Source organism: Manduca sexta, chromosome 12, assembly GCF_014839805.1.
Source record: "Manduca sexta isolate Smith_Timp_Sample1 chromosome 12, JHU_Msex_v1.0, whole genome shotgun sequence".
Lineage (NCBI taxonomy): Eukaryota > Metazoa > Arthropoda > Insecta > Lepidoptera > Sphingidae > Manduca > Manduca sexta.
Window position 1 is genome coordinate 1647924 of NC_051126.1, and position 282185 is coordinate 1930108.

Sequence of the window (282185 nt, forward strand, 5' to 3'; positions counted from 1 at the left end):
AGTACTGAGCGATTTGTGGCTTCACCGCTAGGTGTCATAAAATTCGTGCAACTGTCCTCGCTGGCTTACACGAGTTAAAATGGCGGGTGTGCGGGCGGCAGTCTTAAATTCTATCCTTATTGCATGCAATAACCTCAGAAATAAGATAGGACTTATCCTATCTTCTATAATCCTGCAATTGTCCTAATCCAATGCGGGCATGCAATATTTTTAAACAGATTGCAGAGAGATTTTGGCTTAGTTTAGCGACCGGTCGATAGACCAACTTCAGCCCCTTAAGGCAGATACTACCCTAAGTAAAAACTAAAATAAATAAATAAGGAAACGTGTAAAAAAATCTATGTTTATTCATAACAATCGAACCCAAAATCTCCCAGATATGAGCCTACATGCAATTTACTAGGCTGTGATATTCTAAATTTTCATTAGAATCATAGTGAAAACTAAATACATATTTCAATTTATTATACTCGCAATAAAATTACAGCAGATATTTCATCTCTTGTATCTTCCATAATATGAAAAAATACGTTATGAAAAAGAAAGAATCCGAACAGCGCAGTTAATTAAATTATCTGGCGCGTGCGAGGGTCTCTCCTACTACCAGGGGAGCATCCCTTAGTTGCAACTTGCCACTCGAGATTCCATACCTTGCGCTAGTTTTTTGTTAGCGGATTTCCTTAATGAAATTGAATGATTATATGTATTTATATAGACTTTTTTCTGCCACGGTAAACTAGATGTAATTTAATTGGAATTATCAAAAGCATCAACAGTCGTCACTTTTCGCGATGGTCCAGAATGATGTCAGCCGTATACTGTAGTGGATGTAATGTGTAATCCTTCTAATCAATTGGGAACACTTGACAGAGGTATTCGCGATGTTGATTTTGTCAAATTCGTCAGTCTTTTCGATGATGTTTACAGTTCTGCTACTGCTTCTCCATTTTTGCTGGTTAATGGCGCTACGTATAGGTCATGGAAGACCTTTGTGGCGAAGGACGACATTTTCCTAAAGGTAAACGGATCCCATATATAGGTATTATTAATATGCATAATACGGTTTGTAAATCGGTCTATGATAATTAGATTTTACATAAATTACGAAAGGGAGGCCGGCAGAAATCGGGTTATATGGAACCTTCGCAAATGGTCAAGTCAGTCAAGCGAATAGGAATATGCCATTCGCTAGATCGATCTGATGATTTTTAGTAAGAAAGTAGAAATGACTAACTGGTATCTTTTCTAAAGCTTATTACAACATAAACAACCTTTGGTATAGTAATATTCAAACTTCACACCACGATGAAAAAGTTTTAAATTCATGGCGTAAAATGCAAAACAACGGATTAAAATGCATGTACCAGTTTACGCAGAACCCGAGGGAATACCTTACTAATTACTTTGCTTTAGAAGATAAAAAAAAATGCATAGCTTGAACTTGTATAAATAAAAATAGCCAACTCCTCGGTGACACGCGATTTAAATAAACAGTTCAGAGTACTCCTAATATATTTCGTTATAAATAATATATTTCGGTATAATAAGTTTCATCAAATACATCATATTTAAAATGTTATCTCTTGGAGAGGACCTAAAATTTGATACCTATTTAATTTTGGTTTTATTGAATTATTTCTTATCTAAACATAGTGTAGATCTATTATATATGCAGGAGTTATGGATATTTTATTTATAACATAATTAAAAACGATATGCGAAATTAAACTTTATTCCAAAAACTACAGCCACTTCGTAGTACACAAAAAGGTTATTCTCCATCGGCATCTGTTAAATAACTAATTAGCTCAAAAATACATCGGTTAATTGTGTTTCGTCCGTCACGTATGGAGATAATGTTGATTAAGATTTCGCTCGCCATATTCATTTGGCAGTTGTTCTGGTTAGGAAATAGCTTATGTTTTATAACTAAATTGTTGATACAAAAGAGCCAGGAAATGAATCAGTGAATTGTTATCGTCTTTTACTTTGAGAATTCATTTTTATGACGTATTGAACGTGAATGAAGGCAGTCAAGAAAAGATTTGGAAAGACAGGCGCCTTTAATATTAAAACTTATGTCTAGTGTCCCAAAATTCTTCGGGTCCTAGATTAAAACAATCACATCACGCCTTTATCTCCAGGGACAAGCAGAGGGTAACCATGGTAACCAGTTTTGGCCACATGTGTTCCTTCCCATGGTGAGATAGAGGATTAAAACGGATGGGGAATGGTGACTAATATCATATTTGGTATTGTCCGAAGATTTTCTAGTTGGACAATAGGTAAAGCTATTTAGTAAAATATGTTGTATTTAGTCTCTCCATCGACCCATAGTGAGCCAACGGGGTAGAATATTGGCTCGACCCAAAGGAAAGCCTGACATTTACACAGAAACATATGGGGACCGTAAAAACGTAATTGGAGTTTATTTTGTTAATCATTTCGTAGGTCTAGCTCTCAGTATGAGAAAAGTTTTGAACATTGTCTCCGTCCTACTATAGGGACTCGTATAAATATGAACATGTTGTATGGTTGAGTTTCGGAGTTATTAATGAAATTGTATGTAAAACATGCACTGCGGCAAGACGATTTAACAAATGATTTCTCTTGTTCACGCGAATGTTAGACATTGAAATAATAACATTTGAGTCCGTCTTCGAGTCCGCTCCGTGACCACGAAGGTTGCAAAGTCTTCGAAAAGTTAGGAGAAAATTATAATATAAAAATTGCGATAAAATCCGAAAAAATGTTTTATGTCCACGATTAAATAAGTCAAGTCGTCTTAAAAATAATTTCATAACATGAACAGACAATTATCTACTTACATTAATTGATAAATAAATAAATAAATAAATAAATAAATAAAATTGACAATCCATCGGTACGTGAAAATATTCACCTATACGTTCCAAACCAGTACATTCGGGTCGTTGGGCGGAGAAGACACCCTCTCCTCACTGGTCCAGCTGTTTGGCATCTTACGCAAACAAGCAATACTCCCACCGCCAAGGCTATAGCTTTATTAAATGCGTATCTTGAGAGTAGGCCGGATGCCGACATATTTGTCGATAATAGTCACACCATTTATAAAAATGTGTATTTATTTTTAAGTCATTTTGTTACTTAATTTAAGCATCTTACTTAAATTTAATAAGGTGTTCCCATAATGTAGAATGTAAGTAGTTGTATTTTCCTGATAATTTTTATTGTTTCGTTTTGTTTTATTTTGTCTATTTGTTGTTTTTTCTTTTTGTTTTTTTTCACTCAAGCGTCTTGGTGTATTTCCACTGTAAGCTTTTGTGATACTTAATTGATAAATAAATAAATAAATAAATAAATAAATAAATAACATCACACCGTATTTACTTTTCAGCGATAGGCAAGGCTGTATCATTTCGCAAGCTACGTTAGAACTTAGGTCCTATCTAATAGAGACCATTTGCCATTCTAATTCATAAATCTAAGGTACAAAAATAACAGATTCACTGGAACTGACCTAACTTCAGTACTCTGACACATTTTAGACAGACAAATGAACAGCACATTGTATCGACACGTGTCCACTTTAAGTTCAAGTAAGATTGCTCGTTTCAGAATCAAACCCGAACGCAGTCGTACCTTGCAGGATAATGGGAGTACGTGACCGGCAGTGAAATAAATAAAAATGACAATGGAAGCGAGCCGGTAGAACCTGCGACCTGTTGAGGAACTGTTCGTAATAACTAGTTAGGACGTGATGCTGTTTATTGGCATCTTGAACGATGAGACTGTTTCATAAGTAGGTGTGCGTTTCTTAAAGTTGGAAGGAACGAGCTACTGGGTCACCTATAATATAATAATTTTACTTCTTATCTCAGTTAAGCTCTTAGTAATCTTATAAATGCGACTTTGTAAAATTGTTTCCATATTTGTGAGAAGTAAACTCAAAAACAGCTATACGGATTTGGATGAAATATGGCACATGGCACTATGTTTTGCATTAACACATAGCCTACCTTTTATCTTACCTATTACCTTTTATCTGTTTTTTTTAAAGATGGCGTTCATGTCGGGATGTCGCTATGAATCTCTACATTGTTTTCGGGACTTGTAGCACGAAAGCCTTTTCAGTGAATCCGTGAGCAGTACCTAGTATAATTACATCATATCAGCCCGGTATTATATATAGTCCCACTGCTTATCCAGGGCCTCCTCTACTACTGTGGCTTTAGGTCTAAGTCAATAATGTGCATTGTTAATCAATAATTGGTGGACTAAGGCCAGGCAAATTCTATTCTTCGAAAATGCGGACATCCTATCGAGACTCCGTTCCATTCTCAACTAGGCTATCGGTGGGTTACCTGATGATATCTAAGTATTTACCACTGTCCATTATGATGATTCTTCCTAACCGATTTTCGGCCACGGCGGCCAATCTCAACGGAGGTCAGCCAAGTACTTATGAAATATTATAGTGTCCAAGTGTGTGCGCAATACACAGGTGCAATCTCTTTTCCTTCATTTTCATAATCCGGTGATGATACGGCAAACCGACATGACCGGAGAGAGATCGGGCGTAGGACCAACGGCTTAACGTGCTTTTCGAGGTACGGGGGTATCACACCGCCAACTTCCTGACTCCGAGCTAGAACTGAGTAATTTTTAAGAAGTCAAAACCCAGTCACTATTATTTATGGTCCGACTTTGGATTCGAACCCAGGACCATGGTACGGCGCGGCAGTCGTATTCATACCATACGTACTCATACTTACGTACTGTAATAAGTACGCGGTACAAGTACGTGCTGTAATCAGATACACCACTGAAAACTTTACAATATACATTCTACAACTAACTGAATACGTAATCAGTTGGTATTCGTTTTGAAATTATATTGTGTATTTTTATTATAAACCATTGATCTTAATTTGTGCGTTTATACGACTAAGAATAAAGGTAGAAGCACACATCATTTCAACTATAGGACGCGATAAAACATGGCTGCCGTGGCGGAAATTCGGCTAGGAACATTGACGTATATTCTATAGACACGTACGTCCCTATAAACTATTTGTACAAAGTCTGAACTAAAATGGCAACCGAAACGTCATTGTTATAATATGAATTATTCACTTGAAAAACAAATAATTTTACTTATTTCAATAATATTTTTTATTCAAATCTAAGTTTATATCATGAGCGCCACTCCGTACACAACCACAAGCTGTCAATATTGACACCATACTAAAGTCAGTTTGAATGGATTGCTGTTTAATTCAGTTGCACACAGTAAATGTTCGGAACGCCAAATCTAGTAGTATTAGTACATATTATATGTATATATCGATGGCTAGGAAGGATTCAATTTTATAGTTACAAATAAATTTCATGTGTTATGTTTTTCCAAAACTATTAACTTCAGTGTATTATTTGGTCGGTGATATCCGTCACACAACTCGTGGAACAAATGTTGGCTAATCACGCAAACATTGGCGGTGGAGTTTGGTGAGTTGAATGTAGAATATTATGGATAGCCTTTTTAGATACACAATTGGTAAAAATAATAGCCATATAAATGTAATTTAACATTGATTGGAAATGCTGGAAAGTAAGCCGCTTTGATACCAAATGACATGGTTTCTAATGGACAGTAGTAACACCACCTTGACTTTTAAGTATCAAACTTTGAGATCTGGATAGCATTGATTGATCTTTTGTCAGTCGACATTCTATAGAAACCCACTCTTCCTACCATCAGGTGAGGTGGGAACACTAGGCAGTGATAAAAAAATGACAATGTGTGTTGTACACTATATCACCCTTGTTATATTAAATTTTAACTCAAACCAATAACGACAGTCTGCAATTTCTTTGATGGTCAGAATTTAGGAATATACGTAGGTATCTTTATTTTTCCTAAATGATTTATTCTAATTCTTAGATGTTTTTCAGGACTCTGCTCCCTACATACCATGCCGTCATAGTATTATGCTACGATACCACTACGACGACAGCGCTATCTAGTTAATCATTATTCCCCACGGGAGCAAATGCTCGGGATAAAAAGACTTCTGATAAATGGCATAACTTTGAGGACTGTCGAGCGACAACGTCATATTTTTAATCAAATTGGAACTGTATTGTTGCATGCACTAACCATCAAGTACAATATGTATGTAGTTACATTCTTAATAAATATAAGTAGATCTATTATGTAGTTAAGAACATTCTATTCTAAAAACAAACCTAACACTAACATACTATATATCTAATTATCTATAGCACAATGGTTTCCAAAGAAATATCTATTTCCTTGTCCGATTCAGGGAAAACTAATATCCGGAGTTGAGTTCATTGTCTCTCAATCCATATCAGAATGGACTGGGCTTTGTTCGGCCCTCCTCCGCTTTCATGTTATCCTGGTAGGGTTTTGATAATTCCTTTATGTTTTTGTATTCTTTCATCAAAGAGATTTTGTCAGATTGTTTATTTGATGCAAGGCGGTTATTAATACGTACTACTACTATTTTGTATTCTGTGGCATTTAAAGTCATGTCTTTAAATTTATTTATAACTAGAGGTCGTCCAGTGGTAGTAAATAATATATTAATATAAATATATGTGTATAAGTATACATACATTTTGTGTTACTCCACTCCTCTATGTGAATTTTAATTAGGTATGCCAAATCTCACACTCCGCCGCGTGCACAATTTTCATAGATTTACAAAGTTTTATCTTCTCGTATTAATATACATATATACACTTTCCTGATTCCATAAATATAGAGAAGCAACAACCCTCTCAGAAAATTTGCTTCTCTATATAAATAAATAGACAAATATACGGCCTATATGTTTTGCATGATACTGCAGAACTCCATCGCTCCTGTAAGCTGCAAATCAAGGTAATTCGGTCTTTTTATAGGGGCACGGAAAAGTGACCCCACAGCATCTGATGGTAAGTGGAGTGGGTCCAATAGAATGTCGACTGACGAGAGATGATTACCCCACGGCAGTCGACACAATTATGTCGGCCTGTTGGAACCGGATAGACACAGGCTGATTCCGAAACGCGACACATTTAGGTGCGCCACTATGGCGGGTTTTAACAGCTTGTGTACGGTGGTCGCTATCCGGGCGGATGTAGAATATCTACTTATATCCTACCACCAACACGCTAAAATACCTAATGAAATGAGAGAATGTTTCAATACTCGCCTGCAATTGCCAAATTTCGGCAATGATTTTTAAGTATAATTTCAATTTTCGGAGGTAAATAATGCGGCTTGAGGAATTCCTTAGAAGTTCATTTTGGTTTCAAAAAGATAGTTCATTGGTGGCAGCGTGGAGTCACCATTGATTTCTCAGATGGCCTCACAAAATTTGTGTGAGTTATCTTTAACGTTAGATGGATTTTATTATACATTGCTTTCTTAACTCGGACTAATCTAATTGAAAACAAACATTTTTAACATTTAGTATCATAAGAAAAAAATGCAAAAGCCTTGTTATGTGTTACGAGATTGCAGATGCACATACTGCACATACTTCTTGAAAACGGGCAACCGGGGCCTCTCATGTATGAAGGAAGCATGGTGGCGCTGCCGACTTTAGTAGAAAGAAATATAAATTAGAAGAAGATCTTTGGACACCCTGAAAATCTCACTCTCTACGAAACCCAACAGTAATTTATAACTTGTTTACATTAATTTACATGTTAACATTGAATCTATTGCACCTGACAAAACAATTTCCCATATACGTATCTTATTTTACTCCCACACATTTTTATTAACGACGGACACATCCAGCGTCTAACTCCTTTTACTAATGAATATCCTTTGGTAAAACCAGTTTGTTAACTAATTAAAAAAGTTCAATTTCCAAAAAAAAGCAGATCAACATTTCCCGCCGAGGTCAAGGGGAACAAAGTATATTTATCTCTCTCGCACATACGTGATACACAACCCGCGACGAAACTTGATATGGCAATAAATAAAATATATGTCGCCTTCCCGCTCCCTCCCGTGGGACGCGTCATATCTCCGTCCCATGCGGCGCCGAGTCTATCCGACCTCTTGGAAGTTCGTTTATCGCTCTTCAAATACTTAGTTCAGAAGTTCCCTTCTAACCTTGAATGTTGGAATTCTACTCAGGTCGTGTTGAGGAGTGCCTACCTGCTTTCAGAATTTTAAATTTAAATAAGAACGTAGATAAAAAATAAGTAGATTTATTGTATAATTCCTACGATTGTCCCAATTGACCTACGTCAATTTGAATTTCGAACTTGTTTTTTTTAGTGTTGTTGCATTTGCCAATATCGATAACAACCGTGGTTTTTGTAATAGTGTTGTTATTTTGTAAACATTGGCATGTCGTAACGTACATTCTATATTATGACTTAACAATATTACGATTCCACGAAGTTTATTTATGTTTAATGTTTCGAGGTATAGGATTCCAATAAGTTTGTCGTGACATTGGATTCTAATGATATTTTATTTAGTTTTGAAAGATTTACTGACTCGTGTTTACATTTCAACTGTTTTAGAATCAGACATAGCTTCAATTATGAATTTATTATACCTAATTATGGCACCATATTAAAAATTTTCGCATTTCAAAGGCAAATTGGAGTTTATTGATAACTTTATGTCTTACCACAAAATTTATATTTCTTACTTTAAGTAACGATGGAGAATGGAGGTTGGGAAAAAGAGTAAGAACTAAGGATTGATGGATATGGACTTAAAGTTTGTACCCGGTGATATAATAAACAAGTGCTTAACTAAATTAGTCTATTCCATTGATATTGTCTACACAGCTGATATTCCATATTATAGGTAAAGTTTTTATAAAAGGTGAGCTGTCGTAGATTACGATGGTGATGGTGAGTGGTAGACAGTAGAGGTCCTAGAGCTGTCATTTGGTCTGTTGTTATAAGTAACAAAAATATTGAAGGCGTTACCTATATAAGTACAATGACTGCATGAAAAATATACAAACAACTTCTTCGAAGTGTATTCCAAGCAGAGCAATATATCACAAAAACTTAAGGTTTTTCTATATCACATTTACTAACTAAGATATTCATTTACGCAGGCGGGTTTCTTTTTAATTGATTTTAACTTTTGAATTATTATTCATTTTTTGGCGATTATGGGTAACATCGCATAGTTTAGCATTTTCGTCATTATGAACTTATTTAGGTAAATTTGTTCACGTTTTCCCCTAGGTTTTCAAATTTCAGCGAAACCTTACACTTCACAAAGTTAGAAAGACCGTTGACTTGTTCGAGAATGGCGGAATCCTTACAATGCAGGTTGTATACGAAACTTGTTTGACCAGAATCGAGAAAAAAAGTGGCGGGCAAGTTCGCCTACAATAGCATTCCGCACGGCGGGACCGCCCGCGACCCGCCCCCCGCCGCCGTCCCGCGCGCCCCCGCCCCGCGCCGGCCCCGCGCGCCGCGCCTCCGCCGCCGCCAGTCCGCGAGCGAGCGCGACCGCGTGCGACTGCATTATAGTACAATGTGCTTACCAAACTTATTACACGATAAACAAAACAATCACAGTGATCGTTCAACAACCAATTACAACACTAATATGTAAATCTCAAACTACCACTTTCATTTTCATTAAACTACAATATCATAATATTTTGTTTTTGCATTATCGAACATCACTCATGAGATGCATTGAATTGTGAAACCGGTATCTAATCTGTGTTGTGAAAAGTGTGGTGTGCAATTTATGGTTGTCCAGTCCCGGCTGTTATCGATTTTTTGACGTCACTACTTCCAAACAGCTGTTTTGGGGATGCGGAAGCGGAACGCACTCGACCGTTGTTTCACTGTTTCGGTTTAACAAAATCGTAAACAATTCAAAAATTCTATATTCACCAGTTATAAACCTCAAAATACACTAATTCAAATAAAACAAAAAAAAAATATAAACCATTTTCTATTAGGTAGTGTGGAAATTATAAAAATAGTGATTTTAAATGATATGGCTGCAAGCAGTGTTGACTAGTGTGTGGTAAAATATTTAAGAAGTTATTTAAAAACATTTGGATTGCAACGGTGTACACACCAAGTGTAAGTTTGTTGGTTGAAAATAGTGTATCAGTTTTGTGTTTTTGGATTTGGATTTTTATCGGATATTTGGATTACACCCTGAAACTAAGGTATGAATATATTTTCATTCAATATAGTGAAGTTTAGTGCGTTAAAACACGTCACAACTTGCATTCGCCGGTGCGCATAGTTGCCGGCTTGTGGCGTAGGCCTAATCGGTATACGACCGCTGACACTATGCGATACTTTTAATTCTAACCAAAATATTTCCTACTACTGCTTTTAAATACAATTCCAAAAACAATATTGCGCAAACTTTAGTTTTTGTGTGAACAAATTCCGACAAATTTCATTGAAAAATTACGGTGTGCTAATTATTATATCCAAACGTCTTCTTGTGAATTGTGCATTAAACACAATGCGTACCTACGCATTGATAACAGAACCCTAATTTAGATAATGTTATATAGGTAGATGTATTTTCTTTCAAAAACTTTTTGGACCTCAAATGCGAACTTTCAATTCACTTGTGTCGGTAGATCGAAACGTAAACTATGTAACAGCAAGATATTTTTTTTAAATATGGAAGAATTGTATTCTTGTATACCTAAGTATAATTAATATAAAATATATTTACCTTTACGTTTTAAATATTTCTTTATGTTGGTCTGATACCTATTTAAGTTACTTTATTTTTGTGATGTCATGCCAGTATCTTGTGTCGATTTTAAATATGGAACACAATAAAAATACATTCTGGCTAAATTATAAAATTATCCACTTAGCATAAATTAAAATTAAACTATGATTAGTAAAAGGATTGGTGGCCTAGGAAAGTTGATTTAAAGGTATAATAAAAATTCCAACTTAAAAAAAATCAACCACATCAGTTATTCTCTCATCATCGCAGGTATTTAAAAAATAATAATGTACTTATAACATAAAATATGAAATATCATTATTATTGTTATATAGAAAAATTAACAATAATAATAGGTATACATTTTGAATACCTACATATTTTAAATGTTATTACTTATGAATCCCTATACTCCGTTAATACAAATTTAGAACATAGGAAGGGACAAATGAGATTAAAAAAGGTTTTTCCTATTACATAGTAATATTAAAACACCTATAATTTAATTTGAAAAAATAAAAAACTTTTTTGAAGTGCAAGATTATAAAAGAAACACAACTATAAAAAGTGATGATATCTTTAAGAAATAATTATGGGGTTGCTTATTAGAGACTTATTAACTTAATTATACACTGGAAATTATATTCCTTATCTGTAGTCTGTTAGGATAGAAAGAGTTAAATGTACTTTTGAAAGGATTATAGGTTAATTTATACTCTAATATTTACGAATATGTAAACAAATAAGTGAGGAATATTCAATAATTTACAGCATTTGGTGTAATTAAAAAAAAAACGTCAAGCTTTTATTTTGAAAATTAATTAATATTAATTTATATTTAATTTATCCTTTTCCTAATTTATTTTGTATAATTAGGAATAATGAATAAAGGTAATTAAAAAAAAATCTAAAAATTCAAAAGCTGCGTTAAGAGAAAGTAGCTCGGTTCCAATATAATGAGTTAAGACTTGCAATTTATTGCAGCAAAGTATTTCGCAAGAACTTTCAGACGCGTTTACACTAGCGGCAGTTCCTATTTCAATACTCATATACACAAGCGACTTGCCACATTTCTTGCAAGCTTAAAAAATTGCAAAAGTCGGCTTGTTATTTTTTATTTGGCAAATATATTGGCGGAAGTCGACTTCTACAAATTGTCTCGCTAAAGACACGTACATAGCCAAAGCCAAATTTATATTTCTGAAAAGTACAATAAAATTCCGAAGCCAAATCTATATGAAGAGTAAGTTTAATTTGTGCACGCACACTTTCCAAGCTAAACGAGGCAAACAATTAATTAATAAATTATTATGTAAAATGAAGTAAGATTTTCTAGAAATTACCGCAATACCAAATTTAATGTAACATTGTACAAAAAGCACTATATGTACTTATAGTGAAATGTGTAAATTGCTTCAGTAACTTTATTAACAACTGATCGCAGACATATAGATGTAGCTTTTATGTCAACACATAAAACATACTAGTGCTTTAGCTAATACAGTCTTACTTATAAAAAAATTGCAAAGCTATGCTTAGTTTGTCCGGTTTGAAGGACATTGTAGCCAGTGTAACTACTGGACTTAATGAGACTTAACATTTCACGTCTCAGGATGGCGAGCGCAGTGGAATACCAAACAATATTTTGTATTTCAATGTGTTGGATGGTGTTTCTACTGTTTATGGGCGATCGTGTCGCTTACCATCAGATGAACGGCAAGCTCGTCTCGTCATTCACAGCAACAAAAAAAAATTAAAATACAAATTTACTCGATCAGCTGTAAGTCAAAACCCGCCATCTTGCTTCTTAATACGGTTTAAACTAGGAACCCGTGATGTTTTTGACAGCTATTTAAGCAATTCTTAACCACCTCTTAACGCTAAAACAAGTTTATAAGACTGATAATAATAATCATGTTTTTAACATTCCCAATAGTTAGTCTAATTACGAAAAAAACGGAACGTTAACCACCTCTCTATAATGTTCATTGGTAAACAAGACGGGCGTACAGACAGATCTTTTATTTGCTATAAACCAAATGATTACATCAAATCGTTAATTTTGCTGTATTACGTAAAAAATATCTTGATTAGTGTTTCAACAAAGTCAAAGCAGTGTTTCCGTGTTTATGTAACTTATTGTTACCTCATGACTTAAAGCTCACGCTTGTATCGCCAAAGTGGTGGGCAGAGGTAGTTATTAACGTTCAACAAACGTTTTCCATCTAATACTTAGTTTAGACTAGCAAGTTCTTGCAATGTTTTGCGCAAGAACATCTAGATGCGTACGCTAGTCGCAATATTTTAATAATTCCTATACACATGCAACTCGCATCAAGTCCTGCAACCGTCAAAACTTGCAGAAGATAACACGCCGTAATTGTTTACGCTGTAAAAATCGGCTAAAAGTGACCTGCAAGTTTTCTTGCTAATCCAAACCTCAAAAAACAACTCTGATAAGCAAATGTTCAAAGAGTGACACTATTATAAGTATTGTGATTCCTGTATGCCAGTGTTTTGCATTTCACAACACCAAGCGGCGAAGCTCGTCTGGCGCCTTAACAGTGGCGAAAAGTCCTTATAAACCGATTCCTGCCGGCTTCCCTTTGAAACCTATGTAAAATTTCATTATCATTGGAAAGATTTTCAAACCACATAAACAAACTGCGATAGAAACTCTTTTAAGGATTTTTTTAAGTTCTAAACAAGATACCGTTACTTGGGTAAGTTCATTGGATGGATATTTCTTTAAACTATCTGACAACGTGAAAATCAAGATTTTGTTTTTTTTTTGAGATATCGCTTTTGAGCTTAGCACGGCAGAGTCGTACCTACATGTCGCGTCGAGTTCCCTTTCGAGAAATATCACCCTTCGCCACTGCGCTTTCAACAATTTTTTTTTCTACGATCGTTAACGCTAATGTTATGTATAAGGATGACATACTAGCGCTGGATTTAGCTTTTTGACTTGACCCCTTCTGTTATACTTTACGTTAATGATTTTATAAACGAGCCTTGGCTACGGGCTCTAGTGCAGTCGTGTGTTTTTAATCGGTAATTACAAAAGATAACCGCTTTCAAAAACAACTAAAACACAAAAAAATGTTTATCTACCCATATTATATTGTTTACCAATTGTGGAGTCGATGCCTAATTTGTGTTTGAAAGAAATTGATTACTTAGCTTCGATGGCGTATTTGTGTTGCTCACGCGGTACATCTATCGCGTTATGATGTTACACCTCTACTTACCTCTGAGAAGGGGAAAAGGTATGATGCTGACTTAACTACTACTACAACTAAGCCTTCCTTCTCTTTACTGAAGCATATCACGGAGAGGTTGCAAAAGTGCATAGTTCTAAACCCAAATCATATTTTTTTAATAACGTACAAAATTATCTGATTTGCGTATCAAGCCCAAAGCCACACTGCGTCACTGCGTAAATTCGCTACAAAATAATATGGGGTGAGTACTAGTAGAACGCACCGTAACCGGTTTTTTAAATGTAAACAACTAATTGCGTCGAAAAATTGCGATCTTTGCTGCGTAGATATTCAAGTTATAAAAATAATTACTACATTCTTTTCAAATAAATCAGGTGACAGTCCATATCTGTCATTTCTACAGAATGTAATATAATTGAAAAGTAGGTAGTTTACTTTTTGTTTTTTCGTTCGCTATAGTTAAGTGAATTGATAAAGACAGCAATTATAATTAATTACGTATATATTTGAAGTAAAGTACGATAGGTACCTTATTAAGTACATATATCGATAGAGTATTTCGTGTAGAATCTAATATTATAGAGGTACTATTTTCCACGTACGGGCGTCCCCTATTTCCTCTTTACCCTCTTCCCCTTCGCTTTAGTCCTCTGCTTTCGTCCGGTCCCCAATTCTCTAATGGATTCTACTGCCCCTATAATTGTTGGTCGGAGATAATTTTTAGAGTCTATACGTGTTTTTGCTCGCGTCTCTGACCGTTTCAAATAATAATTCCAGTGTCTATATGTCTTAAGATATATTTTTTGATTGCTTTCAATGACTAGACGAGCTTGCCGTCCGCCTGATGATAACGATACGACGGCGTCTAAACAGTAGAAACACCATCCAACACCTTGAATAACAAAGTATTATTTTGTATTCCACTGCGCTCGCCATCCTGAGACATGAGATGTTAAGTCTTATTATGTCCAGTAGATACATTGGTTGCAATGTCCTTCAAACCGGAGCACAATAAAACACAAAATTGCACACTGCTGCTTGGCGGCAGAAATAGACATTGGGGTGGTACCTACCCAGGTGGATTCTCATATAATATGAGAGACCTCCTAGCAGTGAATTAATTGCAAAATTTTCTTAATCGCATTTACATTATTTTACAGTTATACTAAACACTTAATGATACGTTTGGCAAGTAACAGGCCAGATCTCAAAGGAAATTAGTCGATTAAATTGAAAGTGCTAATACCTATTATTCGTTATACATTGGTGCTTGGACTTAATGTCTTTAAACTATAGTAAATGAATGGTTATAGTGTAATAAAGCACGCCATTTTGGCTTCAATGTGTATCTTCTGCATAAATTCTATAACATTGACACACAACAAACAGCCTAATGCGAAAGCTTTAAATTCCAAAAGCGCAATATTTTGCCTACAATTCTTTTAAATAGTTTTTGATTATAATTTCTTATGTTTACGCGAATGTTAGACATTGAAACTATTTTACGAATTTTATCGCGGTTTTCATTGGATGATTTTCTTCCGGTTTCAAATCATCCGCAAAATAGTTTTATTTCAATAGGTTTACTGAGTCATAAATTCAATTATAAAAACAACCAAAAGGTATATCATTTTTAGATAGCTCACTTTAGTTCTAAATGTGCGTTATAATTTTGGGATAGCGTCGGAATCTTTTGCGTATCACAAAAAATAATTCCTGATTGTGTCAAACATAGTATAAAAGATATTATATTTCACGACTGAAGAGAGATCTGCGCTAACCCTAAGTACGTATAAATTACGATTTATACATACGTAACACTGACTACGCATTCTTGATAAGCATCCTACTAACGCCAATAATGCCAATGTTAGAATATTGATGTCGTGGTTGTAATGATACCTATATGTATACATATTATCACCTTTTCTGTCTGTCTATGTTATCGATTTTCTCAAAATCTACTAAACGGATTTTTATGAAATTTGGTATAGAGATAATTTAAGACCTAAGGAAGGTTACAGGCTACTTTCCATCCCGAGAAACTCTTTCACACGGGTGAAGCCGCGAGTAAATGCTAGTTATAATCAATATCTAACATAATAAATTAAGTTCTTTGTAAGTTGTTTTTAACGCGATATCTCTAAAATCGTTCGTCCGATTCTGAAAATTATTTCACCAACAGCCTTGCTTTGACTACTCCCGAACGAAATTTGATGCGGTAAAAGACGCGAGCATAAGAAGACTACAATATAGTATTTGAGGTGGTGTGACTATGGCTTACCAGCAAACAAATGACTTGACTAGTCGTAAAATACTAGAAATAACAATCATGTATTACTTACTAACGTGTAGTTTTCTAAAGTTGTAAGAAAGTCATTGTCCGCACAAAGTCAGGGTAGTAACGTAGTTGAAAATATAAATACCTCGCGTGCCTCAGACGGGTTTGAAGAAGTTTCTACGTGTTGTGTAAAATATTAAGTTTCCACTGTTTTCTTGAAATTTTAAAATACTGTGGGCTCGGGTTGCGGACTTAGATCCAAGATACGTTAGGTTATCTCGCATACTTGAGAAAATTATTAGAACAAAGCTTAGTTTAAAAGATTTTGTGGTCTGAACACAAGTAAAAAAAAATACTCAGTGTAGGAGCTAAGGTAAACTAACTTAGCCTAGATTTCGATTTGCAGCCGATATAAATCATAAACTACAAATACACAGGGTAGTTTCTTGTATAATGTGAAATAACCGATTGTTAGAAACAATGTATGTTACTAGTTTTTCCCCGCGGCTCCGCCCGCGTGGTAAGTTCTGCGGGATAAAACTCCCGCTTTATATTTTTGAAGGATACAAAAGGAGCGTATAGTAAACAGGAGTAATTTAGCTTCCTAATAGTGAAAAAATTTTCAAAATACGTTCAGTAGTTAGGGAGATTAGGCCTTACAAACAAACTTCTTTATAATATTTGTACCGATTTCAAATGACATTTTATTTGAACAACCATTCATAATTACTATTACGTATATGCGTACATACTAGCTCACTTTGTTATACAAATATAACAAAGTGAGCTAGCTATTTGCACTCGATGGTAAGCGAAATAGTATATTAAGACAGAATATTGATTGACGAGGGATGATTGAACGCCAGTATAAGTTTAAATACCATTTATACAGTGGTCGCTATCCGGGCGGATATAAAATATACCCTACCACCAGCAAATTTAGTAGGCTGCCTAGTTATGAACTCCGTGGACAATAAACACATTCTACGAAGTTACTAAAAACCTATTTTCCGGAACAACTGACCTTTAGCATTTGACGTTAGTTCTAGGAACCGGTTCGAACTACGGACCGTCGATGAAGCTACATTCCCTTTCGTTCGTTATCACTGACTCACAGCTATCAATGCTTAAGATATTCACTATCAATTGGGGTATACTGTTACTGATTAGGTTTCTATTATTCCTTTGTTTGGATACCGCTTTGTTAATGTCGCATTTTATTAATCACTTAGTTGCCGTTAAACTTTGAGTTTGAGCTGACATTTTAACGCAAGGCGCACCAAATCTAATGCAGTTGTAAAATGGGTAAATTTTATTATAACAAATAAAATGTATGTACGTTGAAGCGAGTTGAGCGTGTATATTAAAAAACTTTTTTTACTATGTGCTTTACATGTTATAATTATTTCCCATAAAAACAAAGATGTACTCAGTCTCAGTGTCCATTATACTTCTGATTACTTATTTGTTCAGGATATCATCGCTATCCATATCTCGATAGCGATGATATAGTATCGATGATACGGTTTGGGTTTGCTGCTGCCGGAACCTAGCTAACTTTTCCATTAATTTATGTGTCCTCTGCAAATTCAATGGGTATTGACATCGACTATGACACTTTTTGGAACACTGTATTTTCTAACTAGATGTCATATTATACTAAAGTTAAGACCCATAATTTGCTCATTTTCTAAGTGTAAGTTAACGTTCATGAAAAAAGGTCATCGACACGCCTCAAAATAAATTTAAAAAACTGATTCCAATTCCATGACATGCAGTACATTCGACACATTGTTCATTGTTTCGAGATTTGAATTTGGAATTAACATGCTGATTCATTTTAAACCCATGCAGAAAATGTACTGTTTGCTGAGTTGGTATGTTGGTACTATAATCTGGCGTTGAGGCGATAAGTGGCGGAATGTTTGTAGCCAATCAAGCTACACTGCAGTAAACTGCAGCTATAACCAGCTTTTGGCCTAGGCTGTGGCACCACTGCTTCTAATATATTATTCACATTATGTGATCGCATGCATCCTAATGGACGCTCTGTTTGTATTGCAAATTAGACAACGCTTAGATTTCTTGTCTGAGTTTGAAAGGCTTATTCTTTGAAGCGAATCGGTTTTTGTCGTTGATTGCATTTAAATATTGTATTGGTAAAAAAATAATAGTCTTGCAATAAACGAAGTTTTATCTAGTTTTCTAGATTTATTAATGTAGTAATATTTTCATAATGAAGTAAACTTTGCAAATTATTATATTTATATTTGGTACGCTAAAAGTTCATCGAGTCAAATTCCATGAAATATAATACAGTATGCACTGCAAGAAGCGATTGTGACGAGGGTATATTATTATATTCAATACGTAAAAATAACGACACTTAGAACTTTAAGTGATTGGTGACGGGATAGTTATATCCGCCCGCATAGTACACAAGATATAAAACCCAGTATGTATAGCATAGGGCCATGTAAATGTGTCGCGTTTCGGGATCAGCCTGTAGATATCCGGTTTCAAACAACCCGGCGTAACTGGGATAAACATATCTCGTCAGTCTATCTGGACCCTACTCCATTTACCATCAGGTGCAATGCGATTCATTTGCCAGGCCTCTATAAAAACAAAACTTAATTGTGTTGTTATAACTAAGGTAAAAAAGAAACCAAGTAAGTACCCGATAAGTTTTGATTCCTTCGTCATATCTTTTGATCACGTCGACCTAAAAGTCTGATTTTTTCACAGCTAAAAGAAACTGGAATCCCGTGTATGTAATATAAATTTTAACTTAATAGCTCTACGCGTTTCTGAGGAAAAAGACCTTGACGGACGGACAAAAAGTGAACCTATACGCGTTCCTTTTGAATCTTAACTAACGTTGTTAGAAGAACAACGCAAACGCGTGTATCATTAATGGTATGACGACTATCATAAGATTATCTTTGTTTACCTAATCGTGACCGTCCTGAGTTGAGCTCGTAACCTGTTACTGGCTTGCCCTCAGCTTGATCGCCTAAGTTTCATGAGTTGCGAGCGCCTAAAGCACTCACCCAAAAGTACGGTGTGTTCCTATAAGCCGACCCTTGTCTGGCTAGCAAACATAAGACAGGTTAAAAAAAAATCTTCTGTTGTCCGTACCACTGGTCATGCCCTTGCCTACACAGAGTAAACATAGCGCGTTTTGGGATCGGCCTGTATATATCTAGTTTCTAATTGGCTTTCTTGATTATTACAGTTATTGTTTCGAATGGCTACGAATAATTATCTCTTGTCAACCGCAACTTTCTCTGGACCACACTACTTAGAGCCCGTCACTTTTCTCTGCTCGTATAATACAGTATACTCTCTGTGAAGTCCAGTGTCCGTGAAGTACGTTTTGCGGACACCCTGTATTCTTTATCACAGCTGTACAATAACTTATACTTAGAGTACTTGACATCTTACGGATACCGAGCGAATGTTTCTTTCACTAGTTATATTTATAAGGCTCTCTGTCAAATACTGTCCCTGTAACTCCTGTAAATAAAAGGAACTGCTCCAACAATAATAACAAAACAATTGTATTTCTTATTTCTTTTTCTGTATCATGTACTGTAGTTTATACCTTAAACTGATTTTGAAAAGAGCAACACTAGAGTTTCTTGCCCGTTCGTCTCTGGTGAGAACTGCTTTCGGAACCGGTGGTTGAGTTAATATTGACGAAATCTAGATAATGGATAACATTTATAGGTTCAAATAAATTATTTCATTTCATTAAGATATGGTCGACCATGCAATTCGTATTTTGACACCGAAGAAAGCTCGGCCAATCCCTGAATGCTAATCTGTGTTAAATATTTAAGCACTCTCAGTATATTGAAAATAAATACAATATTTACTCCACAGTATACCACACCCTGTAGACCGAAATTGCCCACAACCCGGCTTTACAAGCGATAAAGAAAGCAGCGACAACCAGTTCGACAGGTTTTAATTCAAGTTGATTCAATGCCTCAGGATGTTTCGCGTACTTATTAATGCATAGATTCTTTATAGTGTGGTATAAATATGCGGTATTGGGTTCGATTTTTTTGGAGTTCAGGTGTTAGAGGCTAAGTTTATCGACCAGTTTTTTCTTTTTAATTCAAGACGAGAGTAAACCGCGCTTGATTTTATATGTCTCGACCACCCGAACTTCTGATTTCAAAGTGTTGCGTGGCAATGCATTGTACTCTTCCTTCTTTATATTAAATGTGCCTTACAATGCCTAGTAATTATACTGGCTATTTGTCCTTCAAACTTCACCACATTCTCTACATTCTTTATTATAAATCACATGTTATGTTCAATAGTTTAGGAATCATTTTTCCTTAATTGAGGAAGTAAATTGTCCTTTAAACTTGAATATATTTTCTCTGCATTCTTTATTATGGATCAAATGTTATGTTCTATAGTATAGATATATATATATATATATATACTATAGGTTTTACTCAACAATTGCTACGAAGTCAGACACAAATTTGGTACCAGCCTCAGAATCACGAATTCTTGTAAAGTATTGTTTGAAAGGACAGTTATTAACAGTTTACAATGATAAGAAATACTCACTCAAGCCTCTGCACTGAGCAGTCTTTCCTCAAAACACGACAATTAACATAGAGTAAATTGTGTTGCGCCGTTGTTGTAATTAAATAAGCGAAATTTCTCTTTAATTACTTTATTATTTCGATTCCCGGGTTAGGTAAGTATCAGTTCGGAGTTTGTAATTTGTACTTGAATAATGGATGCGTTAGTTGCGCCTTATTCTACTCCTTTAGGAATAAAAGGCGCGAGTGTTCTGCTGGTCTGAGAATTTAAATCAAAACCAAGCAATTAACTATGTCCCGCTCAATACGCTCTTAGTTATACTGTATTCTACTAGGTCTGTAAATGATTTCTTTGTCTATAAGCCACGTACACACGTAACATTACGTGCTGTCAAAAATTAACGCAAAGGTTATGATAATTACGTAATACTACATAAGTATTTTATAATTTAAAGTTACTTTGCCCATGTACAGCAACTATAATGTCGGAATAGCGTGGACGCACACCTTCAAGGTTAGGTCTTGGAAGGTAGACATGTTAATGCACCTAATAAAGTGTAGTTCAACAAATTAAGTACTTTTTAATTTGTGCTTAGCGATATGATACTATAATAATATTAATGGCTGCAAAAGGCCACAGCTATGATCAACATGAGGTTATGTGCAGAAATAAAGTTAACAATACCTCCATTGAACCCGATTAAATAGTGAACAGTAATAAGGGCAGAATTGCGTACATTCTTATCGCCAAGTTCATATCGCTCGTCATTTCCTATCCGGGAACATTGACGCGTGATCATATCTAAAAAACTCGCATAAAACATTCCGCGACCTACGAGAATAATAAGGCATATCACAAAAATATAAAAATTAAATATTTTTTTTAAAGATTTTAATATAATTTTGAGTAAAAGTTTCCTTTTAAACTAATAGGGGACCGGCCTATGCTTGATTTTGTACATTATTCTATATGTAATGGTTAATAATACGAAAAAGAAGCACTCCTGCGAAAACTGCATAATAATTGGTTAAAAAAATGAGCGAGTAATTCATATTTAAAATATTGTAACGTGCAGAAGTGGGCGCGATGTGGGGATATCGCTTCATCTCTTTTTTTCGCACGCGTCGTAATTCCCGATGACGTCACATGTGGATATTTCGTCTCTTTTCTGTTTCTTGTTAATTACCCCTTCCACCGAAATTCAAAGACTTATAACTTGTTGATTTTTTACCGGATTTTAATAATTCCTTCTGTGTTATAATTTATATTATGTAAATATTTGATAATAGTAAAGAACAAAAATGAGTCCGGTACCCTATTATAGAGGCCACCCGGACCATATCTTGCGCAAAGGTGCCCATAAAACTGGCAACACTACGATGCTGTATAGCAAGAGATATGTGTTGCACGGTGCACCAATATCATTCAACACGGAAATCCTCAAAATTTGATTGTTTTTCCTGACCATTAATTTAAAACTACCATACCTCTGACGATGTGTATTGTTTATGAATTATCATTCGTTTAAACAGTGAAGGAAAATACTGTGAGGAAACTTACATACCTAAGAATTTCGAAGGTATGTAAAGTCTGCCAACGCTCATTAAGTCAGCGTGGTGGACCAAGGCCTAAACTCTTAGTAGAGGCCCGCGCTCACAGTAGAACAGTATATAATACAGAGCTGCAGTGGAGAAGGGTCCATAATTCGACTCCTGCCGGTTTCCCTTTCATAATTAATGTAAAATCTAATTCGTTAAATTAAAATTATTTGCAGACGGCATTTATGAATATTAACTGTGTTGTGTCGGGTTCCTTTTCGGAAAATTTCACCCTTCGCCACGGCAGAGCTGGTATTTTTAAAACTAAACTAGTCTGCAAAAAGAATCCTACAACAGTAACTTCCATAACCTTCCATACAAAGACAAAAACGGAATAGAACCCGGGAGTCACGGTCGACGAGCCACGCGGCACCGAGGTCGGTTAATCGATCTGTTTACGTTTAACTATTCGCAAAAAACGCATTAACTGTCTACCGTTAATTCGAGCCGATGCGGTTAACTCCGCTGTCGTCTGTTAAACTTTTAGTTTGTTTTAACATTGTGTGAAAGTTATTTGTGAAATGCTTTAAATGTGTGACGTGTTAAGCTAACTTTAGACAAGCAGTTGCTCACAAAGAACTTTCAAATGTTTACAGCGGCAATATTTATTGCTGCAAGTCAAGCATCAAAATTTGTAGAAGTTAACTTGCCGCAATACGGCGAAATAATTTGTAGATGACAGCTTCTAGAAGTTTCTTGCTATTCTAAACTCTGCTAGTATAAGTAGTATCTCGTATTTTTCCCTCTAGGATTGGGTAGAAATTTAACGTACTTACACTTTCCAGCCATTATAAGCCTCATGAGAATGAGTATCCAGCCATTTTTAGTCAATCCCAGACTCCTGGTTGATATCAGTGATAAAATACACAGTTTTTCAGGATTAAACCGAAACTTACTAGTTTAAAGCAGACTCAAGACCAAGAACTACGTGAAGTTAGTCTAGCTCTTTGAGCTAAGAACATAGCACATAGCTCCGTTTGTATACTGTAAAGTCAGGACACAAGTATGAAAAATATCTCAGCTATGCGAGTTAAGTCCAACTACCTTAGTTCTTGATGTGCAATCAGTTTTAGACCTACCTACATGTTGAAAAAAAAATATCGATTGATGTTACCCTTAGTTTTGCGATGCGATTCATTGTTTAACTTCTCTTTGTGTAGGTACCTAGCTGCCTTCGTGTAGGGTTTTTCTCGGAACTAGTTGACCTTCAGTCAGTTCTTACGGCTTCTAACAATTACAGTCCAATATTAAATCCTCTTACTGATTAGTCCGAGCTTATTTCACAATTAAAAACTTCTAAATCTACTCGGCTTAATGTTTGTAGACATTAAATTCCTCTGCAGAATTCTTGGGTATGTATGCACTTAGCAGGTTTTCTATCGATATTTTAATCGTTTTCTATATATACATATAGCAATATTGTAGAATAGCCTTAGTACTCAAATAGACTGTATATAAAACATTAAAGTATAGTTGACAATTCTTTCACCAATGGAAAGCGACATTACTCTTCAGTCCTTCTTATTCCGAAAATGAGTATTTTTATAATCATAGTCGTGCTCAAAAACTTCTATACAAATATTATTATAACACTACGATAATAGCTATTGCACGTATAGCCGAGAGACATATGCCAGTAATGAGCTTAGTATGAGGGTAGTCTTTCCAAGGAATGAATAAATCGTCTTCGCAGTGCATTTGCGAAACATATAAATTTTGTTATTGGTATAAACTAGTATAGCCTCAAATGCCAGAATAGTTTGTAGTTCCCTACGTACCTACTATTCTGTAGAAACATTAATAGAATAGTTGGTCTTATGTTTAGATTCTGCAGCTATGTTACTGGAACATGTCAAACATCACGACTGGTGAGTCCTCGCCATACAAAGTGGGTTAAACAATTAACAGACCAAGTAACGTTGCTCTAAATGCATAAGCATCGGATACATTTATCTAATTTATGCAACGCAACGAACTGTAATCTACTACTACTTGATTCGATCACATTGCTGATGGTAGGCCTCTTATATGTGAGAGTCCGCCTGGGTACCACCGCAATGTCTATTTCAGCCGCCAAGCAGTAGTGTAGTCACAGTTGTGTTCCGGTTTAAATGACATTGTAGTCAGTGTAACTACTGAACATAATAAGACTTAACATCTCATGTCTTTGGATGGCGAGCGCATTGGAATACTAAACAATACTTTGTATTTCAAAGTGTTGGATGGTGTTTCTGCTGTTTATGGGCGGTCGTATCGCTTACCATCAAGCAAATGACCAGCTCGTCTCGTCATTCAAAGTAATAATCATATTCTTTTTGTGAAACCACGCACGTAAACGAAGCTATGAGTATAAGAGTATATAATAGTACTTTAACGTAGAGAATTTCTTCAAAGTTTATACGTGACTCCCTCCTTTGGCCCTTTGATTGGTCCTCTTAATTGTAAAGAATTATAGATATGTAGGCTTTGTGAGAGATCGCCATTCATTCACAAATCTGCGTCATATTACTTTGATGATTCTTCGATCAATACATGCAGCCCTTCGTAATGATAATGTTAGTTACAGAAATTCTTTAGTTACAAGACTGGTTATTAATGCTAGAAATATAAGTGCATTTCTTCCTATTTTGACCTTTGCCAATCCATCGAAATTTTTATAAACCATGAAACCATTATTAAAGAAAGTGCTTGCTATGCTCAACGCCTCACGAATTGATCAATGATTTATTATTATGGCACATTTTACACATTAATTTAATACATCGTTCATTACAATTCTGCCGGCGAGCAATACAAACCTCGGACAAGTGTTGGGTGACGTCACATCCTGTACCGCTGGGGACATTCTCACGGAACATTCTCGTAACTGGATTCTATTTCCTTTGAGATGTGTTTGAAATTACTTAGTTTTTTGCAAATTAGCAAGTGACTTACCTTATGATGAGAAAGTATCAGTCCGGAGTCTGGAATCCGTGCCCTATATGGCGTTAAGCTCGCCCCCTATCATGTTATTGGACGGAATACACTTGGCTAAAATTTAACGCGTAGTTTGCACCGCTGCCTATCCCTTTTGGATAAAGGCGTGGTGCGTGTAGTTACCTGAGTTCCTGGAGTTATATCGTCTCTTTCGCTCATAACACCCACAGTATTAGAAGAACCGCAGATGAGTTAGCCTTATTAATGGAAAGGGTAATAGGGACTAGGCAGAAGATAGTTGAGCCTCTGGAAGTCACTCAATATATGAAACGCAGCAAGATATCTCTTTGAATTACATTCTTCTGGTGGCGTAGAAGTCCAGGTCACGCCAGCCCGTGCACGCTGTAGAAAAATGTCTATAATTTGTTTCTATAAAAATGTTACTTAAATTGGATTGAATTAACGATATGAAGGAAACTGTGCTCTGACGCCTTGTGATATGATTTAGATAGCGTAAATGCCCGTACCCATTATCCTCTCGGCCTTATTGACGATCCAGTAGTCCAGAAAAGATGTTATTGAATGCTCTTAAGTTTAGATTGGTAAGGATCAATATTTCGGCTTACCTTTTTTCGTCACTTACGCGGTATAACACTATTCCTGACAAAAAGCAGAAACCATTCAATACATTTGTATAAAAGGAACATGTATAGACCGAATCATAAATAATTTTAAAAACGTAATAACTAATTTATGTAACATTATTAAACTTTCTTTATATCATGAAATAAACGTGAATTTATTAATTCTTAAAGTAGAAATCGCTAGGTAGAATGGAAATAGACAGTTACAGCGAAAAGTCAACTTTATTTTGCTTTGTATTGGGTGTTCTAAGAAACGTTTTTTACCTTAGCGCTTTAGCGGAGTTTTTACAGAATTCAGATAAACAGCACTTTTATTATAACTATAAATACTTTGTATTTTTTAATATTTAGCTATACTAAGAACTATATAATTGTATAAAACTTAAGCAGTAGGTAAACAGCGTCGTAACTGGGTCAATTAGTAAGTAATTACTCCTAAAGGACACTTACTGAGAATCGTGGACGCGTTGTCGACCTTTATGGAAAGGAAAGGCGAGAGATTTTAGGGTCAATAACCAAACATATCAAAAATATGATAGTGTGTTTTAAGAAAGATTTTTCATGGTTTCATTTCTTTCAATCAAGTGTACAAGCCGGCCTTTTATTGTGGTTTATGTTTTCCCACATATTTGGATCCTATCCTGGTCAAATAAAAAAAACATAATAAATTCTTGATCTGGAATTGAATGCAGGACTTTTCACACCACAGTCCATTATGGAATTAAACCAAACAAACGATTTTATAATAATATCAGCCCTGTATTATATACTGCCCACTGCTGAGTACTGGCCTCCTCTACGAATAACAAGGTTTTGGCTTTAAGCTTTAGTGGTAGAATTCATATACTTTCGAAATTCTTGGGGAGTTTTCTCAGGTAAGTAGTTTTCATCACAATGTTTTTCTACACTATTACATCGAACGGTAATTGATAAATACTAAACTTATCTTCGAAAAGTCAAAGGTGTAAATGCTTTGGGTTTTGAACATCGGACCTCCATCTCGGCAGTCCGTTCCATTCCCAACTAGGATAGCGGTATACTAATAGTTAAAAAACAAACTTATTTATCCCACAATGACGCAGTGTGTGAAACGTCAAATATGTTATAAAGTTATGGATCGTAAATCCATTATGATTTCCTGTTCGGCTCGCTAACAATTAAATGTGATAGACTTTTGGTACATACATTACTGTGCTGTTCTTAACGCAATGCGCTTTGAGGCGGTCTTCCTTTTTTGTGAATATATTTGGTAAAGTTTTCGCTTAGTTGTTAAATCGATACTAAGTTCTTATTATAGGTTTTTGGGTAAGTTTTTAGATAAACTTTTGATATCTGGTATCGAAATTTGTACATGGAAGGCTTGTTTTCTATAAAGTTAGTTGTAAAGATTGGTGAATGATAATGCAACGGTTGCAACATGCACTTTCGACGTGCACTAATACATTCGTGAGTTACGTAAGATTTAGAGTAAAATAGAACGTCTTTTACAGCCTTTTGACACGAGAAAAAGTTTTCAAATAATTCTCGGTATTTTGCATTAAAACTTGCCGTTTCGTGTTGGAGTTTCAAGCTTAAGCCTTTGAATATATTTCATCCAAAAATAGCGTTTAGTTGTGTCAAAAGTATTGTATTTTAACGCGGGCATTGCCGCTGGCTATAAACTAGTTGTGTATAACTGGCGAGTGAACGCAGCGAGTCGGCCGCGAGCGCCGAGCACGCACCGGCCTCCGACCGAGTGAAATGCACAAAATCCATTCGGTTTTATCTCGTTAAATATACACTTACACGCAAACTCCATCCTTAACTCTTCGCATTACAGTTGAAAATGGCCGAACTTGCACACTTTCCTCTGTAGATGACGTGTACAGGGAAACGGGCGCGCAAGAGGTTTTCGGTGGTAATACTCATGTTTTAGAGTCGAGTGTCGTTTGCCGCCACTTTTATCAAGGGTCGGGGTGGTGGCTGAGTGCGATTGGGAGCTTAAAGTTTTAGTTTTAAGGTCTATTTTAGTTTAGAGGGTATTTTATAAGATTTTTTATGGTGGTCTGCCGGCAATCAGCTGTTTGGGCACGCGCTCGGCCCCCTAGGAGCGGATGATGTCAGCCCGGCCGGGTCGCATGCGAGCTTCTATTAAATTTTTGTAAAATTGCAAACAAAATTTCATTTACTCGAATATGTGAGCGCATTTTAGGGTAAATGTTTTTAAAGTTAATTTATCATGACTTTTATAAGTTAATTGATGTTTTAAACTTTGAAACAATAAATTTATATTATGACGGTGACATCAAAGTTGTGTGGTTATATTTATAACTCGATTTGCGAACAATAGCCGATTGAATTCTCATAACCGAATGTCGGCGTGGCGTCTACAAGTAGTGTGGGCAACGCGAAATACTAATGGCTTCTTAACATATTTTTTCCAAATACGGCTATAGAAAAAGAAAAACAATTCGCGTTAATTTTGAATATAAAATGTGAAGTAGTGTGTTCCATATAAAACGTGATAGGCGGAAAGATGGAAGCCAAAGGAATTTTTACAAACTAGCGATACAAATCACACAGAAAGAACATAGAAATAAACCAGGAATATGTTTTCAACTTATCTTTTTATGTCATAACACCTTGTTTAGATCTATACATTTCACAGAATTAACGACTACAATAGTATCATTTAAATTAAGGGCGATGTTTGCTTACAATTATTACAAAATAATCCGAATATGGCTATCATAATATACCTATGAGAATTGATAATAATCTATTCGAATTATACCAACAAGAAAACGACTTCAACTATTGCTAGAACTATGTTGGTCCGCCCTGTCGATCTGTACTGAAACCCCGAAACGCCACACGGCGATACGATGAATTCTGGCGGTTTTTCCCATGTACACGGTCTTTATAGTCTTAGTCCCCTGCATTTTAATATCATACATACATACCTCTATCCCACCTCTATCCTCTATCCCATTGGGGGAAGACAGAAACTAAGGATTGCTACTTCGTCCGATTTTGGCACATAGCTTTTCACCTCTCTGCCTACTGCGTAATCGCGAGTACTTATAGCATTTACCTTTGATATTAAGAAGTTTTTATTGACTTTGTTACACCGGTAACGACTGTGCTTTGTAACATATTTAGGTAAACATTTATGAACTCAAGCTAATCATGAATCTCGAAGGGCTGACCAGAAATAGAAAGTATCACTGTATAGTGTTTGCGAGTACTGAGCGAATTCTGTAGAATATGGTAGGAACATTAATCAGTTTGGCAAAGTGTGAGGGATAACTTCAAAAGTTTTCTTAACATGTGAAGACTTCACAACTAGTAACCGTTGTCGCTTCTAAACCATGAGTAAAACAATTCATAATTCAACGCCTACATACTAAAGTCATGTAACATAAAATTAATATTTTTTGCTAACAATATTTCATCATCATCCTATATCTTTGTCCACTGCTGGACATAGGCATTCAATATGCGCCATTTTACCCTGTCTTCGACCTGTCGCATCCAGTTCTTACCAGCTACCTTTCGCAGTTCATCACACCACCTACCTGGAGGACGTCCTACACTACGTTTGCTGAGCCGTGTTCTCCTCTTAAGAATGTTAAATAATCAAAAACACACCTTTATGCAGTAGACTAAAATACACCGTAAACCGCGTTTTGCTTTCTATAGGATACATTTATCAAGCAATTACTCTTTTGATAAAACTCGTATGTACGTACACACTGCAATTATACGTATACATTAACATAACAACGGACCGCGGCTCGTTTCCGATGCCTTTCAATGAGAACGTACTCCGTGTTGCTGCTACTTATGCTGATTCCGCGTGGTTTCGTAGCCGCTAATTTATAATATTAATATTATGTATTCTGAGGTAATACTTAGGTGAGATGTAAATAAAATTGTGGTTTTATAAGGTTTTGAAGGAAACAGTGATAACTGGTAATTAGCTATGGATTACAGTTCTTATATTTGAAGGTTAAAGATGAAAGTATACAAGAGAAGCCTATCTGCTAAATGTAGTATTTAAAGTTTCTGAGGTTGCTAGATGCAAGCCATCTATTGAGGGTTAGAAATACTTAAGTGTTGCCCAAGCTGAAATCGAACCTATGGCCGTAAACATTAACTTAATTCTATAAATCTAATAGCTAGCTATCTCAAAGTAATGTAGGACGATTGTTCTGGTATTTCGAATGTTTTAGGACGTCACGTATAATCAGGTAACCTATCAAATTTAAATGTTTTCTCCCTCCGATAAAAAAGTGCGTGAGAAGTAATTATACTGTTTGTACTTAAGGTTTACGCGTGGTATCTGAATCGACACTGAATTGAAGCTTGAGAATGTTTAATGAACGCTTAATTATTTAAATTTGTAGTTTATGCTAACAGTGAGTTGTGATTCTCCGATAAGCCTCAGTTTCAAATGTGGACGTTTGAATGAGGCAACGGGACTTAAGAGACTCGAGTAAGAGTAGATATTCAAATTTGGAAAATGTGGAATCGGAGGGTTTTTAATGCTATTCTCAAAGGGCTAGAGGTAAGGGACTAATGTATTTGCGTTTTGCTGACCTTTTGTTTATGTAGTAAGCTTTGAGCTGATTCCAAAATTGGATATTGTAATCTTGTGTTACTCAGATATGTTTTGCATTAAAGTCGTATGAAATTATCAATATGAGACAAATTCCAGACTCCGGGCTGATACTGAGCAGAAAAACCCAAATATAACTTTGCCCGACCCGGGATCCGAATCCAGGACCTCAGAGCGTTGTCGTACCGCGCATGCAGTAAAACTACGCCACCGAAGCAGATATGAGACTTAATTAGTCCAAATGATTAACTAGCTCAGTGCAACGTAGTGCTTTATGGTTCAGTTTTTTTTTTTAACATCAGACCTCGCAGTGTACACCGAGGGAATCCTGCGAACGGTATACTCGTTTCCCCGGGCTTAGCGGCTGCAGGGCCCTGGAGACAAGTTGGAAGAGGATAGTTGGGAAGGAAATGTTGGGAAGGAGCAGGGACCATCTTAGGATGGGCGGAGGGGAGAAGGTTAGGGAATGTTCTCGAGCCCTTATAGACCTTAATGTAAATTGGGCAACCATGAGCTATACACATTTCACTACGTGCCTAGGGCCGCGACATAATGTTCCTCGTGCTGTGGTTCAGTTTGGCTGGTAATATGGTGTTGTTGTTATTGGATGGTCGTGGCGCTTACCAGGCGAGAAATTCACTCGTCTTGTCTCTTATTTGTAAACGCTTACATTTTCGTATCGCATGTACATAATAAAAACAGTGACGTACAAACAGTAATAGTCGATCGCTTTATCTCTCATTTCTCGGAAGGACTGGAGGAAAACCGCTTGTTTGTCGAGCCGCGTTTTTATTATCGTCATGTTTGTGCACCGCTTTATCTTGGGTTCGGATGTGATGCATTCTGTCTGCTGTCAGTGGCTGGAAGTAAGAACAGAACAGTCTAGTAACTACTGGGGCCAAAATTGGAGTACTTCAATCACGTAATGAATATGGTCTTTTCTGGTTCTTATAATTAATTTCACTAGAGAATCAAAACCTATAGGGTGCTTTCCGTTGACGTAGATTCATGATATATGAAGAAAAAATCAGAAATCGTTCATATGTACTTTATAACAAAAAAAGGAATTTACTATTACAAAGGAGAATGCCCATTTTTGTATGAAAGTTGGGCTACGCTTGCGTCTGTACAAAACCTTCACTAAACTATAGGGAACATATTCTAGTTTTTATAAAAATGTAAATTGGATATTCGATGGGAGTTCGGAGTAATCAGAATTTTTATAACGCGGTTATTTTGAGGTTAAGTATGGATTGCAATAATGTACGGTAGAAAGTAGTTACGTGCCTAAGTAAGTTCAATATTGCAGTACCTAATTGTTATTGCAATAAACAATTATTGGACGTTCTTTTCACCTAGCTTTAATTGCCCTCAAAAGAAACTGATAGGTAGTAACATATCTGATAAAACGAAACTTCAATAAAACTTCTAAGATAGAATGACGGAATATTAGTTTTTCCACGGAGGATATGTTACCGGACCTTTTGTGTATATATTTTTCTGAATTACGACTTATTCTATTACATGGATTACCTTATCTTTTTTGCCACCTACCATTATCTCACTCCAATATGGCGTCAATACATATTGTAGAATAGATTCAGCTTAGCTTTTATGACCGGCCGTATGCCTGACGCCAACCGTCTTTGGAGGATTCTGATCCCAGGCAACTCACTTCACAGCCTGATTAGGCTAATAGTTAATTATCATAGGGAAAGAAAAATAAAACGAGAAATATGAAATCCTATGTATATTTTTATATAGATGTATATTTTTAATAGAGGTATATATTCTTGGCATCCCAATATGAAAACAAGAATTTGATATAGCTGCAGCAGGTTTATATATACTCTTGAACTGAGTGAATCACTTCTTGCAGCGCTGGTTGGGTCATGTCATATTGTCTGTGAACCTCTCTATTAGCTGATCTCCAGTAGGCAGCACAAACTCATTCCAACATTGAAACCTAAAATATAATGTAGAAGTTGAGTAAACATGTTTCCATTATTATTATTGTTAAACTGTTTTCTTTAACTTTGGCAAGATTTTTCCCACATTGTGGGTATGTTAATAATAATCTACATAACTTACAAACTGGACAGCTCGTCCAAGAAATATACTTGTTGCTGTGGCACCGCAAAGGTGCAGTTAATACACCGCCAGGATAAGCCGTCTCGATTAACTGTCCTGGGTCTAGGCTCTGGACGACATTGTGTTGCTCACTAAAAGCCTTCCGTCTCAAAGTTCGAAACACACACTATATACGTTGTTTTTTAACAGACGATTTCTCGACTAAACATTAATATACATAAAAAAAACACTCCGATCTTGAGTAAGATAAAATATTAAAATATAATATAATGATTTAACATTCAAACAAATCTGAAGTGTCAAAATGTCACTAATTTCAGTTGCCAGTGTAATTATAATCTGTACCCATATTTTTATAATTAAAAAATAAAGTCCAGACATGTTTTAGCTGACTTTAGTATTTCTGTCAATACAAGTACAAGTCGCCATTTGTTTGTTTTTGGAACAATTAATATTTTCTCTTTTTTACCAGCTATTTGGAGTTTGGTCATAATTATTAAGTAAAATGTATTGTTATTTTATAACAATATATTTGAGATGAATAAATAAATTGTTACAGAATAATATACATATATATTATAGATTCAAGTACAAGCACATTTTTTGTACATATTTACTTTTTTATTCCATTTAAAATGGGAATTTGTTATAAATTGGTATCATTTCGCCATATTGGCAGTAAATTATCCGGTGTTTCATTTGCAACAATTAAACAACTTTTTTTTCATATCTTTTAAACCCCCATTCGCTTACGACTGAAATAAATACAAATGAAGTAATAATTAAAATGATGATTTTCTCTGGATATTTGGTTAAGACGCATGACTGACGCAAAGATAGCCTGGTTTTGGGCATTGTCCTTTATTATTTGCATTTGGTGCATAACCGTGTCCTGAGATCGGGCGACAAATTTAAGTTTGTCGAGTTTGAACTTATATGTATTTAGTATTTACTGAGATATCTTATCTATAAGTTTGTACGGAACCGTCGGAGCGCAATGCCGCCTCGCAACTTGTCAAGTTTTTTTAATTACGACGGTCACAGAAGTAGCCCAACCTGTTCTAATATTTCAATAATGTTTTTGTGCCTATGGAATAATTAATGTTCAAACTGATTTACAATAAGCATATTTAATTACAATTGCTTCACGCCTCTAAAGTTTGACGTCAATGCAACTTGATACTTTGCTTGCTCAGAATAAAGTATAGCATAAAAACAAAAACTAATATTTTGAGGTTTATGTATTTCGTAGATAAACTGTATACGCACTACGTGGTCACGTAATAGGGGATTCTAAACCAGAATCGGGAAGTCGATTTAAAGCGTATACAGTTCAACAGGAATAATTAATTCCGCCAAGTATTCGTATTAAGTAAGTTAACGTTTAAATATTTTTCTAGAGAGACTAGACAAAATTATGCGTCAAAAAAGATTCGTGTCGGTTCCCATACATTTTCACATCTATATCTAAACGATTCAGTATTTGGAGTTTACACGCAGGATATATTCACAGTGAGGTATTTTAATTCTATATTCTCATCCAATGCACTATTGAAATTCCCATATAAAATTGTCCTAAAATCTGTATAACCTAGGTATACTATAATTATAATTCTCCTAGGGATTCTATTGTAACCAAACGGCATGACCCACAGGGAACTTTTAATAAAACAAACTCAAAGCGATTATTTTAATATCTATGCGTATGAGTATTAATTTATTTATTTACTATAATAGGCTATATAAGTGCTTTGCACAGGCTTAATAACAAATACATGTACCAATTAAAGATGTCTAATATTCTTTTTGATCTTTAATATCTATATCTCCATAAAAAGATAAGTGCCATTACTTTGCATTACTTTGATACTTTATTTCAATGTTTATATGGTACAATATTTAAACAAGGATGTAATTTAATAATCAGTATAAAATAAACTAGATTTATATTGTTAGGCAAACGATCATAAATACTAGGCCAAAACGTTACCGCAACTTGTAAGAAATTTGTATTTTTACGCGGATTTCATATAGATGCGGGGTAAGAGCAGGTAGGTATACGGAGGTAATGTTTAAATTTTTGAACACTGCAAGTGATGTCCCATGTTTACTATCCTTTAGTGGTATGATGAAATTTCTGCGATGTAATACAAAGAAATTCAATTAAAAATCAAACACACATCACGCATGTAACCTCGAAGGGATAGGCAGAGACGTAACCAGGATATTTCTTATTGCCATGTGTGTTAGTGGGTGTCTGTAGTCATATCGGGCACGTATACCAGACTACGGGCTGGTGAAGTACAATTCATTTCAAGGATGCTTTCACGACGTATGTTTACGATCATTAATTCTTCTTCTGTCAATAATGACTCAATACACAACAATGTGAAGCGAGTTTCTATTTGTTCAACACAATTTTGAGTTCAAAGTTCCTTGCATAGTTTTCCAAGCGTGAAAACTCTACATTACTTACTCTACGTGCTCTAAGTTAATTCAAAATATGTTTGCTAACGGACAAATCCGCTCTCACATCTAGTTAGACATAAAATTGTGGGGAATGACGATAAAAACGGTCGCGCGACGATGCGGCGTTCCGATAGCGACCCGCGACGGTCATCATAAATAATGGATTACTTAGCGGATTCCGACGAGTCGCTACTTCCAACTCTTGTAAAGTTTAACCCTAATAATAATATGATACGTGCGAATGGCAACATTTTAGAAATAAACAAAGTAATTGCTTAATGGATTTCGATGACAATTGGAAAACGGATAGATCCAGTTCTATATTATCCATATGTGGTCTTCATATCAATCTAGCGTTCATGTTTATTTAGGGAAAGGCCTTTTACGAAAAGGGAGCCGCGAGAAAAAAAATGTATAAAACTATTATTTCAATTCGTGCATTTTTGATACCAAGTAACCTGTTTCTCAAACCGAAAAGCTTACCTCACTATCCTAAAATGCGAACCTAGGACCTCAAGTATCTTAATACTAGCTCACTGCAACGATAATATAATGAATTAATTGTTTATTAATATCATCACCATCCTTGTCATTTGATAGACAGGATAAAATTAAAAAAACCTAGTCTGTCCTATAAGGCTAGAAGTATACTCTTGACTGACCTTTGTTGGTTGATGACAGCTGCCTGTAACGGGGATTATGATTTATGCTCTTCCTTTAACCTTTTTTGTCATGGTCGGGGAAGTCTAGAAATCGGTTTTAAACCATCTCGATGTCTACATATTATTATTACTGATAAATCTGCTGATTTTTGTAACAAATGCTTATCCGTAACATACAATACAAGTAAAGTAATGATCAGACACTACAGTCCATGAACATCCGTAAAACTAGAGGAATTATCGAAGCGTTGCCTAGCGTTAAAGTACAAATAAAATTCTTTCTTTAAAGCCCTTAATCGATGATGTCTCTGTCCTTTCTCAGCGAGTGACCTGAGCCAACGTTAGAGTTATACTAGGGGGTGACTACAGTGTGCTGGCTGAAGTAATGATTGGAGCGCCTAAAGCGTTTACCCGAAAGACCGGCACAGTTGAATAAGCCGGTCCTCGTCAGGCCATCAACTATATGATCAAACAAAAAAAGCCCTTAGATGTTTCTGAACATTTTGGACACGTATATAGCTAATATCGTTGTCTGCTCCTAACTTAACTACAAAATATTAGTAAAGAGCGTGTCCAACACGAATTAGCAGGGTTCCGTGGTAATATTTAACGCGTAATGAAGTAGGCATGTTTCACGTGTTGTTATAATTTTATTACCATCGGACTTGCAAAGTTATGAAGTCGGGTCACGAGGTAGTTTAAAGCACTAGCGTATGATATTAAATATTTTTTTACTTCAAAAGCCTATTTGTAGACGGTTTAAGTAAATGGTTGTAAAGATAACGTATAGACAGTTTTTGCTAAGTGCACTTTTTTGATATTTATTTGGGAGCTTGATTTTAGTATTTGATCGTCTTATGTTATATTCGGCGATTAATCAGTGAAATAGGCGTTAAATCAGACATGGTCTGTGTTGATTCGTGGTTCCCTTTGCATATTTACATCAAGTATACTAGGTTGAAAATCCTTTGTCCACCGTCGATTATTTTATTAAACTTAGTTTGTACTGTTTTCAAAATATTGTAGTAAAATGTGCGTTTTTCTTAAGATTTTTTGTCATCTGAACTAGAAAGCGACGTCTCTCTCGGTAAAGCGGTACAGGTCGTAAATATAATCTCAATAGGTACTTAGGTCTTTAAATTACTAACCCGGCATAACTACTACACTCACATTCCATGGTTTTTTATTTGTTTTTTGAACCAAAAAAGGATTAAAACCATGTTAAATATAGAGTGAATTCGTCAACATTTTTTGTAACTTCATAAATAAAATAATATTTAAATGTTTGATTATAATTTGGGGTATGAAAATCCCATCAAAATAAGTGTAGCCATATCGACGCGCGCTGTAGGGCTGACTCACTAATCCATGGGAAGTCATCCATCAGGGTTATCGCGCAGGAAACGCACGCCGTGTCCACAATGTTTTTTATTAAACTACCACATCACTAATTTTGGGGGTTTCTATTTTATTGTATCTATTTTAGCTTTTTTTGGTATGTTGACTATCTGTGATCTATTGGTTTGTATGTGCTTTTTTATTATAATTCTTCTGAAATTCTGATAGGTTAGGATATTACCAGAAATATAGTATTTACATCGCTCGCAGAAATAAGTACCAACTGCATGCCTACAAGAGACGTGCTTATATAATAATAAAAATATCAGCCCTGTATTAAATACTTGCCCACTACTGAGCACGGGCCTCCTCTACTACTGAGAGGAATTAGGCCGTAGTCCACCACGCTGGCCTAGTGCGGATTGGTAGACTTCACACACCTTCGAAATTCCTATAGAGAACTTCTCAGATGTGCAGGTTTCCTGACGATGTTTTCCTTCACCGTTAAAGCGAACGATACATTCACAAAGAATCCACACATGATTTTAGAAAAGTCAGAGGTGTGTGCCCTTGGGATTTGAACCTGCGGACATTCGTCTTTGCAGTCTGTTCCACACCCAACTAGGCTATCGAGACGTGCTTATTAAACAGTAATTCGCATAAAACGCAATGTATGTAACACTTTTAACGACACTGACGCCTCAATGTATCTTAAAATCAAAGGAAAAAAATTCTATTCATTGTGTACAAATAATTTTCTTATTCTTGACTATTCATATAAAATTGTCTCTATGACTGCGTGGTTTGGCTCAATTTTTTTCCTTTAACTTACCATAATATGCTTTGTAGTAACTGGCATGCCAGTAGATAACGAAACTAGAACTATAAATCATGGTGTTAGGTATTCTGAGTATGTTTAACAGGTAAACAGCAAACTCAGATAGGCAGATGTTTTGCGCGTTCTTATTGTAATAAATCAAAACACGATATGTCCATCTTGTTGCGTAATAATGCAGATGTTTGGGGAATTACGTGTTGTGACGGGTTTGATGTTTTTTGTTAGACGGGCATGGGAAAGTGGCTCGTCTGCAACTGATTTCAAGTATGTTCTAAGATACAGTTTTGATGGAACAAGTGTCAATTAAATTATTTTTAAAATCCCATTGGGTTTTCGCTTCGTGGTAAGTGGAACACGCTAGTTGTGGCCTAATTTCTATTCGGTGATATGTTGCTCCCTATCTGCTATCACATTATACTATGTGATCTCGGCGGAATTAGTACTAATTTTTGCATACCAGTTAACCGTACTGCCTCCAACACGAAAATTTTACGCTAATGTTAGTAAACGTAAACTTCCGTACAAAATTTAAGCAGACAACGTTCGATTTCAAATTTTCTATATAAAGTAATATTTAACGTAGTTGTTCTATAGCTCAAAATATTCGGGCAGATCGCGAACCGTGCTTGGTCACAACGAACAACCGTACCTTACCTTTCATCATTTGTGTTCTACCATTCTAAGTGGCGAAGGATACAATTTTCGGAAACGGAACCCGACACTACTTATAGATACTAATTATATGATAATTAGATTTTACATTTATTACGAAAGGGAAGCCAGTAGGTATCGGGTTATGAAGACCCTTGGCCACTGCTATATAAGTATATACTTTTTATAAAACTTGATGTACAATAAACAGTTTAAAAAATATATTTCTATTTTGTAATTTGTGGAGTCGTTCCCGTGCCCTGCCCGGTCTAGTAACGGTTTGGATACGGGTTGGCTCCATGCGGCCAGGATGCGGGGGAAATTGAAAATATTTTTTACTTTCGGAGGCACAGTGTGAGCAGTAGTTTTATTTAGCTCCCATTTTTATTCCCGTATTCGTTTGTCACGTCTGTGTACACTGTTACGTAGTTTCTATCAAAGAAATTTCGTGCTTTTTGAACATTTTGAAATATAAAAAAGTTATTCCATCTATCAAAATTGTAACGGAAACCTTTTTGTCGGTGCGTAGTTATGTCCGCCGCATTTATGCATATCGAAATTATTATTAATAATAAGTATATCGTTACTTACGGTTTTGACCCGGTAATGCCGCCATGCTGCTGCCACTCACCGTTTGACGCATCCTATACTAAATATATCCAAAGCGTAGTAAAAGCTGCTGTAAAACGCCCAGGCTCGCCGCTGACTAGCTCCACACATACCTCAGCAGCATTGCGGCTTATAAGTTAATAGCAAACTTGAAACATAGGAACACGATGGATGCAGACCGCCTCTGACATGAAATCTTTAGAGGAGGCCTATATTCAGCAGTGGACTTCGTGTGGCTTGATGACAATGCCAATGACAGCAAATTGGGAACAGCGGTGATCAATAACTACCACAACACGCGCTTTTTTATTACCCCGTTATATATAAAAAGTAGAATTTTTAGACATTATAAGTCACTTCAGCGCATAAACAATCGTAACACTATGAACTTTTTGTTCCATTATTCCGCATCGAAGACTAAGGACATTAACTAAAGAGTCTAGTTATAATTTACCTTTAAATACCGATCTGAAAACACTGATTAGAATTTATTTTTGTTTGTATCAATCAAGTAACAATATATTCTACTAAGCTAAGGAAATTCTGACTCATGTAATGTTTTGATGTTGACTTGTCTTTTTTTCTAAAGCTCCATCTATTATACTTACTGCTGAGTACTGAATAGGTATTCCAAATTTCAGAACGTTTTAGTTCAAGAATCTTCCAAACATTCGATCCCTTCCATAGTTGTTTCACTTAACAAAAGGGTAAAACAAAATCAGTCACGGCCCGCGTTGTCTTGTTATCTGAAGTGCCAATTAGCGCATCCTGCGACCGTCGCTAACCGTACTCGGAGTGCCGATCAAACTTACTTGCATAATTAACGAGGACTATGTAGGTGTTTCTGTGGGATTTCTGGAATAAAATTAGCAGTTTGTAGGTGTTTGTGTAGAGATGAGAGTTTGGAGTCTCATTTCTTGTATATTTACATAACATCACGCATTTTATTCCCCGAAGGGGTATGCAGAGGCGCAACTAGGGCACCTACTTTTCGCCAAGTATGTTCCGTCCCATGATGTGATAGGGGGCGAGCCTATCGCCATATCGGGCACAAATTCCAGACTCCGGGTTGATACTGAGCAGAAAAACCCAAATATCACTTTGCCCGACCCGGGATTCGAACCCAGGACCTCAGAGCGCTATTGTACCGGACGTGCAATACAACTACGCCATCGAGGCAGTCATTGTCTTGTATATTTACAGAGGTTAATATCATCTTTACGCTTGCACTCAGCTGGTTAATGTAGTAGAATACCGAATATCATGAATAAACCTATGTGGCAGTCGACAAGTAATTTACAACGTTACTCAATGGCTACGTTAGGTCATGGTACCGAACTTCTATAGATTTTGTGTATATTACTTATTAAATTGGTTTCTAAGTTCTCCCCTAACTCTTCTTGTCTACTTTAGATAACGCATTGTAAAGACTAGTGTTTGGAAATTTACCAAGGATTTCGGAGACCCCTGTATGAGCCTTTTATCAATCAAGCCTTTTATCAATCTGAGATCAAGATACTTTTCAGTACAGAGGCTGGCAAATGAGACATTACTCGGTACTGGGTAATTTTATTTTAAAGGTATTTTCAAAACATTAAATATTAAATTCTAAAATAACCAACATTGAAAGATATAAACGCATTAAATTCTACAAAGACAAGCTTAATAGAAAAAGAATATTTTGTACCTTTTGTATAGGGATGAATAGCGATCCAATACCAAATAACAAATCCCAGACCCCTCAGTACTCCGAAATGTGGATAATTCACCACGCGGCGGTTCAAACTGCCTTACACTAGTCGACGGCTTAAGACAAGTCGCTTATAAAAGCCGTCACGTGACACACAAAAATAAGACTTAACTCACGGGAATAAGAGCCTCGTTTATCATTCGCCCCCGCGTTGCCACCTCGACTCTGTCATCGCAGTAACGTTTTATTTGAGAAATTGACAGATATTTGCCGCTCGAGCGCCTGTGCCGCGACACTGCCTCGACTTCCGACGTGTGCCTTGGGCTACTGACATTTTCGCGCGATATTTTAGACATATTTGTATATTCAAGAGTAGGTTTTGCCCGTGGTCTCGCCCACGTTAGGTCGTCCTCGGGGTTGTTATGTCGATAGCATTTAGGGACAATTTGGCGTCTAATTAGCGAAAGGAAATTAATAGGATCAGTTACTCGGAGATTATTTCCTAGTCGCAAACTCACATACCTTTTAATACAAGTATCAGGTTTTATAAAGTCACGCATAAATTGACAGAACGCGAAGTACGTATGTATGTATGTTATTTGTATGGGCATGGCTAAGTCGCCCCACTGCACCTGATGATAAGTGGAGCAGGGTTCAGACAGTATCGACAAACGAGAGGTGATTTTCCTTGGAATTGACAATCATTCCGGCCTGTTTGCAACCAGATATAATCAAAAGTAGACCGTTTAATCAAATGGAAAAGATCCACGCAACTAGACGTTTGTTCCACAATGATCAAGTACAATTCCTTATTTTACGTGCCTATAAATGAACTGCTTTAAACAACAATAAAAAACCAATTGTATTTTTTTTTTCTTCTCTATTGATCATGTATTGTAGTCTTTACCCTACACTGATTGAAAAGAGCCACGCCAGAGTTTCATGCCCGTTCTTTTCTGGTGAGAACTGCTTTCCGAACTGGTGGTAGAGTTAATATTAACGTAATCTAAATAATGTATAACATTTAACAGATTCAAATAAATAATTTCATTTCATTACAAAGCTACGACTTATTGCAATAATTACAACGGAATTTTAGCATAACTCATTTTACGTATTTTTACGCCTTAATTATTGTAGTAGCCGTAAGACATCAACTTAAGTCTGAGTTTAGTATTGCTGTTGTTTAAACGTTATTCTGTAAGGAGCATCATGTGTTCCCAGCGCCCTCGCACACACATCTGGCTCGCTCGTTATGTTACGGTGGTGTTGCTATCCTACGCACAATTCCGCAAAATCGTAATATTAGTGGGTTGTAATTATAAGATAAAAAAAAAACATGCTTCACAGTGGTATTCAACCATTAAATACGTTAAGAGAACTGGATAAAAATAAAATAATATATTAAATCAAAGTTAAATATAAAAGGAAAAGTCGAGATATGCGAAAACAAATTGTGAATACAAATCAACGATATTGTGAATTCAAGATGATGAATTACATTAACTGGATGACTGTTGTTTTTGGAATCAATCTCGCCTCAAAGACCTTTAGCTTTTTAAAATTGCATGTACATTCTTGTTAATTATCGCCCGCCTTATTGAACGACGGAAAACAACCTATAAAAGTAAAGTAAATCTGAGTACTCATAAGTACTTTTTAAAACATTTTGACAAATGTGGCCACTGTTCATTACGCCAGGATATCTCTAAGCCGTTAGATGTTCAATTATGAATTATATAAAAAGATAACTGAAGGTTAATGTTCATAAGGACAATACTAACACAATACTTATTATACTGAAATCAAAATATTTTACGGATTTTATTGCGATTATTTATATTATTATTTTCTCCCGACGTTTCGAAGACGTTGCAGCCTCCATGTTCACCCCGTGGCTGCTTATACGTATAGTTTTATTTTAAAATCTAACATTCGTGTAACAATAACAAACCATTATACAACACTTATTAGTCAAAATCGTTGTCAGAATACTAAAAGGCAAGTTTGTTAATATTAAATACACATTCTAAAACTCCCGGAAATAAAAGCATTAACCATGGCAACCCCAAGCGTCTCCCCCTGAATTATATCGTATATTGCAAGCGTTTGTCACTTGTGTATCAGACACGTTTCTTCAATGAATTGGATGGGGAAGTGAGATTAAAGTGCTTAGACTGTCGGGAGTAGGGCTTTATGTGTAGTATACGAATTCTAAGATTTAATTGTGTTTTAGATGTCATATTTGAAAAGTATTAATGTACAAAATTTTATTATTTAAACAAAGTAGGGACGTGGAAATGTTTATAACAACTTACTGATGGTAGCGAGACGGTCGCCTGATCTTAATAATAGATAGTTGCAACACCATCCAATAATTTTACAAAGCTTTTGCATAGTAGAAACCGGTTACAATAAGCAAAAACATGGTACACTTTTTGTATATAGTCGCTCACTGTCAAACTTTTTTCTTTTCTTTGTGAAATGGCTCAGTCGCACAAGCGATCCTCACAAACTTGGGGGGCTGTATCTTGAGAGCCTAAGGTAGGTAATCAAAAATTGTTTTTTGCATAAATAGCTACAATAATGAAAATAAACAGGCAATACTTAAATTATCTTAATTATTACTAAAATTACTACAGAGCATACAAGGCGCGACTGCATAGTAGTAATTTCGGAGGCGGTTAAGTTGGGTTCGCGCCAAACTTACTCCAGTCACCACTTAGCTGAAAATATTGCTTCAACACTACAACATGAATATGTAACAACAGTTATGTAGGACACGGAATAAGCGTATTTTTGGTAAATATTTGATATAATGTTTTGGAATTGCCAACCATAAAAACTGGTAAAATCGGAGTTCATTAGTATATTCAGTATGATTTTGCAATGTATGGTTTACTTAAATAGTGCTACAAGAGTTCGCGTTCTTTAGCCTAATCTAAAAATGCTGTTTTAATTACATGCTGTGACAGCCTGTAATTAAAACAGCACTGCAGCAATTACTTACTGAAATGTAACAAATAACTATGTAAGGTGTATGTTTTGTTGGCTGTCCAAATAAATAAATAATCGTTACTGTACCACAGGGATATAACGTACAGTATTAGCTCCATAGTAGGAATATGAAAACTATTCATATTCATAAAAACGAGCTGAAAACCAGCGCTGCTCGGAACTACTGTCCCGGTCAGCACAAGCTGAGCCGCATCCTTTTGTCTTTATTATAGTATAAGTGTAAGAATATGTATGTTATCACTTGTGTAATAAGACAATAAACTGATTTATTATTATTATTATTAATATGAAGATGGTAAAAATCTCTAATAAAAAAGTCCACCAAGAAGTTAGTGTGGCTACAAAAAGAAATTGAAATTAAAAACACTTACTCAAAATTAGGCGTGCATGCGAATCATAACATAACTGCATAAGTAGCTACTCGCACAAAAAATAAAATAAAAACAAATGTGTACTTAAGCAAGACCCAAGAGAATTAGAATTGCACTGCGTGGTGTAACGTGTGATGTAAGAGACCTCTCGCGGGCTGTAAACACAGCGATTGTTTCTACATAGAGATCTGATTGTTGCTAGTAATTGGCGTTATATCATAGCTTTGAAAATTCCAAATGCGCAACTATACATAAGGTATCCTATACTAGATTGGTATCTTGAGAGACAGACTTAAGACACATTATTATTCCAATTAATGGTTACTTTGTTTTTTTGTCAATACGGTTGAATTTGCAATGCATTTCATATCAACTACCATCTATGAATATCCTTAGCACAGGAATGAAACCCACTATCAATTTCACATGTTTCACTTCGTCACTACTAGGAACCCATAAGATGCACAATACTGCGATCGTGTGAACGCACCGTAAACAGCATAAACGTTTGTTGTAAAAGGCGGTAGCCTAGACATGTTATGGCCAGGTATGTCCTAGACCGATACTCACCTGGTTGAGAAACTAAAGAGATACGAGCAAATTGTGAACTGCAAATATTAACAGAAAAAGTGATGAATAAGGAGTGCAAAAATTTAAAAATATTGTGACATACATAAAGCGACTGAACTATTTAAATTGTGGTGTATTCCAATATGAAAGAAACATGAGATAGCGATAAGTTCAATCAATATAATAAAAGCTTTGATTCCGTCAACCCCTTTTAATTCACCTTATTTTATGGCTCATCACCCCGATAATTAGAATACCTCCCTGTTATAGAACAAATTTTATAATATCCTTTACATGAGATTAAGACTTTTTCTTTGCAGATAACATAGATAACCCCTGATGGTAAATGTTTAACGCCACCCTAAGACATCCAGATAGATTTGTCAAACCTTAGAATTAGAACACGCCTTACGCTTTCTATAATATGTACAAGTATAACCAGGTGTAATACCTTCCTATCTGTAATCTTAAACGGTTTAATATATATCAACAGTGTTACCAGTACAGTATAGATACAGTATAGTCTATGTATACAGCCAGTTCGAATCAATAAACTGCACATTACGTCCATCGGGCCCGCGAGTTCCATATCCGCAGTGGGATGGTGAGACCGCGCTGCGTTCGGTTCGGACGCACATAAACCACGCTCACACCACATGCTATCAATGCTTTTACCACACTAGCTCGCTTTTTATGTTATGACTGATTTGCTAGGAACCAGATTTAAACTAGGATTTGCTCGCGACTCCGCTTACGTAAGTGTGCGTTAATTTAGACCAGATGTTACCACTTTTTTTTCTCATAGACCACTTTAAAAATTTTGCTGGTTCCGGTAGACCTTTTTTTACTTAGTACTTTATATCACACCGGGTAAATTTTCCTGGATCTTCATATTTTTGTCACGCCAACGTAGATCCCTATAGAATCCCCCCTGGGGGTCCATCTGGACCACTTTGGCCATCAATGATCTAGACCATGCTCTCTGTGTGCCAAATGTCTTCAAAATCGGTTTACCAGTTCCTTCGTTTACTTCTAACAAACAACCAAACTTTAAACACTTGCATCTTTATTAATAGGAAGTAAGATAAGATCAATGTATGTAGCACAGAAATCTTAACCGGGCTCGAAACTCGTTTTGTGTGTGGTTAATTCGTGCTGTTACAAACATGAAGGTTAAACTTATGATTTTGATGGATAATTTTGTTTTTCAGTGTTTGAAGATCGTGTTATATTTAACTTGAATGATTTCGCGTGTTTTAGCATTAATGAGTGGTTTCCCCACGCACACGAACTAGTATTTAAGTTACTGCCCGTAATTAATAAACCAATACCAATCGACAGAGATTCAAAAAAATATTAGGTATTATTAGATTAATCATCTAGCCCAGTTTCAAAATACAATAAAATCCTTTATTCATCACGTAAGCAAACATAGTTGCGCCTATGATACGTCACGGTACAAGAGAATACTTAATTATTACTTAAATAAAGTCGCTTGTATAACTAAAGACATGTTATATTGGACGTCGAATAAATGAAAGACTATAAAGTAAACAAAGAAGCTAGCTTGGGTTGGCAGGAACGAGTTAATGGACTTATAACAAAAAAAAAATGTAATGCTTTTGTTCAAAGATAATGTCGCTTACCATGATGCGTGTGATTTGCTCATCTAGTTTACATAGATATACTGCTAAAACAATTCATCACAGCTTGCGATAATTACCAAGTGAAACCTAAAATCGAAAACCAACAATGTTTGCAAACCTCTGCTTGGTAATACCTAACCAAACGGTGAAACCTAACATTCAATTCTTAGAAGAACTAATTAATTGAATTTGCGAATTTGCCCGAAGTTTCCTTGTATTTAAATAATTAAGGAAGTTTCGAAATAAATTTGGCTCCTGCACAGTTGCGGTAGTATTTCGCGAATGCATTTGGCACTGGACTAGTTGCTAGATTAGTGCGTAAATTTGTCGGAAGCAGGATAACATTAAGTATGCTTATATTTCAACGTATTTTTTATAGCGTTAACTAATGTCTTGCGCAACTGTTTCAAGTCTCTTAAAATATAGTTTAAAAAAGACACATGTTAAATTATCGTCTTCCTTATCTCTGAAATTAATTAATCACTATTTTTTTAAATAATTTCCATACATTAATATTAGGCGAATGTCAGAAACTCTTTTAGTTACTAGATTAGTAATGTTTATTGTTACTTCTAATTCTTGCTTAGGCTTTGTAGTACGAAGTAAGGCATCCCAGTTCCTCCAGGGTATTGCGTAACCAAGCTACCGGTGGTTCCATCGTGCACGGCCACAAATGCGCGATGCTGCCGCGACAGACCCATTGTATGGAGATCGGACCATCATAGATTAGTTTCAACGGATAGGACAGTCGACTTGAATTCGTATGTAGTGCCATATGGAAAACTGTTAATAGTTAGTGTAAGTAACCAGTTAAACCCGGTAATGCACATGAATTGCGTTGGATCCGGCAATCTGGTAGCAGTTGGTATTAAGAAGTCACTCACTGTCCCTGAGGCATGCTGACTATTTTTGCTCGGGTTTTACGACTCTACATTGGATTGGACGTATATTTTTGGGATATCCGTATGATAGGTAAGCAGTAGTCCCGGTTATAGCTAAAGTACATTAATAGAGTATTGTACTATGTTTGATTTTGTATATTATTTTATATGTAACAACAAATACTACGTAAAAGAAGCCCTTCTGTGACAACTTCACGAAGATTTGTGTAGAAAAGAGGCAGTAATTTATATATCAAATATTGCAATGTGCGGCAGTGGGCGTGTAGTAGAAATGTCGTTTCATTTCTTTTTATCGTACGTACTGTTATTCCCGTAGACGTCACGTGCGCGTATTGCGTCTCGTTTCATGTTTCTTGACTCTAATACCCTTCTGTCGAAATTCAAAGATTTTGTACTTGTTAATATTTAACCAAATTTAATTATTCTCTCTGTGTTAGAATTAATATGGCGTAAACATTTGCAAAAGTAATGAACAAAAAGGGGTTAAATACCTTATTGTAAATCTCTTTACAAAATTGCAAACTGCTTGCAGTTGTACCTCGGTATGGCGGTTATACAGCGGTTTGATCTACATATTTAATATAGGTTATTTTATACTTTTTGCTATGTAGGTATTCATCGTATATTTCAATTAATATAGGTTATTTTTTTTCTTTTTTAAATTTTCATGTTACCATAAAGCACCTACCGTATTTATCCCTGCAGCACCCGAAGGTTGACTGTACATTAAACTTACATTTGTATATGCAGTGCAATAAATAAAATAAAACATCTATTTAGGCACAAATCCTGTCCCCTCTACCCACTCTAGTCTATGCGCTGATGCATGTCTACTAGATATGCGCCGGCGATAGCGGTGAGGTCACAAATGTTTCGCGCCAACGCCCCGCCGCGCCCGCCCCCGCCTCCGCCCCGGTGACGTCACACAAGATTTGTAGCTTAGCCATCATTCTGTTAACACGCTATGTCTATTGATTCGGGAAGTTGGCTGGAGGAATAACACAAAAATATCAACGGATTTATTTCTTTCAATGTAGTACAACAAATTGTATAGTTGTAATTTTTGTTGTGCCAATTCTGCACTAAAGTAGGAATGTTGCTAAAAAGAAGAGCATAGTGGTAACAAAAAGGCTACGCGAGAATTTGAATTACTCTACCCGTTTGTAAGAACTAGGATACTACTAAACAAGATTATAATCTCGTTTAAGTTTCTCATATATATCTGACAGCCCTTCTTAAGCAGCATTGTGCAAGTAATGTCGACTTCTTATGTTTGTTATTGAATATCCAAATCTGCTTGACTTCAAGACACTAAGCTTATTCTGTGTAGATCGGACCGTCAATAGCTAAAATAATTAGAAATTTTGTATCATTGTAAAATGTAGGAAGATATTGTAACTTTTGAGTATTCGGACGACCAACACCCTAGTCCGCCCCGTGACCATGAAGGCTGCAAAGTCTTCTATACGTCGGGAGAAAAACATATTATAAGAAAACTGCGATAAAATCCAAAACATAGTTAAATTTCGATGTAAAATTCGGGTAAACATAATAAATCATTTGTTCCTGGATATACTAAAACAACTACCTTAGTGACGAATACCATACACAATGCAATTCATGTCCAGGGTGGTGTCTGCTGTTCATAAGCGGGGTGCCCGCATGGGGCTTACCGCCAGGGCCCTCATTCGATCTTAATACCTCATATTATTTTGTCCGTTTATAACAAGAACGTAACGCGTCTCATCGCGTTTATGAAAATTGATATTGGTTATAGAATACCATTGCATGAAGATCACACGGCTGTTTTACGAACTTACATTATCAAAGACAAAGGCTTATAAGCCAATCCCGATTAATCATTTAGTTGCGATTGCACCTTACATTACATAAAGCACTTCAAACCTATAGTAATATTTCTAAACATTACATTTTGTGTATCTATACTCAAAATTCTATAACAATACAAAGAATGTTTTTGTTAGCAAGATGTTTAGAGTCACCGCGCCCATTCACGGCTCGCATTACCATATTTCCGTAGAAATGGTCTAAACAGCGACGGTGAAAGTTACTCCATTCATGTCACAGCTTGTAGGTAAACATTACCACATACAGATGGTCACGTTTAGTTTGTTTATAGAATTTTCGGCCTTCTATATCTGTTTTCGATTAGTAGCCTTTTTCTGAAATTTCATACTTATCCGAGAATCTCTAGATTACAATTCACCTCATAAATTAGGTAAATCCTAAAAAGTCACTCAACTCAAAACAATGACGCTTCATTAAAGTTCTAAGTTGAAAAAAGTGGCGGGTAGCAGATGGATGCGGACTTCTCCAGACAGTGATGGTTGGCTCTCTTGGGGAGGCCTATGTTCAGCAGTAAACGCCGACATGCTAATTGTAATTGGAAGTTCTTAATTTCCGGCATATGATATTACATATGGCAGATGACCTCATAAAAGTCGCAGGAGGTCGCTGGATACGGGCCGCTTCCAATAGGTCGACCTGAAAATCTTTCGGAGAAGCCCATATTCAGCAGTGGACATCCTGTGGCTGATGATGATGATAATGATGAACTTGTCCACAATTAGGACAGATAAACAAAGACATAAACAATGCAAAACATTAATTCGAAATCTGGGATGGACATTTCAATAGATTGTCGTAATACCTAAATGATCAGAGATTAGTAAACTCGGAACCGCTAACCGGGAAGTGAAGTCACAGCCGTCCACTAGTCAAGGTCGGCCTTCCTGTTTGTCGAGTCGAATTAACAGCTGCACTCTGATGAATTGCTCCGTGACCGAGGTGTGAAGCTGATGCTTTTGGCAGCTATAATTTGTTTAAGTAATATGTGATAATATGTATCACCTCGGTTAAGTGTATGGGCTGTGGATCGGGAGGTATTGGTTTCTATTCCCAGTTTGGACAACACTTGACTTTCGCCCGAAACAGGTTTTTTTTGAGACCGTTCGTAAGATTAAATCAAATTGTTTTCCGAATGTGCTATACAAGTTTTTACGTCGTCACGACTTCAGTATTGGTGGATGTAGGTATACTTTTTTATTAAATAAACAAAAAACGCGAAGAAATCTAGTAGAATTGTTTTATTTCAATATGTAGCATTCGCGAAAATATAAGAAATATTATACTATTTTATTTTCATAATATTTATAATTCTTTAATTTAGAACATTACGTTATACTTAAATTAGTCTATAATCTTTTAATTTCGGTAACGTTTTTTCGCGGTTAAAGCCGCAACTAGTAGGTAGCTAGTAAGCGTTCGAAGTGTGTACTAGGAAACCTAATAGTATGCCAAGAAAGTAAATCAATAGTGAACAGTAAGACATTGCATAACACGGTGGTAAATTCTTGATGACCGACTGGGGTTTTCTTGAGGTTTTGAAACAAGGAAATACTAATAAAACGTATATTATACATTCTAGACATACAGTATACTGGCAATGCAATAGGCTATTGTAGGTACCTATAAATAAGTAAGAAAAAATATGCTTCTAGATGTCAAAGTTACTTATGTTTTTCATAATTTACGACAAACTCCTTGTGTCAACGATTTCGTGTGGAACCTTATTTGCATTACTAATCTCCTATCTGTCATTTATTTGAAATTGTTAAAAGTTATAGGTTTGTTCACTGTAGTTTGTAGTTTTTGCTTGTGATATATTTTATATCCGTTCGGTTAGCGACCACCTGCCATAGTGGCCCACGTAACTGTGTCGCGTTACGGGATCAACCTGTGTATATCCAGTTCCAACAGGCCGGCATAATTGTGTCGACTGCCGAGGGGTATTCATCTCTATTCAGTCGACATTCTATTGGAGCCCACTCCACTTACCATCAGGTACGATGGGGTCACTTTAACGGACCCATGTAAAAAAGTTTCGCTTCATAGGAAACCTAATGTCAAAAAAATTCACTCATTTTTACGTGATGCGCAAACAAAAATACAGACTACTTATACTATTATCTGCCACTAGACAAGCCACAAATCCTTGCCAAATAACACCGATTCTTGCCTAGGATGATCCGCGAGGCTATTGAAATTAAAAAACATCCTAATTTCAATAGGGAAGATGGTTGGAAGCTTGCATAAGCCTGCGACCCAGTTCTACTTAACTAAATCGGAACCCAAAAAACCGGCTGCCAGACTTCAAGACACTGTGAGCTCATTCTGCGTAGATCGGACCACCAACAGCTAAAAAAATTTAAATAGATATATATTTATAAAATGTAGGTAGATATTGTAACTTTGACTTTGCGGATGAACAACACCTCAGTCCCCCCCGTGACCATGAAGGCTGCAAAGTCTTCGAAACGTCGGGAGAAAAGTAAAATATTAAAAACGCGATAAAATTCGTAAACTAGTTTAATTTAAATACAGACTACTGTTTTATTACGTAGGTATAGATAAAAGGCGTTTTGTTTGTGCGTGCTGTTCCGCGTGGAATCTAAATTGTCGGAACACGGGTCCAGATTTACCCAATATTTGCCACCAGGGGAGGCGGACAGGAAGTTTGCCTGGCGCACGCATTTTTCCGTTCAAAATAGTTATTTGCTCGCGAATGGACGGTTATTATGACAAACAGTTGACATTCGCTCGTTAAGGGCTGGGGTGCCACAACCACTCATTTGATAATAGTAAAACATTACTTTATGACTTAAAACTTTTTTTACACGAGCTCAGTAAAGGGAACACGTTTAAGACCATAGAAATTGGGACACAGAATACCATTCCACGCACATTTCACTAAGATAACAATGATACGACGCGTTACGTGTTTACAGGGTCATACAGAATAAAGCCCCTAGAATGACATTTACTTGGACATTATGCAATAAGCCCTACGTACATTAAGCATTTTCTAATTACCTAGCTTTTTCTAATTCATAGGTGAGTGTTACAAAGTTGCATCGTACATTGCATTAGCTTATAAACTGTAGGTTTGAGCACTGGGCCGAGACTGCAGCTGGGTTTTTACATTTAATTGTACAGGTAACTATATGACTTGCTAAGTTCACACTATGTTTAATGACAAGAGATTGTGGTTTCCTTCCTTATTCATATACTTTTACTTTAAGGCTGTGCATCTATGATTCTGTGAATTATTAGTTTAAGATGAAGGTATCTGAACATTTAGGGTACTTTGTTTTTTAATTTTAAAGTTAACATAATCAGAAGAAATTAGATTCATATTTTACCACAACGTAGCAAGGTGTTTTATTTCCCTGGTCAAGCCATACTTGCTTGTTTGCAGTAGTATGTTATAAAAACAACAGTGTAGTCCAAATATAATGACCAGCGGGAGATAATGCGTCCCTCAATGTCCCTTAGAATTGTGCTGAGTCGTTGTTACCTACCTCGTGGCGTAATATTTCGTACGTACGACTACAATACTAAGGTCCCGGATTTGATCCTTGAATTGCGTAAAGTTACATAACTTTCTGTTCAGTTTCTGTTTTGGTTTTCTGTTCCATATGAACTGGAGTCTGCAATTGTGATCGATAAATAACAATAAACTCGTCTTCTAATATATGGAACATCATGTGTCTGAATCATGTGAAAACTATACTCCTGCATAGATACTTGTACTTGTACAAATAGAGCATAAAGTATATGGTAATATTAATGAAATTTCATTTCGCGTTATTTGATGTATATTTGTCGAGACTTGACCTCACTCACTATGGCTTATATTTGACTATACGCTTGGGTAGTGGGTACAAAGTGAATCGTGTGTCCAAGCCATAAACCCTGATATTTAAGGTTTAAACTCCCGCTGTGCCCCGTATTACCTTGGCCGTCGCGTTCGCATTTTTAATGAACTGATACGGCAGTTACTAGGTGCGGTAAAAATCTGGTTATGCAAGTGATATTGGTATTTCTGCTTTGTCTGTTCTTCGAAATGTCGGGACGAAATCTATTTATCTATACATATTATAAAAGAAAGTTCCTAAAAACTGTCGGTCTGTATGCGATCGATTTTCTTAAAATTTACTGAATGGACTTTTGTGCGGTTTTTATTAAAAAATAATGCTATTTTTGAAGAAGGTTTAGGTTAATAATACATTACGGTTTTAAGTAATTGACTGAAATATAACGATTACTGTTGAAGAGATTGTGGGGTTGTAAAAAATTTAGTGGGTCGAGATTTACGTGAGAAAAACGTATGTGACTGATTTCCACGCGGGCAAAGTCAGCGGGGACAGCTAGTTATGTATAATATAAAAATGGCGATAAAATTCGAAGAATAGTCTTATTTTAATTTCTAACTTTTGCGTAAATGTAAATAATTTGTCTGCATTTACTGATATGGTATATGCAAGCTGTTGTGTTCTAATTTGACATAGGTATTACTGGGCTTGATATTTTGCATTTAATTGTCGTGTGACGAGGCATGGCTATGAAGTTCTTCGTGGTGTTACTCATGTTAGGGGCAACTGCGTTGAAAACTTTACTCTTTAGTCTATTGTTTTTGACAATTCTTAGACCCTGCGTCACAATGTTCAAATCGTTGTACCACCAGCTATCGCATGATAGCTCATTTAGGTAGCACTAATTTATCATATATGTAGGTGTGGTAGACAGTGCCTTTTGTATTTGGTCGTATATTTGACGAGTATCAGCGCCTTATAGTCGCCTATTCTTACGAGTTGCCGCGTGAAGCTATATTGATAATTCAGTAGGATTGCAGTTGTACAAGTCGTCAGATCAGCTCGCACATCTGCACGGCGCTTATCACCCCGTTCCTATCTCATCACACCCACCCTGTTTTGCATAACATCCACAAAGGGTTGTAAAATTCAACAATATTACTAAAACATGCCGAAACCCACCCTGCTTCTAAACGTACTGGAATAAGTTTGAAAATCGAACAACACGTTTCCATCTAGCTGCAAATGTATTATAGCGGACCTGGAGTCTACCGCGCATGCGTTATGAACCCAGAAGCACCTCGCCAGTCGCCGGACCGGTTCAGTAGACGCTAAGCTGCGGGGGAGGATGCACGTCTCTTTTTCTTGTTCACCCATCGGAAAGTAGGTTGCCGAAGCTGCGTAACACGATAGGGTCGTATTGGAAAAAGTTAAGGATTTTATTTCTTAGGGGTTTTTATTGCGGCAGAAATGAAGGTTCAAATGACTTGTATAAACCTGATATTCTAAGTTTATCGTTACTCGCAATTTACGAGTTTTGCGGTATATTTTTTTCTATTTCCTTTTAGGCCGTGACCTTTAGTATAATATTATACATTATACCTACTACGGAGTGGTGTTGACTCATCGAAATGTTTTTTATTCAAAGCGTTATGAACGTGCTGGTCGTTCGTGGTGAATAGATTACCATGCACGGTATTATGCTATGGTGGGTGCGTTATCAATTAAAAAGGAATGTGGAATGTTTTTCTTATCGATGAATTAAGAATAACAAAAACCATCTCCATGGAAGAGATTTGGGTCTCCGATATTCTAATCTTATAATATGAACATTTTTTTACAATATGAGCTGGCCGCGTTACCCTGAATTGGACTTATGTAAGAAACATCGCTCTTTTGGATGAAATGTGCAGAATATCCAACACTGATACTAAAGCCAGCAGTACTGCAGGACATCCAACATCCTTCGACACTTTAAGGACGGCAGTACATCCTTGTCGTATGTTTACGACCGATAGAGAGGAGACACTTGTGTTCCAGTCGCTATGAACATGCCTGTTATTAGGTCATGTTATTTATCGGTTTATTAATCAAGTAGTGGTTGTTTGCTCCCATTATATCTGGTTTACAGGGTGAATGAGTTACGGAAACCGATAAAGCTGACGTAAATGTTTCCCCACATGTCGCTAATACAGGGCAAGTAAACATATATACGTCATTCGTGAACTGCTCTACTGCGTTATCAATGCGTTTTATTGTCATTACGAAAGTGATAGATAGGGTTGTCATCTAAACCAGAGGCTCTGAAACTGTTTTTTCTCATAGACCCTTTTCATAATTTTGCTAGTTCGGGTGAATCTTTTTTTTCGGTTTCGTAAAGAAAGTCCATTACCACTGTCGCCTGGACAGTTATGTAATATCTGCCTACATTGGTAGGTGAAGTCAATCCAACATTTTAGTAAGTACTTTACTATCAAATCAGATGAATTTTCGTGAAGTCCCGCTTACAAATTGTGGATCCACATTTTTTTGGTCACGCCAATGTAGACTACTGTCAAGTCTCCTGTGGACTCCTGGGGATCCTTAGACGGTCTAGAAAAGACAAAGAATCTGTCACTCTAAATGTAATAATCATTTATTCCGTTGCGTGCACTGCGTAAACAGTTAAATTCACGCAACAATTATGTATGGCGGAATTGTTCCTTTAAAAAAGAATTAAATATATAAGTATATATTATAAAACAATATCCCCCGCCGCATGTTTGCCTGTCTGAACACGATAAACTCAACTAACCAACGGATTTCGATGAAGTTTGGTATAGAGATAGTTTGAGACACTGAGTAGACTTAAATACATAGGCTACTTTATCCCGTGACTTTTATCCCGAAGTAGTCCAAATTGAGTTAATGTCGCGAACAATACAAAGGTATTAATATAAAACATTTTACATAAAGTACCTAAGAAACATTAAAATTATAGTTATATTCAATAAATGACGGAAAAATAAACAGAATGGTAACAGTACAACACCCACCCCAGACTTAACGCCTCAACTTACAGGGCTAAACCTCTTAAGCCTTGACTCAAAATAGATTGTCTAAAGAGCTCAGACAGGATACGTTACGTCACTCGGAGAGGCTTGTTCTGCGAAAATAAATAATGGGTTAACAACTTATTCACGTTTTTATTATTTTTCATTGCCTTGAATGACGAGACGAGCTTGCCGTTCGCCTGATGGTAAGCGATACGACCGCCCATAAACAGTAGATACACCTAGAATTACAAAGTATCGTTTGGTATTCCACTGCGCTCGCCATCCTGAGACATGAGATGTTAAGTTTTATTATGTACACTGGCTACACTGTCCTTCAAACCGGCAAAACACAACAGTGACCACACACTGCTACTTGGCGGCAAAATTAGACATTGCGGTGGTACCTACCCAGACGGACTCTCACACATAAGAGCTACCACCAGTATTCCCCTGATGGTAAATAAGTATATGGTGGTGCTAATCAACAGACGAGTAGCCTGCTCGTCTTGTCATTCTGCATTCAGTAGCACAAAAAAAGCAATACATAGTAAGTATCTATACAGCTTTTGGCATTGTTCGACGAAGAATACTGACATTTTCAGAATTTGTGTATATACCTATGGAAATAAACTTTTTATCTCTATAAAATAGTTTGCGGGATAACTTTATTATTTCTGTCCGTCAACCCGAAATTATAGCGATATTATAAATTGTTATTCTCTTGGCATAATTTAATTACACACTTGTAAGTAATCGTTGTAATATGAATATCAGATTTGTTCGGATAATTTTCAGTTAATTAAATTTACTCGTATCGTTAAATTAGTTGCTCATTTCTCTAAACATGTTCGCACAAAAGATCGTTCTTGGGAAAAAGTAGCCTGTAGCATTCAGAGATAATTATTTTTAGTAGTAGTATTTTTATTATTACTAGTGAAAGAATTTTCAGAATCAATTAAGTAGGTCCCGAGATAAAAAAATATCTTCAGTTTTATATTTATCTAAAAAGAATATCTATGCATCAGTGGCGAAGGTTGAAATTTTTCAAAAAAGTAACCCGAGGCAATAAATGTTGCCGTAATTAACATGTCGTGGCCAATTCAATAGAAAACAAAAACTAAGACAAACGTAAATAAATCTAAAAGGGAAGTCGGTAGGAATCGGGCTGTATGGATGTCTCGCCACTGTATGCATGGTCGCAGGAACCCGCTGGACGCAGGCCGCTTCTAACAGTTTGGTCTGGAAATCTTTAGAGGCCTATGTTCAGCAGTGGACTTCCAAAGACTGAAGAGAAATATCTATGAAGAAATAGTGTATAAGTACAATTTCAATTTCACTGCACGTCCTACGTCTTAAATACACTGCCAACGAGACACTTAATTAAATAATTTAATAAAACTTAATGCATAAAATAAATAACGTAAACGTTTATTTAAAGCTGCATTAAATTAAATAAATTCATTAAATATGTCACATTTTATCGCGTGAATATCAATATCGACCTTTCTAATCCTTTTCAACGACCGTGAAGTCGCAAATGAATCGATAATCGACGGATTAAAATAAATAAAATGCAAAATACACGCGATAAATGCATGTTTTATTGTAATTTGACGAGTTTCGTGTCTCGACTCGCAATGTGTTCAATATATTCGTTTATATAGTTGTTACTGTAAATGACTATTTTCATTGCGATCGGGCTGAGTCAGACGGCGATGGCGTTTACATGATACGATTCGTCGTACGATATGTCGTTCAATTAAAGATATGATTCTATTTATCACCATCATTCATATAAATTCAGAATTTATTTGTGGTAGAACTACGAAAGATGGTAATGAAATCTAATTACCGAAGAAGGAGGTATTTATTGATCTTATATATGACCATACATCACTTCTACGAAAGAATACTTCTAATGACAGCATTTTCGAAGGACAAAAAATATCTTGATTCGTCTATAGACTGTTGTGATTACTCACTCAATTTTTTATAAGAAAACGAAGCGTAAACTTAAAAATATCATGTATAGCGGCTGGCTGTAATCAATCGAATTTAAATCTTCCAAAGCGGTCATATTTACGCGGACGATAATCGTACAACGATAAATCGTGCAACATCGTATCGTGTAAACATCGCATGCGCCTGTGTCGTACGATAATTGAACTAAGCAACCGCCTGACTCATTCCGTAGTTTATCTTCACGGTGGTTTTTATTGTGGGAATAAGTGCGTTTGGACGCACACGATGCTGTTTTATATTGAACAACCTTGGCCTGCGACTTCGTATGGTTTAAATTCATTCTCAGAAAAAAACAAAGTTGATGTAGCTAGGTTTGTAAGATTTTCAGTATCGAAGCAATATAATTCATACTCCAATCATTGTATTTGATTGTTAGGGTATAAAGAGATACGTGTTCCTAGGGACTCTGAGCTTTCGCTTGGTGTTGTAAAATGGGTGCCACTCCCGATGTTGGCGTACAACAGTTGCAGTGAGTGTGAGGGTGGGAAAACTATCAAGGCAATAGTTCCAAAGATCAACGTGACCAATAATTGAGATGAAACGTTGTTTCATTAGTTTTAGTCATCAGACTACTGTTTTTCAGACACGTAAACCAATAGTAAATATAGTTTTCAGAGGGTATAACTGAAACGTGCTGCCGCGGAAGCAGACCTCAAAAAGCAATTTAGTGCGGCATCGGTTTATAGATGTATCGCGGTCGTGTCGAACTTTTTCACAATTCGCAGGCGAGTATAACTTTTAAATACACCACACAGGAAAATGCTGTGGAGTTTTTGTAGACCGGAGGACTGGACAGATCGCAAACGGTTGTATTCTATTTCTACAGTATGATGGATGGATAAATTGTATTGACGTCGCGTTACAGATTGAAACCATATCATTGTCTTCTCGAAATAACACTACAATTAATTACTCTCTCCGTAGATATAAAAGAGTTTGTTTCTAATAAAATAATTTTAATTTTACACACCCTAATACTAATACTCTAAAAGAATTCGACGCAACGGCAACAACATACTATCGGATCAGAAATATATGCACACGCTATATTCACACCAAACTACAAATCATTAAAAATCAGAAAATTAAAACTGGAATTCTTAGTGAAAATATTTTGTTATTGATGGATGATTTTTGGCACATTGTTAGCAGAGGTAAAGACGAATATGTGGTTTCATTTATTAACGCAATATCAGACCGACCCTGTATATTCGTTCGCTTTGGCCACGTGACTTGTCGCTAGGATATATTATTGCCGTAATTATTTTCGCTTTCCATTTGCGTTAATGATTGCATAGGCACATCTTGTCTAAAGCTCTAAGTTATTCACGTCCGCAATATCGAGAAAATCAAAATCATAAGCCACGGGATGTTCGCTGTAAATAGGCCTGCGGACCGACCTTTTTAAAACTTCCAAGATCGAAAGAATGCATTTCATCAGCTTTATTAATTAATTCGTAATTTATTACATAAACTGTATATCCATTGGATCAGAGGTCATATTACTAATAAAACTAACGTAACATTAAAATTGTTGCCGGCCAGTAAATCTCATCGAGGGCCACAATACCGGTCGATCCGGTGCCGGCTATTCCGCATAATTGTAACCCTAGTAGCGAGTCAATTAAAAATGACGGGTGTCATATATCAGATGTGATTGTATCTAAATGTCACCAGCGTGGGCTAAATCACTGGAATGCTTGACATCACCTATCTATTGAGTAATCAGGAATCATCTTGTGTTTTTCCACCAATAGGGTGCCGGACTAATTTTTGTTCTTTACTTTTATCAAATATTTACATTATATAAATTACTAGCTTTTGCCCGCGGCTCCGCCCGCGTTACAAAGTTTTTCCGGCTAAAGTGTTCCGTTATAAAAGTCACGCTATATATTTTCCCGGGAGCCTATGTTCTTCCCAGGGTCTCAAACTGTCTCCATAACAAATTTCATCTTAATATGTTGGGTAGTTTTTGAGTTTAACACGTTCTGGCAGTCGGATGCAGCGGGGGACTTTGTTTTATAATATATTTTTGTAGAACTTTTTAAAAGGAACAATCCCGTCATACATCATTGTTGCATAACTTTAACTGTTTACGCAGCGCACGCAACGGAAGCTATCAAAACTAATAAATTTTCCCTGTTTTTGCAACATGTTTCATTACTGCTTCACTCCTATTGGTCATAGCTTGATGATATATACCCTATAGCATTTCAAAAACAAAGTGCTATCCAACACAAAAATATTTTTTTCAGTTCGATCTGATAGTTCCTGAGATTAGCCATTACTGCTCCCCTCCTATTGGTCATAGCGTGATGATATATAGCCCATAGTACTCCACGAACAAAGAACTATCCAACACAAAAATATTTTTTCAGTTTGAACCGGTAGTTCCTGAGATTAGCCATTACTGCTCCGCTCCCGTTGGTCATAGCGTGATGATATATAGCCTATGGCACTACACGAATAAAGAGCTATCCAACACAAAAAGATTTTTTCAGTTCGAACCAGTAGTTCCTGAGATTAGTCATTACTGCTCCGCTCCTATTGGTCATAGCGTGATGATATATAGCCTATAGCACTCCACGAACAAAGGGCTATCCAACGCAAAAAGAATTTTTCAGTTTGGACCGGTAGTTCCTAAGATTAGCGCGTTCAAACAAACAAACAAACAAACAAACTCTTCAGCTTTATATAATAGTATAGATAACACAAAAGGAATTATTAAAATCCGGTAAAAAATCAACAATATATAAGTCTTTGAATGTCGGTGGAACGGGAATTAACAAGAAACAGAAAAGAGTCGAAATACCCACATTTGACGTCATCGGGAATTACGATGCGTGCGAAAGAAAGAGATGAAGCGATGTCCCCATAACGCGCCCACTTCTGCACGTTACAATATTTGAAACATGAATTACTAGCCCATTTTGTAATACATTTTTATGCAGTTTTCGCAGGAGTGCACATTTTTCGTATTATTAACCATTACATATAGAATAATGAACAAAATCCAACATAGGCCGGTTCCCTATTGCGATAATGTATTTGTTACATTAGCCAATAACAGCCATCTAGTGATCAGTTAAAATATTCGATAACGTTAACGTGTTTATGTCAATCAAGATTGCGGTAAAATTAGCTGTGAATATATGAAATGCATGGATATAGTGATGTCGGATCAAAATGATGAGTGTAATGAATGAAACTTATAAATAAATAATAAATTGTTGTGAACCATAATATTACTATAATTTGCTATGTAATTGAGTATAGACATTTAAAAACTGTCCATTTAATAACATTTAGTTATTAGTTCATTAAAATATGTTGCTAGTTTAATGTAATGTAAAAATAACAAAGAACTGTAAAAGGAAAAAAAATATAAATGTTATCACTGCCTATCAACAACGAACTGTCACAACCTTATTGATGATTCACGAAACAAACAATGGCGCTCGGTTTACAAGCGTACTAAGAAATGTACAAAAACTAAACAATGCACCAGAGTTTGCGGTAAGGCCGGCACTGCGTAGCGACAGTTCGGAGTGGGCGGTGAGTACGTCACTAGACGATATGACTCATTAAAAAAACTATTTATAAGCTGTGCAAGCATTTAAGGGCCTCGCAGATACAGTTATATCAATGATTCGCGTAGTGTTTTGTCTAGTTGATTCGCATAATACTACATCGTAAAGATGATAATAAGTATATTTATAGCATTGGCTTAAGGTAAAAATAAAATTCAATTTTAAGTACATCACTAATTAATACATATCTATATCCAAGTTTAAATTTTTTACAATATTTTAGCTTCTTAACAAAATTCTAATACCCATCATGGATCAAGAACTATTAGAAGTTACCATTTTGATACCATTATAAGTTTTGTATCGTTTCAATGATAATTTTTATTAGCTCAATAAACTGTTCCCAAATACATTAAAATTATTTATTGATCCGGATATCGTTGTCACAATTCGATAATAATGTCATAGCAGTAAATATTTTACTGTGTTTTAATTTTATTTCTATATCAAATACTTATAGATGTAAGGTAAGGCTTTATTGTGACAGGTCTGAACCTGCCAGTCACATATATAACACGATGTGAGGATGGAACGAAGGTAGAAGAGGGTCTACTTAAAAACGAACGTCGGAACGTCGGTCCGAAACGAAGAAACGACGAACTTCAGATAAAACTTTACTACCAAATTACTTCGGATCCGTCACCGTTTTGTAGCTTACCTTCATGGTAGGTTCAATTTCCCGTGTATTTTTTTATGGAGAAACCACTAGAACTTTATCCTCGCAAATGGGGGATGGTATAAGTCCTTACAAATTCCGTGTCTGAAATATTGCGATGAACCGATCGGATCCGTCGTTGAATCCGTCATCGGATCCGTAACACTTCGTAGTAACAACGTGCGATCCGAAACTACGGATTTCGTTTTTCGAAGTAGACCCCAAGGCCAAGAAATGTTCAAGAGCCGTGACAGGTCTCAATGTGAATTGGCAACCATGACGTATACATACTTAACTGTGTGTCTAGGACCGCGACAAATGTCCTCCATGGGCGTGCATTCCTCATTGCAATTGCCTCGGGAAGCTTACCACGCGGTTGTCTGCTCAAGTTATTTGTCGGCCACTACACACTGACTACATTGCCCTCGAATCCTTAACACTCACCATTGACCTAGGTTTCTTTAAAGCCTTTTGAAATTGCAACATTGGTCTCGAGTACTGTATACCGAGGTATTGTAAGTAATTTTGTTGATTGCAGTTTCTGTCTTGATTTTATTGATAAGATATGGTATATAGCATTCATAATTAAAATCCCGTTCATTCTAATTCTAAAAAAAATAAGGTATCAAAAGCGCGAGGCTATATGCAAATGTAAAGCGCAGTAAAAAATACTTGTAAACATTAGCGTGATCGTACATCGTAACTTTACACACACAATTACAAATTACTTGTTTTATGACTAATTCGTAGCTCCTCCAGTGTAAAGATTTGTTTAGGATGCAATGCTGTTTTAAAATAAAAAGGTGTAGGTGCGTTATAAACTCTCTTCTACTGCTGTTATGAGCTATTAAACACATCATTTGCTGAAGTTTGTTGTCTAAGAATGTTCGATAAAATGCCTTATCTATATCTATATAAAATATAAAAGAAAGTGGTGTTAGTTACACTATTTATAACTCAAGAACGACTGAACCGATTTGGCCGAAAATTGGTAGGGAGGTAGCTTAGAACTAGGAGACGGACATAGGATAGGACTTTTTATCCTGTTCCCACGGGAATGGGACGTGACATACAATGTGGTATAACAAAACGAAATTTGGTATGGAGATAGTTTAAGACCCTGGGAAGGTTCTAGGCTACTATCTCGGGAAAAATATAGCTGGACTTTTACCCCGGAAAATACATTCACACGGGGGAAACCGCGAGCAAAAGCTAGGATGATTATAAAGCGAATTATGATATAATCTTTGCCGTCACATTGTAGCTAGTTTGTTATGGATAATAAGTTGTTTGTGTGTGCGATAATGCGCCGTAAGCCGAGTATTTTATTAAAATATCCTTTGGTAGATGTATAAACTGTAGACTCTCTGTTGCGGCTCCACGAATATAAAAATAGGTAAGCAATAAAGCGTATATTTCAATAAAGTGCGACTAATTAGAGCGAAATAATTCAAAATTAAAAACATTATAATTTAAAAACAGTATACAACAATTATATTAAAAATACTAGCTGACCCGACAGACGTTATCCCGTCTTATTTATGAATTTGCAGCGCGCATTCTGTCAATCGCTGACAGTTATTTAAAACAATTGACAGTTATATAAAATTTATATTTTCGTTAAGTTTTCTAATTTTCCGCGCAATTTTTTGATTTTTTTCTTTCATAAGAATCTTCTCCTGACCATAATAAACACAACAAAAAAAAATAGTGAAATCGGTCCAGCCCTTCACGCGTGATGGCGTGACCAAGGGAAATAGGGATTCATTTTTATATATATAGATATATAGCCATACCCTATGAAATGAAACGTGTAAAATGTTCCGTACATATATACACATTTTGACGTGTCATGTGAAAGAAATCGCGTATCCAAATCAGTATGAATAGCCACCTTATATTTGTCATTCACTTGTAGTAAACGCAAACGTCCAATTGCGACAATTTCGAGTCTTCGTAAATATTAATGGAATATCTATAATTTGAATATCATCGTTAGTGTGTTAAACCTTGTCACTACTAACCTCTTCAAATTACGGCGGGCACTGTTGCAAACGAAACGCAAAGCCATCGGCTAATACGAGCCATCGGTGCGTATCATATTTGGAACGTTGGATGCAGAGGGGGAGGGCGTGGGGCAGGGGCTCCCGACGGCTCCCGGAGCGCGCACTTGACCAATGAGTAATGTCACGGTACCCACCGCCTAGGGAATATAGGGAATATGTGAGGTACAAGTTATGGGTGTTAGGCGAATTATAACACTACTATGTATGTAAGAAAGTATATTTTAAAATGTACCAGGGCATTATGAGATTCGTTTTAATTTAGGATGGATGCCCAGTGCTTTGTAATTTATTTCGTAGTTTTGCTTCACGGGCATTCTAGCTTTTAACTTTTAAGTTAAATATCTCCAAAACATTTGTTTGCTAAAAATGTGAAAATTGACATAGTTACGGAATAGTCTTATTTTATTAAGTCGCAAATAATATTTTTAATTGACCACCTTTTTTCCGTTACATTGTTGATAAATGTTTAATTAAAACGGAAAATATAATAAATAACCATTCAATAGGTACAAAGTTAACACCTACTTCTGTTATTGATAAGGACATTAATAGGTTAGATTAATTATTGTATTTAATTCCACCTTGTTGCTTGATAAGTAGCTATAATTGGCCGAAGTACTCTATAAGATAAGTTATAAACACTGCAGCAAAAAATGATAATATTAAAATTATTAAAAAGTTTAAATTGCTTAAATTATGTACACTGGATCTTTCATCAGCTAAGGTCAGCAGTTCCAAGCAACTGTGTCCAACATATACAAAACATTATATCAGTATATTACTAACCCGAAATTAGTTTGTCGAGAATCAGTAGCACAATCCATCGCACTAATTTTTAACATATGTGTTATATTTTATTCCAAAAACATTTAAATTTCATCAAGCTTTTGTATTAATAAAAATTCGGCGCATGTCGGTCGCTCCCTGATACCTACTACTACAGCCGACAGCTACAAGCACACTCTTCCCCACCCCGCGGCCCCGCACATGTCCCGCTCGTCCTCTCTGGCGGCGCGGGCAGCGTGCTTGTTCTATCAATTCCGCGTCAGTTTACATTTTTATCATTACTTTTGTATATTTATATCTATATGTGATATTCAGTGGCCATTTATAAGGTATAAATTAATTCCTTAATACTTTTTTTAGGATTCAGAACCAACGGTATATGGTCTGGGAGCATAGACAAAAAATCGCTCAGAGTTTTTCTCTTGTTCCCCATGAAGAAGAGCGTTGAAACGTGAATGTTTTAACTCAGAATTTCTTTTTCGCAATCCTTACCACACATTTATATTGTCATCGTTTTGAAATAGACGAAAAAACTAAAGATGATTGAATGGGCACTCGGCGGAGTACAGCTCGTATGAAGCTCGTTGTTCCCCGAGCATCTCACGACACAAGATAAGCCTCAATATCAAGCAATTGCATTGGAAGGGTACATCTAACTCGATCCCTACCTTCCCTGTCGTATTTTATGTAACATCTTATTATCATTAGAACGATTTGCAGACCGAATTATGCATACCTATTAGTACCTATATTATGTTGCCACATGTTGCATTGGCTTTCAAACGCTTACATGACATTGCACACTATTGCTTAACGATAGAAATAGATATTAAGGAAGAACCTCCCTAGACAGACTCTTGCATAGAGACCTATTAGTTCTGATATAAAAGGCAGATAAACACATACACAACATTAGAATATCGCGGCTACTAAACACTTGAATATACTTGTAACAATGAATAACAGCTGGCGTCAGTAGTGTCGAGTCATAACTGATTAGTCAGTCAGTCATAAACGGTTATACAATGTAGAGACGGGTTGGTTGGCGCCGCGCAGTATCCAATAAATACCTATCACTTAGACTAGCGTAGTTAGAACAAATTACGCGTACATTCGCATTTTTTTCTACTGGTATTAAAATTTCGAATTATAGCATGTTGTTTTTAAGCTGTTTTTCGCGTACCCATATATACCGGTCTAAAAAACTTTTTAACACTTTTCCCTTTTAATAAATTTTATTTACAGACAAAACACTTATTACGCTCACACACTGAAACTTGTTACGCTTTAAAGCTATTTTCGACCTTATGTTAATTGCATAACATTGATTTTAATTTGATAGTGCGCGAGTATTTACGCGCATCGCCGCCTGATCTACACTGACCCTTACAGGACTATCGTTTTGGTTAATGGCGTATTATATTTGGTCATGCGAACTACTATATATAACAGATAGGCGAAAGTAACATTTAAAGTGTTGACAATTAACAATATTTACTCAATAATTAATCAAATCTGTGTATATCCGACTATGATATTAAGGAAAATGCCGAATTTTATACAAACCTAGATGAAGAGCAGCATTGGTAAAGAAAAAAGGTCATTAAAAACTGATCTAGCACTGAGCCTGTGATTAAAGTATGATTAGTCACAAAAGTAACTGCACAAATTCAAAATTACAAAATCTTTACACACACAAATGAACTTTAATCGAAATATTATTTTATTCTTTATATAAAATAAAGTATACCCCCTGAAGTTTATTTTAGTGAAGAAAAACGTTTTTATATACGATGACGTTTTAAGGCGATTTAAAATATTGAATGTAGAATACATTACTTATATAATGTTGTGGCTGACTATAGGTATATAATAATAAATATAATATCAGCCCTGTATTATAATACTGTCCCACTGGGCACGGGCCTCCTCTACTACTGAGAGGGATCAGGCCTTAGTCCACCACGCTGGCCTAGTGCGGATTGGTAGACTTCACACACCCTCGAAATTCCTATAGAGAACTCCTCAGGCATGCAGGTTTCCTCACAATGTTTTCCTTTACCGTTAAAGCAAGCGATAATTCACAAAGAAAACACACATAATTTTAGAAAATTCAGGTGTGTGCCCTTGGAATTTGAACCTGCGGACATTCGTCTCGGCAGTCCGTCCACAACCAACTAGGCTATCGATACTTATAAAGATCTGACTGTATAAAGATCTTTAATTAATACAAAGTTTGTCTTTTAGACCAAACCCACCACATTACGAGTCAGTGTCCGGTGATAGCTTACCGAAAACCATCTTCAACACTTTCATAATGGTATTGGGAGCAGATGTTCCGCGTCCCTGATCATAAACAAACAGATCAAACGGGCGCGAATGAGTATTAGTCTTTGTCTAATCGGGTATAACTGTACCTCTATAGGTTCTGCACAGAGTTGCAATGCAAAAACGTACGCAAAATAATATACAGGGTCATTTTGGTATAGCGTTACTAAATGAAACCACATACTTAACTCTGAAAATAACACTTTACAATCAGTTACTCGAGCCGTAGACGTAAAAAGAGTAAGTTTCGAATAAAAGAAATATGAATAAAAAGTAATTTTAATTTAACATATTCTATGCTGCTAATACCTACTGTTCTAAGAGAATTCGTTACAGCGGCAACATTACACTTTTAGTGAGAAATAAACTCACGAACACGTCATATTCGTAGGATATTATAAAATGATCAAATATTTAGAAAAACTGATATTTTTTGGTGAAAATGTTCGTTATTCATGGATGAATTTTGGCACAATGTTAACAGAGGTAAAGACGAATAGATGGTTCAATTAATTATCCTATATGTATAAATATTAATATATTAAATCTAATGATTGATAAAAAAAAGGATGTACCATATCCTAATAACTCAAATCGAAAAGCATTTCGTGCGCACACATTTTTTTATATTGACGTATGATCTAAAAGTATTATAACCTCTGAGTTAAAACCAATACGAACAAAAATTAGCTAGTATTTGTCATTTACGCACAGAATATATAATCGTCACAATTAGGATAATTTTGAGTTATCAGACAGCGCTTTCTAATAAAATACCTATTTATTATAATATAATCTCTTTAAACAATAAGTAATGAAGTCTAAATTACATATTAATCGAATTATTGTCAGGAATTGTAATTTCTAAGTTTAATAATCTGGACGATCGTATTAGGTCTAATTGTATGCATTCTTTGGTTCATTTCGTGATATTAACACAATGTTTTTGTTTATTTTCAGGTACAACTACGCATTGTGTTTATTATATGTAAGTTTTATATATATTATATTAATAATAAAAAAAAAGTTTTGTTAAGCTTGAAGGTGAGTTGGTGTCACGAAGTTCTATTTAAAGTTTCAATATTAATATTATGCACTTTTAATTAATTTGCAAATAGGGATACAATTTAACTTTAAGTCAGTCTGCACACAATTCAGTACCTAAAAATATTTTTTCGGATCAAAAAAATAACGGACTCTGAGTATACTACGTATCTAGTTTATACCTACACCATTGGAAACAACACGAGCGTAAATCATCTTTAAAACAATACGTCATCGAGGAAAGGTCGCAGGATGCGTTTCATTCCATACTGCTCTCTCTTTCCGTCATACACGTGGCGCATCTCGCCATCCTTGTCTAACGTCATTAAAATGCTTGTAAAATATTCCAGTGCATGCAGAGTGTGGAAAACATGCCTTTTCCATTCACAACTCACACTATCACATTTGTCTTGTCTTTGTATGTGAATTTTTATTTTCTTCTCTTCATTGGGTTTTAAACCATAAGTCGTTTGAGTAAGGTAGGTTTAGTTTGCACGCCGTTCATTAGTCATTCATATGCGACCGCTTGTTAAAACCCCATGGGAAATGAAATATTTCGGGGTTAAAGTATTCGTAAGTGAACGAGCTATCGGCGATGTCGGAATCAGTTGTCTTTATTATGGGTTTAAAGTTTATGTCTTGTGAAAAACTTTGTGACAAATTGTAGCTAGTTTTAGAATTAAATATAGGAAATTTAATCATTGCCACTCTAAATGATTATATTTCTAGAAAAGAAGGTGTTATATAAGTGAAACTACATGTGTCAAAGGGTTGAGAAATATATTGTTTATATTCATGTTATGACTAAGAGCCAAATTTAATTTGGGTAACCCTAGCTTTCCTTGTTCCATCACTAAAGTAGGTACACAAGGAAAATGGCAGGTTATTCTCCAGCGAGCGAAAAAATGACGTCGCAGTTCCAAGTTTTCATGTAACAGTGGAAGTTTCCTCGGAACTTGGAGTGAATTTTGTTCCGCTTCGACGGGAAATGTCAGTGAGAGTTAGGGTTGGCACGAAAAATCGAGAAATACAGGGTGGCGACGACTTTAAATATTAATTGATATCTTAAATGACAATGATATCTTCTTTTTTTAAAATGTATTGGTTTCGTAGATTTAATTTGTCTGATACCTTCAGATATATATTTTAGTATAGATAATATTGTAAGGAAATCAATTCTAACATTCGCTTAAACGTAAAAAATCAGTTTAACAAGAAAAAATTTGCGAGTTTGTTTGTTTGCAGGAGCTAATCTTTGCGACTACTCAATCGATTTTGATAATTCTTTCACTAATAGTAAGCGATATTACTCCTGAATGGTATTGAGCTACTTTTTATTCCTTGGAAATAAAAAGCGGGCCTTTCATCCCGAAAAACTTTTTCGCGCGGGCGGGTCGCTAGTCGGGTTATATAGGGTACAGTGTAACGAACGTAATTTTAATTTTGATTCCATTGGTACGCAATTAAAAAAAAAATGCACAGATTTATTGGGTAGATGAGCCGGCATGTTGGTGCAGTGATTATTTATCAATAAAACGTGAATTCGAATTATCTTACAAAAATACAATTTTATTTCTTTATCTAACTTAACCATAGCAGAAGACGAAATGTTTATATATTCTTTGGAGCATGCGAAATTGGCAGGCGGCTAACGTACTCGGGCTTAGGTATGGCATTAGAATACCAATCAAGTACAAAGGCATCCGGAACCTATCTGTAGGATGTCTGTAGGTACTCAGTGCAGAAGCCCGGCTTGTTCTTATTCTACTGTTCATTAAATTGTATTATTCTTCCTGTTACTCATCGCTATGACAAATACATTTGTACGTTGAAAAATGATATTGCGGATTCAGTCCATAAATATATGAAAAAATATGCTCTAATTTTTTTGTTACTGCTTTTAATGATGAGACAAGCTTGCCGTTAGACTGATGGTAAGCGATAGAACGGCCATAAACAATAGAAACACCACCCAGCACCTTGAATTACAAAGTATTGTTTGGTAACTATTGCGCTCGCCATCCTGAGACATGAGATGTTAAGTCTCATTATGTCCAGTAGTTACACTGGCTACAATGTCCTTCAAACCGATACACAACAGTGACTACACACTGCTGCTCGGCGACAGAAATAGACATTACGGTAGTACCTACCAAGGCGGGTTACAGATTAAATACTTTTAGAACTAGATGACAAGCATGTAGATTACGACACAAGCTGCAGAGTGCTGTAACAATATCTACCAAACAGAGCTATGAATGACAAAATTACGAATGATCATCGCGTACGTCTTATAATACAGTCTTTACTATTCTTTAAATCGGAAAGTAATGATGTATATACACTGCTTGGTAGAAATAGGCACTTTTTTATACCTTTAAATTAACCAAAAATTATTTATAATAGGTTTTACAGACTCCGCCCGCATGATAAAGGTTTCCCGTGGATAAATATTTTGTTGGGGTCAAAAATAGCGTCTTGTATTTAGGAGTAATGTATCTTCTTACTAGTGAATTAATTTTGAAAATAGGTTCAGTAGTTCCAGATATTATACTCTACGAACCTGCAAACAAACTCAGAATTATCTCCTCTTAACATATTTTGTTATAGATTTGCCGATATGGCGTTTGCCGCAATCATTTATCTGCATAAATATGTATATACTAGTTTCGTTTCTGCCTAACCCTTCGAGCGCAAACGCGTGAGCTTGTATACAGAAGCCAATCTGAATAATCTAGTACAAGGTATATACAACTATTCATAGGCGCATACAAACGATGCACATTGTACGCCGCGGGGCATAACTCTATAAATTAACCACCTGCACAGCTTGTGGGTAGTGTGTCGAGCAACTGTTGTGATACATGCTTAGGTATGAAGAATTAGTTTTATTGATGACTTAGATTTATCGAAAAATGGATAATAGACAATTTGTAATGTGTGTCGCGTTCCGGGATCAGCCTCTGTATATGGTTTTTACAGGGCGGCATAATTGTGTCGACTCTCGAGGGGTAATCATCTCTCGCCAGTCGACTTTCCATTGGACCTAACTTCTTACCTTCAGGTGTAGTGGAGTCACTACGCCGAGAACCTATAAAACATTGGTAAGCAAAATATTCTTCATCATTCAACTATCAAAGGTTTTTACATTACAAATTCCAACATACAGACAATCACGCCTTTTATCCCTATCCGCCCATTTTTCTTCGTGTGTATTCCTGAGTCCGAGCTGTTGTAGTAGCCAATATCACTTTTCCTGACCCGGGGATCGAACCCGAGACTTCAACACTGCAGTCGCATAACAATACAACTACGCCAGCGTGGCATTTTTAAATAATTTAAATAAAGTACAATCAATATTATGATACAGTTTTTACAGATCAATCGTTATAATAATAACAATGTATGTACACAAAGTACCTACAAAAAACATTTATTCTGGAGTTATCACAAGTGTACTGGTTTCGGAAAATTTTGCCCCAAAATTTTTACAACAAACCACCTGTTTTGGACTTTCAGATATCATAAGTATACAGTTCTCGGTACCAGGTGTTCTCCGATACTGTAATATCACTTAGTTGTTGCTTCGGTAATTGTGGCGACTGGCGACTGACGATGTTCCCCGCATAACGTATTCAACGGCCGACTCGCCTACATGTAGGTTGCGGAGGCATCTCGTCTTATTAGCTCAATAGGCGGTGAATACAGCATTAAGTTCATATGTATTTTAATTCTATTTTTTTGATTCAGAATCTTTGTAGACTAATCTGTACTGTGTTATAAAGGTATAGAGATTGATTTTTGATTGCTGTGCTAGTTTGAATAAGCTTATTTCTGGAATTTTTGATATGCTATGTGTGTGTCGTAGATTAGTACTGACTATATATTGTCATTAATTAATAATTATTATGCAGTTTATGACGTATAAAAATGCTAGGCTGCTCACCTGGGAACCAAACTGCGAACACTTTATGGCTTAAATGAGCTCAAATCAACGAGAGCGAGCCCAACAAAACCTAATCAGATTCACAAATTGTCTATGCACAAAAACGTTTAGATTTCCTATGAAATGAAAAAATGTCAAACCACAATAACCTAACCAAATAATTTATTGATATATTTTTTGTGGTGGTCGCGTTACTGTAGTCTCCTGCTGTTCTGTAACCTTCGCGAGTGAGAGGCTGGCCGTGAGGTGACACTCGCGCACTCCCGGCCTCCCGCCACGCAGGCTTATCTACACAACACAATAAGTACCCAATTAAAAACTGTATTTAGTAATTGTAAATTGATGCATTAAATTTAATTACCGCTATTTTTCACCCGCATTCAATTAAATTCATTTTCAATTGTAAATTTAATAGAATTCGAATTGTAAAATACATGAATTAATTGAATTGATTTAGATGCAGGTTGTGTTTATTTATTATCGTTGTTAGTATGCAGTTATTTGTGAACAAGTTTAATCAAAACTAATTAATTTCGTAGCGATTATATTTAAATACATATACCGTGTTTACATCCGTGGGAGGGAAAAAAACCGTACGCGGCCTCGAAAGCTTGATAAATATCTAATGTGAAAAGTTTAACCCTTAATTTGATAATGTATGCCCCAACATACATCAACTTTAAAAAAATATTTTGTATTAGAAAATACATAAATAACGTAAAATTATATTTTTATCACCTTGCAACCTAAACAACTTTTAGTAGAAAATATAAAACAGGTATCTGGTATCACTAGTTTTGACATTAGTTGACGAAAATGGCGTACCGGCGGCCGTCAGCTGTTCTCTCCAAGTTATTTATATAATTTTATTGATTATTACCCAGTTTGGGAAAAGTTTCACGACTGAATCCTATGCTTGATATCATGATTATATAATTTGTCTAATAAGTTTGCAGTTCTAACTTCTTACATTGGTGTTATTTTGGATATTAACATGATGTATGCTGTGACATACATTGCCAAGTTTGTAAAAAAATACCCCTATTTAATTTGTATGTCAGGGCATACATTGCCAATTTTAGGGTTTTGCTTTGCTTAGTTTGTATATTAGCATTTTTTTCTTTGTCTGCAGCAAAAGCTTGAAACTCGTGGTGGTAGAATTTTAGCGCTTGTCCCTGCTCAAAATGCACCCTCTGATGATAGTGAACATTCTGATATTGAAGACGAAATACGTGTGCACACACCGCTTTTCATGTCCAGCTCCTCTGCACCCTCAATTGATAGCTCTTTAGAAAGACTTAATCTTCTAGATGATGAAGACCCCACCAGCGAAAATGTTCGCCTTACACCAAATTTTCCAAAATGTTTATTCAAGCCCATCTCTAGAACCGAATTTTAGTCAAGTACCAGTACTGAGTGATATTCCCTCATTTCCCGCAACGCCTGCAACCCCTGCTACTCCTGCAACTGCTACACTAATTGCACCTAATGCACCCCCTGGTTTGGTAACACCTAGCATGTCGACGAATGCCTCCTCCACATCACATATTTCCAGAAAAACAAGATCACAACGTCCCACTGTTCATGTTGCTAAACGGCCTAGACGAATGCAAAAGTTTACTCTTAGTTATAATTGGAAAAAAGCTGTGTTTCGACACGTGGCTTCTATAGAAGAGGAATCGGAACCTATCGGGAGCGTCACAGTCCTAACTCCCCTGGAGTATTTCTACAAGTTTTTTTCCCCAGACATTTTGACAGATATTGTCGAACAAACAAATACGTATGCAATATCTCAAACTGGACCTACTCTGGGTTTGACTGAAGACGAATTACAGGATTTTTTAGCGATTCATATCATTATGGGTGTTGTAAGCATGCCGTCTTATACTGATTATTAGAGTTTGCGATATAGATACAAACTTGTGGCTGATTTGATGCCACTAAAACGTTATCAACAAATACGTCGTTTTTTACATTTTGTTGACAACAATGTACAAGATTCTGATAGATACTATAAAGTTAGACCGTTAGCGCAAAAAATAAGAGACAATTGTTTAGCTCAAGAAAATGAAAAGAGATTCAGCATCGATGAGATGATGATCCCATACAAAGGGACAAAAGCAAGTTTCGTAACTGGCAAAAATTCCCGTAATTGTCAACTAGATTACCATGTGCCTACGTAATTTCTATGTATTTTTTTATAAAAATAAATAATAAATATAATAGTTGTTTTTTTTTTACATACGTAGTCAGTACCTACAGTAATTGGCAATGTATGCCCCTGCATACAACACATTTACGGTTTATATTCTTGAGTAGTTGGCGGTGTATGTTGTGGCATACATGAGTTTTCAGGAAAACCAAGCTTTTCAGATTTTTTTTCAAATTTTTCTATAGTCGTTTTATGTGTATAAATAACATTTCTGATGACAAAATTCAGGTTTTATAGTATTTTATACTTTGCCAAATTAAGGGTTAAAGTATTTCGGGCATTTGTTTTTAAGTCTTAACATTATGGTAAGTAGGCGATGTAGGGAATTTGAGTTTTGAAGTGAGCGCTCTCTTTGAAGGCAGGGATAGAACGAGGCATTTAGCTTTAAGAATATTATGATTTAAGGTTAGTGTTATTCATAAATATATTATACCACACAAAGACTAGGGTCATATAAATTAAAAGAGATTCATTTCTTGCTAACTTTATATTAGCACTATGAAAATTATTTACCTGCTTATTTCAATAGCTCAAAGGAAGCTGTAGAATATATTGATGGTATTATTCTGGCCATATCGCAAGCTTCAGAAGGTTAACAGAATTATTACTTCACTGAAACTGTTATTATGATAGTGGTTATACTCCTCTTAAGTTTTAATTCGTAGTATGCGTCTCACATCAAATGTGGACTTTGCGAGAGTACAGCTTTGTTTATTTAAATATTATATAATCAAGATAATAATACAATTACCAGGTCATTTCGACATGCGTTAATCGTCAATCTCTACTAACATTGTGTCAAAAATCGTCCTCAAATAACGAATACTTTTGTCAAAAACTCCAGTTTTACTTTCTGGGCCCTTATTCTGTATGATAGTGTAAAATGACCCCGTATAGTATTTAAAGCCCACATCTCAACACTTCTCATTACAAGAACTCTAACGTTCTCAACTGACATTCACGACTTGGCGTCCATCAACTCAGCCTACAGGCCGACCCTGAATCATTAACTAAATGTACTATTGAATTATTATGCAATCAGCCTTCGCTCACGATTTAAATGCACTAGTTTACAGCAACCTTCGGGTCTAGTGCTTAGGTAACAATGACCTAACTCGGCCGAAGATTAATTGTGAAATGGATTTATTAGACAGTTCGTTAGAGTTAAAAGGTTTCTCGGTATGGATTTTAAACGTAATTCGATTAGCTTGGTATTGCTTTTGTGAAATGTATTCTTCATAACTGAGGGTATTGAAATATTTTGCGGATATTATCGCGGCTTTTATATTATAATTTTCTTCCGACGTTTCGAAGGCAGCCTTCGTGGTCTGAGCGCGAAGGCGAAACCGCGATTTAATCCGCTAAATAGTTTTATTTCAATATCTAACATTCGCATAAACATAAGAAAACTAAGGGTATTTTGAAAATGATGAAATGAGTGTACTTAATATTTTTAAAGCGAAGAGTAAACCTAGTACCTAGATCGGCTATTTAATAACCACCATTATCAATGGTTGACACTTGACAGGGGTAGCCATTAGGCATTTCAAAAAATGAAATTATAGATACAGCATTGGACTTACAGTTTGATTCCTTAGACAATATTACAACCGCCTTTAGACTGTCTTCAAAAAAGATCGCAGAACATCACGCTACTCAGTCCAATTGTGACTAGTCCGATGTTTCCTAAATACAATCCTAATGCAAGTTACAGCAGTAGGATCGGATGGAGACGCTCTCGGGGCATTATCGCGTTTCTCAGAATCGGTTACCTACGCGCACCGCTCGCCGGCCAGGTAGCGCCCTGCGACACAAAAAAAATAGGGACGGGGCGTTATCGATAATGGGTTTATCGGGTTTGGAATTATTGTTGAGTTGAGTTGGTTCCATAATTTTCAAAAAAACAAAAACGATACAGCAAGTCGTCTTGTTCCGCTATGTTTGAATCGCGAAATAATTTAATGCAAGCACGGTATCATTTTAAGTCATTGGATATCGGATCTTATAATACCTTATTGATACGGGCTATAATGGTCAGTGCTTATATCGCTGCTTGTCTGTTCATTCTTTTATGATTTTTATGTGGTTGGCAAAGTATACCCTCTACACCTGATGGTAGGTGGAGTAGAGTTAAGATAGAGTGTCGACTGACGAGAGATGATGGACCCTCGCCAGGCGAATAAATTTGCCTGTTTGAAGAATGTGATGTTGCTATTGCAAAAGCACTTTAAAGTTGCAATAGTTACGTAATTCTACTGCAGCGAATAAGACGAGAAGAAAAGGAATATATTTGCCTATTTAGTAAATTTACCCTGAGTGTTGAGCAGTGGACATCCTGCCATTGTGTTCGTCCTGAGGTGTCTATGCTATGAGAAATTATCTACAATTTAACAAAGGTCGAATCTCTATGTTTCACTATAACCGCTAGATTCTTGTTATTAAATAACATTAATTAAATTGACAGATTGTTTTACTAGAATTCAAAGCGACTCGTAATCCGATACTCGACCATTCATTATTTTTTCTAACACGAGCGAAACTGGACTCGAAACGGAACTGGTTCCACAGGCGTTACATCATCTTAGCGCTGGGATTTTTTATTATTTTCTTATTCTCACGTTTTAATGATTTACTCGAAACGTTAATAAATTTGTGGATCAAGGGAAATATACGAAATTGTACATTTAATATGTGTTATCTGATTAATGGTTATTATGCGAAGAAAATCGCCTTCACATTTTTTCTAATATGTTTTAATAAAAATAAAATGTAATTAACATAATTTATTGTTATTTCCTTTTTTATTTATTTATTGTTTAATGTTCTTTAATCTTTAAGAAAAAGATATAAGGCGTCTTTATTTATTAAAATTTTATATTTAGATAGGTAATTTATTGTATTTAAACTAATAATTAATTGCATCTAACTTTGGCTAATATATTGCTAGAAAATATTTAAAAATTTCATAAGTAGTAAAATAAAATTCTTATTATTATCGATATAAGTTTATACTCAAGTTCATCGACAGTCCCCCATCCCTATCGACACTTCCCGCTGCGCTGATAAGTTTTTTCTCGCAGCCCACGTATAATGGCATTGTGTTTTTAGCAGCAGCCGAAGGTCGTGTTATCGTAGGGCCGTCCTTACAACACGCTGTTAGGGTTTGTGGGCTGTGGGTTTGATTCTCGGCTGGAAATAAATATATTAAGTTGCAATAAAGCAATTTGACATGGTTAATTGACTATATTTATACGGGTATAGGATGCCACTACAACCAATGGCAAGTGCAGTGACGTCCACATAAAGCTCGATTGATGAAAGATTATAATCTGTTAATGAACCAAATCCAACCAAAACTGATTTCGGAACGCGATGTGTTGTCCGAATGTGTTGTACTTGTGTACGGTGGTCAATCTCATGTCGGATGCCGAAAACCAACGAAAGAGATATGATTATTCGATAAAAATGCAATATAATAAAATAACGTCAATACGTTATTTTATTATAGTGCATAAGTTGGAATATTTTTTTTTTTTCGCGGGCAAAATCTTTTTTTAATTTTTTTTTCGCGGGCGTTATTGCTACCGTCACTTGGAGGGTGAGTAGAAAGGTTATGATGGTTTCACCAGTCTTACGGTCCAATGTCAACACTCGGGAGTATAGCATCATCCGAGCAAGTAATGGTCCGAGTCCCTAACCCCTGTATACCCTACACCGGCATACCAACCAAAACCCGCGGTGGCCTTCTTCAACGCATATGGCCCCGGGGTATGTTGTTCTAAGATGGCACGGAACCGAACCTGAACTAAAAAAAAAATACGTTATTTATCACGTAGGCGAACAAAGTTGCACTTATGATACGTCAAAACAATTTGTAAGATCTGAAGGTAATATGCACCGCCAAAAGCTAGATATTTGTTATGCTCTTTCACTTTTAGTAATGTAAGGTATAGAAAATATACATATCGAACACGGACAGCCGTTTTCAATACACGATCCCTATCTCAATCTTCAATCCGATTCACAGAATGAACCAATCAAAATAACTCATTTGTAAGCATGTCAAAAACACTTTGTTCGGATTGGTCCATTTTTGAGATAGATCGAAAAAAGCGATTGGGATCGTTGTTGAAATATAATAGGATTTGTCAAACTTTTAAAGTTTGCCAATTAATATTTTTAATCAATTCAGCACTAAACACCATTTAATACAAAAACGAAGAAGCGAAGACAGTAACAAAACCTTGTGCGGTTAACACTCAACACTAATAAGTAATTTATCCGGTTACGCACTGACAGTAGCTCTACTTACAGTACTGTCTGCGAGCTGCTCCACTGGGTTATCGGCGGTGCCCATCGCCATGTCAAATGTCAATTCGTTCCCAGCACATGTATTATCTAAATTCCTTTTAATTCCTCGTCGTGTAAAACGCAGTAGGAAGATGATTAAGTTCGTTACTGACGTACAGACTGCGACACAAGTGTTAATATATTACCACTATTTATACCTATCGTAGTGGGTAGTGACGGAATTTGCTAAATTGAGATTGATACGATACTAAATTTGGGATTGATAATGATTTTTGTGACTTACGCGGTATTGCACTATCGTTAACACCATATTAATAGGTCTTATTATTATAATAGGATTTGCACAATATAGTGACTGATATCTACAAGTTTGTACCTAGTAAGCTCATAAATTAAATAAAACAGTGACTTAAATTAGGCCTTACGTGGCTCTATTTTTAGGAATTTTGTGTTGAGCGCAGCGTAGTGCTTATAGTGATTGTTATATGGTAAACAAAATAGGGTACGGTTACTGTTTAGTGTTAGATTATCATTAGATAAACAACATTTTCTATATTTTGTTGTGTTATCATGATAAATCGTTCTGAATTTGTTTTTACATATTAAAGGGAAACGATTCGTTTCTTACAATCGTGCATCACAACAATGAATAATTGAGTATTTTTTTGGTTTTTCTAACTAATCTTTATAAGTTGGTGCAAATAGACAAATATATTTAAGCTGACGATTTTTTCCCCTAATGCTATTATTTTTTAAAACCATTTTTAATTTCTAGCACCGAACCAAACGAAACAGCATTTTACAAGTATTTTGTACGCGAGTGTCCAGCAGCAACGCTCACGGCTTAATGAGTAATGACGCGGGCACCGGGTAGGCAGATCGCTTCATTAGGCGCGGGCAATCTCGCGCCCGACGCGACGGGTAACCAACCCTGTATTAGCAGCCAGATAACAACATATAAATAAATACAACTAGTAACAGCCCTGTATTAGCTTAGTTTTTATGCCAGATAGCAAGATAGGTATAAATAAAAACAACTAGTAATTTAAAGAATAGTGTAAAATGTAACAAACTGTTCTTAGGGATGGTTCAAGTATTACGTAACGCAATTTTTGAAGATTTTTGAGTCCCCCTCCCCCCCCGTGTAAAGCCGTAACGTTTTCCTGTACGCCCGCGTCCCACTCAAAAAGTTATGTAACTCTAAAATTTTTTTTTCGTAAGTACCGGAAAATCGCTATAATACCTTTGTTATTGTTTTAAAATAAAAAAAATGCAATAATACATCACGCGTTGTTCGAACTCCCCCTCCCGCTCCTGTAACGCAACGTAACAGTTTACATGAACCCAACGTTCCCTCCAAATTGCCGCCCTTTATTTGGAAAAGAGTCCAGACTTTAGGTTCGATTGTGTCATAGGTTTTAATTATGATTGACTTTTAGTACTACAATATCTAGACTATAGCCGTAGCCGCTAGCCAATAAGCATTTCTATAATCCTTAGAACGTTATGTATGGGAATGACATATCCTAGAGACAGACTTATTGTTAGGATAGATATGGCGGCCTCTGACATAAGTCACTCGTTTATCCACCAGCCACTAATAAACGTTAGTTGTTCATATTGAAATAGTGATTTACAGTCTTATAAACTTGTTTTAGCGTTAAGAGGTGGTTAAGAATTGCTTAAATAGGTGTCAAAACATCACGGGTTCCTAGTTTAAACCTTATTAATAGGCAAGATGGCGGGTTTTACTCACAGCTGATCGAGTAAATTTGTTTTCAACTAAGCATGGTTTTGCGAATCACTACATAGTATAAAACAAAGTCGCTTTCTCTGTCCCTATGTGTGCTTAAATCTTTAAAACTACGCAACGGATTTTGATGCGATTTTCTTTAATAGATAGAGTGATTCAAGAGGAAGGTTTATATGTATAATAACATCCATTAAATAGTCAGCATTGCACCCGTGCGAAGTCGGGGCGGGTCGCTAGTTTTTTATAAGTAAGACTGAATTTGTCTTGCTATGTAGTATGTTGAATGATATTTACCATCTATATGCCATCTGAGTATGGCGAAAGTTTGTATTACTACTTATTCATTTATTATACGAAGTTTGCCTAATGTGAAGACTATAGGTTACTGTAAATTTGGTATTTCGAAATAAGTACATTTTCACTTTCATTGTTTTATTATAGGACAGCCAGTAACAATATTTATATATTATTGCGCCTCTGCCTACCCTTTTCAGGGATTAAAGGAGTGAATGTCAGTGTATGTGTGCGTGTGTTCAATAAAAACCTTTGCAATACTTGTCTCCTAATGTTTTCAACACTGACAAATCGCATAATATGTTACTAACATATCGTCTCATATTTTTTTTATAAATGTAAAAAGGAAATAAATAATATGTACTCAGTTTTCATCAAATGAAATATACGAGCAGACGCTCGGTGTTTTATCACGAAGCGTAATGTTTTCAAGAAGTTATAAAGTAAAGTAGACGCATCGCATTAGCAAATGAAAGCATTCTTAAATATAAAGTACGCACGTACTTTGATAATATTTAATATATTTTATAGCCAAGCTACGTTCCTGGGTGGTAGGTTTCGTTTGCAAAATTCCCTAAGAATGCGTACCAATATCATAATAATAAATTATTCATCGAAACGCTTCAGTTTTAACGTCACATAAGGTACAATTTAGCGCAATAACTTTTAAAAAAGTACCTAAACCTCGCCGTCCCTCATTAAATAATAAATAGTTGAAAGCTGCCGATGTACTCGAAACTTGTCAGGTGGTGCGGGGACAGCGGCCCTCGACGCCCGCGTCCCCCGCGGCCCCCGCGTGTCCCCCATCAGATATAATTACGCGGCACGTACCAAGGCGGCAGGGCGCGCAGGAGGCGCGCGCCGTCTGCCAGGAAACCCTAAATAAACACACAATTATGTATAATCCCACTCCACTCTCGCTGCGCCGCGCTGAAAAACTAAGCTGAGACGTGGTACCGTACGCAAAAAAAAAAATATTTTACTATTGCAAATATAATAATTTATAAGACCTTAAATTTGTACTACATGTAACTATCCGGTACTATAAAGTCAAGTGTATAACAAAGCATCTGTTACAACTCTTCAATTAACTAAATTAACTGATGCAATGTCCACAGCGATAGCTAAGGGACGAGTTTTAATTTCATAGCTCGTTCTAAATAAAGATTGACAATTAATTACACAGACAGCTTTAATATCGAGGCCCGAGCGCAACAGTTAGTCGTTTGTAATGATAATTGACACTTCCTTTGGACTCGTTTCGGCGTTGATTTATAAACTTTTTGTGTTAAAATATAAGGTTATATTTGAAGTGTATTTGATTGGCTGTTTCCTTCCATCATCATACAAACATGTATTAAAGATAAGATATTTTTTATTACAGTCCTTGTTCTCAATGCCTTTGCGTAGCAAAACAGTATTTTTCTGAGTCAGATATTTTTAATCGGTCGTATATGTTAATTTATTTAGCATTTAATGTTTTGCTCGTCAACGTGGCGACAAAAACCTGTTAAACCTAAACAGACCTTAAATCTACTATTGTTTGATTCGTCCGATAACTCGCTGACTAATCCGTAAACTCGATTTCGCATCTAGAATCCAGCTTACGGTACACTAATATACTAGCAACAGCTTATACCTATGTCCGAGCCGTCCAAAATTCGATTACCGGTTAATCCGAACCAAACCAGAATTAACCACGACAAAAACAAGACTCTATTTGCAAGTTTAAATTGGTCTTGGCCTATCATTTTTAATGAAAAATAATAATACTTTTTTTTTGCAGTCAGTACGCGAGTAGTAAAGTGGGTAGACAGTGAAATTATAACGTTGCGTTAGCGTTAGCGAGGACTTTCGCTTGAGGTCTCTTTCGCGGAACGATTCTATGCGCGTACATAGCACTTAGTTATTTAACGGTTATAGCTTGGTCGCTTGTAAGCTATTTCTATGAACCTAAACCTGATAGGGTTGGTCGGTGTATTGAAGATTGTTTCAGAAGAATATTAAATAGTACAATATTCCATAAATAGGAAAACTTGTAAGTACAGTTTATAAACAATATGAGAAGAGCAATGGCTGTAATGTCGGCTTTTAAAGAAAAGGAATTGAGATTCGGGAAACGTTTCGAATATTTAGGTCTTTGGAAATCTCGAAAGAAGTCATGTTTGCGGAACTACATCATTTTTAAATGATACCATCCGATAGTGAAATATGTAGCAGTGGTGAAGAATATCCTTTACATAACGTTTAATGTAAAGTAATTTTTAATTTTGTGTCGAAGTACAACTGTAAAAGCAACGCGGCAATATCGCAGCGAAGAGTGATACGCAGCGTGTTCGCGCGTGATGCGTGGGAACCCGGTGATAAGCGGTATCGGCTTCCGAGAAAGGCGGAATTATAATTACCGACTCCATACGTTACTGTTTTATACTCTAAGTATATGATGCTTTATGACCAGGAGTCTTATTCTCTATGTCTGTTATTTTGATAGTAACAAGTACGTAACGCATTGCGTCGCGTTTAAGACAATAGAAATTGATATACAGAATATCATTTCAAACTAATTTCACGAAACTTGACACGGCTTTACGAGTTAACACTGTCTTAGAATAAGGCCCCAAGATAGCTAAGTGAACCGATGGCAAGTTACTCCAGTTAACGTTTGGAATACTTTTTTGTAATCTTTATTTAAGAAGCTTTGTCGTAATTTCACGATGATGTCGCTCCGTACGTTTTACGGGTGCTCACTCTCTTTTCACAATTTGAGTACGTTAAATGGCATCGGACATGCGGTTATTACTTTAAATATATTACAACTAAAATTATTCAAATTTTTTATTCAATTTTCTTATAATAAGTAAGTGAGTTTTAAATTTGTCATTGAAACTGAAAAATAATCTAATTGGATTCTATTGTATGTGAAAGTAGGTGTGTGCGATTTAAGTTTCTAATATACTCGTATTTTTTACGATCATAAGATTTTTGTGGTTAATAAAGAGATAGTTGTTGCAGTATTTTAGTTTTACGTTTTGGTATTAAATGTCCTTCCAATAAAATAGGCCGACATAATTCCGTCGATCGCTGTAGAGTGGAAAAAGATATTGACATATTTGCTTTAATGTTATTATTAAGGTCCAGTGCTTAATTCTGAAAGAAATAAAACTGTTTTTCTTTCTAATACCTATTCCAAAACCTATCTAATTCTATATCGATCTCCAAACACAATCTTCCGCGCTATCAAGCCCAGAATACCCAAATTCCAATATTCGGGGATTTCGTCGCGATATTGAACGCTGTCCAAATGTTTGGCCTTTATTTGCCTTCGAAGGGGAAGACTCAAAGACGGGAAGCATCAATGAATTGCGCAAGCTTGCAGATAATTAAAAACTATAATATGGTTCTCTACCATATTCAGGCGAAATAGGTACGTAAATACATAGTAGTTAGTTTCATTTCCATTCGGATCTATCGATTATCTTGAATACAATAAATAATTTAAATTGGGAAGATATGTTCTTAATATTTATTTACTTTCGTTTTATTTGTAAAGTATCAAAATGTGAAGTTGAACTTAACGAAGCTATACACTATCAATCAATCCAGATTCCACATATAAAACAGTTGGTCCATAAATATGTATGCGTGAAGTATGGAAATGGTAGGTATAATATATAAATAAATAACTATAATATTTACTGTATAATGTTTTCCTTCCTCATACGATGTAGGCAGTTATAGTCAGAATAGTACTAGGTCTACATGAATGGCATGGTGGTTCTTCCATACAAGACAAGAACTCCATATTCTATTGTTTTTTTAAATTAAAATGCTAGCGCAGGATAGTCTTAAAAATTACGCATTTTGGCCACGTTCATGGCTGTATGATGCTTGTATTCCAATTACTTTAAAAAGAAACAACTGAATATATTGAACTTTAGAATTTAAACATAATTAAGTAAAGTTCGACCAATAGCGATATTTCAAAACACTACTTTTATTTTATTCATTAGGGATTGCTAGCAAAATTAACAATATTACATACAATTGTTACAAGGAAAGATAACTAACTACGGCATAAGAACAACACAATCAAAGCAATAACAATCACCAGCGATACGAACCGAATTTGCTCTAACGAGCAGTCGTCAAAGAGGATCCGTCAACAGATTATTGTTCTAATATCAACGCGGATAGTTCGTAGGGGAACGTTTTAGGCTGGTCACACGCGAAACAACCACTAGCTCGAAAGTAAAAAATGTTGCTAAGCGATTTTTTTTAGAATCCTGTTATAAATAATCGTTTTTCATTTACCGTAATTAGTGAAGTTGTTTATATATTTATCAGCTTTTGCTTGCGGTTTCGTTTTTTTTATTGCTTTGAATGACGAGACGAGCTTTCCATTTCCCTGATGGTAAGCGATACGATCCATAAACAGTATAAACATCATCCAACACCTTCAATTACAAAGTATTGTTTAGTATTCCACTGCGCTCGCCATCCTGAGACATGAGATGTTAAGTCTCATTATGTCCAGTAGTTACACTGGCTACAATGTCCTTCAATCCGGAACACAACAGTGACTACACATTGCTGCTTGGCGGCAGAAATAGACATTGCGGTGGTACCTACCCGGGCGGACACTCGCATATGAGACCTACCACCAGAAAAACCACTTACGGGTAAAACCGTTGTTCCCGGGACAAAATTATCCTATGTCCTAGTTTGACTCAAACTACTTTCATACCGAAATCCGTTCGGTAGTTTTGAGTTTATCGTATACAGACAGACGCGGGGGACTTCGTTTTATAAAATGTAAGGAGCTTGATACACTGATAGGTATACATAAACTTTTATATTATTTAAGTTTTCAACACAATAAAATCGCGATCGATTTTTATCTATAGAATTACCTTGTTTTGGCGTGTGTCTCGCTCGAGGAGTTGTATGTGGATAGTAAGTAATAAGTATGATCCACATAACAATTGCAATATTAGCGAAATTCCAGTGACTAAGTGTCTATATAACCAGATTTTTGTTGGCTTACCTTTCGTATAAAATATAATTATTTTTAAACGATTTGTAAACCGCATTTATACTGCCGTGCTAAGCTCAAAAGCGGTAAAAAAAAACAAAATCTTGATTTTTATGTCGTCAGACAGCTTAAACAAATACTCATTCAACGAACTTCTCTAAATAACGGTATCTTCTTTAGAACTTGCTAAAAAAATCCATAAAAAAGTTCCTCTATCTCAATTTTACATACAAAACTATATTTACAAAACTTCTATTATCTCGATATAAGGTTTCCCTGACATACCGCTTTTGCGCTTAAAATGGCAGTAAACATATTAGTAGTACCTATACGTCGTGTCGGGTTCTCTTTCGGAAAATATTACTCTTCACCACTGCTAAACTGATTAATTTTTAAGACGATTGTGCAGTAGTAGAGGTACAAAAAATTAAATAGGTAATAAATTATATATCACATATAATAAAAGCTGTGTAAATATGAAAATATGGAGTAAAATGTTCATTTATCGTTGTCTGATATTCGTATCAATGCTCTCACATGCGTGCTTATCGATTTTTGACAACACAATACAAGCATAAACGTATGGCTTGATTCGGGAACGGCCTATCCATTGCCGAATATTGGATGTTTAAGTAGATTTTGAGTTAATAATAGGTTTAATTTGGACATTGTTATATGGAAGAGCTTAACGAAGGCAATTAGTGAATCTAAACTATCATTTACATTTGTATGTGTATTTTAACCGACTTCAAAAAAGGAGCAGGTTCTCAATTTGACTGTATGTTTGTTTGTTACCTCAGATCTCTTGATTGGTGAACCAATTTCGATAATTTATTTTTTATTTTTACACTAGTGTTTAGTGATTAGTGTAAGCTATGTTGACTAAACTCCCTTACAAACGTTTCCTTCCCTTATGCGAATAACTCACATATGGCCTTCTGCTATAAATAATGATGTTATTTTTATCCACGCTTGTTGGTATTTGTCATTTTCCTGTTGCGTATTTTTCCTTCGTAATCTATAAGTACGAGTTACATAGTTCTCTTGTTTTATTTATTATTCTGTTGTGGGAATTGCGCATGAGTTTTGCTGGTGGTAGGATATATTTTATATCCGCCCGGAGAGCGATCACCGTACACAAGGTGTTAAAACACGCCATAGTAGCTCACGTAAGTGTTGCGCATTCCGGAATCAGTCTGTGTACATCCGGTTTCAACAGGCCGGCATAATTGCGTCGACTGTCAAGAAGTAATCATTTCTTATCAGTCGACATTTTATTGGAAAATAATATAACAATAAAAAAAAATTGTATAGGTGTAAAGATCAAAATATCAGTTAACTACAATTACATCGTAATTTAGACTTGGTCAAATTACTAGATTGCCAAACTTGTGAAAAATTGCTGATTTGCGTTGTTCAATGCAGTTCAAATTGCAACAAATCGTTGTGTCATTCGGTTACGTTGAAACAAGGTGTGAAATAAATTACCTAATTTGCATATTATGTTTGTCGAATTAGCTACACACTTTAATTGTACCGTTCGTTACCAATCACCTCGATATTTCAGCTAAGTCTGAACCTTCTTAAAGCTAAATTACGGTTGGTAGAGCAACATGACAGTTTAATAATACTTTATTAATATAATTGGCATTCTACAAAGATTAATAAAATAGTACAGACATGCCATATTATATAAATCAAATGACCAAAATCTTCCGTGCGCACACATACGCATTCTTAACATAGAAATGAAGTATGATTGATTAGCCACAAGCAGTCTTATTTTTAAAAATTTCGTAAAGTTACGCTTAGTTAAAAAACACAAATTTACTCTATCAGCTGTAAGTCAAAACCCACCATCTTGCCTCGTAATAAGGTTTAAACTAGGAAACCGGTGATGTTTTGACAGCTATTTAAGCAATTCTTAATCACCTCTTAACGCTAAAACAAGTTTATAAGTAAGGTTGATTATGTCTAATACTGAATAACAAAGATTTCCAGACCGATCTAATAATAATGTCATATACAGGGTCATTTTGACATCGCGTTACTAAATGAAACCACATACCTATCTACTTCGAAATTACTGTTTAAAATAAGTTAGGTACTTGAGCCGTAGATGTAACATAAAAAAGTGTAAGTTTCGAATAAAATTAATATTAATATAAAGTAATTTTAATTTTACGCGCTCTATACCACTACTATTACTTTAAGAGAATTCGTTACTGTGGCATCTTCATACTTTCAATCAGAAATACACTCACTCACACGCCATAATCGCAATTAACTACAAAAAGATAAAAAAATCACAAAAAAAAAAACAAGATTTTTGGTGAAAATATTAGTTATTACTGGATGATTTTTTGGCATAATGTCAGAAAAGGTGAAGACGAGTATGTGGTTTCATTCAGTAAAGCAATGTCAAAATGACCCTATATATATTTTATTCCAAAATATATTACTACTCTGTTTTCTTTTCAAGTTGCATAGTATGCGAAAGGCTTTAACCATAACTTATGACAGGTTGGGGTCGCGAGCTAGGGCGCTGCCTGGCAACGGCGGGAGACAGTATTATTGCACTAATTCCGTATTTGGTATTAATCTTGGGAGATCGTGGAGTGTTTGTTCCTTTGATGTCTATTTGTCTTGTATTTGGTTTTGATTGAGTGGCCGGGTGTAGAGGTTATTGACGAATTCCGAAGCTTGTAAGTATAAAAAATAATCTTTAGATTACAATATAATTATAATATCAGCCCTGTATTATATACTGTCCCACTGCACGGCACGGGCCTTTACTGCTGAGAGGGTTTAGGTCTTAGTCTATCACGCTGGCTTAGTACGGTTTGGCCGATTTCACATCATCTAGTTTCTTTTTTGAGTATTCTTAGGTGCGTAGGTCCTCACGTCATTTTCCTTCACCGCTAAAGCGAGCTATAATTGATAAATAATACCCAAGTAACTTCGAAAAGTCAGAGGTGGGTTGGGTCTTGAACCTGTGGACATTCGTTTCCAGTCCGTTCCATTCCCAACTAGGCTATAGTGCACGTACTAAATTAAAAGATAAATGCCAGAGATTTGAATTTGCATTCGATAAACTGATGATGTAGCTATAAACTCGTTTCATATTATTACATCATGAAATATCTAAATACACATACGCAGATGTTTTAAAAATAATAAAAAATTATAATATGAGGAACTATTGCTCTCAGCTTCGCCTGCATATCTCCTCTCTAGATAAAAATTAACCTAATAGATAGATCTATTAGTAAAATTTTAAAACCGGCCAGTAATCTCAGAGATTATACCATTCAAACAAATAATGTCTTCAGTTTTTATACGTCGCTATAAGATAAATTGTCTGACTACTAAAGGAATGTATAATTATGTATATTATGGCACGTATCCGAGTGAGGTATAGAGGAAACGGGCGCGGAAATGGTAATCGCTTACCGTTTATAACTATACTTAGTCTGGCCATAAATACTGTTACACTTAATTATAAAAAAATATTACATTTGAATTTCGAATCTGTCATTTTTATACGATTGTTCATTGTGTTTTCTCATTTTGGCGCCAATACATTGTAAAATATTTTGCGATATTAAAATGGTGTGGGGTGATAAAGAGAACCGAATCGCTGTGATAGCATTACACAAAGTAGGTATGGAGCCAAATGCAATTTTTAAAACTCTCCATACACTTGGTATTAGTAAAATGTTTGTGTACCGGGCTATTAATAGGTACAATGAGACCTCCTCTGTTTGTGACAGAAAAAGATCTGGCCGTCCACGTAGTGTTCGTACGAAAAAGGTGGTCAAAGCAGTAAGGGAAAGAATTCGAAGAAATCCTGTCCGAAAGCAAAAGATTTTATCTCGGGAAATGAAGATAGCACCTAGAACCATGTCGCGTATTTTAAAAGATGACTTAGGACTTGCAGCCTATAAGAGACGCACTGGCCATTTCTTAACTGATAATTTAAAGAAGAATAGGGTGGTAAAATCGAAACAACTACTGAAGCGGTACGCAAAGGGAGGTCACAGAAAAATTTTGTTTACGGATGAGAAAATTTTTACAATTGAGCAACATTTTAACAAACAAAATGACCGTATTTATGCTCAAAGCTCTAAGGAAGCTTCCCAATTAGTCGACAGAGTGCAACGTGGACATTATCCGACTTCAGTGATGGTTTGGTGGGGTGTTAGCTATGAAGGAGTGACTGAGCCATATTTTTGTGAAAAAGGTATCAAAACATCGGCACAAGTGTATCAAGATACCATTCTTGAGAAGGTAGTTAAGCCCCTTAACATCACCATGTTCAATAACCAAGTATGGTCCTTCCAGCAAGACTCGGCGCCGGGTCATAAAGCTCGGTCCACGCAGTCTTGGTTGGAATCGAACGTTTCGGACTTCATCAGAGCTGAAGACTGGCCGTCGTCTAGTCCCGATCTTAATCCGCTGGATTATGATTTGTGGTCAGTTTTAGAGAGTACAGCTTGCTCTAAACGCCATGATAATTTGAGTCCCTAAAACAATCTATACGATTGGCAGTGAAGAATTTTCCCATGGAAAGAGTGCGTGCTTCTATTGATAACTGGCCTCATCGTTTAAAGGACTGTATTGCAGCCAATGGAGACCACTTCGAATAAGCTTTTTATATTTTTAATTGTTTTATATTTATGTATTAAACTGACACACTGTAAAAGTAATAAATGTTATTTGCAGTTAACAATTTTCTTTTTTCTTTATTACAATATTTATGGCAAGACTAGGTATAAAGACGAAAGAGCTAACGAATATTGGTTCGAGAACATTCCGGTGACAGATTTAGGAAGTTATTTATTTACTTAATGGTGAAGGAAAACATCATGAAGTCTACATACCTACCAAGATTTCTATAATAGAATTTTGACATAAGGGCCTAAACCATCTTAGTAGTACCTATAGGTGACCCGTGCCCAGCATTGGGACAGTATATTTTTAATTTTGTTTATTTAATTCAGCTAACAAAGGACCCATAACAAAATTTACATCCACATGATAGAGATACAATTATGAATACTATTTTTTTAAAACATAAGGTTGGTATAATTTTTACCATTATACATATATCTTAACTAAACGGGAAAACGACGATGCCACGTGTTACTAAGATACCTAAATGAATCATAAGGCACTGTAACTTGACCCAGAAATAGAGTTGACATCATTTGTTCCATATCAATTGATATTTGTACATATATAAACTCATAAATATTTATATGTTAAAAATATAAAGAAATTATAAAATTGATTACGGTGGAATGCTTGATAACTGTATGATAGATAAAAAACATAAACAAAAGGCAATACAACAATAGCCATAATATATTTCAGAGTAGTTTTTTTTTTTACAATTAAAAGACGAGACGAGCATGCCTTTCCCCTGACGGTAAACGACGCGATCGCTCAAAAACAGTAACAACACAATACAGAAGTTTAAATTACAAAGTACTACGTGCCACCCCACTACGCTCGCCATCATGAGTGAAGATGTTAAGTATCCTAATGCTCAGTAATTAATTGGCTACAATGCTCCAAACATTAGATATTAGGCCAGCAATAGTCATGTCCAATTTTTTCTTCAAACTGAAAGAGTGCTTGCACCATGCTACCTAGGGATGTGCAACATAATATAGGTACTAATATGCATAAATACAGTCTGCAAATCGTTCTAATGGTAATTAGATTTCACATAAATAATGTAAGGGAAGCCGGCAGGAATCAAGTTATATGTACCCTTCACCACTGGTATACACATAAAATACCAGCTCTGCTATTACTAAATATACAAATAAACATATTGTGATGAACAATTCCGTATTCCTTAATCCCACTGAGGCGTTTGACGCTGTATTGCATACGATCGTAAAAAGTAAGCCAAATTATTCTTGCAAGGTAAAAAGTGTTTACCCAGGCCGGCGGGAGAAGTAATAGGGTTCTGTACCGGGGCCCGAATCCAGAACCTCTCTTTTTATAAGTAACTCATCGGTAGTCACTTCTACTTTCAGCGGTAGACTCTTGTTTTGAAATTGATAAATTACTTAATACCTGGCGCCTGTTACCCGCGTTCTTTTGAGTATTGTTATCAACTATAATGGGTATTGAGTACTATAATCATGTTCAATTGGGAAAACCGTAATACTTGCACTATGTGATAACGATTAGATTAGGTAGCCTTATTTAAGATATATGGAACTTGGTTTACAGTTAATTCCGACCTACTGATGTAAATCTATATTATTATATAAAGTTGGAGAATTTGTTTGTTTGAAAGCACTAATTTGAAGAATTGCTGGTTCGAATTGAAATTTTTTTTAATGTTTAATAGGCCATTTATCGAGGACGGCTATAACATCACGTTATGACCAATAGGAGCGGAGAAACAATGAGAAATGTTGCAATCAAGTATAAATGTAATGGTTTGTAAAAATGTGTGAATGTTTATTTATTTATTTATCAATTAAGTATCACAAAAGCTTATAGTGGAAATGCACCAAGACGCTTGAGTGAAAAAAAAAACAAAACGAAACAATGAAGAATATCAAAAAAACAACTACTTACATTCTACATTATGGAAACTGCTTATTAAATTTAAGAAAAATGCTTAAGTTAACTAACAAAATGCCTTAAAAATCAATACACATAAAAATGTATGTGGAGCTAGGGACATCACGCACAAACCGCTGAATTAGTTTCGATAGAATTTTGCAGCAAACTAACTTGCTGACATTTGTTTAGCATTTTCTGGGAAATTCGAGTTATTCTGGTAAAATATATTAAATCGGGAGTGAGAAATTTGCCGATAAATTGATTTCTGCGCATGATCTCAACTGTACGATTTGTCGAAGATGCAAAATATATAATTACTAGCGATAAATTCTTCCTGCGAAATTATTTTATATGTTACAAATGAAGTTATATTTGAAGTCAAATCACGTAGTAGATTTGTGTGGTCTAGCGTCTGCAGAATGACAATCGGAAGGGAGTGCGCGGGAGCACAGAGGTCCATTGGGGCCCTCGTAAAATACACGACCTATTCTTTCGCACCTTATTGCCTGTAGAGGTATTTCCACTTCGGGTAAGAAAGTCAACAGTTTATTGTGGAGTAAAATTGACTGAGGATGCGTGATGTGATTGAAAGAAGTATTTTCTTATTAAATTCCTGTGAAATGTGTTAAATTTTCTTGGATTTTAAAATTCTTATTACTGGCGAGTTAACGGTCTTATTACTATTAAGAATAGGAGAGTATTACATTTGAAAAATGTGTGACAAATAAAATAATCACTAGGTATATAATTAATAAGGAGCTAGTCCAGCTGCGAAGGTTTAAAAAAATACAATTTCTATTCGCTTTCTCTCGCAAACTTGTCAAAATGTACGTATAAATTACTACGAATTAATAGTTAATGCAATAACTATATCTTTAAAAAATTTGCCTCCATCTACAAAATAGAAGAGCAAGGCATTGCACGTAGAAAATCAAATCACAATATACACTAACATGGACATAGTGTCTAATAAAACTGTGACCCATCCCAAATTTTACAACAAAAAATTTTAATTAAAATAAAAATGAAAACGACACACGACAGTAAAACGCAACGTAAACCCGGGAATGGCTCCGAGATTGACCGCCGGGATTCCGGGAAGGCTCGTCTTTATAGCTCGCGGGACGTGAGGTTTACCTGCGCCATTTTGACCACTTTCGGGACCACACAACTCCTAAAATGCAGGTAGTTTTAAACTGTATAGGTAGAAAGCCGAGATTAGATGTTAATTAGATAAATATTCTACGTCCCACGACATGTTACGAAGATTCTTGGCATGATGTATTTATTTTGTTTATTAAACTCTGAAAACGACATCAATTATCTTGGCAAGTAGTTGAACGGCTCCCTGCCAGTACCGGTCAATGTCTTCTACATTTTTCGATACGAAAGTTCGTTCTGATCGGATGTCGTACCTTAATGTTACTATGTATTGGTAAGGAATTTTCTTCCTTGTAGAAACAGTTTCCGCTTGTATTTCTAGGTCATTATTTGGTGGCTCTTGGAGAATATCAAACAAATTGCTTTCACTCAATAGACAAGAAGTATATGAACGGAAACTGAATAATTCATATCATATTCTATTTCAACGTAATTTTCATTCGTTTCAAATGCATGTTAGTTTTTCTATCGTGTTTTAGATCTTATCTAGCTTCCTCACGGGCGAGGTTTGTGACTGGCTAATTATTTCCTATGCTGAATGGTTTAAATGCACCACGTATAGTCAGTATGTCCATTCCCTGAAGCGAAATGTTCGCTAACATTTTAATATTAGTTATGTTATCGATAATGGAGGTATTTCGCAAAACTATGAATTTTTTATATCTTTCGTGGGTATTTTTATTTATTAACGGTCGCGCATGCGCTCACACGGCTTTTCTCCCATAACATTCCAGTTATCCATATTTAAGGGTTAAAATTTAGTCGATATTATGTTCATTTAGGACTTGGTCTGTATCTGTATCCACATTATCGGAAAGCGATTCGTCGTATTTACAAATCCTTATATTTCGGTTAGTTTAGAGCCTAAATTCTCAAGATAAGATGACATCAGTTCTATTATTAACAGAGTAGTGGAATTTAACTGAATGGCGGAACGAGGATACTATGGCAGATCAGAGGATAACAACGATGACAGCCCTCAAACAGACAAAAATATCTAGAAGGATCATCGAAATAAAACATGTTAAATAATTTTTCGCTGTTTATTGTTTAATTATTCCCGACCTTTCGACTTTGCAGCCTTCATGGTCACGGGGTGGACTGGGGTGACGATCGTCCGAAAAGTTTAAGTCCAATCAGTTTTATTTCAATTTCAAATATTCGCGTCGACATAAGAAATAATTATGCAATTCAGAAGCAACGTGCTTACACCATTGCTCACACTAACTACAATGTTCTTAAACAATAAAGCTTGTGTGCTGCTATACCTACTAAATAAAAATAATCGTGAAAAATTTTAAACGACTTAAAAAAAATCAGGTTCTCAATTCGACGATATATATCTCAGAACTCAGTAAGTTATTTATCGATTTGGTTTTTTTTTTATTTGAATTAATATACTTTTTGATTGTGACCATAATATATTTTCTAATGGTTTCAGTAGTTTGGTTTTTGAACTAAAATTACTATATCGTCCAAGTAAATGAAATTGCGATTTTTGTTGCCATGTGACTTTTTCATTTGTGTTTTGCGTTGGGTTTGGTTGAATCTACATCTTTGGTAACTAGTAATGGATAATGTTAAATTATTTCTTAAAATTTTAGTCTACTACTTACATATTTTCGTAGAAATAAAATTAAACTATTTTTTAAATTCTTATTGTTGTTTACGACGGTTTAATTTTTTTTCTATTGCTTTAAGTAAAAAACGTCCTTCAGTAAACTTAAATGGCATAGCCACCGCAAGTAACTTGGAGTCGGTTTAGCATAATTTATAACTATCACTGTTTAATATGAATATAGTTTTTCACGTCTGTCCGTGAGCCGACCACCGGTTACCTTTTTGTAATTACACTGTAAAGGTTGGCGCACACCGCACATTCACAGTATATAAAATCTTTTGTAGAAAACCAAGTCATTTATTGTAAGTAAGGTGTTTTTAATAAATTCATAGATTTTTAAGTGTTTCATTTAATTCTAAGTAATAGTAACGTAACTACCGCATTCACACTTAGGATGCATGTCATTAGACGTGTCCACCGTATATGTTATAAGCTGGGACAAATAATGTGTTCTCTTTCACAGTGCGCTCGAACGCATAGTGACGGTAATGTAACAGTTCTTTGCTTTAGCTGTATTTAACTGATAGCCGACGCAAGTAAAGTTGTATATCAGTAGTAGCCAATCACATTGCCCCTATACAATGCCCTATACTCACTACAAAAGTTGTCATTCAAAAAGCAGTGAGCAACAGACTTATTCCATTGCTCAGGACGTAGCTAAGTAACGTTTGTAAATACGGGCCTTAATGTCGACTCAAAAGCAGTGACATAATGCAAGGCGATAAGTGTGTGCAAAGCTTTATTTGACCCGGTTTGGATGTTTTTATTTTGACGGGCCGCAACAATAGAGTTTATGTTAATGAACTGTGTTGGTTCGCTAGTGACTCGCCGCGGCTTCGGTTTCGGAGAATTCGTGGTTTCAGAACCTGGGTAATAAGACACATATGCAGGTACTAATAATCTATGCTTATTCCTCTTTGTGGCTAGGAATACAACCAGACACAAAAAGAAGCATTTGACTCAGTTTGCCTTTGTCGATAATGTCGAAAATCTGTCAATAATTGCTATTAAGGTCAACTTTGCACATAAATACAGTGCTAGAGGAATCGAGAGTGCGCCGTGGACTTAATGACAGAAGAAAGGAAAAAAGGGAGCTTATTGAAGTATATGTTTCCCAATAAAGTTGCTAATCTTTGCTGTTCATTGAAAGAGGTATTTTAAACATCACCTATAATATGCTAGCTGAGTTATTTCGGGTTTATATTTTATTATAGTTTAATGACGAGATGAGCATGGCACTCGCCTGATGGTAAGCGATACGACCGTCCCTAAACAGCAACACCATACAGATCTATGAATACAAATACGTCGCAATCCACTGCGCTGTTCAGAAGACATAAGGTGTTAAGTCTCATAATACCTAGAAATTACGCTGGCAATTGTTTAAAAAATCTTTTTCACTTATATATACTAGTTGTGTTGTGTTGGACGCCGGTGTGCGAAAAGTAACACGACGCCGGGAATGCGTAGAGTAAACACGGCCCGCCGCGACACCGAGCAGAGTGCCTCGTCATCAGTTTTTTACGTACAAATAAGTAGTGGAGCCATGTCTAAACGACTGGGGTGGCACCATTGTCTCCGAACTGCATGAAGTGGCATCTTTCGTGCTTTAAAATTACTCAGGCAAACGGAGTTTTTAGTTGGATTTCATATTAGTTTAATATAGTCTAAGGTTGACGAGCTGGCAGAGGTATAATGGAACGGTGTCTCAATCAAGGATGTCGTTTTCCATAAGCAAGTAATTAGATACAGTAAAATCATATTGATCATAATCTCTAAACGTCACTTTAAGAAAGACGTGATATTATTATAGGTATTCATTTATGAGAATAATAATATATTTTTTTCTATATGTATAATAAATAAGATTTATTTCTCTGAAACATTTCTAAATTTTAATATTTCGGACGAAACAACAGTTGTTTTTGCGTTAAATTGTAAACAAGTTTTTTTAAACGTGATTTTATTATTTTTTTTAGTTTTTGTAATAGGAATTCATTTAACAAATACAAAACAAGATAGTAGCGTATCAAGTTACCACAAAATATGTACAAAAATAAAAAAAATGCACTCTCACTCACAAAGTTTTTAATTTGGTTGGTATTATAGATTTGAAAGTGAGTAACGTTGCCGTGTACCAGGGTAACATGACCGGCAAGAGGGTGATACAACGCTTGGTGTGGTCGCGTCCAATCGCCTATATCTCGTTATAAAGACACTGCTCCACTACTCACGCGACAGCTAGCATAACGTATGAAAATATTTGAAATCCAACATCAAATTCGAAATATAATCTATAACAATATAATCGTACAGAATTAAAGTTTGTTTGTAGGGGGTACATGGAAATACTGAACTATGTTATTATAAGCATTATTTTATCAATAGAAATACACTATTGTATACTATTGTATAGTAGTCTACAAGTTGTAAACAGAACATATTAATACCATTTTGTAAAATATATTTGTATAAAAGTGCCTATAAATGATTGTTGCACGCCTCCAATTGTATAATGGATTTCGATTTCCGATCGTTAAAACAAATCGGGCTGGTCTTAGAATCGATGATACTTTATTGGGACATGACATTTGACAATATTAAACATTCTTTAAAATTGCCTATAATGTCTTAGGTATAGGTATATAATATCTAAACAGCAGAGGCAGCAGAAATATACAAACCGGTCGACGGTCGATCTCTTTTGATGTCAAAAATTTATTTAGCAAACCACTGCTCTGCGGAAATCTTTGCTGCACTCGGCTTTCAAACCTAGTTGTATCGTTCCACTGTTCAATCAAGTGACGAGTCCTTCGATCAACTTGGATACGGAAGAACTACAACTTCTACTTCAGTATAAAACTGTCTTCCAAGATGCATCTAACGTCGGCTTCGAAAACTTGAAATTCTCTCACATCTCTTGCACTTTGTCCTTAATCTGGCTATATATCTACAGCTGTGGTTAGAGAATTGCAAAGAATAATACTTAATTAATGTATTGATTCAAAATCAAACACACTACGTATATTTCCTAAGGGGCAGACGGAGGTGCAACCAGTTCACTCATATTTCGCCATGTATTGCATCCCATGATATAGGGGACGATCGCCATATCGTGCACAAATTCCAAACTATTTAAGCACAGTAAAATATGCAAATGATGGCAACCAACATATTGTTTGAAGTCTGCCTTCGCCAATCATATATTCATACAAAAAAGATAAAAACTCGTGTTATTTTCATACGCTAAGTTTCCGCGAACTAATTGCGTGGTGTTTGAAAGCGTGTGATTAATGGAGTATTATATTTTTGCTCGTTGCGTCATTCATCATCGGCATCGCTAGTTGTTATTGTTCGTTGGCAATTGTTTATTTTTGTACATTTTATTGAACCTGTATTTGTGTTAATAGAGTTAACCGTTGGATGTTGTTTAAAAGTTATTGGTTATATACGTTACAAATGGGTTTACATTTTTGACCGTCATGTTGGTCTGTTAGTAACGAACTTGTGGACAGCAATTTTGGTATCCGTATCCAGGTCGGGTAATTATTTGTATAAGTTTTTTTGAATCTAACGACTATATACTGTAAGAAGTTGAATTCATTTCCAAATCCTCGCACATAGACCAAATATTCTAGAAGCTAAAAGTTTAGTAATTAAAAATACGCTATAGAGATCTCCATAATCCAAAGATGTTGCCCAATATATTTCAAAATTACCTAACTGAGTCCAAAGAGGCAATCAATACGAAGGAACACTATCGAATTACAGGCGAAATTTTGTGATCCCACCCCTCAGTTCCTATTAAGTTACACTTACGCCATTGCTGTTAACTCTTAATAGAATTACCGAAAGTGTTGTAGAGAATTTTTCTTGGTTATTGCGAAATTATATTATTAACCTAGGTAGGCTAATGCTCGGGCAATATCTCGCACACTAGCCTATAGTGTCTGGTGGTACATTGTCTATCAACCGCCAAGCAATAATGAACAAGTATGTTGTCTGTTCTGAAGTAGAACGAGTTTTATTGGGGCCCGCCATAATAAACCATTTTAAAACGTCATATAATCACGCTATTCAGAACCGTGTATAATGCAGTTTTGGGTAGGTGCTACTGTTTAACGCACTAGCCTCAGTCGAGCAAATTGCTCGACTCTTTAGTTGTATTTAAACACTAGACCGAATTAACTTTCGCATTCGTACACGGCGATTAATGTAAACTAGTGGCCGCTGTGCATCCATTCGAACCTCGCGTGCCACCAACTGTATAACGAGGGAATTGCTCCTGATTACTGCTCGCAACGCTCATGTAAATAATTGCACCATTCTCAACGCACAATTGTAAAATACTAATAAATGATTCCAATTTACATTTTACATAATTCGCAAATGTACGGCGCGAGCGTGACCGATGCTATCACTACGTTTAATGGATACAGGCTTAATTAATTCCATACAACTTTTGTATGTGTGTACTGTTTAGTAATGTGCGTGTGTTGTTCACAGCTGGTGAGGTGGTCCAACACGAGAGGCGATGCTGGGCGGGGCGGCGGGGGGCGCCCGCTCCCGCCCGCCCTCTGACCTCCAGCAAGGTATGCGTTCCTGGTATATTCTGTCTTTATGCCTTTTATGAAAAAGCATGGAGGGTTTTTTTTATTATTATTTGACTTTTTTTTGTGCCGTAATAAATCACATTAAATTGTTGTTTTTTTCGACCATTTTCATTTCAAGATAACTACATGCCATGGAAAAACTACCTATTTTTATTTCAATAGTGGAAAGTAGAGTAGTAGTTGCAATTCATAGCTATATAATATATACGTATAACGGTAAATAAATAAAACAAATTTTAATTGATATACGCTGTAGTTACTAGGACGTCATGAGTGCATTGTTCTGTGCAGGTCTAAGCAGATTCCCCCTGTACTCGCTGTTTCCCACGCAGGGCGCCAACAGGCCGACCATACACAAAGGTGAGCTATTGTTATATTTAATTGTTATCTACAATACTGTGATAGGAACGGATGGATTCATATCTGATTTAGTTAATTAATTCTGTAATTATGCTCTCTGGTATTTGTTTGGTTTATATGGTTAAAACGGATTGCCGTGTTGGTTTGATCGCCTAATCTATTACCTAATTATTTTACTAACAGTGTAGAAAACATCGTTATCTAAGAATTTATTATAAGATTTTCAAAATAATGTACCAACTTGCGTTTAAAGGTGCTTGCGTACAGTGTGTTAAAAGCTAACTAGCTTTGCAATTTAATTCTAATGCAAATGCATTAGATCTTCGTAAAATTCAATTAAAATAGTAGTGTTTTATGATTTATCATTTAAAAAAAAACGATTGATTTCGACGCAGACTTCTTTATTAAGCGAAACTCTAGTAAACATTCTAAGAAATATAACAGGGAGCGTGTATTTATATAAATAAAATTGAAATTCCACTGTATACACAAAATATATACGAGAATATGACGTGCACACACGTCAGTGTGATGTCAGCCGGGTCGCCCCCACACGCCCCGAGCGACAGCCGTGAAGATACGAGCTGACGGCACGACGTGGGTCCACGGACCCTGCAAGCCAGCCCGCGCGCACCCCGCACCAGACCCCCGCTGATTGGATATGATGGAGTATGGATTATATCGAATGTTAAAATTGAAATGAGATAAATAGTTTTAAGCCTCTTTTAGATAGAGCACCTATGAACAATCGTCTTTTGTAATATCTGTCGGAATTACTTGTATATGTTGATGCGGGCGAATTGCCACGCCATTGCGCATGCTCAGACGAGGTAACTTTTTAGTCAACAATTGCGTATAATTTCTGGTAATAATTGATCCGTTTAACTTTAGGAAATAAATATCCAGTATTTTAAATAAATACTTTTTGGTACAACGGTTGCAAGTGAGCTGCTATTGAGACTAGATTTTGTTTTACTTTAATGCTTTTCGTCGAAGCTAAACTTACTAATGATGCGACAGTGAATCAGTGTTTTAGAATTTTAAGTTACATAAAGAATTAATGTACCATCTGTGAAATACAGATGCACTAGAGAGTTGTTAGTCTCCTCAATAGATCTGTTTAATTAGTTTCTAAAATATTGTCGGACAAAATTAAGAAGTATTGTGTGAGTATTGTAAAATAACTCGTAATAGAGTAGCGAGTGAGTCTAAAGTAGTAAAGGATGACGGAGCGCAGCAGTGGGAGAACACATTATCACATAGTTGATATTATGATTATAGATTGTCTCGTTGGCGTAGTTATATTGCGTGCGCGATACGAAATCTCTTTGTGGTATCGGGTTCAAATTCCAGTTCAATAAAGCCATACGGGGTTTTTCTACTAAGTATCAGCTTGGATATGGCGACAGGCTCGCCGCGTATTACATCACAGGATGAAACACACAGGCGAAAAGTAGGTTCCGTAGCTCAACAACTCTACCACTTCGGGGATAAATGATTTGTTTTGATATTATTATTACATGCTTGTGTTTCTATCCTCAAGCGCAGCCGTACAACCCCTATAATATAAAATGATATTAATACGTTAATACCCATCCGTGAGTGGCAAGCGTGTAATGCCGTCGGACAGTCGCTACTCGTGTAAAAACTGATGTGTTTTTTGTACGCGTCTGTCATATTTCGCGATCTTTGGTCACGGTGATTCGATTTCACGCATCGCTGTTGGAGACCAGTGCAACTGAGCAACTGATGCTCAGTTGGATCCTTTACGTCAGTTTCCCATGGCAGATATGCGGCGAATCTGGCTTACATTGTGAATGCCTCAAATTGGCGGCCATTGTTGAACTTTCCTTAGAAGTTCAGCTTCGTCTATTCGTCAAAAAGCGCGTCTGAATGCCGTTTCCATATAATTAAACACTTTTTGCGGTCCGTCTGACGTTAATTACCTCTCGACCTCTACGCCTTTTCTCGTTTAGTCTTTGAAAACAATGGAAACGCCGTTTGAGATCTTCAGGGAATCCGAAAAGATTAAATATAACTTAAAAACAGTCATCTAATATCTTAACAGCCCAGTTGAGAAAATTCTTTTTTTATCGCTTTGAATAACGAGACGAGAAAAGTATTGTTTGGTATTCCACTGCGCTCGCCATCGTGAGACATGAGATGTTAAGTTTTATTAAATCCAATCGTTACACTGTCTACAATGTTCTTCAATCCGGAATTCTTAGCTTGAATGACTGACAAGCCTTTAAAACCCAGGTAAGGAGTCGCCACGGTCTCCAGCTAAGATGTCCTTGCCAATTGTAGCCAATCGAAAGGCCAATTTAGAAATCTTACGGCCTGTCTGCAGTAATTAACGACGGAGCCAGAAACAGCGGTTGACTTATTTCCGCAAACTGGTAACTCTGTGATTAATAAATAATCTATGGCAACTGACATTACGGCAAGCTTCTGGTTATTATTATCCATTTTCTATAGTATTCCATTTCTAGACAAAAGTGTTGGTGATAGGATATATTTTATATCCGTCCGGATAGCGACCACCGTACACAAGGTGTTATAACCTGCCATGGTGACCCACATGAGTACGTCGCGGGCCGGAACGAGCCTGTATATATCTGCTTCAAATAGGCCGGCATAAATGTGTCGACTGACGATCTTTTTCAGGCGACATTGTATCTGGACGGCACTCCGCTTACCATATAGTACAGTAAGGTCACTTTGCTGTGGCCGTATGAAAATAGGGGTTGGCTCATTTCCTAAACATGTTTAAATGTTTGTTAGAAGTAAACGCAAAAACTGTTCTGCAGAGTGAAACGAATTTTGACCCAAATCTGTATTATAGTTCCTCTGCAGCGTCTGTCTGTCTAAACGAACGCGATAAACTCAAAACTACCGAACGGATTTCGATGGAATTTGATGTGGAGACAGTATGAAACCCTGAGAAGGACATAGGCTAGTTTTTATCCTGGGTAGTACTTCGGAATAACTTTCAAGCGGACGAAGCCGCAAACAAGAGCTAGTACAGATTTTCCTGTAAAAGTACAACCTTGGAGTTTTATTCCGCGAAAGGTTTTTTACGCAGCAAGACACGATAAGATATTTTACGATACTCGTATATGACATCTCACTCATTACCATTGACGTATATTCTATAGACACGAACGTCCATATAAACTATTTCTTAAACATCTGAACTGAAATGGCAACCAAAACGTCACTATTATAACTTATTTATTCACTTGAACAAAAAATAATTTTACTTATTTGACTAATATTTTTTATTCACATCCATGTTTGCACTTAGACTCGTGTTTTTATATTATGAACGCCACTCCGTACACAACCACAAGCATCAATATTGATACCATACTAGAATCAGTTTGAATGGGTGACAGTTAAATTCAGTTGAACACAGTGAATGTTCGGAACGCCAAATCTAGCACGTAGTACATATTATATATCGATGCTCATTACTGAATTGGTGTGTAGCGTGTTTTTGTTTTCAAACAGACTATACAGTGTATCAAATAATGTCACGCCAAGTTTGCCAGTATTATACAATTAAGGTGAAGGAATTGTATGAACTACATCTCAGTGAGTGGTGGCGTGTTTACCCACAATTTAAAGTATAAAGACATTAAAAAACGCTTAAAATTTTAAAACCTTTTTATATTTTTTAAAAGAACATTTCTGGCCAGTGGTATTTAGGTTTTCCCGTTTAAAGATTTATCAGTAGTTCGTGATTAAAATGCATGACCGATGAATTTGTATTAACTTGCATCGAATCAAATTAATCTACTTCTTCTGTGATTGCGTGGTCTTATATCTTACACTGAATCCTAATATCCATAACAATAACGGCATTTAGAGGAGTTCGATTTTTAAATTTCAAAGTCCGTTCTACGATCAAATGCTGATATTTGTCAACGTTTGGCGATCTGTAGTAATTTTATCATCCTTGGCGTAGTACAATTGAAACAAGTGGTTTGGGTCGGTTTCGGTCCATTAGTTCGTGACGTCACGCTGACGTCATAACTAATGGCGGCCGTTTTGTCGTTTCCCAGGACGCATGTGTGCCGCGCTGCCGAGTGACGTGCCGTAATTAAACTCTTCGGGATTGTTAGGAACAAACTGTCAACTACACGGGGCTGTGGGAATTTTATTATTATTGGGACACTAGATGTTGCTTGCGGCTTTGCTTGTGTAAAGACGCTTTCCTGCGACAAAAATACTTTAATCACTGTAGTGATCCTATACGACAAATTCATATATTTCCTACGGGAGCAAATTACCGGGATAAGTAAGTAAAGCAACATAAAACCTGTATGTTAATTCAAGATATGGTCTATTCGTGTGTCAAAATTCATCGATATCCGTTCAGCGGTTGCTATGTTTTCACTAACATTCGTAGTTACAATATTGGAAAGAGTAAGAAGTAAATGCCGCCTGCGTAATATTTTTCCCAGGGAAAAATAACTCTAATTTTGGGATATGTTTAAGATGGTAAAAGAATTTTTAGACATACAACTGAACAATATTTTATTAATCAGTGATTAAAAAAGTTTATTAGTAAGAGAGAAATATATTAAAAGATGTTTTTTATTTCTATTGTTTTGGTAACACAGGCCCTCCAAAGGCCCAATCAGAGCATATAATACACGTTTAAGAATCTAGAATCCAGATATAGAGCGCATCGTTGTGATTGTCGTATAAATACAAAGTTGGATTTACTCAATTCAAAGTTATATGAAAATTGTAATGTCGATCGGACCTGAACAGTAGATATAGCTGCCTATGTATATTAATCCTGTATAACGCGACGTAAATAACGTAAATTTTATTGTTATTCCTAAAAGAGCTGATCACCAGGAGAACAAAACTCAATAACATGTTTGTGTGCAGTGACCGAGAGCCTCTTCTCGACGTCGCTGTCGACGTTCGGTGTGCCGACGCCGCCGCCCAACTCTCCATACTCGCCGCTGCAGCTTGAGCTGCTCAACTGCTCGCAACGGGTGCTGCTAGCTGACAAGTCAGTATACGAGTATTATGTTTACTTCTTAAAGGACAGAAACGAGTGTAAATATTGGCGGTGCTTTGTAAGATTGGTTATGTGATGTTACTTTGAAGTTTAAGAGAAATTATGATACTGTTTGTATTCACAATAATAGGAAACAACTATTTGTCTCCAATTAAGACATCAAAGTGTTAAAAATTTATAAGATTTTGGCGTCAATTTTGTTTTTGATGTAGTCCGTGTCGAGTGCTCTAAGCTCGATTCTCAAGCTCATCGCCGTTGTCAGCTTTTCGCAAATTATCGCTGCATTTTCTAAAGTCGTTTCAAAATTAAGGATCCATTGAAGGCGTGTTTCCTGCATAAAAAGTTCAGCGCTGAAAGGCCTAAACACTTTAGAGCTGCCGTCGTAAAAACTTGAGAAAATAAACGACACTCGCTTCCAGGAAGCAACGGCGACAGTATTAACTTTATTACACGGCACGAAAATATAAGAAAAATGGCTCAATAAAATCACTTTATTTTAGAGCTTCGGGCTGCGTTATTGAATTGTGTGTTCTGTTCTTTCGTTTCTATAAAGCAGGTTTTAGTTTGTAACTAGATTGTTTTGACTGAGAGAGTTGATGTAAGTTTCTATTAGCCTAAAGTTTGATCGACTGACTTTGTTAAATGCTTTCTTGTTTTTAACTATCGTGTGTATATGTGTGTAACTGTCCTTTCCACCTATAACTTATTTATGTATGCATTAACAATGTTTTATAGTAGCCACTGCTTTCATCAAAGTTATTCATTAACGCAGCGCTATCTTGGTCGACTTTTAGAGTCATAGATCAAGTAGTAGATACTATTATATTTAATTGTTTACGCTTCTGATTTACCCGCTGTGGCGCTTATCTTCAAACGGCCATTTTACTTGTCTTTTCAAGCTACTAACTACATCTCCCAAAATTAATTTTATTTTAAAACTAGCTTTTGCCCGCGGCTCCGCCCGCGTTTTAAAGTTTTCGGGCTAAAGTTTTCCGTTATAAAAGTCACGCTATATATTTTCCCGGGAGCCTATGTTCTTCCCAGGGTCTCACTGTCTCCATACCAAATTTTATCCTAATACGTTGGGTAGTTTTTGAGTTTAACACGTTCGGGCAGACCGATGCAGCGGGGACTTTGTTTTATGATATATTTTTGTAGAACTTTTAAGAGGAACAATCCCGTCATACATTATTGTTGCATAACTTTAACCGTTTACGCAGCGCGCGCAACAGAAGCTCTCAAAACTAATAAATTGTCCCCGTTTTTGCATCATGTTTCATTACTGCTCCGCTCCTATTAGTCATAGCGTGACGATATGTAACCTATAGCACTCCAGGAACAAAGGGCTATCCAACACAAAAATATTTTTTCTGTTCGAACCGGTAGTTCCTGAGATTAGCGATTACTGCTCCGCTCCTATTGGGCATAGCGTGATGATATATATAGCCTTTAGCATTCCAGGAACAAAAGGCTATCTAACACAAAAAGAATTATTTAGTTCAAACTCCTAGTTTCTGAGATTAGCCATTACTGCTCTGCTCCTATTGGTCATAGCGTGATGATATATAGCCTATAGCACTTCACGAATAAAGGGCTATCCAATACAAAATGTTTTTTTTAGGTCGAACCGGTAGTTCCTGAGATGAGCCATTACTGCTCTGCTCCTATTGGGTATAGCGTGATGATATATAGCCTATAGCACTCCACGAACAAAAGGCTATCCAACGCAAAAATATTTTTTCAGTTTGGACCGGTAGTTCCTGAGATTAGCCATTACTGATCCGCTCCTATTGGGTATAGCGTGATGATATATAGCCTATAGCACTCCACGAACAAAGGGCTATCCAACGCAAAAATAATTTTTCAGTTCGGACCGGTAGTTCCTGAGATTAGGCATTACTGCTCCGCTCCTATTGGGTATAGCGTGATGATATATAGCCTATAGCACTCCACGAACATAGGGCTATCCAACGCAAAAAGAATTTTTCAGTTTGGACCGGTAGTTCCTGAGATTAGCGCGTTCAAACAAACAAACAAACAAACAAACAAACAAACAAACAAACAAACAAACAAACAAACAAACAAACTCTTCAGCTTTATATAATAGTATAGATATAGATACGAAATTCACGTATTTATTGTGTATAGGGAGAGCAACAAAATGGAGGAGGCTAAACTAACAAAGTGCATGGCGGACTCAATGTGCTGCCCGGGCGAGCCGCGGCAGATGATCGACGGGCTGGGCGTCATGCAGCCGCTGACCATCAAAACCGAGCAGGCGAAGCGGTCCTGCAATACTTGCCTCACCAACTCGCCCAAAAAGGTATGTTGTATTTAGTCATGCTGTACTAGGAGGGCAGTAGAATAGAGGAAGTTAAACTTGGCAGTAGAAATTATGGTACTCATTAATTTTACCATATAAAAAAGTGATTAGTTAATTTGTCATTTGAGGGCCCATTTATTTCGTTATAGTATGCATATATCCGTGTTCTATTTTTGTAGCACCGTAAATAGTACGTTTTAGCTGTAAAGAAATTTTAATTATTAGTTAAAGTGTTTCGTGGTGGTGTAACGTGAGCGCTCATCAGCTGTATCTCGTGATGTAAATTCGATTCCCCGGTCGGCCAATTAAAGCAAATTTGATAACTGTAATGTGAACAGCTGGCCAAATATTATAATTTTTAGACTCTGTGGCGGATTTGACCGTCACAATAATTATGGCTTGATAATTGAACATAAGATCGACTTATGTTCAACAAGTAATTGTAACAGTCTACGGCTTCGAAGAATACGATACTGGTTCAAAGAATACTATTAATGCTACTATAATTTTATGTATAAAAGTAGTTGAAATAAAACCAAACTCAAAACGTTATTATACAATAACTTCAATCGAATTTTTCTTTTTCTTTATATAAAATTAAAAGTAAAGCGTAGTTTATTTTAGCGAAAAAAGAATAATTTTTTTTAAGAATTTTTTAATTATTTTAGCTACTTTTGCTGCTGACTACACTTTGCAAGTGTACTGCACTTTGCCTTGCTTTATAAAGTAGAATGAAAGATGTTATACTCATAAACTGTTTATATCTACACTTAATATATCAAGTGACGTTATAACATACATTTCCTAGCTTTTCCACGCAATATTAGGTATCAACCGCGCAATTTTATCAAATTGGTGGCCGCGTGATAACCGAGCGCTCTACTAGTCTGACTATATTTTAGAATATAGATTTCATAATATTATAGACCATTCAATCATAATTTCCTCAGTTCTTAATCATATAAATGTGAAAGTGAGAAGGTCTGAATTTCATGCTATAATATTGCGAACTAATGTTGTAGTTTTTGATTGCCTGAGTTTATTTGCGTAGTTTCTGCGATATAATGGAAAAAAATCGTACAGTCGCAGGATGTGGGAAATACGTATGACAACACTGCCTTGTAGGCATCTCCTACGTTTATATATAAAATTCTTAACTCTGACTCACAGACAAAACAGATAAACCAGTAGCTCTAGTAGCATAAAGTATCACTACATACTATAAAACAAAGTCGCTTTCTCTGTCCCTACCTTTGTATGCTTAAATCTTTAAAACTACGTAACGGATTTTGATGCGGCTTTTTTAATAGATAGAGTGATTCAAGAGGAAGGTTTATATGTATAATAACATCCATTAAATAGTGGAGAAATATTGCACCCGTGCGAAGCCGGGGCGGGTCGCTAGTATTATATAGATTAGTTGCTCAACCATTTCTATACAAAATAGTATAGCTGGCGAATTGTAAAATATGGATGTTATAGCCCTTTTTACCCCTAAAAGGGAAAGCGTTACAAAGCTTATTACTATTTCTGCGATAGCTAATGGCCAATAGTCAATTATTTTCATTATAAACACATTTCAATTGTTTTTTACGATTTCATACTCACATGCCGAAAGCATAAAATTCCTCAAGTATTTCCCACAGTAAGCGGCGCCTTTACGAACCGGTCGAGTCTAGATCGTACCGGTTCTGTGGCTGCGACACGAACCGGTTCGAACTAGACACAACCGGTTCGTCCTAAACTCGCGGTTGGGCCGCGCGTCATGTGATGGCAGTGCAATTATTTCCGGATTTTGATACGCGTTATGTTATACCGTGATCTTTGTTAGTAAGAGGAAATGGAATGTTTAAGGTTTTAAAATTTAGTACTTTTTGGAAATTGAAAGAACGGGTGTTGAAATTCTGCATCTAAACGAATATTTTGTCTAATCCACATGTTAGGATTGGGAACATTTTTTTTTAAATTGTTTACATTTTATATTATACCTATCACCGAAAAGTGTCAGGTAAATTCTCTGCAATCAGGAATATATTCACTAATAGTTCTTTGCGATTCCCCCCAGGTTCTTCACACAGACGGCGGCTGCAGTCGGACTAATCCTGTAACATGGGTCGGCGTGGCTGGCCAGAATGTGCAGGTACAGGTGAAGCGCGAGCCACAACAGCTGCACGTCTCCGAGCTGGTGGCCGTCAAGCTAGAACAGGCTTCGCCCGGCAACAAGCCCGAACATCCGCCGATACCCGCCTCGCTTAATAATGGTAGAGTACTCATCATGGTTAAGATTGACAATGTGCATCATAAATGACCAACGACATAAAACAATACCAACTCTTCGGTAATTTCCTAACCTAGATCGAAAATCGTTAACAGGAGATCATAAACTGGCCGTAATTAGCTAGGGAAAGAAGGAAACTATTATTTATAGTAGTCACATATTTTTTTAATTGATCGTTACTACTTATAAAAAAAATTGTTGGTCCGCTTTGGGCGTACACAGTTTTAGTCTTAATGAAGAACTCTTACAAACTTATGCGCTCCTAGTACAAAAATATCGATAATATGCGAGACGATTCTCGACGATACTGAAATACCGTTTCCGTCTATTTTCCTTCTCGATATTGAATGATAAAAATTAATATAGAAATGATTTACTACGGACTGCTTTCAATTTCATTCCCTCGGGAGCTGTATCGATATGAAATGAAATGTAATGGTAACCAGTAATCGAACGTGCCACAGCGATACATTCTTTATTCACGAACTTTACTTATTATTTGGGAACTAATAACATGTTGGGTGCCTGGTAATAAAATAATTATTTCGCCCAGGTTCAATCCCGGTCGGGATCGCTGTCGCCAGGCAACGGGTAGGAGACGCGGGCTTATTAGCCGCGTTGTCGCAGAAAGACAACCAACAACGGCTACACGATATCGGTAAGTGATTTTTTTTTAATATTTTTTGCAACGGTTTTCTACCTGGAGTCACTGTGCCTTGTGTTTTGGTGTTTGTAACTATTTTAATGATAAAATATTCCAGACTGAAGAAAAAGTATTACTTATACTTAATATTATACAAGCCAGTAAGTAAACAAAAATGTATTTTATTTATATTAGGCACACAAGTCGCGTGGCTCCACGTTGGAACCGGCCTCTATCTGTGTTCGGCTATCGATACTGTTCGATAGTTGCGCTACTGGCGTTCCGAGTAAACCTCCGCACGGCTATGCGAGCCTGGTACCACTATGTATTTACTATGATGCGCTTGGTAATGAAAAAAAAAGTAAATTAACTATTGAAGGCTGAATACAATGAAACACAAGCGAAAGTAGACTTTAATATCTGGTCACTAAGACAAAAGATTGTATGTACGTAAGCGGAGTTACAGGTTGCTCCACTTTATTTAGCATTGGCGCTTAGGTATTGGTTAAGACGTATGAAGTCGTTAGCACCGATGGATTTGAATCGCAATACAAACTACTAGTTTCGTATCGAATCGAATGTTAACGTACACGCGATTGCAAGACTACTAGAAATTATTTACCGGTTTTTTAAACTCACTATTTCCTTCGTTGTAAAACTGAGCGATTGTTATCTCGGTATTAACTGTTCGTTAATTGTGGTTTATATTAACATTTCAAAGTACTTAAAGGAAAAATAATGTACTTTTTATTATGTTGGACTTAATTCGTTTGGGACTAAAGAAAACTCTAAGTATGTTTTCTAACGATAATTGCGCTGTAGGTTTTTATTCGGAAAAATTGTTTGTATAGTAAAATAGAAATCGGCCTCGCCTTTGGAGGGGGTTTGGCCGGATTCCAACTGATCTAATTGGGGGTAGAGCTTTGAGTCGCGGCCAGTCAAATGCTAACATTTCTTTGTATTGCAAAAAATACCTAGTGATAGGCATATTAGCAGGCATAGATAATTAGAGGTGGGTATAACATTCTGTCTATATACAAATTTACGTGTCTGCGCTAATTGGCTAAACTTCAATCACAGCCGTGGGGGTTCGGGTGGCAGGACTGGATATCCTGTATGAACAGAGTGACAATTTATGGACCATAAGTTTTTGTATAAAATTAATCCCATACCATTCCTGATACCTCGCGGGACCGTAACTGCTCATATGCACTGCTTTTCCATATAACTTAATCACCAAACATGAGTTATAGGAATATTTGTTGAACTACGAAAATATTGGATCAACAAACATAACATTCTGTCTATAGAAACATAATCTGTATTTCTCGAAATATATAAACGAAACTTCTTTGATATGTCAAGCGACATATGGACTCGATGTTTAACCTAAACGGAATAATGTTAATTATAATTGATCTCAGAGCGCTTATTCAATGGATATATGAGTTCAACAAGAATTTCATTTAGTTTTTAGGACAGGCCGCCTACTTAAACCATCTGGGGTATACAAACCCAGACAAATATGAAAAAATATAGCATTAAGTTTTAATCCACTCGGGAATCGGGTATAAAATCTTCCTTGTTGACAATCATATACTATGTTCTATTATAACGTTAACCAAAATAAAGGTAAAAACATTTCTGTCAAAACAAGCGCCATGCTTCAACATGGAAATAATTATAATCAGTCGGAACTGATGATTGGCGCTTGAGTTTAGCATTTCTCACAAATGGACTCGTTTCATATTCCGGTTTTTTATTAAAATTGGCCAGTTCGTTCCAAATTATAATTTCGCCTTTGGCAATTTATATCCGAATGGTAATCAATTTAATAAAATGTTTGGCACAAAATGGCTACCGGTTTGCTCCCCCACTAGGAGTCGTGTCAATAATTCCGTTAACCCCATCGATAAATATGTAAAGAAGATAGTTTTTGTTACCAAACATCTTTTAAATTCTTATGTTGATTATAATGTGGTTGGAACTTGAATTTTAAACGCGTTGTTATCAATTTTATTCATTAAAAGGAATCTAAGGAATGTGTTTCTATTATGTTTTTGGTTTTCAACCAATACACGTTTAGTAACGGGCTAGGAAAATTTTGGATGTTAATAACAATTGCAGGTGGATCTTCTCCGATGTTATTTTGGCTTAATGACACCTTATTGAGCGAATAAGTTACGTAATTTGTTTCTTCCGAAATTATTATGTGTTACGCATAAATGCGATACGTAAATCCTAAAATGTCGGTGGTACAAATAACCATTGAAGCGACTATTTACAAATAATCTAACCTCCCATCACACACGTTTCAATCGTAATTTTACTCTCCGATACAGTTGCAATCACGCACCGCGTCCAATTGCAAATGTAAAAACATTCATGTGGGATTGGCTTTCTTTGTCGTGCGGAGCTCATGTTTATGGATTTTGTTAATGACATGCTCGCCATTTTGTAGTTTTGAATACGTTGTGGCGTGCGGTTTTTCTTTCACTAAGTCCATTAAACAATAATTAGTTTCTTTTTCTTATTGCCTCTAGCGACAAAGTTTATTCCCACGTGGGACTATACTTTGAGTAGATATATAAAATACGATTTGCCCATAGATTGACGTTGAGAAGATCGGTGATAACAATAAGTCAAATATTTATCCGCAATATGCTTGGAAAAGTGTGTACCAATGACATCAATTTTTTATAAATTAAAGGTACGTCAAAAATGAAAAAAAAAATAATGCTACTCATACCAATTGTGTTAATCTCCGATAAACGTTTCTGGCAGTGTAATTAGTGTATGTTTTCAACCTTATAATGGAGATTTATGCAAATTTGGCGTGTGTCGGATTAATTTGACACAGAAATCAAGTTACAGAGTAACGTAGTTTTAATTTTAGTGTATTCATGTTTTTAATAAAAGGTTGTTAGAAAAACACTTGTACTAATAATATTTCTGGCTATAAGATAGCTTAGTCTCATGTTAATAATAGGGTGTACTTCTTATACATCTAGCTACTAATACCCTTTATATCGCAAACTATATAAACGAGCATAAGATTTTTGGTACTGATAATATTTCTAACTTCTAAACTAAATTACAACCGTGCGGCGTGCCGTCAACCATAAAATCATAATTTTGCAGTTAATCACATATATTATGTTTCCCACTTATATATCACAAGTTGCAACATGCATTTATCTGCTGGTCAGGTCAAGATACATAACGCATTACTAAGAAATTGTTATTTTCCTCGATCCGTTTCTGCGAATTACATGAAGGACCGCTACTATTTGCTCGATAGTGCATCTTTGTAGCTATCGTGAACGATAATATTTATCACTATTATGAAAGGAGACCTTTTAAATTAGTTGTTTGTCCAATTATAACAACCGATGGGTTGGGAAACGAGAGATAGCAAATTCTGTTTCTGAAAATGTGAGGTAATGTTTGTTTCGGATTTTCATCCAATCTTTGTAGTTCTAGACAGCTGTTAAACTTTTTTAACAGTTAAAATGACGTTCTGTATCTCACTAGTGGGCCACATTTAAGTGAATCAATATTGACTTTAAACGCCGGTTCAAGTACACGTCATTTTTGCAACTTGTCGGAAATTCGGAAACTTATTCACGCTGGTCATTTGTGATCTTTTCGCCAGCTAATCCAGCTGTTAAATTGATTCAATGAGGGGCTAAAAATCAGGTTTTCGTCAAAAACAGGTAATAAATATTTCTAGGTCGTTACGATTAAGTGGCTGGTAGTGCATCTGGTATTGGAGATGTTTATAGGCGACAATTAACATTTACCATCATATCAGCCATTTGTCCCTTTGATATTCCTTCCTGTTAACAATTACCCGTGAAATAACTATGTCTGTTACTTAAACTAAGATAAGGTGAATTATGAACGCGCCGTGACACAGATGTTTTAGCAACTGAATAAACTAACGTTAAACCACAAGCTGGACTAAGTTTGATGGTCTTTTATTGGTTAGGCAAACAACGGTTATCAAATATTTTGTTTATTTAGTGCACGTTAGTTTATTTAGGTCTAATACACATAATATAGTGCAAAGTAGGTAATTTTTAATAAATAAAACCAGTTGAATTAAATTAATTATTATATAATTATCCGCTAATCTTGAGAACTGGAAATCGTTGCCTAATTTTTAAGGGAAATCAGCTTTACAGTTGCTAGTTTACTGTCGTCAGCGTTTGGTAGTAGTGTTGACATTTATACCACACATAAGTGTAATGGCGTAATGTTCGCTGCCCTTTGTAAAGTAGATTTATTGCCTCGTTGTGCCTCTGCATCCGACAATTATATGTTAATCAGTCAGCAACGTTGCGGCTTGGTATCTATGCGTTCGCGTCACCCCAATGTATGACGATTGATTAACGTATCGGAACTAGTTAATTAATCTAGTTGTTGGATTGTAGATTTGGTTCTAGAGTTGATTCAGGATTCATTTCTATCTCTGCGGTCTAGACGATTGTGGGAACAATTCTTTATACGGCGGGATCTTGACATGTGGTAAAGGGTAGATAGGATTCAAGCTAATAAAAGTCTAGCCAGCATTCTTGTACCACTAGAACATTTTTTAAGATGTTTGATACTAAATTCAATACAATATTAGCATGATCTAGGCGCATTGCGTATACATGTGTAATTTAATTCCTCATTAACTACAAACATTATGCCTGTAATATTTTACCAGTCCCTTGGTAATAACGCCTTTACACCCTTTAACATGTAAATTGGAACTGCTTCAGTAACTTTTAAATATTTAAATGCAGAAAAACCTGAAATCGTTTCATACAACTGTTATGTAAAATATGTTATTTTGTATGTAAAATTATGTATATAATCAACCCTTATGTACCAGTGCATCATTAATTAATCGATACTCATTACAAAACCAATTAATCGGTGCGCAGGTGTGTTTGTATGTATGCAATTGTTGCATTTTAATTTCACCACGGCTATTAGCACATTAACTTGGACACGACATTGTTTATGTCCCGAACCAGTAACAAATCAGCAAGATAAATTGAATCCTTCGTAGAAGCAGTTAGTACTCTGTAATTATCGTTATGGTTGGTTGCAACTGCTATTTGGATACGCATATTTTTCTTTTTACTTTTAACACACGCGTAGTTATGTCACTTAGTTGATAGATTGATTTCCTAAAAACAACATCAAGGACGAATAACAGAGCTGCATGCTGCTGCATCTGCATTAGTGTTGATCTTGTCATCCTGACTCTTTATGTTGAAGTCATCTTATAGACACTGTCCGTTAACCAGCTTTGTAAATTGACTTTATAATATTGTAAGTCTGTACTCAGTTTTTGCCATATAGTAGTTTGTCTATGGTTGCACCTCTATAACTTTAATAAAAAATTCTGCTGTGTAAAACTGTTGAACATTAAAGAAGTTTTTCATATAAAGTGTAATCCAACCGTATAAATGAAGCTAAAAACATTTTTAAAATCTCGTTTAAAATTACAACACTTTAGCAGTCAATTTTATACAATAATTACTGATGCTTGTCTGATGATTGATTCACATTACTACATCACCACTCACTATCAGGTGATGCGATAGCTCGTATGCGTTAGAAAGCAATAAAAAATAATAATCACATTAATATATTTGAAAATTGACCGTTTGTTGACCATTGGGTGTCGCAGTGTCGAAATTAGAGTGAAAACGAATTTTGCCGTAACGTTTTCGCAATGATAGTAAAGTTTTATTGCACGTAACTGGACTGTTATCCGTAGGTGCGAATTATGTACATATATAAGTGGGAACTTCTTTAATATAAAGCCAAGTTCACCTTAATTTTTATTTTAAAAAGTTACATAAGATGTGCTCATCCTTAGAGCGTATCCACTTGACTAGATACGAGTCCGTCTTAAAGTTGCACCCACACACTTATCTGTCTCACTATGACATGCGTAATAATTAATTATTAAAGAAAATAATTACAATACGGCACAGGTAATATTCAAATGAATTTTGTATAACTGAAATAAGCAAGTCACTCGTATCAGTCAGATTGCAACAGTGCATAACATTGTATCATGGGAATTTATTCCCTCCAGGTCCATGATGGGTGTCGCGACAATACGACTTGCAAGGAATTATCTATCTCGTGCTACGTCCTTGTGGAATCCGTTTTTGATTACTGTATTCTACTATATTGGAAACTTATTGACGATTTCTTCAATTATTTATAGAATGCTGGCGACAGTCAGTGTCCGCATACTATAAAAATGAGAAACTTGTTATATAGTTGCAAGTAACTACTCTATAAGCGATTTATGATTGACTACATAAACAAATCAAGAAGTTAGAAAAAAATATTGTTTTTCATTAGTAAATTATGTATCTTACACTCCACTCAAATAGGTAAAAACTAGTAACAAGCATTATACTATCAGCCTTTACGGCTGTATTTTCACTGTGCCACTAAAAAGTCTACAAAGTCGTGTGTTTTTTGTGAACACGCTGTATGCGTGGCGGTTAATGCCGCCCCGACATGCGAACCGCGCTACCAACCCCGCTACCGACTGCTTGGTTTCTTTTTGTTTTTATTTATTGTTTATTCCTTCTGTACATGGTGAGAATAGGATATTGTTCTGATTTCAATAAAATAAATATTCATATAATATCATTAATAAAGTAAGAAAAATAGGTTTGAAATATTGTCAATTAAGATAAACTAATGAATTAAAAGTAACGAATCAATTAAGCATATGTGTAAATAATTATAATTAAATTGTCAATTCTCTTTATTTGAAATGTTGTTTTTTTTTTACATATATATTTAAAAAAAACGTGCATATAAAAAAATAATGACCCTCCGATGGCGAAGCTCAAGACCCAGGCCAGTGCCGGTTAGGGTTCAAAGTGAGGAATTATTTTTTAATTATTAAAAAAAAATATTTAATTATTATTATTTATAACCCACCAAATTACCTTCTAAAATAAAGGTAGCCAGCATAATTTATTTTCGCAAAAATATTTTTAGTGCTCATAGATATATAGATAGATATTAGTAGTTAGTATTCTTTTTTTGCGTTTGTGGTATTTATTAAATTACCTAGCCTGTGATGGAGGAAAAATAGTCTCTACAGACTAGAGGTTTTGACTTTCGTGTACCAGGCGCTCATAATGTTAAGGAGTACTCTTGTGATTTTGTAATATTATAGTTTTGATAATGTTACTTGAAATTAATACTTCCAGTTAATAAAATAAAGTTCATTTTTAAATGTATAAGAAATAATCCTAGTAAATGAATACGATAAGATTGATATAACATTAAATGCCATTGCCGCAAAGCGAGTGAGTGGGTTGATGACGAAATAACATTTCGTATACATTTGATTTATTTGCTACTAGGGCCGCAGAAGTATATTTCGTTTGTTCAACGAATGAATACTTGGAAGTTGGAAATGCTCAGACAAACAATGCGTAGGGTTGTCGATTAGGGTCGACACTCGGCACTCGGTGATGAATGATTCACTACTATTTATTTTAGAAAATATGATTTCATTTCAACTATGGCCTGGACGTGATTAAAACAACTGACGATATACTTAATTAATGTATTAAGTATTTAACGTCTTTCTGATTTTGTCTTTGTAAGCGCGATGAATTATATTTAAATTTATTGGACGCAGATATACCGTTACAGAAACTATGTAGATATTAAAAAGATTGATTCTAATTTCCAGAAGTTACAAAACCCCGACACATAACAATTTTGTAAATAATTACAACAAATTTCTTATTTAAAACGCGACATGGGTTGTAAATGTCCCTTATTTAGGGTCCCGTAGTTGATTTAAAATCTTAATCAGAAACCAATAGCAGTTTGGGGCATTACAATGTTCATTTCCTGCACAATGCGGGCTTCATTATTGACAATGCTGTGGCCGTGATTGGTTTGTGCGTCGTATCCGGTTACAACAGAGATGAGCCGAGAACATGTTACCATTCTTTTGAATAGTTTAGAAGTGAGAGAAATGTAGGGTATCAGTGATAATGACTTCCATTGAGTGTGGGTACTTGGTGATAAATTATTAGTCAACGCGAGTTGCGAAATTTTGGTAATGTTTAGTTAGATTCATAAGTGGCGGCTAAGCTAGTTATGTGACAAAATTTCTTTACATTTGTTGGCGCATTTGCAAAACAAAAAAAGGATTAATTCTTAATCCACGCACAGGAATTATTAATATTAAATCTATCTCGTAACTTGATGGGTAGAATCTGTGTTATACAGATGTTATAGGCATCAATTAAGGATTTTATTTCCGTAAATTAATTCCTGAGATAAATAAATTTAAACGACATAAGAATGAACAAAAGCTCGCAATGTGCTTAGATATTTCACACTTTATTCCATCGGGACAAGCGTGAACTATATATATCTACTTTCCACATATAACTCCACTTTTATTGCTCTTTAATTCTCAACAGCAATATACAATTCATTCTGTACATTTTTATGTTTATTACTTCTCATTATACTGATGTAATTAAAAAAAATATCAGCCGTGAAACAATATTTATTGCGTCATAACGTTTAACCGGTCCGGTTGAGTCCGTTCGACAAACATTCAAGTAAGTTAATTGCTTGTTTACCGGTGCATACATTATGTGTCGTGCTCGGGCTGAGATCTCGGCAAATATCGACGGTTAACTTTAGAAGAATACTCGCATCTGATTAGTGGTAACACCTTTTCGTAATTAGAGGTCTATATTCAAAGTTCTTTGTGTAGGCGTGAGATATTTGGATAGTTGGATGCCATCGCGTTGTAATATTATGCTGTTTTTATTATATGTTGAAGGTTATAGTGATTATAGTAATTAAATACTTGTAACGTAATTAATTATTTGTAGAGTAATGGTGGTAAGTTTCACGTATGCGATAGTCGCGATCGCTTTTCCTATGGCGATTGCATTTTTTTTAAGTTTAAAGTTTTGCAGCCAGGGTAATGTTTGAACACTACGATATTAAACTTGGAATGTTCATAGTAATGAGCGCAAGCCGCGTTGTATTGAAATTCTGGATGATGGCGTTAGTGTACGGGCGCTGTAATGTTTATTATCAGCTTTTATCTTTCTAAAATATTAAAGGTGTCTTATAATACCAGTTTTATATCTTTTAGGAATGCATCACGGACAAAATTGTTAACAATCATGAAATTAAATACCTTACAACTACGTTAAGCATTCTCCAGCACCAAGCATTATCATATTTTTATATTAATTAGTATTAGAAAAGCTGACCTTACAGATAACTGCGGCGCAGTTCGCCAGATAACTAGATAGTGCAAGTGGAATATTTGTACGCCGCGCCGCGCCGGACCGTTTCGGCCGCCCGTCCCCGCCGCGCCCCGTCACAAACATTTGGCGCGCTTCCCGTACGCAGGGCTGAGCATTTATTACTCGTTCTTTAATAAAACATACTGTAAAACATATTGTAGGCTGTTTTAGAATTAGGAGAGCTGGATTCTGGTAAAAAAGAGGGAAAGAACAATAATATTTACTGAAAAATTTGGGAGGATTCACAAATTTTTGGTGTTAATTTCAAGTTATCGTGGTAACTACGAGTAGCTGCTTTTTCTGTCTTCGGCGAAAACACACAGAGGTGTTCCATGTGTAAGCTTCAGCTCCAAATATTTATTTTTTACATGTTTATTAACTGCGCGCTGGGCCCACCACCTGCGAATGTCAAATTATACGATATAAAATTATACGTAACATAATATTGATATAAATTGAACATATTTTACATTGAAAGTGCGCAGGTGCTGCTTATACCACTACACGTCCAAAGAAAATTACATTTTTTATATCCTAATCATAAATTGAAGTAAACGAGTAACATTATCAGATACGAAGGTACTATGTCACTAGTTACATATTGTAATATACAGTCCTGATTATTTCAACCTAGTTACTAGGTACGGTAAATAGGACATAAAACAGCTTAAATTACACAATATTTCAAAACAATAATAGTTTATTCTATTTTATTACCAATTATAATATTAACAGTGGTAAAGAGTAACAACAGTTTATCTCCGATCTGTAATAATGGAATTATGACAGTAATGATTAGGAATAATAATAATAATTATTATTATTATAAACTATTCCGGCATTTGACAACCCTGACCATGCAAGACCTACAAAGACAGTCTCCCCGCGGGTCGAGGCGACCCTCGCTATCTGGCGTGAGGGTCGGCCGGTCGCCGTCGCATACCGCCCGCACGTCTTTGCTCCCCTGGTACATTCCCTGACGGTACTGCACAGTTGCTCCCAAATAAACAAAAAAATATTTTCCAGTTCTTTTTTTGTTTTTGCTGTTCTGACTCCACGAATCTATTCTATTCTAGCTAAAATGTTCTTTATGTATTATCTAAAATTATTTTTCGTATTTGGCACTAACGAGATTATCTCCATAGGGCAAGATATACTAAAGCTAAAGATGACAGCTAAATGCAACCTACCGTGCAATGAACCAGGTTGTGCTCTTACCACGTAAATACTAGATATTGTATTCGTATCTGTAAAAAATCAGTAAACTCATTAAAATGGATCTGGTCTAGTAAGTTGTAAATCAAACATTTTGCTAGGCTCCATATAAAGAATTTGATATCAGGTAATCAAATAAAAATTAGGGACACCCGGCACTGCGAGCATTCCAAATTAATATTCAATATGTTTACATTGCAATTAATCTCTATTCAACGCATTCAAAAGCTGATTTGGAAATGATGAAAAGCCAAGCTATACTAATTAGTAATTATAATTCATTATAATTTATAATCCGTTTTAATAGAAGTTGTAAAATGAAAATAAACCGCCTTTCTATTTTCGCAATTAACTTATATTCCAGTTTTAAAATGAAATTGTAATTAAGTAAATAACAATAAAATAAATTTTACAATAAACCTTCTGATAATTTTAATTTAAAAAATTCAAGCTTAGATATTTAAATGAAATATACGTACCCAGTTCTATTTGAAACAACCTAATGCACTTACGAGAAGTGGTTCGAAGCTTGCGAGCTGTTGATACGCAGTTCGAATCGGGTCAGATAAATAAACTGTGTCGGGTCATGGTCACGCAGTGAATAAACTAGTCGGAATACCGGGAATTCTGGCTGATTCACGTTTGGTACTTGCTTATTGTAATAAACAAGATCAAGTTGATATAGAGACTTGTTTGGAGTCGCGCTCCGAACTTCCGATCAACCAGTGCGAGATTATTCTAGTGACAAGGAACTTAGTATTTCGCTAATCGACATTATATTTACTGCGTTGTATGTGGAAGTAAGTCTGTTATTTTCTACTACTAAACTATTTATGATGAAATTTTGGTAGTTTGAATCCCAACTCATACACACACATGTCAGCTGTTTGTTATAGCAAGGAACATATATCATATATTAATGTTTCAATATATAAAACTACCTATATATATTTGAAGTATAAATTAGTCGGACTCTTGTACGAAAGAACTGTCCATTTGTTACAAAAAATATTAAGTAATATCTCGAGAAGAATTAATGTTATTTCAAAGCTACAACTTCCACAAAACTGGAATTAAAATAGGTTCCTTCTTTGAAAACAAACTTGTCTAATTTTATTGCATTGTCTGAGATATTCACAGAAGATAGAATATGTAGGATGCGAGTGAATGAAATTTTTTAGTTTTATTATTTAAATATGGAACACGAAATGATTTGAATGACAGCGAATGTTTGCATTATATGGTATGTAAACGTGAAATAATAAAGACCGAATGATAGATATATTTTGATTATTTTTAATTAAACCTGTATGAGTATGTCATTTTTTGCAATTGTTCGAAAATTTTTTAGTACGAGTCAGAAAAATTGCGTTCGAATTTTAAACACTGGCGTGTACGAATAAAAAATCAACGGACTTTTCAAATCTGTTTTAATATAAATATCGATGCTAACTGTACCGGACCGGTATAGTCGGCACAAAAGGTACATGTAATTGAACATTTAGTTTCGGAGCGAGTGTAAATTTGCAAAACCATAAACTTTTCAATTCCGTAAATGCTTTCCGAAAATATTTCGTGTAAAGTAACTTTAGCGTACTTTACAAACGATTTTTTACCGTTACGGCGTAACTTAAAGTCCATTTTTGAATGATGGAAAATAACGAAGGGGAAAATAAATAGGGGCCCGCACCCCACTTAGAATAATAAAAAAAATTGTTGACTCTACCATTACAAAGTGCAGGGCATATATTTGCATTATAATTGTAATTGTAGATAATGCATGCCGCAAGTGATGTTAACCATTGCTTAATTGCCGGTGCTTCGCGATCAATTATATAGCGTTAATTGGAACGTTAAGTTTTAACTTTAGTAATTATGTTTGAGATATTTGATTCACGAAAATCTTTTCGTCCACTGAATTTTGTTCTAATTATTATATCAAGTGAATACTCCACTATGTTAAGTGAGCAGAAATGATTTTTGTAAACAAACTTATTGGACGCTTGTTACGCCCGGTTTTTTTTAAACTGCATTAAATATTAAGTTTTGCGAGTGATGGGAGCTTTATTCTTCCCCTCTGGTAGTCGCTATAATCAACATTATTTTCGGTACAACGTAGGCGCAGCGGCGACGAAATCTAGCAATGTAATATAATAATAATATCAGCTCTGTATTATATACTTGCCCACTGCTGAGCACGGGCCTCCTCTACTACTGAGAGGGATTAGGCCTTAGCCCACCACGCTGGCCTAGTGCGGATTGGTAGACTTCACACACCTTCGAAATTCCTATAGAGAACTTCTCAGACGTGCAGGTTTCCTCACGGTGTTTTCCTTCGCCGTTAGCAATGTAAGGTAGATACAGATTCAAAAGTGTTATTTTATTCCATAACCATATGACGCCCTAGTAACGAAAAATCTTTGACCTCATTAATGTTCCTATGCCTGAACTACGTAGACTGGCCACAACTCTGTAAACTAAACATAATTTACCCCCTAATCAAGAAATTACTGTTAGCAACTTACTGTTTGGGCCTGAGTGGCCGTGGGGCGGCGGCCTGAGGATACTAAACGCCCCCTATTTATGCCGCAGGGGTTGTAAGGAGCGAGGGAGCCCGCCCACAAACCCACCACTGCAACTCCTGTAAATTTGGATCGGCACGCACTTAGTGGAAAAAGGCACCGATTTCACGCGATTCAATGGCAATAGACTAGCATACATATCGAAATATATAGTGTTATTACTGCTTACCCATGAAAAGGGAACTGGCGTGATGAAAAGAAATTAGATGTGGAAGCATGAAGGCATGTTATATGTCATAGTTCATATCAATGCACCGAATAACACGAAACAGATAATAGAAAGAGAGTGAAGTAATAACTGTCTCGGCAGAGCTTTAAGTCTCAGGTTTGGTACTAATAAGTATAGCATAAATGAAAGCCGTAGGTTTTTATACATTTGAACCCACATAATTGTCTTTCTTTGTCAGCTTTCGAATTGTTAAACAGAATGCAATTACTGAAGCAAATTCCGCGGCCGGTGGAGCGCCTATTGACATTTTAATATAATCGGCCGATGTCCAAAAATAATTTCGATCGATAGTGAGTTCAATTCGGCGAATGGCCCAATTCTGTCTCATGTGACACGGTTTAAACTGTATATTACCGATTAAAGAGAAATGTTTTCGTTATCGACATTTTATCGTTAATTATGTATAATGTAGATCGTTTATTTTGCACATACTTTGCTTTTCTGGGTCCCTGGTAGTGACCGCTGTGTGTGTTAAAGTAAGAAATGGTGGACTTTCTTTCTTATGTCAGTGGTGATGAAATAATAAAACCCAATGAATTCCCTTTCGTAATTTATATAAATACTAGCTGACCCGACAGACGTTGTCCCGTCATAACTATGAATTTGCAGCGCGCATTCTGTCAATCGCTGACAGCTATTTCAAACAGTTGACAATTATCTATCTATATATATAAAAATGAATTGCTGTTCGTTAGTCTCGCTAAAACTCGAGAACGGCTGAACGGATTTAGCTTATCTTGGTCTTGAATTATTCGTGGAGTTCTAGGGAAGGTTTAAAAGGTGAGAAAAATTCGAATAATTGCCGGGAAAATCCTCAAAACAGCATTTTTCTATTTCCCATACAAACGTTTTCTAACTAATACGTAGAGTCAATTTGAGCTTTATTGCTATTGTATAAAGTTCACTGTTGTCTAAGCAATGTAGGTGTGTTCCTAACATCAAAGCAGTGTGCGTTGGAGCACAGAATATAATAATGTAATGTCGCGTTCTGAAACTCAACAAAAGTGATATCGCGGACCCGACTAAATTGAACAGTCACAAAATTTAATATATCATTAGTTATTTGGTTGGCTTCACGATATTATTTCTTTTGTTTTACTTTAAAATGCATGTTTTCGTTATGGACAATTTTTGAGCTACTTTTGCATATCTATACTTATAATAAATCTGTAGAGAGGTCAATTCTGTACATGAAATATATTTCCAAAATAACTGGGGGTGATTAGGGATCGATACTGATGCCAAAAATGCAATTAGTAAATTTTTCGTCTGTCTGTCTGTATAACTGTTATAGAAACAAAAACTACTCGACGGATTTTAACTTAACTTGGTACAATTATTTTTCATACTCCTGAGCTGGTTATAGTATACTTTTCATCACGCTACAATTAATAGGAGCATAGCAGTGATGGAAAATGTTGGGAAAACGGGAGAAGTTACTCCATTTTTAAGCTTCCGTCATTTCGTGTGCAACCTTAATGGTTAAAAGTTCCTTCGATTTCACCAGGATCCCATCATCAGACCCTGACCGGACAATCGGACCACCTGCATACCACCATAAATTAAAAAAACATCCCGACAAATTGAGCACCTTCTCCATTTTTGAAACCCGAAATCCACGCGGGCGAAGCTGCGGGCGGAAGCTAGTATACAATAAATTTTCGTAGTTTTCTTAAATTTCTAATTTTCCGCGATTTTTTTTGATTTTTTTCTTTCATAAGAACCTTCTCCTGACAATATCAAACACAACAAAAAAAATTTGTGAAATCGGTCCAGCCGTTCACGCATGATGGCGTGACCAAGGGAAATAGGGGAATATATATAGTTATCATTAGAACGATTTACAAACCACATTTATGCGTACATATAGGTACCTATGTTGTATAAGGCTTCCCTTTCGGACAATTTAACTCTTCGCTACTGCAGTCATGATTCCATTAATTTGTTGAATAGTTAGTTTATTTAGAGGCCGATATGTTATATGGCACCTTCTTTTCCAACCGTTGTTGGTAAAGTAATTTGTTTGTAGTTTTAAATTTACCATTTAAATCAATCTAGACAAGAAGTAGTCGAAAAACAAATGAATGGATTTCTTAAAATAAAAAAAAAAACGGCAATTAATTTCATAAAAGGTATGTTCCAACGATCCAATTTGTGGAAGTTGAGCTTGTTACTACAGCCGCAATCGCTTTATTACATACATTATCATAATACATATTATACTTTTTAACATATAAAGTATCTTCTGATAAACATCGAATTATATTTTTCGTGTCCCAAACATGGTCGGTTGGTATTTTCATTATTATTACTTTTTTAATTGTTTTGTACCACGCTTCAGAGTCGTCCCTACCTTTTGCCGGTTTGTAAAAATAATCAACACAAAATACTCAAATTGAAATATTACTTGTACCAATTTTGTCTGATTGAAAATGTCTACTTTAATATTTGTTCCCTCTGCCTTTGATTCTCTGGCATGTCAGCATTATGCACAAACGGTGGCTCTCTAATTTGACCACTTTACGTTTGCAGCTGTCTCATGCGCCCGCCTTTTGCAATCCCACTTGCAGCCTTTTGACTAACTGCAAATAAACTGTTGTCAGTGCGCTCGCCCCGTGCAACCGCTAGCGTTTATGTTGGCCTGGTACATTTTTGTGTAACTGCGTCCTCGCCTCGCTTTCGAACTGAAAATGTTTTTTTTCGTTTCAACACTTTTAGAACTTTTTGCATGTCTTTTTAATGTTTAATTTCGCGTACATTTGCCGTGGTGACACGGGACTTCTTAAATTAATTGGTATTTTCCATTCATGCATTATTTTACGAATGAAGTTGCAGGCGAATAAGTTTTTTATAAATGCTTTTTAATAATTCCCTTTGCGTATGTGGGTATTGAGTTGTATAAAATAACGGATTATTAAAAAATCAAATCGAACGAGTGTTCGATTTCAGCCGGTGATTATGGGTCGTTATTATCCAATCCAGTCGGCCTTGCAGTGAACGCGACGCGACGCGGCGCGGCACACAGAGTGCCGACTCGGCGCGACATCGCGTCCATTCTATTTACGCTACGCTTCACTACGCTAACCACGCAACGAGACGTGCAGCTATTTTAATTCTAGAATAGGGACGCTATTAACTGGCCTAGATTTCCTAGCGACGTGCGCCGTGAAAAATACTCACTGACGAGGCAATATTTGCGCAGAAAAAACAACCTCCCGGACGAAAAAGCATTCTATTTTGAATTGTAAAAAACGAACATTTCGAAGTATCGTTTTTGTGTCAAGCTACTGCAGCATTTTCACGTATTTTTTTTAAATAAAACTCGACGTTTTTCATGAAAAATGAAATAGTTCTTGGTCGGAAAATCCTAGTTGGTGCATCCGGGTCACTCAGCGTCGGATAAACCCTTTTCTTCAGCGCGCGTGATACTAGGATTGCAGCGCGTACGAGGAGGTGTACGCAGTACGACCGAACAAACAAGTCGCGAGAGTGAATGAAACCCGCTTATGTGTGGAATGCGAACGTCAGAGTGAGACGGTACGGTGAAGGTCAACCGATAGCGTGTAGAGTGTAGTGTGCAGTACAGAGATATCAACAATCAAAATTCTTAATGCATTTCTGACATAGATTTATGATAATAGTGGGATGACATGACACGTTGGTGACGTATTTAAACATTATAATTAAATAACTTTTAATATAGGCACTTTTATAAAGACTGTTTTATATAAAAAACACTAAAGTAATTTAAAATTCTCTGACACTGTACCTACTCTGTATATTTACTAGTGTTAAAGCGAGATAGAGCGCTGTGCGAGAGCAGGATAGCGATACCAGCACGTGCTTCCTTTCATGACGTGTTGGCTCCTCGCGCGGTTGCCGCTCCAGTATTAGATCTCATTGTGAGAATTTGTTTCGTGAGAAATGGCAGTTTTTTTGTATGTTCGTTATTTATGCAAATAGCCATTAAAATAAACGAAACCAAACGTGAATTAATTGCATTTAAACAGTAATGTGGTTTATCGAACTGAGCGGTCGATAAAATGCTCGTGTTTATCGATCAACATCGATGAGAAATATATCGATCGCTATTTGTTAACTGAAAGTTGTTGGCCCGAAATTTTGGTAGAATATCCGTTACTCATGTATTTTTGTTATCTATAACATTTTTATTCTACCCAAATAATTTTATTATTGAGTCGAATGAATCCTACCGCTGATAGGCCTGACACAACTTTAACTCCAACTTTTAAAGATACGGTTTATAAACAATAAACACACACACTCACACCTTTTTATCCCCTTTTTTTTTTTTTTTTTTTTGGTTTCGCGGAGAAAGTGCCTTATTACTACCGCCCAGCCTTCGTGGGGGGCGACTGAGCGGTTATGCTGGGGTAACCGTGCCTTACAGCCCGGCGTTGAACCGCCCGGATTTGATGATGACCGCCGGGCCGAGTCCCTAACCCTATATACAACTTAACCTATGCACGGCCTACCAGCTAAAACTCCGCGGTGACCCTCTTCGGCGCATTAGGGACGGCTGCGGGCTTCCTCTGACGTTGAAGTGTCTAGTCTGCGACCGCAGCCGCCCCTGCGCGGTACCGTCTTGCGGCCCGTCTCTTATGGGGGGGGGGGAGGCTCAGAAGCCCCCGCGCACCGAAGGACGCCCTCGGCCTCTACGGCAGTGTGAGGCCAACAGCACACTGCCGTCCATCCCGGGGGTCAACCGAAAGATGTGTAAAAATGCACAAAAATGCACTAGGGCGGACAGCCCCCTGCTGCCCGCCGACGACCCCTTCGTGGCCCCTATTAGTCGCCTCTTACGACAGGCAGGGGATACCGTGGTGGAATTCTCCAAACGCCCCCATTCCACAGGGCGGGAGACGCCGGTCAGTCGTCCACCCGGCGCCTCCTACGTCTCCTCTGACGGCGGGAGGGATCCTCCCTCTCTCTATCCCTCTCGGCACTCTCCTTCTGCGAGAGGACCACCTCGCAGAAGTGGGCCACCGCACGCCAGGCCTCCGGGCTGCCGACCATGGAAGCAACCACGGCCGGCAGCGAGAGATCTCCTCCGACGATTGAAACGAGAGCACCTTTCTATCCCCTAGGGGTAAGCAGAAGTGCAACTAGTGCAACCACTTTTCGCCGTGTGTGTTCTGTCCCAGGTTGTAAATTGGAATAGCCAACTTTGTAAACTTAGATTTATATTGAAATCAAGAAAACGATATTTACTCTGTATCGCATTTTTTAGATATTTTTGTAATTGCGTACGCGTTGCGATTACTGCGCTGGTGTCTCAGGTTCGTTTCGAGCAGTTGCATGTTTCTATTAGCCGTAGTAAGGAATTTTGCTAGGTAAATAAATGGCTATAGGTTCATATCTTATTTATGATCTGTTCAAATTTGAGTAACATTGTTTCCTAGGCAAACGACTGAGCATAATATAATATATGGTATAGCATAGATTTATATTAAAGATTATTTAGAATTGTGTTACAGTGGCGAAGCGTCCATACAACTTGATTCCTACCGGCTTCACTTTTAGGTTTATTTACGTTTGCCTTAGTTTTTGTTAAATTGGCTGCGATATGTTAACTAAGGCAATTTTTTTTATCGGGTTACCTATTGATAAATTTCACCTTTCGCCACTATTGTGTTACTTCTGTTTATCGTGAAATGGGTTACTTTAGATTTTTATTTAGCAGATAATCTAATTATATTTTAATTGATTTCAAAATAAGGATCAATTCCACGTGTATGAACTTATGGATTGCTTATGTCTGACAATTGCAATTAACTATAATTTTCAATAAAGGATCCCAATCGATCTATCTCAAAAATGGACCAATTAGTATTATTTGACATGCTTACAAATGACTTGATTGGTTCATTCTCGGGATCGAATTGAAGATTGAGATTGGGATCGATTATTCAAAACGGGTGTTAGACAACCCTCATTGTGGATTTACATTGTTAATTGTAGTTAATGTACTCACAAAGATTTAATCAGATTTAATGGAAATATACCCACGCCTGCACGTTGCTGCTCGAACTGGGAATCAAACCTCGATGTCCCGGGTTCACACTGACACTAAACTAAGAACACAATTATACTAAATTAAATGATATGTTGATTTTAGTTTACATTTCTGGTATAATGTAACTATTTTACGATGTCTCGTGTAAATGCTAATCGTCGTTAATATAAAGCTCTCAAATCTATCTATAGTTATACATAAAGCTGAAAAGTTTGTTTGAACGCGTCAATCTCGAGAAATACTAAACTGATTTTGAATTTGTTTTCACTAATAGGAAACTACGTTACTCCTGAATGTTATAGGGTACTTTTTACGTCGAGAAAAATTTTATCCCGCAAAAAAATCCAAATTACTTAATGATAACAGAAGAGAACTATCTACTATTAAGCTGGAGGTAATATTTACTTGAACATTATAAAACATGACCATCTCCTTAATCTCACGAATAACATAAATGCAAAAGCTTATGAAATGTTTAGATGTTTGTTAGAAGCCAACTCAAAAGCAACTGAATAGATATGGATGAAACTTTTTACATGGGTAGCGCATGTCCTAGATGAACACATAATATGCTTCTTTAAACCCAATAATTTGTTCATATAGGAAATTATTATTATTTAATTAGATGCCGTTGTTTCCATACAGGGAGGTTATGAGAATTGTTTTAAAGGCTTTTAGCGGGAAAGGTTTCTCCGAGTCAAGCCATGACCAACATTTACTTTCATAAATGTGGACGTTAGTGAATATGATCGGATATGTGTCGAAATTAAACGAAGAAAGCGCTGAATGTATTTACATAAAATTTGGTAAGCATAACCAAATGTTATATGAATTTATAAGTAACTTTTCTCTCATAATTATAATCGGGATTTTATAACGGAGATAGTCACGCGGGCGAAATAAACATGATAATTTCAAACACACGTCCATCGCCTTATCGTACAAAGACCTCTGCCTTACCCAGAAATCGAACCTCGTTCAAGCAGCGCGTTGGCACTACAGATACATCGCCAGCAGCTGTTGGCAAGACCGGTTTACGAAGTAATTACTGGTATTAGACACAGCACGCGGGCAACCTGATCGGATGTTATAAATTAACGCTATACCCTTTACGGGGTGGACAGTGCCCCGTCAGTAATTATACCGTGATGGACGCGATCGGGAATCTAGTCGCGAGTTCGATTCCTGTGGTAATTAACTTTCAATTAAGGTACATAATTAATTGTTGTGTTTAATTTGTTTTGTACATTCTGATGGGGTAGTGATGTAACTATAAGTGTTGGTAGAATTTTATTACTATCCCATGATGTAAGAGTAATTCGAACCCAGAGCTATTCAAGTTATCGGAATAAATAACTTGAAAAAAAGTTCAATTGTTCGACATGAAAGAAGCAAGAATCTAAATTGACAAACCTGGTGCGCTGCTAGTAAGCTATTGGGCCGCAACTCACCAGTGTCTTGAAAGAATTTTCAGTATCGGAGCAGTAGTAGTTCCAGAGATTTGCAAACTATTTTTTTTACGTTTTTCTTTTTCTAGTAGCTAATAATAGACGATAATGCATATTATTATAAAAAGTTAGATATGTTTTAGTGTTCAAAATCTGAAGACTCCGTTTGTCAGAATTAGAATAATTGCATTTTACGTGTTTTGCGATTTCGCAAGAGAATCAAAGCCTATGGGGTATTTCCCGTTGACCTAGAATCATGATATCCTTTTCAGAATCGTATCTAAATAATAATGTACTTTAATAGAAAAAAACAATTTACTATTACAATTTTTTTGCGGTTGCAATAACCGTGTCTACGCATCGAACAGCGAAGTTAAGTTTGTTGAGTTCGAACTTGTATTCTTAGGGCCTTATTTATAAATGCAACTCAGTACCGCTCTCAAGTGCGGTATCAGATGACACGCTGTAAAGCTAAAGTCGGCATCTTAAGATAGTCGCTGCTTACCAACAATATTAGTTTCTGTGACGTATTGTTAGATCTAAGGGCAGGTGGAAAAAAGTTAAACTATTTTTTGTTATCTAGCATATGTCGCCTGTTTATTATGACTTAGATAGTAATTTAGCGCATTTTTTAACACATTGGTGCCAGTTTCGCGTAGTCTACATTCTAAACATTTCTATAACTTGACCAGGAAAATAAAAAACCCACTTTCGTAGCGTCTCTTCGATTTTTCTTTAACGTTGTCAATACAAGATATCACTTCCATATTTTACCACAATGAGGTTTTGAATTTTTCCGGTCAGACTATACTATTGTTATTCTAGCCAGTCGATGTCTAATTTAATGTGTGTTTGTAATTCACTTATAATATTGTGTTGGTCTGTGTGAGAATTATTAAACTCTGCATATTTCAACTTTGTTTATCGCAGTGACATTGGAATTCCGATTTTATATAACAGTATGGCGAATAATAATACTAGCTAATTGCTCTGACGAGGCTGATGGTGAGCGTTAGGGCTTGATACAATAGTAACATCACATTTGAATTCCAAACCTCGTGGCATTGAACCACGCTCGTCAGCCTGACGTATTAAGTCTCATAATGTCCAGCTATTATATTGGCCACAGTCCAGTGTTAATTAACAGCAAACAGAATAACCGCCAGTACTTGTCCAGACAAAGTCTTGCTCGCTATTGAGAGACCCATGAGAGTAATTCAGTAGAACAGTACATTTCATCGTAGAGTTATATCAGCTTATACCAACTGAGCCTATCAAATGTGTTTTGTATATTTATTGCTAGTGTTGTGTCGGCCGCGACACATGTGTGTTGTTGTACGTGTGTGTGTGACACGTGTTGCGCTTTGCAGGCGCCACGTCATTGTGTTGTCATCCCGCAGACGCGACGCAGGCGGCCATGACGGTGGGCGTGGCCAACGTGCTCTGCGATGACCGCCCCGCCCCGCTGGCGTGGCCGGCGCCGCCCGCGCCCGCGCCCCCCGCACCACTCTGGCAGTACCCGGCCGGTAAGTTGGACACACCTCCTCGTACACTCTGCTTGCCTGGTAGCTACGCGCCAACTGCATTGCGAGACCGCCAGTTTTAGCGGAGCGGCCTCGAATCTACTGATGTGCCGACTCTTTCGCTCGTATGTGAGTTAGAAAGAGATGGAGCGGAGTTGTTGCGAGCAGTTGGCGCGAAGTATACGCCGCCCGGATTGTGAACACCGCCTTTCGTTCATGTTGCTTTGGTAGCGACATTGCAACTATACTCGTCCGGTGAATAGTTGCCGTTGACCGGCAAACATTATGCGACCGTGTTGGAAAACTACTATTTGTTTACAACTGTAGTATTATGAATGGGTCTGTATAAATCGGTCGGATTACACTTGGCGGAGTTTGCGCACTACTTTGGCGCCTCTAGTTTGTTGTAAGTTCGCACAGAATGTTGGCGCGAACTTAGGCCAATGTTTGATTGATTTGTTGATAGGTATTCTATTTATTATAACTATAGTTCATAAATTTTGTTAGTCCCATTAGAATCAAGTGATATCCTTAGAATTTTAAAATAATCTGTTAGAGTAAAATTCAATAAATAATAGGTACATGATTTTATTTTCGATTTAACTTATCACAATGTGAAACATCCATCGTCAATTTGTTCGGAAAAATCTTACGAAGTTTGTTTTTCATTAGACAGCATACTAAGCAAGTATTTTTACACAGTATTAACATAGAAATTAATTATATTTGTTTGATAAAATTACGTAATTTGTGAATTTTATGTATAAAAAAATTATAATCAGAGCCGGGGTAATTCACAATTTTATTAGAAACTGAACTTTATACATACTTATTTTAAAATTGAAAACTATGTAATCTGTGATAGCTAATTTTCTTTGATAGTAATTCTTATCACTCGGCATAGAATTAACGGTTTAGGCGATAGATAAGTTTCGCAGCAGTGGCACGTATTTATGACACCGAGCGGTAAAGCTCAGCGAGTCTTGTTTGTCTTTATCTATCTGTTAGTCTAATTTGTCTTTATCCCAACGAAATTAATCAAATAGAAAGATAGGGAGGAAACATTAATTGTGTACTTCCATAGCAAAGCGGGTGACAAAATTACCTAAACGATGTGTGTGACTATCTAAATACTTGCTGCTTTGCATTGGTTAGCGTCGCGTACGTAAGATCTCATATATGGATATGTGGAGTTCGCTTCACCGACATTGTCGCCTTGTGGCCCTAGTGTAGATTTTACTCATACCACAGAGTGTGGTGAAGTGGTTTTACTTCAAGAGCCATTAAATAATAATTATATCAGCCCTGTATTATATCCTGTCCCACTGTTGGGCACGGGCCTCCTTACTACTGAGAGCGAAAAGCTTTCAAGAAGAATTCAAAAGACAGTTCTATAGTGATATCTTGAGAATTATAGAATATCAGTGCATTTGGCCTAATCATTCATTGCTACCCAAAGGACATTGTTCTGTGCCCATACATAATCCGCCCTGGAACCAACAGCAATGGAAAAATGTTTGTAATATTTAGAATCATTAATAAATTCTCATGACATATTATTTATAAAACGGACAAGCTGGGATATCGCATTAATCCAAAAAAACGATGAGATTTTGAGGTTATAATTGATAGTAAACATTGAAAACTTTTCAATGTTCAAGGAAGATTTATAGTCCTATCATTTACGCTTTAAATATGCTTTTTATTGATATAAGTATCTATCTAATATATATAAGCCTTAAAGATTCATCACTATGTAGGTATCTGATTATTTTTTATTTAAATCAGGATATTTTAAGACTTGATTCATATAATTTTTTATAAGTAAAAAGGTACCTAATTATGTAGTTATAGTATTTACATCCTCTAAGAGTACCCTTCAGATTTTATGTATTTTCTATATATACGTACGTCGTACGTATTACCCGAAGAGACAGACAGAGGCGCACTATTGAGCATTCACGCTTCCTCAGAAGCATGGCATATTTTACACACTTTTGGTAGACTCTTAGGGCATGTAGGATTAAATTAAACAAATAAAAAATATTTTTAGTTCATATTATTTATTTCCTCATCACCTACATTGTTTTATAAAATATTATCTGAGTATTGTGCAGGAGGGTTGTTGTTATGGTATTATTTATCAATTCAGTTTTGCCAATCAGAGTCACCGAGTCCGGAGTTCCAACATTCTATTACAGAGCACGCAGCTTCTACTGACATTGTTACAGCTGAAGTATGTATACTGTATAGGCTCTTGGGCCGTGGTCCAACATGCTGTACATATACGATCAAGGGCTACAACCTGAAAAAAAGACAAACAAACACATATTATATATATATTCAAATCTTCCAGCTGAATTAAATGTAAGAAACCTTCAAGCATATGACACACATTTTTTAATCAACAATATACTTGCTAGTTTGCTCTTAAGTTGCCACAGCCACATGCTAAAGTGTGTAGTAGGTAGCATACAGACTCTGGTCGCTGTCTCCACGCAGTTACCAAGAACAGGAACTGAGGAGCGAACTAGAAATTTGGCGGCAGTTAAACTTGTACGATTAAAGAAAAATGTGCTTGCCAAACGAGGCGCTGTCCATTGTTGTATACAATGGCGAATTTGCTCGTTCTCCAACACCATGGATCCGCCAGCAGAGCCACAATTAATGCAAAAAGCAATTTCCATTTCGTATCCGTTATCAATGCCAGGTAAATTATTACATCAGTTCACAAAGTCCAGAAATCACACCCAGTGTATGTCGATATCGTAATCAATCGCACAGAGTCTTTATAATAGCCGAATCGTCAATGATATAGTGAGAGTCAGAGAATTATAATATATTATATGGAAAATGAGAGTCTAGTTTATTTGTCTCTGATGAGTGAAGTGTGAGTGACATTAAATTGAATTGAAAAATGAAGTAAGAATTAGGGATACTACTCGACTAGATTCCGGATCGATTATATCGATTATTTATACAAAAATCGATTTTATTCAACATAGGGTTATTTTTATTCGGAAAAATATTTAGCGGGACTCTTATCCCGGAAAATCTTTCACACGGGCGGATCCGATAGTAATTTAATATGGAGAGAGTTTGAGGCTCCCGGATGGAGGGAGAGAGAAGAACGCTACTTTTTATATGTATAATTCATAAATATTTTGTACGACAGAAAAATAAATGTTTGTATAATATATTATGCTCTGCTATCTGTACGAAGCCAGGGCGGGTCGCTAATATAGAATCTAAATAAACAAAGTAAATCAATATGAATTAAAAACTAAAAAAAAACTTTTTTCATTGATGACTTGATCTATAATCAATTTAGTCCTAAAACTAACTACTTATTTATTTGAGACGCATCCACTGCTCGATTAAATAATATTATAATAATTAAAGAACATATCGCCTCACAAATCGAATATATTAAAATGTTTCAATAATCAATTATCGGTATCTAATATCTAATGATTTCTAATATCTAATGATTTATCGTTTTGTCAAACCGGTACATCTCTATACATAATTAGTTGTAAACATGTCGGCGACTTTGACTTTAAGTCGTTACAATACTTTTATATATTCATTTTGGATGTAGCAGCTTGTCCGTTTTATACACATATTTGCAAATAATATAAAAATATACATAAATAATTATATTGCTAGTCAAACCTTTGTTGGTTCTGGGGCCGTTTTCGACAATGTCCTTTTCGCCTAGGCTTATCTCGACGGAGATCAATCACGAAGGAGATATTATAGTGCACAAATGTCTACGCAATACACAGGTGCACTCTCTATTCCTTCACTCTTATAGTACGATGAAGACGGCAATCCGACATGACCGGAGAGAGATGGCAGGACCAACGGCTTTACATACTTTCCGAGGCACGGTGGTATCACTGCCAACTTCCTGACTCCGAGCTGCGACTGAGTAATTTTAAGAAATCAATTAAGAAATACTCAAAATTGTTAATTTGTATACCGTGACGAACTGTGCGGCTAACACTTGTCCCTATTCAGTACTTACGTCTGTACCGTGGTAATGATCTGTTGGTCGATCGTTTATGTCTCCTATTTTTTCATAAATATTTCGAATTCACTTGACAAGAGGATAGGAACTCAACGGCCATTTGCTTCGTGTGCCTATTATGTTTTTATTTAATTACTCTATTTAATGTCTCGGTGGCGTAGTTGTATTGCGTGCAAGGTGCGACTAGCGCTCTAACACCTTGAGTTCAAATCCCAGGTCGTGTAGAGTGATATTGAGTTTTTCTGTTCCGTATCAGCCTGAAGTCTGGTATTTGTGCCCGATATGGCGATAGGCTCGTCCCCTATCATCACGGGACAGACTATGGCGAAAAATGGGTATCAGTTGAGTCTACCCCTTCGGGAACAAAAGGCATGAGTGTTACACTATTCGATTCGATACATATGTTCGATACATTGTCAAGAATTATTGGAACGCATTGATCTCTATGTGCCGAAAATGAATTCACGGATAAAATGTAAATCGTTTTTCAAAGTACCTAAATATAGAACTAATCTTGGACGAAATTCTCCCTTAGTGAGACTTACTACCACTTATAATAGTTGGCACAGGCTGCTTGATCTCGACATTTTTCATGACCGGACCATGTCATTCAGAAAAAAACTCTTGGCATTGTGATTTCGTTGGGAGGTACTCTATCCATTGGTGTCACATTATTTAATATTATTTTTCTATATTTGTTCTTACGTGTATTGTTTGTTCTTTCTTCTTTATTCTCCTCTTTCTCCCTTCCTATATAGAATTCTCACAAAATCGCATTAAAAAATTTGAATAGGAGAGAGGAGAGGGGGGGAGGGTAGAGAGGAAAAGCGTAGCTACTATTTTTGTTTGTTAAAATTGTTGTGCACATCTGTCACAAATGTAAGCACTAGCCTAAGTTTTATTGTCGGGTTAATTTATATGTTTGTGTTTGCATTGTTGGTGTGCCTAAATAAATAAATAAATAAATTCACCACCTTAATACCTAGTTATCCAAAAAGTGATTAGACGGTATTCCAATTTACAGATTAAACTATCATTCATAAAAAAACGTGAAAAGAAATCCGCTCGTAATACATTCGCGTCCATCGCGACCGGTTTTGGCTGAATCGGTTCCGAACCTTAGCACTCTGTAACCGGATCTCGTTTATTATGTGCCTTTGTTAGTTTTTTACTTTGATTGTGCGATGAATTAATGAAATGCTTAGCGCATTGAGAACGCGTTGTATTTCTCACTTAACGCTCTCAAAGAATGGGTAATTATTAGTTTTGGTTGGAATTTATTTTGTTAGATGGGTCACCAGTGACCATTACCACCTATTCTGAGGTATTATCGGCGCTCACCCGCCATTTATAGTCATTGGGTTTCAAAAGGAATAAACAAAGTCTCTAAGGGCAGTATTAATAAATACAACTCATTTCTGTTCTCAAGTGCGATAGCTGAGACGCTGTGACGGTCATCTTAAGATAGCGCTATTATATAAACTCATATTAATCAACTCAAATCATATCTTAAGTCAGAGTATGAGACGGATTTTGATAGCTTCTGTTTATGTAGCAGCCCCAACTCAGCTGAGAACACACTCTTAAATGTCTATTTAAGCTTGGTTTATTAAATAGTTTAATACATTAAACGTCTACTTGAATTTTTACTTTTAAGTGAGATTATTTTGTTAATACTGCCCTAAGAAATCGGAAAATTAATGAATAATAAAAATATGAAATAATTAGAATATATAGGTAATATTATTGTGATTTGAATCCGTTTTTTTACGTGCTGTCATATTATTAGTGCTAGTTTAAGTACTAATTCAGTAAAATTTATTATATTAAAAGGTACTACAATGTATGATATTAGGTAATAAAAAATAAGGCGCAATTTATATAAGGCATACACAATTTTAAGTTTACATTATAACTTAAATTCAGATTGGAAATAGTTTTATTGTGCTGCATACATTTTATTGAAATTTTAGTAGTCAACGACTTATAAGTAAGCTTAAATACGCAGGAGTTACCGTATATTTTTTTAGGATAATCAATTATTTTCGGCCAAAATTAATTAATATTGAATATCGATAACTGTATGATATATTAATTATCATTGTATGTTTATGCTCTCCCGGTACAGGCTACTCGGCGCCCGATGGTAAGTTGTAGTCGAAAATGTAGTCATGTGTAGTGGCGAAAGAATTGGCTTCTATTCTTCTTTTCAAAGACGGCTTCTATTGTTTCTTTTCTTTTTGTAGAACAAGTTGATGGTAGGATATATTTTATATCCGACCGGATAGCGACCACCAAATACAAAGTGTTAAAACCCGCCATAGTGGCCCACGTTAGTGTGTTACGTTCCGGGATCAGTATGTGTATATCCGGTTTCAACAGGCCGGCAAATTGTGTAGACTGTCGAGAAATAATTATCTCTCGCCAGTTGATAGTCTATTGGACTCCACTCCACTTACCATCAGGTACAGTGCGGTCACTTTGTCATGCGTGTATAAAAGCTGATCATCAAATCTTGGACATTACATTAAATAAGGGTATATTAATAAGGGCCCGCAGCATTTCATTTATTGATTTTCAGTTGCTTTAGCCCATACTATAAATTCTATGCTATTTGATGTCTGATTGCTTTTATAAGTTTATTTCGCGGTATACTGACTCTATGTTAGGTTACAGAATATTTTATTCAAGGAAATAATAAGTAAAATAGACAGCAACTACAAGCATTTTTACCTTAGCGTTAATTTATGAAGGTTATAACTTTGCTTATTTAATAACCAACAAATAGTCCTTGATAATACAAAGAATTATTAAAATGTCAGTAGAATTAATGCTTGGAAATATGCGGTTATTAAGATATTTATAATTAATTTCTCTCACATTGATGGTGAAAAATATTGTGAAGAAATATGTAATATTTATATGTAATATAAATCTTTAGATATATAAAAATTCAGAAAATTTCGGGTGCAAGGGACAGTGAGAGTGATAATTAAAGCGAGCGTGGACTAAATGCCGTTTTGAAATTGTTTAAAAGAATTACTAGCTAATTCGTTTATTACGAATAAATTATAATGTGATGAATTTAATCCCTATTTTAATTAGTCTACATTTTTAGTATAGCCCCTATATTTTTAATCTCTTTGTACACAGTAGGGAACTTTGATGACTGGCCATTTAATCGACTCTGAAGGAAATTGTGTTAATAAATAATATTACAATACATAAAGTGGTATTATGAAGTAATGGAGTGCATTTCGCTCTTCATTCCGAGATAGATTGCATTTTGCAACTTATTACAAAGTTCAAACAGTATAATTTCGCTGACTGTTACAAGATCCTATGTATTTTTTTTTCTTATTTTGCAAAAATGAGATTCGAAACATTCATGATTGCAAAAACTAATAATGACAATAAATGATGGTTCCTTCTTTGTTTATCTTCCGGGATTATTGAACATTTTCACAAAAAAACATAGGATTATGTGATGATATATATACTAAATCAATTTGTTCATCAAATATAAAACAGGGCCTTGTAATAGTGAGTATTTTGTGTCATTTGAGAGTTCATAAAGAATTTGATGAGTATAAACAAAATTCAGCTGGTAATCGTCATTTACGCATAGTGTATGCAATCGTCTCAATTGGGAGGATTTCGAGTCCTCAGATTGCGCGTTCTAATGGCATACGCACTTCTTCATTACAATAAGTATACCTATGATCATTGAGGGTGTTTGATTAATGCTTACCGATAGAAATAGAAAAAAACTATGGTTAATCTGGGTAGATTGCAGTGACGAAGTGGCCATATAGGTAACCCAATTCGTCGGCTTCCCTTTATGTAGAATCGAATTATCATAAGAACGATTTACAGACCGTATTTATGCATAGTATCTACCTAGGTATAGGTATGTTGTGTCGGATTTTTCGGAATATTTCACGTTTCTCCACTGAGAGAGACATAGGTATCCATAAAAAAGTTATAAGTTTATTACAATAATAATAGCATCACGCCTTTTTTTAAGAGTTAGACAGACATGGGAGTTTATATTTAACATAAATTTCGGACTACTTATTAGAAATAATTATAATTGAAGTCAATATCGTGATAGTTTACGCGATTTGCTTGAAACTCGATACTCTCTAAAAATAGAAGCAAAATAGATCTATGCAGTCGTCTCTTTTTGTCTGTTCTTTTGCTAAATTCTATTAAAAAGTACCGTGGATTTTATTAGGTACTATAGGAAGTTTATTATAGAAAAAACGCAATTTTCAGCTTTAAAAAATATTTAAAAACGGGGTTTTATTAACGGGGTTCGATTTTTTTACGATTATAAATACTTATAAAATATTTTGATACAACGTTCAAAAATATCTAAACATTTAGTACGCGTCAACAATCGAACAAATCACTCGAATCACACAAAAAGCTAACGAGCTCTAACATCGTATCATTGCCTGTAAAAACCAAATTTGCCGATAAATAATAACATTTGGGCAACAAAAACGTCCGTGCATCGCCCGCATCCGCGCCAAACGGAACACTGCACGATAAATTACACCATAAAAAATCAGCAATAAAAACCATTAAAAACCGCTTTTATCGACAAAACCGGTGTTCGGTGCGCACATCCCTAATTTCCGACGCGACGCCCACATCGCCCCGCCCACTTCGCCGCTCGGCCAATGAGCGCGCGTCGCGCCTTCAAAGGAGGGCCTTGATGTTCGCCGCCTCGCAGTTTTTAGTGTTGTGGATTGCTTTTTTGTATTACGGTTTTTTGCGGTAATAACAAGTTGTAAATAGTTATTTTCGCGAGCGGTCCGTTTGCTTGGCGTTTGACACCTCACGCGATGTTTTTTGAGGAAGGGTGAAAAAACTCGGCGCAACAATGTCGTTGGACGATGATTGATCGGCTCAGCGTCGCGTGGAGACTGCTCGCGCGGCACAACTCGATCCAACACGATTTGGGTGTTATTTTAATATCTGGCATGTTCGGGTAGGTTCGGCTAAGTTAAGAATAAAATCAAAATACAAAAATATATTTAAAAAATTACCAATTTTACATTGTCTAATAATCACTGATATGATATTGCGTTTGTATAGTGTAATTATCACCAATTTATAAAGGAAAGTGTAGGTATTACCGCCTTATCGCGATTAAAGAAAATTATATTTAATGATGTTCAATCATTACATACTATCGGTTTAGTAGTGGATGCGTTACCGGTTATCAAATAATAGGTATAATGCTGGTAAAAGAAATATAACTTTTAATATATTATTCTTAAAATATTGTTATAAACATATTAAAAATATAAATTGTTTTGTATAATAGTTAAAGCTATGTTTTTTTATAATTTATTCAAGGAGTTTAGTTGTAATATAACTTTTTATATTCCACTCCTGTTGGTCAAAGCGTAATGTTAGGTAACTTATAGTCTTCCCCGATAAATGGACACAAAACTAAATATTTTTTCCTAAATTGTATCTACTTTCTGATATTAGCGAGTTCAAATAAACAAACACTAGTTTTATACAATAATATGGATAGGTAGATTGATTAATAAATATATAATATCAGCCCTGTATTATATACTTGCCCACTGCTGGCCACGGGCCTCCTCTACTACTGAGAGGGATTAGGCCTTAGTCCACCACGCTGGCCTAGTGCGGATTGGTAGACTTCACACACCCTCGAAATTCCTATAGAGAACTTCTCAGATGTGCAGGTTTCCTCACGATGTTTTCCGTCACCGTTAAAGCGAACGATAAATTCACAAAGAATACACGCATGATTTTTTAGAAAAGTCAGAAGTGTGGGCCCTTGGGATTTGTACCTGCGGACATTCGTCTTGGCAGTCCGTTCCACACCCAACTAGGCTATCGCCGCTTAGATTGATTACTTCGCTCATAATATAAAATACGCATTGAATTTTTACAAGCAAATTCAAACACGTTTTCATATAAAAACCAATGAAGTGTGATTCAAACCTGGGGCATTCCACGTGAAGCGGGCACGAAAAAAAACTCGATGTCTCAGATTTTCGTAATATTTGATTATGTTATACCTGTATATGTCCTCGATCCAGATACAAAATATTATTAAAGTGTAAAGCCTGGTAAGCGAATTAAAGGACTTTGAAGTTTTGACTGGCCGGCTGGTATACGCCACTTCGAATCCAATTATCAAGTTTTTAAATGTTACAATAAAATAAATAAAGCAATGAAATAAATACTTCATTTAATGAGCTTTTTTATTGTTTTTTTGGAAATTGAAAAATGTTTTTTCTTTGAAAAAATGTGTTTGAAAGTTTAAAACTTGAATTTCACAAAGTTGGCATATTTATATTTTTTTTATTTTTTTTCTAAAAATAGCTACTATTGTATAGATAATCCCTGCGAAGTTTCATAATGGGCTGAGAAGTAGTTTAGGAGCTAGACCGATTACAGTGCCGAAGCGCGGCGGTCGCCAGAAAGAGCGAAGTAGTAAAAATTTTCAATTAAACTAAATACTTTCGATTAGAGTATTTTATCATGTTTTGCATCGCTCTAACGATTCAATTACATCTGATTATAATATAAAAAAATATATTTATATTACTGACGGTGCACAACAACATTTGAAACTTGGCAAGGATAATCTATATACCTACAATATTGGCTATTTTAGTAGAAAAAAGTTAAAGTTTGAAACATTAAAATATATATGAATAATAATAATAAATAGTAGTAGTAATAATAAATATGAGTTTGTGGCATTGATGTTCTAGCCTATATGTATAAGTGGTCGGGTATCGTGATGGCTTTGTTTAATGCGTTATGTAAACTAGCCTGTGTCTCCAGGCGTTTTAGGTTACCACCGAGACTGTCAAATTGCCCTTCTGCCATGTGAAGTGGCACGAAAATGAAATTCTGCATCTTTACCACAATCCTGTTGGAAATATAACAAGTTAATACAATTAAATCTTTTTAAAATGTTGTTGTGCACCGTCAGTAATATAAATATATTTTTTTATATTATAATCAGATGTAATTGAATCGTGAGAGCGATGCAAAACATGATAAAATACTCTAATCGAAAGTATTTAGCTTAATTGAAAATTTTTACTACTTCGCTCTTTCTGGCGACCGCCGCGCTTCGGCACTGTAATCAGTCTAGCTCCTAAACTACTTCTCAGCCCATTATGAAACTTCGCAGGGATTATCTATACAATAGTAGCTATTTTTAGAAAAAATAAAAAAATATAAATATGCCAACTTTGTGAAATTCAAGTTTTAAACTTTCAAACACATTTTTTCAAAGAAAAAACATTTTTCAATTTCCAAAAATACAATAAAAAGCTCATTAAATGAAGTATTTATTTCATTGCTTTATTTATTTTATTGTAACATTTAAAAACTTGATAATTGGATTCGAAGTGGCGTATACCAGCCGGCCAGTCAAAACTTCAAAGTCCTTTAATTCGCTTACCAGGCTTTATACTTTAATAATATTTTGTATCTGGATCGAGGACATATACAGGTATAACATAATCAAATATTACGAAAATCTGAGACATCGAGTTTTTTTTCGTGCCCGCTTCACGTGGAATGCCCCACGGTCTCTTTTATTTATATTTCAATTCTTTCAAATTGACTATTGTGTATAGTCATTTCCATGTGGCGAAATGGCTAGAAAGTGTGCAATGATTGACCTATTCCGCCTATACATAGGCTCGTTTTCTATCATGGAACGGAACACACATGGCGAAAAATGGGTGCCTTGGTGGCATTCTCTACCTCTTTGGAGATAAAAACGTGAAGTGAAGTTTAGGGTTCCGACCCTCGAAAGGAAAAAAGGGAACCCTTATATATAGGATCACTTTGGTGTCCGTCCGTCCGTTTGTCAAGACCCTTTTTCTCAGGAACGCGTGGAGGTATTAAGCTGAAATTTATATCAAACACTCAGGTCTACTGTCCCTTGGAGCTGTGAAAAAATCAAACTTCTAAGTTAACCCAATCAAAAGAAACAGCAATTTAAGCTGCACATTTTCAAACTCGCAACTACTCGCAAGGGAATCAAAACCTAAAGGGTACTACTTCCAGTCGACCTATTTATTACTTACAACTCCGTGGCACTATCCAACGTTCGACAATTGACTTGTTACACTAAATACAATTATAAACAAATAAATATAAAGTTCAAAATCAGCAAAAAATCGAACCTGCGATCGTTTTCTCAGCAGAGCCAATACCGCTAAGCTATGGTTAATTATTCACTCGGCAATTACGGAAACAATCCGCGTCTGAGATGCGAGTGCCTTTCGCTCCTGTTGTCCTGGTGCGGAAGCTCCGCTCGCAAGCTGCATGCAGATTTGATCGTGGGTGTACCTCACTCGCCTAGTGTTGCTAGATATGGCCCTATAAATATTGTAATTTGAAAACAAATGCTTTTAGTTACGTAGGAAAAGGCACTAAACCAAAAATAAACCACACTACATAATAAAACTATTTTTTAAAATGGTGGCCGACTCGTAACTTCGGTATAAAAGTAATACTACGAAATTAATATTCTAGGAGAATAGTTATAATAATGTAAAGCTATTGATAGTTTAATTCATATTGATTATGATTTAATATTATATTTTATGTTGGGTGACGATTTTAATTCATCAACATTTTAAAACTTATAAAGAGAGGTAAAGTTTGTGGTTTTATCTATAGGAAATTTGCTCCAGAATGTCTAATTAAAAAATAAGAAATCGTGTTCACAATGTATGTTTGATTATTTTATAAAAGACTTTGTAGCAACGATGAGCCGCAAGCTTAGGTATAATAAAAATTATAAACTTTCCGCGAACGGACCATGCACGAAATTACGAGAAACCATGTATTTATTATACACATTGTTTGATTTTAAAAGAATTCATAATACGCAATATTATGCAGAATACTTCCGTTGCGTTTGATGTTGGACAATGTTGCACGCGTCGCGGCGACGTGGCGCGCATGGTAATACACGCGTGGCTGGAATAACTACTAGGATAGCATGAGACTAAGGGAATGTGCATGACTATAATTAATACACGTAGCGTGGAGAGAAGAGGTCTCGTTAAGACCTATTCTGCTATAGCGAATAGGTTTGTTTCAATCTCTGGACATAGTGAGGTACAAAGTTGTTCATAAAAATATAGTCAAAAAAGTAATTGTCTTTGACAGCTAAAAACACTATTTTCCATCTCACATAATTCGTTGTAGGAATCGAACCGCTACCTTTCGCCTCCCAGCGGTCTATTTGTCTGCCTTGCCATACCTATAAGTCATTTGTAGAATATAACTAGTTGTACCCACGATAACTATGTTGCAGGTAAACTATTATTATAATAGAAGTTATCTATCGTTCCGTTGCTAACAAACGATATTGTATTTAGTAGGTGTAATAGAGTTTATTACATAAGGTTATGAATGCTTTTGTGGTATATTTATACTATAACTGTATTTAATATAATTAAAAGTGAATGTACAACATTTTTCAATGGTATTTATATATGTAGATTTGAAATAATTCATGACATATTCCTTTTGTCTTTCAGCCCAAGTGTCAATGGAGAGCATGATGGTCGGCGGCGTGGGCGTCGGCGGAGTCGCCCCCGTAGGAGGCGGGGTCTCCTCCGTCGGAGGGTTTCAAATCGTCCGGGAGCCGACGTCAGGCGCTCTCCTCCTGCTCCCGGCGCCTCCAGATCTTCAACACGCGGTGGTGTGGGGCGGAGTACCCTACCCCTCCGCGCCGCTACTCCTTCCCCCCGCGCCTCATCCCTCCCACCACCTCCAGCTCCTGCCAGGGGATCTCCTAGCATCCACAGCGACTCTACAGCACACGCATACCCATTCTACAAGATTAGTGACCTTAGCGCCGGCACCGCCTCAGCAGCATCCGCACCAGGATAAAAGGAAACCGATCATGCAGCCAATTATAACTCCGCATCTGATTAAGATTGAACCTGAGCCTCCTCAGGAGAAGCCACAGCCGACATTTGCCCCGGAGCCAGTGCAGCAGCCGATCTTGACGACGCACCTGTACTACCAGCCTGATTTCTCGGAGCAGGCGTGCAGGAGTCAGGCGACGTCACCAGCCGCTCCTCCTACCCCGCCTCCAGAAGCGCCAGAAGTCCCAGCACATAGAGATGCGTCGAACCAAACTGACCATATCGATGATGAAGATGATTCTCCCAATCACGCTGATGAGGATGAGAGAGATGTCGCGTGTATTGGAGTAGCTCACTCACCGTATGACGCCAGTCAGGGTCCACAAATCCTGCCGCCAGCGATTGACAGTGCTGAGGAGTCATCGTCCGAAGGATTGGCGACTTCTGCCGTAGTCGGGGCGGTGGAGAAGGCCATAGATGCGATAGAACGGGATGAGGCGATGGTAGATAACTCAAGTAGTGGGGGCTCACACGACCTTGTGATAGACACCGCAAGAACGACGCCCTTACAGCAAACGGCCGCGCAACCCACGCGACCTCCTGTAGACGTCAGCGGCCTAGAACTATTATCAAATAGCATTGAGCAATTTGAAAGGACTACACCTGGAACCAGCATGCCTACGTTAGAAACGACTCCTCTGACTGTAGACACGAGAACTACAACCAAAGTAAATATAATGATAAAGACATCACCTAAATCCCCGCCACGAACAGAAGCAGAGCCTCACACAAGATTCGAGTTCCCGCCAGCAGATCCGACTACTAGTGATAGTTCCAAAACTTCACTAAACGGTCTCGGCTTGCTGTGTGCCTTAGCGGAACAAAGATTTATGGAAGAGGTAGAGGAGAGCCCTCCAACGAATCTGTCCATGTCTTCCCGTCCGTTTATAAAGAGTGAGCCGCTCCTCAGCCCCACCGAAAGGGAGAGAGATAGGTCAGCGGAGTCAACGAGCAAGAAAGACAAACACAAGCACAGAGACAGGGATTCGTCAAGTGAAAGGAGAAGGAAACGAAGTGGAGATAGAGAAGAAAGACACCGGCATAAGGCGGAAAAAATACGACGTCATAAGCGGGAGCGTGACAGAGACGAGGCGAGACATACTGGGTTAGAAGTGGAGACGAGTCTGAGAGGAATGACCGCGTGCTCCTGTGGGGCAGCGGATTGCTCACACACTCCCACTCTCCCGCCTACTTGCCAAGCACTTGTTAATGCGATAGAGAAAGACATGAGGAAACGGATTGAAGAGTTACAGAGGCAGTACGACGAGAAGAGAGCCCAGCTTGATGCTCTAACCCCTCCATTAGCGCCATTGTCAGCGCCGACAACGCCTTCTACGCCAGCCTTATCCCCTGACTCGGACAGGGGCTCGTCCAAGAAACGCAAAGTGGGTAGACCACGAAAAGTATCCAGTCCTGACTCTACAGAAACTATTGTTGCGAAAAAACCCAAGTCAAAAAGCCGTTTAGTTGGCTATTTACTTGCTAAAGGCAAGTTGAAAGGAGGAATCTTGTGCACGAGAGGGGAACCCTCAAGAGAAGACACAAATAGGACGAGTAAAGTTCGTCCTAAGCTCAAAGCTGAACCGATACTAAAAGTATGTTCCGAGGAAGAAGAAAACGAATGGGGCCTTAACCGATCAGCGAGTTCTTCTATGGAGAGCCTTAATGAAGTGAGACAAAAGAATAGAGAGAACGTCGACAGACTAGCGAGGAAGCATTCGAGAGACGATTTATCGGAATTAGAATTTGCGATACGTCGAGCTAGTGCATCAAGTGGGAGTGACAAAGAAAGGAGACGCGCTAAAAAGAGGCGGAAGAGTCTCAAGTCTAAGGAAAGGAGTGAAGTCACTGCTGATGCTGCTGAGGCACCTAAAGAGGCCGTTCCTCCGCCGGCGTCTAAGTGCACTTTGACTGAGGATAAATTGGACTCCTCTCCAAGGGTGCTGACAGCTATGGGCGGGTTGTTCTATGCAGGGAAACTGAGTGCCGTTCAGGCGCCGGATGTATATGCTATTACACTAGACGGGGAGAGAGGCAACAAGCCTCATATACTGTCTAGAGAGGAAACTTTAAGGGATGCTGTAAGTGTCGTATTTTATTATTATATTCCATGGAATGGTTGCACTTAAAGTAAGTTTAGTATAATCCAAAAATGTACATGATTCGAATATAGATACATTAGTTACCTTCATTACTTTTGATTTCCGTTTAAGATTGTAACTATATTTAAACTAATTAAGTTCTAAACATGATTGACTGAACTAAATTGAATATTAAAGTCGTGTAGTAATCCGTCGATAAACTACAAACGAACTTATTTTGTTACACGTTTACTTTATAATTTATATTTCAAAATCAACACAACTATTGTATAATATAAAATTTTATTGAATCCTAGATCCTCGAGGTAACACCAACATCAGTCGCGGAGCTGCCATCAGGTATGAGGATCTGCGCGTACTGGTCGCAGCAGTATCGCTGCCTGTACCCTGGCACCGTGGCGGTCTCGTCTCCAGATCCTCACGATGACAAGTTCGTCGCTGTGGAGTTCGATGATGGTGACTCGGGGCGCATAGCTATCGAGGATATTCGATTCTTAGAGCCCAACTACCCTGTTGTTGGTGAGTAATATATATTTTTACGTATGATGTTGATGCCTGGGTGTGAAATTGTTAAGACAATTTTATTAGTGACCGTTATTTCTTTTTTATTTATTTTTCTTACCACCGTTTTCTCCGTATTCTTCTTCTCTCTTCTTTTACAGATGTGTTTATTAACAAAACACGCTCGCTGTTTACAGAATACGAGAACCCGTTATTCACTCTCGGCAAAAGAAGAAGAAATACCAGTGTTAGCGTAGAAGAGAAGAAACCACCAATAACTTTAGAAGTTAAAGCATCAACGTCCGTCGAACCAGCGAAGCCGAAAGCAGAAGAAAGACATAAAGACAGAAAGAAATTCAAGAAACATAGGAAAGAAAAGATCAAGCGGCATTCAAGTGAAGATGATCCCAACGTAGATTACGTCAAAAAGAAGAAAAAGAAACACAAATGCTGCGAAGAACATTGCAAGCATAGAAGGCATCATAAAAAACACCACAGAAAACACAGAAAAAGACACCACTCAAGTTGCAAAGAGCAGTCCAGTTCTTCCGGAGATGACAATCAAAGACAAAAGTCGTCTTCTGATTATATCGATTCTAATAAATCAAATGAAGATTCTGGAGATTCTAATGACAGACTATCGACGTTAATCGCTGTGGAGAAATCGCCGGAAGAAATGAAAACTGTTATCAAGAAAACAGTGTTATCCAAGAAGAGTTTGGTTAAGAATGCTGTTCTAGACTTTAGCAACATTGGAAAGATCGCGTTGAAAGAGGAAGAAAAGAAAGATAATTTGAAAGATAGTGGCATTGTGCTGGAGGAAGAGCCAGTGCCTTCTACCAGTGAAGGACCTAAGAAGGTTAGTATTTAAAGTATAAGTTTGTTTTTATTTACTTTAAACTCTTTTGTATCACCTACTTAATGACTAAATTCTGTTTCTACGACTTATTTGAAATAATAGAGATAACCGGGATAGTTTCTAACCGGTTTCTGATTATGCTCTCCACCTTTACCTGTTTCTTCCGTAACACGATCCTAACACGTACCTCACTATTGCAGAAGAACAAACGTCGCACGGTGTCATCGACGTCATCGGACGGAGGCGGCGGCGGCGGCGTCAGTAAGATGGCGGCGTTCCTCCCGGGCGGCGCGCTGTGGCGCTGGCTCGGGCCCGCGTACCGCCGCACTGCTCGCCCGCGACACCGCAAGCTGTTCTACCGCGCCATCCAGCGGGGCGAGGAGACGCTACATGTGAGAACTGCCTAGCGGTTATGTTATCCTAGTACATAGTTCATAACTTTGCTCTTTTGGTGGTGGTTGATAATGATGATGATTAAAATTTGTAAATAAGTTAATAATTACAGAATTACAAACTGTAACAATGATAAGTAGTAATTAAATGTAATTACAAATTTTGACATCAATGTTCTTAAAACTTTTAATGATAATATGAAAAAGAAGGTTATGACGACTGCCTAACATACCACTTGATTGAATGATCTATCTTCTTTAACCTTTCCTGGAGCATGATTTAAAGGATTCTTGTGGTTAATTTTCATTGTGTTGTGGCCAGGTGGGCGAAGCAGCGGTGTTCCTGTCGACAGGCCGCCCGGACCGGCCGTACATCGGGCGCATCGTGGCGCTGTGGGAGGCTCGCGGCGCCATGGCCGTGAGGGTCAACTGGTTCTACCATCCGGAGGAGACCGCGCCCTGCCGCGACACCTTGAAATATCCGGTAAGATGCTATGTTTTGTCTTTACGTATGTGTGTTCTAATAATAATTTTAAGTCAATTCGTGGAATTTAAAAAGGTCTGTCTTTCATGATAGTCCCATCAGAATTACCTTAAGTCCTTTTAAAGAAGCCTAGGCAAGCAGACAGATGTCGATAAAGTACCACAAATATTTAAGATTATAATTGAAATCTTTCTGTTAGGTAACTTCATTGGAGTCTAAATTTGGTTGTTTTGTTTTTCTAGGGTGGTCTCTTCGAATCCCCGCATACAGACGAGAACGACGTCCAGACGATATCGCACAAGTGTGAGGTGTTGCCGCTGGCGCAGTACAAGGAGCGCATGGGCGACGACCCGGTGCGCTACAGCTCCGTGTACGACAACAACGACGTGTACTACCTGGCCGGACACTACGACCCCACGCAGCAGACTATGCGCATGGAGCCCGACATACCCTTCCTTAACAAGACTACCCCCTAAAGAGTTATGGGCGCCTGGTTGATACTATGCGATAATGCACCTCGTGAGGTCATTTTTTTTAAACACATACACAATCTTACTGAGAATTGCATACATGGTGTATGCAGTAGTTTTATGACAGCCTGGTATGAACAATATATTATATGAGTGAACTGGACTTTAGGGGGGGCTAATTCATACCAGCTTGGTATTACGATACAAAAGACATTGAAACACCATAATAATACAATGGAATTGGTTAATTATTTCACAATAACTTGGTATCAAGTGTTTGAATGGATTGAAAGACGATAATTAGTGAATAGTCAAAGTTGTTGGACATTACTCACACTGGTGACATTCATTATTTACAGAAAAGACTGGAATATCTGAACTGTGTAAGATAAATACACCCGACATTAAACACGTACTTCCGGATTCACGCAAGCTAACAGATTTTATCATTGTTGTCAAAATAAATAATTTATAGTGCAATTAAACAGATTTGATCGTTGAATACAATTCATTTTCCGTATATAATAGTTGAATTGATGTGTAGAGCGTGTTCGTTGTAGATTTCTTCCACAATATCCCGTACGGTGTAGTTTTCAGGCGCAAGTACAACGTAGGTTTTGTGAATGGTGAGAGATGGTGAGATGGTGAGACGGTAAGGTTGCCATCATCCGAGCGTGTGAGTTACCTTGTTGCGTTCAATGGCGGAGCGTCAAACGATGGAGCTGATGTGATTTATTTTTTTATAAATATAATCTCAGTGTATAAAACTGTATTTTATTAACATTAGATTTTTATGTATACGTAGATTTTTTCAATATACTAAAATATGTCTATTAATTTAATCATTTTGCAATACTGTTCCAGCTAGTCCTATCAAAATTGAATCTGCGCTTCGTTTTGTTTCCGCTGTCACTAGCGTTTCTCTCGATGTTTGTTACATTGTTTATTTTTTTATTTTCTATTTTTATATATTTTTGGTTGATAATTTTATGTTGAATTGAATTGTATATTATTATCGAAATGGTGCTAGACGCTTGATATACTACTCGTTTATTTCCCCCTAGTTAAGATGTATATACATAAGTTTGACACGTAGTTGTATGCGTTAGATATAAGCCGACTTCGCGGTGTTTCTTTCGGTTTAATCATTTAACTGTCTGCTTGTACTCTTGGACCGTTGCAATTTGTTGTTAAACCCTTTCCGATTGAGAGTTTACTATTAATGGAACTAATATATTGATGATTGTGCTATTTAACTTAGGTTGTCTGTACGCCCTGTGACTATAACTGTCCTAAACATTTGCGATCTTGGATAATTAACGTAAAGTACCGATTTCATAATTGTAGAAAGCGTTTAATAAATATATATCCAATACTCATCAAAAGTAAGCGAATTTGAACTTAAAAATGACTCTCGTCTGCTGTCATATAGTCTTATGTTAAATCAACTGTGCGATCAACAGATGGCGCTTATTTAAATGTTTGCGACACATGTATGCGAAGAACTCAAAATCTGAGAGGGTTGTCTATGTATATTGTTTACTTATAATGATTTGACAGGGTATGATCGAGCCCTTATTTGTAATACTTATTATATCGCGTATTATATAAAGGGACTGAAAAGACAGGGATGTAGGTAGGACGACCAAGGGTTAGGGCTCTAGGGTAGGTTTTATACAAAACGGCCGATTACGTTTTAAGCGGAAAAATAAGCCTTCATGTTAACGTTAGGTTTAACGATGTAATCTTAATCATTTAGTTTATCTTCAATTTGAAATGGCCGAATAATTTGGTCTCGAATTTTCGATGTTTCAAAATCTTTACATATTTTGCGTACTTCATACGTTCTGTTAACGTGTACTCTAGAGGTAAGTTATTAAGTTTTAAGCGAACCGTGTCATTATGATTTCTGTAACCTTCGAAAATGAATGTAAAATTGGATACAAATTATGCAATCAATTATATATAGAGAAACAAAAGTGCGAATTTGGTAACAATATTTAGAGCGAACGTATTTTTATAACTATCCATGAGAATGTACTTTTCTTATTTTTTAAACTAATATCAGATTTGAAGTTATTATAAAGAAGTACAAACTTGTTGAAGATTTTTGGCTCAGCCCGACTGTATACTGATTACTTAACGTGTGACTTGGGGCGGAGGACACCGCCTCCGACAATGGCGGCGACGTTGTCTCTGGGCGTTGCATCGCCCGTCACAAGGGAAGCCATAAAATTTTTAGAGTTAAAGAATTAATAATATATCATAATTGATAATATAAAGATTATAAATACGCTTAAATAAAATATTTTTGGCTGATTCTTTGTGTATTATTTATTAACTAACTTCCTAATTTTGTAGCAATATTACAAATGTTGCTTCTAATTATCAGGTGTTTCAACTATTTAAAAGAAAATTTTCTTAATTTTTTTTATTCATGCTAATGAATGCAGAATTTTGGAGAGGTTATTTTTTTTATTACCATTGACATTTTCATGTGATGAAACAATCAGATTAACTCATTTGAAATCATGTAAAAAAACCTTTGTCCTGATTGTTCAATCTGAGCTAGATCGAAAAAAACTAACATTTTTGAAAATGGCGGTTATACCTACTACACATGGACTAGTAAATGTGTTGTACAAGCAAGATACTGATGGTTGAAAAATCAGCCCTTACGGTACTATTTAGGTAAGAAAGCGATTTTGGAAATAAAACGATGATTTTTGTATTAATTTATTAGGTTTTAAAATGTTAAATAAAAAGTACAATAAATAAATTTACGATTCATGATACAGGTACGATATTTTGACATTATTTCTATACAGATCTTATATCTACTTAAGCTAACTTAAGCCTATCCTTGATTCCCAATTTAACGTCAACAAAGAATTTCCCGTTTCCCATTACTTATAATCTCGTAAGTGTCGTCATCAATGATTTTGTAGATATCTTGTCTGTAGTGTTTTAAGTTATGAAGGAATCTGATGGAACTTTCTTCCCGTATTTTGGTCAGAACTGAGGGTAGGGTCCTGGTCCGCGCCTCAGAAGCCAGCGAGGCGTAATATTTTTCCTGCAACAAAACAGTAAATTGATTTAGTGACATCTAGTTTTTAATTATCGAACTAAAAGAATCTTGACGTTTTGTTGTGAAAATTAAATAAAATGTATAAAAAGGAGGGTACATTTTAGTTTTCTAAATAATTAGGATGGAGCAAAAACTGTATGTAGGTAATCCCAAAAATTTTCCATGTTTAAGTACCTACATACATAAAAAAATACATAAGTCCCCTTATATTGAATTTAGAGAGGAGGCACTGGCCCCCGACTGCCGACGTCCATGCATAGAGACCATAAAATTATTATCAAATCGGAATTGAGACAGTTTGAAAAATGTCAATAGTCCCTCTTGTAATATGCACGAAGAGCTCCCGCATACTCTATAGTCCTTTGTCCCATGACTAATAAAAGTTCAACGAGTAAAGCGACCTCATGCGGGTCTGAATAACAAATTCTTAACTGTTCTTGAATTAATGAGACATTTTAAACGAAGCGTATTAATGGATTGTTTAATATAAATACATTTTTATTGACGTGTTTAACTTTGATAAAATATATTGTCATTGGATAAATAACTGTCTGTATATTATTATGTTGAATGCCTTGTATATGCTAGAAAGTAAATAAGCAAGACAGTCGAATAAGGTAAGCGACTTGGCAAGGCGAGCAAGATAACCTCTCATGATAAAGTGTAATCATTAGATTCATTAGTGCTACGCAGTCGGTGTAATACGCTGGTAGTGTGTACTCAGTACTGTGTCCCGTGCGGTGGTAAGTTACTATGAGCCCATTTACAATTAGTGATAAGTACTTTACGCCTATGTGCACCTGGTACTCTATTTTATTAATTATATTTTTGTTTTTAATTAAATATTTTTTATTTTTTGTGTTTTATTTCATGTTCCTTCGTTTAAAATGCACAAACGTTTTTTTAATGGGTCATGACATCATATTTTTTATAACAAGTTTATAGTGTTAAAACTACAACTTTGGTTAATTTTTAACGTAAGATTTCAATTTGATTAACTCGAAAATACATATCGCATTGCTGGGGAAGTCCTTAAGGAGGATCCTCGTTATTTTGATATATATTAAAAATATAAAAAAAAGTTTAAAAATAAATCCCTCCTATGGCGAGACTAGCGGTAAATAATATTATGATTACTATCGAAAAGTTCTAAATTAGGCTGAGAGGGTGGTAGGTGGTAGTTGTGTGATAGCTTTGATAAATAAAATAACACCCCTTATCAAGTCAATACGAGGGTACAAAAGTTTGTACGCATACAATAGTAATACAGAGCCGTTGTACACAACTAATCTATACATTCTTGGCAAAGCAAGTCATGTAAAAGATTCAAATGGTACGTATTCTAAGTATAAAAAAGATATGACAAAAATATCGACGGATGCAAAGTAAAAAGAGTTATATACAAAATAGCTAGTTTTCAGGAGAGCGTATAATAAGAAAAAATGCTCCCATTTTGTTTATTTTAAACTAAATTTGTTGAAATTTTCATTACCGCTTCATTATTTCATATGGCATCTACATGTATATTTATTTTCTTCTAATTATGTTTAATTTTCGAGACATTACAGTTTAACATATTTGTTAATAAATTTCAGTATAGACAATAACTGCAACAGTCACTATGTATTAAAATTAGTTTGTGACTGTGATCAATTGAAGATACATCAACTTTAGAGCATAATTGCAGCAGATATCTTTTTGACTGATGGCTCAGTACGAATGACGGCGCGCTCCCCGCGCGTCCCGCGTCATAACGGCCAGCGGTAGTTAACCGTAGTCACATCGTGCAATTTTACAAAATATGAGTAGATATCTTCTTATACTTGACAAAAGTACTAGAAATTGCGCGACATTTTGATTTTTATTTTTACCATGTTGTAGAACATGATACTTTTAGTTAGTTATTGCAATAATAAAAAAAATTCAAAATTGTAGTTAACTTTTTTCACTTTGCACCCGTCGATATAATCTTTCTTTTTTCCTCTGTTCTTATCCAACTTTAATGTTAGGTAGGTGTAATATACTTTTTTAAGCCTGTTGCAGAAAATATAATATGTTTTAGTTTTCTCGAGCGGCCTGACTGATATGAAATATCTAAATTCTCAGCAAGGCAAACCATCTTATAAAAAATAGCACAGTATTGCTCGACCTAGAAATCGAACACTGGATATCCCGGTACATAGCCCACATGAAGATACTCACTAGACGAAAATATTGTATAATACAGAAAAATGTGGCAAAACAATAAATAACAAATCATCTGATTTCATCAAGGAATTATGCCCGGTAAATGGCAAATAGGCTCGTCCAATTATTACTTGGGTGTTGGTCCCAAAAATAGCTGGCGAAATGTTACTATGTGAGTATGTAACTATGTTATGGCTTTTTTGATTCATATATTTCGTAGACAGAAACACATTGGCACAATTTCTTGAAGGTATTCTGCACAATGAAAGAATCAAAATTTGCGACTTGTGAAATTTAGCGTGGTAGTAAAATTTGATGCCTCCATCTGACAACTATTAACCGAAGAACACTTTACTATGGCCATTTTGTGGTTACAAGATAGGCATACATGGGAATCGTACTAAGAAATACTATTCTCTTTACAAATATTTATAATCAGAATGGAAATTGCCAGAGACTTTTAAAGGATATTAAGGGAGAACCAGAAATTTAATGTATTTGGCATTAATTTTGCTCAAAGAAAATGTTTTTTTAAGAAAGTGAACGGGAAATTAACAGTGTATTGGAAAAATGAACAATTTGTATAATATCAGAATCACAAAAAACATTACTCTCTGGATTCATTAACGACTAAAAAATAATAAAGATTTAATTTAGAAAGAATTACAGCGATAAAGTGAAAATATCGATGGAAAATATGTTATCGAATATTATTAAAATTCCGTTACTTATTAATCAATATGATACTTTAGTCATTAAAACAACAAAATAAGTCATAGTGACAATTTATTTTACTGATAGCTGGGAAGTGTGGAGAAAAGAATATTTATTTTGTAAAATAGAATACTGCAATACATTACTATAATAGCTATTAGGTGTTATAGCTATACGTCTTCTATACATAAATAAAACGAAAATAATTGTACTTCACCTACAAGACGTAAAATTGGCCAGTACAGCAATAAACTAGTTACCCTGGCAGACGAAATTAGCCTCATCTACAATACAATAGACTTCATTTCTGTAGTTAACGAGATCGTGCAAGAACTTGTGGCTACTGTCGTTATGGATCTTCGTGTAGACGGATGGCAGGTTGCTGGTGCCAGACTCTTCGGCCAGGGAAGCGTAGTAGTACGCCTAGAGGTCATTATGCACATAGATATTTTGAGAATTAAGGCTCTTGGAGTGGCTGATTTGGTATTCGAGACTTTAAATGGATTATTTTGATACCAAAACCATCATATTTTAAATACGCACAGCACTAAAATGCGAATTATTCTGTTAGTATTTTAATATTTTTAATAATTTTGTAAATACAAATGTTTAATATTAAATAAATACATATTAATTGATTAATTACATACATTAAGACCTTAATATCTGCAAGTCAATTAAAAAGTTCATATCAAATTCAGAGAAAATATCTGGAAAATCAAGAACCAACAAAGGAATAATCCAGAGGATGTTTTAATTTATGTAATGGAATTAATTTTAAGTGTAAGGAGTGATAAGTTGATTAATTTTGTTATACGAAGGTAAAACCAATTCTAATTATGCGAGAATAGTTAGTTTATTAGAATTATTTAAAGAACATAAGTTTTAAAACAGTTAAAGCACAAACAGAGGTAATAAATACAATAAAAGCAAAGATATTGAATAAAAGTCAATACATTTGAGGCAACGTCAAAAAAACGAAAGTTAAATTTTCTGACGAGTAAATTCCTCCTCATTTATAATTCGATAGAGTTGGTTTCTGAAGTTGTGCAGGTTGTCCCAAAATTGTATGACACCGTCCTCCAGAATCTTGATGTAGACTGCTGGAAGACCGGTAGCACCCGACTCTCCGGAAAGAGAAGAGTAGTAACATGCCTATGGGTTAATTAGCGGTAATAATTAAATTGAATAGCTCTCGGTCATTATATTAGTTACCCATAAACTTAATTATGTAGATAACTTTTAATCAAAAATGAATTCCAGTCTTTTCGCTTCGCAGTTGATTCAATTTGCAATTCATTTCATTCGCAGTGCGTAGTTTACCGAATTATCTATGAATATGTTCAAGATAAGCCCTGCGTAGCAGTGTAGTCTTATAACACTGTCTATCATTTGACTGCCTTGGTGGCGGAGTTTTTCAAGTGTACGTGGTACCAGTATGACTGAGGTTCTGGGTTTACATCCCAGATCATGCCAAAAATAACTGACAGGGCTTTTCCATTGTAATAATTAATCATCTCGGAATCGGAAGATTGCGGTGCTGTAACCCCGTGCCTCGGAAAGCTGGCCGTTGGTACTGCGCTCGATATCTTTCCGGTCATGTCGGATTGCCTTCTCACTGGACTATGAGAGTGAAGGACTAGAGAGTGCACTTGGATATTGTGGACACACTTGAGCACTATAATATCTCCTGTGTACCTTGCTCATCTCCGTTGAGATTGGCCGCCGCGACCGAAATTTGGCTAGGAGTGATTTGGTCTTATGTCTGATGGATTTCATGCTAAGTAATATAATATCCTTTAAATTGGAACGTAAAACTGCTTTTAGTGCATTCTACATGCTGATGCCTGTATTGGCAGGGACCATATACTAATGCGACAGAAGACCATGTGAGACCTAATGAATCATAAATGTGCAAAGCCATGTGATGGATAGTATTTTCTTACGCGTGTATTATGTGTGATATACAACTTTTCAAAACGTAATGTTAATTGAGAGAGGGTTGTGAAGGATAAGCTAACCTAGCAAGAACCTGTTACGATTACGTCATCTCTGAAACAGTGGTTCCGATTACCGACTACATCGAACCCATCCCCAAGGTGTAGTTAATCAGCCCACGAGTCCATTGCTTACAAAACGACCCATCTCAGTGACACATCATTTTATCAGGTTTTCTGTATACACTATATAATATACATGTAAATGTTATAATGTTACCTGGTCTGGTCCCATCATGTGCGCCTGTCGCTTGGTGTATCCGCGCGCCGCTCGGTCTCGCTTCTCCTCCTCCCAGTGCGCCGTCATCTCTTCTGAGGACGGCAGGTCGAAGGTGCCGTTCATTGATCGCACGTAGTACCGGACCTGGTGTAAATAAAAATTTACGTTTTTGGTCGCATAATGTGATTAAAAGATATCGTATACATTGGAAATGTTTTATTTAAGGCGATACCTCAAGGTCCATTTTCATACATTTTGTTTCGGCTTTAATCTGGGTAACTAAACAAGTATTGGCAAGTAAAGAATTTAAATTCACGTCTAGTTAGTGATTAGTTCTCGCAGTTGAAAGAAAAACGTAAAAATCTATATCTATACTATTATATAAAGCTGAAGAGTTTGTTTGTTTGTTTGTTTGTTTGTTTGAACGCGCTAATCTCAGGAACTACCAGTCCAAACTGAAAAATTCTTTTTGCGTTGGATAGCTCTTTGTTCGTGGAGTGCTATAGGCCATATATCATCACGCTATACCCAATAGGAGCGGAGCAGTAATGCCTAATCTCAGGAACTACCGGTCGGAACTGAAAAATTCTTCTTGCGTTGGATAGCCCTTTGTTCGTGGAGTGCTATAGGCCATATATCATCACGCTATACCCAATAGGAGCGGAGCAGTAATGGCTAATCTCAGGAACTACCGGTCCAAACTGAAAAATTCTTTTTGCGTTGGATAGCCCTTTATTCGTGGATTGCTATAGGCTATATATCATCACGCTATACCCAATAGGAGCGGAGCAGTAATGGCTAATTTCAGGAATTACCGGTCCAAACTGAAAAATTCTTTTTGCGTTGGATAGCCCTTTGTTCGTGGAGTACTATAGGCTATATATCATCACGCTATGGCCAATAGGAGCGGAGCAGTAATGGCTAATCTCAGAAACTACCGGTTTGAACTGAAAAAATATTTTTGTGTTGGATAGCCCTTTGATCCCGGAGTGCTATGGGCTATATATCATCACGCTATGACCAATAGGAGCGGAGCAGTAATGAAACATGTTGCAAAAACGGGGAAAAAATATTAGTTTTGAGAGCTTCCGTTGCGTGCGCTGCGTAAACGGTTAAAGTTATGCAACAATGATGTATGACGGGATTGTTCCTCTTAAAAAGTTCTAAAAAATATATTATAAAACAAAGTCCCCCGCCTCATCTGTCTGCCTGAACGTGTTAAACTCAAAAACTACCCAACGTATTAAGATGAAATTTGGTATGGAGACAGTTTGAGACCCTGGGAAGAACATAGGCTCCCGAGAAACTACTACTTTTATAACGGAAAACTTTAGCCTGAAAAACTTTATAACGCGGGCGGAGCCGCGGGAAAAGCTAGTAATTAATAATCATGGATATTTCGGCCTTTAAAATATAATATGACGAAATTTTAAAGGCAGAAATATCCATGATTATTAATTATTTTTATATTTTTCTTTCAACTGCGAGAACTAATCACTAACTAGACGTGAATTTAAATTCTTTACTTGCCAATACTTGTTTAGTTACCCAGATTAAAGCCGAAACAAAATGTATAAAAATGGACCTTGAGGTATCGCCTTAAGTTTAAAATGTAATGACACTAGCCATTGGAATTTAGATCAACTTTAATCTGGCGACTGTCCAAGAACATTATGTTAGGAATACAGTGCACTTTATCAATGGAGCGGTAATAAAAGATCACTATTTTCCCCCATCAGCCGAGCTTCTGCTTTTCTCTATCCCGACTATATTTTAATCGTTTTCTATAGTTCTATCTTCTATATTGATAAGGCGCATACCTGCAAGTCGAACATGGAGAAAGCGCAGACATAGTAAGGCACGCCTATGAAGCACATGCTGGGGTGGTGGATGTTCACCAGGTGTTTGTACAGCGGTTCCACGCAGTTGTCTTCTACCACGATGCCACAGGACTTGTGCAGGAACGGGAAGTTGTATAGATAACCTGCCGGTAGATAGGGGTCATAAATAAATGACTGGAGATGTAATTATCTCGATCGATTCAAATGGTTTATAGATTAAGGGATTATTTGGTATAGTTAAAGCGGTGGCTACAGCGTGGCGTAAAAGTCTTTGGTTCGATTCCCAGAACTAGCAACACTCCGCATGGTTTTTAACTTGATTTAATCAGGTTCGGATTCTTCAGATGGTTGCCGTCGGTTAGGTTTATCGTGAAAACTAAACGGAATCGATTTTACTTAAAGTTATAACAGTAATCCATTTAAATCTTGATTTGCTTTTTTGAATTATTTTAGATGTCCTTAACCAAAAGTAATTTGGCACATAGAGACCATGACTCACCAGTGCACAAGAATACCACGTCAATGACATCCTCACTTCCGTCAACAAAGTACACCTTGCTTCCTTCGATCCTAGCAACATCAGGCTTCTGTACCAGGTTGTCAGGAAACACGGTTTTAGGCTGCTCCTTTAGATGGTGACTGAGGATAACTTTCTCCGTGACGCTGGTGATCTCCAAAGCGATGTCCATGCCTGAAGGTCCCGCTCCTACGACCAGCACTCGCTTGCCTGTGAAGATTTCTGGCACACGATAATCGTGACTATGCATGACGTCCCCTGGAATTGAAAGAGGTTATTAAAAGTTTACTATTATTTACTAAAAAAAAGTGTTGGAAACGTTTTGGAGAAAAATTTTCTTTATAATCATAAAGATTTATTATTCTAAAGCTTAAACACTACCAGGATCTTATGAAATAAAGGAAGTGTTTTTCTGACGTACCTTCAAATTCTTTCAAGCCTGGTATACTAGGTATAAATGGAGTATTATAGTGTCCATTGCACACGAAAACGTAGTCATATTCTCGCGTCTCCGAGATGTTGGTGGTCATGTCTTTGAATGTCACGTCCCAGAGTTCTCCCGAAGGACCTGTCTTTGGAATCACCAACTGTACATGGTGATTGAACTGAAAAAGACGTTTGCATTTATGTTAGCCTGGTATTAGGAACAGTTTATGTATTTTTTGTTACAGAAAAGGGGGGGGGGTGGTCCAGATAACAATGATGTATCGTAGTTGTGTGATCGCAGCACATCTGCCGTGCCGTCTCGGGTTCGAATTTAAGTCCAAATATAAATTATCTGAACATGATTTTTTTTAGATTTACCTTAATATGTTTCGTGACACCGTGTTTGTCTGAATATAGTTGCAGGAAAGCGAGCATGTCTTTCGCTGGCAAGTAGGATCTTTCGCTTTCAGGCACTGGGAAATCTGGAAAACCCATTATTTCTTTTGGCAGGTTCGTTCTGGAAAGGAGCAAACCAATTATTTTATACTATACCTCTTCATCAATAGATAGTTTTAGCTTTAGAATTTTACTGGTCTTCAATTTAAATTGTTTTTACGTAAACTATGAAGGAGATTTCAACAGATTTGCGTTACCCTCACTGTACTATGGTCTCAGGTAGTAAATAAAAACGATAAGTAATGTTTACAAAACAGCGTTACGCGCGATTACAATGGTTGTTTGTACAAGCACTTATCAGAGAGCAATTAATTGCCAATTAACTTGATACAAGCTTACACCACCTTGAACCATGTGGCGGATTTATTTGTACGATCTCTGGTTGAGTATAGTTTCCTGGATCATGTATCAAAACTTTTATTCAAGCTTGGCTTAGTACTCTGTAGTCAATGGTAAGTACTGCATTATTAATGTAGTTTTGAGGTCATGACCGAGGATTTGGACTACGCTTCATCGTCAGTAGTAGCCAATGTCGCCGATTTTTAACTATATGCATGGGTAGGTCACTGTTTAAACTGCAATACTTGAATTGCTTTGAGGTTTCAAATACCAGGTCGGGCAAAGTAAAGAGTTTTCTGCCCAACATCAGCCTAAAGTCAGGAATTTGTGCCAGTTGCATTTCGGAAATAAAAAAAATTTTTTTTACTGATTTACTTTTACCTTAAAATAAATTTTCTAAAAAAATATTTTTTTTGAAATTTCGATAATATGCTAAAGGCGAATCTACTCCCGAATTTAAAGAAAAAATATTCTTTTTATTTTTATTTAATTTTAGTATGGAGGCGACACTTCACTATTATATTGTGTAATGCCGTTTCTTTATTTCATTCAAGTACACGGCATTAATAGGCTTTTGATAATTTAATTATTAGATTATAATTTTTCTTTATACTTACTTATTTTCGAAGTATTTTTATACTTTTTATAAGATTTTCAGAATAGGTACCAAATTGAATCTTATTGACAAGACATAGATAACCTCGTTACATTTCAAGCTTAAATATCTTTTTTTCCAGGCATCCAACAATATTAAATCTTAAGGCGATACCTCAAGGTCCATTTTCATACATTTTGTTTCACCTTTAATCTGGGTAACTAAACAAGTATTGGCAAGTAAAGAATTTAAATTCACGTCTAGTTAGTGATTAGTTCTCGCAGTTGAAGAAAAACGTAAAAATAATTAATAATCATGGATATTTCTGCCTTTAAAATTTCGTCATATTAAATTTTAAAGGCCGAAATATCCATGATTATTAATTATTTTTACGTTTTTCTTTCAACTGCGAGAACTAATCACTAACTAGACGTGAATTTAAATTCTTTACTTGCCAATACTTGTTTAGTTACCCAGATTAAAGGTGAAACAAAATGTATGAAAATGGACCTTGAGGTATCGCCTTAAGACAAAATTTGTTTAGGGATTCGAACTCTATATTTTTTAAAATATTATTCGTCTGTAGATATATAAAAAAAAAATACCAACAAGCAATTGTATGGCAGATCGCCATTATTCTTTACTCTATCATGGAAAAAATAGAAATACGAAGAAACAGACAAGTTATGCATACCTGCATACCTGAGTAATTCTCTATAGGAATTTTCGACGGTGTGTGAAGTCTACCAATCCGCACTAGGCCAGCGTGGTGGACTAAGGCCTAATCACTCTCAGTAGTAGAGGAGGCCCGTGCCCAACAGTGGGACAGTATGTAATACAGGGCTGATATTATTATATTATTATAGACAAGTTATATTCACATATCAATAGCGAAGAGTTCTTGTTGTCCGATTCCTTCTGGCTTTTAGTAATTTATACAAAATATAATTATCATTACTGCCTCGGTGGCGTAGTTGTATTGCATGTCCGGTACAATAGCGCTCTGAGGTCCTGGGTTCGAATCCCGGGTCGGGCAAAGTGATATTTGGGTTTTTCTGCTCAGTATTAGCCCGGAGTCTGGAATTTGTGCCCGATATGGCGATAGGCTCGCCCCCTATCACATCATAGGACGGAACATACTTGGCGAAAAGTGGGTGCCCTAGTTGCGCCTCTGCATACCCCTTCGGGGATAAAATGCGTGATGTTATGTATGTATAATTATCATTAGAACGATTTACCGACCGCATTTGTACACATTAGTACATACATGTTGTGTCGGGTAACCTTTCGGAAAACTTTTTCACACTTCGCCGCTGTTACATGTAAATTACCGATAGGTTTATTTAAACATGCGTTAATTGCGTTATCATATTTGTTGTTATTAATATCAGATTGTTTTTCATACTATACGGATAATAAATCTTCCATAAATAATAACTGAAAAACAACGAATATATAACATTCAGTGATATTGTTAGCATTTGATTTGTTTTAAGAAAATCGTATTTTAAGTTTATGATATCTGCCGATTAAGGTTAAAAAAAAATATACATACATATAAATAGTTTTAATTTGATGTTTAGCTGCATACATGCATTACCAGGCGATCATATAGAGACAGTAGTACACATTTCTAGAACGCGCGAAATGGTTTCTAATGAGTTATGCTGGCCTGATAGCCCCCTGACCTAACGAACTATCATCCATGATATTCATGTTGCTAGGTGTTGTTAAAATATAGGTTTTTTAATGAATTTATAATGTGCTATTTGCATATTAATATTATTTTGTTATGAATTAGATAACTATCAGGTAATGATAACAGATAACATTTTATGTAACATCTTTAATCTCATTCGATAACGCTGGCCATCAGTAATGACCTCAACGTTGAGTAAGCCTTTGGATTAAATACGGTGCATGGTTTTACTAATCTCAATTCAGAATTTCTTTCCACCAAGCAACAGTGTTCAAGTGCAGTTTTTTTTACTTGAAGGACGTAGTAACCAAAGCATAACTATTACAAGCAAAGAAATAATTAAGTATTATGAGGCAGCTAATATCTTTCGTTCATTTGCAGTTCATGTCAGTGGCGAAGTATACAATTTTCCGAAAGGTAACCTGACAAAACATATAGGTACTAATATGTATAAATGTAGTCTGCAAATCTTTCTAATGATAATTAGAATTTACATAAATTACGAAAGAGAAGCCGATAGGAATAGAGTTATATCTACCCTTTGCTACTGCAACCCATGAGATTTCTTTAGGTAAGAAACTTTTCTATATCATCATTTAATTGCATAAAAAGCAAACATTTTATCATTTTTCTGCCTATTGTTTGATACATTGTTGCATTCAACGAAATTTCTGAATGACATTATATCGATGTTTATATGACTTTTTGAACTAACACAAGAGACGTCTTTATAACCGTAGATACTGTAATTAACGTGAAATACATAATCACGGACCCACATTGCGTATACGTTTTTTGTTTCATTAATGTCATGTAAGTAAACGGATTCACATAATGTTACAGAAATGGAAGACCTCTCTTTTCTGTAATATTTATCTGGATATTTCCAGTAATAATACATTTATAAGTGCTTACAATATCTTTTATAGATAATAGAGCTTTAACGGCGGTTATATATGCCCAGTCTCTACAAGGTAAAATAAATATTGTATACTGGTGGTAGATATCTTATATGTGAATGCCTGGGTAGGTACAACTGCAATGTATATTTCTGCCGCCAAACAGTAGAGTGTAGTCACTGTTGGGTTCCGGTTTGAAGGACATTGTAGCCAGTGTAACTACTGGACTTAACATCTCATGTCTCAGGATGGTGAGCGCAGTGGAATACAAAATAATACTTTGTAATTCAAGGTGTTGGATGGTATTTTCACCGTTTATGGGCGATCGTATCGCTTACTATTAGTCGATTGGCAAGCTCGTCTTTTAAAGCCATAAAAAAAACTTAGGTCTTACCTCAAACTCTTGTACATGCTGCTGTGTATGGGTAGGCCAAAGTCATCATAGCCGATCTTCTCAGTATATACCCAGGTCCCGCCCAGCTGTCCAGCTTGTTCCAGGATGTCGACTTGGCTGACTCCCGGCTCTACCAGTAGGTGGCGGGCCGCGCACAGCCCCGCGGCCCCAGCACCGATTACGCATACTCGTGACATCTGTAAGTGAAAGATCCTGGTTGGGTATGATTGCCTAGTAACTTCTTAGGATGAGGAAATATTGCTATAATGAAATTAAAAGTTTTTTTTTAATAATGGATGTTTGGAATACTACCAATTTTCCTCCAGTGTATACTGCCCCACTGTTGGGCCTAAGGTCCCCCTACTACTGGGAGGGTTAATGCTTTAATCTACTATGCTGGTCTAGTGCGGGTCGGCAGAATTCACATACGTTCGAAATTCTAATGTAAAAGTCTTAGGTATATACTTAGGTTTCCTCACGATGGTTTCTTTCACCGTTGAGAGCGACTATAATTCATATAAAATACACATATAACTTTTAAAAAAGTCAAAAAATGTATGATGAAACTTTGGGTTGTGAACCTGTGGACTTTCGTTTTAGAGTTGACAATTCTTTCCATTATCAGCTAGGCTGTCGTAGATTGGTTTGGAATATTTTCCACTCACATTAGTCGGAGAACTAATTCAGTATGCTCTAACTTATAACAAAAGTCCATATTCTTATTACTCGGAGCAGTCAGGAACAACAGCTCTAGGAAAAAATAGTGATTAAGGTCACATAGTATGGTAATGTGACATTCTCCACACTACATTTATGCTATAAAAGGCGTTTAACATGCGGAATGCGTTTCCGATATGCATTTTTTAGACGTCATAATTTTTTCTAGCTATTCTATAATTCTTCCTGGCTAATTAGCGTAGAGTTAATAGCAAAATAATTAATTTGAATAAGAAAACTTGCAGGATTCGCGGCGAGTTGCATTTATTTAAATATTACTGCGACTGCAAACGCATTTGGATTTTTTTTCACAATAATATATTGCTGCAAGAACCTTGCTAGTCTATAACTTATAATTATGGTTTTCCCGGTGGTCGCTGGGAAGGTATTCTAATAATGTATATATATATATATATTATTAGATTATATATATATATATATATATATATATATATATATATATATATTAAAATTAAATATGAATAAAAATTATATATTGAAATTAAAATTTAATATGACGAAATTTTAAAGGCCGAAATATCCATGATTATTAATTATTTTTACGTTTTTCTTTCAACTGCGAGAACTAATCACTAACTAGACGTGAATTTAAATTCTTTACTTGCCAATACTTGTTTAATTACCCAGATTAAAGGTGAAACAAAATGTATGAAAATGGACCTTGAGGTATCGCCTTAAGGTACATTTTTCCAAATAACCAAGGTAACTTGGGACCACTATATTGCAAAGTGCATTTACATCCTTAATTTTTTTTCCAATATCAAAAAACAAGGTGGTCATATTTGTAGCCTTACTTATTATTGTCCGTTACGACCCGGTTAACAATTATATATGTCGTAATTTAATGAGGGCTTAAAGGTCTAATATTTATTTTTTATGTCCGTTACGACCTTAAATCACGGGTATCGGAGACAATTATTTAGAGATCCTTTGGCATCAAGGAGGGCTCTATGCTGCAGTTGCACCTTATATTACCGAAGCGGCAGCGAGGACTGTTTTGCGAGAAACAGTTGTTATTATTGTTGAACCTCTAAGATTTCATCAGCTTGTAGACTCTGTGCTTTTATCGGAACCTTATATTGCTAGAGCTTCTCACATTATTTTACATACCATCATTCTATCATCATTTTATCTATGCGTACCATTGGTTGTTATCAAAATTCGTTTCAAAGCTCGGCCCTTGGGATTAGGGAAAGTTTCCAGGAGGAAAAACTACGTTCAGACACTTGGCAGTAACAAGTATCTGCCTACACAAGACATCGGCTTCTGCCTTGCTCCTGGTCACCCTTCATGGTGTGATTCAACACCCAAAGTAAATAGCTCGATTGATGTTGAATTTAGAACTACTACTAAAAAAAGGTGCAACAAAAACATTTTAATTTCACTTTGATTTTCTTTCTGTTGACAAAGAATATTCTTTAGGCAGTTCTGGAGTCTGGTTCACCAAAAACATGCAAATAACGAAAAAATAAAACGAAATTGATTGAAAATGAAATGAAATTAGATCAAGTAAGAGAAGAAAAAAATATTATAGAAAATTCGTATTTACCAGATAAATGCTATGAAATATCATAAAATAAAAGACAAAGGTTATTTGAGCATTTTTTGAACCATGATGCCGGTGAGATTAGATTGTAAGATGTTAATAACCAAGCATTACTAAGAGATAAATATGCTAAACTAGTAGAAAGTAGAAGAAGCCTAACATAAGAATATTATATAAATAAAGGTGAAGGATCTAGACGTAAAGCACCAATATTATAGTGAAGAAGCAGCAGCTTATTTTGACTCTTTTTTAAACACTATGTGTAGTTTCATCGCACTAATGCCAGAAGAATAGTTAATGTCTTTTATTAGCACAAGAATATAGAAATATCACACATTTCTATAGAATCTATCTAGAAAACTGTCCAGAAAATTCTAAATTCATATGAGTAAGAAAGTATTCATTGCTATATTTAATAATAATTATAATATACGTTTCCATACGCCAAAATAAGACAAGTGCATACTCTGTACAAAGAAAGGTCGATAACAGGAAATTGATTTTCATTTTCTGAGAAAAAAGCTAGCTATCAAAGATTTAATATTCACTTAATCACAGAATTTGATCTCTAAGATATACTAACTGTAATTTTTGATTAACACGAAGTGCTGACTACCCCATATTATGGGGAGAGCATGGTTCTATACTACTCCAGAAAAATATGCCGTTTATAACTGCACATACATTCTATGAGGGCCAAACTAACCTTGGACATTGTTTCTTGTAGAGAGAGAGAGAGAGAGTGATAGACGTGATAAACGTGGAGGTATCGACATTGCCACTCGTGTTTGTGAATTTCTTCTTATAATTGATAACCGTTCCATCGAAAATGTTTATTATATTGCGATTCTTGCCCCGGGGAAAATAAAAGCTAAATAATACCTACTCACCGCAATCAGTAATTTTTTGAAAATTACTGTCAATATTCAAGGATTACAGATATATTATTAATTACCTAGGCATCAATACATGCCAATTGATTCTATGTATGCCGTTATTGAACGGGAGACCAAGCGAATTATCATTTGGGCTCCAAGCTAATGGCCAGCATACGCATTATCGGTAAGAAAACGGGCAAAACCATAGCAAATAAATATAAAAAAGATACACATTTAAAAAAGATACGAACAGTGACTTTGAACAATCATAAAGATAAAATTGCAGAGGTGAAGTATTCTATGAAAGAAGATAAAAATCCCCAAATAATAGCCGTAAGTGAGAGAAGAAGAAGGATTTATTTAGTAATGGGAAATTTCAAGGTAAAAGATCAAAGACAAGGAAAGGAAAAGACGAAGAAACAATGGCTGAAGTTGTAGAAAACTAAGATCCCAAGAACATAGTTTTGCCAACATTTTATGGAAATCATCTTCCTATATCAGTAGATCAATTTAATGATTTGAAAAAGTTATGCAATAATGCAATTACACCGAAGCGTATTCACAAGGAATACCTAGAGCCACCGTTTTTGGCTTTCGGTAGAGATGCTCTTCCCGAGACTAATGCGGAGGAGGCTAAGGACGATGAATAAGTATTTTCATACTTTAGAGTATTTGATCTTTCGTTACCAAATATGGGTAAAGTGTGCAAGATACTCCATTGATTTATAATTAATATTGTTTAACTAGTCATAATTGTTTTTATGATAGACATATTTAATTTTTTTATTATTTTGATACTTGAGATTATTTCAGAAAATATGAAAAAATATTATGAAAGTTTGTACCAAATACTGGATTAGGTTTTTTTTTTATACAGGAACATTATTTTTCATTATAAGACTTGGATTTGTTCTTCGAATGTAATTTTTTTTATTCGATTTACTCTAATAAAAAGACAATAAAAATGTAGTAAGGGTTTTATTTCTTAATATTTTATAAATTTGGACCTTCTATTACCCTTCACATTGAGGTAATGTGACATTTATTACCTAAAACGCTAGTTTAATTTGCGTAAAAATGTCCCTTACAACCTATGCAACCTTACTAAGCCAAGGTGTAAAGGCGTTTTGTTCATTTTTGGTGGGATGTAAGGGACATCTATCTTTGAAAGTAGTGGACCTATGTTAATTTGGATAAAGCTAATAGAAAGAGCACAAAAAATAGATCTGTGGTCCCTAGACACCTTTAAAATCCGATTACAAATGAAAAAGTTACAACGAATTTAAGTGAAAAAAATATATTTTTTAGCTCTCTTGAAAAGTGATGGTTTGTCCCTTACGACAATTGAAATTTCCGGTATCGATATCTTTGTTTATGGTGAGGATAGCTTAAGTAATGCTTCAAGACGATCTTAAAGTTAGGTATTAAAGTACTAGGAAAACATAACAGTCACATACTATGACTTTACAAGAGACAGTTTTGCAACAGTCAAAGTAATTCATAGGTACGCGTTAATCTTTCGCCACAGTTTATTGACCCGCTCTACGGAAGCCGTCAAAGATGTGAAATTCTATAATCATAAAAGTAGCCTCTAGCCGTTCCAACATACACTTAGGTAATGTTATGCTAGGCAGGTGAGTATATCGTAATAATTATGTTATCAAAGAGCCATACATTTTGCTATTTCTTATACATCTTAATGACGATACGAGCTAGGTATTTGCTTTAGCTTAGCCATAATGGCTTAGATTAGCAATAAAACTTACAGAAGTCGACTTCTGCAAGCAATTTTTACCGTGTACACAATCGCGACAAGCTGATTTATGCAACAAGTCGCATGCGTATAAAATCATTGAAATAATGCCTCTAGTGCCTTGGTACCTAACCTGGGGGATAATTACCCTCGCGGGGGTAAATCAGCTATTTCACGGGGGTAACAAAGAAGTTAATTATATAGGTAAATAAAAAAAACTAACAGAGCTGACGTTATAATTGTAAGGCTGTTCAATGTATGATTAATAAAGATGTTTGTAATTGCTTGTATTGTTTGTTTTGATAACATTTTGAAGCTTAAATTTAGTTTTCCACATAGATCATAGGGGTAACAATATTTAAATGATTAGGAACCACTGGTCTAGTGTAAACCATCTGGAAGTTTCTACGGAATAGTATGTGGCAGCAACTTGATAATCTAACAGCATTATAGCACACTAGCATTTGCTAGCGGTTCCAAACACATAACTCGCTTTTTTCGGGGATAAAAGTCCTGCTATATTTTTCCCAGGATACAAATAGCTTATGCTCTTCCCAGGGTCTCAAACTATCTCCATACCAAATTTTATCGAAATTGGTTTAGTAATTCACGTGTGAAAGAATAAAAGACAGCAATGGAGAAGGGTGAAAATATACAAAAGGTAATCCGAGAAAAAAAATGCTATTATATTGCAGCCAATTTAACAGAAAACAAAGACTAAGACAAACGTAACTAAACCTAAGAGGAAAGCCGGTAATCCGGTTGTACGGACGCTTCGCCACTGATAGACATCTCTAACAATTACTTTTGCGTTTATAAACAAATATGGATTACCTTTCGACCAGGGTAGAACCACCACAGAAAACTGACGTGAAGTGACAACTTGTTGCTATATTTCTTATAGTAAGTGAGATCCGGAAACCTTCTTTCCAGAAGGCAAGTAGCATCTAAAATCCTTTTAAACTTCGATTTATAAAGAAGAGGGTTTTTACGATCGGTGGACATCGGTTTATGTCACGTGATCGAAGTAAATAGGAGACGTTTGCCGCGAAAACATGCACGTCTAGCCACGGGCAATAGTATCTAACAAATAATGTAGACATAACTTCGATAATACATTATAGTGTATAGTTCATTGAAAACGATCGCAAAATAAACAGATATTACGATGCAACTGATAACAGATTCTGTCCGGCTGACGGCAGACGATTATCATCACAGACTCTCAGAGGTGAACAGTTCGAAGAGAAGTTAGGTTCCTGATCTCTGTCTTCAAAAAAATCTAAATATAACCAATTTTATATTAAGGTTATAGCTTAAGGTCCATTTTCATACATTTTGTTTCACCTTTAATCTGGGTAACTAAACAAGTATTGGCAAGTAAAGAATTTAAATTCACGTCTAGTTAGTGATTAGTTCTCGCAGTTGAAAGAAAAACTTAAAAATAATTAATATGCATGGATATTTCTGCCTTTAAAATTTCGTCATATTAAATATAACCTTAACTCTATTGTATTTACTGCAAGTTAGCATATTGCAACAAAAGATTTATTTTAATTTAGGTGCTTCGTCTGCGTAGAAAGCCACTGCCAAGGTCCCTAAATCACGATAATGTTCGAAAGAGCGCCATTTTAAAAAAAAAATCAGATAAAAACAATCTACTCGCTACATTATCGGGATAAAAGTAGCCTATATACTAATTCAGGATAATAATTATAAGGTAGTCTTCGGTTACAAAATGACCCTGTATATAGCAATATGTTGCAATTTCATCAAAGGTTTTTCTTTATATTTTTTTATGAAGATTTTTAAAGTAATTCGTCTATTCATGTGCTAAATTTTATTGAAATCAGTTCAGCGGTTACAACATTTACTTCTAATAAATATCAATACATTTCACAAATATTTGCATTTCTTATTAAAAATTTCATAAATAATATTATGTTATAGTTGGTTTGATATCGAAATATGTTAGAATCGTTTTTCTTAGAACCCGGTTTAGGTCTATCGACACTATATTTTAATACGTGCGCCGAGTAGCCGTAATACTTAATTATATCTTTCATCTCGTTATGGTTTCCTAGTATATATGCAAAAGTTCCTTATTTGATTATTTTTTTAACTGACTTCAAAAAAAGGAGGAGGTTATTAATTCGATGTGAATTTTTAGTATTTCCGTGTAACATTTGTCTTAATCCATATTTTCTAAAAGTGTAGGCAGAAGCATAACTACTAGACCCACTGATTTAGCTTTTTGCCAGCTTTTTGTAGGACAGATCCATTGCCACATCGCATGCGTAAGTCCAATTTCTAACCTTTTTTATTGAAATAAAACACGGGCCAAAGTTGACCGTGCGGAGTCGAATCAATGACCTTGCCGATGATTCAAATTAGGTAATAAACAAATTTAGTAGATATATCATGAAAAATTTTCCGCGTGAATTATCGCGAATATACGGGCTATCGCTTGTAATTATAATTAACAATTAGGTTTATCTGTCACATGTCCTCACTCAGGGGTCTAAGATCAATTTCTAATTTCTTACTTTGTTGTCGCTATGAAGAATATTTGCTGCGATAAGCACTGGTTTAATCTAGAATTTTATTTACCCATAAACTAATTTACAATAAAAAAATAATTTGCTAGAGGTTTTATTTGTGTTAAAAATATTTTAAATAAACGTTTGAATTGAATATCACTATAATTTCATTAAAACAAAATATAAAAATAAATATAAAGTAGTTACATTGATTAAAATTTGGGTTTAATTTAATTTTCGAGAATTAAATTTGCTTCTTATGTTTAGGAAAAGGCAGTATAACTGTAAATAATGCTTTTATAAATTTATTTCTTATTACTTAACTTTTAAATGCAAGTCCGTAAAGCTTACTTCTTATCGTCATTCGTGACGTATGCTATCTACCACCCTGCGCCGGCGCAACTCAGATTACCGCTATTCTCGTATTGACATTAATTGCAAATAATTATATTTATGACTGCAATTTAATAAAAAAATATTAATTTAATTTATTTCATAATTTTTTATCGGATATGTTTACAAGTTCTGACAAATTTTATGAATAATAAATATTCATATGAATGAAAAAATTAAGAAAATCATGAACAATTATTTTTAAAATTTAAAATGTAACAATATTTAACATAAATAATTAAAATGATCCTTTCAAATATCCCAATAATGAAACACTGAACGTACCTCTGACAGTAGGTAAAGCACTGAGCACAATCCAATATTCCACTGGGATAGTTATCTGTGTGGCGGCCGGGACGCGAATGTATGTTTCACTAGGGCACGTCAAGTTATATGCGCACGCGCAACACCGCGTTGCTGCAATAATGCAGCCGTGGCTATTCGGTTCCAACTAGGTAATAAACCACTATGGGAATATTTTTGATTTAATTCTTATTCCTTACTTGATTGAAATTAGGTAGGTATTTACAAATAATATTTGACATTTAAAAAATTGGGTAATGGTTTAAATCGAGGTAGTTTTTATTTGTCGTCAATAAAGCCATAGATAGCTTAGATTAGCTGTAGACTTCGTAGAATAATGATTCTGACTTAACCATGGTTAATAACACGAGTTTTCCTCATAAGTATGTTTTCGATACCTAGGTGGGTGCCAATACGGTTTCATCAAGTCATGCGGATTCCCGTGCAAGCCCTATGTTGTTCCTAAAAAGAAAAAAGAAAATGTTCTACTTTCGAGATGCGACTAGCAAATAATGAACCTTGTATTTCTATCCAACTGCCACATGGGGTCAAAAATATTTTTTTGTAAAAAAAACTAAAATAAAGAAATCAATTAAATATGCGTCATGTTGGATTTCACGTCTAAAGAATTTTAATTTTTAAATGAGTTTAAAAAATGATACGTGTATTAATAATTACTATGATAGCGGCTATCACGCCTGCTTGACATGTGTCGGGGAAATGTGATAGGTGACGTGACTAGCTTACTATTTAAGGTTATCGTACAACTCCCCTTAATTATTAATATAATTTTGAATAGTGTATTTATAATTAATGATGTAATGATATAATTTGATGTAAAACTTATAATTTCGTTTCGTTTTTATATAAAATTATTATTCTAGGCATACAAATTTTTAACAGTGGGATCGTGGTAGGATTACTTGCCAAATATTTTTGATTTAAGTCGAGTAACATTTTTTTTTGTTTATCTTTTACGTATCATGTGTGGTTTGGTTTGTTTATTTTCAAATTACTATTTTGTTATTATAATGAACAACACCAAACACTAGGAGAACATAACCGGTAGACGTTAGGAATTTCGCAAAAGGGTCAAATCAAGCTGTGACACCGCCCTAGTTCAACTATTTACAAACTACTGCCGGCCTGGTACCCATTATTTCTAGACCCTTAACAAAGCACCTGCCGCTAACTATCGGCACAGGTGCGATCACGTGACAGAGGTCAAGTTAAAATGGATAGCAGTGATGACGAAACAATCTAATCGGCTTGCAATACCTCGAGGCGTCTTCTATAAACGTAGAGAGACGGGTATATAAACAAATATAGTTGTCTTTTCGGCAGGTGGTACAACAATTAAATAAAAATATATTTTTATAGCTTAGGGGCAAACGAACGCTTATGCAGCTTGTCTTGAATGCTTTCCATATAGACCCTTTTCGCTAGAATCCAGGATGCATTGTCGACCAAAGTCGGTATTAGCAAAAAAAGAGGAGTGACTTATTCCCCTATAAATCTCACTCACTGCGATATAGCGGTATCACCACGTTCAATTATACGTGAATTTGTTAACATAACTACTTTGTATAAATAAACAAAATTATGAAATAACTTAAAGTTTTTTGAACTCTATTTCGGATAAGTAATAACAGATAAAATTTATTGTTTTATTCTTTTAGTAATAAAAATACTTACTGTGTATGATATGTCATCTTGAATGACTGGTTGAGGTAATGAAAACCGAACGATATAGGATCAAAATCTCGTATGTTGGTTAGTCGTGGTATTTATTATCTAATTTATTACATTAGATTCGCTTTTTTGATTTTTTTTTATACTGCACGGCATTATGACCCCGCTGCACTTGATAGTAAGTGGAGTTTGGTCCAATAGAATATCGACTAACGAGAGATGATTACCCATCGGTAGTCGATACAATTATGCCGGCCTGTTCGAACCAGATATACGCAGACTGACCCCGGACGCGACACACTTACGTGCGCCACTATGGCGGGTTTAATTCCTTGTGTACGGTAGTGTCTATTCGGGCAGCTTCCCAACATCTTGTGATAATCCTTTGTGATATGGAAACGTTTGACATGCATATTTACCTACCCTTGCAAGTCGCAAGATACGAGCGTGTACGTAAAAGGTCTTTATAATTCTGACTATAATATTTCTGTACGTAGTATTCTTTTAAAAATGACTCTTTTCTTTATTCAGGGGTTGTAGCAATTAAATATGTTAATTTAAATAAGCGCCTAAGCATTTTAAACCTTCTTGCATGAGTTCTTTAATAATTCATGAACATGTACCGACTTTTTTAAACTGATGCAATAGTCCAAATCGTGAGCGTCAGAAACTATTGAACTGTGAAGAGATCAGTAAATGTACTGATATATTGTAATACAATATTGGTCCTTATGATTTTGCACATTTGATTTTAATTTTTATACCCAATGCTTGCATTCGCTTTGCTAACTTGTTTGAAATCACATTATGGATCCGATTGTCGAAATTTGGCAGCAATTTTTTATGTCATATTATCTAAATGGAATTACACTCTTGTGTTAATTACTCATTGATTAGAAACTAGAAAATTCATGTTTCACGTTTTATTGTTTTAATGTTGGCAACACTTTAGACAATCTGTGTACGATTTAAAAGTAATAATAAATCCACAGAACAATAACAAGCATAAAAATAAATCACTAATAAGTCACATTTCTTAGATATTCTTGATAATTTAAAAGCGGCGATAGCTTAGTTGGGTGTGGAACGAACTGCCAAGACGAATTTCCGCTGGTTTAAATTCCAAAATTCCAAATGCACACCTCTGATTTTTGTAAAAAAATTATGTGCGTATTCTTCGTGAATTATCGCTTGCTGGAACGGTGAAGGAAAACAACGTGAGGAAACGTGTATACCTGAGAAGTTCTCTATAAGAATTTTGAGGGTGTGCGAAGTCTACCAATCTGCACTTGGTCAGCGTAGTGGACTAAGGCCTAAACCCTCTCAGTAGTAGAAGAGGCCCGTGCCCAATTGTGGGACGGTATACCTACAGGGCAGATATTATATTATTATTGTTAGAAGTTAGTTAGTGTGACACAAAAAATGAGTTTTAGGTGCTTCTTAGAATAAAGTCCCTATTGTTAGTTGGCAGAGAGATATACTGAGCTCGTCAGAACATATTATCAATTGCATATCGTTTACATGGTCACACTTCACAGCTGTTTTGTCAAAGTTCTCGAAACAAAATTTCCGTCTCATTATCGCTAACGTAACATTTAGTAAACACTATGTTGTGTTGCTAAAACATAATAGGTCAATGTTATTGTAAATAAGTATTATATACGAATGCTGGAAATTTCTTTGAATTTATTTGCGCCGCAGCCTGAGCGTCTTGAGAGAAACAACCAATATCATATTGTTTATTCTGTTGTAATATTGTAAGTTTTATTCTTTATTTTTGTCAAATTAAGCGGGGTATGTCATTTCGATAGATTCAAAAAAATATATACAATTATAGTATATACTTGGTGTGAAAAAAAGAATACATAAAAAGATATTTTTTCAACAAAAGTTATTTCGCTTTCAAAAACCAAAAAAAAAATATTTGACAAAACAGCTATATACCGTTCATTACCAATTTTGGAGTCATAAATTACCGAGTTCTGAGGTTCGCTTACATTATTAGGTGTTTCTCGTTGGCCTAACACGTTGATAGAAAAAATATGACCTTTTTCTTAGTGAGACTTCCTATCCGACATTGACCTTGATTTTTGCATAATTAATAATGGCTGTTAATGACGGCCTTGGTGGCGAAGTTGTAATGCGTATCGCTGTAGTCTTGGGTTTGAATCCCGGTTCGGGTATATTGGGTTTTTCTGCTCAGTGTCAACCCAGAGTCAGGAATTTCTACTTGATATGGCTCGCATGGTAAATCATGAGAATACACATGGTGAAAAGTGGGTGCACAAGTTGAGCTTCTGTCTACCCCTATGGGGATAAAATGCGTGTGTGTATTAAATCTGCAAGTGATGGTGCGTGACCATCATGTGAACACATTAAACAATGATTTCTGTTTACTGCAGGTCGTACAAATATAACGTAGAGATAGGCAAGTATAGAATACTTAACTTATTACTAATCTCAGGAACTACTCAACTGATTTTGAAAAAATCGACATTAATAGAAAGCTATAAAATTCCCCAGTGCTAGGCTAGTTTAGTTTCTAGTTAGAGGCTACTTTTTATCACATGAAAATATTTGTCCCGGAATAACTAATATCACGCGGGCGAAGCAGTATTTCAATAATTATTTACACGAGCGACTCGAGAAGATATGCAAGCTTTAAAATTTGCAGAAGTAAAATCACTTATAATAATATCAGCACTGTATTATATACTGTCCCAGTGTTGGGCATAGGCCTCCTCTACAACTGAGAGGGATTAGGCCTTAGTCCACCACGCTGGCCTAGTGCAGGTTGGTAGACTCCTGACACCCTCGAATAGAGAATTTCTCTGGTATGCAGGTTTCCTCACGATGTTTTCCTTCACCGTTAAAGCAAGTGATAATTCACAAAATCACTTGCGCAAGTGAAATCTTGCAAGTTTTCTTTCTAATCTGAACCTCGCTTATCCTTTATCCTGGCCATAAAGTACATATTAACATCACTCGCAAATACAAAATAATTACCTATCATCTTAAATTTGGTGGCATTACAATAAGAGTCTAAATGAATATTATAATAGGTACACTTTCCAATATCCATGAGTATATTAATTATAATGCATATAGACTGTTGATAAATCCGTCATCATTAGTCATTACAATTTGCTTTGTTTAGTACTGATACCATTATCTGCATATTGTTTAATTAAATGCCCTATAACGAACTATCTTAGCAGGAATTTACGAATAATAGTATAGTATTTGTATCGAGTAAGTTAATGTTCAAGTATTTGCTTTGAATGACGAGTCGAGCTCGCCGTTCGCCTGATGGTAAGCGATACGACCGCCCATAAACAGTAGAAACACCATCTAACACTTTGAATTACAAAGTATTGTTTGGTATTCCACTGTAGTCACCATCCTGAGACATGAGATGTTAAGTCTAATATGTATTATTATTGTTGTTTGAATAAGATTACCGCATCTATTTAATGGCAGCTTCGTTATGCAGCCCAGCCTGGTAATAAAAATTTGATTTTATTTATTGCTTTGAATGACGAGGTGAGCTTGCTGTTGGCCTGATGGCAAGACCGCCCATAAACAGTAGAAACACCATCCAACACTTTGAATTACAAAGTATCATTTGATTTTCCACGGCGCTCGCCATCCTGAAACACAAGATGTTAAGTCTCATTATGTCCAGTAGTTACACTGGCTACAATGTCCTTCAGACCGGAACACAACAGTGACTACACATTGCTGCTTGGCGGCAGAAATAAACATTACGGTGGTATCTACCCAGGCGGCAGATTCAAACATATGAGAGACCTACCACCAGTAAATCGTTTGACAATAGTATACGTTAAAATTGATTTTCATACATATAACTCCCAAACATTTTATATTATTTCCGTGGTTACACGATTTACTGTTCACGCTGTCGTATTTTAGTTCTAAATACGCTTACGGGGTGCTGTTCAAATTTATAATATCAGCTTTGTATTATATACTGTCCCAATTATGGGCACAGGCCTCCTCTACTACTGAGAATTAGGCCTTAGTCCACCACATTGGCCTAGTGAGGGTTGGCAGGTTTCTCCTACCCTCAAAATTCCTATAGAAGACTTCCGAGGTATGCAGGTTTCCTCACTATGTTTTCCTTCACCGTTTAAAGTAACAACTATACACAAAGAATACACACATATCTACAAAAGTTAAAGGTGCCTTTGGGTTGTGAACCTGCGGATATCCGCTCCACTCCCAAATATTTAATATTACCATGTTATTTGAATACGGCTGCCTACAAAAAGCAGTAACACCTTACACCACTCAGAACAAAACTCAATACACATTATTTTTGTCTATATTTGTGTCCGACCATCTAGCGATCACCATACACATGTTGTAAAACTTGCCATAGTGACCCATTTAAGTGTGTCGCGTTCCGGGGTCAACCTAGGTTTATCCTGTTTAGAACAGGCCGGCATAATTATGTCCACTGACCAGTGATAATCGCTTCTTGTTAGCCAACTCTATCTGGACCCCATTTCGCACATCAGCTTGGCATCTTCAGAACAATGAGGCAAGAAAGCATTTTATGCAATTCTTTTGGTTAAATGTTCTTTTTAGCTCAGCTTCGCTTTTAATCAGTTAGGTACTGTAAGACTTGACAGTTATCGATCGCCTTCTGATTATGTTTCCCTGGTAAATGATTTTGCATCAGCCTGCATAGTTTTAACAATCATAACAAAATCATAGCCAGTAAGTGGGGCAGTGACCCCATGCAGAGTCACGTTATGAGATTATCAAGGTGTTATTCCAAATGCCGGCAAAACAATAACGACCGTCATATTATTTGTCGATCTTGTTAAATTATGATAAAAATCACAATCTTTCATCATATTTTTTAAACAGCTTCCTTGAATATAATAAACAAATTATTCTTTGTAATATGCATCTGATAAAAGTTTTATATGTCAACTAGCTGACCCGGCGAACTTCGTACCGCCTAACAGTCAATGAGTGTCGTGTTACCTTTTAGCTGAACTAATTTAGGCTTTGATGAACGTAATACAATGATACAAAATAATAGAAATATAAAAGTATTTTATTATGATGAATGAAGAATGAAGAAGCTAATATGCGTATGGTTTACTACCGTATGATGGATGGTGTGGCTCGATAATAAATATAGACAAAACGAATGTGAATCTAAAGTAACTCAAATAGCTCAGAAGGAAGAGCAGTTGACTTGTAATCAAAAGGTCCCGGGTTCGAGTCCCGGTCCGAACTATTTTGGATTTTTCTCGATTTGTCTATACACTTCTATTCGGGATGGTCCCTCTCTCCTCCACCCTATTCCTTTCTAATTCCTATTCCTAATATGCGTATGGTTTTTTTCTAAAAATTGAAAAATTTACACAAATTAATGTCTAAAACAAACAGTACCTAAACTTTCGAGACCTTTTACACAAAATAAATTTCTGAACGCACACATGAATAGTTGTTACAGTATTTGACAGGATTTGACTAATAAATAAAATAAATAAAAATAAATAAAAATGAGCATTTATTTAAATGATTAAGTATTATTACACATATCGAGTTTTCATTGTTTTTAAGATGTATTCTGCTATTCGGGGCGGAGACAAATCCAACGAATCAATAACCATGAAAATTGGTTCAGCAGATCTCGAGTTATAAGTGTTGTAACAAACCCGTCTTTGTTTTATATATATTAGATTGATTTCTGACGGTCAAAATCTCAATGGTCTAGCGAGCGTACTTGAGCTTGTCCCGCGAAGTTCACGGTTCGATTGTCTTCAAATTGTCGGCATTATCGGGTTTGAGATGTAGCGTGATGCGGGTTGCAGACCGAAAACTAAGGTCAGTATATCTTAGCTCGCATAACTAAGGTGTTGTTAACATATTTGAGGAGACCATCAACTGTAAAAAAGCAGTGTGTTTTGTGATATTTTCTTAACAATGCGAGTGCCTAAAGCGCTTATTTGAAAGACCCGCGTGTTCGAAAAAGTTGACAAACGTATGCCAGGATAAAAAAAGCATTGCGAGCTAAACTACATTAAATAAGCTTAATTTACGGCCTGCAACTAAGTACAGTGGCAACGCAACCAATACTCGACTGCGTTTGGTCGCTGCGATGTGGTACGTATGAATGGACCGTAACACCGTTTCCACATTATCCGATCCGATATCGGTGTCGGACGCCGATACGATATCGGGACAAGTAATATGTACTGCCTCTCAAATTTATGTTCCGATATTGGATCTAACACCGATATTATAATCTGTCATATTGACCGCATAAAAATTACCGCGAAAATGATCTAACAGAAAGAGAGAGAGAGATTTTATCAGAAATATGTGAACATACAACGCAGTATCGGATATCGAATATCGACTATCGGCGTCCGATGCCGATCGGATCGGATAATGTGGAAAGGCTATAACGAAACCGCAAAATTCTTTTTATAATTATAATAGGTATTAAAATAAAATCTGATGATTTATATAATATGTAAAACTAAATGAAATTTACGCGTGTAATACATATTCAAGATATTAATTATACTAAATCTGTCCTGTTCAATATTTATATTGTGCCTTGAAATATGTATATACAACAGTAAAATTGTTTAAATATAGACTGATAGACTAGTCATAAACACCTTGAATATTATATTTCTTGTATTTAAATTTTACTCGTGTTTATATTTTTTATAACAGAGCTAGCACGTGCAATGATAAATTTTATAGTCAATTTTATAGCGGATTTATAATTTGTGGGTTAGTGAACTGTGATGGTTTTTTTTATCAAGGGCATAGTACAGTAGCCTCACTACGATGGTAAGTAAATAGATGTACAAAAACATGTCGACTGACAAGAGATAAACACCCCTTGGCTCTGTTATGCCGGCCTTCTTAATTGCTTCTTCACGCTTCGCTTGAACCCAAGTCGTAGGCAGGGTCGAAAATGTATGCTGGCAAACTGTTTCACAACATAACTGTGCGGCAGAAATATGAGTTGCTGAACATTTTGGTTCGAGCCGGGATGGAAGAGATCATGAAGCTGTGGTTTCGGAAACCAGCACGCGTGTATTTGAATATTCCTGAAATTGGCTTGATCTCGCTCTGTGCTAGAGGATCTTTTGTCAGTTGTTCCACTATCGGTATGTGGGTTTTGCTCGTGATGGCACATATCATAATCATCAGCCCTGTATTATATACCGTCACACTGTTGGGCACGGGCCTCCTCTACTACTGAGAGGGATTAGGCCTTAGTCCACCACGCTGGCCTAGTGCGGATTGGTAGACTTCACACACCCTCTAAATTCCTATAGAGAACTTCTCAGTTATGCAGGTTTCCTCACAATGTTTTCCTTCACCATTAAATCAAGCGATAATTCACAAAGAATACACAAATATTTTTTTAGAAAAGTCAGAGGTGAGCCCTTGGGATTTGAACCTGCGGACATTCGTCTCGGCAGTCCGTTCCACAACCAACTAGGCTATCGCCGCTTGTGGCACATATAGTGTAGATAAATCTAGTGGTATTTTTATACTTGCACGGGATAGTGACTCCACTGCACCTGATGGTAAGAGAGTGGGGTCCAATAGAATGTCGACTGACGAGACATGATTAACCCTCGCCAGTCGACACAATTAAGCCGGACTGTTGGAAATATATCCTACCAGCAAATCCGAGCCGGCCAGTATAGTTGGGACTGGAAGGGATTATCATATTTCATCTTTTGATAATATCTGGATGACATTCCATTGACTGTCTCGGTGGCGTAGTTGTACTGCATGCGCGGTACGACAGCGCTCTGAGGTCCTGGGTTCGAATCCCGGGTCGGGCAAAGTGATATTTGGGTTTTTCTGCTCAGTATCAGCCCGGAGTTTGGAATATGTGCCGGATATGGCGATAGGCTCGCCTATCACATCATGGGACGGAACACACTTGGCGAAAAGTGGGTGCCTTGGTTGCGTCTCTGTTTACCCCTTCGGGGATAATTGCGTGATGTTGTGTGTGTGCGTCATTCCACTGACCAGCAGATGCTGTGGAGTCGTTGGCGTGCTAGAGTAAAAAACATATACAAATTTCAATTAAATCACCTGACTGAATATAAATGTCGTATAATTAACATGTTTCAATCATATTGCGTGTTATTTTAATTTGGTTGTATTTTTCATAATAATTGGAAAAATACGTAAACATATACCAGACAAGGTAGATTTATACTAAATGAAAGCACGTATTAATCTTCTTAACAGTAAGTTACTCAAAACTTAAACATAAAAAAAGTAAGTTTCAAACAAAATACATATCAATAAAAAATATTTTATTTTACACGCTCTAATGTCATTAATCTAAGAGAATTCGTCGCAGCGAGAACATTATGCTATCAGTCAGAAATACACTCCCGCACACGCCCATCCACACGCCATATTCTCACTAAACTAATAAATGATCAAAAAATCAGAAAACTAAAACCAGGCTCTTTAATGAAAATGTTCGTTATTCATGGTTTATAGGTAAATACGAGTATGTGTTTTCCTTTAATAAAAGGTCAAAGTGACTCTGTACAATAGCCATAGTAAACCGTTTATTCTCTCGCCTTATTTATATAACTAATAAACAATCAAATAATCATAAATTAAAATCGGGATCTTTAATCAAAACATTCGTAATTCGTGGTTTGTTTTAGCACAATGTTAGCAGAGGTAAAGACGATGTGTTTTCATTCAAAATGTCAATATGACCCTGTACTATAGCTATAGTAAGTCGTTTATTTTCTTGTCATATTCATCCACATGATATCAAGAGTACAGATTTTTACTAAATCCCTTTATAGCCGAGATATCACGCAGACTCGTGGCTGCCCTGATTGCATGTTAAACGGGTTTTAATGATGTGTAGACGGCTGTCTCTCATTGGATGTTGCGATGCTATAATATTATAGCTTTTAGGACAATATACAGCACAGACGTAACACCCGGACAATATGATATATTTTGGTTAAATGCGTGTGAAATGTAGGGGGAGCAGGACTGTGTATTTAGTACTGCTGAGTACTACCGCAATGTCTATTTCTGCCGCCAAGCAGCAGTGGAATATCAAACAATACTTTGTAATTTAAGGTGTTGGATGGTGTTTCTACTGTTTATGGGCGGTCGTATCGCTTACCATCAGGCGAACGGCAATCTCGTCTTGTCATTCCAAGCAATAAAAAAATTGTTTACATAGATGTCAAAATTACATTCTATATGTCATGCGCCTGAGTCGTACGTACGGAAATTTCTGCGGTGGCTCGTAATTGGCTTATCTATTGTATTAATTTCGCCATGTGTTTGTTGGTTGTTGATAGCCATGAGCCACCACAAATAAAATAAAATATGTTGTCATACAAAGTCTATCTTGCTGTATGCTTCGTCGCCTGCATGTCATATATATATATATATATATATATATATATATATATATATATATATATATATATATATATATATATATATGCCGGTTTGTATTAAAAACATCAGTTATATTCTTGTTTTGATAAGGCATTAGCATTGACGATATGTTTTTTAATAACGCGAAAATTTCAAAATAGTTTGTTTTTTTCTAAATTGTTTGCATAAATGAATACGCAAATTTCGCGAATCCAAAAAGTTTACAAACTGACGAGAGACGTTTACTCCTCGCTAGTTGACACATTTATGGCGGCCTGTACACTCTAGCATTCTACAGCATCATCTGTACAACACCAGCTCCATCTATTTAAAGAATCTGGTTAAATGATTCCATCCCTTTCCATTATAACTTATATATTTATTCAAATTACCGGGATAAAAAGTGCCTATCTGTGTGCCGAATTTCATCCAAATCCGTATAGCTGTTTCTGTGCACTGCTAAGAAACATTTAACCTGATATTTATATTAGATAGAATTAGATTTATAATATTAGGTAGGTTACAATATGTTTTAAAATATTAAAATTTATTAATTAGTATACAGGTCCACCATTAGAAAGGGTCCACCAATGACCTTCAATTAATACATAAAGGTCTCTGAAGCTCAAATATCAATTTAGATTTATATTAATTCAGTCTTTGATTCGAATCCCAGATCAAGGCAAAATTTATATCTGATTTTGCTATTTATATTAGCCCGGAGTTTGAAATTTTCGATCGATATGGTGATAGGCTCGCCCCCCACCACTTCATGGGAGGAAACACGCAGGCGAAAATGGTTGCCCTAGTTACACCTCTGCCTAACCTTTCGGGGATAAAGGTGTGATGTTTGTGCTAATTTAAGACTAACAATTTTTTTTTGCCATATAGGAAATGTGTTACCTCTTTGAGGCATTCCGGGTCCTCAAGCCATAGAAGTTATAAAAAAAAATTATCGAGTATTCGAAAGTTACGTTTTAATTGGAACATAATATTTTTTTTAACCACAAATATTCCGATAATATAATACGCATTGCATGGTAAATATTCCAATATGTTTATTCTGTAATTCAAGGAAAAATAACTGTATACTGGCATGCCTTTTTGTCTACGTGGTTTAATAGGTTAGAAAGAAAGAGGCTGCTGTCTCAATTCTGAAATCGAGACAATTTTTTGTTGCCATACGCAAAAATATATATCTGATTTTAAGACAGGAAATCCTCTGTTTTAAGAACACAGTATCAAATTGGATTATAGAGTAAACTATATATATGTAGCTATGTTTATGTCCATACATAACACCATTGTTACGTACTATAAAATTTTAAAAAAGCATAGCTTGTTTCTATACAGTCATTCCTAAAGAAAGTCTGTCGTTCATTCCGATGTGAACCTTCGCGGTGCATCACCGTGTTTTGTGCCATACCTTTTGTTTTCTCGCACGTAACATTGTTATAGAAAAAGATATGTACAGTGTATAAACTGTGTTATTATGAAGCTGACTGGTGTATTAGGTACGTATTTGATAATATCTCTTGTCGATTCTGAGTGCCTGGTAGTTTGATACTAAAGATCGAGGAAATGTTGGAGTTCGTGCCACTACTAGGTGTTTTTTATTGGAGTGGTCAGTAAAATTCGTTAATATTTATGAATGTAGCTTTCGTATCTGAATTCCTAGTACCTTGATATTCGAAATTCAATGAATTTTATCATCAATTTGGATGTTTTTATTAGCATGGTCAGGGATTCATTAATATTGATGTTGGCAAATATCAAAGTCGAATAACAAGACTGATTTATTCCCATTAACTATACATTCCTTTTTTTAGATCATATCGTTAAATACGTCTTTAATACGAGGTCCATTAAACGAATAATATTATATGATTATGAAATGCGCTTTAAACAAATGTTTTCGGTTCAAAGCTCAATAAAAATCAAATCTTGCCAACAATTTATCTACCCGAATTGTATCGGAATTTTCACATTGTCTTGGCGTAAAGATAAACTTTAAATAATAGCAAGAAACGTCTACTTCACAATTGTAATTGAATTTCAATATAATGTCATGCAATCAGTCCCATGTGTATTATTTCTGTGCAGTAACAGAACGAATTAATTTTGTAGAGTGTAGAGTTCTTATCAAAGGAATTTAAAGTGAGTTTAGAAAACGGACTATAGAATTCGCAATCAACTAAGAATTACCAATGCTGGTGGTAAGGTATATTTTATATCCGCCCGTATAGCGACCGCCGTACACAAGGTGTTAAAACCCGCTATAGTGACGCACGTATGTGTATTGCGTTTCGGAATCAGCCTGTGTATATCCGGTTCCAATATGCCGGCATAATTGTGCCGACTGCCGATCATCTCTCGTCAGTCAATATTCTATTGGACCCCTCTCCATTTACCATCATCGTGCATCGAGCAGTGATGCTCGACATATCTCTGGAAACACTAATCTATCTTTATCCCGCAACGAAATTAATCAAATAGGAATATAGGGCGGAGTTGAAAATATTGTAGCCAGTGTAACTACTGGACATAATAAGACTAAAAATCTCATGTCTGATGACGAGTGCAGTGGAATGCCAAACAATACTTAGTAAGTCAAGGTGTTGGATGGTGTTTCTACTGTTTATGGGCGGTCGTATCGCTAACCATCAGGCGAATGGCAAGCCCGTCTCGTCATTCAAAGTAATAAAGAAAACAAAAATGAAGTACTTTTAACTGTAAATAGGTAAATGTAGATTAAGCCACTATCCGAGTCAATTGTATAATAACATTTTAGATTAGATTCGTAATATCCACGCTTAGTTAACTCATAAAGTAAGGAAGTATAATTTTGAACTTTACATAATATATGCGGATTTTATACACTATTATCAAGCAGGTATTAATTATTTGTCTTAAAGGGATCTTGGAAACGTAAAAACGAGTTTAACGTGTTCAAAGAGGCTCGTGGGTTAACCCATAGTATTTCATGTTAAAGATTTACTTGTTATCATGGCGTGATTTTGTTTCAAACCCAATGGCGCCTCTGACATTACCGAAATATTTGCAAAATTAATTCAAATTTTAACACGAATAACACACGTGGTTCAGATGATTTTTAATGTATAGTAGATAGGTACAAAACCAAATAAAAAACACATCACGTGTTTATTATTTTTATCCTCGAAGGGGTAGGCAGAGTTGTAACCAGAGCATAGGTTACTTTATAAAAAAATAACGTGGCTTGATGCTGGGCTAGGCTGCGTCGTCAGATAAAAATGGGATGCAACTGTTATCCATTAACAGCATACGTGTTCTCTCCTTACAACATCTGGTCCTTGAAGCGGAGCTTGAAGAAGTAAGTAGACAGGCCGGCATAACTGAACCGACCGTCCGTAATTGAGTCTATCTCCTATCGACATGTATATTTGGGTTTCATTTCGCTTAACATCAAGTGCAGAGAAGCCACTTGGGATGCCTTAAAAAATTATATTTTTTAAGGCAAGTTTATGCATGGTCTGTTCTTAATCTCTCATTACTTTCGTAGTATATTATTTAATAAAGTTTATATCCAAAATTTAAATCGTTTTTAAATCCACTTAAAACTAAGAATATATTTAACATCACCAATATGCTGATTAACGATTTTGGATTCGGTGCCTAATTAAAACGAAACATTGTTTTCATATATTCGTTCAAGTATTTATCTTGTTTAGCAATTTTAATTAGTCATTGACTAAATATAAAAAATATCTACGCGTCGACATGAGAACTTCCTGCATTTTTTAAAGCCGGTTCAGATGCTTTTACTTTCCCTTATTTTCACTTCCGTCGGTCTTTCCGTCCGTCATGCGTGATACGTTCGCAAACATCAAAGAACCCCAAATATTCACATTTTTAATGAATTATGTAATTATTTTATATAGTAATGAGCCTAACATAACATGTGCCAATTACATTTATTACAAGCCATAGAAAACAATCCTGTTAATATTATAAAAGTTTGTGACGATGGATGTATGGATGTATGTTTGTTCCTCTTTCACGAGAAAACTACTGAACGGATTTGGATGAAAATTTACAGTAATATTGGTTATACATCAGAATAATACATAGGCTACAATTTATAATGATTTTGTGATATTTCGTAACAACATAACGATACATATCAAATAAGTCGAAAAAAATGTATCCCGGAAAACTCCTTCACGCGGGCGAAGCCGCGCGCAAAGGCTAGTAAATAATAATTCGTTTTACATCATAACATATGAACCATACGTCTTATTGTTTTATAACAAGGAGTGCATTCGATAATATTTTACCTAAGGGCTTATCCACACATATTTGAGACACCGATGACGCATTTTTAAACCAAATAAGTTGCGGAGTGACCGCGATGCAGTCATGAACTTTGCATAAGATACCTTAAAAGGCCATGCTCTTTGTAAAGACAATTATTATAGTTGTATTTGCTATTAGATTGCCAAATTCTTCTACTGATATGAATACCCATTGATTTTGACGAGCTTGCCGTTCGCCTGATGGTAAGCGATACGACCGCCCATAAACAGTAGAAACACCATTCAACACCTTGAATTACAAAATATTGTTTGGTATTCCACTGCGCTCGCCATCCTGAGACATGAGGTGTTAAGTCTATGTCCAGTAGTTACACTGGCTGTGGCGGTGTGTGTGTGTGTGTGGTGGTGGAACACAACAGTGCTATACATTGCTGCTTGGCGGCAGAAATAGACATTGCGGTAGTACCTATCTAGGTGGACTCTCACATTCAAGAGACCTACCACCAGAATTCAAAGTGTAAGCAGATATTTTGATTGTCAGAAAGTCAAAAGTTAAACAAGTGATTATATTGGCCTTGAATTGGCCATGTTTCTTGTAAGGCCGTTTGGAATAGTAAAAAAAACCTAAATAATCATTAAGTCTACAATAAAAATGATTCATAAGGTACGCGATAAAACAAAGTGCTACTTATTAACTCGTTTGTTTAATTTATCCAAAAAATAAAGGTTATAATTGTTTAATTCTTAGAGATGCCCTACATGGTCCTCCTTACAGTATATTTATATACTGTACTTATATATTTTTTCGTATACAGGAATGTGCATATTGAAGGGCAAGCAGTATGCATTTTGTAAACAAATCCTTATATTTTTTGATTGATTTATTACGTACTTGCTACATTCATTAATATTGAATTGTATTCGCTTGTTTAGATGTAAGAATATTCAATAAACTTTCTTACTTTATGGATATTGTACATTTTTATTGTAAGGAAAATTATAATGCATAAACACAGTAATTTTGTGTGTAAACAATTCAAAGTAAAAGCAATAATAATAGTGTAAATTTGCGGCATTTTTCTGTGCCTCAGTGACGCCACAGTCGATTTACTGCCGGTTTCAATGATCCCTATCTCAATCTTCAATCCAATTCCGAGAATTAACCCATCTAAATAACTCCGTTGTATAATTTGAGGGTATAATTTAAGCACTAACTTGATTAATATTAATATTGAAGTGTCTCCCTAAGAATACCTAATGCATGTCAAATGTAGTAGATGTCAAAATGATTGTACTGTTTTACTTTTACTTATAGCATCATTGTAATATGTTTAACAACAGTTTTGGTAATTTAATCAGCATGTCCACACTTTGTTTTGATTGGTCCATTTTTGAGATAGATCTAAATAGCGTTTAAGATCGTTTATTGAAAATGGCGGTTAGATTGTCCTTGCAAACCTTGAGCATTCTTACCAATATTATTTTCTATTTTTTTTTACCATTTCTCCTTTTTGCCACAGGTCACGCGCCTAACAGCAGAGTTCGAAGAACAGCAACCAGGCTCTGCAGCCTTCAGTCATGGAAGAGGCGGCTACCGGTCACAATATGGCTGCCGAAGTACACCTTCGAGTTCTTATTACGAGATATTATAGCAGGTTTATATACTTTCCTTAACATTAGAAGACCTTAGTCGTAATTCTAGGTTTTAATTTATCACCTATTAAAATTCTTATGCAAGTAAACGTCTTTAATAGGAGGTCAGTAAACGAGCAAGTGAGTAACTTGAAGGTAAGTGATTATTACATATGGAATAATGAATATCCATAATGTCTGATTGCACACATACTTATTCTTGCTTTTCATCCCCAAAGGGGTAAGCAGACGCGCAACTAGTTGATCCACTTTCCGCCCAGCGTATTCATGTTGTGATGGGGAGCGGGCTTTTAGTTATATCAGGCACAAATTCCAGACTCCGAGTTGATATTAACAAAGGTCGACCACATAAAATGCAAATTTAAAGTTGCGTATGCACATATTGTTTGATTGGCATTGGAACCGCCTCTGTTTAATTGACTGGCCATGTTGTACGCAAAACTATATAGTGCGATTTAAGGTCAATAATTCGTAGTGCATGCCTACTAGATACAACGACGAATGCCGTCCACTGCCAGGTGACACCTTGAAATTGTTTTAGATATTTTTGCTAATGATTATCCTTATACTATTATTATAAAGTCCTCCGCCGTGTCTGTCTGTCTGAACCCGATGAACTCAAAAACTATCGAAAGGATTTCAATTAAAAAAAATCTGGAAATAGATAAAGACCCTGGGAAGAGCATGGGGTACTTTTATCCCGGGAAAAATATGGCGGAAATATATCTCCGAAAAAATCTTTCACGCGGGCGATGTCGTAATCAAAAGCTAGTATAATATGTGGTCATATTTAATAGCCTAAGTTAATGCGAGGCTCTTAGCGGCTGAACTTTTCGAGGTCTTTTACTCGGTTTCCGAAGGAGGACAATGTTTTTTATATAATTTGTTTGCAGCGCGAAGCCAAGAGCAGTTGATTCGTGCACCACTGGTCACATTTTAACCAGACGAGGAACCTTATTTACTTGGACTCTGACTTGCAGTTTCAGTTATGTATCTTTTACTACAATAAAGATAATCACTCCGTCAATACGTGTACAAGGAAAAGATATAGCGTTTATCTAGTTTAAAGCTAACAATGTTGCAATCTTACGCTGTTTAAATTAATCATGGATTAAGCGATTCGTTGTTTGAAGAGCGCTTTCACTGTTTTGCATAAGATTAGTAGTACAAATATCTTTGTGTTTTACGCGTTTAATGGAGGAAAGTAGATTTCTTTAAACAAGCAAATAAGGTGAATATTCGGATGGTTCTTTCGACTTCATCATGTTTGCCATTAACAGAAATAGTGCGTAGAAATTGGAATTGCGTTCTCCTTGCATTTCATTTAAAGATCTAATGAGGCTATTTGTGTTATGTTTAGTAACGTTACGAAGTCTTCCCAATTAATATAGAAAATTGAAAAATGCTGGCAGGTAGTAGAGACTGAACAATTACTATCGGAAAAATTTGTCCGTGCCCCGAATGACTTGTACCACAATCTCTTCAACTTAAGATTTAGAAGCTTATATACTTACATAGTAATAAATAACATCGGGGATGCATTATTAATCAGATAGTATTAAATACCAATACACGAGTAATTATACACTATACAATTTACGAGCAAATCCGTAGTGACAAATGTGGTAAATGCAAATATCGCCAAATGGAAAGCGGTTTCGAATGAATTATGTATGTTTAATAATATTAATAGATATACTGGAGGCGATAACTTACCTGCATTAATAATTCAAACCACATTAAAGATAGTGGCACGTTGGAATATTTGTATAACTGCTGCTCTTATTCCCTTGGGCCTGGCCGTGATGTCATCTTATTAAATATCTACTATGTTCCATGTTATGGCAGGAACCGCTGAACGCTCTTGGATGTTTCGGCATATGTCCTAGATCAACATGTTATAGGCTGTTTTAAATACCGTAAATGTAAAAGGACTTCTGGAGGAAGGATGTCGAGCAATATGTGGAATTATTGTTAAAGATAAAAGTAATTATTATGAACTGGTTATAAGTTATTTTTGTTTTTCCTGTTACTTATTTGCTATACTTGAAATAATATTTTCTTATATACTGTTTAAAGGGATTTGCACACATAACCGAATTATACTATGATTGTGCTATTAAAGTATCAGGTACGGAAGGAAATACACGGACTGTGTCCATTAGAAGGTATCATAGCCTCCATAATAATTTTAATGAGTAGCGCACCGGTATCGGCAAAATATTCTTGCTGACAATTTTTACGGTCTGTGCATGACACGCGACGGTGTTAGTCGGTGACGGAATGGTCTAGTGGGTTTTACTTTTTTTGTTTTTACTTTTCAATACAAAGAATATATTTTTGCCTGACACGTTCCTAGCACGGTCATAGTATGTAACGGAGTAGTAGCCAGACTTCGTAAATCAAAATTTTATAAGTGTGCTAAAGTTAATCAAGGTCTCTTCCACCTGACGATGGAATCCGGCACAATTTCCGTTGTATAGATAAACAGGCAACAATAATAGTATTAATATTAAAACCTAATGTACCAGGACATCATAAATTCCTAAAGATTGTCACTTCAAAAATTTTAATTGTCGTGGTTCAAAAGAAAATCTTAAACATTTGTTTTAAGGTACAGTATAACGTAGGGCCTTTTCTCTTTCAGGTATTACTGTGGGATTGACTTCAATACCTCAGGGCATCGCTTACGCAATGGTCGCCGGCCTGCCTCCACAGGTAACGACTGCAATTATTATTTTTTACCATTAATGTACGACTGATTAACAAGATTAACCGGTTGGACAGGTTCATTTCTCATTTTGAAGTCGACTAAGGAATGACCAAAGTAAATAATAAAAGATATATTATAATAATAGTAGACAGACATTCATAATTATTCTTATTGTAGACAAAATTAATACCTTATGTCATAGTGATCGTAAGTTGTAATAACTTTTGTTCATAGCTGTTGAATGTCGAGATTTGCATGGCGTTCGCCTGATGGTAAGCGATACGACAGCACAAAAACAGTCACACCATTTTTAATTTATTTAATTTAATTAGAACGGCTCATAACTCCTTAATTATAATTACAAAATATTATTTTAAACTGAGTAAAATTCGATTCAAAACATGATATACAAAATAATAAAATTTGAAATTAGCTTAATTAATATTATTATAATAATACATTCAAGCATTTATCTCACAATATCTCAGGCACTCAGCCAGTATAACTTTCCATTCATCGACTAATAAGTCACAATAGGGACTCGCATTGAGCAAGGAATTTAGTGCGGCTAAGGATAAGCAACCATACAGAACTTTGAGTTACAAAGTACTGTGAGGCACTGCACTGCATTAGTTACCTTGAGACGTAAGATTTTGAGTCTCAAATCCAGTGATTACACTAGCTATAATGTTCTTCAAACCTGAACTCAACAATGCACGCCCACTGCTGCTTGGCGATAGAAACAGACATTGTAATGGTACCTACTCAAATATCCACTCGTATACCAGTAAATTGACCATTCCAGGTAGGTCTCTACTCCAGTATATTTCCTGGTCTGGTGTACAGCATGTTTGGCAGCTGCAAAGATGTGACGGTGGGACCCACTGCGATACTGTCAGCTCTGCTCGCTAAATACGTGGCCAAATCCGCTGACTTCGCGTATTTAGCATCGTTCCTCTCTGGGTGCATTATCATGTTGTTGGGGATATTGCAATTAGGTGAGTTTTTAATGTGATCATAATGATTTATTTTACTGTATTGTCTTCATAATGATTTCTTATGTTAACGCAAATATTGGATATAAAAATTAAACTATTTTGCGGTTTTTATATAGATATAATATAGAATCCGCTCCGTGACCACGAAGGCTTCAAAGTCTCCGAAATGTCGGGAGAAAATTATGCTGCGCGATAGAATCCGCAAAATTGTTTTATCTTAATGTATTGTCATTAGTTTTCTCTAATTTCAAAGTTAATAATGGAATGGCAATGAAGTAATTAATAGCCATTGAAAATCAACTTAATGCGATATGCGTTGAAGTTTTTATGTAGCAAACGGAATCTGAGACCAGTAAATAAGCTGATAAGGATAATATATATTACAGGTACAATTGTCCGCCGACAATAGTCCGACTGCCTCGATGGCGTAGTAGTACTGCATGCGCGGCACGGCAGCGCTCTGAGGTTCTGGGTTCGAATCCCGAGTCGGACAAAGTGATGGGTTTTTTCTGCTCATTATCAGCCCGGAGTCTAGAATTAGTGCCTGATATCGCGATAGGCTCGCCTCCTATCACATCATGGAACGCAACACACTTGGCAAAAAGTGGGTGCTATGGTTGCGCCTCTGCATACCCCTTCTGGGAGAAATGCGTGTTGTTGTGTGTGTTTGTTTGTGTTTATTACAATAGTCATCATTGTTTTCTAGGATTTCTACTCGATTTTATATCGAAGCCAGTCATATGTGGATTTACAACAGCTGCAGCGCTTCAAATAAGCGCTTCACAGCTGAGATCATTGTTTAGGATAGCAGGTACGTTACTTATTCTGTATTTGTCTACACCTAGCGGCAGAGATAAACCGAATAGACCATAGAGTGGGAAGATATATGTCTCTTATGTTTACGCGAATGTGAGAAATTGAAATAAAATTATTTTACGAATTTTATCGAAGTTATTTATAATATAACTAGCGACAGACGTTGTCCTGTCTTAACTATGTATGCATACGCGCATTCTGTCGATCGTTGATAGTTATATCAAACCACTGATAGTTATGTAAAATTAATATCGTCGTTAAGTTTTCTTAAATTTTCAAATTTTCCGCGCAATTTTTTGAACATTTTCTTTCATAAGAACCTTCTCCTGACAATAACAAACACAACAAAAAAATAGTGAAATCGGACCAGCCGTTCACGCGTGATGGCGTGACCAAGGGAAATAGGGATTCATTTTTATATATATAGATTTTCTCCCGACGATTCAAAGGTTTTACGGCATTCATGGTCTTCATGGCGTGACCATGAAGGCTGCAAAGTCTTCGAATCGTCGGGAGAAAATGACAAAACACCGCGATAATATTCGTAAAATAGTTTTATTTCAAAGATACAGGTCATTTCCTCAATTTGTCCTATAGGAGTCGCTGGGCTCCATTTAAGGATATCGAACGAGCGTGTGTTAATTTTCTACCGGTTTACAATCGTACATCTTTCACTTGCGAAAAAATGGAATGATACTTTTAAACTATTTACTTATCATCCTTAGCGAAGGCTGTAAAATTCAAGATGTTTCCGAGTCTAGTATGAACTTTAATATCTACCCATTGTTGCATTAAAAGTGTTTTATACATTATTAAGATGAGCTGTTCGCGTGATGGTAAGCGACATGACCTCCTACTGCTATTTGGCGATAGACCATATGCGGTGGATACTAGCAAACGTACTCTTGCAAATGAGAATATTGTGATAAATGAATAAACATTCTAAATAATTCCTTTTTAGGATTTGTTCATTAAGTCTTTACAACTTATACAACTGAAAATGATATTCTCTGTATATTTACTTATAATATCAGCCCTATATTATATTCTGTCCCACTGTTGGGCACGGGGCTCCTCTATTACTGAGAGAGATTAGGCCTTAGTCCACCATGCTGGCCTAGTGCGGATTGGTAGACTTCACACACCCTCGAAATTTCCTATAGAGAATTTCTCAGGTATGCAAGTTTCCTCACGATATATTCTTTCACCGTTAAAGCAAGCGATAATTCACAAAGCATACACACATATTTTTCCTTAGAAAAGTCAGAGGTAGGCCTTTGGGATTTGAACCTGCGGACATTCGTCTCGGCAGTCCGTTCCACAACGAACTAGGCTACCGCTGCTTTTTATATTTACTTATTTATTTATTTAATATACCGCACCTTTAGAATTATATAGACGCAAGTGCAAAAAGCCGTTAAATTTACTTTTTCATCCACAACATTTGAAAAGTGACAAACTATCGAATGCAATATCGACTTTCGTGGAATTATCAAAAGTGTGATATCTCTACTATATACGGGTGAGGGCCTTCCAGAACCGGTGCGGAATTTAAGAACCGGAATTTCCGGTCCAGTCTTTCACGGAATTGGGATTTACCGTTTTTTCAGTACTTTTGGTTATTTAAAAATGTTTTTTGATTATTATTTCAGGGTCGTCTGGTGGAACTTTCATCGACGCAATAATAAACTTCTTCACGCACATCACGACGATACACCTGTGGGACTCTGTGTTGGGCATCTCGACCATTATAGCTCTTATTCTTCTTAAGGTAGGTTATATTTTACCTTATTTAATACCTACACAGCGTCTAAGCACCGACTTGAATTATTTTTTTGGCTAATTTATTGATTAGTTTTAAAATTAAGTAGTAACCATTTACCGTCTTTTTATTAAATGATCCCAATCGCATTTTTCGATCTATCTCAAAAATGGATCATGTTTACAAATGAGTTGGTTTCATTGATTTATTGAAGAGATACTTGGGATCGGATTGAAGATTGAAATTTGGATCGTTTATTAAAAATGGCCGTTAATGAAGTGTTGAGAATTACTTATATTATCTTATGAAACCGACAAAGTGGAAGATTTGGTTAAAGCTCTTCGTTCTGATATTGTAGAAATACTTATCAATTCTTTAATTATGGAAAACGCCTCTAGTATTTCGTATATTTATATGTCTATGTTGACTTCAAGTGCCCACGTTTGCTCGTTTTCAACAATATTTTTTTTGTTTTGTACCCCTAGCGTGCAGTAATCCCAGTGTCAGAGACGTCATCGGTCTGCCGCACGCAACTAGCGAAATCGTGGCAGTATGTGGTTCGCGCTAGGAACGCTCTGGTGGTGTTTGTATGCGCTATCGTTGCTTTCATACTCAAAACAAAGGGACTCACGCCGTTCGCTCTCACTGGTACGTTACCTCTTCGAGTTTTATGGGAGCCTAGTAGTATTTTTACGTAGTAAAGGTGAATTTGGTGTGAATGGTTTGGTTGTTTGTTTGTGTTATTTGATTTTTTTTTGCGTTATAAAATGCCTTGTGCTTTTTTGGCATGTCATATCGTTGGCTTTTATGATACCCTGGTAATATTTTAACTAAAATCAATGGTGCTTGTAAGCCCACATTATGTTACTTTGAGTGCTATGATGGCATATGAAGATCAATGGATTTACTTTTAAAGTTTATGCTTGCCTAGTACTTAGCGTGGATGCGATGTATCTTTTCTTTTGTCTAGGTTACATAAAAAGCGTAGTTTTTTTTTTATTTACAGGTACGATTCAAGGCGGTCTGCCCAATTTCAGTCCACCACCATTCTCAACTGAAGTCCTGAACAAAACTTTGGACTTTGAAGACATGCTCACAGTGTACGGTCCGGAAGGTTTAGTGATGCCGCTAGTCGCTATATTAGAGAGCATCGCCATTGCCAAGGCTTTTGGTAAGTTTGATATTTTCCTCTCTTTTTTCTTCTACTCAGCGTATGTCTATGATGAATAAAGTCAGCTGCAATGTCCTTTTGTTTAATTAATAAATTAGGGTTAATTGTTTATACTGGCACGGCCAAGTGCTCCCCACTGGACTTGATGGTAAGCGGAGTGGGGACCATGTTATGTCGACAGCTGAAAAATGATTATCGCTCGTCAGTCGACACACCTGTGCCGGCCTGTTTGAACCCAATATACACAGGCTGATCCCGGAACGTGACACGTTTACGTGAGCTATTATAGCGGACAGTTATTTTCGGATTTATTCTTGATATTTTGTAATAAACGTATTGTAAGTAATACTTCATGGTTATATATGGTTATATTTCCAACTCCTCCCTATCTTTCTATTTGATTAATTTCGTTGCGGGATAACATATTAGTTTTCCCTGAGACTCGCCGAGCTTCACTGCTCGGTGTCATAAAATGCGTGCCACTGCTGATCCTGGCTTACAGGAGTTGTAGTGGTGGGTGTGAGGGCGGGAAACTCTCTGTAATGCTTCATGGTGTAGTCGGATGAGTATTTCTTCAATGAAAATGCTTTAAAGGTGATTTTCTCCCTGTAGCTGGTGCCACATCGGTGGACGGCACGCAGGAGATGATCGCGATCGGCGCATGCAACATTGTCTCGTCGTTCGCGCAGAGCATGCCGGCCACGGGCTCCTTCACTCGCACCGCTATCAACCACGCCAGCGGGGTCACCACACCCGCTGGATCCTTCTTCAAAGGTATGTTGACATCATGCCACACCAAGACACGGCATCATCAACCATGCAGTTCTCTGTTGAACTCAGGTCTCCCGTAAAGATTTCAAACGGAGCTGTCCAAAAAACGAAGTATACAAGAAGTTTAATCAAACAGGATCTAACATAATATATCCAAGTGTAAGAATTATAATGTTTTATCTGACATAATGTACCCAAGTTTTACATTATTGATACCACGTCAATAACACGCCTAAACTCTTGTTGATATTATTTGATGCTATAATTGTTTAGGTATCTCCGACGAAGTATATTGCAAGAGGAATCGGACGTTGATAGTTTTTATGAAAGAATAGGAAATAAGTAAGAGGGTGTTGTGTGGGCTCGCTAACGTATTGGTAGTCACAATGAAGATCATATCCCATTCGAAAGTCATTAGGTAATCCTACATAGTATACGATATAACGTCATGTCAAACTCATTAACCGACTTCAAAAAAACGAGGAGGTTATCTTTCGGCGTGATTTTTTTTTATGTTTGATATCTTACTCACTCATTTATGAACCGATTTGGAAAATTCTTTTTTTATTCGAAAGAATAAACCTCCGGATTTCTTCCATATTTTTTTTCAAATACGCTTCAATAGTTTGATTTTAAAACTAAAACAACTAGAATAATTATGTCGTCCTAGTGAACGAAATCGCGAATTTTGCTTTCATGTGACATTTTAGTTATGTTTTTGCGTTGTTTTCTGTTATGGTCGGTAGTAATTGCAGTTATTGTAAATAACTTAATATTTCCATCTTCAGCATGCCTGGTGCTGCTGGCAGTGACGCTCCTAGCTGATGCGTTTTACTTCATCCCAAGAGCTACCCTCGCCGGTATCATCATGGTCGCTATGTTCTCTATCATAGAGCTGACCATCGTCAAGCGGCTGTGGAGGAATAGCAGTAAGTATACTTGCTTCTTTAAGGCAACTAGGATATCACTACCAGAAAGCTGTTTCCTCAACTCATTTCTCTAAAATTCACCATTCTGGTTTGGACGCCTGATAAATATTTCATAGCAAAAATGGTAAAATTAGACGACGCGTTACCTGGTTGTTTGTGGTCACTGGTTACTATCCTCGGTCTGCATTGGTAGAGGAATGGTGGATGCTATGAATTTTGGATTAGAAATGACGAGATTTGTACGGATCATGTTCCGTCTAAAAACTTCACTATTTCGCGTTTCATGTCATTTCAGTATAAATCATTATTTTTCTGTGATTGTTTCCAGAAATAGAGCTGGTGGTTTACGCCCTGACTGTGGTGATGGGAGCCTGCGTGGGGTTAGAGTACGGGATACTGGTGGGAGTGTGTGCGGATATCCTGAGGGCGCTGGCACACACCGCGCGACCGAACATACATACCAGTATGTTTAAGGTAGGAGAAGTATTTAGGAAGAAAGAATAGTTTAGTGGTGGAACACGTGATAAATATTAAAAGACAAAAAAAAGGTTTTAAAACATATTCCATGTCCAAACCGAGCATCTTAGCATAAGCTCTATTATGACAAAACTTAATGATGTACTTAGCTTATATCGGTATATTTTATATATAGAACGGTATATAGCGCCTGGTTTTATGAACAGTAGACTGCGAGGTCCTTCGACACCAAATCATCACATTACGCATGGGCTTTTTCATAACTATATGCTCGGGATTGGATTTTTCAGTATGAGGATTCTCATCTCATCTCATCAGCCTACGACTGTCCACTGCTAAACATAGGCCTCCCCTAGAGCACGCCACGTTGATCGGTTCTCCGCTCTCCTCATCCAGCGTCCACCGGCGATCCTGCGAATGTCGTCGGACCAGCGGGTCGGAGGTCTTTCTACGCTACGCTTACCGAGATGCGGTCTCCACTTCAGGACTTGTCTGCTCCAGCGGCCAGCGGTTCTACGACAGATATGGCCAGCTCACTGCCATTTTAGTTGGCTTATTCTCCGAGCTATGTCAATTACTTTGATTCTCTCACGTATAACCTCATTTGTGATTTTATCCGCGAGAGAGACAACTAGCATAACTCGCTCCATCGCCCGCTTCGCGACCTTAAATTTGTGGACTAGCCCCACCTTCAGTGTCCACGTCTATACGTATGAGGATTGTAAGAATGATAAAGGATTCACATACCGACTTTACATTTCAGTGTTACAAGCATTACAAGTTTGGCAACAATTTTAACTACCATTGTTTTGCTCATTCAAAATATTCGTATCCTTCCCAGGTGGGGAACCAGGACTGCGTGTCGCTGGTGCTGGTGGGCGCGCTGTCGTTCGCGTGTTGCGAGAGAGTCCCGCGGGTTGTGCGCGGGGTGCGGGGGGAGTGGGCGCGCGCCCGCGTCGTCATACTCGACGGCAGGCAACTGCACGCGATAGACTATGGCGTCGCTGAGGTTAGTACACCTAATAGTATTGCTATATATTAATAATATCACTGCTGAGCACGGGCCTCCTCTACTACTGAGAGGGATTAGGCCTTAGTCCACCACGCTGGCCTAGTGCGGATTGGTAGACTTCACACACCCTCGAAATTCCTATAGAGAACTTCTCAGACGTGCAGGTTTCCTCACGATGTTTACCTTCACCGTTAAAGCGAACGATAAATTCACAAAGAATACACACATGATTTTTAGAAAAGTCAGAGGTGTGTGCCCTTGGGATTTGAACCTGCGGACATTCGTCTTGGCAGTCCGTTCCACACCCAACTAGGCTATCGCGCTATATATTATTTTCAGAAATTGCTTTGAATGACGAGGCTAGCTTGTCGTTCGCCTGATGGTAAGCGATACGACCGCCCATAAACAGTAGAAACACCAACACCTTGAATTATAAAGTATTTGGTATTCCACTGCGCTTGCTATCCTGAGATATGAGATGTTAAGTCTTATTATGTTCAGTAGTTACACTGGCTACAATTTTATTTTCGTTATATTTTATGTGTTAGCATGATGACTAATATATTATCGTTGTATTGATCAGTTAATTTCAACACTAATATTGTTACCATCACTATCTTTCGTCATCATTAGACATAATATCGCAAATCGAATTCTAACCTAACCTAACCTATCTTCCAGAACCTAATATCTGTGATACTAGACCTGGAGGAGGACAACAGAAGGATCCTCTTGTGGAACTTTAAGGAGAGCCACCAGCGGCTGTTCGAGGACCTGCATCCTGGCTTCTCGGAGAAGTTCGTCAGCGGTCCCAGCATAGACCAGCACATACTCAGTATGTGCAAACACCATTGGTTCTGTAACATGAACGAATTGAGTATGAGTTGACTATACAGAGCTGGGTAAAGTGGTTTCTTACTTCATGAGAGATCAACGTTAATCTACTAAGTCATTTTGATACAATCCAATGGCTTTTTAAATCTATCTCAAAAATGAACCAATCAGAACAAAGGTTTTCTGACATGCGTACAAGTGAGTTGTTTTGATTGGTCCATTCTCGGATACGGATTGAAGATTGAGATTGGGATCGTTTATTGGAAACGGATGTGAGGAAATCATTTTCACAGGATATGTTTGTAAATGAAGATACTGCTTTGCCCACCGTGTGTTGCTCATGAGTGTTAGCTTATAAGGTTTGGTTACGCGTGCGAGTTGGCAGGTGAGTAGGCGGGGTAGTTACTATCTATGTCTACTCGTTCTGACATCTTTGTTTTTCTGTCAAATGTTGACATAGATACGATTGCTGTGTGGTTTTGTGAGTGTCAGCCAGTCGATTTATATAAAGGTAGTAACGGCAGTATCTTGCCACTGTCAGCACAGCTACTCGCACTGTGTAACCACTGTTTAAGTTACTGTGACTAATAGTTAATAATAAGTGCCTTAAGGGTTCAGATAATAAAAAAACTAACCCCACAATTTATGTTTAATTGGCATTTCAAGATGCTCAAAATTTTCCTTGTAGTCTAAAATATTTGGGGCGTGTGGATTTAATAACAACAAAAATCAACTTTATGTATTTGTACATAGTACTGTAATTGCTATGACCAAAACAATATTTTTAGAGGTGAAAAGTGATGGATTCGTTTTTAATAGAATCTAAATATAATAACAATATGAATAACGGGATATTTTTAGAACCTAATACTTGATTTACAGCTATAATAAACCAATTAGAATAACCGATTTGTTTCAGCTTCGTAGAGCGTTGTCTCTTTCACTCGCACTAGCGTGACGTATTGCCGATCCTCTTATTCTAAATAATTAATATTTCGCACTTTGAGAATTACAATGACGAGTGCGAAAAACCGGTAAAGTCACTTTATAATCCGTGACAAACTATCCAATGCGAAATCGACTTTCGTGTTATTATCGAGAGTCGATGTTGCAATCGATAGTTTTTGCACTTGCGTCATTGTAATTCTAAAGGTGCGATATATTGCCGAGTACTGTACATATTATTGTGTAGTTGAGAGCTATAAATAATTATTAGGTATTCTAAGAAAAGTTTTTTCTTCTTTGTCCTGGAGTCTGTAATTTGTGCTCGATATGGCGATAGGCTCGCCCCCTATCACATCATGGGACGGAATAAACTTGGAGAAAAGTGGGAGCTCTGTACCTCTGCCTACCCATTTGTGAAAAAAGGCGTGATGTGTGTTTGGTTCTTTTTTGTCGATATTTAAACTGCATTATGATAAAATGTAGTTAATTTAACGAGAGAGGTTTGCAAGCGTGTTTTTTCTCTTTCAGGTTTGGAGCTACGATAGCGGAACAAGGGAAGCGCCGGGTTACTTAACTAGTCTATAATTAATACATATCAAATGGAAATAGGGTAAAGTGACCTATTTTTGACAGATCACAAATGTATCGCCTATTTTATTTATATAATTTTATCTAACCATATTTTTATAATGGACATTTTTAAGTAGTTTTCTAATGAAAACTTGGTTTATAAAAGTGTTAATCCTATAGTTAAATATCTAATATGCCAATAAATTTGTGGAGTGTCATAGTTGGGGTACTTTACCCTATTAAAACTTAGTTATAAGTAAAAAAATATTTTATTATTACAGTTGCTTTACTATAGCTTCTATCGTCCTTGGTAGATAGTGTGGTGAAGTTCAACTCATTGGCTATAGAGGTACTTACATTCAAATTGTTATTTTATATTAATTTAATTAGGGTCTATTTGACAATGTGCAATGTTATCCGAAAATGACCGGAATGCCTTTAGGATGAAAGTGTTTTGTATTACACATTATAATTCAATGTTGTGGATGGTGTTATTTATGGGGCAATCATGATGTTACTAAAAATCACTAGAGGCAGACCTTTACTTGGGGGTGCAAAGTGTGTGACACCCAGCGCAGGGCCCAAAAGGGTGCAAGCCGATGGCTCCCCCAAAAAAAAGTACCCGAAACAGGAGTCGAACAGACAAAGGGAACGCAGGCGGTAATTCGCACATCAGCGCCCGATATGGTTATAACAGCTCCGACCAAAGATAAAAAAATTTAGGCCTTATAAATATTTTTTGACCATTTTTTATTTATTTACCACCTTTTTAATAAACGATCCTAATTTTTTCTTTTCGATCTGTCTTAAAAATGGACCAATCAGATTTTTTTATGACATGCGTATAAAGGAGTTATTTTGATTGGTTCATTGTCGGAATCGGATCGAAGATTGAGATTGGGATCGTTTATTAAAAACGAATGTTAATAATGTTAAATGAAAATATAATAATCTAAAAACCAGTAGGTTTTTAAAGCAAATATATCATTCCATTTTACTTCAAGAAACTATGATCCTTGTGATATTTTGTTAAATGTGTATTATAATATTTTGTTACCAATGTAGATGAATTTGTATTAAATATTTGTTTTTGAGGTATTTTTTATTGCTATACATTTAAACGGTGAAGGAAAACACCGTGAGGAAACCTGCATACCTGAGAAATACTCTATAGGAATTTTGAGGGTGTGTGAAGTCAACCAATCCGCACTAGGCCAGCGTGGTGGACTAAGGCCTAGTCCCTTTTAGTAGTAGAGGAGGCCCGTGCTCAGCAGTGGGCAAGTATATAATACAGGGCTGATATTATCATTATAAATTTAATAAAATTGCCCTTTATTTATGATATAAGTGGTACATGTAGCTCGCAGAACTGATAGTCGACGGGCACGAAGATTCTGGAGTGGAGGCCACGAGCTGGCAAGCTCAGCGTCGGACGTCCACTCACGAGGTGGATAGGTGACCTAATAAAAATCGCAGGAGGTCGCTGGATACTGGCCGCTTCCAATAGGTCGATCTGGAAATCTTTAGGAGAGGCTCATATTTAACAGTGGACATCCTGCGGCTGATAGTGTTGTTCTTGATGATGATGGTGATTCAATTTACTTCGCAATTGTTAATGGTTTAAGGGTGATAACTCAAGAGTTTCACACGAATACCTCACCTCTCGGAGTGACAATGTGCGGTACACAAGCTTCAAGTCTCGTCTAAACAAATTAATTTTTATCCCACAATGGGGGCTTTAAATACCTAGGTTTATATTCGACAAGTACCAATTTACGATGGTCTCTAGTTCCTACTTTGTCGTCTAAGGTAAACATTTTGAATATTAAAATGTGTTTTATGTGTAACAAGCAATCAATAGCAGGATTGTACGGAAATAAATATCAATGCAATAGAGAAGGAAGATATATTAGAACTAGCTATTGCTAGCGGCTTATAAAAGTCCCGCTACACCTTTTCCCAGTTACCAGGTTACCGTTACCAGGTGAACAGCAAGCTTGTCTCGTCATTCAAATCAATAGAAGAACATACCTATTTTCCTACTTTTGTTGTTGCAAAATCATGTGCTCACTTTTCAACCTTAACAATTCTTGAAAGCCAGACTATCATAAAACAACTATACAAAATAAAAATAATAATTCCTGTCTTACATCCCATCCAATTACATTTTATTATGAACTTAGGTACACACATTCACGCCTTATCAACGAAGGGGTAGCCAGAGGCGCAACCGGTGCACGCACTATTACATACGTATACTAGCGACCCGCCCCGGCTTCGCACGGGTGCAATATTTCTCCACTATTTAATGGATGTTATTATACATATAAACCTTCCTCTTGAATCACTCTATCTATTAAAAAAACCGCATCAAAATCAGTTGCGTAGTTTTAAAGATTTAAGCATACATATACAGGGACAGAGAAAGCGACTTTGTTTTATACTATGTAGTGATTAGTATTGTGCAATACAACGCTGTATAAGTGCGAGATATATTAAAATCCTTGGTACACACTATAAGAACGGCTTGTATGGTTATGGTCCGAGATACTGCGACTGGAACCTGCAATATGGCGAGATTGGAGCAGTTGGCGTCAATATCAAGCGATGCACATCGCACGATTCAATTCCTGATGTCATAAAATGCATAAATGTGGTTTAAGGCTAAGTCACGCGTTTCTTTACGAACATCTATTATTTTATTGGCAAAGGGAGCTAACCACCTGTATGGTAAGGGATCGCCGTCGCCCTAACATCAGAAACAGGGGCACAGTCAGGCCGCTGTGTATAGTAAAATAAAAAAAAATCTTGTCTGAAGAACTACATATTATGACGACAAGGAAATACAGAAGTTCATTCCAGAGTGCACATGTTCGTGGTAAAAATAACATAGAAAATGAAGACAAATAATTTAAGCAACTAGACTGGTAACGAAACAGTCGCATGTAGAAGAGTGGGTAGTAGATAGATTTTTTTTTAGAATTTCTTTCTATATTTGCAAATTAATACTCTCATATACTTATCAAAATGGCGTTAAATTATCCCATAAAAGCCTGTCAAACTACCCTCAATCACCATGTAAAGAAACAAAGCGGTCGTGAGACGTGAAGTGTTTGCCCTTAAGCAGCCGAGCGCACTTCACTCCGTAACGAGCGGGCCACGTGCGCGCGGACACTTTATTATCTAACTTCCATACGGCTTCTGTTATGTATTTCAATTATGGATATTATTTTTTACATAGCATAAGTCAGTGACGGTCTAACCAACGTAGGTCTAGGCAGCAGATCTTGGCGAGGTTTTCTTTCTTTGTGCTCCTTACCATGGCTAGCCCGAGGCTTCGGGCAGGAGTAACAAAAAACGGTCTCTGAGTACAATTTTATAGGTAAGATGCTAAAGATTGGGCGGTAAACAGGGTGGTGCGCTAAATAAAAAAAAATCCTTAGTTAGCCAATTGTTCACGCGAGGTCCCTCTACTCAGTCAACACAATTATGCTGACCTCCTTGAAATCGAATACAAAGGCTTTGTGTTTTGTGTAAGAACATTATTTTTGGTTTAACATTAACTCGGATTCGCTTGCATGAGACTTTTGGGATAAAAAGTATCGTATTTAATTCAGGACGGAGTCCATCTGATGGCAGATTTCTTATAAATTCATTCAGAGTGTTCCGCGTTTACTAAAGTAAACAAACATCCAAACTTCACAAACATTATTAGTAAGATGTAACCAGTCGTGAACTAGTGCTTCTTGCTATAATTAAATATAATAGTAAGTTAGAAACCAGAGACGGCGCTTGTTTATCTTGGAATCTTCATGATGTATTTGCAATAGAAGGTAAAAGAAAACATATTCTATATCTTTGCAGCAATAACGTACTAAAACATTACCGAAAGTTTGGTATAATATTCCCATCTCGTGATTCAATTACAACCGAAGAAACAGCGAAGTAACTAAATAAACCAGTTAAGTGCGAATAAGAATTGCGCCGAGAGAATTTAGTATGTTCACGTATTCACGTATTGTGTGTTATTTTTATATGAGTAGCATTTTTTTATGTGATAAGTTAATTCAAACGTTAATTCTAAAAGGATGATTCGTTGTAATGATGTTTTTGTTTTTTTGGTTTATATTATAATTTACCTTTGTGCAAAATTCAAAATTTTAGTTAATTTACAAATGTCTCAAATATTCCGATGTTCAATTTGAAAATAAGCTATCAAAAGATTTAAATTTTTATGAATTAGTAAGAAACTCGCATTTTTATCGCGTGTTAAACTTGGCCAATGTATATTTCATATTATTATTATGAACACGGATAGACAATTAGACAACCAACAAAGATGATTATGTTAGTGCAGATTTTCGTCATAAATTGCGAAATCCATAATAAATTAAAATTAAAATAATTCACATCTGACAACAATAAATCACCAGGAGTACATAAAGTTATAGAAGTCGCAGTGTACATCGGTTCGCATCGGTGCTCGGTAGCAAACGAGCCTGGTGTACAAAGTCTCATCCGACGATCCCAACCATTTATTTCAAATCGTAAATACAGACGCAAGGATTCCGTCTTATGCCGCCTTCAAGCTGTTTTAGCACTTGACTGTGCCTGGTTTTTTATTAATTTTAGAGCACAATGTGTAACCTCACGCCTTTTATTCCTGTAGGAGTAGGTTGGCCTGGACTAGGGTAGGTAGGCCACTGAAGCACCCACTTTACGCCGTGTATATTCCGTCCCATGATGTGACATGGGCGACCCTACGCTATACCGGGCACAAATTCTAAACTTCAAAATAAAAATATCCAATATCACTGCCTGACCCGGGGATGAATCTCGAACCTCAGGATTGGAGTCGTACCGTAATATAACAACGCCATCGAGGCAGTCGCAATGCTAAAGTCGATAAAATTTCTTCATGTAAAGAACTTTGGGGTGTTACAAATTCTCACGTTAAAACTATGGCCACAGGCAAGCGTATGGAGCTTGCAGTGGGATGCTGCAATGCTTGGTTTTTACGAACGTGCCTTCAGGTGTTTATAAATATCGTGAGCAATGTCAGTCATCACTGCGAATGTTAAACTTACTAATCGACACTGTTTTAACTTACTAATCGAATTGAACAATTATTTTAACCAGTGTAAGTACTGGACATAATAAGATTAAACATCTCATGTTTCAGGATGGCGAGCGCAGTGGAAGACCAAACAATATTTTGTAATTCAAGGTATTGGATGGTGTTTCCACTGTTTATTAGCGGTCGTATCGCTTACAATCAGGCGAACGGCAAGCTCGTCTCGTCATTCAAAGCAATAAATGAATTAATTGTGTCGATATGGAGTTTAAAGTTATTAACTGTAAATAATTAACTATGTCATAAACAAAGGTTTTTAGAAAATTTATAAATATTAAATATAAAAAAGTGTCACTACAACATTCAAGTTACTTGGTAGACACATATTCAAATTTTATGAGGTGCCAGAAATATAAGGGAAAAGACGTGAAACTGTAATAAATCTTCGCAACTTTCACTTTAGTATGTATGGTGAACTAGGGAGTAGGGAGCGGGGACATGCTTACAGCTGTACAGGTGCCAGTTCGCGCTTTATTATGGAAAAAGGGGCGAATTATACCTTTGTTATTCGTTCTGGTATACTGTAAAAGGGAACTTATATTTAAACTAATACAATTCCTTTATATCTTATGGTAAGTGTAGTAGGGCCGTGATAGTAACGAGCGATCATTACCCCTCGTCAGTCGACACAATTATGCCGGCCTGTTTATAACCGGATATACACAGACTGCCACCGGAATGCGACATACTTATAAAGGCCAATATGTCTTTTCACCTTGTGCAATTGTATTAGGTGTAGATTAAATTAAAAAAAAGTTATTTCCTTTTCCTTGTAAGTATTTAATAACAACTTATCGCCAGATGCTGGTTACCACTAGTGACTACTTGCCCATTCAACTTGCCTACCAACATCTCACTGACCAAATGCTCCTCCAAACTAAATCCCAGTTAAAATTCAGCGAGCTAAGCCCATCTGAGTAATGGCGAACGATCCCGCGCGACATCTACACGCAAACAACCGATAAATACGTACCGTTTTGCAGCAATAACAAAATTGTTTTAATCCGCTTCCATTGTACCGTGTCGCCATCGCTCACGGCTTTAAACGCCCAATATTTTGCTGTTTTGATGTTTAAAGCTCCGTGGATTTATGTTGTCCTGATACTTTGTTGAAATGTTCGCGATAAAACCTGTACGGTGAAAATTCTTTCTGTGTCTGTTCATGCATTCAATGTTTTGAAGTTTATCAAACTCTACGAATTTATGACGTCCTAGTTACCGGGATCAGGCATAAATGCTGATTTTATTCCCAAATCGGATGAGAGTTGTTCAGGCCTCACTGGTTGATTAGTACTAGTTATTTTTTTATCTATTTATCACCCACCGTTGATAATCTTGCTGCAATTATTGTTATTAATTGCAATTATCTTTTAATCCCCAAACGAAATGTTATCAAAAGCAATTATTGCACCAGCGTATATTCTCCCAGACAAACTACAAAACACGTTTTATCTTAACTAATCACTATAGCAAATTTTACGTCACATATATCCCTACCCAGTCTACACAATATATCCATGCGATCCACCCAACATTCCGGATATTTAATTCCCACAATAATGTATTTATCATTAGCAACTTTCCCACAACAGTACGAGCCAGTTAGTGTTAATATTCCGGCCGTACATGCGACTTTGCTAAAGCGAGCTAATGCCCGGGGCATGATAAATATACCGTGGAACGTGATACCGGGACACAACATATTTCATATGTGTTTCCTTCTTCAAATAGTTGATTTAATTTACTGAGTGTCTTAGTTGTATTAAGTAAATAGGGGTTATGGATTACATTATATTATGTTTATCGTACGTGACTTACTCTACGCTGTTTTTTAATAATTATAAGAAAATTGCACATATAATATAATACAATATCAGTCCTGTATTATATACTGTCACACTGCTGGTCACGGGCATCCTCTACTACTGAGAGGGATTAGGCCTTAGTCCACCACGCTGGCCTAGTGCGGATTGGTAGACTTCACACACCCTCAAAATTCCTATAGAGTATTTCTCAGGTATGCAGGTTTCCTCACGGTGTATTCCTTCACTATTAAAGCAAGCGACAACTAACAAAGAAAACACATAATTTTTTGAAAATCAGAGATGTGTGCCTTTGGGATTTGAACCTGTGGACATTCGTTTTGAAAGTCCGTTTCACACCCAAGTAAGCTATCGCCGCTTCATAAATGTGAAGAGATAATATCCATGGCAACAGATAGAATACTCTTGTGTCTTCGAAATGATACTTATCTTAATGAACTCTATTAAATTTACCTTCAACTGCCCTATTTCAGAATAATTTGATTTGCTTCGTTTAATTTAATTATTATTACTAAATTCAACAAAAATCAACTCTAACATATATTTTTTTTATTACTTTGCACGAGCTTTGTCGTTCGCCTGATGGTAAGCGATACGACGGCCCATAAACAGTAGAAGTACCATCCAACACCTTGAATTACGAAGTATTATTTTGTATTGCAGTGCGCTCGCCATCCTGAGACGTGAGATGTTAAGTCTAATTATGTCCAGTAGTTATACTGGCTACAATGTCCTTCGAACCGGAACACAACAGTGACTATACAATACTACTTGGCGACCGAAATAGACATTACGGTGGTACCTACCCAGGCGGACTCTCACATATGAGAGACCTATCACTAGTAATTTACCCAAAAAATCCAGCACAGACAAGTAAAAAATATATAAAAAAATTAAATAACACCAACAAGATATATATTCGCGGCGAGACGAACGTTCGTCAGTAAAATAAAGCCGCGCCACACACTAGATATGGAAATCTCGGAGTCGGCTCACGTGCGAGCGTAATTTACGGACCCTAAAACACGAGCGGCATCGCACCACACGTGAAGACGCGCCACGAAAACAGCATTTTATATTTTTTTAAACTATTTTATAACCGACCAAAAAAACCGAATTGAGAACCTCCTGTTCTTAATTCGAGGCATATATATTTGTTTAATGTTGGACCACGTATAATTATTACTCAGCATTTTTAGTCACTAACTTCAAAATTGTTTTTTTTTTATTAGTCACTAACTTCAATATTGGTAATCAGTACCTATGTACCCATTATGTTAAGTTATTTGAAGGCGGTTTATTTTTCTATCTTCGCTTCGATAAGCGGGGTCACAGACAACGAAATATTGTATCAGCCTTTGAAATTCTACTACTGAACATAGGTTTCTCCGAAAGATTTTCAAACCTACCTTTTAGGTCAGGTCCACCACCTTGTATGTGGGAGTTTAATGTCGCGCTTATATTTTGCCTACAAAAAATATTTTATTATGACAATACAATATAAGGAAAATTTTGGTTAGAAGAGACTGTTTTCACCCATGCTTTATGTAATGAAACATTTACAAATTTTGAAAAATTGTGATATCGTGGAATGCTAAACTAAAAACTTAGCCTGTAATATTTCCCAAATAAATATATTACATCAATCATAATTGTATTTTTATAGAAATTTGATCTCTACTGCAGACTTTTAGTATGTATAAAACAAGAAGACAGGATGTCAATACTGGGAACGGTTTTGGCAAGATCTTTTGAGTTATTGCTCTATTGTAGACGATGTTCCGCTCGACGAAGTATTTCGAGTTTTATTGTGTACGATGTACCTACTTCCATTTATATGAGGATATTTCCGATATTGGTTTGGAATGAGACTGAAGTATTGGAAAAAACTACGTTTTTGAAATTAATAGTTACAGTAGAATTACCGGAACTTTAAATAATATGACAAAGTAACTAAAATAACATGTCTAAGATGCAAGTTTGAATATGTTTCGTTGGCCCAACACTTGAGGTCTACCGCATACAATTACCTACGTGGTTTCACAACACAGATTCAAATTTGACTTCACATTGTGCGTAAAAAAGGCAATATTCCAGTATTTTTAATTTACTGTGCAAGCTCTTTCGTGATCTCACGTTAATTATTTTTTAATCTGTTGCCAAGGAGCTCAGAGGAAGCCTTTGCAAAACATTCATTACAACGCTAAAGAGTTTGCTGAAAAAGGAATGAATGAAACCGAAGGCGGAAGGGCGTAAAGTACGGTAAATAAAGCTTTCTTTAGCGAGCTCTTTGGCTGTTTCAAGCTTTGGTCACACACGAAGACAACCGGCGGAACCACCGAGCTTTCATAACCGAATGTACATTAAAGAGCTAATTTTTATTTAAAGCACGAATGAATATTTTAATAGAGATATTTTTTGATACACGGGCTTGCATAAATGCGTGTTTCTTGTTGGATTTTTATTTTGTGGAATGAATTTTACTCAAAGTTAGTAAAGCTAATTTAAAATCATTTACATTTCTGTACTCACATATTAGTTCACTTTATTATTTCATTAAAATACTCCCAAATTATAAAACAAATAATTAAATATACTGTCCCACTGTTGGACACGGGCCACCTCTACTACTGAGATAAATTAGGCCTTAGTCTACCCCGCTGACCTAGTGCGGATTGGTAGACTTCACACACCTTCGAAATTCCTATAGAGAATTTCTCAGCTATGCAGGTTTTCTCACGATGTTTTCTTTTACTTCTTTGTTTACTAAGTATATTTTTCATTTATCTTTGTTTATATAAGCTAATTTAATTAAGTAATAATTAAGTATTCTCATGTACCTTGACTTATCATAAGTGTAACTATGTTCGCCTACGTGATGAATAAAGCATTTTATTTATATATTTGTTTATTTAAAGAAAGCGATAACTTACAAAAAATAGACACATCACTTTTATAAAAGTAAGAGATGGCCTTGGAATTTGAACCTACGGTTATTCGTCTCGGCAATCCGTTCCACACCCAAATAAGCTATCGCCGCTTAAAATAAGATATAACATTCTAAACTAAATACGACAAATGGTTATACATTTTTATTATAATCGCTAATTCTCATTCATTCGTATAATTCCGTACGTGTTAAATTAACTCGGAGAGCTCGTATCGCGGCGTGGTACAAACGGCACTCGACTCTATATACCCAATTGAGGAGCGCTTAAACACTGAACTTGGTATAAAGTCGGTAAAAAGTTATTTTATAATTCTATTGTCCGAGGTCGATTTACAGGGTCATTTTGAAATTGCTTTGCTAAATGAAACCACATACTTATCTTCTCAAAATAACACAATAAGTTACAAAATCGTAGATGTAAAGTAGAAAAGTGTAAGCTTCGAACAAGATGTCAATAAAAAGTAATTTTAATTTCGTACACTCTAATGCCACTACTACTACTCTAAGTGAAGTTGTCGCCGCAACACATTTCCAGTCAGAAATACACTCACGCACACGCCATATTCGCACTAAACCACAAAATGATAAGAAAAATCAGAAAAGAGAAACTACGATTTTTTGTGAAAATATTCGTTATTCATGGATGATTATGGCACAAGGTTAGCAGAAGTAAAGGCGAGTACATAGTTTTATTTATAATGAAGGTCTTTAAATTATTTTTTTTATAATGAAGGTTTTTAAACGAGCTAGTAATTTGAAGATTAGTCTCTATCATAAATACACACTATTCCGAAGTATTATAGATGCGCTGCCGGTCTTAAAGGAAAAGAAAAGATTGGTGTTTGGCACCCTGAAAAATTACTCACTATACGTATTGAGTCAGTATAAAGACAGGATGAAATGGACGTATTGGAGAAGACCTATGTCTATCAGTGGACTAAAATATAGATTGATGATGACGATAATTGAGTCAGCAAGCTGGCAATCGAGTATTTGACCAGTTATCATTCTGGAATTGTATATTTGTGTACTTAGCGAGAACATACAGCCTATCATAGAAAATCTCCAAGTCCTCACTGTCAGCACTCCCTACTATACAAGTTACACCCGTTAAAGATCATTACCCGCGCTTGAGGATCCGTTCTGCGTCGATTTGTCTGGGGCGCACACAGTCCACGAGTCAAGCAAATCACTGCAAAACTGCAATTACAAGAATAAATGCAGTTGTGTTAGTTATGTTGGAAATAACAAGTTTGTTAGTGTAGACTGAATAACTACATTATCTGATTCAACGCATATGAAGTTTGTAAAGTTTGGATGTTGGAAGAAACGCAACGGTTGGATTGATTTGGATGGCGTTTTGGAGCACAGTATTAAGTCATAGATTTAATCATAAACAATGTTTCTTCTGGAATAGTACCTACATATTGGAAATAAACTGAAGAGTTATTGAAAGGCATAGTTGTATTGTGTACGCCATACAACTATCGTGGCGAGGCTTCGGGTTGGATTCCAAGTTTAGATATGAGATATTGGTTTTTTCTGCTCATTCTAAGCTCGTTGAAAAGCGGCGATAATTTAGTTGGGAGTGAAACGGACTGCCGAGGCGAATGTCAGTAGGTACAAAACCCAAGGGAATGCACCTATGACTTTTCTAAAGTTATGTGTATTATTTTCGAATTTTCGCTCGCTTTAATGGAGAACGAAAACATCGTGAGGAAACTTGCATATTGAAAAATTCGTCATAAGAATTTCGAAGGTATATGGAGTCAGTCAAGACGCACTAGGGCAGTGGAGGAGGCCAGTGCCCGGCAGCGGAACAGTATATAATACAGGGTTGGTATTATTGTTTATAGTGTGGAATTATACGTCCTCTCATATACGCCTTCAAACAAAGCTAGCGAAATGTAAATGTGTCACCCCTCTGCTTGCCCCTACAAACCAAAGGCGTACACCTATTGTATATAAATGAATCTTCAAGTAACAGATACTTCCAAATAGAAACATGTTAATCACAGCCATTCCTCACTCGGGATTCGAAGCACGTCACTCCAGCCCACTGACCGCATAACTCACTGTGCTTCTGTAAATAATGAGAACAGTCATTAAGTGTGCAGTCGCGGCACGGGTAATAACTCAGGGCGCATTTAGAAATGGGCGGAGTCGGGTGCAAGTGTGCTATATACTGTCGCGTCTTGAAGCGAATTTGTTTCTTTTTAACAATATATGTTTCTTTTTATATGCAATTAACATAAATCTGCTTAATAATATTAGTATTGTGGTTTGTAAAGAGCAAATGTCGAAACTAGTATACATATTTGATTGAATATGGTACACAGGTAATCCATGATTTGAATAAAATATGGAATATTTTTTCCTCAGTAAGACTTATTAAACAATCAATCAACCTTTCAAGTATTTCAAGTAGTAATTTAATGTATTTAATTTTTAAATAGATCAAACTTAAGATGTCATCTAAGAGCTTGTTCTCAGCTGAGTCGGCGCTGTTAGATACAAAAACTCAATTATCAAAATCCCTCACATATTATACACTTAAGATACCATTTGAGCAGATGTAAATATTGTTCTGTTTTTTTTTTAACGGGCATGTTAAAGTGACTGCACTGCTCCTGATGGTAAGTGGAGTGGAGTCCAATAGAATGTCGACTGACGAGAGATGATTACCCCTCGGCAGTCGACACAATTATGCCGGCCTTTTGGGACTGGGCATACACAGGCTGATACTGTACGGTGGTCGCTATCCGGGCGGATATAAAATACATCCTACCACCAGCAAAGGTAGGTTTATTAAGTTGCAATTATCTTAAGATGCTGACCCTAATTTGACAGCGTCACCAATATCGCATCTTATAGCGAAATTCAATTCCATGTATAATTTAAAGCTAGCAAAGACAAAATACAGATAACGTTGACAACTATAACATAATGTTACTAAGGCGTTGATTCCTAAATAATATCCATCACATTCTATTTTTAATCCCCCTCCAACCATGAAACCGCACAACACACGCGAAAAATTCTCATGTATCACATATAATTAATGAGAGCGGGAGCCATCGATCAAAACGTCTTCCACTAGATTTGGCAACTTAATCAGATGACTTGCCGCGCGGCGTCCTGTTACGGATCGTTGGGGCTGACATCTTTGTCCTTCGTGTGATCATTTTTTATGTAGGGACTGATTCGGGATTGGAAGGTCACAAAGCAGGGCGTTTTTAGGATTTTGAGGCGAGATTGCTTGTTAAATGCAGTATGGTATGGTTTAAGGATTTTATCATTTCCTTTATTTTTTGTTGTAGGATATATTTCGTACCTAGGAGTATATAGTGATTACTATACACAAGGTGTTAATAACCACCATAGTGGACACCAAAGTGCGTCGCTGTTTGGAATCAGTTTGTGTATATCCGATTCAATCAGGCCGGCACAATTGTGATGACTGGCGAGGGGGATTGTCACTTGTTAGTCGACATTCTATCTGAGCCCCATAACTTATACCATCTCATATAGACAAATTGACATGTTATTATAAAAAAAAATTGTACATCAAAAAAGAAAATCGATCACTCAATAGCGACGTTCGATTTTTTTCTGGGGAAAAACTATCGTTACCACCAATTGTCGGGTGAGTGGAACGGTTATGTTGGTATCACCGGTGTTACGGCCCAATGTCGACATTCGGGAGTATAGCATCATCCGAGTGAGCATTGGACCAGTCCCTAACCCCTATATACCTTACACCAGCATCCAAACCCGTGACCTTCTTCGGCGCATACGGGACGGCTTCGGGGTATCTTTTTGCACTATGATAGCTGCTTGGTATAAGAGCGATTTCCTACATTGAATTTAAATAAAAACAGAAGAAGATCAATCATGACGCTTAATGATGACTATAAGCCATCATGAAATACAAAGACGAACAACAAAGTGGCCACTGAATATCTCTGCGTTCGTCAATCAGACGCAGAAGATATTAAGCCCCTAATTAAAACAGACTTAACAACCATTCAAATTCAGTGTTCAAAGTTGATATACTCAATAACTGAGTATCCTAATTCCTAAAGCACGTCCGCTATACGAAGCAACAAAGTTCAACTATAATTGCCGGGTGACGTTATTTAGCCAGCGAAATTTCCAATAAAGCGTGTAACGGCGGCGCTGTCCGTCCGTACGTCACGCGCCCGACTCATAAACTAATAATCATATTATCCTCCGGTTGGTATGGCTCAATATTAGCCCTCTGTGCGCGGCTACGAGAATGGCGGGACGTATCGATTTAATCGTATTTTATATTAGCTTCGATCGCGGCTTCGTCTGGATAATACCAGGCCTGTATACTGTCCATTGTTGAGCATGGTCTACTTCTGAGAGTGTTTACGAGGGTCAACCCGCATTAAGTCAGCGTGGTGGACTAAAATATAAGCTTGTCCGTATAATTTAGGAATTTTCATCATCTATTTTACAACCAGAGGATGAATTTCCAAAAACAAATGATACAGTAAATTCTGTTTGTAACTATGAGTTGATTATATAAGTATTTACACTTCTATCTTCAAAATGACGAAGTTCCATACAAAGTCATTCCATTTTTTCCTCTTAGGGGATAAATTTCCAAAAATTCCTTCTCCGTGCTCATTTACTCAGTTATTTAAGGAGGCATGCAAAATGTCATGCTAGAGTCAAAAGTACAAATAGGAAAGAAAATTTCTAATGCAATTTGACCTTTCAGCATCTATAACTGTTTGGTTTAAATAAAATTATTAATCTATTTGATTTATAAAAGACAATGCCTCGCCAAAAAGTATTGTTTGGGATCAGAGATATTCGTGACAGTTCGTTTACAATTACAGACAATTTGTTTCTTTCGGAATTGCCAAATTATTTCCACCTAAGAAGCCCTGACGCCTCGCAAAATTAAGGGAAACCGTTTTAAAACGTCTATCAATAGTGAAATTTTCCGAAAGGGAACTTGACAAAACATATACGTATTATGCATAAATGCGATCTGTAAATCGCCCTAATGATAATTAGATTCTACAAAAAATCACATAAAGGGAAACCGACAAGAATTGATTTATATGGACCCTTCGCCATTGACGTCTATATACGTTTATACACGTTCATATATGTTACAAATAACTCACTATTGGCAGTTCAAACTCCGCTTGTTTGATGGCCACGTCAACCACGGAGAACTTTCCCTAAAATCATTTAACTTGGTTCGCGAAGTAATTTTTTCCCTTTGGTGGGGGATTTTACTAAATAACAATTCACCGCTCGCCTTTACGGATTATGTTCAGTTGATGATTAAAGTTAAAACAAAAAAATATATATAGCACAGACTGTCTCGGTGGCGTAATTGTAGTATGATACGACTGCAATGTTAGGATCTTGAGTTCGATTGCCAGGTCAGACAAAGTGATATTGAGTTTTCCTCAGTATTAGTCCGGTGTTTGGAATTTGTGTCTAGTTTGCGATAGGCTCGCCCCCTATCACATCATGGGACGGAATTCGCTCGGTGGAAAGTAGGTGCACCAGTGGCGCCTCTGTCTTCTGCTCCGGCGATTTAAGGCGGGAAAGTGTTTGTAGGACGAGATAAGAACTTTTTTTGGATACAAAACATGATAAGTGATAGCCCTGTAATAATTGACCTAAGTAGTGGCATTTTTTTTTATCGGAGCACTGTAGTCATCACCGGCGGAAACCTGCGAATGGCTTGGCGACTGCAGGGCCCTGACCTGAAGGAAAGTTGGGAGAGCAAATCTGGGGAAGGAAGTATGTGGGAAAGAGAAGAAACTCTTAGGATGGGCGGAAGGGAGAAGGAAGTGTTCGCGAGCCCTTATGTGAATTGGTAACCATGAGGTATACACACTTAACTGTGTGCCGAGGGCCGCGACAAATATCCCCCATGGCCGTGTATTCGGTGTGGAGACCGAGCGCACAAGAATGGCCTCAAGTGTGTACGTAGTGGCGACTTAGGGCGTATGCATTTATTTTAGGAGGTGATTTTGCAAGTTTGACAAAAAAAAATTATGCTATTATTCGGGATTGGAATGACGACAGGCTCACTTCAGTGTCACAGTTATTTTGAATGATTAAGTATGTTTCTTATAGCGTAATTTTTTTTATTGCTTTGAATGACGAGATGAGCTTGCCGTTCGCCTGATGGTAAGCGATACGTCCACCCTTAAACTGTAAAAATACCATCCAACACCATCAATTAGAAAGTAGGGTATTCCACTGCGCTCATTATCAGACATGAGATGTTACGTCTTATTATGTCCAGTAGTTTACTGGCTACAATGTATTATTAGTTTAAAAATTGGTTATAAACTTATACCAAGCAGAACTTTTAAAACTTTCAACCTTGTCAATTCATATTGTTCTAGGAAATATATCAATAGAAAATATTGAATTCCTCCAGGGCATAAAAAGGTATTTTACTGCATTAATATTGGTCTATAAAAAATCCATTGAAATATTTCTTGGAAACTTTAAAATAAAGCGTTAAAAAGAATCTTTCTTCAAAGGAAATCAGTGCAGTGCAATGTATAAAGTAGCTGGCTACCAGGCTGTCATAAATCAGAGGCAGCGACGGCCGCGTTTCATCACCGGACCACTTCTGTTCCTTTGGATTTTTACTTGTTCTTTTACATTAAGAACACTTCCTTTGCTTTTCTGTTGCCTTAGTTACACGTTGATGTAAGTTTTTTTTATTCCTTAGAGGATTTTTTATACATTACTAATGACCTAAGTTAACTAAACCTAAATTTGATGTAATTCTAAGTTTCGTTTATTAAAAAGTTAAGTAAAGCGGTATCTAATATCACAAAAGAAACGTTGAAAATCAACACAATATTATATTATCTTTATAACTCTACAAAACGTGCCAGCATTCACATTTAAAATTCTTTTCCATTAAATTGAACATACAACACTTAGGGCAATTTTGATGCGTTGGTACAAAATCCATCAATTAAGCAAGCGGCAACAGTGTAAACCAATTAGCGTTTTTTCGAAAAATTCCAGCTGAATGTAAAAGGTTTCCTTAAAAGGTCCATCGTGCTAGGGTCGGTACACATACGACGGTTATACGCTGCGATTTATTTTATGTGTTTTTTGACGTTCAGCATTCCTTGCTATAATTATTTTAACTTTCTTTAAAACATAATGCAGGTCTGATAAATTTTGTAAGTATAATAATTTTTCTACTGTATTTTCTTATTGGAGTATCGGGATAAAGTCAATCCAAACATAATCTTTAACAACGAGGACTATTATATTTCTTTAATACCGGCGCCATACTTTAATTATTTTTTTATTGCAGATAAATAACGAGACGAGCATTTCGCTCGACTGATGGTAAGCGATACGACCACCCACAAACAGTAGGAACATCATGCAACTTCACTACACTATATTTACTACACTGCGCTCGTCATCATGAGAACTAAGATGTTGTAAGTCATATCCAGAAAGTACGCTGGCTAAAAGTCCTTCAAACTGGAACACAACAGTATCAAGCAACACTGCTCATTGGCGTTATAAATAGACATTGTACCTAATGGCAAGTGTTTTCTATCCAGTCGCATATTGGGTAGAGAATATGAATGCCACATATTCCGGAATTGTGAATTCTCTGACTTTTCTAAAAAATCATGTGTGTATTCTTCGTGAATTTATCGTTCGCTTTAACGGTGAAGGAAAACATCGTGAGGAAACCTGCACATCTAAGAAGTTCTCTATAGGAATTTCGAAGGTGTGTGAAGCCTACCAATCCGCACTAGGCCAACGTGGTGGACTAAGGTCTAATCCCTCTCAGTAGTAGAGGAGGCCCGTGCTCAGCAGTCGGCAAGTATATAATACAGGGCTGATATCATTATTATTATATTATTATTCCGGAATTAGTAAAATTATTCATAAAACGATGAGGTGATAGCATCTTTTTTGCCGTCAAATATGTCTGCACCCTAACTAAAAATATTAGTATGCCGCGACACGGCGCGCAGCCTCACGCGCCCCGTAAGATATCGAATCTTGGTTCTTAATTGAAAATTTACAATGCATACACGAAAATGTCGCTATGGTGAAGTAATATTCAACAATAAATGCTTTTAAGGCGTCTAAATATTACTCCCAATTTACAAACTTAGGTCCTTTTTTAGATTTTCCCTTAAGGGGGTAATTTGTTTAGTCAGTGGTGGTAGTAGACATTGCATGTAAATAGGGATACCTCCTTCGTGAAGTATCAAATTAGAGAATGTAGTTCTTTTACCTAATAGTAAGCGTTAGAACATACTAAAACTGCCTTCGCACTAGAAAACAGGGCGACATAATCACATATGCAACAAAGCTCTTTAAACCAGAATAAAAAAAATACAGGAGTATTTTTCTCATTGCGCGATCTTACACACTCCCTCGCGCAAAAAGGTATTGAAATTAAATGAATTAAGAGTCCATAAAATGTTAAACATTATTTAGATTCAGTAAAATTTTACTGTACTGTTAATTCGGAAAGCAGTTTCTAACAGAGAAGAACTCTAACTCTAAGAAACTCTAGTGCTGCTCTTTTTAAAATCAATTCAAAAGTTTAAAAATATATACATATTTTTTGTTGAATATTTCTTTATTATTGCATCAAATTAATATTTCCCCTCCTCAAAAGTAACTTTCACATTAAACTATTATAACCCATACTGCTAACTATGTAAACAGCTTGATGTTTTCTTTTCTTATTCTTATGGTTCAACAGCCCGAGCGTCTCTTGGGATTGTTGCTTTTATTTTAACGTCTATCGAGAGTGCTTTCGATGCGGCATCTTTATTGCTTTAGAATATAACATTAATATCTTTTTATTAGATAATGCAAAGGAACAGTACAAGTTAAGTCTGACATGTGATAATCTGACATGTGGGTTTATTATACTTTCCGTTTGCATTCTGGCTTTTGGTTTTTTTATGCAACTGATTTGAAGTCGCTCAATGGTGAGAAGATTGCTCTTAAATTTAATAGTAGCTATTTTTATTAGGTCTGGAAATCTTTAAGACAGGATTATGTTTAGAAGTAAGAACAGACAGAAGGAAAAATTAGTAGTAGCAGATACCCCATTCGCTCAACTGACGTGATTAAAACCGCAATAAAGTCCTTTACGACAGAGAGTGATGCAGCTCTACTAACCGACAAAAATGAGAAGCATTATCTGACCTGCGAACATCACCAAGAAGACTGACAATGCCGACAGCTTTTAGTGTATCACCATCGCGACAATCAAGACCACTGTGTCAAAAGCGCTCCTCTAAGAATGTTCAGCAGAGGATTTACTATATCATGTTAATGATGAATGTCAATAAGAACTTTTGGGATCAATCCTAATACCATAAATATTTCTGTCTTTTAATAGGTACTTATGACAATAGCTAAATGTTATTGAATCCAACACAAGAGTTGTTAGTTTCCGAGTATTTAATTGTTATACGAATGTTGCTTGTAGCTTAACTAGCTTAGCTTGTAGCGCTGTGTTTGAGAATGATAAATAATTATCATTCTCAAACACAGCGCTACAAGCTAATTAGCCAACCAAGTTTTTTCAGCTTGAAAAGCGTGTTATTGGCAGCAACATCGGCATGATGTGAAAATTTCCAATACTGCGTGAATGAGATCCGGGTAATGAGATCCTCGCATGTCCTGAAACAGCGGCGCATAATACGCGCTCGTTAAACTCAATGTATATTTACATATTCGCCTGTGTGCCGCTAGATGGCGTTGATTGAAATGTAAATTGCGATATCGAGTTATTTTGAAACGTTTGTTAGTTCGTTTGGTGCATAGACGATGTTTAAGTGTTGGAAATATCTAAAGTAGAGATATACTGTAGACACGTATTTTGCGTACAGTATATCCCGGTTCTAACAGAAAACTGATATGATATTACAGCTTGCTGCCAAAAAGACCTTTTGCTTCTTCCTTAATCCTTTTTTTCTTACAAGCCGGAAGATCGTCTTGGAATAGTCGTTTATGCGTGTTGTAGATTATTTAACATAATTTTTGTTTGCCAGCATGCAAAGAAATATAAAAAAATATTTAGCTGCACCAAGAGACAAATAAGACGTTAATTTGATGACAATCGTCATGACCAACCCATAAAACTGAAACACACGATGAATGGATCAAAAAGATATGGTATAACAGTAACAGTGTTGGAATAACGACTTGATAGTAAAGCAAGGAAATTGTAAGAGAAAAACATGTTGTGCCGCCCTCATGCGGTGTTTTTGACTTACGGATAGATTCTGATTTACATAATTTTTCTATTTTCGCCTCATCTTTGCACCATGTTGATATTGATTTGATTGAGTAATTTTTGCAGGTTCGGAAAATTGTGTACTGAGTTTAATTAATCTTGTTTGGTTTTTAAGTTTTGTTTTGAAGTTAGATGGTTGATTACCTAGGTAATTATAATAATTCGATGCTAATTGTCGAATATCAATCAAATTGTAGTAGGCAAATACCCCCACATCAACTGATAAATGCACCAGGACACCATAAACGCGCGGAAATATAAACAAATTGCCGGAAAACAAGCGTCCCGCGCCCGCATCAATCATGTTTACCTATTTACAGGCGCCGACACGAGCCTCCATGTACCAGGCCATCATAAACACATAGATATCGCACATGTAAACAGAACCGTCGATGTAGTGGTTGGCTAACCTGGCTAAGTGCTAGTTAACTTTCTTTTAGTTGGTAGAATTGTGCACGTTCCGGTCTGGCTTCGAGTTGAACTTGTGATTGAGTGCGTTTGGTAAGAGCCGGAAGTGACGTGAGAGATGGGATGCGAGCGAATTTTCATGTGTGGATAGCTCCGAGGTATGTTCGTTTGAATAATGTATGGTTGATATATCATAATATTGTTACCTATTAGATCTAATTGTTTAAATAAATAATTTACTGTCACCAGCAATTTTACAAATTTGTGGATTTGATTTGCATTATTTCCCACTTCTTATCGTATTTTACGAATTCTCCAGTTTTGCTTTACACAACAGTAAAATCTGAACCGAAATTCATTCACACCAATTTGCTTTCCCTCCAAGTCATAGTCTAGTTCCAAGTTATAAACACGACTATAACATGATGAAACATGAAAGTTGTTGGTGTTACTACTAATTATGGTAGGTGTTTACAATCAGGCAACTTACATTTCTCTGTCTTACAAATTAGCACAGAAAACTGACGTAGAAGTAGGTGCTTTTTAAGTTTTCCGCTATGGTGAAAGTGTTTTCCGCAAGGGTGGAAAAGTGTTTTCCCCAAGGGTGAAAGTGTTGGAGAATTCCGCTTATCAGGAGCTCAGAACCTATGAAGAAGACGTAGGGTCTCACTGAAAATTTGCCTAACAAAAAAAAAATAGAAACATTCAATTTTGCTTTTAAATATAGGCAAAAATTAATCAAAGCTCACTACAAAATATTGTTAGAGAAAATAAACATCGTAATGATAGACATGAAACAGGTAAAAAAAAAGATAACAGCTCGTTAGGCATCACTCGAGCTTGTCATCTCGAAACGGGAGATGATTTTAATGAGGTCGATCACTTGGAGACAAAGCTATATACTATAAAATTCTTAACAACGCACTTCTAGTTATAAATTGTACCTCTATTATTCTCTACATTATTTAACTATAAATTCTTGTGAATATTTTTAGCGACATGCTTGGGAACGAACAGATGTCATCTGTTGCATTATTAGCGTGATTATGTTAAAAAAAAAAAATATGTTTGTATTTTAATTTAGTATAAATCTGTAAAAACTTTGAAGATAATCCTTTTAAGCATATTGCACGCACGGAGGCGTGTGAGATTTGGCATAATTAAAATTCATAGAGGAGTTCCGAATATTCAGTGTGTTCAACTGAATTGAACTGCAATTCATTCAAACTGACTTTAGTATGGTCAAGATTGACAGCTTGTGGTTGTGCACGGAGTGGCGCTTATGATATAAGAATTCGAGTCTAAGTGTAAACCAGGATTTGAATTAAAAATATTAGTCAAATAAGTAAAATTAGCTGTTGTTCAAGTGAATAAATAGGTTATAACAGTGACGTTTCGGTTGCCATTTTGGTTCAGATTTAGAAAATAGTTTATATATTATGGACGTTCGTGTCTATAGAATATATGTCAATGGTAATTTGTATATTGTATACTATATGTTATAAATATATTAAATTCGACGTTCGAATTTCGACCACTGGAAGACCGCAAGTTTAAACAATTCCACATTGTTATTAAAATAACAAATGAGGAAATTAATATGTTCGGAGGCTTAATATAATTTTATTATCTGTTGTAACGTACAATTGTATTTCAAAATGTACCAGGAATGATTCATAATAATTTATATTGTATTTTGATTTTCGAATGACATTTTCGGAATACAATGAGTATGCAATTTAATCTACTCAATACAACGAGACAATATCCGTTAAAATAATATCCTAGTATGAATACAATGATATTGAAAATGTACCAGGACTACATAAGTGTTAATAACGTTTGTATTTTTCCTGTTCAGCGATTCAAACAGGCGCGTCTCAGTGACAAGAGTTTTTCTCCCTCCGCGTATAAAGGGTGTTCCGTATCTCGAGATTTTCATATAATACCTTTTATGGAAGGCTTTATCTCAGGTGCGAATGTATTTTTTAGACGAGAGAAGTTTTCGCATAATTTTGTTAGAAATGTACGGTTGTTTGAATCTTTTTTTGAGAATTGTGGAAATAATACATTTACTGCTGTAGTGTCGAAATAACTAGTTGAAATGTATGGTCAAGAGTTTGATTTTTGTGAGAAAATTCTATGAACATATTTCTAGTTTAATAAAAAGCATTACGATTTGGTCTTTGTAGTGTGGTCCAAATAGCTGAAACCGGCAGCTTTGATCACAAAAAAGCAAAAATCCTCTTATTAGAGCTACACTTGCTCAACATTAGAACATATAAGTAATTTCAGTGTGATATTCACAAAAATTTTTACACAAGTAAAATATTTCATCATGTTATTGTACCAAAAATTCTATAATTCACTGTATATCACAAAACTCCTCAAGTACAGTCCAGCCCTCCAACCCCCTCGAAATGTCAAGCGCTCGTCATTGTGCGCAGTTATTGTAACCGAGAGTTGCTGAGAACCACTCGAGCCTTGCCTGTGGCGGTTCAATCGCAATCCTCGTGCCTTTTCCGATGAATCTGTGTCTGTATTATGTAACGTTGTACGATTTCACAGGGTTTGGTATGAGCGAATGTCATCAATTCCTGTTTTATTTAAGTTATCAGAATATAATAAGGCAGTGTTGCTGGACACGGTACGCATTGTGAGGAGACTTCTATATTTGGATGCCTTATCCCGGTGGCTTTGGGTTTGAGCTTCGCCATTGGAGTGTGATTTTTTTTTAATATTTTTACATGGATTTGTTATTTTTAAGATATATTTAAAAATGTGTAAGTAACTTTTAAAATTAAGAGTATGTATAAGGAATCTATTTGGAATTATGTCCAAACTGCCTTACAGTTGTATTTGTCTGTTAAATAGGTATTCATTGTTTTCTCCTATGTTGAATTATATTTAATATCAGATGAAGCGAGATAAATTAATGTATATGACAGATGAAAACAGCATTTATTAGTTATATTTATTAGTTATAATTAAACGAGTAGCAAGAAAATAATTTCTTGATGAATTAAAAGTGACAATATTGGCTCGAGGCTTTGGCTTCCATAAAGTCTATTCACGAGTAACATAGGTTTAGTACAAGAATAGTCCGGATATACTGTTTAGGAAATAACCTCATACAGGCAGCAACGAACATTATCTGTTTAAGACATAACTAGATTTGTTCGTTGCTTCTTTCAGTTGTGTTATCCGGAAAAAAAAATTTGGAGTGTACATTATCGGTATTAATAGTAGCTATTTCAATAAATCTAATACTTGTGAAAGGGATATTAGTTTGCGAAATCTCACTAGCAGTTAGAGACTTTACATTTATATAGACAATATATCTTGTTTCAAATCCCGTGGAATCCACGGGCGTTACATAGAACAAGCGCCATACTTTGAATGTCCTTGTGTATTTTAGATTTCCTCTGTAAGTCCGTTAAGGTTAACTTGACATACATCAAAGGTTGGTTGGTTCTTTGGAAAACTCTTTTTGACTTCTAACTGGAAGATGGGCTAGAAGAGTCAATCTGGGTCATCATCAGCCAGCTTATAAATCTAGGGATGTCTCTCTAGTTCTCTCGTATGCGAGGTTTCGTCAGGCTCTATGCTTGAGGACTTAAGGTTAATACATTTTTATTGATTCCAAAGGTGATCGAGCATATCATCGAGGTTATGTATAGAGATTTTCCCGTCCTCACACCCACCACTATATAATATCAGCCCTGTATATACTGTTCCACTGTTGGGCACGGGCCTCCTCTACTACTGAGAGGGATTAGGCCTTAGTCAACCACGCTGGCCCAGTGCGAATTGGTAGACTTCACACACCCTCGTAATTCCTATAGAGAACTTCTTAGGCATACAGGTTTCACGATGTTTTCCTTCACCGCGATAATTCACAAAGAATACACACATAATTTTAGAAAACTCAGGGGTGTGTGCTCTTTGGGTTTTGAACCTGCGGCCATTCGTCTCGGCAATCCGTTCCACACCCAACTAGGTTATCACTGCTTTACCCATCCCTATAACTCCTGTAAACCAGGATCCAGCACTGGTACGCATTTTGTGTCACCAAGCGGTGACGTTAGGCCAGTTTCAGGGAAAATGGTTATGTATGTCGGCAATGCCAAGGGTACAGTCAATCCACTGGCTTGAAATACGTTTTAAATCTCGTTTGAAGGAATCATATCGCTGAAGAAACACTGTTGGAGGAAGATGCGTGTTACTAATAGATATTGTTTATTATGAGAGTAAAATTAAAACTTAATGGCAACTGAGTCATAAGACCTCCCACAATGGCGGCAGTAAGAAATTAGTTTCAGACAAAATTTGTTCATAATATGTTATTTTTTATACTTCAAATTCAGAATGAAATTAGTAATTACACAAGCTTACCGCAGTGTGTAGGAACTAATTCAAAAAGCCTAGTATACGAAGCTTTTCCGAAAAGCTCCGCACATCACGTACGCGCACATCGTGTTTATATATTGTAATGTTAAAGCTTGCTCTTCACGCTCCAATGTGTTGGGACAATGATCTTCATCTTGTGGTTTATTATAAAGCATCAGAAATACATTCGCTAAATACAATTTATTACATTTTAGGATTTACATGTTTATCTTAGGTGTGATTTCGTTAAGTAGCGTAGATATTTATTTTGAATTATATTAAATTATTCTATTTCCGTTTAAAGGACACTGAATCCAGGATTATAAGGGTCATTTTGACAATGCGTTAATAAATGAAACAATGTATGCGTCTTCCCCTCTGGTTACGTCGCGCCAATGAATAATGAATATTTTCATCAAAGTCCCAGTTGTACTTATCAGATTTTTTTATTATTTTGTAATTTAGTGCGAACATGATGTGTGCGTGAGCGTATTCTTTGACATAAAGTATGATACTGTCGCTACGAAAAATTCCCTTAAATAGTAATAGTGGCATAAAGAACGTAACAAATCGATATATATTTTCTTCGAAACTTAAACTTTTTAATTTGACATCTAGAGTAACTTATTCTAAAGCGTTATAAGGATGTTGTTTCATTTAGAAAGGCAATGTCAAAATGACCTGATATAACCGGCAATTTCTCAACGAAAGACCACTATTAGATTATCTAAAAATCTTCCAACTACCAACAATTCACCCCCCGAGGTAATTCTTGTGCGCTCGGTCTTCACATCAAATGCACGTCCATGCACTGGGGGACATTTGACGCGGCTCTAGGTACAGAGTAAAGTGTGTAAACCTCATAGTGGTCAATTCAAATTAAGGTCTATGAAGAATCGTGAACGTTTCCTGGCCTTCTCCTCTCCTCTGATCCCATGAGGGTTCCTTTTCCTTTCCCCACACTTCCTTCGCTAGATATCTACTCGCAGCTTTCCTCCAAGCCTAGCAATCGCTAAGCAGGGGGATTCTATCTTATTCGCAGGTTTCCCCTGGTGGTGATTGCGGAGTCCGAAACAAAAAAAATCAACCAGCAAGTCAGTCCATTAATGTACCTCCTTAAAATTTCACTCGTGTTCACGATTCGGCCCAGAACCCAGTACACTTGTACGGTATCGCTCTCTCACAATTATGACACGGCACGTGACCGGGGCGCTAACACCACGCACACTTTTTGTGTATGGATATTAGGTTTCGTACTTGTTCCATTCTGCGGGGCAATTACGCCCTTGTTCGTTTCCTTTATACAAAAAGAGGTATTTACTTTCAAAAGCTACAAACATACTGTTGGCATTAACTTTCATGAAACCTTAACACAAGTGCAAATAAACTTCCTATATTCACATTTGTAAAAGGAAAAGTTGTTTAACTTATGAACAATATAATTTTTTAAAAAAATATTTATCAGCACTAAGTAGAGATTTTCGGAAAATCATAAGAAATAAAACCTAATTAGTCCTACTGTCCAAAAGCCAGATGTGCTGTAAAAAAATTACAAAATTGTATCAATTCAAAACAGCCTAAAATATCCATAAGAAATGATGTTACCTCAGCTACATCCAAACACCTAAACATTGTCCACATCTGCGCAATTTGTACAAATAGAGCTAAAGTACCGGTGTGAACCGGTTTGCGCCAGTTTAAACCAGAACCGACCGGCTGTCAGCGTTCACTCCCGACTGCAAAGTTAATTCCCGAATTATTTCGTTGCATTGTAATTTCTGTTCCCTTTTCTCATTTAAGACTTTTCGGTTGAAGTGCGGCTGTTTGAGAAAGACAGGTCAGTTTGCAAGTTAAAATGGGCCAAATGTTTGTGTAAACCGCAAACGTTTGTTGGAAGTTTGTTTAACGAAATTATAGCCTTTTCAATGTCTATATGTGTTTAAATGCAAGACGTAGACCTGATTTCTGTCTGCTTTTGAGAATTTTGGTGATTTGACCGGTGGAAAGCTTAGGCTTTTTGTACTTCCTTACATAATATTAATTGTGTTAAATCTGTGAATATTTTCCATACATCTATATTGTTAGTAATATAGAGACTAAAATATGGTAGGAGATATAGAGGGCGGGTGAAGATCTGCAAACAAAAAATTGTAAAGACCTCTATCGACTGGCTCATCTTGCCTTTCCATTGCACTACATTTGTAGAGTGTAAGTATGAATAGTTGAAGGAGGCAATGGATGTCAAATCAACAATAAATAGTTAAACGAACAATCTTAGTATAAATAAGTTCATTTAAATTCCCATTACTCGCATCAACAATACTGTGGTAAGTGTATCGCAAATCAAATTTAGAAACGTTACCATTAGTCGATAGACTTAGTTACATATATAACCAAGTCTAGTATTGGAGTCATAAAGAATCCCTCGCGACACGCCCAGCGTGAGTGATGGTGGGAATGACGTCAGAGATGGATTTTTGACGTCGCGCCGCCACAGCGTCGTGTCACGCCGCTCATTTATCATCCGATGTCTCTGTACGAGTATATTATGTGTTGTGATGTATACCCTATGTTCGTGTTGTTGGTTTGTTGTGGCAGATATGAGAGCTTGATGGGTTTGGATCCTTGTGAAATGTTGTGTTGTTTGTACGGTCAAATATTTGTTTAGGTCGTCATGATAGTTGAGAGCCATGAAAAATATTTGTAACTCAACGTCGTGTGAAATCCTGTATGTATTTTCAAGAAAGCTTGTAGCTAGGAACCTTTGCTGTGAAGTAATATTATTATAATACAAAAGGGAAACTTCACCTTTGACCCCTGAACGCATTTATATATCGAAATTTTGTATCTATGAGGCAGTTGGCTAATATTTTTTTTTGCTTTTAGTTCCTAACATTGGGTGACACAATATAATTGGTATAAATATACAAAAAAATTATATTTATGGGTGAAAAATGAAATTTTCATAGCATTTTGTAACGTTAATTACTACAGAAAAAGAGAAACAAACATCGCTCCTTTATTATCGCAAGGGTAGGCAGTGCGGCAACCAGGGAACCCACTTATGTCAAGCTTGTTCTGTCCCATGATATGACAGGGGGCGAGTAAATCATCACGTCAGGCACAAATCTCAGACTTCGGGTTGATAGTGAGCAGAAAAAATTCAAATATCTCTTGGCCCGACTTGGGATTTGAATCCAGGATATTAGAACAGTGATCGTACCGCTCACGCAATATAACTACGCCACTGATGCAGTCTACAAGTTATAATTTCAGGAAATTAATTTCATGTAACGAGTAATTCATAATAGCTTTTAATGTGAATTTACTTGCAAATACAAAATCAACATACCTAAAATACTACCGTAAATTGTACACTATTTATTTTATTTAGAATTGTAAATACGTTAATGGAATATCAGTATAACTATAGCCTAGTTGGTTGAGGAACGGACTGCCGAGACGAATGTCTGCAGGTTCAAATCCCAAGGGCTTGACATTTCTAAAAAAAATGATGTGTGTACTTTTTGGAATTATCGCTTGCTTTAACGGTGAAGAAAAACACCGTGAGGAAACCTGCATACCTAAGAAATTCCCTATAGGAATTTCCAGAGGGTGTGTGAAGTCTACCAATTCGAACTAGGCCAACGTGGTGGACTAAGGCCCAATCCCTCTCAGTAGTAGAGGAGGCCCGTGCTCAGCAGTGGGACAATATATAATACAGGGCTGATATTATTATTAATGGAATATCTAGGAACACGGATCAGAATCAGCGACGGTTAGTTTCGGTTTGAGTTACCCTCTAAAGAGCAGGATTAGGTATCAGTAAGTCGTAAGGTGGAGCGGTTAAGTCTGAGCCCGGATAGGAAGCTCGTGAATATCTGATAGTCAAAGTTTTACACTCAGAAGTTCGATACTTTATGGGCTCAGAGTTAATTTTTTTTTGTCGTTAATCAGTTTAGTCTGTTTTAGAATTGAATTATTTTATGTTAGAAAATGGTAAACTATGATTAATTATTAAGACTGTTTTATCTCATTTAAGGATTGCATACGTCATTGTTTAAAAATTATTAAGACCTAAAGTTAGACAAATCTTGCATAAAGAATTGTGAAGTGACTTAAAAAAGAAAGGCACACACATAAACGAACACACTTAACACATTTATACCTGAAGGAGTATGCAGAGGAGCAACCAGGGTACCCACTTTTCGCCAAGTGTGTTCCGTCCTATGATGTGATAGAGGACGAGCCTATCGCCATATCGGGCACTAATTCCAAATACCGGGCTGACTGAGCAGAAAAACCCAAATATCACTTTGCCCGATCCGAGATTCAAATCCAGGATCTCAGAGTGATGTCGTACCGCGCATGCAGTATAACTACGAAACCGAGGCTATGTCGATTGCTATGACTGCCTAGTCGTACACACATAAACACTGACCAGGGCCCTTATTCTGTATGGTAGTTTAAACGCGTAACGCGGCCGTGTCCTGTTATCTTCGAGAAATGTGCGTGGAATGGTATTCTGTAAGCCCAATTTCTAGAGTCCTAAACATGATGCATTGTGTTACGTGCTTGTTACGCGCTGTTAAAATAACGTGCGGGATAGAGAATAAGGCTACAGGTGAATTACTTAACCGAATAACTCACACACCTATAATTCACATTTTTCTTTGTTCAAACATAGAAATCATTTTCTAAGTTTCAAAACAGTATAAAAAAGTGTCTGAAAGTAGAATCCATCAGACGATGATTAATGAATGCGTCCCGATAAAATAATTCCCCCAGGATCGACTCCGTGTTGAGATTTCAATTACACAGGCACTGCAGAGATTTATAACAGTTTTTACTGGGGATAATTTGAGGGAATTGCGGAATCACCTAATTTGTGATACAAGCTTTGAATTTTGCGTTTTTTTGGTACGAAATGTTAATATAACCTCATCTATGTGGAAGATTTTTCGTTATAAAAACCACACTATATAACTTTTAGTGGGGCTAGTTATTAAGACTTTCATTGCAATTAGCTCTGGAGTGTCCTATTGCGAGACAATGGTAAAAATCTACACAAAATGTTGTCGGGCTGCAAAATCGAACCATAAACTTTCCACTCACAATATAAACGCTAATATACCATGCGGGCGAAAATACATAAAAGTAGCTATAATTAATTTCATATTAATAAAGATATGTTAATACACTGTAAATTTTTTCATAACGTAATATGTCTTTGATACTTCAAGGATCAGATATATTACTTAGTAAATTTAAAAACAACACTAATTCCCGGGAATAATTTCCAATTTAATTGGGCTCTACGGGACTCTGTCGCATGCCTTTGATTTTATTTATTGACATTTATTGCTTATTCCGAGGTGACTCCGTAGGGAATTTTCAAAGGTGTATTTTATTACGTTCGTTTAATGTTTAAATTCGAATGACGTGACGAGTTGGTAGTCACGACATCACTGTGATGTCTGTCCAACGTAACTATAATGCCATTTACAACTTTAAATTGTTTGTTATAAAGTTGTATTTATGCTCGTTACTCTGAGATGGGATGATAGTAAGTTGTATAATTGTTTCAATGTCCTTTAAACTAGAATACAGCCCTTGGACATCGTTGTTTATCGTCAGAAATACATAAAGGACCAATTAACACATTTAAGAGAGCCCTCTAATGGAGTTTTTTTTGACAATTACGCATAAAATATTTAGCGAGACGTTTTAAAATAATTGTTAAGTAGGTAAGAAATATTACACCCGCATCTATTCGAAAATTTTCTATATCACAAAATATATCTAGAAAAATCGCTTCTCAACTAACCCAACTAATCCAGATAGTCATCTATTTTTACACCGACTTAGCACATATTTCCCGGCCGTACACATTTTTAATTTGTTCCGCTATGTACCGAGCTAATGCGGCGTTCACCAGGGGAGCAGAGAGTTTCACAACTATCGTATTGCGCGTTAGATAAAGCAGTATTGTAAACAGTAATTGTACACCGTCGCTATCCGATACTGCAAAGCCCCTAGCTGCATAACGCGATGCAAAAACTTTGTAATGCTACTCGGCACTCTTTATTAATATCGCTAGTTATAACTTTGATTGAACATTTGATATGGCTTCGTTATTTAAATTGCATACCTTTAAAACTTATGGAATCCTGGTACATGTTTTTAGATATTATTAAAATTTTGCTGGATACTTTTGGTAGGACCGCGCTTTAGCCAGTTTAGTTAGTACGATAGGGACCGGCTCGACTGTGGTGATACCTCTGCTTGAGTTTAAGGCAGAAATTACAGCGTATTTTCTATAAATACTAGTGGAATTTGGTTATATAAAAAAGCATTCCTAGTAAGTCTTTATGCTGTGTATTTCCATTTGTGCCAAGTGTCATCCTGGGATATATCCTCAAATATTCCCGAGGTCCGTTTTATATGCACAGTAAATGGTTGCAAACAGCGAAATAGTAGAATCGCTGCTAAAACAGATTCTACGGTCGAATGCGCCATTAAGTCGCGATTAAGTTTATCTTATTCCTAACTATAAATGTTAAGCGCGTGTTATGTTTGTGTATTGTATAAGTTTTTACGAGAATATGAGCAATAATATAAATTATGTTATTTAAAAGCGGCAATAGGTTAGTTTGCGGTAGAACGAACTGCTGATACGAAGGTTCGTAGGTTCAACTCTGACTCTAAAGTAACACGTATATTATTTAATAATAATAATAATTTCAGCCCTGTATTATATACTTGCCCACTGCTGAGCACGGGCCTCCTCTACTACTGAGAGGGATTAAGGCCTTACTCCACCACGCTGGCCTAGTGCGGATTGGTAGACTTCACACACCTTCGAAATTCCTATAGAGAACTTCTCAGATGTGCAGGTTTCCTCACGATGTTTTCCTTCACCGTTAAAGCGAACGATAAATTCACAAAGAATACACACATGATTTTTTAGAAAAGTCAGAGGTGTGTGCCCTTGGGATTTGAACCTGCGGACATTCGTCTCGGCAGTCCGTTCCACACCCAACTAGGCTATCGCCGCTCATATTGCTCATATACGTATATTATTTGCTAATAGCTATTTTCACTCGAACGGCTGAATATATTATGTGGATTCCTGCATATGACATGTTAAAGTATGCAGATATTTATAGTTTTTTTATAGGGGCACGATAAACTGACCCCACCTGATGGTAGGTGGAGTGGGGTCCAATAAAATGTCGACTGACGAGCGATGATTACCCCCCGACAGTCGACACAATTATGTCAGCCTGTTGGAAGAGAATATACATTATAAACAGGCTGATCCCGGAACGCGACACACTTACGTGGGCCACTATGGCGGGTTTTAACACTTTGTGTACGGTTATTGCTATTCGGACGGATATAAAATATAAAACCAGCATTTATTAGTATATTTATATGTATAAATTCTCCCTAACAATTAAGAATTATTATGAAGTCTTCTGCATCGTCAGGCCTAAACTTTCTCAGTAGTAAAGAAGGCTCAGCAGTGGGACAATGAGATGTCATATATTCACTACTTTATAACAAACCGCTGTTTGTTCATGCATTACCATCGTAACTAAACACAGGGCCCTTATTCTATATGATAGTGTAAACGCGTAACGCGGCCGTGTCATGTTATCTTCGAGAAATGTGCGTGGAATGGTATTCTGTAAGCCAAATTTCTATAGTCCTAAACATGATGCGTTGTGTTAAGTGCTTGTTACACACTGTCAAAATAACGTGCGGGATAGAGAATAAGGCCCCAGGTCGCATCTATTCCCTGACGGTGGGGAAACTTTTCTATTTACAACTCCGGGACATTACCGGGAACTCTAAACGAGTCGCGGAGACGCCGGGATAATTAACTCCCTTAATTAAAACGCTGCATGCGATATACTTCAGTTTACGTTTGTTAAAATTCGAAGTAATTGAAGTGAACAGTTCACGTTTATAAAGTTTGATAGGTCTCTGTTTTTTATGTATTAATTATAGAAGGAAAAGTCGACTGATATTAAATTATAATGAATACCTCAAATTAACGTTAGAATTATATTTTGAATTCAATGTTATGACAGATCCTAATTTTATATTTGTTGGTATTTGATAAGTTAACTACACTGGCAATATTCTTAAACAGCATCAAAATATTGCTAGCGTACTGTTGCTTAGCGGATCAATAGACAAAGCGGATTCTCGCTCACGAGATTGCACGCACTTGATTCTGTTATTTATATCAATCAGGATCGATAGCATACATTTTAATTTGTAGGACTAAAGCAAAGTCTTTAAAAATTACTGATTAGATGTCTTTTATTTGTAACAAAAAACTTAATACTACAAATGAACCGGACCGAAATTAATCAAGTAGCAAAATTAAGAGTTGGAAATACAACAATGTATGACGTAGAATGTATGAGGAAAAAAATCGAGATATTATTTTGATTGCCCCGACGTCGCGGCGTAGCGAAGTCTAAAAATAAATGCAGCGCTGGCCGCCGCGGGCGTTCTCAAATCAAAGAAAGTAATTTTAAAAAAGTAACAAAAAAATAAAAAAATACCAGTATAATGTAGGCAGAGAGGCATGCGAACGACAAAACATCCGCTCATCATAATAGAGTAATGGAAGGGTAACGTGGGGAAAAGTGGAACACAGCTCAATTCCCGGTAAGCACTGTCAGTTTGATACTATGTTATTAAATAAAAATACAATATTAAACGCAAAAAAATATTGTCGAGACTATCCTTGGTGACTCAAAAAAATTATGTATTTCGCGTACTACCGTGACTAGGGTATGTCAGCCTGGTACCTGTAAAAGCAGTCACACGCAATCCAGATCCTCAAAAAGATTATATTATTGTGGGTATTAATTAACAAGAGAGATTCCATCTCGAAAATAAAACATTATAAACAAGACCTGTATTATAGGTAGATTGTTCTACTACTGAGCACGGGCCTCCAGTACTGAGAGAGTTTAGGCCTTTGTTCACCAAGCTGGCCTAGTCCAGGTTGGTTGACTTCATATACCTTCAGAATTCTAATGTAGACTTTTAAACTAAATAGGTTTCTTTTCGAAAATTTCCTTTACCGGTAAAGCGAGCGATAATTGACGAACGATATACTCGTAACTATAAGCGGCGATAGCCTAGTTGGGTGTGGAACGGACTGCCGAGACGAATGTCCGCAGGTTCAAATCCCAAGGGAACACACCTCTGACTTTCCTAAAAAATCATGTGTGTATTCTTTGTGAATTTATCGTTCGCTTTAACGGTGAAGGAAAACATTGTGAGGAAACCTGCACATCTGAGAAGTTCTCTATAGGAATTTCGAAGGTGTGTGAAGTCTACCAATCCGCACTAGGCCAGCGTGGTGGAATAAGGCCTAATCCCTCTCAGTAGTAGAGGAGGCCCGTGCTCAGCAGTGGGTAAGTATTATAATACAGGGCTGATATTATTATTATTATTATACTCGTAACTTCGAAAGTCGGAGATGTGTGACTTGAGTTCGGCAGTCTGTAAAATTTCTAACTTACGTGCACGGTGCAATAAAACCTTCAAAAAAACTATACTTGTAAAAGACACTAACATTTGTTGCGGGCTACAGACCTGTAATTTCTTTTAGTATCGTAAACTCTCGAACTGAAATAATTATAAAGAAAACAAACTTATTAATAATTATTACTCAAACTTACTGGAAATGATGAAATTATGTTTAAACAGATGAGAGATTGTCGACACAGCTGTTTCAAACGTGTGTTTAATATATGAAATTTAAAGACTTATTTACAGTATTTTATGATCATTGATCTCAATAATATGTGCAGTTTTATAAGAACTAAAATGTTGAGTATCGAAACCTTTTGCAATACCGGGTACATACTACAACCGACACACTGGCATAAAAAAACCCATGTAGGTGGGAAAAATGCAGGAAAAACTGTAAGTGGGGGGCGCAGATGTGAAACGACAGCATCGTATGTCCCTCTCGCACTTACGAAAAATGCTATAGATAGAGCGAAATAGATGCTTTTGTAGTGAAAAGTGGTTCTTAATTGCAGTTGTTTGGATTCTTTTTTTAACATTGTCAGTTGCGAGTGTGTTCAAAGGATACTATGCAATTATGTCATGTATTTTAACGTACAATGTATATTTGTGTTTGTTTATTAAGCAAGACTTTGTAGTATAATAGTGGAAAATATTGGATAATATTTCTTTAGGGAAAGGAAAGATCTCCAATAAGATTTTGAGCCTGACCGGTCGCGGCCACTCCGATGGTGGATGTTTAGAGCTGCTATAATATGCTAATTACGATACAGGATCTATTGATATTACATTTGAGGGTTGTGTAAGCGCCGTGGATTGATTGGGATTTTCAGTCTTACTTATACTTTCGCAAAACTATGCTTAGTTAAAACACAAATTTACTCGATCAGCTGTGAGTAAAACCCGCCATCTTGCCTATTAATAAGGTTTAAACTAGGAACCCGTGATGTTTTTGACAGCTATTTAAGCAATTCTTAACCACCTCTTAACGCTAAAACAAGTTTATAAGTGAGACTGTTTGTTTACAATAATTGTGCGGCACGCGCGGAGTAGAGAGATACTTTGAGGTGTCTTATGTAGGGTAAATAACAAGGAGGTAATAAACTTCACCAATGTGGAGCCTATTCTACGTTTGTTAGGTGTTACGTGACCTGCCAACATTCAATACTTCTAAATTTCACAAACTATGAAAAAGCGGTTTGGTATATATTACTTTTCTTATGTTTACAAGATTGTTAGTCATTGAAATAAAACTATTTTGTGGATTTCTCGCGGTTTTTATATTATTATTTTCTCGAAGCATTCATGGGGGGGGGGGAGGGGGTACTTAAAACCGCGATAAAATTCGAAAAAGAGTTTTATTTCAAAATATATTTCTTTTTCCAAATAAATAAATGTTCCGTTTTAAAAAATTGCTGCATTTCTTTATTGTAAGTATCCATACTGACTACTGATACTGAAAATTATTCTGGATATCTTACTTCGAAAGGTCAATGTACATTTATTGGGAATACTCTTGGCCCTTAGGTAATCTCATCCATATTAGCAAACACTAAGTCAAAGGGAAACTTCACGCCTGAACTACAATAATACCTTAAAATTAAACTATTTTTCGGAGTGTATCGCGGTTTTAATATTATAGTTTTTATTCTCCCGATGTTTCAAAGACTTTGCAGCCTTCATGTCACCCCCGTGACCGTGGAGGCTGCAAAGTCTTCGAAACGTCGGGAGAAAAAAAAGAAAAAATAGAATATTAAAACCTCGATAAAATCCGAAAAGTAGTTGAATTTTAATGTTTAACATTCGCATAAACATAAAAAATCATTATAGTACAATAATACCTCATTATAGTACAAACAAAACTATCCAAGTGTGTTATAAATCCTTTCATTCTTTATCATAAATACATCAAATGAAAACAGCGCGTCGTATGTTTAAATTAAATTGGTAAAACCCATACATCAGGGGCTCAACGAATGCAGGCATTCATTTTAAAAGCAAAACGCATCCAAAATGGCGGGCGTAGTAAGTCACCTTATAAATTTGCTGCGAGGCCCCGTCACAGTGCATATTGTCAAATTATATCCGAACTAATGGACTCGACATTTCGTATTGTTTTAATTTATTTATTATTGTATAATGGAATGAGAGTGGTGATTCTTGGTGGTGGATCGACTTTTAAAGTATGATTATAGTTAAAATTTTACAGAAGTTCAATACGGTAAGCGTAATGTATTTAAAATTGCTACTAATATCATCTCTTGACAAACATTTATATTGTCCATATACCTATTACCAAAAAACCGTCACAAAATAAAAGTGGCGAAAGGTGACGTTTTCCAAAATGGAACCCATCATAGCATATGGATACTACTAATATGCATAAATGCGGTTTGCAAATCATTCCAATGAAAATTAAATTGTTTATGACAAATTTATTTTTACTCTCGTAAATTACGACTTACGAAACGGAAGCCGGCAGGAATCGCGCTATATGGAGCTTACCAGTGGCGAAGGGTGGAATCTTCCAATAGGGAACCCGACACAACATAATATAGGCATTAATATGCACAAAAAAAGCGGCGATAGCCTAGTCGGTTATGGAACGGACTGCCGAGACGAATGTTCGCAGGTTCAAAACCCAAACACACACACACACACGCACCTCTGACTTTTCTAAAAAATAAGTGTGTATTCTTTGTGAATTATCGCTTGTTTTAACGGTGAAGGAAAACATCGTCAGAAAACCTGTGCACTTGAGAAGTTCTCTATAGAAATTTCGAAGGTGTGTATAGTCTACCAATCAGCACTAGGCCAGCGTGGTGGACTAAGGCTTAATCCCTCTCAGTAGTAGACGAGGCCTGTGCCCAACAGTGGGACAGTATATAATACAGGGCTGATATTATTATTATATTATTATTACAACGAAAGGGAAGCCGGTAGGAATTGGGTTATATGATTCGCCACTAGATCCTACGCCACTGTTGAAAATCACATGACACGGGAAGTAATAACATATGAAATATTTTCGTCAGTTTCGGTACAGTGATGAATGTTGGCGTTGTATTTTAAACTTTTCATTCGACGCGACGTGGCAACAAAGAATTTTAACATTTGTATATATTTGTATTGTACATTTGCATGTTTTTATTTACATGTTTTCATTTGATGAAGCCTTAAAGCCGTGCTCTGGATTTTGAAGAGATAAGTTTTTAGAAGTTCTTTTTAGGATTGCCTGCGTCTAAAGGACACCTTATGAGTATGTTGTCCGTCCGTCTGTCAAGATACGTTTCTCAGTAACGCTTAAGAGGTTATGTTGTCATTTAGCTGTGGAAAAATCAAACTTGTAAATCGATGCGATTAAGAGATACGACAAATTATATTATTTTCGTCATATTATGTCGATTTCTCAATACCTATAAGATACTAAATGTTGATACAGACTGATTTCAGAACGCGACATATATGAGCCAACATGGTGGATTTACACCTTGAGTACCGTGGTCGCTATCCGACAGAAATGTATTACCATTAGGGATTTATGAATTTTTGTTTATAGGCTGCTATATGTAGATACAACTAACTCTTTAAGAAGGTATTAGTCGTCAATTTGGATGTTGCAAAGCTACCTATAGATCATAGATATGATTAGGCCAAGAGCGTCGCCAGCCGATTGCCCAGAGGAGGGGTAGGGGGGAGTAAGTTGATATGGAGAATGAGAAAAGTATTAAAAAATACAAAATTGTAGGTAACAGTCGAGAGCACATGTTCCTCCCCCACTCCCGCTTTAATAATACCATAGAGCAGAGCCTAATTGAGCGTACGGAATATTAAGAATGGAATTGGTGAATTCTTTCGAGTTTTGACGTAGTGATCGAGCAAGCAAGTCAAGTCAAAGACTTAGGACTTTGGTTTCTTTACATTTGGCAACTTTTTTAGAACCTCAAGGGGACTTTCTGCTCCCCCTTTGGCGACGCCTTTGGATTAGGCTATTTAACTACATTACAGTATTATCATTTGATTACCCTCATTCCTAAAGTTGCATTCGTCGTACAAAATCCACTATCAAATTCTGTACACATCCATTTTTAAAATTCCCGCCAAAAAGTGACAGATGCCATGAAAAATGGCGCAATAAATCTAAATAACTAAAACCATAGATAAAGCTTTTACAGTTGTAAATATGGCAGTCGGGCGTCGCAAATGAAATGTCGGCCGATAACTGTTTTGCTGCACACGGCCTGCGTAACCTCGTGACAAATTACTGGTTCTACACCCGCCATTTTTAAACCCGATGAACAGTTAAACTCTTTGTATAACTATTGTATTGGACGGCGAATGAATGAGTCATGTATTTTATTCATATACCGTTGTCTCGATGTTCCCTGATTTCATTTAATACGAGATAAAAAGGTATTATTTTAATACAATCGCTTATAGATAGATATTATTACCTTGTCGAATACTCTATCAAAACTGAAATATTTCACGTTTATACAAGGGTTTGCTGAGGTTTGGGCATTTAGAGAGGATGATAATAGGAGACTGACAAAGAGGAAGGAATAAGGCGAATGTGGATGGAAGAGTCGGTAGGATTCGACCGAGCCGGACCTTCGAATGTCAAATACCTGGCATTCTTAGCGTGACAAGGTGTCACAGCGTCCTTAGATATGAATACAAAAATAATATGTTTAAAGCAAACATGCTAATATGCGTATTGAAAACGTACAATTAACGTTATGGGAATAATATGAAGTATTAGTGGTGTTTTTGCTATTTTACGGTAGACTGTGTAACCATCATATGAGCGCAACATTTTTGTATATATATGTATATGTACTACGTACTAGATTTAGCATTCCGAACATTCACTGTGTTCAACTGAATTGAACTGTAATCCCTTCAAACTGACTTTAGTATGGTCATTATTGACAGCTTGTGGTTGTGTACGGAGTGGCGCTCATGATATAAAAACTTGAGTCTAAGTGTAAACCTGGTTTTGAATAAGAAATATTAGTCAAATAAACAAAATTATTTCTTGTTGAAGTGAATGAATAGGTTATAACAGTGACGTTTTGGTTGCCATTTTAATTCAGATTTTGAACAAATAGTTTATACGGACGTTTGTGTCTATAGAATATACGTCAAAATTTTTGTATGATAATCTTCCCAATGCCCGCTCTATATAATCTTAAAACTCCTTCAATAAAAAACTAAATAAGAAAATACACGCGCCATCACAGTATTACAATCCTTACCCATCTCTGTTTAGCCGGCTAAATCTAGTTACAACGCGCACGTGCGTTCGCCTGTGTAAAATTAATAATAAAAAACATTACCTGAGATAAGGCGTGGCGGGTAATCAAAACAAATGACACGCGTGTTGGTCGGATAATGCCGGAATTGCCGGGCGATACGCTACACTGGCGGCCATGACGGTACGCATTACATAATTTGGGGCTATGATTAAGACAAGGTTTCCTCCTTGTTTTGTGCTTAGTACAGGTTGTATAGAAGGAATGAATTAAATAAGTATGTGAATCTTGTATGAAAATATTTTAGTTTGAATTTAAGTATCTCATCTCATCAAGCATCTTGGCAAGCTGCGATAGCCTAGTTGGGTGTGGAACGGACTGCCAAGACGAATATCCGCAGGTTCAAATCCCAAGGGCACACACTTCAGACTTTTCTAAAATCATGTGTGTATTCTTTGTGAATTTATCGTTCGCTTTAACGGTGAAGGAAAACATCGTGAGGAAACCTGCACATCTGAGAAGTTCTCTATAGGAATTTCGAAGGTGTGTGAAGTCTACCAATCCGCAATAGGCCAGCGTGGTGGACTAAGGCCTAATCCCTCTCAGTAGTAGAGGAGGCCCGTGCTCAGCAGTGGGCAAGTATATAATACAGGGCAGATATTATTATATTATTATCTCATCTCATCAGCCTACAACTGTCCACTGCTGACAAGGCCTCCCCTAGAGCGCGCCACGTTGTTCGGTCCTCCGCTCTCCTCATCCAGCGTCCATCGGCGATCCTGCGAATGTCGTCGGACCAGCAACCGGGTTTTTAAGTATACGAGACATTAACTGCATGATCGCTTCGAATTAAAACAAGGTTTCGTCCTTGTTTTGTTTATAGATACAAGTTGTATAGAAGGAAATGATTTAAATAAGGAAATTGTGCATAAATATATTTATAAGGCATGCTTGCTCTGATTGGTAAAAAGTACATTTTAAATTATATTTGGTAAAGTAAAAATTTAATCCACTTTCGCAAAAAACGAGGTGAAAGGATAAGAAAATATGCTCATTTCAAACTACGGATTAAAATAAGTGCAATAATATTCTTATATGTGTTACACAATAAAATATGTTAGTTGGAATTTTGAGATACAACAAATTTTTAATTAAAAAAAAACAGATACTTTACGCGCTTAGCAGCCATCGACTACAGGTCATTACAATAAAGAAATTAGCACACAAAGATATCATTATACCTTTGTCCCTTTTCAAGGGTAGGTAGAGATGTTATAGCACTCATATCTTGTCAGCTATGTTAGATTCTATGTTATAGGGAGCAAGGGTTACCAATAACCGGTTACAATTTCGGACTTTGGGTCGATATTCAGTAGAAAACCCCAATATACCCGCAACGGGGATAGAATTCACGTCCTCACGGTATATTATACCGTATATGCAATACAACTTCGCAACATAGTTAGACCGATAAAATATCCTACTAATATTATAAATGCCAAATTTTATGAAGATGGATGTATGGTTATATATATGTTTGTTCCTTCTTTCACGAAAAAACTGCGAACGGATTTGGATGAAACTTTACAATAATATTGGTTATACATCAGAATAACACATAGGCTACAATTTATAAGGATTTTGTGTAATTTGGTCATAATATAACGATACATATCAAGTAAGTCGGAAAAAAAATATCCCAGAAAACTCCTTCACGCGGGCGAAACCGCGAGCAAAAGCTAGTAATTAATATAAAATAGAAAAACATGGCTGATACTCTTGACCCCAACTGTAACTCTAATGCAGGATTTGGTCGGATTCCATTGCGTTTTATTCTTCTTGTATGAGTTAATTATGAGGAATGGGAGTATATACTTTCTTTATTACGTTTGTTTTGATATACGTCGCTGTAGGGTTCGAGTCCGGGTTATTATCCACTTAGCGAGCTGTGGAATACTATGCAGTAGCTTTCGCGTAGCAGTAGCGTATTATTATGAAATTTTAATGGTGGGGCTTATTGCGTAACGTGATTGTTTGATTATTGTTTAGTTTTTCATTATTTTAAAATTAAAACAATTTTCCGGATGATATCGCTGTTTTTATATTATAATTTTCAAACTGTGTATATTGGACCACCAACAAGTAAATTTAAAAGAAAATGTATCCGTTTAAAATGTAGATAGATGACCAAGATGGCTGCAGTCTTCGAAACGTCGGGAGAAAAATATAATATAAAAAACGCGACAAAATCCGCAAAATAGTTTTATTTTAAAATAATAAAAAACTAATCCATAATTAAACGATCACATGACATAACATAATGAGCGTGTAAATACAAGAATGTTTTGTTATTTAGTTGATTAGTATCAGCGTGTAATGTAGTAACTATTAGGACAGGCCTTCTCCAAAGACTTCCGTAGCAATCTGTTGAAAGCAACCAGCGACCTACCCTGGTGGATTAATTACATTATGAATCTGAAGTCGAGTCCTAATGAGAGGTTAATATTTTTTCATTTGAATGATGAGACGAGCTTGACGTGCACCTGATGGTAAACGATGCGACCGCCTATAAACAGTAGTAGCACCATACAGAATCTTGATTTACAGAGTACTGTATGACATTCCACTGCAGTCTTATAATGCCCAATTATTACGCTACAATGTCCTTCAAACTGGAACGCAGCATGCATGCATGCACGCATGCTCACTGTTGCGTGACGTTAGAAATAGACATCGCGGTGGCTCTTGGTCCACACGATCTCTCGCACACGAGAGATCTGCCACCAGTATAGGATAAAAAATTCTACAGATGAATAATATTTAGGTTTAACATATACTAACTACTTCTAGAACTGAATTGAAGCAGACAAACTCGCTGTCAGAAACTAATTAAAGGTAAATCTATAATTATTATTGTTATCACAATATTTATGCTCTGCTAGAGATCTTTTATAATAGTGACAGACTGGCAGGACTATGAAGAGGAAAGTGACACAGGTCTTAAAGTATGTATTGTTAAATACAAATTGCATAGCTCAGTGAATTAAGTTGCACCTTTGCACATCCACTAAAAGCTTACGCGTGATTTTATTTACGTGCACGGAATTAAGCCACTACACGCATAAAACTAACAAGGCCCCCAATTTACCATAAAAAGGTCTCTAAAACCCATAATTCTCCTCTACCATAATTCCGACCTCGAAATTATGATTCTGGCCCGTCACTTTGTCGCGACGATAAAACGGTGGCCTGGGTGCAATATATTCTGAGGGAAAAAATCTGCCGGGATAAGCCGTAAGCCACCGGGCGATGACGTCACGGGATCCCCGGGATCCGGGGTAATCCCGCGCAAATCCCGGCCGCGGCCCGTCGCCGCTGGCTGAATTCGAACACGGCCACCGAACCTATGTAAGATTGAATAGACAAGTTTTAAACAGACGCGGTTTTTGTTATGCAGTATTTTATATATCTTGCAACTATTTGTTTGAAAGAAAGATGGTGATTACAAATCTCTAGAAGATAGTAGTTCAGATGCGATTTTATTGATATATTATTTATGTTTAGGGAGTACAATACTTTAGGCATTAGTAAACATAGATAAACAGACTTCTATTATAATGTGAAGCAGTAAGGAAAGTCGACATAATCGCTTGTCAAGAGATACAACAAAAAGCAAATAATATTTACAACTCTTCCCTATCGTTCTATTTGATTAATTTCTTTGTAGGTTAAGACTTAAGAATTAAATCTAATTAGTAGTCCCAGAGACTTGCCGAGCTTCATCGCTCGTTGTCATAAAATGCGTGCCACTGTCGCTCCTGGCTAATAGGAGTTGCAGTATGAGAGGGTGACGGTTGCCGGAGTCCGATGGATGAGGGCGGCCCAGAACCGGTCCCTGTGGCGCTCAATGGGGGAGGCCTATGTCCAGCAGTGGACGATTCCCGGTTGAAATGATGATGATGTAAGGGCGCGATATTCTCATCGAGATACGATGCCTCCGCCTGTGGACTATCACCTCTATTCTAGTAGTATTAAGTGCCTACATAATATCATCAAGCGTTGTAAACAAGAGTATAGTTAAAATGTCGTACGTACAGTCATTCGACGATCAAAAAAAAATATGTCGACTTCTTTTTCTGGATGTACAGTCAAAAACAACTCATCGGATCTGATATTGTTTCATGTACCCCTATCTTTAAGTTCCTTTTCAGGTGTCTCTCTATTACTCAAGGTTGGCAGTTAGTTCCTTGAACCTTACCTTGTTCATGATTAGACGTAATAGTTCTTCGACCGTTTTTATTCCAGTCCAACCCCGTATATTGCGTAGCCACGACTACCTTCTCTTTCCTACACTTCTTTTTCCTGATATTTTTCTTTATCTAAACCGTATAATAATATCAGCCCTGTATTTAACTGTTCTTCCGCTGGTTACGAGCCTAACTTAGCACCTTAGTCCATTGCGCCTGATAGTAAGTGGAGTGGTCTTAAGAGGAAGTATCGACGGACGAGATATGACTCGCCAGTCGACCCTATTGCCACTTCGAAACTAACTACTACCTTTTTTCATGGATGAATCCTCTTGATGCTCGCTGTGCTCCTGCAAGCTAAAACATGATCTTGAGGGATTAGAACATTAAATGTTCATTACCTTGAACCGAATACGTCTAAGTCCTTTCATGGTACATTTTTAAACACAACTCGGAGGCAACTACGGGCACGGCAGAGGGATTCCACTGCACCTGATCGTAAGTGGAGTGGGGTGTAATAGAATATCGACTTCCGAAAAATGATTAGCCCTTGACAGTCGACACAATCATGCCGGCCTGTTAGAACCAAATATACACAGGCTGATCCCGGAACGCGGCATACTTACGTGGGCTATTGTAGGTTTTAACACCTTGTGTACGGTGGTCGCTGTCCGGGCGGATATAAATATCCTACCACCAGCAAATATGTCATGTCGGTTCTGATTCGGTGATCTATCGAACCGCTCCATTTATCTGATGCGTGCTACAGGTACCGCGGACATGACGGCCAAACGATCGATAAACTATTACGTTTCCTTCACTAATTTAAAATAATGTTCGCTAGTTTTATTTATTTTTATTCGCCGAAGCTTTTTCAGTAATTAATCGTAGCTATAAATGTTCAGTTTTCAGATGTTTGGATGTTCGTTATAAATAATTGATAGATGGGTTCAGATGAAGAAATGTATGGGGTGGATTTTTGAGACGAGGCGGTAAGAGCTACCTTAGCTACTGTAGTTACAAGAGAATTTTCTTGGTTCATCACTTTTGAAGAAATTAAGATCTGCTTTTATGGATGCTGTATACGCATCATAGTGTTATCGTTTCGTTTAAGTATTTTTTTAATGGAATTTTGAACAGCACCCTCTGAGCGTATTTGGGACTAAAATAAGGCAGCGGAACATTCGCGAGTGTAATCTCCGAAATGTAATTCGTGTAACCATGGTAACGATAATAAAATGTCTGCAGACGACATTTTTTAACGTTTATTATATTCAAACAATTATACAGAAATTTTTAAGCTTTAACTTACTCGATAAAAATATTATACTATAATGTCCTAAGACCTTATAAGGGGTACTGAAATAATGGTAGAGAATGCCTACGGCAATATGTCTGCTTAAGCATTAGGTATGAGATAAAAAGAAATAAATAATTACAATAATGCCTTTGAAAACACGCAGTAGATTTGAATTTCGGTAAAAGATTTTAATGCCAGTCAAACCGTCGACATACTAACAATTGTGGGACAAATATACATATGAATCAAACAAGCACAATTTTGTGTTAATTATGTAACACTTTTATAATCCTTAATGAAATACAAATTAAGGGTTTTATTTGCGTAACCCCGATCCTCCGAGCCTGATCCGATGAACTGTGTTATTGGAATTAATACATGAAACATTTATTAAATGTTATTCATTAAAAAAATATTTGCGATAATCAATGCTCTTACGTTATTATGTATCGGTTTTGTGGTATTACAACGATCATTACAGCAGTGGTTTAATTTAATTATTGTATATTAATGAAAAGCCTGTCATAGCGAATACTCTATTGATTTTGTCCTCGATAAAGGGATTATGGTATTTGTGATATCTGTTTGACGCATTAATTTCTCTTCTCAATTGAGATTTGAATTAAGAATGTGCTTATGTAAAGCTGTGATATATATGTAGGTGGGGAGAAGGAAAACAGAAAGCAGGTCCAAACTGGAAGAGGGCAATTCGCGATAGACGACAATGGAAACTATTAGAGGAAGGCCATTTGATATATAAAATTACTGATGTTAGGTCTCTCATATGTGAAAGTCCGCCTAGGTAGGTATCACCGTGATGTCTTTCGGCCGCCAAGCAGCAGTGTATGGTCACTGTTGTGTCCCGGTTTAAAGGATATTGTAGCCAGTGTAACTACTGGACATAATAGGACTTAACATCTCATGTCTCAGGATGGCGAGCGCAGTGGAATATAAAACTATACTTTGTAATTCAAGGTATGATGGTGTTTTTGTTGTATATGGGCGATTGTATCGCTTACTATTAGGTAAACGGCAAGCTCGTCTCGTCATTTAAAGCAATAAAAAAAAGAAAAGAAAACAATACTTTAGTAATTTAAAATTATTGATGAATATTGTTTTTGTTATCTGGTTTTTCGTAATTAAAAGACATTATTATTATGTAGAGTTCTATGAAGAAAGTCATATAATTTTGACTTTTACAAACGCAAAACCATAGGGTCTGCACACAATAGAAACGAATTTAAGGTATCTACCACACACTCTTATACATCATAAAGCGAACAAAAGTACTTTTTATAGCTCCGATCACGGCGTTGTACAACCAATAATTCTTATAACCAGATGTTACTAAAAGCCAGTTCCATCTTACTATTTTATTGCTTCGCGAATGCCGAAACTTATAGCAATTTTTCTCAGGTCACGTAATTTATAGATCTTACTTGCGATCGCATGATGGGGCTTATTGGTAATTTATATTGAACGTTACCTTATATGACAACTGTTTTATGTTATCCTAGTACGTCAAAGTGCATTCACTGGGTGGAATGGGCAGGCGAGCTCGTCTCGTCATTCATATAAAAAAATATAAGGTGCATGCGGCTAATTTCGGACGATTTTTCGGTGGAATCTCGAAAATATTTTTTTTCTCATAAAATATTTAAGCGATACCATCATTTTATACATGAAACTGGTCATTATTAATGCTACTTTATGTGATAATTTAATCATCTTCTAATTCTCTCTGTGTAAGCTTAAAAATAGATGATAATATCTGTATAGAAATTTAAAATCCTTAGAAAAGATCAAATCGGGTGAGTTCGGACTGCGTTCTAATAACGTTTCCAATGCTAGTATGATAAGGTCCACAAAATCAAATAGTATTCTCAAAAATTTTAAGAAGAGCGAAATCGAAGCCAATATCGCATTTAATTCACTGTAAAATCCATACCGCAATTTTCTCCCAATGGGAACGACTGAAAAGTAATTCTCAGTCGGTTTCGCAATTAGCTAGTGTTAATAATAAAAATTGAACAGCGCCGGTGTCAGTAATACAATAGCGGAGCGCAACTCCGCCCGCTAGTAACGCCATCCGAGCTTTAATTGGTTCCAACTTTTAATTGGCCGCAACTTTGAATTATTTTTTGAGGCCACGAAGTGTTAAAGCCGATCTTTTGGAAATAGTATTGTGAATTAATTAATGAAACATTTAGTGTATATAAAAATCGGCGATAGCCTAGTTGGGTGTGGAACGTACTGCCGAGATGACTGTACGCAGGTTCTAATCCCAAGGGACTCACCTCTGACTTTTCTAAAAAACTATGTGTGTATTCTTTGTGACTTATAGGTTGGTTTAACGGCGAAGGGAAACATCGTGAGCAAATCTGCACACCTGAGAAATTCTCTACAGGAATTTTAAGGGTGTGTAAAGTCTATCAATCCGCCCTAGGTCAGCGTGGTAGACTAAAGTCTAACTTTCATTCAGAAGTACACTCATGCACACGCCTTTTGTTATATTTAGTGATTTTTATTAATGTTTAAGACAACAGTATTGATTTAAATTTTCGACTGTGGAAAGAATTTTTAAATGAAAGAGATTCAATCAAACATGAAATTATCAGTGCATTTAAGGGGTCAATTATATTTAAGGAAGTCTAACCATAGCGTCAAACTTGAACAAATCAATTTTAGCAGGAAACTAAAACCAATATTTGCTATGCAATTTCATCTAAAACAGCTTACTCGCGAAATCGCTGTTTGCGGAGCCTCTAACCTAAACTACTAGATGAAAAACGTTTTGAAGCAATATGTACTCTACTTAAATATAGATAAAGTTGAAAGTAGTATCTGTTAAAACGATTCATGAACTATAATTTATCACTGAATTCAACAGACTCTAGTTAAACTCACTAACTGACCTATGTTCGGTAACGGGACAGTTTAGTTACTCGTGTTAAAAATTCACACTAGAATACATATACCTTTAGGTCAGTGACATTCACAAAATGTTGTTCTACGGCTTTAGTCTTATCCGTCATTTCTTATAATAAAATGTTAAGTGGAACCCTACATTGTCGTTTCTTATGCAAAAAAAATCTTTATTTTTTCTTCTATTTATAAAACACATGCACAGAAGGTTTTGGTCATACATCTTTGAATACTTCTGCAGTAATTGAAAGAGGATAAAAACTTTTGACCATCAGCCCCAATTCCCGAAGTAGTTCCTTCACTCCCGCAAAATCACCACAATAAAATACTTTCATATAATGTAATTCCTAGTTGCAACTGCAATGCAGGCCAATAAAGCAATTCTTCCAAGCAACAAGTAAAACAAATAACCACAAAAATTAGGGAAAAATCTGCGATTTACCGCTCCGAGGTACCAGGGCAACACAAAAAGCTAGGGTTATTTTTGCGCGGTGCCAAAGGGTGGCTTGGCACGTCCCATTCATAAAGAGAACTTTGTATTCATTTCGTTTGATACAGCCGCTCCGTGGGAGGCGTCAGTCGACTCATAAATTCAGATTAAGTGCGAGATGCGGACGAAGTCCCGTTAATGTTGAGAGATTTGATACCAAGACAATAATATATTATTTACCAACCTTTTTGTCTGAGTTGTAACTACCAGGCGCTGGTAATACTATTTTTAAAGCGTGACAAACGAAATAGAAAGTTGTGTCGACTGCCGAGGGGTCATTATCTCTCATTAGTCATCATTCTATTGGACCCCACTCCACTTTCCATCAGGTGTAGTGGGGTCATTTTGCTGTGCCTGGATAAAAAAAGGACAGATGAAGTAAGTCTATATTTAAGGTTACTATAATAATAATATCAGCCCTGTATTATATACTTGCCCACTGCTGAGAACGGGCCTCCTCTACTACTGAGAGGGATTAGGCCTTAGTCCACCACGCTGGCCTAGTGCGGATTGGTAGACTTCACACACCTTCGAAATTCCTATAGAGAACTTCTCAGATGTGCAGGTTTCCTCACGATGTTTTCCTTCACCGTTAAAGCGAACGATAAATTCACAAAGAATACACACATGATTTTTTTAGAAAAGTCAGAGGTGTGTGCCCTTGGGATTTGAACCTGCGGACATTCGTCTCGGCAGTCCGTTCCACACCCAACTAGGCTATCGCCGCTTTTTAAGATAAAGCTTGTTAAGGTTAAGATAACGTTAATTCTTTATTTTGAAAATAGCCTTGAGATGGAAATACGACAGTCAATTTTGATGGTTGATTGCACTAGTACTTAGAACTGTATAAACATATATAAGCATAGGCGGACAAACGAGCATGTTACTGTATTACCGACCGCATTACTATTGTCATAAAGTATAGTTAGTTACTCCATCTAAAAATTAATAATAGCATCAAATACGTAGTCATTAACGCGCGTCCTAGTGTTCCCCAACATGAGCCCTATACAGACATTGTGTACCGCAAATATATTACTGTGGTAAACTTAGTTTCGTCAACTGTGATTTAAGCGAATTTTGATTAAATGACGCCGCAGTTAGGGGCGCGTGCCAGCCTTTTTATATGCATGTGTTATGGATATGAAGCTATTACATAATGAAAAAGAAATTAGCGGGCATCATGAGATTTACAGTAAATTTATGGTGGTAGGTCTCTCATATGTGAGAATCCGCCTGGGTAGATACCAACGTAACGTGTATTTTTGCCGCCAAGCAGCAGTGTGTAGTCACTGTTCCGGTTTAAAGGGTATGGCCAGTGTAACTACTGGACATATTGACTTAACCTCTCAGGTCTCAGGATGGTGAGCGCAGTGCAAAATACCAAATAATACTTTATAATTCAAGGCTTTGGATGGTATTTCTACAGTTTATGGGCAGTCATATCGCTACCATCAGGCGAACGGCAAGCTCGTCTCGTCATGCAAAGCCATAAAAAAAGGCTGCTTTTGAAGGTCTGTCTGGAAATCTTTAAGGGAGGCTTACGTTCAGGTGTGGATGTTCATGTGCCTCATAATGAGGATAAAAAGACCATGATGATGATGAGACTAATATCAGGGTGATGAGGAAAGCACATTGTTTAATATGCATGGTATGGTATGAAGAGCTTTGTTAAAATTTTGCATGGTTTTAATGATTATAGGCTGTTGTGTCCATCATTATCGTACCACTTTGACGAACAGGCTCGTCATGGATGCATATAGGTAACCTCAATGAGCTTGCTAGGTCTTCACAAAGAATGCACGCCCATGCACGGAGAACATTAGTCGCGGCCCTGGTCCCACAATTAGGTGTGTACATTACATGGTTTTAAAATCACATTAATGTTTATGAGGGCTCATAAATATTTCCCCTCCTTCTCTTCTTCGCCCATACAAGTAAGTTCCTGTCCTTTCCCCATTACCTTCTCCACTCTCCACCGGGCACCTGCAATCACTAATCTGGGGAATTCCAGTATCCCATTCGGAGGTTCCCCAAGTGTTGATTGCGGAACGCCTTCTTACGAAAAATACCTCAACAAGCTATAGAACACACACACACACACACAGTATCACGTATTTATCCTCGAAGGGGTATGCAGAGGTGGAACCAGGCACCCACTTTTCGCCAAGTGTGTTCTGTCCCATGATGTGATAAGGGGTGAGCCTATCGCCATATAAGGGCACCAGTTCCAGACTCAAGGCTGATACTGAGCAGAAAATCCCAAATATCACTTTGCCCGACCCGGGATTCGAGCCCAGGACCTCGAAGCGCTGTCGTACCGCGCATGCAGTACAACTACGCCACCAAGGCAATATAAGGCACCAAGCTATAGAACGAGTATAGCTTAAGCGATTTGCTGGAACGAGGGTGCTAGATAACAATCACTGTACTGTATAGGTGTATAGTTGTTTCCGATTAATCGCTTCCGCGGTCAGTCAGCGTTGGTACAATTTCCACGACCGACCATAGAAGCGGCCTCTCGTTACTCCACTATCATGTGATTAAACGCGTATTCTTTATCACGTGGCAAGATAAATTCACTGCAACTGAAGGTAAATGGCATAAAGATACAGTATCGACTGACTAGTGATGATTATCCGTTGCTAATCGGCGTAATTATATCGGCTTGTTCGAAATTGGTTACATAGGCTGATCGCGGAACGATGCACACACGTGGTCTGCTATGATGGGATTAATACTTATTCTACCGTGGTCCACACCTGAGACAATGCAAATATCTCCAATAGATCACAATTATATCAGCCTGTTCAAAATTGGAGAAACTTAGATTCTGGAACGCGACGCACTTGTGTAGGTCAGTATAGCGGGTTTTACACCTTGTGTATAGTAATCTCTATCTAAGCTGACGTATTCTTTAAAGGCCAGCATATAAACAGCGAGCATCTATTAAGTTTCGATACAGACAGACTCTGAAAACTGTGAGGTCCTTACCCTAACCTCAAACCAGAGGTCTCGACCTTCGCCTGTCCGTTGCACTCGCGTTGCTTTGAAATCTAATATGATTTTTTAAATCTCTGGATATCAAACAGAATCCTCAATAATATTAAACTCGGTTGATGTCCAAATCTTCTCGTTATAAACCTCGGTCGTTCGTCGAGGATCGTAAAACCCCGTGATTACCGGTTACCGAGGATCTGGGGGGTTAGAACGAACCCTCCGTCGATATAAACGTAGATCGTGTCTTGTCACTGAGTATTGTGAAGTTAAAAAGAGGGATATAGAGATCTTGGATTATTACTTGTGCTATTTTAAAATTTTGCCCGCCTGGATAGCGACCACCGTACTACGTGTTAAAATCAGCCACAGTGCCCACGTAAGTGTGTCGCGTTCCGGGAGCAACCTGTGTATATCCGATTCCAACAAGCCGGCATAATTGTTTCGACTGTCTACGGGTAATTATCTCACATCAGTCGGCATTCTATTAGACCCCGCTTCACTTGCAATCAAGTGCAGGGGGTAATTTTGCGGTGACCGAAAAAATAATTTGGTTAAAAAATTTTACTACCTACATACTCTGAACTGCCGTCATCCTTGGACATCAAATTTCTCAAGTCCAAAAATTTCACTGCCTCTTTTTTGCAACCTCGGCGTGGTCTGTTTGATGTATAGATATCCCCACTAGAGCTCCCAATCCAGATAAATTGTATTAGAAAAACTTGTGCCTGACTTGGAAATGTATCTAAGACCATACATAACTAAAAACCAAAGGGATTACCTACACACATCATAGATACAAACATCAAAATCCTTCGTCACAAATATTCCGGTAACTATACCCGTTTTGTCGAGAATCGAGACGATAACAAACATCCATTCTAACCCCTCCGGGCGTTGAAGCCAGCCGTCTTCGGGATATCGTGACGTTTCGCCAGTAAATACCGGAATAAAGTGGCACAGTAAAATTGAGAATTTATATTGGATTTTTGTCATCGTCATTTCTACTTTGAGATTTATTTTTGTGTGTAAACCGTTCGCGATGTATATTTTACTGTTGACGTAAATATTCAAATTGGTTACGAGGTTTAACAGATTAATGTTATTGCGATGGAATGTTCAATAATTACTTTCACTATGAAATGTGCAATTTCTTGCAATTGTTTAATGTTTGTTTTCATAACAATAATTCATTCAGTCTACTTGGCTATCGACAATTAGTTCTGTAGTATGATTTTACCATTTAAAATCCTTGCTGGACTGGTAACAACCAGTAATATAATTTATTAAAAGCACCATTTTGCCTACCCCCTCGGGCTTATAGGGATAACCTGTTTTTCGTAAAACCCGAAAAGAATCCTTCAAGAACACAAAGAAATTATTGAAATTACCAGCTACCAAGTAAAAAACTTTATAACATTTCCCAAACAACCAAATTCCAGCTAAACAATCCGAAAACATTTACAAGATCTAAGCCGGATTCGAGAGAACTAGAATCGGATGGAAACGAATCATAGGGGCTTAGCCGGCGTTAGGTGCGGGTTCGATGGACTGCGCCGAAGTTTTAATTGGTACAGGAGCCAGTCACCGGGAGCTTACCGGACCTCTGGCGAGATTTGGGACCTCACGTCACTTTACTACTGGACTTGAGATATACAGAGCGATTTAAGAGCTATCTATTTATTTCTATAGATAAGAATTGTTACAAGCAGCAATGTGCAAGTACTATTCTGTGTCGGTTTTAAGAATAAGCGAAAGAACGAACAAATGAACGAGGAACACTGAAGGCAGTAAAATTGTTTTGGATAGCCTGGTCAAGAAAGTAAAACACCTGCTTTGAGAGTAATGCTCTTGATTTTTTTAGCGTTGTTACTACAAACATTTACTTGTTATAAAATAATATTTGTTAGTACAACAACTCTTTCTTTAAGGAAAAATTTCTTCCTCTCTTCTACATTGCCGTGTCTTGCAGGGTCCACGATTTTGTATTTCTCTTAATTAGTAAAACCTATATACTTACAATTATGGAGTGCAATAATTGATAATATAATATAGTGAGCTTTTTTATTTTCTTGGTCAAGCTATATCAATGACGTTTATATTTATCATGAACTTTTCGTGCTTTATAAGGTTGTCGACTGCAGTGCAGTATCGCGCAATGTTTTTTATACTTTCACTTGGTGTTGTTTTTTGTTTGTACGCTATTGGTTAGCTTGTCTACCAAAAAGTTGATAGACAAGAGTGTCCCGCTGGCGTAGTTGTATTGCTTGAGCAGTACGATACTGCTCGAAGTCCCCGGTTGAAATACCAGGTTGTTGGTGGGTTTTTCTGCTCAGTAATCATTGGCATTTATGGCATGGCATTTATATCCGATATGAGTTGGAACACACATGACGAAAAGCGGCTTTAGTAGTTGCACCTGAGCATATTTTTTCGGAGATAAAGGCGTGACGTCTGTATGTTTTTTGTTTTCATAAATTAGTACCTATGTGAATAAATTATAAACGAAAATTAATAAATCAGTCTTTATTTACACATAAATGTGGTTATTGACTTGTTTTTTATACGCTAAAAATAACCCTAAACCCATTGACGTATATTCCTAAACCCATTGACACATAGACGGGAAGACAAATTGCTCTATAATTGTACAATTTCTCGAATCTAGAAATAAACTCCGCAATAGCACAAAGTTGTGGAAATTTTATCACAATATTAATAATTTGGATAAAACGTTAAAAGGCAAATACGTTGTTACCTTTGACTGCGGAAATTTGGTTTATTTATGATTTCTTTCTTACCGTTTCTGCGTATTTTGTTCATTCCGCTTTGATGTGTACACGAAATATTTTTCATTACTTTTGCGTCGTGGTTGTTATTTGTTATTTCTTAATCAATATTTTAATTTTATTTCATTTAACGCAAGATGAGACGTTTAAAATCAATGCTTTTTAATGTAATTCTTCTGATAAATTATTTTAAATTGACACATACAAGCTGCTTTTATGAAAATGAAATAAATTAATAATTTTGTTATAGCGCATATCTTACGAGATCTTGGTTTTGACTAATTGTGGAAATAAGTTATTACCTACATTGTTAGAAAAAGCTGTTTTAAAAACTACTGAACACAAAATATTTTTTGTTTTTGTGGCGCCACTGACGCTAACAAGACATTGATGTGGCATACCTTTATCGCAGAAAGAATTTTCATTTCCAGTAATTAATCATCATCATCATTTCAGCCAGGAATCGTCCACTGCTGGACATAGGCCTCCCCCAATGAGCGCCATAGGGTCCGGTTCTGGGCCATCCTTACCATCGGACTCCGGCAACCCTCAGGTCACTACGCTGCGTCTTCCGGTTCGTGGTCGCCACTCCAGAAATTTTCTGTAATTAATGTTGTTTCATAATGCCTAACTGGTTCGACAACGGCCTCAGAATTGTGTTAAAAATAAATCGCACCTTTGAGTAGGACCACAAATAGACATATAAGATATACTATTATGGGCTATTTTTTAATCATCAGCCGTAGGATGTCCACTGCTGAACATTGGCCTCTCTCAAAGATTTCCATATTGACGTATTGGAAGATAATATTGTTGAATTGTCACATAAAAATTATCCATTGTCATTTTTAATTGGTTTGAGTTGTACTCTATGGATAAAATGTATGAGATCTTAAAAGACAAAACTTAAGCTGTTATTTAGGCGCCCGTTGTCGGTTGAGTCGGTATTGTTTGACAAACAAAGCTGAACTGTCAAAATTCGTCATACGCTCATTCGTGATGTATCATTTGATATGTTGATGATGAGTTTAATATTTAACAGCATCCTAGCTGATATTCCACTTGAGAGCGTAACTTAGTTGCATCTATTAATTGCTTTAGTAATTTCGATTAGACTTTAAAACCTTATTTAATTTGATATGTTGATGATGATTTTAATGTTTGACAGCATCCTAGCTGATATTCTACTTGAGAGCGTAAGTTAGTTGCATCTATTAATAATTTTGATTCGAATTTAAAACCTCGTTGAGTTTTGAGCGCGATAACTTTTTTACAATCATGGCTGACTTCACAAATCGTTTTTCCCGCCTACGATCTGGAAGTCTTTAAAAGGGTGAACGCACCCAATTTGGACCAGTCGAGTGATTAATTTTATTTGCCACTTCTTTTTTCGTAACAACTTACTTTTTAATTTTAACTAATTCTACAAAACTTGAATCTAATTATACTAAATGTAAAACTTAACCTACGCTTGTTGAATTTAATATAAATTGTAAGTCTGTGACGTTGGAATATTCAAAGTTAAATTTTGTTCTTCAGATTTCTCTTTAATTATATGTTTGTGGACGTACACATTATCTAACAATGTTGTAACTTGAAAACACCAATTTTAGAGTAAACTGATTAAATTATTTATTTAAATATAACTTTTTGAATACATTTTTTTTTAAATAGTCGTTCCTGCTTTTGAAGCCAGGGGAAACCTACAAATGAGATACTGGAATCACTGGCTTAGCTACTGCAGAGACCTAAAGGATGAAGGGGAGTGGATGGGATTTACGGGAAGGGTAGAGGAAGGATAGGGGAAGGATAAGGGAAGATCCATATATTGTTATAAGCGACGATAGCCTAGTTGGGTGTGGAACGGACTGCGAAGACGAATGTCCGCAGGTTCAAATCCCAACGACACACACCTCTGACTTTTCTAAAATCATGTGTGTATTCTTTGTGAATTTATCGTTCGCTCTAACGGTGAATGAAAACATCGTGAGGAAACCTGCACATCTTAAGAAGTTCTCTATAGGAATTTCGAAGGTGAGTGTAGTTGTACAACAATGGACAATCTACCTTCATTAATCTTAAGATGTTAATACTTGTATGTAATGTTTGTTTGTCCAAGATGTTACGATATGAATACCATTTAACATTAGTGTAATACAGACTTACTATCACAGATATCTAGGAAGATTAAATTCAGGACCTCTCGAATCCAAGCTATATACGTTATTACTAGACCAAGAAGGCGTTAACAAAATCGCTACAAGATTTAAAAAAAGAATTAAAATATTAATTTTAAACTTATCTATGAATTAAATAAATAATGAAGGTATTAGACTTACGTGTTTCTTGAATTAGTGACACGTTTATATAAAAGTAGACAATACAATGTTATTTACAGGTTTGTTTGTACTTTAAGTAAACGTATTCATTGACCTTAAAGCTCCTTATAGAAACGTAACAAAAAGGGCCAAAGACTTTGATATAATATCTATGGAGTTAGAACAAATGTTTTTGAATTACATATAAAGATTTGTCACACTGCTGGTAACATGCGAGCTATTGTTTCAACAAATTCATATTAGGCTGAACGAGTAAATTAATATCGATGACTATGTAGAGAAATAGCAAAATTTCGTCCTACTTACTTTTTTTTTGTACATTCCCTATGAATATACTTTACTAAATATATAAATCATGGAGGAGGACACAGCAAATCATACCGTGTAATCTTTTAAGTTGGTTGTTCATCAGAATATGACCATCGTTATACTTTTCTTACGTAAATTGAATATATTATCTGCTGGAGAAAGTAAAAAAAAAATTATAAATATTAATTTAAAACTTAAATAACCCCTGATGCTGCAGCATCAGCTGTAGGTTGCTATCATGAAAACACCAATGAAATTACAGTATGCCAAATTTTAAATCAAACGGATTGGTACAAGTAGGAAATGAGCTGATGATCTTCAAACACTTGAATGGATCTTTCTTAACCATCTTTGTCACTTCAGGTTTTAAACAACAACAAAAAAACGTATCGAAATCGGTCCATCCGTTCCAGAGTAACAACTCCACACACAGACATACAGGTACATAGACACACTGATGTACACTTTAAACTAATAACACCCCTCTTTTTCCGTCAGGGGTTAAAAAATTAAATGATGGTAAAAAATCTACGCTAAACTATCACTACATAGTATAAAACAAAGTCGCTTTCTCTTTCCCAATGTCCCTTTGTATGCTTAAATCTTTAAAACTACGCAACGGATTTTTTTAATACATAGAGTGATTCAAGAGGAAGGTTTATATGTATAATAACATCCATTAAATAGTGGAGAAATACTGTTATTTTGTTATGTTATACCCGTGCGAAGCCAGAGCGGGCCGCTATGCTTTTATATACAACGTTCACAGTTTTTCTATAGTGTATTTAGTATCAGCATTGCACCCGTGCGAAGCCGGGGCGGGTCGCTAGTATATAATAAATCTACATAAAATTTTATAATAAAAATCTCTATTTCCCTTGGTCATCGCTTCACGTGTGAACGGTTGGAACAATTCCGAACATGATTTATTTAAGGAAATTGAGCGGAACATTAGCACATGTAAGAAGATTTAACGATAATATTAATATTACATAAATGTCAGTTGTTTAAAATATCTGTCAGGGATTGATAAAATGCGGGTATCATAAAGCATTACAATAATAAATACAAAGTTTTTGAATAATATATATTTTGAATATATATACCAATTCGAATTCAATATTCAATGTAGGCTAAGACAGAACAACGTCTGTCGGGTGAGCTTGTATTAAAATATATCTGAAACTCACGATTGTCTACTTGAGTAGACAGAAGAGCTGCAATTAGCAAGAGGTTTGATATTCGATAACGGCATTTCCGTCCCATTATACGATAAGGGTAAGCCTGGCGCCATATCGGGTAGCAGTCTAATTCCGACCGGATCTGTTAAGTTCTTAGAACTAAGATTGCCGTAAATGATGCGATCTCAAAACATAAATACATTATATAACTGGGCGATGAGATGAGTAAATCGCTTGATGGTCGCAAACAGTATCGACTCTCATACAAATACCTTGAATTAGAAAGAACTACATCACCAAAAAGCATTAGAAGTTAAATGATTGTTAGAAACGTCGAATATAATAATAACTAGCTGACCCGACAGACCTTGTCCTCTTTTAACTATGAATTTGCAGTGCGCATTCTGTCAATCGCTGACAGTTATTTCAAACAATAAACATTTATGAAAATTAATATTGTCGTTAAGTTTTCTTGAATTTTCTAATTTTCCGCTCGACTTCCTTAATTTTTTCTTTCACCAAAACATTCTCCTGACAATAACGGACACATAAAAGAAAGAGTTATCCGATTTGACTTTATGGATGAACAACACCTCAGTCCCCCCGTGATCATGACGGTTGCAAAGTCTTCGAAACGTCGAGAGAAAACTAAAATTATTCAAACCGCGACAAAATCCGAAAAATAGTTTAATTTTAATGATTCATTTTAATTAATATAGATTATTGGACATAGTCATTATGATGACTTTAAGTTTTTCACCATCACCTTAGCTTTATAATTTAATGCGAAATAATTTAAACCTTATTGGTTGGGAGCGTTGCTAGGCGAACAAACAACGATGGATCACTATTTTCTCACTCGAATAGATCAACACAAAACATTAAAATTTACTCTATTATCCCTAATCGACGATAAAAAAACACGAAAACGAATCACTTACTGACCTCGGAGAGGTAAACGAACGCAACGACAGCGAAACAAACTTTAAACAAAGTAAAAATTATAATGGAATTGAAAATTAACTTCGTTCGAGTTGGCTTTTCGTTAGAGAAATGTAATTTCCCGTGATTTTCCTTGGGTTTTATTCGCTGAGGTCCTTCGAGAGACGCGGAGGCATCCAAAAGCGTGACTTTTGCATTGTACTAATACTATGGGATTCGTTTAGTTGGCGTTCAATTTGTACACGGTTTTTGAATTGCATCAGATATTGAAATAGATAGACGAGCCTTTTAACTTCATTGTATTTCGGAAAATAAACCACAGGCAAAATTTAACGACAGAAAAAATTCCGTGGGCGCTGTTATCAAGTTTATAAAATCAAAAAGGTTATAAACATATTCATTAAACAAGTTTGATGTTTGAAAAGCTGATACAGACTGTAGTCACGACTCACGAGTAGGTATTTGATATAAATATCAATTTGATAGCTCTACGCGTTTCTGAGAAAAAGGGCTTTGATAGATGGATAGGCAGACAGATGTATAAAGAGTGATCAAATTTGGGTTCCTTTTGAGGTACGGAGTCCTAAAGAGTACTATTAATTCGATGGTAAGTATGGCATAGTTTACAAAGCCCATAATATCATGATATACTATTTAATATTTGGATAATATTATTATTAAGAATAGAAAAGTTTATAGGAAACTTTAGCAAAAAATATTAAACTTAACGGAACACAAATTACTAGAAAATAAAATCTATAGGCTGATAAACTTTGATACAAGTACATAGTGTTTGTAGTATACATTTTTTGTATTTTTCTTCCAAAACGAATAGATGGACTTAATTCGGCAGTGTGACGTCATGGGTAGGTCATGAATGCCGTGACTAATAGGTATTTATGTTTTTGTGTCTCACAATAAGTATTTAAAAATATTTTTCCATAATAGCCGAAATTATTTTATTAAATAATATTATTATGAATATAGATCGTTATTTTTATATAAAAACTGTTAGCAATAATATTCATATTTGGTTTTAAGATAATAAAATTGTAAGGCATTTAGTTAACGTGCTGCGTGGTTAAAATATCATGATATTGTGCTGAGCATTAAATTTAAAGTGAAAGTAACCAGTGGGCAATGTATCACATATATATCAATGTGTTTTAAATTCAATAACTCTATGTGTTATTTCGCCAGTATCATCATCGGGGGTGTAACTCAGTGGTAGAGTGTCTGCTTCGCATGCTGAAAGTCCTGGGTTCAAATCCCAGCACCTCCAAAGACAATTTTTATTTTTATTTTCCATGACTGATAAAGAAATACTACTTCGATAACTTGGTTTGCATAATTAGTGAGTGACATCAGTAATTAATAAAGAATTTAGATTTTTTTTAATATAAATTATTTTAAAGGTGCTTACTGAAATTTGAGGATCATTTTTGAATCCATGAAAATGTCGATAGTCATCACTAACTATAGATTCTTACCACATTTACATTAAAACCAATTCCTAAAAATATTTCACAAAAATCAAAAATTTAGGAGCAAACCTACAAAAATATATTGATATATAAACCCCAAAACCATACCGACACAGGCCCAAAGTTCCTTGTCATTTTTCAAGCAAAGATGATATATGGTGTTGATGAAAGATCACTGTGATGCAGAGCTTGATTCGATGCGGTGAGCTTGTTTGAATGGAATCGTTGAATCGCGACATTTCGCACCTGCCTGCCCGGAAACCGATTAAAATGATAAAGCGATGCGCGGATTTTGCGCTGTGGCGGTTGTTGTTCGCTGGATAAGACAAAGTTTGAAATTTTCGTTTGAATTTAACAAGAGAATTAGATTTTGGTATGGTGATTTTTTTGTACGGACAAAATGATGATGATGATGAATGATGTACCTGATGGTAACAGGAGTGGGGTCCAATAGTATTTCGACTGACGAGAGATCAACATGGGAACTCAATCGTGGTACGTTGATTTTTACTACGGAAATAATGACCTCATAGTACCATGGTATGAGGAGTGGTATCCAATAGAACATCGACTGACGAGATATGAGTATTCCTCGCTAGTTGATAGAATTATGCCGGCCTGTTTGAACCGGATACATATAGGCTGATCCCATAACGCAATATACTTACGTGGGCCACTATTGTGGGTTTTAAAACCTTACCACCAGTACGAACAACAATATTATTTGATTTACTGTTTTCTGTTAAAATCACTTCTTTCTTACCTTTCTTACTAATATTAGAAATTGGAAACTTTGTGAAAATGTTTGAGTGTTTGTAAGAAATAAACACAGAAACAACTAAAGGAATTTGGATGAAATTTTGCACACAGATACACCACGTCCTGGATTAACATATAGGCTATTTTCTCGGATTTTTTTAAATAGATGGCGTTAGCGTCGTCCATAGTTTTACGGACTTTAGTAGCGGCAAACGCTATTCAAAGGCGATGTCGCGAGCAATAAAATATAAAACTTGATCCCTTAACTTATATGAAACAGCATTGTTAAGTTAACGGTGACTATAAATCTGGTTATTCCATTCTTGCATATAACTATCTGTTATCTATATTGGATTCTATATTTTATTATACTCACCAGAACTGTTTTGTGCACTTTAACATTTTGAGTCAAAGTTCGCAGATTAGTTTTCAACGTTCAACGGCTACAGAATGGTTTTAGTGTGGTGGAGTAATTTTGAATACGACCTAACTAGTAACTGCTATCCGACATCTATGTGGGTACGCGGTAACTAGTTTTGGAATCACATCCTCGCGTCTATCGGTGGGGGATTAAATGTTTGTCATCTACAAATTGTCTGGGTTTTATTGACTGCGGTTTGACATTCATAGATTATGTTGGTGCGGAATTTTTATACCTAAAATAGATATTATGGCTTTTTAACAGTTGAAGTTTTGTATAATTGTAAATGTAGATATTGTAACTTTAACTTTTCAGAGGATCAACATCTCGGTCTGCCCGGGTGAGGGGTCGAAACGTCGAGAGAAAAAATATAAACTTGTGATTAAATCTGAGAACTAATGTTATTTTCGATGTCTAACATTCGCGTAAACATAAAAAAATTCTTAGATATGGTTTTCATTGCCGCATTTATAATTTTACATTATACATATTTCGTCAGTTATGTTAGATATCATGTGTTCATCGTTTTGTTTTAAACTGAAAGCTTTTTGGCAGTATCATTTGATGCAAGTTGTCTATGCATCAATATTTCTGTGATTGTCTTGGTTATGCAGCTGTAATTATACGCGGTACGAGCGCGACTACCGTGCTGAGTTCCGTGGGTCAAATCCCGGGTCGGGTAAAATAATTGTCACTGGGTTTTCTTAAAAATGACTTAGTTGGTGTGATATGTATAGGGGTAAAAAAGAGCCTCGGAAAGCACGTAAAGCCGTTGGTCATGTGTCTGATCTCTCTCGGATGTATCTCCAAGGAGTATAAGATTAAAGGAACAGACTTGTGATAGCGCACACACTTGCACACTATAATCTCCTACGTACTTGGCTGATCTTTGAGATTGACCACCGTGGCCGAAACTCGGTTTGGCAGGAATCAATCATTGTGTGCGTCCCAATATATTGTACGTATAAATATATTTCTGTCATATACCGCATATAATAATATTTCATTATCTTTTTTGTTTAATCAATATTTAAAATTCTAAATATACTCTATTAATAGTACAATTCGTTCTGCCATTTCCAGTAGTTCCGGCATCCTTGCCTAACCGGATTTAATATTTCATTCGGCTCGTATTGCCTCGGTTGAAATTTTTCAAACGTCGTCTGTTTGACAAATGTTTCGTCGGTCCAGTCTCTAGCCCAGTGTGGGAATCGGCGAGATAATTGTACGATATTTCGTTGATACGTATACACAGAAGCCCTCTTGGACTGGGATCCTATTCTGGTCTGGGATCTCATATGGTACTATAGCACAAATCTATTTCAAATATTTTGAGCTGAAAACTTTATACTCCATATCTGATGTTGATATTTATTTGCAATTTTAAATAAAGATAAAATAATATTTTTTTTATATATTTACTACTTCGGATGTCATTATAATAATATAATAATATCAGCCCTGTATTATATACTTGCCCACTGCTGACCACGGGCCTCCTCTACTACTGATAGGGTTTAGGCCTTAGTCCACCACGCTGGCCTAGTGCGGATTGGTAGACTTCAAACACCTTCGAAATTCCTATAGAGAACTTCTCAGATGTGCAGGTTTCCTCACGATGTTTTCCTTCACCGTTAAAGCGAACGATAAATTCACAAAGAATACACACATGATTTTTTAGAAAAGTCAGAGGTGTGTGCCCTTGGGATTTGAACCTGCGGACATTCGTCTCGGCAGTCCGTTCCACACCCAACTAGGCTATCGCCGCAAACGGAAGTCATTAAGGTAATACATAATATCGAAAAGTGGATATAACTTAATATGGTAATAAGACATGTTTCTATATTAATTATAAGTAATATATATCTTCCGAATACTCTATAGTTTTTAAAAATCAAAGTATACTTGATCCTACTCTTATATCCAATATCAAACAACTTTTTATTTTTTTAAATTAGGCCTTCTTGAACTTATAGTTCTTGGTACTACGAATGGCTATAAGTTAAAGTTAACCAGTAGTACAATAAAGATAAAAAGAACGTTGAATTGAGAACCTCCTTTTTTGAAGTCGGTGAAAATCAACTTACTGCAGACAAACAAGCCGCTCGGCTGCTAAGCCTGAAGCCAACTTGCGCAATCACGATATTTTCACATAAAATAAAACAAGCTTTAAATTTCAGTGTCGCTTGTATCATTTTGTTTGTATATCATTAGGGGTTGGAAATTTGTTTTCATTCTTTTTCGATTCATAAATTTTCCGAGGACTGGGCAAACACTGTTCTTGGTCGTTACCAACGAGGTTTGTTTCTTGCTGTTTGTGTTTTGTAAATACAGAAGATATAAATTATTTTTTTGAAAAATCACTTCATATTTTTATACTAAGCTTTTGCATGGAGATCCGCCCGCGAGAAAAAAAAAACCCGGGATATTTTCACGGAATATAAAGAAACGTTGTAATTAGGGGTAATGTAGCTTCCTAGTGGTAATATTTTAAAATCGGTTTAGTAGATCTTGAGATTAACGCGTTCTAATCTTTAGCTTTATATCAGTAAAGATATTTCAACTGCATCTATATTATAGCATATTAGTAAAACACCCGAGATAATGATAAAAAAAACAATTTTCGAAATTAACTGTTGACTCTCATTCGACGTAAAATAAGTAGATATAATCTTACAGACTGTTATAAAAACATTAAATGCGAAAAATTTGCGTAAATCGAGGGAAATTATAATGGAAAGTAAACAATAACAGAATTGAAAGAACAAAACAATATTTTGTTTGATCTCGTATCCGGATCGTGACCGTTCCGAGTGTCGGGCTGGCGGTGGCGGAAGGTGATAAGCTGTGGCGATTTATAAGAAAACATAATAGTAGGCACTCACACTCATACACACATACATCACGTATTTATCTCCAAGGAATATGCAGAGGCACAACTAGGATACTTATTTTTCGCCAAGTGAGTTTCCTCCCATGATCTGATAGGGTCGAGCCTTTCGCCACATCGGGCACAAATTCTGGATTGATACTGAGTAGAAAGCCCAAATATCACTTTTTCCGACCCGAGATTCGAACCCACGACCTCAGAGCGCTGTCGTACCGCGCATGCAGTACAACTACGCCACCGAGGCCGTCTTCTACGTGTCTTAGGCAATCATAAAAGAATAACATAATATGCATATTGAGCACGAAATCCCACTATCGATTTTCGGCTTAACTTAATTATTGTTTGACACTTTCAAATTACCTAAATTACTTTATGGTTCCGAATGTATTAGGGATTATAAGTGTAGTCATATGCGAGAATTTTTTATTTAATTTGATTCCGAATATACCTAGGCCTCATGAGACTAGTAACCAATAAAATGGTTACACGAAAGCAATCGCATCGTCAAAGTGGCGATAGCTTAATTGAAAGTTTAACGGCCTGCCGAGACAAAACCCAAGGACACGCTTTTCTAACTTTTTTGAGTTATGTGTGTATTCCAGTAAATTTTGAGGGGAGGCCAGCGTAGGGGAATAAGGCCTAATCCCTCTCAGGAGGAGAGGAGACCCGTGCCCAGCAGTGGGATATAACACAGGGCTTACATTATAATTCCGCTATCGTTCATCCATTGTACCGAGCAGACTTAGCCGCCCTAAACAGTCGGGTCACGCACCGGAACTCCGCGGAGAGTTAGCGCCGAGCACTCGCCGTGATACCGATCCCTCTCACGGTCCCTGATTATCCAGTTTACCACGCACAACACTAAAACGGATGAAATGTTGCCCTGTTACTCAACTACCACTGGAATTTGCCAATATTGTACCATATAAGATGCATATAGGTACCAGATTTCGGATGTTTTTTTAGAAAACTGCATTATAAATTATGCACCAAGGTACCAGATTTCGGACGCCGCTTTTTATATAACATGCAGCACACATTATTCTTTGAAAAATCCATAATCATTAAAATCGGTTCAGCTGTTTGAGATTTACCTATAGATAACGCAGACAAAACTTTTAAAACTTGAGTAGACTCGGTAAATACAAAAAACAAATATGTTTCGAAATCACAGACATTTCAATTCTCATTTAGACTTATCCCGCGCAAATAAAACGATTAAAACAAAACTAAATGTAAAACAACTACTAGGATAACATATCGACTAGACAACTGCCGTTAAGCGGGGGCACGTTGTTCATAAATAACAAACACGTCCAAACACCGAGCATGTAACTTCACGAAACTTAGCTCGCATATTGTAATAACTTGAGTTTGTTATTTCTATAAGTTATTAATCGGTCTGTCTTGATGCTTCACTTTCACGCGTCTGTTTTTGGAGGTAGGCAGTGGAGAAGGGTGAAATTTTCCTTAAAACAACATAAAGGTACTATGTATGAATGCGGTCTGCAAATCATTCTAATGATACTAAGGCCCTTTGCCACTAATAAGCAGAAAGAAGCTTAACAATTACGCTTCGAAAAATGAGATGGTGGGAGGTTTGGAATGTTGGCAACTTTAAATAACAAGCAGATGAGTTTATAACAAAAAATGTAATACAAATTTATTTGGAAACTGTAATATAATTTTGAACTTTAAAGATGCAGACCATGAGTTTTTTTCTATACGGAGATAAGCTCGCCAAGAAGAAAAACAGCACCCATCCACTGCTATTTCTATGATTTATCTATTTCAAAGGGGTGAGATTATTCATGTCGATATGCTTTGAAAGCCTAGTTATTTTTTTGTCAAAATTGGGCCCTTGCAGCGGTTCGTTAATAAGCAATTAGACAGGCCGGCATAATTGTGCCCATGATAAAAAATGTATAATTTCTTACTAATCGACATTTCGTTAGACCTTTTTCAGCTAACACCAGATGCGGCGTACGGTATCCACACTGAATACACGCCCATGCACGGTGGGATATTTGCCACGGCCCTAGGTACTCAGTCTATTGTGTATACCTACCTACTGTATGTATACCGACCTAAGAGGGCTCGAGAATATTTCCTGGCCTTCTTCCCTCTGCCATCCTAAAGAGGTTCCTTTTCCCTCTCCCACACTTCTCTGCCTCAGATATCCCCTCCCAACTCCTCCAGGGTCCCGCAGTCGGTAAGCCAGGGGATTCCAGTATACCCTTTGCAGATTTCCCATGATATTGACTGTGGGATCCAATACAAAAAAAAGACTAGGTGCGGTGAAAAAATATAATGATGTATATGTCTGAAATTTCCATTAAATAAACCAAACGAACAATAATAATTTTCGCTCACCATCATTTCAGCCAGGAATCGTATACTGCTGGACATAGGCCTCCCCCATTGAGCGCCATAGAGACCGGTTCTGGGCCGCCCTCATCCATCAGACTCCGGCGACCCTCACCAGGCCAGTCCATCTCGTGGGGGGCCTAGGCTGCGTCTTCCGGTTCGTAGTCACCGCTCCAGAACTTTTCCACCCCAATAGCCATCAGTTCTACGAGCTATGTGTTGCCCACTGTCATTTGAGTTTCGCAACTCTCAGGGTTATGTCGGTTAATTTGGTTAAATCATTTTCAGATTAGAAGAAAATTATTAACATCTTTTATCGGTGGCAAGGTCTCCTGAATTTCCTCTTACCTTCTTTCCGTGAAACACTTTGGACCGAAAGCGAGCGTTTAATATTTAACGAGACGTCTTTTTCAAATAAACGGTTGTTTTTTCTTGTAAGTCGAAACCTTTGTGCGCGGCGTTCGGTTTTGTGCAAATTGAAGGTTAATTTATAGAGGACTGAGGTAATATTATGTACAATTAGGTTAGGAGTTGGTTTTTAGGATATTATATTATGTTGGTTTGTTATTACTATAAGTGATGGTCTAAAATGTAAGTTATAAGATGCTATCCATTATCTAGCAATAGCGTTGATGGGCTGTAGACTGGAAGTTCCTAGGTTCAATTTCGAGGTAAGAGTACTTTTGTGTGTTACACGATTTTTTCAGGACCGAGTCGCTTTGGATTGATAGTTAAGTACCCCACCGTAACAACTAAACCAAAACATTCAAAAAATTGGAGGCATGCTCTCGTAAATAATAATAAATCTCATAATAATAATCTTTATTGCCACTATTATATAAATGTACATTTTATTTTCTCATGCCTTTACTAGTGTTAACTGTATCTCGGGAGTCAGTCTTCTCACAAACGTTATTCATAGTTAATTGCCACAAAAAAATAGAATAAATTATATATTCATCATTTTAGGTATGAAAACGTACCACCGTATGTGCAATCAATTAGCACAGCTGGAACAAAAACCCGACGCGAAAGTAATCGCATCCCGATTTCCCGAAACAGACTTGACAAAAGATAACCGAACTTTTCGTATTCGTTCATTCGTAAAGCTGAAAACATTTCGAGTTTCTAGTTTGTTGACTGCACTCGGCACACCACTTTGTAAAGACTTTCGTTTTTAAACGAATATTTTTTTCTTTCCTTTGTATTTCGTTTTACCAAGACACACACACGCATGCACACACACACACACTCTTTCTCACACAGACACTTACGCTTTATATTCCCGAAGGGGCAGTTAGAAGCACGGCTGTTGCACTCACCTTCCGCCGTGTGTAGGTATTCCGTCCCATTATGTGATAGTGGGCAAGCCTATTGCCATAGCGGACGTGAATTCGTGACACGCCGATAATGAGCAAAGAAACACAATAACAATTTGTCCCACCCGGGAATCGAACTAGACATCAGCACTACAGTCGTATTGTAATACAACTATGGCACAAAGACAACCAGTATTTCGTTTAATTACGTATTCTTGATTTATTTTTAAATTATTAAAAACTGTTATATACTTTTTAATAAAATTCAACAACTCAGTGATAGGACGATTAAGTGTGAATGTTTTAGAACCTGCATCATTAAAGTATCTTACAAACCTTTCAATTATAATAGTTTACCAATATTTGTTGTTATTGCCTCGCAAAACTTCGTCTGGAATAGTCACAGAGAATACATAAAAGACTCGGCCTTGTCAAAGAAGACACGATGTCTTACCAAAAATATTTACACAACGGGCTGTTTATTGAACATCGAATATCACGTAGCGGGGAAATTGGGGGAAAGCGTATAGATAACGTAGAGAAAACATAGGAAAACTGGGGATCTATTCGGCCATTTCCGAATTGAAGGCAGCAAAAATACTCACAAGATATATAAATGATATATGGCTAATGTATATTTTTTTTCTTGCTTTGAATGACGATGCGAGCTTGCCGTTCGTCTGATGGTAAGCGATACGACAGTAGAAACAACTTCCAACACCTTGAGTTACAAAGTATTGTTAAGTATTCCACTGCGCTCGCCATCCTGAGACGTGAGATGTTAAGTCTCATTATGTCCAGTAGTTACACTGGCTACAATGTTCTTCAAACCGGAACACAACAGTGACTACACACTGCTGCTTGATATCCATCCTGCCGAACTGTCATCTATAAATAAAGAATACATACTCCCACGTTAAAGTATTTTTAAATATACAATCTAAAATCTGGTTCTAAAGACCCATGATGCACTTCTGATGATAAGCTTCAAAAAGTGCGTGTTTGTGAGCATACACAACAGCTAATGTTAAGATAAAACAAAAAAAAGTAATTGTGGAAACAGAATCAAATTGATTTGTAGATATGGTAGATATTCACATATCAAATATAATGAGTAAGATTGGGCAAGTAATGTGGGGTTAATAGGGTTATCTGGCTATGTAATTAGTAGGCCACCTATAACATAGCTCTGGGCAATAGTCCGGTGACGTCAGTAGTAAGGGATTCACCGATACCCGAGCACCTGCGACGCCACCCCGCGCCCCCGGCCACGGCAGGTCCGCGGCCTGCTCCAGGGCCGGGGCACTATACTATCCGCGAATTAATTTGATATCAACCGCGAATTAAATTGATATCAACCGCGAATTAAATTGATATCAACCGCGAATTAAATTGATATCAACCGCGAATTAAATTGATATCAACCGCGAATTAAAATTATACCGACCGCGAATTAAAATGATATCAACCGCGAATTAAAATAATACCGACCGCGAATTAAAATGATAGCACCCGCGAATTAAAATTATACCGCCCGCGAATTTCATTGTTATCGGCGCGACTTTCAATGATATCGTCCGCGGATTACTCTTGTACCGTCCGCATTTTACGTCGAAGTTAACCGTGGATTTCAATACCAACGTCCGCGGATTGCATTTATATCACCCGCGAATGGAGTGATGCATTAACTTTACTCATGCTCTACGGCTCATTTTCAAGCTTGGACCTGTTCCCTTTGTTTCGTTATGCTTTTGTCTTTCTACTTTCTATCAGTGATCCTTTTTTTATTGAAAAACTCTAAGGTCTTTGTATCGTATTTCTACTTAATAACCGTTTACAATTACTCAATACTGACCCTTTACACATTATGGCCATTGTTTGTGAAAGATAAATCAATCAATTGTTTGTCATACATAATACATTACCCAAATTCTAGGTACAAAACCTTTGCATCCTCTCATTGTTCCCACGAGTGGTAACTATATTTTATCAATGATTTACTACTTCTCTATTATTTTTAACAATAGGTCTCGTCTCTATTATTCCCATTTTCGAATAATACGTATTCAATATAAAATTTATGGTGAAAGTTGGAAACATGTTGAGTCTTGTCTGTACGGAAACAATACTCGCTCTCCATATAAAAGACCGACTCAAAATCACATGGTATCGTATTCCACTCTGTGCTCTGTTCCAAGCGAGATCTCCAGTTAAGTGTAATAGTGAAGTGTTAAAATAGTGAAACTGTTATAAAAATGAATGTAAGTACCTTTTTATACTTTGACCTAACGTTGTTATAACCAACCAGATGTTTAATTAATTGTTTATTGTATGTGTTGTCCACGAGGTTAATACATTTTAGCTGTCTTCGATCTCTTATTAATTTATCATTGTTATTAACTTGTACATTTATACTTAGCATACCTATACGTATTTATCACATACTACTTACTTAACCGATAACTAAAACATTTTTATAAATTTTTATTACAGTTTCCTGAAAATACTTTCAAGAGTTATTATTACGCTGATGAACACGATGAACCTAGTGACGAAGAAGGGACGCTCGCAGCCAAAGTCAAAAAGGCGATCATAGCCAATAAAAGATCGAACGAATTTAACAACATCGATGACTTTTTCGAAAACCAAAGAAGAAAAAGACAAATGCGAAAAAGTCATCCAGTGTTGGTCGATCAACGAGTGGTGGCGGCATTTCATACATCAAATCTAATAGCGACGACGGTACACATGCATCACACCTGATTAAAATTGAAATTTACGACGTTAATAAAATAAAAAAATATTGCAACGATCGAACAGTGGAAACACGCTGAAGTGCGACTTAAATATTACGCAGAAAGTGACTGTGATAAGAACTTGCAAACTGTAAAGGACACCATATACAATATTACTAAACAGTTGGCTAGTAAGGACGATTGTGTGAAATATACAATAGATACAGACAAATGAAAAAGTGTCAGTGTGTAGTGCCAGTGCATAAACTTTTATAACTTAATAACTTTGAAATGTTCTTCGTGTGAAAGAAATAATTGATTTCATTTAGAGATTATGCTTTGTTCTAAGAAACCAATCATTGTATTTTTGGCGATTGCTATACTTAAATATTTTAATAATTTAGATTGTATTGTAAAAACAGTGTTTTAAGTTACTCATCTATTTGCATTTTGAACTCTTTGTGCTAGTGCTAAGTATAATTATTGTAAATACTTATGATTCTTTTAATATTTGTCAAGTCAAGTCAAGCTTACGATTGTAAAGTAATTGGGAACCGTTAAAACATGTTTGGAACTAATTGAATACTTTTTTCATAACCGTTTAAGAGAGTTGTAAAGTAAATTGTTTAGGTAGTTTATAAGGTCTGAAATAATTTTTTAAACTACACATTGCTAAGTCATTTCCCATCATGGATGCATTGAGCTGTAATTTATACAACATGGAACTTGTCGAACTTGTCGAAAACATCGAATCAATGGAACTGATGTCATCGCAACATGACGAAGAACTTTACGAGCTCTGTGATAAAATGGAACAAACACAAGTCGAAACGTGAGTACAATATTTTTTAATTATGTTAAGACTAGTTGTAACATGTTTTGAAAATCCATGAAGAGGGGATACATTCCAAGTATTTATAACGGTTGGGACGTCTTTCACAATCATTTCACGTGTTTCTTCCGTTTATATTTTTAACATTGGAGTACAACGAAAATGTACCGCTCGCTTGATATTTGTAGTTTATCCCAGAGTGAGATTGCGGGTTTTAGCAAAAATATTATTTTACAAAAATATCATCATTTTATAAGGTTTTGGTATATACAAAATGTTTTACCAGAGTCAATGCTAAGAGACCCTGATATTTCTCCCTATTACACTCCATGTAATGGACATAAAATCGGAAATGTATCGGAATCAGATGAAGACGTCATTGATGGTGTATTACCCATGCAAGCATATTGTTCACAATGTGAATAACAAAAATGTTAGTATTTAGATATTAGATCAATTGCAATATATATATATATATTTTGTTAGTTAATAAAGTTATTAATTATTTTCTTTGTCATTCAGAACTATTCAGAAAGGAGAAGGCAGCAGGAAGAGATCAGCGTCGACGTTACTGAGTGGAGAGGAAATAAAGAGGAAGAAAAAGCTTCACCTTGTAGCCCCATCGACATTATCATCATCAACAAACAATACTGTAAGTACAGAATTTGATGATAAAATTGAATGTCCTCAATGTCAAGTACATGTGTTAAAAAAATATCTGACCAACCACGTAAAGAGCAATACACATAAAAATAATGTAATCAGAAGGGATAATGATTTTTCTAATGTTCAATTGATTGATAGCGCTTTCGGTAATAGACTTGTTACATACAGAGTGAAATCTAATTTCATTTCAGACCATTTGTTTGAAACACCTGAATTATTTTTGAAAAATATTACAAGCGTAATGTATAAACTACTAGAACGATCTATCCTTGAACACTCTGTTGTAAAAGTTAATTTTATTCTCAATGCTAACTTTATACAAGAAACAAAAAATCTACGTAATACTTTTGACTTTCAGATATCTAATTATCTTTTTTGTCAAGGGGATGATAAAAGACATTATTTTCCCATCAATATTTACCGAAATAACTAACAAAATGACAAATTTTGAAAAAGGGTAGTGGATGGAGTTTAGTTAAAATAAATCACTTGGACATAAATGTTAACAATTTTAACCCATTAAGTTGATCTTCATATATAGATTTGACATTAGATGTTAAATATTAAAAAGCTGTTATTAATGTTCAAAATAATGATCATGAATGCTTCCGTTGGGCAGTATTGTCAGGATTGTATCCAGCTACTCATAGCTCCAACAGGGTATCATCTTATATAACACATAAAAACAAGTTAAATTTTGATAATATCTCGTTTCCTGTTAAAATTAATGACATTCATAAGTTTGAGAAATTAAATAATATGAGTATTAATGTTTTCGGATTGCATTATAATTCATTAAACAAAACTAATAAAATTGTAGGACCATTACATTTCACGAAACATAGAAAAACGACTCATTTAAACTTATTGTACATATCTCAAGGTACCAAAGGTCATTATTGTTTTATCAAAAACCTCTCGAGATTATTATCTAAACAATTATCAACCTCTGAACATGCAGTTCATATTTGTGATGGTTGTTTATTAAAATTTACATTTTAAAACGTCACCAAGAAAATGACTGTTTTAACGTGTGCACAAATTTGCCATCGGAAAACGATAGAAAAAGAAACTGGTTTAATGAATTAATCCCATCAAACCAAATTTCATTCAATAACTTTGAACGTAAATTAAGAGTACCATTTGTAATATATGCTGACTTTGAAGCATTCTTAAATCCAATAGAGGGCTGTTTTAATAACCCAAATCAATCATCAACTGCTAATGTTCAAAAACACGAAATGTATAGTTTTGGTTATTATATCAAATGTTCTTATAATGACAATTTTTCAGTATATAGATCGTATACCGGAAAGGATTGCGCACTAAAATTTATGCAATTAATTAAAAAGATTTAGAAAATATTTGTAATAAAAATACTTTTGTTAAATCTCCATTACCATTAAAGGATGAAGATAAAATAAATATTAGTCAAAGTGAGTCATGTTATATTTGTAGCAACAAATTAAACGGAGATACTACAATATCATATAATTTCCACACTGGTGCTTATGAAGGAGTTGCTCATGCATTGTGCTCAAAGAAATACAAAGCACCTAATTTTGTTCCAGTATTTTTCATAATTTAAGTAATTATGATGCTCATTTTATAGTGCATGGTCTTAATTTTGATGAAGGTGATATTGAACTTATTCCTGAGAATAAGGAAAAATATATTTCGTTTTCTAAAGTTTTACAAATCAATAATAGAATTTTGAAATTAAGATTTCTTGACTCTTTTAAATTTATGTCCAGTAGTCTTGATAAATTAGCTCAGAACTTATTACCTAAACAATTTAATGAACTAAAATTAAAATATCCACATGAAGAAGATTTTAAACGTTTAATAAGAAAAGGTGTTTATCCATACGAATATATGACTTCATTTGATTCTTTAAAAATAACCCATCTTCCTACTCGCGATAAATTTTATAGTTCTTTAAATGATAGTCACATCACAGAAAATGATTACCTTCACGCTCAAGATGTATGGAATCATTTCAATTGTAAAGACATGGGTGATTATTCCGATCTTTATTTAAAACGGATGTTTTATTACTAGCGGACATATTTGAAAATTTTAGAGATGTTTGTCTTAAAACATACGGATTAGATCCTGCCCACTATTATACAGCACCTGGATTAAGTTGGGATGCTATGTTAATATTTACTAAAATTAATTTAGAGCTGTTAACAGATATCGATAAGATAACGTTTATAGCTAATAATATTCGGGGTGGTATATCGCAATGTAGTAACAGACACGCAATAGCAAATAACATGTTTATGTCGGAATATGATTCAGACAAACCATCTTCGTTTCTTATGTATTTAGATGCAAATAACCTATATGGTTGGGCTATGTCCCAATGTCTCCCAACCGGTAAATTTGAATGGGTAGACATAAAGACAGACTTTAATGTCGCCGATGATGCTCAATATGGTTTTATTTTAGAAGTAGATTTAGAATATTCAAATGATTTACATCATTTTCATTCAGATTTTCCATTTTGTCCGGAAAATGTGTGTTTAGGAAGTAGTAAAGATAAGAAACTGATCCCAAATTTAAATGATAAAAAAAATTATGTCATCCATTATAGAAACCTTAAGCAATGTTTAAGGAAAGGACTCAGATTAGTTAAAATTCACAGAATACTTAAATTTGAACAATCCACATGGTTAAAAAGTTACATAGATTTGAACACTCATATGCGTTCGTTAGCTACTTCAGATTTTGAGAAAGATTTTTCAAACTTATGAATAATTCCGTATTTGGTAAAACAATGGAAAATGTAAGAAAACGGGTTAATGTAAAACTAGTAAATCACTGGTTAAATCGTGGTAAAACCGAAGGCGCTCAATCTTTAATAGCACGACCTGAGTTTCACAGCGTATCCATATTCTCAGAAAGCTTAGTTGCAGTACAATTAAATAAAACCAAGGTTGTCTATAATAAACCAATTTATCTCGGTTTCTGTATTTTGGATCTATCAAAAACATTACTATATGATTTTCATTACGATTACATGAAAGTTAAATATCAAGACAAACTTAAATTACTTTTATACTGACACCGATAGTTTAATATATCAAATATTTACAGAAAACTTCTATGCTGATATTAAAACTGATTTAGCAAACTACTTTGATACATCCGACTATCCACCAAATAATGAATATGGTTTACCATTATTGAATAAAAAGCGCTTAGGTTTTTTCAAAGATGAAAACAACGGTAAAATTTTCAAAGAGTTTGTAGGTCTTCGTTCAAAAATGTATGCAATGGATGTGCAAGATATATCTATATGTAAAGCGAAAGGTATAAATAAAAATGTTACAAAAAAATTTTGTCTTACGGATTATAAATCATGTCTATATGAAAAGAAAACACAATATAATGAAATGTTAAGGTTTAAATCAATAAAACATTCCATATATACCCAAAAATCAATAAGAATATCTTTATCACATAATGACACAAAACGTTATTTATTAGAAAATTCAACTGACACTCTAGCATGGGGTCATTATAAAATAAAGGACATTTGATTTTATTAACAAGTTCTGTACCGTAAAAGATGTGTATGTTACCGAATGCATGTGTGTTTATTAGTTTCAAATTATTCATAATCCTAACTTTTAATATTTATGTATTTTTAATTTATGACAATATAAATTTGAAATTATATATTTTATTTGTTAATATCGTGTAAAAATTACAATTTGTAAATATGTGTTGGTATTAAGTTAATTGTAATTCGGTTTTAATGGTGTTTATTGTTTGAAGTACTG

At 36.2% G+C, this 282185-nt stretch overlaps 3 protein-coding genes, 1 long non-coding RNA gene and 1 other non-coding gene across 11 annotated transcripts; 4 read left to right on the top strand and 1 right to left on the bottom strand.

The window, feature by feature from the left end:
• Positions 1–9472: 9472 nt before the first annotated feature.
• On the top strand, positions 9473–154252 carry LOC115451191. Of its 4 annotated transcripts, XM_037437707.1 has the most exons (15): positions 9473–10169; positions 68507–68534; positions 100018–100103; positions 100416–100484; positions 105390–105516; positions 107674–107848; positions 109914–110109; positions 110680–110784; positions 132983–133138; positions 146744–149217; positions 149535–149757; positions 149901–150598; positions 150799–150990; positions 151313–151474; positions 151717–154252. In XM_037437707.1, exons 3-15 carry the CDS (start codon positions 100046–100048, stop codon positions 151948–151950), a joined length of 4869 nt encoding a protein of 1622 aa, XP_037293604.1. In that variant the 5' UTR covers positions 9473–10169; positions 68507–68534; positions 100018–100045; the 3' UTR covers positions 151951–154252. The 4 variants fall into 4 exon arrangements, with proteins under 4 accessions (XP_037293604.1, XP_037293603.1, XP_037293606.1 ...); XM_037437706.1 differs by lacking the exon at positions 68507–68534; XM_037437709.1 differs by lacking the exon at positions 68507–68534 and having other exon boundaries at positions 149937–150598.
• A 422-nt stretch (positions 154253–154674) lies between these two features.
• On the bottom strand, positions 154675–175557 carry LOC115451192 (senecionine N-oxygenase). Of its 3 annotated transcripts, none has more exons than XM_030179428.2 (8): positions 175450–175557; positions 167317–167513; positions 163313–163451; positions 162930–163113; positions 162491–162766; positions 161971–162134; positions 160151–160294; positions 154675–155017 (listed from the first exon to the last, which is right to left on the bottom strand). In XM_030179428.2, the coding sequence occupies exons 2-8, from the start codon at positions 167511–167513 to the stop codon at positions 154826–154828; spliced, it is 1296 nt and encodes a 431-aa protein (XP_030035288.2). In that variant the 5' UTR covers positions 175450–175557; the 3' UTR covers positions 154675–154825. The 3 variants fall into 3 exon arrangements, with proteins under 3 accessions (XP_030035288.2, XP_030035289.2, XP_037293791.1); XM_030179429.2 differs by lacking the exon at positions 154675–155017 and adding an exon at positions 157996–158356; XM_037437894.1 differs by lacking the exon at positions 154675–155017 and adding an exon at positions 158771–159088.
• Positions 175558–187972: 12415 nt separating this feature from the next.
• LOC115451193 (sodium-independent sulfate anion transporter) lies at positions 187973–206656 on the top strand. Of its 2 annotated transcripts, none has more exons than XM_037437847.1 (14): positions 187973–188126; positions 192428–192562; positions 195208–195278; positions 196079–196271; positions 196978–197082; positions 198740–198858; positions 199335–199497; positions 199856–200020; positions 200633–200794; positions 201580–201720; positions 202049–202194; positions 203039–203206; positions 203891–204111; positions 205517–206656. In XM_037437847.1, the coding sequence occupies exons 1-13, from the start codon at positions 188105–188107 to the stop codon at positions 204095–204097; spliced, it is 1797 nt and encodes a 598-aa protein (XP_037293744.1). In that variant the 5' UTR covers positions 187973–188104; the 3' UTR covers positions 204098–204111; positions 205517–206656. The 2 variants fall into 2 exon arrangements, with proteins under 2 accessions (XP_037293744.1, XP_037293745.1); XM_037437848.1 differs by having other exon boundaries at positions 203891–204044.
• A 59475-nt stretch (positions 206657–266131) lies between these two features.
• Positions 266132–266203, top strand: Trnaa-cgc. Its single transcript has one exon. It is a non-coding gene; the product is annotated as a tRNA-Ala (tRNA).
• An 11286-nt stretch (positions 266204–277489) lies between these two features.
• On the top strand, positions 277490–278373 carry LOC119189061. The gene is made up of 2 exons (XR_005112222.1): positions 277490–277728; positions 278251–278373. It is a non-coding gene; the product is annotated as an uncharacterized LOC119189061 (long non-coding RNA).
• Positions 278374–282185: the final 3812 nt, after the last annotated feature.

Bases quoted from the DNA above. Each gene is read 5' to 3' on its own strand.
- LOC115451191 (XM_037437707.1), top strand. From the start codon at position 100,046: ATGCTGGGCGGGGCGGCGGGGGGCGCCCGCTCCCGCCCGCCCTCTGAC. The intron at 107,849-109,913 runs GTATGTTGTATT...GATTCCCCCCAG, and splicing joins TCACCAACTCGCCCAAAAAG to GTTCTTCACACAGACGGCGG. The intron at 149,758-149,900 runs GTGAGTAATATA...CTTCTTTTACAG, and splicing joins GCCCAACTACCCTGTTGTTG to ATGTGTTTATTAACAAAACA.
- LOC115451192 (XM_030179428.2), bottom strand. From the start codon at position 167,513: ATGTCACGAGTATGCGTAATCGGTGCTGGGGCCGCGGGGCTGTGCGCG. The intron at 163,114-163,312 runs GTAAATCTAAAA...CGTCTTTTTCAG, and splicing joins GTGTCACGAAACATATTAAG to TTCAATCACCATGTACAGTT. The intron at 162,135-162,490 runs GTGAGTCATGGT...ATCTACCGGCAG, and splicing joins CGTGGTATTCTTGTGCACTG to GTTATCTATACAACTTCCCG.
- LOC115451193 (XM_037437847.1), top strand. From the start codon at position 188,105: ATGAAGCTGACTGGTGTATTAG. The intron at 199,498-199,855 runs GTACGTTACCTC...TTTTATTTACAG, and splicing joins CACGCCGTTCGCTCTCACTG to GTACGATTCAAGGCGGTCTG. The intron at 201,721-202,048 runs GTAAGTATACTT...GATTGTTTCCAG, and splicing joins GCGGCTGTGGAGGAATAGCA to AAATAGAGCTGGTGGTTTAC.